General features: G+C 49.3%; 4 protein-coding genes, 1 long non-coding RNA gene and 1 other non-coding gene across 8 annotated transcripts; 3 read left to right on the forward strand and 3 right to left on the reverse strand.

Moving 5' to 3' along the window:
• The first annotated feature begins 1,191 nt into the window (after positions 1 to 1,191).
• On the forward strand, positions 1,192 to 31,512 carry APMAP (adipocyte plasma membrane associated protein). 2 transcript variants are annotated; one of them, XM_027559549.1, is made up of 9 exons: positions 1,193 to 1,338; positions 9,132 to 9,248; positions 13,768 to 13,883; positions 23,980 to 24,072; positions 25,739 to 25,855; positions 26,950 to 27,124; positions 27,629 to 27,763; positions 28,196 to 28,388; positions 29,553 to 31,512. In XM_027559549.1, exons 1-9 carry the CDS (start codon positions 1,247 to 1,249, stop codon positions 29,751 to 29,753), a joined length of 1,239 nt encoding a protein of 412 aa, XP_027415350.1. In that variant the 5' UTR covers positions 1,193 to 1,246; the 3' UTR covers positions 29,754 to 31,512. The 2 variants fall into 2 exon arrangements, with proteins under 2 accessions (XP_027415352.1, XP_027415350.1); XM_027559551.1 differs by lacking the exon at positions 23,980 to 24,072 and having other exon boundaries at positions 1,192 to 1,338.
• Positions 31,513 to 32,582: 1,070 nt separating this feature from the next.
• Positions 32,583 to 42,350, reverse strand: CST7 (cystatin F). Its single transcript, XM_027559552.1, has 4 exons — positions 42,254 to 42,350; positions 34,872 to 35,044; positions 33,973 to 34,089; positions 32,583 to 33,007 (listed from the first exon to the last, which is right to left on the reverse strand). Exons 1-4 carry the CDS (start codon positions 42,321 to 42,323, stop codon positions 32,930 to 32,932), a joined length of 438 nt encoding a protein of 145 aa, XP_027415353.1. The 5' UTR covers positions 42,324 to 42,350; the 3' UTR covers positions 32,583 to 32,929.
• On the forward strand, positions 34,150 to 37,643 carry LOC113903438. The gene is made up of 3 exons (XM_027559553.1): positions 34,150 to 34,474; positions 35,481 to 35,603; positions 37,100 to 37,643. The coding sequence occupies exons 1-3, from the start codon at positions 34,248 to 34,250 to the stop codon at positions 37,278 to 37,280; spliced, it is 531 nt and encodes a 176-aa protein (XP_027415354.1). The 5' UTR covers positions 34,150 to 34,247; the 3' UTR covers positions 37,281 to 37,643.
• Positions 42,351 to 89,319: 46,969 nt separating the features above from the next.
• LOC113903439 lies at positions 89,320 to 97,682 on the forward strand. Its single transcript, XR_003514111.1, has 4 exons — positions 89,320 to 91,395; positions 91,586 to 91,720; positions 92,208 to 92,296; positions 92,518 to 97,682. It is a non-coding gene; the product is annotated as an uncharacterized LOC113903439 (long non-coding RNA).
• A 1,355-nt stretch (positions 97,683 to 99,037) lies between these two features.
• SYNDIG1 (synapse differentiation inducing 1) lies at positions 99,038 to 201,967 on the reverse strand. Of its 2 annotated transcripts, none has more exons than XM_027559555.1 (4): positions 201,349 to 201,671; positions 152,038 to 152,595; positions 131,080 to 131,217; positions 99,038 to 100,195 (listed from the first exon to the last, which is right to left on the reverse strand). In XM_027559555.1, the coding sequence occupies exons 2-4, from the start codon at positions 152,515 to 152,517 to the stop codon at positions 100,037 to 100,039; spliced, it is 777 nt and encodes a 258-aa protein (XP_027415356.1). In that variant the 5' UTR covers positions 152,518 to 152,595; positions 201,349 to 201,671; the 3' UTR covers positions 99,038 to 100,036. The 2 variants fall into 2 exon arrangements, with proteins under 2 accessions (XP_027415356.1, XP_027415355.1); XM_027559554.1 differs by lacking the exon at positions 201,349 to 201,671 and adding an exon at positions 201,840 to 201,967 and having other exon boundaries at positions 99,043 to 100,195.
• TRNAG-CCC lies at positions 174,246 to 174,318 on the reverse strand. The gene has a single exon. It is a non-coding gene; the product is annotated as a tRNA-Gly (tRNA).
• Positions 201,968 to 286,380: the final 84,413 nt, after the last annotated feature.

Raw genomic sequence — 286,380 nt, forward strand, 5'->3', positions numbered from 1 at the left:
CAAAGGTGTCCTGCTTGTAAAATTAGGGGAAGGATTTTCAGCAAATGACATGGGCCATGAGACAAAAATGGTTTTGGCCAAGTGGAGGTGAAGGAAAGCGGTATCAGAGAGACAAAAAATACTAGGGACAAAGGAAGGGAGGCACAGAATTAGAGACAGCAAGCAATCCTGAGTGTGTGAAACACAGGATTCAGGCCGGGAAGGATGCTCCAGACAGGCAGGAAGGGGCTCATCCTGTAGCTGTTAAAACCCATCCCTGGGACAGTGGCCGTCCTGGTGCATCAGCAAAGGAAGATGTTGCCCAGGTGTTAATTATATAACCTGGAACCCTGCAGACCTCGATTCACCAAGAACGCTTCATCTCCTCACCCTGGGTCTTGCAGATTTTTCTCGGGGGCAGTCGAGGGGGGTGGGTGTCTAACGCCCGCCACCCCCCCACCCCGCCCCACAACTCCCCAGCACCCAGAAAGGCCCGGGGAGCGCACTGGCCTGGGGACTGCCTTGTGGAGCAGCAAGGAAAGCGATTCTCAGGGCTTCATTCTGAGCGGTCTTTTCTGGAGACGCTGCACAGTAAAAGGACCCGGTTTCCTCTGCCGGAAAAGCCCCGTCCCATTGTCTTTCCCATTCCGTCCATCTTTCGCTCCTTCATTTGCCAAACGCCCCCACGAGCCCGCTGGTTCCCTTCGGCGCAACTGCTCCTCAACACCTCCAAGTGTCTGACTACCGGCTAGAGGCGACTCCCGGGAGGACCTCGTGCAAGCCCGTGGGCGGGCGCGGGCCTCGGCCTGCCCACCGCGTCCGGTAACAGACCCGGCGACACGCTTATAAACTGCCCACCGTCGCTGTGGCCGTCACAAAGACGGACACGACCAGCCGCCCTTTTCCAGGGCGTCTTTCCCTCAACCCCGCCAGTTCGGAAACGGCCCCGGGATTCCGGTGGGGGGCCGCGTCCCGCCCGCCACCCGTGGGGCCCGCCTCACGGTCAGATCGCACGTGAGGGGCCGGGGCCGCCGGGGGCGAAGACGCGGCAGTCCGGACCCCGGAAGCCGCCACCGCCTCTGGGATGTCGCGGTGGTTAGGACTCGCGCGAAAGAACCTCGCAGCTACCACCTCCCGGGAGGCCGGAAGGGGCGGGTCCTACGTCAGTCCCGCGCGCGCCCGAGCGGGGAGGCGGAGCCTCGGTCGTCACTTCCGCGCGCCGGGCGGGAGGTGGTCAGAGCGGGGAGCTGACTGGCGCCTCAGAACCATGACCGAGGCTGACGGGCTGCGGCAGCGCCGGCCCCTGCGGCCGCAGGTGGTCACGGACGACAACCGGACACCGGAGGCCAAGGGCGGCAGGTAGGCCGGGCCTGGAGCGGGGCTGTGCACCCAAGGCGGCGACAGCAGCTGGCGCCTCATTTAGTCCTCGGCAGCCTTGCTTCGCGGGTGGAAGCGGGCTCTCGCCGCGCGGTGCACCTGAGGCCCTTCGGCCCCGCCGCTGCGTCATTGCCCGGCCCCAGAGCCCCCCGGCCTCGGCCCTGCGGCACTTTGCCGCAGGGGCGTCCGCGGAGCCGCTTCCGCACCTGCCCTTCTCGGAAAGAGCGGGAAGCAGAAGGGACGTCGTTGGGCAATTTCTGTGAGGGTCCAGCCTTGCACGTTTTCCCGGTAGGGACGGACATGCATAGGGCTCCGGCGATGCTGGTGCCTGATAAAGGGTATATCAGATCTTCTCCCAACTTCGCTTCTTCTAACCTTCCCGAGTGTAAATATACATTGCTTTGTTAGCTAGAAACGGAAGCATAAGCCTTTAAAGTTCTGAAAATTCTCCTCTAAACTTTGTGCCCCGAGGGGCATAACTTTAGGTTTTTAAGAACTAAGAGGCCCCACATAGACCCAGGTTCAAAGTTTGGAACTGATTGACTTATATGTTGATGGTAATATTGGGATATTTTTTGCCGTGCCATTGGGTGTGGTACATACTGAATGCAGCACAGTTTTTGCTGAGAGAGACTGAATTTATTCCCTGATGCTAATGAAAGGAAGGAGTGTTTGGTCTCTAAAAATCCACGATTTTCGGAGACTTTTTCACTAGCAAGAGTCCTGGGACCAGTGGAAAGATTGGGAATACACTCCTCTTTGTGGGGTGACCGGCCATTCTGCTTTGCTCTGGATTCTAGGGTGTAGGACTTTGAATGCTGACCGCAGGCAGACCACGACAAGTCGGTCACCCTTTTGACTCTGGATGTTGTGAGATCATCTGATGACTTAGGAGCCTTCAGAGCAGACAGGCTGGTACTAGCAGTGCTGTGCAACCGTGCCCACTCGTTGCCGCACACTTGTGCCCAGGAGACCGGTGGGCAGCCGGCCTGGGTCTGCTATGAGGCACAGGGCATTGAGCACCCAAGGGCAGTAGTTGGATGGGCCCAACTCTTAGCTGGGCCCTGTAGGCCCCAGGGCAGGGGGCAGAGTTAATTTAATTGTTTTTCAGTTTCTCTGGGATTTCCTCCTTAATGGCAGGGTTACTTTGTGTTCCAAAGTCCTCACCTGTTGCTAGTCTTCCCCTGGGTGCCTTTTGCTCTCTGTTGATTTAAGACATTTTCTTGGCTTTCCTGTGTTTCCCCTTCTCTACTTTGATCCTCTTCTGGGTCTTTGTAAGTCTGTTTCCTGTCACCCACCTTCCTTCCTATGTGTATATTGTAATTCTTTAGCTTTTTCTTAATTTTATCATTCAGTTTTCTAGTTTTCATTTCTTTTGTAGTGGTTTCTAGTAGTTCATCTGATTGTCATCTTGATTACCTTAAAATTTGAGGGTTCAATCTAAGAAAAAAAAGTATTATGTATAATGAGTGAAGGAAAGGAATCTGAAGGAAATAGAAATGTGATGGCTATATAGTAAACTTTAGATGTGCTGAACTTTAGAATAAAGAAAGGGCAATTTACAGAAGCAGGAAATTTGCTTCAGTTTACAGAAGTAGGACAATAGATTTTAGTGGATGGGACACTGAATGATACCTTGCCCAGTCTCCTGGCTTCTGGCATGAGTGGTGGCATTAGCTCTGTTTTACTGGTGAGGCCATTGAAGTCTTTGTGAGTGACGTGGTTTTTGTAAAGTTACAGAGGAATGGAGTCGCAAGAGACAGGAACACAAATGAAGGACAGAATTGGCTTCTGGACAGTGGGAAGTGTATTTTTAAAATCAGGTTTTGGAGATAATGTTCTATTTCAAAGTTGTTGAGTGTCTGCATCTAAACAGTAATCTTTTTTTGGCCGTGGCATGCAGGATCTTAGTTCCTTGTCCAGGGATTGAACCTGTGCCCCCTGCAGTGGAATTGCAGAGTGTTAACCACTGGACCACCAGGGAAGTCCCCAGTCCAGGTTTCTAATGATTGTCATTTGGCATCAGTTTCCCCACAGGTTTAAGAAGTTTATTGACAGAGTGATTGTAACCCAGAAAGGATTCCTTCCCTTTGGGAACATGGTTCTGTCTGAGAGGCGAGAACAACTGTTTAATGTCCATGTGTACTTGTTTAGGAGTGAAGAGTTGAAAAGTTACCAGCTTCTTTTTCAATAAGCTTCCAAAGGGTTTCAGACCAATTAAAAATCTCTCGTAGGTCCATTTTCCTTTTTAAGACTGAAGCATAAGGGAGGCAGTGGGGAGAGACAGCTGGGGCTGTCGTAATTCATGAGGTTGTGGGGAGCCAGGATTCCACAGTTTTCTCAGCCCTTCCCCTGGGTGTGTATTTTCAAATTGCTCTTTTACCATGTTTTCAATTTGGTGTCAGTGCTAAAACAATGCCTGCAGTCTCGGAGCCCTGGTTTAAAGGACTGGAAAGTGAACCAATGCAGGGCGTGGTCACTTGAAAGGACTGGGCCATTGTGCGTGAGTCTCAGGTTCCAGGGATCACCTCAGCACCCGGGGTTCCGGTCTCTCGTGGATTTGGGCTTGAAATCACAGGTCTGTGTTGATCTCATGGAGCGTGTGGGTGGGGACTTCAGTTTGTTCCTCGAGGCCTTGATGTCTTGTGTGCAGAAGCTATTAGAGGACACCCTTCGCCACATTTTGCCCCAGTAAATCCCATTTAACAGGATTTTGTAAGTTGTGACTGAGCCGTTGGTAGTTGTCAGATTCTGTGCATCCCAGGCATGGCTCTGAGGGTGCAGGTGTAGAGATAGCTTCCAGGTGTAGGGGTTGGGGCAAGCAAGCTGACCTCCCGGATGGCACCTGGGAGGGACGGGGCTGGCCTTCTGGGGTGTGTCAGCACAGACTGAAGAGAGTAGGATGGGCCTGTGCAGCACTTTGTTGGTGAAGATGGTTTGGATAAATGAAGGGTCCTTCAGATGAGTGGACGTAGTGCAGGTGTGCAGGGCTTCCCATGTGGCTCAAGTGGTGAAGGATAATCCACCAGCTAGTGTAGGAGACGCAGGCAGGAGACGCGGGCTCGAGCCTTGTGTTGGGAAGATTCCCTTGGAGGAGGAAATGGCAACCCACTCCAATATTCTTGCCTGGAGAATCCTGTGGATAGAGGGGCCTGGCGGGCTACAGTCCCTGAGGTTGCATAGAGTCAGACACGACTTCGAAATGGAGCACAGTGCAGTGTGTGGTCGGGCAGTTACAGAGCAGACGCAGAACTATAGTTGACTCTGAGTTCACAGGAGCCAGCAGTGAGATGGGCCGGCCAAAAAAGTTTATGAACCTTGGGCTACAATAATCGTGCTCCCAGAGCCTGGGTCAGGAGCTCTCTGACCTCACCTCCAGGACCTGTGCACCTGCCAGTTACAGACTCAGTGCCCAGGGTCGTGTGGCTCTCACCTGTGCCTGGAGCTCGTTGAGTCCTGTTTCCTCGGTTGCGTGGCTCTGCCCAGTTGCTTCTCCTGAAATCTCTGTGCAGAGTCCGTGGGCTTCAAACCCTCCCCACCCTCTGCCAGTCTGAGGCACTGCTCCTCTCTGTGCTGGTTGCTGCTTGTCTGGCCTTGCCCACCCCAGGCTGCATGGAGGGCAGGCACTTGACTGCTCTGCTCTCGGGGTGAGCTGCCTGCGGCACTTGCGCAGGTGGTCACGGAGTGCTTGTGGACTCCCAGGGGATACCGTCTGATGTGGCAGTCACTTGGCCGCATGTAACTAGTTAAATCTAAATTAATTAAAATGAACCAAAATTAAAAATTCACTTCCTTGTTTGTGTTATGTAGCGGGTTTGGGGATTGCTGAAGCTGATGAAGGAAACTGATATGGCTGTCAGGTGGCAGGAGCCACCTGAGCTTTGTGGGTGACACTGACAGGTTTGCGTGTGGGGGAGTCTCATAGGGGAGGGGACAAGAGGGGCTTCTGGGTCAAGGTGAGGGTCAGAGAGCTCCAAGGGCAGGAGTTGGGGTAGGAGTGGAGTTCAGTTCAGTTCAGTTCAGTCACTCAGTTATGTCTGACTTTTTGCGACCCCATGGACTGCAGCACGCCAGGCTTCCCTGTCCATCACTGACTCCCAGAGCTTGTTCAAACTCATGTCCATCGAGTTGATGATGCCATCCAACCATCTCATCCTCTGTCATCCCCTTCTCCTCCTGCCTTCAACCTTTCCCAAGGGTCTTTGAAGGAGTCAGTTCTTCCCATCAGGTGGCCAAAGTATTGGAGCTTCAGCTACAGCATCAGTCCTTCCAATGAATATTCAGTAGAAGTGGTGAGGCTCTGTTTTATTGAATGGTAGCCACTGTCTGGATGAAGCACAAACTGGAATCAAGATTCCCAGGAGAAATATCAATAACCTCAGATACGCAGATGATTTCACCCTTATGGCAGAAAGCGAAGAAGCACTAAAGAGCCTCTTGATGAAAGTGAAAGAGGAGAGTGAAGAAGTTGGCTTAAAACTCAACATTCAGAAAACTAAGATCATGGCATCTGGTCCCATCACTTCATGGCAAATAGATGGGGAAACAGTGGAAACAGTGACAGACTTTATTTTTGGGGGCTCCAAAATCACTGCAGATGGTGACTGCGGCCATGAAATTAAAAGACGCTTGCTCCTTGGAAGAAAAGTTATGACCAATCTAGATAGCATATTAAAAAGCAGACATTATTTTGTCAACAAAGGTCCGTCTAGTCAAAGCTATGGTTTTTCCAGTAGTCATGTATGGATGTGAGAGCTGGACTATAAAGAAAGCTGAGTGCCGAAGAATTGATGCTTTTGAATTGTGGTGTTGGAGAAGACTCTTGAGAGTCCCTTGGACTGCAAGGAGATCCAACCAGCCCATCCTAAAGGAGATCAATCCTGAATATTCATTGGGAGGACTGATGCTGAAGCTGAAACTGCACTACTTTGGCCACCTGATGTGAAGAATTGACTCATTTGAAAAGACCCTGATGCTGGGAAAGATTGAAGGCAGGAAGAGAAGGGGACGACACAGGATGAGATGGTTGGATGGCATCACCGACTCAATGGACATGAGTTTGAGTAAACCCCGGGAGTTGGTGATGAACAGGGAGGCCTGGCGTGCTGCAGTCCATGGGGTCACAAAGAGTCAGACATGACTGAGCGACTGAACTGAACTGAGCCACTGTCTGGGGAGGTTTCACCAAGCACATAAAGCAGGCAGGCTCCGAATGGCTAAAAACTTCCGTGTTTGGGCCATTTGTCAAGTTACTGGATATGTAAAGTTGGAGTTTGATGGCCCTGCAGAGCTAGAGTCTCAGCCTGCAGTGAGGAAGTAAACAGCGTGGGGCCAAGCTGCCGGTTCTAAAACCTGACCCTGTACGGAGCTTTCCAGTAGGAACTGGCTGGTGGTCAGCCAGGGTGCTCATGGACTTCTTTCCCTGGAGAGGGGTTGGATCAGGTCAGCAGTGTCCAGCCGCACATCAGGAACAACTGGGGCTTGAGTCTGCCCGGCAGGTTGGAGTGTGTGGACACGAGGCTTTGCTGGAGTTCCGGCCACCTTTCTAGCTGCAAGCAGTCACTTTCTATCCAGGCTGGACTTCTCATTTTCCCCGTCGTAGGAAGGGGCAAGCAGGTCTTCAAGCACGCTGCCACAAGCTCCGAATCACATTCCTAAATTCAGATTTTAAAATATACACTATCACATAGAAAAGGAGAGTTAGAACAGAGTCCAAGTTAGACAGGAAGGACCTGTTTTATGTGGAAATGTGTTTGGCAAGGAAAAGGGAAAGGGACACTTTGGCCAGTGTCACCACTTTTGTTGGTGAGTTTGCACAAGGCAGCTTCCCCCAGGGCCTGCAACTCTCTGCTGGGTGGGCGCGGGCTGATTGCATGAGCCCCCTTGGCAGGACGCCGTCCTTCCTCGTGGGCTCTAAGGGACAGTTTGTGCAGTGCCATGTGGCCCGCCCTTTGGGACTCTACTTTTGAAGGAACCACAGGACCACGTCATTCCTGCCCCAAGCCCTTGCAGACACCCTCTGCCCGTGTAGTCGCCGGCTGTGGTCGTCGCACTGACAGATCGGGCACCCAAGGAAGTCCTGAGTGGCGTGTGTCCCAGCCTCTGGACAGGCGGTCACTGACTTTTACTTTGTGGACATCTTTGTGGAGCTGTAATTCGCATATCAGTCACCAGTTTAGAATGTCCAATTCAGGGATTTTTAGCTTATTTAGAGAGATTTGCTAAAGGGACAAATCACCACAGTCTAAGTGAAGAACATTCTCATCACCGTTGACATCTTTTTGAGTTGGGGTACATAATGTAAAAGGAACCTCCTTAGAGTGCATACGGTTCAGCAATGTTTACTGTTGGGCAACCACCACTCTTGTCTAGTTTCAAAACTTGTCCTCGTCCCATGAAACTGCTTGTTGCCATTAAGTAACCCCTTCTCATCTCCCCTCCCAACAAGTGTCCCTTAGTAGGTGAGTGGAAAACTTCTGTGTTGTTGAGTGATGGAAGGCATGACAGGAAGTGCTGCCTTGGGCTTCTTCTGGGGTGAAGCGGGACACGTGGTGCTGAGCACAGGCTCACAGGGGCCACACTGGGTGTTTGTCTTCACCCCAGAATCCCCCAGGAGAGCAGACATGGTCAGCTTGTGCAGCGTGTTTGAAACCTGACTCTGGGCTCCGGGTCCAGGCATCTCCTCCTGTCCTCGGCAGGAGGTGTTAGTGGTGACCCTCCGTCCCGTCCTTCTGGCAGCGGACTGCCCACCCCCGGCCCACACATTTCTGCATTCTCAGTTGAAACTGTTGTCAAAAAGCAAATGAAACATTGCCCTTAGTTTGTCAGGTGTGAGTCCTAACTTTTTTCAAGTCAGCTTTTTTGGATAGAAAAAGATTTTCCACTTTAGGAGCTCAGGATTTTAATTTGCTCTAAGTTACTCTTCGGAGAAGGCAATGGCACCCCACTCCAGTACTCTTGCCTGGAGAATCCCAGGGACGGGGGAGCCTGGTGAGCTGCCGTCTATGGGGTCGCACAGAGTCGGACATGACAGAAGCGACTTAGCAGCAGCAGCAGCAGCAAGTTACTCTTGGTTTCAGGTGTTAGTGAATCTGAACATCCTGATGCAGGCAAATAGTGATCCCGGCAGTTTATTTCTGAGCCGGAGGCTTCACGTGCTGCCTGGCCCACGAGTGAGTGAGGTCGTTTGTGAGGGTTGTTGGGGGGTGTTTCAGCCCCGGTGGTCATTTGTCCACACACTCTGCTTGAGGTCCCAGGCCACTGCCAGGTCTCCCCATGGCTTTTGAAGGGGTGGTCTGGAGGTGTGGCTTTGCAGGTTCTCCAGTGTCTGGAAATGGTTGGGTTTGGACCTTCAGGATGTTCTGCCTCTGTTTCCTTTGTGGATGTGTCTCTGATCCTTGCTGCTCTGAGCCTCGGTGGTCAGAGGTGGAGACGAGGGCGGCTCCTTCCCACAGCTTCACTCACACCTCTGTCACTTTGTGCTCATTGGTTCTTTGAGTTTACTGGCTTTTAGCATCTGCTGGAGGATCCAGGATACCGCTCATCAGACTACCTGGGAGGTAACTGTTGAGTGTTCCATACCCCAGAAGATTAAAAAAAGAACAAGGGCATGATTGCCATCCTAGCAAACAGTGCTGACCTTTAGTCACCGCCACGGAGGTGGTGCCCTCGAAAGGGGCAGGCCGGGTGGGAGGGCTGCCCCTGCCCAGAGGGCTGAGGGTGCAGCCAGTCGGTCTGAGCCCCGCGGATGCCTTCATGTGCTTTGTGTCTGGCAGCTCCTTTAGCGGCAGAGTATTCCGAGCCACCTTCCTCATGCTGGCAGCCTTCCTCACCATCCCCCTGCTTGGCGCCCTGGTGCTGCTGGACTCGCCTATAGACCCGGAGCCTCTCAGGTGAGTAGCCGCGCAGCTCGGGCAGGGTGGGTGGCGCTGCTCGACAAAATTGGGCTGAGAGCTTCTTGGCTAATAAATCAACCTGCTCTGCAGGGTGGGTTATGCCGAGCAGGAGAGAGCGTGAGCTCGTTAGTGCCTGTGGTCCGTGTTGAATCAGGTGTTACACAACATGTGCCCAGTGTTATGCATGCTACTCTTTCAAAAACAGAACTGTGCAAACCAACATTAAAAACTAGAAAAATCCCAAACAAGAGAAGCTTAAGTGTTAGAAGTGATTAACCTGAATTCATTTGAAGTGTTGAGAGCACAGACACACAAACGAAGGTTAAGTTCAGGTTGCCATGTTTAAATTTTTTAAGTAGCTGCTTTTTAAAAATTATTGATAAGTGCTATTTGGCAGTCACAACTATGTTTCCTGAAGTAAGGATTTACTTACTTCAGTAGTAGTTGATTTTTAATAAACCTTGTATAATAATTACTGTTCTATTTTTCCTAAATTACCCTTCATCAGTGGGGATATGTAGGTAATGGAGTCCATCATAACTTGAAAAACTAGTGTGCACCTCAGGTCTCGTGAAGGTATTCACATTTGTAGTTACAGTCACGCAGAGCCAGGCTCCTCTTGATGTGATTGTTCATGACGTCAAGGGCTGTGCAGTCTGGTTTCCCCTCAGAGCTGCTCAGGGTGGTGAAGCTGCCTGAAGTTTGCTGTGAGTTCATGTAAAGTTGAAAAGTTCAGATAAGAACCCCGTCTCAGCATAGAGGGAAGCTAACAGGTGTAACTGAATGATGTGTTGTTTTCTGAGTGAGAGTGGAGGCTTCACAGTGGGCAGTGTGTTGGGCATCCTCTCTCTGAAGGTCTCCCTCCTGCCAGCCCCCGTCACTGTGTAGAAGGAGGTGGCTAAACTGGCCTCAAATGCAGACTGCCTGGGCCTTTCTGCTAATCCAGTGTGCCAGGTGGGAGTGAGATTTGTGTCCAAAGCTGGGGGTTGAAACCTGGGCTGGAGAGCTGGCCATGGAGAGTGAGGTGGTGGGGAGCAGGTGGACATACGGCTTCTAAGGGGACCCAAGACCTTTGATCTCAGTAGAGGTCGTTAATCGTGCCAAGAGTGGTGTAGAAATTCAGGGGAAAGGTAATGTGACGTCCCAGCAGCCCGGAGAGGAGCCATGTCAGGAAGGCTTTGAGGCTGTGCAGAACGAGCCTTGTCGGTGGAGTAGATGTGCCTGGTGAGGAGAAACCCATAGAAACCGGCGTGGCTGATGGGTCTCTCCTGGGCTCAGAGTTGGGGAATGACTGGCTCCCGCTTTGGGGGTGTGGGCCCCCGAAGCCAGAACGAAGGCAGAAGACGCAGACAGTGAGAATGGGAATGAACTGAGGTTTGGGGAATAGTACTGGTAACAACAGCAAAAAGGTCTTCTGTGAAACTCTGATCAGAGCAGAAAGAGCAAGGAAAGGGGCGGACACTGCCTGGGATGAGCGGTGCCGGCTCCATGCTGGCGGCTCAGCTCAGGGGGTGCCTGGGGGCTCTGCCTTCAGGAGACCCAGGAAATCAGCGGACAGACAGACCTGGAGGGCCCAGGACTGGGGGAGACCCTCCCAGGTGGCTGGTTATGCAGATGGTGGCAGCCTTTTAGCGAGCAGAGTCACCAGGGAGGCCGCCAGGCTTGGCCAGACCGTGCTGTGCACAGCAGCCTTCTTTTCCTCGTTAGGAAGAGCTGGGGCTGGTGGACATGACACCTGTGATGTCCTGATTCCTGGAGGGTGTTGCCCAGCGTCTGTTGGGACACATGGGTTCCCAGAGGTGGGATCACAGCAGTGTCATCAGGCGTGGATGACGTGGGCTCAGGAATATCCGCTTGGTGGATATTCCCTCCTTACCACAGGGGAGTGTCCACCTGTGGAGCCAGAGAGTTGGGATGGGGGCGGGGGGAGGGGCATTCTACAGGTTTCCTGAGCATCTGTGAGGAGCCCGGGCTGTCTCCCTGCCTGAGGGTCGGGGGCATGGGCCACCATCCTGCTCCCTCCCCCACAGGTCTCGTGGGCCTTGCCCAAGTTTTATTTCTGTGTGTTTCTGTTTGCCCCTCACATCCCTGACTACCCATAGCACTTTGTTGCTGCTTTTTATTTATTATCTTTGAGTTTTACAGTTTTACCCTGTTAATAAAATGCAAATTTTTGACAGTTAACGGTAATAGCTTTCAGTTGCTAGAAGAGTTACTGTCCCTGTTGGTTTTTAAAATCATAGGCACACAGGAAGCTTGGGGCTGGTGCACTGGAATGACCCAGAGGGATGGTATGGGGAGGGAGGAGAGAGGGGGGTTCAGGATTAGGAACATGTGTACACCCGTGGCGGATTCATGTTGATGTATGGCAAAACCAATACAATATTGTAAAGTAAAAAAAAATAAAAAAATAAAAACAAACAAAAAAAATAAAATCACAGGCACAAAATCTCTTCTCTACAACACTACTGTGTCTTTTATGTTAAATTTTACAGTAACTGAAATATGTTTTAAATATGACAGAAACGGTCCTGTCTTTTCATGAAAACTCATGTTTCTGTTCCTTTCTGGATGGAAACCCAGTCCTTCCCCAGAGCGGGCAGTGGAGGCCTCAGTGACCGCTGCTGAGTCGAGGCCACTGGCCATGTCCTGGCCCCATGCTTGTGAGACATACTCACAGCTGGTGGGGACATTTTTATCAGTTTGATTTCAGAAGAAAGATTAAAGAATGACCCTAATCAGATAGAAAGAACCATGGGGAGAAACAGGAGAAAACCGGGAACTGAGCATAGGTGGTGACTGAGTTTAGGAGAGTCAGCAGGAGTGAGCGCCTGTGCTGCCGTCCCTGGTGCCTTTCTTCCGGGCCGCTGCATTTTCTCCTGTGTTTTTCCGTCTCCCCTTGGGGGCAGGGACAGTGCAGCACCCTGACTAGTTTGATGCTGCAGCCTTTCGAGGCCTTCCTGAGTGCAGGGAATCTGGCAGCACCCACGGGGATGGCGGGGAGGCTGGGACTCGGGGAGCGCCCCCCCCCCCCCCCCCCCCCCCCCCCCCCCGCTCCGTGTGCTTGTCCATTGTCGTCTGCACACGTCCCTGCCCCTCCGAAGGTGTGACCTTCCTGCACAGAGCTTGAACCCAAGTGTGTTGCAGGTCCCAGTCCTACTTTCCCCCTCTGGAAATAAAGCTCTTTAGTGGAACCACAAGTGTGCTTTTGAAGAGCGGTTAGGAAGCTGTATTTGTGAGACAGGGCCAAGGGTGGAGGGGAAGGTTTAGTTCCAGGGGAGTTGTGCTGAGCCCTGAATAGGGGCGGCAGCAAGTAAAGAGCTTTGTTTGGAGGGGGTGGGGATGGAGAGCTCCCAGACTGCCAGGCCCACCCTCCCCTTGGTTCTCCTCCTGGGTGGGTGGGGTGGGTGTGGTGCGGGGGGAGGAGTGACACGTGGGAACTCCCCTCCCCTGCTCCCTCCCTCCCTGGGAGCCTCCTGGGGGCCGGCGTTCAGGATACAGTAGTGAGAACCCAGCAAATTGGGGGCACAGGCAGCTGACAGAGGAGTGAGGAGTTGACGATGCAAACACAGTGGTGTGGGATCTGGGCTTCTGGGGACAGTGCTGCGTGTTGCATTACGTGGTCAGAGCAGGCTTCACTGAGGAGGTGATGGGAGGAGGCAGCAGGTTTAAAATGGGAGATGCACAGGGCCCTTGGTGACCGGCTGGGAGAGCAGTGCGAGGGGAGGCTGTGGCTGGACTGTTGGGTGAGGAGTTCGTGGGAGACTTTGGCTCTGGGGAGAGGGCCCGTTTGCAGGTATTGAGGGGTGGACACCCTTGATCTGTGTCTCACAGAGTGCAGGTGGGCTGCTGGGTCACAAGCAGACTTGGGGGATGAGGGAGGAAGTGGGAAGGGAAGATGGTGGCGTGGCCCTGGGTTGCAACAGTTGCTGACGGTTTGGGAGAAGCAGCGTGTTTGCCTGTGGATGGAGGAGACGGGAGAGCTCCTGGGCACTTCTGCGTGAGCCTGGGGCGGGGGTGAGGGTCCAGGCCACAGCGGGGTTGCGCCTGTGTGGGCGCAGGGGGGTGGCCCCAGGCCCAGCTGTCTTCTGTCCTCTCCATGGAGCAGGAAGCAAGGCCGTCCCTGTGAAATGTCCTCTGCGCTCTCTGTCTCGGTTGGGCCTGGATGGCCGGGCAGCCAGTGGCAGAATAAATGCCAGGCTTTGTGAGCTGGAGGGTAAAGTTTGTTGGATGGGTTGGGGAGGCCCGGCACCCTGGGCCTCAGGTGACAGGAGAGTGTTTTTGCGTCAGCCACATTGACGCCTTCAGTTTTCTTCTGTGCTGTGACCTTTCCTGATATCCTGGGAGGTTTTTTCTTTTAACTAGTGCTTCTGGCAACTAAGGATATTATTGTAATGTGTGCCCTTTGTCAAAAAATGGGGAATTATGCATGTAGGTCCTTGCAGGTACCTGCTTCAGTAAATACTTTCTTCATATATTTTTATAGACAAATCCCTATAATTGCATTATTTTACAGCTTCAAAGAACCCCCTCTCTTCCTTGGTGTGCTGCAACCAAACACGAAGTTACAACAGGCGGAAAGGCTATTTGAAAATCAGCTTGTTGGGCCAGAGTCCATAGCAAATATTGGGGGTAAGTAGACCCCTGGGACTTGGCGCTGTCTGCTGCCTGAGCGGGGTTCTGTGGGGACAGTGCCAGGGGGAGTCCTGGGCAGCCTTCTTGGCTGCGATTGTGCCTGTTTGTCTAGCAGATGCCGAGGGAGCCTCTTGCCTCTCTGAGTTGCAGGCTGTTTTAGTGCTGGGTGGTTTTGAGTTCCTGTCTGACAAGCTGTGTTCTGCTCAGACTGTTGGACCCTTTAAAATGAAAGGAGAAAGGAAAAACGTGAACACTGGTGTTTTAGCTCATTTGTCACAATTGGGTAGGTCTTACTTGATGTAGCACAGGTTGTCTTTGTGTAGATTTCATTTTTGACAAGAATAGGAACTGTTCTCAGTATTTCCACTTTTTTTAATGGTCATCTTGGTGGGTACATTTAAGGGTAACCATCTGCTTTAGACTTGCCCGAACCTCCAGACTAGAACAGGGTCTGCTTCTAATTCTTGAGTCTGTAGAAACCTGGAACAAGCCTTTCCTGTCTGTTAGAATTTAGCTTAGGAGTCAAAAGTGAAGAGGTTGGCGAGGATTGAGACGTGAAGATTTCCTGCAACTTGTTACCTGAGCTTGCTGGCCATCACCCCAGAGCGTGGTGGAACGGCCATGGGTGACTGCCATGCTTCCGTTTCCTTCTGAAGGCCTGTCAGGCCCGCGCCCCCACCTCCGAAGCTATGAACCAGCCTGCCTTTCCCAGCCTTGCTCTTTGGCTGGCCTGAGGACTGGGTGTTTCTGTAGTTGGTTGTTGCTTTTGTCTGGCAGAGTCAGAATTGCTCAAGAGAGATGGGCATTTTGTGATTGAGCTTTGTGTTTCTCTTAAAAAGACATTGCTGTTTATTAATTTCAAAAATTTTGTGGTTTTGGTTAAGAAATCTAGTACTGACATTTAAAATTGGAATTTTGAGGAGTCCCAGTGATTCCCCCCCACCTCAGATCTCCCAGAGAATGCTTTTTTTTTTTGTCTTTTCCATTGGGCCTGATGCCTTATCTTGCTCTGTCATCACACCTCCTTTTCTCTCTTTTCTCTGCTTGTCCTTTGGTGACATTTCTGGTTATCCCCTGCAGGTGTGAACTGCATGAGGGCACCTGGACTCACTGCTACTGACAGTGGAGAGAGGCACTCACCTCGGGAGGTGCCAGGAGAGGAGTCACCAATGAACATCATTTAGACTTTACTTTTTAGAGCAATTTTGGAGTCACAGCAACATGGAGGGGAAGATACAGAGATTTACCATATATCCTCCATCCCCTACTTGCCGCATTATTAACATCTCCCCCGAGATGGTACATTTATTGAGAGTACAGTTGACAACTGCTCATTGTCACATCATCATTACCGGAGTCCATAGTTTGCGTCAGGGTTTACTCTTGGTGTGTATGTTCTACGGGTTTGGACAAAGGTTTAATGACATGTGTCTATCATCAGATTATCATACAGAGAATTTTTACTGGCCCTTAAAATCTGCTCTGTTCAGCCTCTTCGTCCCACTCTGCCCCCAAGCCTCTGGCAACCACTGATCTGTTTCTTGTTTCCATAGTTTTGCCTTTCCCAAATGTTTTAGAGTTAGAATCATACATCAGGTAGTCTTTTCAAATTGACTTCTTTAACTTACTGTTATGCATTTTACGCTTCTACCCACTCCAGTATTCTTGGGCTTCCTTGGTGGCTCAGATGGTAAAGAATCTGGTTGCAATGTGGGAGACCTGGGTTGGGAAGGTCCCTGGAGAAGGGAAGGCTACTACTCCAGTGTTCTTGCCTGGAGAATCTCCAAGGACAGAGGAGCCTGGTGGGCTACAGTCCATGGGGGTTGCAGAGTCAGACATGACTGAATGACTTTCACATTCACAAGTCTTTTATAGCTTTATAGCTCATTCCTTTTTATTAATGAATAATATTCCATTGCCTGGATGTATCATAGTTCATTTTTCCATTCACCTTGTTTAGTTTTATAAGTTGCCAAACTGTCTTCAGAAGTGGCACTCCCCCCAGTCATGAGTGGGATCTCTTGTAGCTCCATACCCCTGGTGTTGGGTACTGTCAGTGTTCTAGATTTTGGCCATTTTAATAGGTGTGAAGTGGTATCTCATGGCTATTTTAATTTGTAGTTCCTTGATGTATATGATGTGGAACATCATTTTGTGTGTTTGTTTTCCACCATAGTAGATCTTCTGTGGTGAGGTGTCTTAAGTCTTTGGGATATTTTTTAAATTGGATTGTTCATTTTCTTATTGTTGAGTTTAAAGAATTTTTTGTATATTTTGGATGCAAGTCCTTTATTAGATGCATTGTTTGCAGATATTTTGTTCCAGTCTGTGGCTTGTCTTCCCATTCTGTAGACAGTGTCTTTCTCAGAGCAGAAATTTTTAAGTTTTAATGAAGCCCAGCTTATCAGTTCTTTCTTTTATGGATCATATCTTTGGTGTTGTATTTAAAATGTCATCACCATACACAAAGTCAGCTAAGTTTTCTCCTTTTTTGTCTTCTAGGAGTTTTGTAGTTTTTTGTTTTATGTTTAGGTCTGAAGTCCATTTTGAGTTAATTTTTGTGAAGGGTGTAGGGTCTGTGTCTAGGTTCATCTTTTTGCACGTGGATGTCTAGTTGTTTCAGCAAGATTTGTTGAAGAGACCGTCTATACCTCATTGTGTTACCCTTGCTCTTCTGTTAGAGATGAGTTGTGGGTCTACTGCTGGGCTCTGTATTCTGTTCCATTGATCTGTTTTTCTGTTCTTTTGCTGTTACCACATTGGCTTTGTTATTGTAGCTTTATAGTAAGTTTTTTTTTTTAAGTCTTTATTGAATATTGCTTCTGTTTTTTGGTTTTTTTTTTTGGCCGAGAGGCATCCCTGAACAGGGACCAAACCTGTGCCCCCTGCATTGGAAGGTGAAGTCTTAACCACTGTACCGTCAGGGAAGTCCCTGTAGTAAGTCTTGAAGTCAAGTAGTGTCCGTCCTCCAAGTTTGTTCTTTTTCAGAATTGTGTTGGCTCTTCTATATGTTTGCTTCTTCATGTAAGCTTTAGGATTATTTTGTAGATTATCTACAAAATAGCTGCTGGGATTGCTCTGAATCTAGAGCTCAGGTTGAGAAGAACTGACCTTTTGACAATGTTGTATCTTTTAATCCATGAGCATGGGCTATCTCTCCCTTTATTAAGTTCTTTGATTTCTGTTATCTGAATTTCATGGTTTTTCTTATCTAGATCGTGTATATGTTTCATTATATTTAGACCTAAATATTTCATTCTTTTTGGAAGGTAGTGAAACACCTGATACTCTGATTTTAATTTCGGATTTCACTTGTTCATTGTTGGTGTATAGGAAGCTGATTGACTTTAGTATATTATCTTTGTATCCTGCAGCCTTCCTATAATTGCTTATTAGTTTGCAAGAATTAAGTGTTCTTGATTCTTTGGGATTTTCTACATAGACTGTCGTGTCATGTACAAATGAAGATAGTTTTATTTATACTTCTTATATCCTTTTCTGGTCTTACTGCATTAGCTAGAACTTTCAGCTAATTGTAAAGAAGTGATGAAAGGGGACATCCTTGCTTTGTTCCTGATTTTAGTGAGAAAGCTTCTAGTTTTCACCATTAAGTATGATGTTAACTGTAGGTTTTTTCGTAGATATTCTTTATCAAGTTGAGGAAGTTCCCCTCTGTTCTAATTTGCTAAAAGTTTTTATCATGAAATGGGTGTTGGATTTTTGTCAGTACTTTTTCTGCATCTGTTGATAAGTTCATGTAATTTTCCTTTAGTCTTTTAATATTATGGGTTACTTAACTGATTTTCAGATGCTACACGAGCCTTACATACTTGGGATAAATCCCATTTGGTTGGGGTGTATAATTCCTTTTATACATTTTGGATTTGATTTGCTAATATTCTATTGAGAATTTTCACATCTTTGTACTTGAGAGATATTGGTGTGTAGTTTTCTTGAAATGACTTTATCTGGTTTTGGTATTAAAGTGATGCTGGCTTCATGGAAAGAGTTAAGAAGTATTACTCTCCTTCTGTTTTCTGGAAGAGATTATAGAAAGTTGGTACCATTTCTTCCTTCCTAAATGTTTGGTAGAATTCATCAGTGAACCCATCTCAGCCTGGTGCTGTTTTGAAAGGTTATTAACTATTGATTCATTTCTTCAATAGATACAGATCAGATCAGTCAGATCAGTTGCTCAGTCGTGTCCCACTCTTTGCGACCCCATGAATTGCAGCACGCCAGGCCTCCCTGTCCATCACCAACTCTTGGAGTTCACTCAGACTCACATCCATCGAGTCAGTGATGCCATCCAGCCATCTCATCCTCTGTCGTCCCCTTCTCCTCCTGCCCCCAATCCCTCCCAGCATCAGAGTCTTTTTCCAATGAGTCAACTCTTCGCATGAGGTGGCCAAAGTACTAGAGTTTCAGCTTTAGCATCATTCCTTCCAAAGAAATCCCAGGGCTGATCTCCTTCAGAGTGGACTGGTTGGATCTCCTTGCAGTCCAAGGGACTCTCAAGAGTCTTCTCCGACACTACAGTTCAAAAGCATCAATTCTTCGGTGCTCAGCCTTCTTCACAGTCCAACTCGCACATCCATACATGACCACAGGAAAAACCATAGCCTTGACTAGACGAACCTTTGTTGGCAAAGTAATGTCTCTGCTTTTGAATATGCTATCTAGGTTGGTCATAACTTTCCTTCCAAGGAGTAAGCGTCTTTTAATTTCATGGCTGCAGTCACCATCTGCAGTGATTTTGGAGCCCAGAAAAATAAAGTCTGACACTTTCCACTGTTTCCCCATCTATTTCCCATGAAGTGGTGGGACCGGATGCCATGATCTTCGTTTTCTGAATGTTGAGCTTTAAGCCAACTTTTTCACTCTCCACTTTCACTTTCATCAAGAGGCTTTTTAGTTCCTCTTCACTTTCTGCCATAAGGGTGGTGTCATCTGCATATCTGAGGTTATTGATATTTCTCCCAGCAGTCTTGATTCTAGCTTGTGTTTCTTCCGGTCCAGCGTTTCTCATGATGTACTCTGCATATAAGTTAAATAAACAGGATGACAATATACAGCCTTGACGAACTCCTTTTCCTATTTGGAACCAGTCTGTTGTTCCATGTCCAGTTCTAACTGTTGCTTCCTGACCTGCATACAGTTTCTCAAGAGGCAGATCAGGTGGTCTGGTATTCCCATCTCTTTCAGAATTTTCCACAGTTTATTGTGATCGACACAAAGGCTTTGGCATAGTCAGTAAAGCAGAAATTGATGTTTTTCTGAAACTCTCTTGCTTTTTCCATGATCCAGCAGATGTTGGCAATTTGATCTCTGGTTCCTCTGCCTTTTCTAAAACCAGCTTGAACATCAGGAAGTTCACGGTTCACATATTGCTGAAGCCTGGCTTGGAGATTTTTGAGCATTACTTTACTAGCGTGTGAGATGAGTGCAATTGTGCAGTAGTTTGAGCATTCTTTGGCATTGCCTTTCTTTGGGATTGGAATGAAAACTGACCTTTTCCAGTCCTGTGGCCACTGCTGAGTGTTCCAAATTTGCTGGCATATTGAGTGCAGCACTTTCACAGCATCATCTTTCAGGATTTGGAATAGCTCAACTGGAATTCTATCACCTCCACTAGCTTTGTTTGTAGTGATGCTTTCCAAGGCCCACTTGGCCTCACATTCCAGGATGTCTGGCTCTAGATGAGTGGTCACACCATCGTGATTATCTGGGTCGTGAAGATCTTTTTTGTACAGTTCTTCTGTGTATTCTTGCCACCTCTTCTTAATATCTTCTGCTTCTGTTAGGTCCATACCATTTCTGTCCTTTATCGAGTTCATCTTTGCATGAAATGTTCCTTTGGTATCTCTGATTTTGTTGAAGAGACCCCTAGTCTTTCCCATTCTGTTGTTTTCCTCTATTTCTTTGCATTGATCGCTGAAGAAGGCTTTCTTATCTCTTCTTGCTATTCTTTGGAACTCTGCATTCAGATGTTTATATCTTTCCTATTCTCCTTTGCTTTTCTTTTTTCTTCTTTTCACAGCTATTTGTAAGGCCTCCCCAGACAGCCATTTTGCTTTTTTGCATTTGTTTTCCATGGGAGTGGTCTTGATCCCTGTCTCCTGTACAATGTCACGAACCTCATTCCATAGTTCATCAGGCACTCTATCTATCAGATCTAGGCCCTTAAATCTATTTCTCACTTCCACTGTATAATCATAAGGGATTTGATTTAGGTCATACCTGAATGGTCTAGTGGTTTTCCCTACTTTCTTCAATTTAAGTCTGAATTTGGCAATAAGGAGTTCATGGTCTGAGCCACAGTCAGCTCCTGGTCTTGTTTTTGCTGACTGTATAGAGCTTCTCCATCTTTGGCTGCGAAGAATATAATCAATCTGATTTCAGTGTTGACCATCTGGTGATGTCCATGTATAGAGTCTTCTCTTGTGTTGTTGGAAGAGGGTGTTTGTTATGACCAGTGCATTTTCTTGGCAAAACTCTATTAATCTTTGCCTTGCTTCATTCCGTATTCCAAGGCCAAATTTGCATGTTACTCCAGGTGTTTCTTGACTTCCTACTTTTGCATTCCAGTCCCCTATAATGAAAAGGACATCTTTTTTGGGTGTTAGTTCTAACAGGTCTTGTAGGTCTTCATAGAACCGTTCAACTTCAGCTTCTTCAGCATTACTGGTTGGGGCATAGACTTGGATTACTGTGATATTGAATGGTTTGCCTTGGAAATGAACAGAGACCATTCTGTCGTTTTTGAGATTGCATCCAAGTACTGCATTTCAGACTCTCTTGTTGACCATGATGGCTACTCCATTTCTTCTGAGGGATTCCTGCCCGCGGTAGTAGATATAATGGTCATACCCCTCGTCCAAGGTAAGGAGCAATGGCTGCGCTTTGCTGGAGCAGCCGTGAAGAGATACCCCACGCCCAAGGTAAGAGAAATCCAAGTAAGACAGTAGGTGTTGCAAGAGGGCATCAGAGGGCAAACACACTGAAACCATACTCACAGAAAACTAGTCAATCTAATCATACTAGGACCACAGCCTTGTCTAACTCAATGAAACTAAGCCATGCCCGTGGGGCAACCCAAGACGGGCGGGTCATGGTGGAAAGATCTGACAGAATGTGGTCCACTGGAGAAGGGAATGGCAAACCACTTCAGTATTCTTGCCTTGAGAACTCCATGAACAGTATGAAAAGGCAAAATGATAGGATACTGAAAGAGAAACTCCCCAGGTCAGTAGGTGCCCAATATGCTGCTAGAGATCAGTGGAGAAATAACTCCAGAAAGAATGAAGGGATGGAGCCAAAGCAAAAACAATACCCAGCTGTGGATGTGACTGGTGATAGAAGCAAGGTCCAATGCTGTAAAGAGCAATATTGCATAGGAACCTGGAATGTCAGGTCCATGAATCAAGGCAAATTGGAAGTGGTCAAACGAGATGACAAGAGTGAATGTTGACATTCTAGGAATCAGTGAACTGAAATGGACTGGAATGGGTGAATTTAACTCAGATGACCATTATATCAATAGATACAGACTGATTCAAATTGTCTCTTGTGTGAGTTTTGGCAGATTGTGTCTTGCAAGGAATCGGACTGTTCCATCTACATTATCAAATTTGTGGACTTAAGAGTTGTTCATAGTGTTTCTCTAGTATCCTCTTAATGCCCAGGGGGTCTTTCGTTTCTGATACTGGTAATTTCTATCTTTGTTAGCCAAGCTAAAGGATTATTTATTTGATTGATTTTTTTCAAAGAACCAACTTTTGATTTTGTTGATTTTTCTTCATTGATTTCCTGTTTCAATTTCGTTGATATCTGCTCTAATTTTTATTCTTTCCTTTGCTTACCTTGGGTTTCCTTTGTTCTTTTTCTAGTTTCCAAAGATGGAAGCTTAGATGACTGATTTTAGGTCTCTTTCTTTTCTAATATGTGTCTTTGATGCTGTAACTTTCTAAGCACTGTTTTCTCTGCCTCCAGGAAATTTTTGGTAAGTTGCATTTTCATTTTAACTTAGTTCAAAATGTTTTGTAATTCCTCTTGAGATTTCTTCTTTGACCTATGTATTAGTTAGAAGTGTATGCTGTTTAATCTCCAAGTAGTTTGGGATTTTCAGCTCTTTCTTTTAGTGATTTCCAGTTTAATTTCATGCTCGTGTGAGAGCAGACATTATATCATTTCTGTTCTTTTAAACTTATTAAGGCATATGTTATGGCCCAAAATGTGGTCTGTCTTAGTGAATGTTTAATGTGAACTCAAGAAAAATATATATTTTGCTGTTTGTTGGATGAGGTGTTGAAGGGTGTCAATTATATCTAGTTAATCAATGGTGCTGTTGAGTTCAACTGTGTCTTTATTGATTTTCTTATTTATTTATTGTTTTTGGCTGCACTGGGTATTCGTCTAGTTGTGGCGAGTGGGGTTACTTTTTTGTTGCAGTGCACGGGCTTCTCATTGTGGTGGCTTCTCTTGTGGAGCACTGGCTATACGCGAATGGGCTTCAGTTAGGGTTGATTTTTTGTTGGCAGGATCTGTCCATTTATTTATTTAGACATATAGTTGATTTACAGTGTTGTGTTAATTTCCACTATACATTAAAGTGACTCAGTTATACGTATATGTATATTCTTTTCCGTTTTATTTTTCATTATGGTTTACCCCAGGACGTTGCAGCCAGCTCCCTGTTTTCTGACTGTGCTGTGCAGTCGAATCTTGCTGCCCATCAGGGTCTTTCTGTTTCTGAGGGAGGGATGCTGGGGTCTTCTCCTCTGATCCTGGATTCCTGGGCTTCCTTGCAGTTGTATCAGTTTTGCCTCATGTATTTTGACAATTATTATCGGGCACATACATGTTAAGGACTGTTGTGTCTCCTCTACAGTTGACCTTTGTTGTTACCTGATGGTCTTCTTTATCCCTTATCATGTTCCTAGCCCTGCAGCTTTATTTTAATTAGTGGTAGTGTGGTGTATTTTTCTTTACCCCTTCATTTTTCATCTCTATGTGTCTGTATATTTAAAGAGAGCTTCTTACAGACTGCATTTCATTGTGTCTTGTTTTCTAATACACTCAATGACAATCTGTCTTTTAATTGAGGTTTTTATGCCATTAATATTTAAAATGATAATTGATATACAGTTGACCCTTTAACAACTCAGGTTCACTTAAACATGGATTTTTTTTCCATTGAACACATTCTGCAGCACTGCTGCATCCACAGTTACTTAAATCCATGGGTCTGGAATCTTGTGATGCAGAACCTCGCAGATTCAGGACCTTGAGGATGTGAGGGCTGACCATAAAGTTATCCACAGATGTTTGACTGTGCAGAGGGTTGACGCCCCCTAACCCCCAGTTGTTCAAGGGTCAGCTGTTGTTGGATTACTCTCTCGCATGTTTGTTACCGTTTTCTATTCATTGCTTATGTTATTTTCTTCCTTATTTTCTCATTCACTTTGGGAGTTCAGTAGTTCAGTTGAGCATCTTATATGATTCTCTTTTCTGTCCATTCTTTGCCTATCAGTTATACTTATTTTAAATACTTTTTTTAGTGGCTCCCCTAGAGTTTGCAATATTTACATTTAAAAATATGGAGCATTTCATGAATTTGCACATCATTGCAAGTTCTGCGTGGTTCTGATTCTAGTATATGTGCTGCTGAAGCGAGCACTTGATTTTACACCCAGGGTCCTTCCCAGCAGTTGTTTCCCTTTGGTTGGATAGTCACCTTCAGCAATTAGACACTGCCATGAGGCAGATGTGAACAGACCAAAGTGCTGAGCATCAGCCTGAGGGTTCCCACTTCTTTGCAGGTAGCAAATCCTGTTTTTATCTCTGACTGGTGTCTGCTGTGCCTTTGCTCCAGCCTCAGGGTCACTCCCATGCTGGTTCCAAGGCCCCTATGGCATTATCGCTGCACTTGTTAAGGCTTTTGGCCCCAGACACCACTTGCTTTCATTTTCAAAACTGCCGTTTCCTCTCTGGAAACAAAGCACAGACTGGCCACCTCTGTTGTAGGTGGTGGTGAGAGCATAGTTCTTAGGCTAACCTAGTAATACCCTTATTCCTTCCTGTCTTTGAACAGATGTGATGTTCACGGGTACAGCAGATGGCCGAGTTGTAAAACTTGAAAATGGTGAAGTAGAGACCATTGCTCGCTTTGGCTCAGGCCCGTGCAGTAAGTTTTGGTGACCACCTTTGTGTCTCTTCAGACACCCAAGGAAGGTGCTGAGAGGAGCTGTTTCCTGGAAGTCAGGTCTTTGGAAGAGGAGAGCCCCGCTGTCCAGCTGAGGCTCCCTGTGGTCATACTTTCCCTCCAGGCCCCTCACACCCCTCACCTCAGCACGCACCCCAGAGCTGCTGTGGGAGGTGCTAGGCTTTGTTCCTCAGGTGCCAAAGTGCATTCCCGCACTAGCCTACCGTGGACCTCAGCCCTTCATCCAGAGTGAATTACCCTTAAGTCCCTCAGGTTTTAGAAACTCACTATTTAAGCACTGGTAGGTGGGCTGCCATCTATGGGGTTGCACAGAGTTGGACACAACTGAAGCGACTTAGCAGCAGCATCAGCAGCACAGACTTACTTTCCCTTTTGTTAGGAGCTGGAATGTTTTTGTAAAAATGATGCATTTTTATAGTAAAATGGGAACAGCACAAAGAAGAAAGTAAAAATCACCTAGAGTCTTCTCAGGTGTAACTTGTTAACAATGTAACAAATAACTTTTCAGATCTCTTTCTGTTCATGGACTCACACCCACACATGGTTGTAAGTGATGGGATTATACTCTGCTTATGAGTATTCAACCTGCTTTCCCACTCCGTATTGTGGCCATACGTGCCTCTGCAGTAAGCATCCTATGATAAGCATCCTAATATAAGCACGCATGGTAAGTGCCTCTGCAGTGTGTCCTGCAATAAGCACTCTGGTAAGCACCCTGCAATAAGCACTGAGTAGTAAGCACCCAATAGTAAGCACCCTGCAATAAGCACTCATTAGTAAGTACCCTGCAGTAAGCATCCTGTGGGAAGTGCCCTGCAGTGAGTGCCCAGCACTAAATATGCTTTACCACAGGTTTAAAAAGAATATAGGTAGTAGAACAGGAGAATGGATCTAAGGAGTAAAATGGTAGCTTTTCCTTTATGATGGGTGGAGGGACCCTGCCATGTCCTTGGACGGGCACAGCATTCAGGTCCAGCTGTGGGGCTTCAACCCCACTCCTGGAGTGCTGGGGGATCCAGGGGTGGGGCCTGTGCCTGCTGGGAGGTCTGGGGGTGGGGCCTGTGTCTGCTAAGGGATCTGGGGATGGGGCCTGTGCCTGCTGGGGGATCTGGGGTTGGGGCCTGTGTCTGCTAAGGGATCTGGGGGTGGGGCCTGTGCCTGCTGGGGGATCTGGGGTTGGGGCCTGTGTCTGCTAAGGGATCTGGGGGTGGGGCCTGTGCCTGCTGGGGGATCCGGGGGTGGGGCCTGTGCCTGCTGGGAGGTCCAGGGGTGGGGCCTGTGCCTGCTGGGGGATCTAGGGGAGGGGCCTTTGTCTGCTAAGGAATCTGGGGGTGGAGCCTATGCCTGCGCTGACTGTTTGAGTCTCTAAACGCTGATGTGAGCGTGATCCTTGAGTGCCAGTTGCTGTGCGTGTGTCCACATCCTGACTCTCTGGTGGGCCCTCTGGACAGACTGGACAATCATCCTAAGCTCTCAGGGCCTGGGACACGGTAGGGGCTGATGCCATGGTCAGTTTTGTTCTCTGCAGCACGATGCAGGTTTAGGACGGGATAGATAAGGTAATTGGACACTGATGGGCTACAGGCAGAATCTGGGGCCAGCCACTGATTCCTGTCTGTTTCCCTAGAAACCCGAGATGACGAGCCTGCTTGTGGGAGACCCCTAGGCATCCGGGCCGGCCCCAACGGGACCCTTTTTGTGGTTGATGCGTACAAAGGACTGTTTGAAGTAAATCCCTGGAAACGTACGTGCCAGTAACTTGCTTCCTTCTGTGATGATTGTGGATCTTTTAAATAAGTGTGTATTTATTTATAAATGGGTTTAGTAGAACTTGTTCAGTACAGCCTACCGGAGACCTTGGTATTTTTCTTACGTACCGAATGGTACTGAAGGTCTTGCCTGCAGAGAGCACCAGAATTCACGTCATGTGGCTCCTCACTCGAGCCTGTCTCAGGTTCATACCTTCCTCTCCCCTGACCACCGGGTCCCAGAAGGTCTCATTCCGAGGGTGTGAGGCTCCTCTTCCTATCTTCACTTTTCTGTGTGTCCGTCTGGGCTCCCTATTTGTTTTCTGCTTCTCAGTCTTCTCTTTTTCCTTCCCCTTCATCTCTTGTCTTTTTACTTTTCCTTCCTCCAGCTGCTTCTGCTGTTTCCCTCCCCTGACTGGTCATGGTGTGCTGTGGACCAGTGCTGTGATATTGCTGTGTGTGCTTAATGGGGAGGGTCACGTGGAGGGAGGAGTTGTCATCGTGGGTGGTGCACAGGGCCCCTGGGTGGCCCCCACTCTGCCGGGTGCCGGCATGTGCCAGTTACTCAGCCTCTGAGTCCGCTTGCCTCACCACAGAGTAGCGCTGACGGGAGGGCCTGCCTTGGGGGATCGTTGTGGGGGTTTAAATGGGGTTGGACGTAAAGAGAACTGAGCACTCCATGAGTGTCTGTGCTACAGCCTGAAAAGACTTTATACTACTCCTGCTTTTCACATTTAAAAGCAGGTGAGGGGAGCATTATGTATTTCTCTCAAATAGAAAATTGCCTTATTATCCCCAGACTCTTCACAGATTTTTAAGTCAGTTGGTCTTGGGGAAAGGAGTTCCTCATCCATAGGGAGGATTCTGCCTTTAGTGGGCTTGTTCTAAAAAGTTCATCACTGAACAGAAAGGAGGGAAACACTGTGCGAAGTACTGCATCTTCTGACATAGGGAGTGGGGAAGCTCCCTTAGTTTTTCCTTTTAAATAAGTTAGGTTGATTAATAGTTTGAAACTATTGAGCCACATGTTCTTAGAATGAAAGCAAGTCTCCCCCCTTTCTTCTTTCTTTCTTCCTTCCCATCCCCTCAGGTGAAGTAAAACTGCTGCTGTCCTCTGAGACCCCCATTGAGGGGAGGAAAATGTCCTTCTTGAACGATCTTACAGTAACTCGGGACGGGAGGAAGATTTACTTTACGGATTCTAGCAGCAAATGGCAAAGACGAGATTATCTGCTCCTGTTGATGGAGGGGACGGATGATGGGCGGTGAGTGTCCTCCTAACTCTGCCCAGGGCGGCTGTAGATGGGCAGGATGACGTCGGAGAGTGTATCACGCCCAGGAGTTGGTGGGTGTTTCTGAGCATCTGCTCAGCTATTAAGGGGGGATCTTAATGTCTCTTGGAAATAGGTGGTAGACACAACAGGGCAGCGAGATGTTCTCACTTCTCTTTGGAGAAATGAAGCTAAGAACAGCCAGGCCATCTGAGGGTGTGGGGCGTGGTCTGGCACTTGGCAGGGAACCTCAACTCCTGTGAGGCTGGAGCCATGGTGACCCACCCTGGTGTGAGCTAGCGAGAGAACTGACCGTAGGCTTGTCTGGAGGGGGGTGCCTGGGGGGCTCTCCAGGGCCCGCCTGGAACTGGTCTGAGAGGAGGATGGGGGCCCTGCCGCTCCAGTGGAGGCCAAGTGCTCCTGCACAGGCCCTGGCCCAGGGCTCCAGCCCAGCATGGCTCCCAGATGCCCCGTGACCCTCTGCGTTGGCGCCTGCAGCCTGCTGGAGTACGACACTCAAACCAAGGAGGTGAAGGTTTTGCTGGACCATTTGCGGTTCCCCAACGGGGTGCAGCTGTCTCCTGCGGAGGACTTTGTCCTGGTGGTGGAGTTGGCCATGGTGAGGATCAGGAGGTGCGTGAGCTGGCTGGCGTGACGGGCGCCGGACCGGGCTGAGGGGTGGGGCGGGGCCTGGGGGCCTGGGTGAGAAGCGGGGCTGGGCTGGTGTGAGAGACCCGCTTTAGAGCCTGGGACGTGGCAGAGGTCGGTCCTTTGTCAGGGGAGAGTTGTCTTCTCTGTTTCCCTCAGCCTTCTTGAGTGTCGCGGGCTGGGAGAGTCTCGGAAGAACGCTGATTGTGGTCCTGGCCCGGCCCGGTTTCCGCCGTGGCCCAGTTCCCGCCGTGGCCCAGTTCCCGCCCCTGCTTCTTGCTGGACCCAGGATTCTGAGGCCCTTGCAGCGGGCCCTTGCATGATGTGCCCTCATTTGTGATGGATATATTGGTGTTTGGCTCCAATTTTTTGTTTTGGGGGGCTGCTGTTCATTGCCTGCTTGGTTGACTTTTTCAGGTTCTACGTGTCTGGCCTGATGAAGGGAGGGGCTGACGTGTTTGTGGAGAATTTGCCTGGCTTCCCGGACAACATCCGAGCCAGCAGCTCCGGGGGGTACTGGGTCAGCATGGCGGCCATCCGCGCCAATCCCGGCTTCTCCATGTTGGATTTCTTATCCGAGAGGCCTTTTCTTAAAAAAGTGATTTTTAAGGTAAACATGAAAACTATGATTTCAAGAAACAAAATGAAATTGCATCTCATTGTGGGTTTTTTTGACCCTTGTGAAAGCTCTAAAGATTCTAGTTCTGCTTATGGTATCTGATACTTTCAGTGACTTCTTTAAACTTATCCTTTGCCTTAAAATGTGAATTTACATCTTTGAGCCCTCTGACTCTTGCCCTCCTTGTTTCCTCATCTGGAATTGTCACCCTCACCATCATGACCTGTTGGGCCTCTGTCCTGCTTGTTCCTCTTGCTCTCCCCTGGACGCCCAGCCTTTGGCTCTTCCTCACGTGGTTTAGGTGCCCCTTCCTTCTGCCTCCCCGGAGCCTCGTCATGCCCTCCGTGGGATCCTGCCCATGGTACTGGTACTGAACTGTTTGTAATCTAAGGTCCTAGAAGGTGCCAGGCGGCGGTTCCTGAATGAGTCTGTGCACATGTGCTCATGGACAGACCTTTGTACCTACATTCATATATCTTTATCTGTTCCTTTAAACTGAAAACTCTAAGACTGATGTTTCTAGTCCAACACCACAGGATCTGTGCCTGTCTTCTTACCATCCATGTTGGTACTTCCTTTCTCTAAGGGTGAGAAACCTGGGTCCCGTGCTCCCTCATGCCTGTTTGATCGATTCCCCAGTGTCCACATTTGTAGCCTTTGTCCCCAGCATCACACGGCCCTGATTAGGGCTCTGGTACCCAGGCCAGCCCTTCTCCCTCCTCCCAGTTTCTCCCTCCTCCCAGCCACGTGTAGGGGCCTGCTGTCTCCTTGGGGGCCCACGGCCTGTGCCAGCCACTCCGCTGCAGGACACCATCTCCCCTGCTTGGAGCCATGGCCTCTCCTCCAGGGTGGAAGCTCCCTACTCAGACTGACTCCCTGGTTTGGGCGACCCCTGCACGCACCTAGCCTGCTTAGCCCCACAAGCCATTTTTTGACTAAATGTTTTGGGACCAATAATTTTAAAAGGCAGTAGCACTCTTGTGTGGAGGGGAGCAGGTGGGGAGGTGGTTCAGTGGGGGGCAGTGCAGGTGGGATGCACCCAGCAGGTGACAGGACTGGGTGCCTGGCTGCGGGTCTCCAGGTGGGCTTGTTGTCTGGGCTCCAGGGTCTGCACCTGCCCTGCCATACTCTCTCTGCTCTGTGCTTCCTTTGCAGCTATTCAGCCAAGAGACGGTGATGAAATTCGTGCCACGGTACAGCCTTGTCCTGGAGCTCAGTGATAGCGGGACCTTCCTGAGGAGTCTGCATGACCCCGAAGGGCAGGTGGTCACCTACGTGAGCGAGGCGCATGAACATAGTGGGCATCTTTACCTGGGCTCCTTCAGGGCCCCCTACCTGTGCAGACTCCGCCTGTAGTCTGCTTAGGCTTGCTGTCACCCTGTGCCCGTTGTCACCCAGAGCCCGCTGTTACCTGGAGCCCGTTGTCACCCCATGTGCCGCCCTTCCTCCATGCCTGCTGGTCCGGGAGGTGTGTGGCCCCAGGACACCTTCACCTGAGCTAGGCCTTGAATTTGCTGAGGGGAAGATGAGTCCTTGTAAAGCCATTTTCTCTTAAAAACCTCCCCAAGCGTGGTGATTGTCTCTGGGACCTGGGGACTTGGTGTACTTGGGTGGGGATGGATTTGTGGGTGGCAGCTGGGGTCTCGTCCCTGCTGCTGGCTGTGTCTCACCAGCCTTGGTATCTTTGCTGTTAAACAGGTGATACCTGCCTTTGGGGGAGGGACCCCAGGAGGGTGAGGAGAGCTCAGAACAAATGTGTGTGAGACCTCAAGATGGGCTGTGCGGGCAAAGACTTCCCCAGAGTCGTAAGGGACTGGGCCTCAGCCCTGGGCGTCCCTCCTGTGGCTCCCACCCTCTTCCCCAGCCCAGCCCCCTCCCTCCGTCCCTGGGCCCCCGCCAGTGTTCTGAAGGCAAGGACCTGGATGTGTGTGGAGGAAGAACATGTTGATTCTAGCTGCTCAGAGGACTAGCCGGCTTCTCTGTGTACAGCTTGCTGTGCAAATCACAGGATGGGGATGGAAGGTGGGCGCTGGGCACCAGGAGTCCTGTTCACAGCTGGTTCCTTGTCCCCAGACCCAAGTGTGAACAGTGCATGTGCTGGGGTCGCTTCTGTTCCGGTGTCACAAGCCTGACAGATGTGCCCACACGTGGTCCTGGTGGTGGGCGACCCTTGTGGATTGACCTGTGGGTGGTGTTGCCCGAGACTTTGTTCTCTGCTTTGATTTGCTCCAACAGCGAGTGAGGTCTGTTTTTCCGTGTGTCGTGAGGGCTGTTCTGCTGGGATCGTGCTTGCATTTGCTTGGTGTCTCCGCCATGGCCTCCCACACTGACTCAGTCCACATGACACCGCTGTTCTGTTTCCAGCCTGCCAGGTAGGGCTGATGTCTGCTCCTCCCTTTCCTGGCATTTGTGAGAACACATCAGGGATTGTGTGTTGGAGTTGTCTTTGTGAGTTGAAAAGATGGTATTTTGAATGGATGACAACAGTGAATGACGTCAAGGAGGGCCGACAGCAGCGGTGAAACCTGAACCGTTTGTGTCGTGTGCTGACTCAGGCTCCCCCCGCCCATTTTAGGGGAGAACAATCAGTCTGATGGGGGCCCGTCCTGGGTCGTCTTCTGCTCAGGGCCAGCTCCCCACACAGCTGTGCATGGCAGTCAGACTGGCTGCGTGGCAGTGACCCATGTCCTGTCGGGTGATGCAACCTCATGGGAAGTGGTGTTTAATAGGCAACAGTGCACCCGTGTATGACGTCTGCAGGAACAGTAGGGTAAAACCTGACCATTCTGCCATGAAAACGCAGCCCAGGCGCGCTGACCCTGAACGTTTCTTGGTTGGGAGCCGGGAGCCGAGGGCTGCACTGTCAGTGCAGAGGAGCTCGTAGCTTTTCAGTTTTCAGCAGAGGTGTCTTTTTTTTCCCCCCTGACTCAGGTGTTGCTTTTCTGTCTCAAAGTGTCATTTCCTGTGTTCTTTGTGGTTATTTGCCATGGTAAGGTGTAAAGTATAGTTTCATTAGTCTTAAATATACGATAGACTTTTGTTGTAACATAAAATGAATTTGTTCTAATGTGAATTGGTAACATGCTCTTAAAATTAAAGCAAGTGATTCATTCATTGTGTGCTGCTTTATCATCTGTTACGAAAACACCGTCAGTACTCCGTCACTGCCTTTTATAGGACCTAGGCTTCACGTTGAAGTTCTGTCGTCAGCGTTCGCTCTGCCGTGCTAAATGGTTTTTACATGTGCTGACCTCGTAATGATACAGGGAGACTGGCCAAGTCTCACTGGGAGCGGAGGCTGGGGAGGGAGCTTCCCAGAGGTGCAGGCAGCCGGGGCTAGGGGCAGGGTGACTGCCCAGCCCAGGGCTCAGACCTACGGGTACCTGGGTCCCTGGCACCGAGGCTGGGCAGCAGTGAGACTAAGCCTTGCGGGCAGTTAGTTCACCGGGCAACGGGTGTTCCTCAGAGCCTGGTCCATCTGCAGCCCGGGGCGGGGGCGGGGGGGGGTGCCTGGAGCTTGATCCCAGAGTCTCCACAGCTGATGGACGGGGCAGAGGGCCTGGCAGGGAGGCCGGGGAACACTCAGGGTGGGCTTGCTGGCTGGAGTTTGGTTTTGGTCAGTTTGAGACCTGAGTGTTCCTTCATGGTGGTAACTCTGTATGTCTTAGAATCCCGGGTCCTTAACTTGACATTTCTTCGGTGATGCTGAATGAGATGGAGGGCCAGCTTGCCGCTGTCAGAATCATTCACTCTGAGGGCAGAGCTGCTGTGTTTTAAAAAGCATGCAGACTGGGTGGCAGTGTGGGCCTTGAGGCCCCTGCTAGCTGACACCCTCCTCCTGCGGTACGTGACACTGTCATGGGCACAGGGGGCTCAGGGGTGGGGGGGCCTTGGGGCCACTCCCCCAACACCTCTCTGTTCTGATGTCCCGGGAGGCCTGTGGGGCAGCATTGGGTGGCCCCATGGTTGTCAGGAGAAACCTGGCCTTGTGCTTCAGTGCATGTTGGTGTGTGAAGACAGAGGGGAGTTCAGAGCCTGTGTGCTGCGTCAGGTGCGGTGGCCCCACGGGGGTGTCCCGAGGCACTGGGCCCGGGGTTCCTGCTGTGCCCCACCGTATGGTGGGCCCTCCTATCACTGAGCTGCCTTTCCAGTTCTCCCCTCAGTGGGTCAAGCACCAGGCAGAGCTTTGAGGGGGTCAGTTCTTTATTCAGGTTTATTCCTAAGTGTTCACCTTGGAGGTTGTTACTGAGCTGGTTGGGTCCCTGCCCAGTGCTGGGATGATTATTCAGCCTGAAGGACGGCCCTCTGGGCTTTCCTCGAGGGCCTGGGACCTCGGGGCAGTCGGGTGGGAGGGCCCTTGGGGTCCAGAGCCCGTGTAACTCGCACCAGAGGACTTGCCCCATCTGTGCAGACTGGCTTCCCATCCCCGCAACTACGTGGCTGTCCGTGGGCTCCTGGTGCCACCATTCTGTTCCTGGCAGATGCCGTTCCCGAGGGTGGGTGACAGCGGGGACGGAGCTGGGAGGTGGCAGTCAGTGACAGTGGAGGAGGGACACCTCGGTAGTCTGCAGCCAGGGGACGACCCAGACTTCAGAGTAGCAGCTGAGGGTCTGAAAGGAGGGGTGGCCTGAGGGTTCCCTTCCCGGAGGCTGCCCACCCCACCAGGGCACCCCCACCCGCTGCAGAAGTGGGTTCCCAGTGCCACTGCCTCGGGGGGGGGTTATGTACACACACGTGTGCTTATGTGCATGTATTCACATGTGTGCACGTCTGTGTGTGCACCCACAGATAGGCATGTATGTTTTCTTTACTGAAGAGTTCTCCTCCTGCCCTGACTGTATTTTGAAAAACTTCAAATCTACAGGAAAGTTGCAGGAGTAATTCAAGAATACACACTTGGGCTTCCCTGGCAGTCCAGCGGTTAAGAGTCCACTGCCAGCGTGAGGGCACGAGTTCGATCCCTCTTCCGTGAAGATCCCACTTGCTGTTGGGCAACCAAGCCCGTGAACCACAACTAGTGAGCTTGTGCTTCGCAACGAAAGAAGCCTCCTCAGCGAGAAGCCCCTGCACCGCGACTAGAAAGTAGCCCACTTCCAGCCACGAAGACCAAGCGCAGCCAAAAAGAGGAAATCAGCACGTCCTCCACACCTCTGTTTATAGATTACCAAGTTCTGCTGCTGGCAGCCCACTCTAGTACTCTTGCCTGGAGAATCCCATGGACAGAGGAGCCTGGCAGGCTTCAGTCCGTGGGGTCACAAAGAGTCGGACATGACTGAGCTACTAACCCTAAGTTCTGCCTCCTCTGCTCTCCCTGAGTGTGTATATATAACTTCTGAATTATGTCAAAGGTGTCTCTGCTCTCCCCGCACCTCCATGCCTGCAGTATGTGCTCCTGGACACGTGCTTCTGGGAGCAAGGAGGGCTTGGCGTTTGGGAAGTCCCAGGGGGCCGCCTCCCACCCTCTGGTGTCGGGGTGGGATCTGGAGCCTCACAGGGAGAGAAGCGCTGAGGGTGAGCTCGAGGCTGTGGAGGCGGTTGGGAGGGGCGAGGGGCGGGAGGCGAGACCCCCTCTTACCCACTGCAGGGTGCGGTTGGTCTGGAAGCTGCAGTCATCCAGGTTTGCGTGCCCGGTCTTTTTGCAGGTGGTTCTGCCGATGTCCATGTCCAGCATGAACTTCAGGCCTTTCACTATCTGAGGGGACAGAGGGTGGGCCTGGGACACTGGGTCCAGGACATGGTGAGAGGGAGTGAGCTGGGGGCCGCCTCCCTCCCTCCAGGCTTGGGCCCGGGTTCCTGCAGGCGGTGGGGAGGAAAGACCCCGATCCCCCGGTCTGGGCCCCTAGAGCCCTGATGCAGCTTTCACCCACACAGACTGCCCTCCACGATCCAGACAGCATCCTGCTCTCAGAGTTTGCAATCGCCAAAGAGAATAGAGATAACACAGTCACCTGCCAGTCCTGTGCCCAGAGGGTGACCGTGAGTGTGTGTCAGCATGCCGGGTGGTGTTGGGCAGCCTGCGTCCTTGGGCCAGTGGATGTGAAGCTTGTGACCAGCTGCCCTGGGCCCGCTTTTAGGGGGTGAGTGACCGGGTCCTGTACCCTCGACCTGTGTTCTCAGGAGCCAGGCCTGGCTGCCCCATGGGGTCCCTGTGTGGGGAGCATTAGGCCTCCCATACGGGGTCACTGAGAAGCATGGGGACCTCCCAGGATGTGACGTGTGTGGGGACGGGGCACGGTGGGGGCAGCGTGGCCAGAAGTGCTTTGGGGCTGTGGCGGAGCCACCCTCAGGCAGCCCTGAAGGTGGGCAGCAGTGCAGCTTGTGTCCCCACCCCAGGGGCTGCACTGTCCACCCTGGGGAAGCCTGGTCTGCTGAGAGATGGTGCGGGCCTTGGAGCCTGATGCTGGTGGCCCCAGGCTGGTTCTGGGAGGTCAGATCTGGTCAGACCTGGCTGCCCTGCGCGAGCCCAGACCTCACCTGGACAAGGGCTCTGCTAACACGGGACTCCCGGAACAAGAAGGCGTCATTGCTGCAGTTGTTGAAGCTCTCGGCGCTGTGTCGGGCTGCCCTGAGGACGTCTGGGTCGTTGGTCTTGATGGTCTTGGGAAATCCTGGTTTCGCATCTGACTTAAGGATCTGGGAGCAAAAGTCTGGACGAGAAACAGAACCAGACGAGAACTTTGCTGAGGGGTGGGGGCTTGGCCCAGGGATCACGCCTCCCACATCTGCTCCCAGTGTGGTCCCCACCCGTCCACCCCCTCATCCGCCCACCTGGCCTGTCCCCCCCGCCCCTGGTCGTGTACCCTCCCGGCCCGTCCACCCCGTGCCTCCTAGTGCATCTCCTGTGTGTCTCCGTGGCTGCCCTGTCCCCAGCCGAGGGCCAGTGTTGTGGGGGGCAGAGAGATGGGTAAGAAGAGGTCCCGTCCCTGCCCACTTGGCCCTCTTCAGAAGCCAGGTCATCTCTGACAGTCACAGGAACCTGGACAGCCCCCCAGAGCCTCTGTCAGAATGAGCCCTGGTGTGCAGAGAAGTTGCCCCTGGCCTCTGAGGCTGCCCTCTGGCTCTGACCCCTCCGCTTGTCTCCAGGAAGTGGCCAAGGGGGAGGTGCCTGGAGGCCGTCCATCACTCCCAGGACTCTGGACTGAAACCACCAGGCTGCCAGGTCCCCGGGCCACCCGTGTGCTGCTCCTCTGGAAGTTCAGGAAGCAGGTGGATGGCAGAAATTGTAGTTGGTGGTTCAGGGCTGACTTGATTTCAACCATTTCTCAGTTTTGCTGCAGTGGTCACAGACTACTTGTGCATTAAAATCAAAATTGTGGGGGAGGGAGAACGGGAGGAGGGTTTGGGTGGTAGATTACTTCTCTTTACTAGGAATTCCCCCGATTTTCCTGAAGTCATGTGTCCGAGGTGACCCAGAGCTGACCCATCCCCCAGTGACCGCTCAGCTGTGGTCTTCCTCTGAGTTGCGTGGAGTATGGGGTCCCCGTTTCATGCACAGCCCGAGTTAGGGCTCAGCTGCGTTCTGGCCAGTGTGGATGGTCTGTTGGCCTGTGCTGCCTGGAGGGTTACTCTGCCTCCCTTGGCCGTGACCTTGGGGAGCATCTTTTGGAGGATTCAGTGGGGCTGCGGTCAGCACAAGGTGGTCAGGCTGGAGCCACAGACTGTGGACGAGCTTCCAGGCGTAGAGTGTGGAGAGACGGGGTCAGTGCTGCCCGGGTCCCTCCTCACGGGAGACTGCAGACTTGGGGTGCTGGGTGTGGGCCCCACTATCAGAGGATACAGAGCTCCCTGGTTGTGAAGAAATCTTGACTCCTGGGAGGAAAACTGCTGTGAGGTCAGCAGCGCGTGGGGGCTTCATTCCTCAGGGGCCAGACTGGGGGACAGAGACCCCCCAGTCATGAGGCTGATGGGCCGAGAGGACCTTCAACTTGAGCTGGGGGTGGGTGGGGGTTAGGCCCAGTGGGCTGGTTGGGCTGGGGCCCAGGAACCTGGCAGGATGGCTTGTGTGGGTCTCTGTGCCCAGGAGCCCGGGCTGGGGTCAGTCAGAGATGCTGGAACCTTTCCTGGGGCTGCCTTGTCCGTGGGTCCTAGCAGAGGCTGGGACATGGCGGACGCCCAGCTCAGCTTGGCAGGGTGGTCTTGCTGGGGTGTCAGTGATCCCATAGCTTAGATTGAGGCTCCCAGAGGAGGCTGGTTCCACCGTCGTCTGAGGTCTTCACAAAGCCCTTAGAACTGGGCGTCTGATGTGGCAGCGGGTACAGGAGACCCCCACCAGGAGTGAGAACCAGGCTGGCTGGGCCGGCCACATCAGCCCAGCTGCAGGGTTTCCTTTCTGTGTGCGTGGAGCATGGAGGGGGCACTGGCCGTGGGCAGAGAAGGCGTGGGCCCCATCTGGGTCTGGGTAGGGTCTCCATAGGCCCCCTGACCCTATGTGTGACCCGCTGGTGCCTGTGACAGCCTCTTTGTCAGGGGGACTGGCACTGGCTGCCCGAGTGGGACCCCTCCTGGAAGGTGGGCCCAGCTGGGTCCCTGGTCCAGACGGAGCTCTGGATGGCTCTGCGAGGGCCGCTCAGCTAGGGGCCTGCTCCACTCTGGTGAGAACCTCCCAGCACCAAATGCTGTCACTGGTCCCCCACAAAGCTCTGTCCCCAGTGTCTCTGAGACTCTCCTTTGCGGTGACCCGGCCCTCATGTGATGTCCCACAGATGCCGGCCGTGGCTGAAGTCTCTGGACATGGCAGCTGTGTTGGTTGGCTGTCTGGGCCCTGAGCCCGTGGCTCTGACTCTGGTGCTGGAGAGCTCCTGGCCTGCTATTGACGCCGGGAAGTCCAGTGTGGTTTTCTTTTGGGAGAACAGCTTGATTCCTGCTCATCAGCATAGTCTATAAACAGCAGGAGCACCTGGTGGACAGCCCAGTCTCCTGTGTGTTTATCCATGGCTGTCGATTTTTCCTTTGTACAAATTACATATATTGCCTTTTCTGATTATAAGCTTACCTATCTGGTAGGAAACTTGAAAAATATAGAAAAGTATAACAAAAACGTTAGAGCTCACTCTCAGTGTTGCAAAGATAATCACTGTCGCCTGTTTTTTAAATAAAATGTATTAGATTTCATTTCACTTGAACTTAACATGATTGTTTTAATAACGAAGTGAAACTAGGCGAGGCCAGACCTCCTATGAACGTCCCTCCCAAACGTGTGACGTCAGTTCCTAAGTGATTTCGGTAAAATTACAGAGGTTATGAGAATCATTGAACTTGGTTTATTTTTAACTACATTTCCTAAAGTATAGGCTTCAGTTCACCAAGGCCTTGTCAGCAGAGCTATCAAAGCAAACGATAGAACCTCATTTTTAGTTTGAAAAAGTTGAAAAGTCAAACCTATTTTCAGAATGGTTCTTCAAGACATCAACAGGGAAAAGTTGTGGGCAGAATAAGCCCAAGGTTGGGGGGGCTCTTCTTTCAGAAGAGAGGCAGCTGGGTGGGGGCCAGGTCCCAGCCAGGTATCCCGGCCCCCCACCCCCGCCGAAAGGGTCCTGGGGGCTGTCTTCCTCGCACCTCTACCCCATCTACAGGGAGAAAAGAGGCCTCCAAGGAGGGCAGGGCAGGTTTAACTCCAGGTTCTGAAGCCGTGCTCTTTTTCTCTCAAGAGGTGTTTCTGGAGGGGTGCTGGGAGTGATGCTGGGGGCTGGGGGGGCACACAGTCCAGAAGGTGGGGGACAGTGATGGTGACAGTGACCTGGCAGAAGGGGCTTCAGGAGGGAGCCAGGTGGGGACCAGTTAGAGGGCTGGGAGGTGCGTGGGGCTGAGGGGTGGAGGGTGGGAAAGGAGAGCAGAGAGAGCCCTGAGCTAGAAGCTGGGTGTGGGGCCTAGAGCGGGACTGTGACTCACCCTGGTGGCAGGTGGTGGCCTGGTGACATGGGCTGAGAGGACCACCAGGAAGCGAGGTTGTGAGGAGGAACAAACGCTCTGCCTCCCACACCCAGGGGCGGTGTGGATGGAAGTGAGGTCTCCGGATGAGGTGGGGCAATGGGGGCTGCAGCCCTGAGGGGCACAGGGGAGACGGAGGTGGGCAGATTCCTGAGGGGGGTGGGCTGAGTCAGGAAGGAGAGAGGAAGCTCCCTCACGACTCTGGAAGAAATAGGCGGCAGGAGATTTGGCAAAGAAGACATGGCGGGGCCAGAGACTTGGGGAGGTTAGGGGGATGGCGGCAGGTGGCAGGCACCAAGTGGGGGGGGGGGTTCTGGCTGCCCCCAGGGACACAATTGTCATGACACCTGGATGAGCCCCTGGGCAGGAGCGCAAAGGCCTGGAGGGGAGGACGGCAGAGGCCCAGCCTTCCCGCGGCCAGAGCAGACGCCCCCGGTGGAGACGGGGTGTCGTCTCAGACCAGGGTAACAGAACTGGGCCCGGACAGGTCATGGGCAGGAACTTGTGCAGGGCCAGCTCTTGGCAGACCCTGCCCGCTCACCCTGACGTCACCAAGGCTGCTCCCACGGACCTCTGGGCGGCTCGGACCAGGCCGCCCCGGTGGACTCCCTGGCCACTCCCTTCTGTGAAGTCACCCCAGGCCCCTTCACCCCTGGATTCAAGGGAATCGAGGACTCTCTCCTCTCCTGGTGATCAGAGTGGGAAGCAAAGCATCAAGGAACCGTTCTGATGTTTCTGACTGAAAAGTTAACTTTCCATCAGAATCCTAAGTGAATCCTCCTCCAGCTCCTGTCCTCCCTGCCGGACAACCCCTTCTTCAGAACCAACGCCAGCCCCCTCCGTGCTGTTGGTTGCCAGGCCCTGTGCTTGCCCTCACGGGGTGGGGCACTCCACTCCCACCAGGAGTGTGTGGGCGCTTCACAGACGTCTAGGGGTCAGGGCAGGTCCACTGCTGACCAGGTGGACCTGAGCTCGGGATGCTGTCCGCAGCAACAGTTAACTGTTTCCATGCAGGTTACAGAGGACGGGGTCTGCCCTCGAATCACCACCAAACGTTCAGAAAGCGTCCCGGGAGAGGACAGCAACTTCCTGACAAGGACCGGCTGTAAAATGAATCAGTAGCAAATGTTTTGCGTAAACAAATGTCCCTTAACTTGCTTTCTTAAAAATGAAGACACGTGGGAGGCACTGAAGCCTGGGATGCTGGCCGTGGTCCACGCACTGAAGCTGGGGAGGGGGCCGGGCCCGGCCTTGCGGTCCCTCCCCGTGGGTGGATGAGCGTCCCTGCGGGGAGGGGAGTTTCCTGGTGTAGAAGGGCAAGGGGGCTCCTGGGCGGCCCGAGGCTCCCCACCCCTTCCTGTTTCAGGAATGTTCTAGGTGTGCCTGGGGAACCCGAGAAGAGAACCAGGGTGCCCATGAGTGGAACGCTCTGACGTCTCTGCTGAAGGCCCACCCCCCACCCCGTGTCCTTGGGGGTTTCCTCCCAGCGGTTGCTTCCCTGCCAGCTTCATGGGGCCCTTGTCGTGGGCAGGGCCTGGGGCTCACACGGGGGGTGTGGGGAGGGGTCGTGCCCAGGAACTGGGGTGCTGGTGTCCATGGTCTGCCTGGAGATTCACCCTGAGCCATGCCCCCTCACGTGATATCACATCTCAGTGAGCCGGTGGTTGCCCTTAATTCTGTGGGGCCACACCCACCGGCCGTGCTCTAGGGGCTCTGAAGGATGAGTCGCCCTTCGTTCAGGGGGCGTATGTGTCCCCCGGCACAGACAGGATGCTAATTAGTCCCAGCCTTAACCCATCGGGACCCGCCCAGAGTGAATCCCAGCTCTGTCTCTTAAAGGCTGTGTAGTCCTGGGGAAATTGCTTGACCTCTCTGAGCCTCTCTTGATGGCACCTACTCCTGAGGGTTGTGGTGAAAGTGCAGGAGACCGTCCCCGGGAAGGTCTTGTCGCTAACGGGCGTGTAATTGTGTCGCGACTGTCAGATATCAAATATGCAAAATGGCTGCAGTGGGGGTAAAGGGTGTCCCAGCTGGAAAACAGAGATCTCAGAATGCAGAGGGTGGGTCAGGGGCCCCCTTGCCGAGATGTGGCATTCCCCTGCCCCCCGGGATGCAGCCTAGCCTGGGCCTCCCTTGTGGAGGGTGGTCTCTGGGTGTGCCCAGGTCCTGTCACTGGTGGCCGATGGGCTGGACCCCAGGCCCTGCCCAGGTGGCCTGTGGTGGGAAGCTGGGCCCCTGGGAGCCTGACTAGGGGGGCTTCCCAGGAGAGATGAAAGTCAGCTTGAGAGAGAAGGGCTTTCCATTCTCAACCAAAGGTAGAACAGCTGAAGAAATCAGAGCAGTGGTTTCCTAGGTTCTAAAGGGCTCAGGTTAGCACAGTTCAGCACCAGGGGTGGGAAGAAGTCAGGTGCCCAGGGCGTGACACTGGGGGCCCCAGTCCCCCCGCTGTGAAAGGCTCTGGAATCTGTTCTTGGAGGAGGGCTGTGGTGAGAGCAGACTTGGGGCCGGGGCTGAACTGTCTCTGCTGGACCACCAGCCAGGGGCCTCCAAGCCCCTCACTGGGCCTGGCCTCTGTCACAGCAGAGAGAGTCTGTGTGGCATGGGGGTTGCGGCCAGCAGAGGTTCAGGACCTGGGGTTTGGGCGGGCGACTGCCCAGCGCCCCAGACCCAGGGGGACTGCCTTCCTTGGGCCACAGCAGCCAGGCTCCTCCTGGGCCTCAGGTGGTGAGGTGATTTGCCCATTTCGTGGATGGTGAGACTGAGGCTCAGAGAGGCTCAAGCTCCCAAGGCCTCTGCATGTGAGTTGGACCCTGGGCCCTCCTTCATCTTGGGCTGCAGGGTTGTGAGCCAAGCTGACAGGGGAGGGCCCGGCCAGCCAGAGGGGAGGAGGGGGGCGGCAGGGACAGGCCTCTCCTGCTGGGTTGGAGATGGCTGGGTCCAGGGCCAAACCCTGGCAGAGGACAGGCAGTCCCACCAAGGGAAGAGGCCCGTGCCCAGAGCCTCTGGGCCAGGATTCGCCTCGCCATCCCCTTGTTAGGGGAGGAAGGGAGGCAGCAGAAGAAGCTTAGGGCAGGGGAGGGCAGGAACGCCTATTCCAGTGCTGTGGAGACGTGGGCCCCTCACTCAGGCTTTCCCTTCGGACGGGCACTCGGGCATCCCAGGCAGACAGACGGCCCAGAAGAGGCCCCGTGGGGTTCACAGTGTGAGCTAAGACTGTGGCCCAGGGGAGGGGACCAAGGCAGGGTGTCTGGTCCCTGTTATCCCTGAGATGGGCCAGAGCCCCAGGCAGTGTCTCCCACTCCCTAGGCTATGACCCCTCCAGGGACTGAGAGGATCAGACTGTCTCCTTGTCACCTGCCCGGGCATCTCCACCTGGTCACCTGTGGCCATGCTTCAGCCCCCTTTGAAGACAGAGGAAGGCAGAGACCAGTTGCTGCCTGGGCACTGCCCCCACCCCTCACACTACCGCTGGTCCGGTTTCATTTCAGCTCCGGCCAACAGCTTCCTTGTGCACGTGGTGACAGGTGCTCAGGGGCTGTGTGACTGGGCAAGTCACCTACCCTCTCTGGGCCTCGTTTCCTGGCGGCTCCCCTCGCCTTCCCCTAGTGGTGGCCTGGCCGGAAGAATAAAGGTTCCCCCAGACAAGTCACAGGGGCGCAGTGGAGGCCGGAAGGATGTGCTCTCAGAAATGGCCTGACCCTGCGAGCTGTCCCCACGGAAGGGCCCTGGGGGGGGCCTCCTCTGGGCACACACAGACACCAGGAGTGGCGGGGAACAGAAGGCACTTCCCTGGCCCCCAGAACCCCCAGTATCCCCAAAGCCTGCTCCCCACAAAGGCAGCCACTGTGAGATCCCCTGGAACGTGCCTTGGTGACAACATGTGAGCAGCAAGTTCACAGCACCCAGGCAGTGAGGAGATCCCCTCTTACCTGGTGAAGACTTCCCCAAGACACCCAGGACCAGGCCACAGACGGCCAGCAGCGCCCCGGCAGGATGCATGGCTGTGTTCAGACTGTGCTGGGCAGGGGTGCCTCCCCGAGGTGGTGGGGGAGCCCCGCCCAGTGAACCGCCTGTCTGGGGTGGGCTGGTGGTTTCTTGCTCTTCACCTCCACATCTCTCAGCTACAAACTCAACCACTTCCTTTCTAAGAATTTCCAAACAACGATCATTTGCAGAGAGAGGAGGGAGAAGTAAGAGCGGCTAGCAAAACCTCTGTGATTTTCTGCCCTGGAAACATGTGGAAGAGATGTCCAGAGAAAAACGAGCAGGAATTTTCAGAACAGATGCTCGGGGTTTCTCCTCCAAAGGCCCAGATTCTGGGATCCGAGTGGCCCCCTGCAGGAGACCGTCCTCCTGGCATGAACAGGCCAGTCTCCCTGGGAAGTGGCCAGAAACCAGGGTGCAGATTGCAGTTCAGAGGAGCCAGGTGAGGAGCAGGTTTGCTGATGAGTGTCTGATCCTCCAACCTTTGGCTCAGAGCTGGCAAAGGAGAGGAAGGAACAGGGCCTGGCCCGGTGGTCCTGGTCCCCTGCCCGAGCGCCCTCTACAAGCCCAACCCCCGGTTAGGAGAGGGGGCTCTGGAACCATGTGGCCTGTGGCTTAGCCCCTGAACACCTGGGTGACCTGGGGCGAGGGTCTCCAAGCCTAAGTTCCTCAATTAGTTTGTGCTGAGGATTTGCAGACATTGTGAATGTAACAGCCCTTGCTACAGCCTGTTAGTTAGTTAGTGTGAGTCTCAGTCGCGTCTGACTCTGCGACCCCATGGACTGTCGCCCACCAGGCTCCTCTGTCCATGGGCTTCTCCAGGCAAGAATACGGGAGTGGATTACCTTCTCCAGGGGAATCTTCCCGAACCTGGATCTCCTGCATGGCAGGCAGATTCTTTACTGTCTGAGCCACCAACTACCTGCGGCTTCCACCAGGTGCGGCAGGGAGCTGGGCTGTCCTGTGCTCATGGCCTTGACCCTGCGGTAACTCAGGGGCCTGTGGTCACTGCTGCCGGTCCTCAGGACCAGGGGTCATTCCCACTTTCAGAAGCTCTGGGGTAGGGGGGCTCAGAGTGGTTATGGGACCTGCCTACGGCCCATCTCCGGCCTTGGCCCTGTCGTCTGTGAATGTGGGTGACGGTCCACCTCGCCGCCCAGGCCTGAGGGTTAGCAGAGGCCCGGAGATGAGGAAGGAGTGTGTTACGGGCCCTGGGGAAGTGTGTGTGTGTGTGTGTGTGTGTGTATGTGTGTGCACCCTGGGGAAGTGTGTGTGTGTACTGTGTTACATGTGTCCTGTGTATGCATGTACACCCCAGGGAAGTGTGTGTGTGTATACTATGTATGCGTGTGTACCCTGGGGAAGTGTGTGTGTGTACTGTGTTACATGTGTCTTCTGTATGCATGTACACCCCAGGGAAGTGTGTGTGTGTGTTACATGTATGCATGTACATCCCGGGGAAGTGTTTGTGTGGTGTGTGTGTACTGTGTTACATGTGTCCTGTGTATGCATGTGCACCCTGGGGAAGTGTGTGCGTGTGTACTGTTACATGTGTCCTGTGTTACATGTGTCCTGTGTATGCATGTACATCCTGGCGAAGTGTGTGTGTGTACTGTGTTACATGTGTCCTGTGTATGCATGTGCACCCCAGGGAAGTGTGTGTGTATTGTGTATGCATGTGCACCCTGGGGAAGTGTGTATGTGTGTACTATTACATGTGTCCTGTGTTACATGTGTCCTGTGTATGCATGTACATCCTGGGGAAGTGTGTGTGTGTGTCCTGTGTTACATGTGTCCTGTGTATGCATGTACATCCTGGGGAAGTGTGTGTGTGTGTCCTGTGTTACATGTGTCCTGTGTATGCATGTACACCCCAGGGAAGTGCATGTGTGTATACTATGTATGCGTGTGTACCCTGGGGAGGTGTGTGTGTATACTATGTTACATGTGTCCTCTGTATGCATGTACACCCCAGGGAAGTGTGTGTGTGTGTTACATGTATGCATGTACATCCCGGGGAAGTGTTTGTGTGGTGTGTGTGTACTGTGTTACATGTGTCCTGTGTATGCATGTGCACCCTGGGGAAGTGTGTGTGTGTGTCCTGTGTATGCATGTGCACTGCGGGGAAGTGTGTGTGTGTCCTGTGTATGCATGTGCACCCTGGGGAAGTGTGTGCATGTGTACGTTACATGTGTCCTGTGTTGCATGTGTCCTGTGTATGCATGTGCACCCCAGGGAAGTGTGTGTGTGTGTATACTGTGTATGCACGTTCAGCAGTCTTTGTTTCAGTCTTGACATGTGCCTGAACGTGAACATGTGTCTGAATGTGAACCCATGTGTAAGCATGTGTTTCTGAGTGTGAATGAAAGGTGTGTAGGTGCTTATGAGCAGATGTGTGTAAATTTGTGTGAGTGTTTTGTATGTATGTTGTGATGTTGGTTTTACGCGTCAACTTAACTGGGCCACTGAGGGCCCAGACACTTGGTCAAGCATGGTCCCCTGTGCGTTCATAAGCAATGTTTCTAGAAGGGATCGGCGTTGGAGCCAGTAAACTGACTAAGGCACCCAGCCCTCCTGTGCGGTGGGCCTTGTCCAATCAGTTGGAGGCCTGAATACAACAAAGGCTGAGGAATAGGAGTCCTCCCTGCCTGCCTGTCTTCTAGCTGGGTCATCTGTCTTCTCCAGCCTTCAGACTTGGACTGGGACTGTCCTGGGTCCAGACTTCTCAGCCTCTTTGATCCCACAAGCTAATTCCTTGTGCTAAATCTCTCTTCACTGCCTCTGTCTCTCTGGAGAACCTGACTGATACCCTTGGGCAGGGTGTGTGTATCTGTGTGAGAGTGTATTCAGCTTGAGAGTCTGCCTGTTCACGTGTGTGTGTCTATGTATGTGTGTGTACTGTGTGAGAGTGTATACAGCTTGCGAGTCTGCCTGTTCATGTGTGTGTGTGTGTCTGTGCATATGTGTGATTGTGTGTAGCTGTGTACATGCACTCTTTCTGCCCCACCCGTGGCCTGGCGGTCTCGGACTCTGCACTGAGCCCCACTCATTCATTCAAGGGTCCGTTCATCACTCACCTCCTGCCACTTCTTCCTGCATGAAGCATGGTGTGTGGTCCCCTGCCTGGTGTGGTCAGGACTCCCTGGGCCCTGGGTGTAAGTGCAGCTTCTCGGGCTCTACTCCTGATCGGGCTCTGTGAGGGGGACCCAGGAATGTTCTACAAACCCTCCACGAGAACTTTGGTCTCCAAGTCAAGCTTTCTGGCCTGGAGGGTCACTGGCATGCATGGTGTCCTTCTGACTTCCACACCGTGCTCGTTGCTGATTGGTTGGAGCCATCCAGTTCTCACACTGTCCTCCTGGGCAGCCCAGCCACATGGCCATGGAGTGAATGGGATACTGGAGCCGTCCTGCGGCTCTCGGGTCCTGAGCTTTCTGCCGGGTGCTGCCCATCTCGGCCACGGCTGGGCTCAGGGAGCCGGGGCTCTGCCTGCAGTGCTGCTGCATTAGTTCTGGTGACGGCGGTGGTGATGACTGGAGGGTGTGTTCCAGCACTGGCTCTGTGCCCAGCCATTTTCTAAGTTCCATTTTTCAAATCCCCACACTGTTTAACAGGGAAACTGAGATACAAGGGTTGAGGAGTTACAGGACATTCTGAAGAGCTGGGGCCCAGGCAAGCAGTGTGGTCCTAGCCGCTGTCCTGCACCCCCACACCCAACCTTGCCCAGGGGCCCTAGCCTGAAGTGCTGGCAAGCCTACAGACGTCAGCTTGGCCATGGGGGTCCCTGATGGTGGCCCGAGGGGGCTGACATCTGTCCAGCACGACTGTTAGCAAAAGCATTACGAGACCCTGCAGAACAGGGAGTGTGGGAGCCTTGGGAGTGGTGTGTGTGTGTGTGTGTGTGTGTATGTGACTTTTGTGCACCCAAACAATGTACAGAAGAAACACAAAAACATGTTGCCCCTGGAGAAGATTATCCAATGGGCTTCTGACCCCTTATGTCTGCCTGTACTTTATTTTCTAAAGTCCACAGTAGCTGTCTGAATGGAGAACCAGAAGGGTGCTTTTTGGTCCAAAAGGAGCTGCTGGTATGAGTGGGGGGCGAGCAGACTTTGTCCACATGGTGGTGCTGTGACCCAAGAAACAAGCAGGTCTAGCCTGGCATTTCCCAGGCTCGGGGCTGGGGGCTGGGGACTTCCTCTTCTGCTCTGGGATCCCCCTGCTCCTGTCCTCACATCTGCACTGTTTTGGTGATGGATTTCAGTAGACCTCGGCTCTCTCTGGGGAAACGCAGTTCTCAGCAGGGAGGACCCTGCAGGTCTTTGGCCTGGGGGCTCTTCACCCTCCCCAGGCCGGGCCTCATCCTGGGGGATTTTGGTGCTCTTGGGGGTGGGGTTCCCACACCCAGTGCCACCCACAACCCTCCATAAGGCCACGCTTCTGCACGTGCGGGCTGCATGGCTGGGCACAGCTGCTCCACTAGCTCTGGGATGTCCCTGGGGAGATCCTCAGTGGGTGTCTGGATTCACCTAAGATGCTGAAGCCCCGTCTGGACAGATCTCTGCAGGGCTGTTGGCTTTGTGGCTCCTGGAGCGGCAGGCAGAAACTTCATTGCCTTTTATGAACTAGCCTTTGAAGTCACACGGGGATACTTCTGTCACAACCACAGACCCGTGCTGTGCTTATCGCTTAGTTGTGTCTGACTGTTTGCCACCCCATGGACTATACAGTCCATGGGATTCTCCAGGCTGGAATACTGGAGTGGGTTGCCGTGTCCTCCTCCAGGGGATCTTCCCAACCCAGGGATCAAACCCAGGTCTCCCACATTGTAGGCAGATTCTTTACTGTCTGAGCCACCAGGGAAGCCCAAGAATCCTGGAGTGGGTGGCCTATCCCTTCTCCAGAGGATCTTCCCGACCCAGAAATTCAACTGGGATTTCCTGCCTTTCAGGCAGATTCTTTACCAGCTGAGCTACCAGGGAAGCAGACCGACTTAGACTCAAAGGACAGGAAGCAAAGCTGGCCCCATCTCTCAGGGACAGTGTCACCGTAAGAAGGGCATGGGGGAGGGGACATGTCTGCCTTGGGTGGATCCAGAGAGAATCAAAGGCTAAACCTCTTTGGAAGGGACCCTACCTCCCTGACTTTACCACCCACTGCAGGTAAGCCTGCAGGTGAACCTTTACCACACCTGTTGCTGTCTGCATGGTCAGGACAGGGCAGTGGGCCATCGGGCCCCACAGCCCAGGGGTTCTGTTTAGGAGGGGCTCACACCAGCTCTTGAAGTGGGCTCTGATCGGCCCGTGTCAGCTCAGTGGGTTAACAGGTGGACAAATGACCAAAGAACTTATGTCTGTGGTAGGGAGGAGGAAAATGTGTCTTGCTTCACGATCCTGTTCCCCCCTCTTTCTTCCTGTACATCAGTTAAGCAGCACATAGCCCCCCAGGGCTGCTGGTAGCCTACTTGGTATAGGAGGACAGCCTGGCTGAGGAGGAAGCTCTAAAGGGAGAATTTTAGAGACTCAGCCATAACAAACTCCTGGATCAAACCCACCCTGAAGCTCATATGCTGCCAGATTTTCCAGTTATGACCACAGGCACAGTGGGACTTGGCTCCTGGACACTGCACACAACTTGTCTTACTTGTGGCAGTGCTGTGGCTTCTGTCCAGAGGTCACCTAAAGGCCTGGCTTGGCTTCTGACACCCATTCCCTAAGGTTGCCAGTTAAAATACAGGGCACCCCATAAACTTGAATTTTAGAGAAACTAAAGTAATATTTTAGTATAAGTACAGTATAATATAACATAAGTAGGCTTCCCAGGGGGCTCAGTGGGTAAAGAACCTGCCTGCCAATGCAGGAGACACAGGAGACACAGGTTCAATCCCTGGGTCGGGAAGATCCCCTGGAGGAGGAAATGGCAACCCATTCCAGTATTCTTGCCTGGGAAATCCCATGGACAGAGGAGCCTAGCGGGATACAGTCCATGGGTTTGCAAGAATTGGACATGACTGAGCACACACACATATATTCTAAGTATTGCATGAGGTATAATTACACAATAAAATCATTCACTGTCTAAAAGTCAAATTCTGTGTATTTTTAGGTGCTAACCCTGGCAGCCCTTCATTCACTTGGCCTGGTCGCCTGGTGACCTGGGCAGAAGGACAGACTTGCCAGCTCTTTACACGCGATTCTTCTGGGTGGAATATGGGGCTCTCAACTCAGGGCCCTGGTGGGTTGTTGAGGTCCATTAATGGACCGGAACTTGGTTGTCCGGAGTCGACGATAAGAAAGTAAAGGAGAGAAAGAGGCTGATATTCCTTGGTTTACACAGAAAGCCAATAAAGCCCCTGCACGGGGCTTGCTTTGTTCATGGAGGCCTCAGGCACCCTCTCGATGGGGTGAAGGTGCAGAGCGCCTTCTCGAGAGGGTCTTAGAAGCCCAGGCAGGAAAGTGAACTCAGAGAGCCTCTGCGCTCCAGGGGATCAGCCTGAAAGAGAGAGAGAGAGAGAGAGAGAGAAAGAGAGAGAGAGAGAGAGAGAGAGAGAAAGACACGGGGACCAGAACTCTGATGGAGCAAAAGTGTTTTAATCAACATGGTGTGGGCATATATACTGTCTTACAAAGTACTTATTCTAAGCAAAGATAAAGATTAAAATTCCAGACTTACAAAACATAGGCAATCCATATTAAAGAGAGAGATTTGTAAACAATCACTCTTACCGTATGGTTCACAAGAAGGAAGAGGGTACTTATCACCATATAGAAACACTAATGAAGAAAATGGCTGGATTCCTCAGTCTCGGGAGAGGCTTGCCTCTCCTCTTAATTCCTGAATATTCAGGAATTAATAAGGAGCAGAGAATTCCTGACAGATCCAAAACAGCACACAGGAAGCCTCCTGTTAAATGCTTCCTGACAGTGGGTCAGCCTGGTCAGCCTACCACACCAGCCGCGCAGGGGCCTGGTTTGGAGCAGCACCTGCTATGACTGGACGGGATCCTGCTGTTGCTTTCGCCCTTACGCTTTGCGGGTCGAAAGCTGGAAGAAAGTGGAACGTGTCCCTAGCTGGGCCCCACTTCTGGTCGTCTGCCGCCAGCATCCCCCTGCCAACCTGAAACCTTCCATGTCCCCCACCCTGGCCTGCATGCCTGTCCCTACCACATGCGAGTGAGCGAGTTCCCTGGTTGTCACACACTCTGAATAAGGGAGGTGGTTTTGCTTGCTCTTGTCTGGGTGGTCCTTGTTTATTTTCTCACCAGGAGTTGTGGGTGGGGATTGGACTGGGGACATGGCCTGTGCAGACAAGTTAAAGCATAGGTTCTTGCTGGGCAGATGTACCAGACACTCCGCTCAGGCAGACACAACGCCCATCCCACCACTGGGTTTGCCTTCCTCCCTGTGTCCCTTCTCCTCATATTTCAGGATGATCACAGATTGGAATGGTTGAAGGTGGCCTCTCTGCCTCAGTGCCCCCACTTTGTGTCTGATGACCCATTTATTACCATTAATAATGGTAATATTAATGGGGCCTCCCCCATGGCTCAGTGGTAAAGAATCTGCCTGCAATGCAGAAGCTGCTGGAGACGTCAGTTCGATTCTTGGGTCAGGAAGATCCCCTGGAGGAGGGCATGGCAACCCACTCCAGGATTCTTGCCTGGAGTATCCCATGGACAGAGGAGACTTGTGGGCCACAGTCCATGGGTTTCTAAAGAGTCGGACATGACTGAAGTGATTAACACACACACACACGTGCAGGCACCAAGTATACCTTTACTTGTGCGTCTGTAACTCTCGGGCCTCATTTGCTTGACTCCACAGTGTTACGGATAACACACTTCACTGACTTTCCTTCTGCCGTTAGTTTCCACAGCCCTTGTGTAAAATTCCACATAGCAATTTCCTGACCCCAAGTTGTGTTGTGAGCTAGGGTTGGTTTCGCAACCTCCCTTAACTTTGTTGGACTGGCCCAGCCCAGGGCTGGCTGGATTTAACGTGTCATGTGGGTGGTGGGTGCAGCTGTCACAGAACCACAAATCCAGGGTCAAAGGGATGGTCATGAAACTCAGTTCTCACTTGATTTCTTCTGCACCATTTTAGTAGAAAAATGTTCAAGCTTTTTCAGAAAAACTGAATGAATTGTTCTGTGGATACTCACGTGCCATCCCCTAGATACCACAGTTAACTTCTTCTATACTGGCTTTGATAGAGAAAGAGAAAAGGCACAAACTGGATGATTAAATAGTTAATCCCACTAGGGAATTGTAAGTAGAAAGCCTATGGGAGACCCCTGTAAGTTAATGATTATTTAAGAAAGCAGGTTGCGTCTCAACAAAACCATACAACGGAAGCACAAGGCATGCCCCCAAACAATAAAACAATGGTGGCTTGCGTCCCACATCCTGCCCAGTGAGCTCGGTAAGTTAATGATCCCTAGGACATGCTCTCTGCTCGCATGAAAACAATAATTTGTGGACCTAGCTGGACCATGTAGGGACAAAAAATCTCCCCTGCCCAACCTGGAGGAGGAGCTGATGATGGAAGCATGAGGTCTACTCAAGAAAGACAAAGAAGGTCTTCTCCCCCTCCCTCCTTTTCCTTTGATTATAAAACTGTAGCCTGGTAAGCTCTTGGGGTGTGGTACCTCCTTGCCCATCTGCTTGCAAGGCTCACAAGTGTCCTATTTTAATAAATCACTTTGTCTCACTGAATTTTTCTCTGTGCTAAGACATAGAGGACTATGGTAATGGAGCTCTTTGGAGCCTCTGAAATGACACCTAACAGTTTCAGCTCCATTCATCCATCCATTCATTCATCTATCCATCCATCCATCCATCCATCCATCATCCGTCCATCTAGCCATCCATCCATTTATCCATCCATCATCCCTCAGTTCCTCTTGCTATTTTTGCACATTATTCACAAAGTAGCTGCACTTCAGTTGATGTTGAATTCTGGGGACCCCCATCCTGCCCCGTGACTTCAGTGCCTTGGTTTAAATTCTCCCAGAGTCAGTAAAGCCTCCCAAACCTGCTGCAGCCCAGTTCTACCACTCCAGCTGTCACCAGGCCCCTTTTCGCACCAGAGGCCCAGTGACATGCTCCTTTTCTCCCAGGGTGATCTTTAAAAGAAGGCACTGAAGGGAAGCAAGAGGCAGAACCTGTGGGGGAATTAGAGTCCGGAGCTGGGCCTGTCCTGTCCCTGAACCAGGGCTCTGGCAGGCCCAGAATATGCGGGTCTAACAAGCTGGCAGGTGAGGCTCCACTTTGAGAACATCTGGTTCAAGCTGGCATGGCTCCTTGGAAGTCCAGTGATCCCTAAAATAACTGCTTAGCCAGAGTCTGGGGTGTCCTTTTGGAATAGAGATGGAAACATGCTTCTGACCCAAGGGTGCTACAGTCTTTCCCCCAAGGGAGGCCAGGCCGGCCCCTCCCCGGCCCGAATGCCCCTGGATGCTGGCTCTGGGACAGCACCTTCAGTGCGGTGACTTGATCCTGTTCTGGGTGTGTTTCCTCTGCAGGCTGTGTGTCTCTACAGGTCTGCCTCGGGCCACACCTGCAGCCCCTCTGTGGCTCTCTTAGTGTCCATGGCTCCACTGACCCACAGGGGAGGGGGTCCAGCCATGTCCCAGAGACAGAGGTGTCATCTTTAGACCTGCATGCACCATGGCACTAATAACCTTTCTTTGCTTGATTTATTTCCTCATCACCCAAAGTAAAACTGTAAGAAAGCAAGTGTGTGTCTTTGAGAATGCCTTTGCCTCCTTCTGCAGACTGCACAATGCTGTCTTTCACACTCTGCTATTGCAAATTAAGTCATTAACAAAAGAGTAAACTCGTGTTAATTGTTGATGGCTTATTAGTACCTATGTGGATGGCCAGGCTGGGGACGTGTGTGAATTTCATTAATTTCTCCAGGCTTTTGGAGTTTGGCTTGAACTCAAAGGCCCTCCGTGAGTGAATTCTTGTAAAGCTTTAATTAACTCTTGCCAGTGTCAATATATTTTATTACCTTCCGCAGCCCACAGGCTCCCTCATGACTAATTTACTCGGGTGTTCCCAGCCGCTCTCATGAAGGCCGATGCTCCGGGCCGACGGGAGTGGATTGTGTTGCTTTATGGGTTACAGCTCAAGGGCAGTGCATGTCCATCAGAGATGATAACTGGGGTTGGATTGATATATACACACTATTATATAGACCACTTTATATAGGTCTATAAAATAGACCACTAATAAGGACCTGCTGTATAGCACAGGCAACTTGACTCAATACTCCGTAATGGCCTTTATGGGAAAAGAATCCAAAAGAGTGGATATATGTATATGTATAACTGATTCACCTTGCTGTACAACAGAAATTAATACAACATTGTAAATCAACTGTGGTCCAATAAAAAAATAAGGGAACCAAGGGACTGAGGTTGGAGATATGAGTTTGGCCATGACCTCGAAGGCCGGGTGGGGTCTGGGAAGGCCCCAAGTCTGGGTCCTGACCTTTGCTTGGAAGCTATGGAGTGGAGAGTCGGTCACCCCACCTCCCACTCCCTTTCCCTCCATTTGAAGGCCCAGGTGGGAACCTTGCCCCTAGAGGGTCAGGTGCAGGGGCATCTTCACAGACACAGGTATAGGTGGAAACGCTGACTTCCATTGGCTTGGTGGTCTGGGGTCTGGGGTCTGAGGCTGCTGCTGGCCTCTCGAGGTGGGAGCCAGGGGGACAGACATTGTCAGTGCATGGCCTCTGCAGCAGCTACCTGCCCATTCCACCTGCGCCCACGGCCCCTGCCTCTGCCCACAGGACCAGAAGGGCCGAAGGGCGACAAGCCGAATTGCATCATGACTCTTAGGGTGGAAGAGGGGGCGGTCTGCCCAAGGGGGGCACCCCAGGCTGTCAAGCCTACTTCCCCGGGCCGCTTCTTCCCCTTGACTCCAAGTCCAAATTTATCCAAATGTTGATCTTTGAGGCTTGCTACTTCTATCTGATTGAGGGCACATTTACGTGCAGTGGATGTAAGATCGTAAGTGGATGATTCCATGAGCTTCTGCAGATCCATGCACTCGGTACAGAGCCATGGGTTCCCACGAGTCCTGGCATCAGTCTGCTGGCTCCTGGGCCCTGTACTCTGATCCTGTCCCCAGAGACTGGCCTGGCCACCTACAGCTCTGCGCGGGGGACTTGCACAGCTGAACAGTCTTCCCAGCCCCCTTCTTTTGTGTCATGTGATGTCCCTGGGGTGATCCCTGTGGTTCCTGTGTCAATGTCCTTTCCTCTTACTAAGGAGTGGGGTTCTGTCCGTTTGTCCATTACTTGCTGATGTGTGTTACATTTTGTCCAGGTTTGGCCGTTATGAAAAATGCTGCTATAAATGTCCGTTTCTCCTGGGGGTGGGGGGATTGGTGAGTCGTTGGGTAGGTGTATTTTCAATTTCTCCAGAAACTGCCAGGCTGCTTTCTGGAGCAGCTCGAATGATCTTCACCCACAGCAGCAGTGCCGTCGGCACTTGGCACTGTCGCCCCTGTTGAAAAATATTTTTCACCAGTTGAGGCTGCCTCACTGCGGACAGGTCCACAGGCCTATTCCAGACGTGACCATTTTGTTATCTTTGTCGGAAGGATTTCCACCATTAGTGCTTTTCTTACTTTGCATTTCTTTTCTCCCAGGTGTGACTTCTGTGTAATTTTGTCACTCTGCTCTTCAGTTGACTTTTTCTCTCTCCAGCTAAATTTATTCTGCTCTTTAACCCATGGAGTTTTAAATTTCAATGATTATATTTTTCATTTTCAGAAATTCCATTTTGTACTTTACTAGAACTCTGTGGTCAATTTTGAGAGTCTCTCGTTCCTTTGGTTTTTATCCATTTCAGCGTGTTGAGCACCTTTATATTTTTGAATTTGATAATTCCCTTCTCTTTCGAGATCCTCTCTCCTCGCTTTTTGGTGTGGTCATTGATTCTAGATTGAAATGGTTGGTTTCCTCATTCATGATTACTCCCAAGTCTCTGTCGAGCATCAGGGATGCTCACCGTGCCCTGGGGTAGGCAGACCTCTGTCCTTGTCCTCTGGCGGGTTCTGTTTTGGACAGACCACCCCTCTGCCTGCCAGGTGCCTCTACCTCTGCAGACCTGGGGCCTCGTCCCCCTCATCCCCTCTGATAATACACAGGCTTGCATTCTGCCGTCCAAGCTCAATGACTCTATGACCTCGGTTAGCTTTAAAAAGCTTTTCTAAACCTCAGTTTCCTCATCTGTTATGTGGTCACAAGTCAGCACCTGGAGGACAGTTAAATTATTTCTTCCCTTTTCCTTTCTCTCTTCGTTTACATCCACTTTTTTCTCACTTAGAGTGACTATTAAGCCAAGACTATTAGAAACCCTGAACTGTGTATTAAATTAGGCTGAAGCACTACTTACAATATAATAATGATTCTTTGAAAATATTTCAACTTTTTCTTAAATATTTTTATTTTTTTATTTATTTGGTTGCACGGGGTCTTAGATGTGGTACGCAGGATCCTCATTGCAGCATGTGGAATCTTTTAATTGTGGCACGCAAACTCACGTGGGACTTAGTTCCCTGACCAGGAATTGAACCTGGGCCCCCTGCATTGGGAGCACACAGTCTTAGCCACAGGATCACCAGGGAAGTCCTAAAAATGTTTCACATTTTTATCTCTTCTGCTGTTGCCTTATTGACTCTCTGATTTGTCAAGAGGGCAGAACAACCAAACAAAAGGCTTCAATATAAAAAGTCTCTTGGTAGCTGGTGTAATAAATCTTCCACTGAAATTCAGGTAATTCTCGCCTTTGAGTCGTGATGGGGTGGGGGTGGTGTGTGGTGGGGCGGGGCAGAGGAACAGCCCCTAGGCTGCTGCCGTGGGAAAGTGTTCTCAGAGTTGGTGTTTAAGCTCTATTGGAGTGTCCTCTGAAGTTTCTCAAAAGATAAAATATGCTGACTGCTCATCTATCTCAAGTCCTGTGCATGAGATAAAAGCCTTTGCTTCCACTGCCAGATGCTCTGAAGGGGGATAAGATGTTAACTTGCCATCAGTGAAGTCCCCTCCCATTTTGGTTGTGATGGTTCTAGGATCTGGGATTCCCCTCCTTGCGTAGTCAGAGCTGCTTGGCAGTCACAGCTATGGATGTCCAGGAGGTTTGTTCGTCATTTTCTCTGGGTGGCAGGCCCCTCATTTTCTTCTCTGTCACGGCCTTGTTTTCCTACAAGAGATGACACACGACGACTCCTTTCTGGTCCTGGGCTCACTTACCCGTCTGGATAAGGCCCCTTTATCCTCCAGCAGCTGGGGCTTCTGCTTTAGAAGTGGCACCTTAGGAGGCAATGTTGCTGTGTCCGGAGGTGTCTCTGCTTCAAGAATCTTACTAGAAACACCCACCCGCCTCCAGACACGCTTGCACACAGGAGAGCCTTGGAAGGGGAGTCCTGCTGCTATAAATGGCACCCGAGAAGATGCCTGGGGGAGGTTTCACTGGTGTAGGCAGGAGGGAGCAATGCAATATGAAAAGGGATGGTGGTGGGACCCATCTGTCCATCTGTCCATCCACTCATGCACTAAGTGTGGCTTAATTAGATCCTTTTCTTCTCTTCAGCGGGCACGTGAAGGCTTGAAGCCTGGTGCTGGAGTTACAAACACAGGACACGTCTTGTCCTCACGTTGCTCAGTCTTGTGGGCCAGAGTGACCCATAAACAGATTCACTGCCCAGTGTGAATGTCACTGGGTAGGTGCATCAGGGTGGAGAGGAGGACAGAGCTTCTGGAGTGGGGCTGGGTGACCAGGGATGCGCCAGAGTTCACCTTCACGCCGGGTGTTGGACTAGGGGCTGGAGGGCCTGAGGTGCCATCCCCAGGACAGTCTGGCTCAGATGAAAGTGTGGCCTGCAGCCTGGATGAGATGGCAGGTGCCAATCACGAGGGCCCCAGGGGCCTGGCTAAAGGACTTGCACTTTATTCTACAGGAGCTGGGATCTTGTGAAGGGATGTGATAACAATCAGAACTGCATTTTGAAAAATCGTTCTGGATGATCTTTGGTGGAGGAGGCAAAGGAGCCAGTTGGGAAGCCACTGTCCAGGCAGGAGGTGCTGGTGCTGAGCCTGGGGTGGGGTGCGGTGGAGGTCAGCTGCCAGGGGCTCCCTGGGAAGAGGCTTTGGCAGGAGGTGAGGGAGAGACATGGACAGAGGTGAGATGAGGTTCAGGGACTGAAGCTGGGGTGCCTGGAGACCCAGGAAATGGGCTGCAGGCAGTATGGGTGTGGGTGTGCTGGGTGGGTAACGGGGGTCAGTGCACATAATTCAGGTTTGAGGGTCTGTGTGCATTGAGGTGAGGAGGCCTCACAGACAGTTGTGAACATATCTGAGCAGTGACAGACTCAGGGGTGATGGGCAGGACAGACATGGGAAGATGGGTGCTCCAGACACAGGGGTGATGGCCACAGAAATTCTTCAGATGCGAAGGGCTTAGCTTATTAATTAATATCTCTCTAGCACGTCACAGTGTTGGTTCCTATGAAGTTTGTGGTGAACTCAAAACCTAGGACTTTCCCATCGGAAGTGCCGACAGTTCAAGTCTCTGCCATCTCATTTCTGAGTGACTGATCTCTTGAGTTCAAATGCATGACCTTCCATCTGGTTATTTCTGGTCTGACACTGGCTTCTGGGGCCTGGCTGTCGTGCTGCTGGCCCCTGAGTCCTATGGCCCCTGCTGCCGTCGTGGTGGGTCTCTGCTACTGCCCACCAGGGGGCTGTTGACTGAGCAGGGCCCTGGGTGCTCTGTGCCTCCGAGTTCTGCATGTGGGGCACAAAGCGGCCCCTGCACGAGGGGCAGTGCTCACTGTCATGGCACCCCCACATGAGCGTGTCAGCAGAGGTCAGGTCAAGTGCCGTCAGTCATCCTGGAGCACCCGCCTGACCGTGGTTTCGGCCTTGCTTCCTGTCCCTGCAATTTTAAATTGGAAGGTGGCTTTGACGGCCCGCGGTGTTCAGGGGCAAACAGGAGATGGAAAACCATCCCCCTCCTTCGCTGCCAGGGGCTGCCTCAACCCAACTCACAAGACAATTTCTTTGTTATTTGTGGAAAGAGGGTGAAGAATTTAGAGGAATTGTATTAAGTGGTTTAAATCCTTTATTTCATCTTTCTTAAATAGCAGATTTTCAAAGACTGGCAGGCAAATGGAAGGGAAGTGCGTGCGTGTGGGTGGCGTGTGGGTGTCCAGTGTGAAGCTGTGAGGTCTGTTCCCAGGAGCACACACGTTCCAGGGTAAGACCCCCCCACCCCTAGTAAGACTTGCTGGGGTCCGGGGGTCTGTCCTCGTGAGTCCTGCCCTGGTTGTGGAGGGCAGGATGTGACTGGCTCAGACCTTCTGTGCGTTGGGCTGGAGCCTGCGACAAGGGGCTCCTACCGCCTCTTCACTCAATGCTAAATTGTTTTACATTAGTCAAGGGTGAGGAGAAGTGTTGTCGGCAAGGAAGATCTCCTATGGTTGGTTAGCAGGTTAGAAAGCTACGTGTCAGGAATAAACAATTTATTCTTCAGTCTGTGTGTCACGTGGACCATGAGACATGCCGACAAGGCCAAAATCGATGAGCTGTGAGGAGCAGCTGCCCCCGAGTGGGTCCTCAGCCCGCCCTTCCTGCACGTCCCCCGCCCTGTGTCTACCCCATCGCCTTTGTCCGGAGGCCACCCCCATCGTCTTGCTCCGTCCACTCGGACCCAGGCAGTGGTGCAGCGTCACCCTTGGTGTGGGGGCTATGCCCTTCCTCCTGCAGGTGAGGGTGGTTATCATGGCCGCTTCCCCAAAGCAGCCGTCGATGCTGCCCATGGAGCTGTGGTCCTGTCTGGCCCCCTCTCAGAGGGTTGCTCAGCCTCAGGCTATCTTCTTAAAGGGACCTGGGCCCCTGATGGACACTCTGGCCCCATGCAGGGAGGGTGGGGCTTCGGGAGGGCTCTGGAGAGAGGCGCTGCTGGGGAGCGGGGTAGGTGAGGAAGGTTCCAGGAGGTGCTTCTGTGGTCAGAGGGGAAGCATCCAGCATGGACCAATGGGCCAGGGTCTCCTCGGTCGTGGATGGCACTCCTGCCAGCCGGTCGGTTCTCTGTGGACCCCACTCCATCACTCTCGGCATGTCCTTCCTGAGAGGCGGGCTCAAAAGAGTAAGGGCTAAATCCACGTGCTCAGGGCATTTTCACCTTTCTCAGTCTCTGCAACATCTCAGGCTTTCCCTGAGACAGGAAGCTGTCTAGGTTTCGGTGCCAGAGGGGTGCTGGGCAAGGTTACATACCCATCCACACTGTCTTTACTTCTGTAGATATGCGGTCATGCTTATCTTTGAAATTGATTTTATTGTAAAGATGAAGGGCATTTAAAAACATGTTCAGCTCTGGAGACATTAAAGACACCATTGACAAGAAGAGATGAATAAGAGAGGCTTTTGAGGAGGAAATCTGTGCTCAACTTCTCCCTAGGGCTCCCTGAGCAAGAATCAGGTTTGCCCTGGCCTGGGGAGGAGGACTGTGGTCCCCACATGGCAGGAAGCTTGGCCAGGAGTAGAGTCTGCTGGAGCTGGGTGCCAGGGACAACCCTGGGGAGCTGGGGGTGCCAGTAGAGAGAGACCAGACTGGAGTTTCCACCAGGAGACACTCCATGTGACACTCCCACCATGAAATTAACGGATGGGCAGGGTCTCCATGAGCTGCTGGGCAGGGCTCGTCCCGCACCGGTCTGTGGAGTAGGCCCTCCCTGCTCTCAGACGTTAGTGGCCATCTTCAAGGCACTGACTTGAGACGAGGGACAGTACATCAGTAGCTCATTCTGTAACCGCCCCCCCACCCCGTAATAAGCTTGGGTGACAATGAGGACAAAGAGCCGTCTGGGTTGCAGGTCCACTAGGTTTGCATGACATCTCAGAGGAGGGCCATTTATTTCTCCTTAAGTGTTTTCGTTGACCCAGAGCATCCTATGCAGGGGGCTCAGTGTGGTCGGCGACAGCCCAGCTGCAAGCCCAGCTGGCTGGAGCCAGGCACCCATGTGGCGGCGGCTGTGGTTTCTGTCCCTGAGCTGACAGAGCGCCTTGTGAGCCCCAGTCTGCAGAACGGCAGGAACACTTGCAGTGAGAGGCAGATGGCTAGATGGCCGCAGCCCTGATCTGCTCCAGAGAGGCTGGTTCATGCCTGTGGTCCTGTGACATTATCCGTTGCCACCTTTGTACTTACCCAGTGCCCTCATCCGGATGATAAATCCCTCAGTTATCCTGCAATGGTTAATACGTGTCATATATGAAGAGTCTTTTGGTGTTAAATGGGTGAACACCCTGATGGAAATGTGGAGTAAAGCCATGAAAGGTACTGTGTATGCAAATTAAAACAGATGGTCAGTTCATGTTGGAAAACACTGTTAATAAAAAAGAAGGCAGCATGAGGAAGTGTTTTTGCCAACAAGGGGAAAGCTTTGCAAACAAGTGTAAACACAGTCGGGACTTCCCTGGTGGTCCAGTGGTTAAGACTCTGTGGTCGTAATGTAGGGGGCACGGGTTTGATCCCTGATGGGGGAACTAAGAGCCTGCATCCCACATGACATAGCTAAAAAACCCCGAAACAAACAAACCCCCCCCCCCCCCACAGCAGTGCACAGTCTTGCACGGGTATGGGGAACGGGTCCCGTCTCATCTTTTTGGTCACAGCAGAACTTAGAAGACTCCTTCTGGAAAGCAGCTTTGCAACTTGTGGGAGAGGGTTTCTACTTCCAGGAATGTGTCTTTAGGAAATATTTCAGAACAAGTAAAATCACGGGTGATCACTGTAGCCTTATTTATAGAAACTTGGAAAGACACGACGTGCCCAGCAGAGAGGAAAACAGTTAAACGTTACTGAGCAAGGCCCATAAGCACACAGCAGAAATGATCCACTTTGACCTCCACTGCCGCCCTTGTGAGGTAGGTACCCACATTGTCCCCACCTTACAGGTAAGGACACCGGGGCACGGAGCAGTGAAGGGACTTCAGCTGATTCTGGACGTGGGCAGCGTGGCCACTAGACCCAGACCCAGACCACCTCCCCCAACACAGGGTGTGGCCTGTCCAGTGGGATGGATGGTCCTGCCGTCAGACCTGGTGTCCAATACTTAATGACTTGGAAAGGTCAGGTTGAAATCGGTGGGAGCAGTGACAAGGCAGCATGGGGCTAAAGCCAGGGGATGTGGTGATCCTGGCTTCATTTGTTCACACAGTTACTGAAGCTGCTGCCCTGGGACCTGAGACAGGTGGGCAAACACCATGCAAACCTCCCTGCCTCATCAGCAGGACACAGTCCAGGGGCCTGCGTGTCTGTGCCTGGGTCGGTCAGGGGCTCACATTTATCATTTTTTAAAATTTAAACATAATTGACACAGAGTAAAATCCACAGATCCTGCAGTTTGATGGGCTTTGATAATTTCACATATCTGTGTGAGCATCACCCAGACAAGATAGAGGAGGTCTTCATCATCCCAGGAGTCTCCCTGTGATCCTTCCCACCCAGCCTGCTCCCCACCTGGGGATCCCTGGTCTGATCTTTCAGCCCAGACTGGTTTCCTGTTCCTGCTGTCACAGGCGGTGGTGTTTTTTTTTTTTTTCGTCAGGCTGCTGTTGTCTGAATAATGTTTTGCTGCCTTGTCCAGGCTGGGGCTGAGATCAGAACCCTCCTTCCAGTTACTGAGTCGCGCCCATGGCGATGCAGAGCCTGGGAACTTTTGTGTTTAGACACTGGTTTTCTCTTCTCTTGAATACGCACGCAGGTGTGGGCTGTTAGGTTACAATGACAACAGAGGTATGCTTTACAGGAAAGTGTCAGTTTCCAGGTGGTTCTGTTGTCACAAGTTCCAAAGTCACGCGCTCTCTCTGTTGGTACCTTGCCAGTGTTTGACAATGGCTGTTTTTCTGCACTGGGGATATAGTGGAATCTCGTCCTTGGCTTTATTTTTCAATCTTGTAAAGCAATAAAACATTCTTTAATTTAAAAAGAAAATAAAACTTCACAAATCCTAAGTTATATAACAGAATTTCATAGAGAAAGAAACACCGTCTTCAGTTGGAAACTAAGAATTTAATGCCCCAAGTCACCAAGCTCTTTATGTTCAGCTTAAATGTTTTTTTTTTTTAAATCCTTCCCACTCTCTATTTTCCTTTCTCCACTTGAAAACCTAAAATGTCAAAATTTATTGACCCTGCAACCCACACCTTGTATCCCAACGTGATATGTGCTCATCTTTCTTTGTCCAGTGGTTTATTCCTTTGAAAGGAAGCATCTATAGTAATCTGGAAACACGCAAGGAGAGGCATGAGATAAGGAATGAATGACACAGCACCTCAGTGTTCATACTGATAATGGGCTCGGTTAATTAATAAGTTTAACCCTATTTCTCAAATACTATTGGGGTATAACCTAGGATTTGCAAGCATGTGCTGATTTTTCAATATGTTACTGGTATGAAGACTAACTTTGCTTCCAAATTCTTTCTAGGTACTCCCAGGTGACGCAGTGGTGAAGAACCCGCTTGCCAGTGCAGGAGATGCAAGAGACATGGGTTCCATCCCTGGGTCGGGAAGATCCCCGGGAGGAGGAAATAGCAACCTACTCCAGTATTCTTGCCTGGAAAAATTCCATGGACAGAAGGAGCCTGGTGGGATGCAGTCCATGGGTTCACAAAATAGAAAGACACAAGTGAGCAGACATGCATAGCAAGTTATCTCTAATCTTAGAAAAGATTTGAAAGCTGAAGTGTGTTCTTTCCATGCAGTTTGCCGTGGCTTTAAGTTGTGCTTACTGGTCATGAGTTCGTCCAGATTCTCAGCTGTGCTTGTCATTTTTCGTATAACCTCCTGTTAACTATCTGCTCAAGTCTTTTGCTCTCTTTTTGTTAACATCCCCATTCAACTCAAGTGTCTGACTGCAATGCGGGAGACCTGGGTTTAGTCCCTGGGTTGGGAAGATCCCCTGGAGAAGGAAATGGCAACCCACTCCAGTATTCTTGCCTGGAGAATCCCTTGGATGGAGGAGCCTGGTGGGCTACAGTCCACGGGGTTGCAAAGAGTCGGACACGACTGAGCGACTTCGCTTTCACTTTCTTTCCATTCAACTCTTCGTCCTGCCCCTCAGTGGGGGAGGTAGGTGAATGCAGAAATCAGTTGTGAATTGGGATTGATATCAAGTAAAATTTGGAGAAATATGTTAACTCCAGAACTGGAGAAATTCTAGTCCAATGCTCTCTCTACCTTCTCTTTAGCTGTTTCTGGTTTTTCGAGGCTCTCTGAGTCTGGAGTTACTCTATCCCCTTTGACCTGTAGTGGCTCTTACTTACTTTTACAATATACCTGTGAGACCTCGTTGGTCCACCACATGTCTGCCCACTCAGAGGCCTGCTCCTGGAGAGGCAGTGCCTGGGCTTTCCCCACATCCCTCTAATCTCCAGATGGGACCCTCCTGGGCACCCATTCAGTCCTGGCCCCGTCCTGCTTCAGCCATGGCTGTTATGACCCGAGCCAGGCAGGCTGTGGCCTTGTGTGGTCCGACTGGGCCTGGGCTCTGTCCTCCCCTGATGCCTCAGTGCCGGACATCCTTGTCCCACATGGCCCTAGGCCTCCCACCTGGACCCACGCCTCCCACCTGGACCCCTGGGAAGGTCAGCCTTCCAGGGAGCCAAGGAGTAAATGAAGAGGGTTGTGAGGGTTCTTAGTCGTCATGTGCCCCCTGATTGAGAGTCTGTGGGCCTGAGCTGGGGAGGTGGATTTCCCTCTTGCCTCGCTCACCCCGTCCCACCCGCCCTGCTCCTGGGACCACAGCCCCACAAGTCTTTGACTCAGAGTCTGTTTTTGGAGGCTCCAGGCTGAGGGCATCCAGAAGGTGGTCCTTCATCCTGCCTCCATGTGGGAAACCCTGCAGTGGCTGACTGCCCTTAGGATAAGTTGCTGTGTCACAGTGGGGCTCCTCCAGGGCCAGGGCCTGCCTCCATCACTCCTGCTTCTCCCCCAGAACCCAAAAGTGAAAGTTGCTCAACCCACTCCAGTATTCCTGCCTGGAGAATCCCATGGACAGAGGAGCCTGGTGGGCTACAGTCCATGGGGTTTCAAAGAGTGGGACACAACTGAAGCAACTTGGCACACATGCATGCTGGCGGTTCTGGTGACCTAGAGGACCCTGGTGGGCAGGACAATGCAGCATCCTACCCTAAGGACCAGATAAGACTAGATGAGGCTCGCTTCCCCAGTAAAACGAGTGTTCCTACCCGGCACCCGCCCAGATCTCCACGCTTACTCTTGGGATGGCCGTTGACTAGCCACATCTCCCAGGCTGACCTGGAGACTCTGTTCCCCGCTCTGCCTCTGTCCCACGGGACCCTCGCTGGAGGGAAGGCACTGGAATTTCCCAGGACTGCTAAAGACGATAAGACAGCTCCTGCCGCTCTTTGGACAGAAAAGCTTGTCCCCACAGTCAGCAGGGCCAAACGTAGGGAGAGAGGATTTATGCCTATATCTGTCCAGGGGTGCAGCACCCTGAATGCAGATACAGTCTCTGAAAGTCTCCAGAAGCTTCGTCAGCCCAGGCTGACCCTGCATGGTTGAGGAGAGAGGAGGCCCTGGAAGCAGACCCTGTAGATGGTTCACGGGCAGATGGTTTCTAAGGAAGTGCTCCTAGGTGGGGCTTCAGGGAGTTAGGGAGGTGGGTGGGAGGGGAAAGGCTGCTGGTATGGGCTGACTCCAGGTGGAGCTCTGTCTGGCCTGGATCCCCCCTGTCTTTGGTCACAGGAGTACAGTAAGGAGGTCAACCTGGTCTTCTCTAGGGAAAAGCTGGTCATCTCTTATCTTGCCCACTGCCCTCACCTGCCATAGTGACAACGGCAAGTGGACAACTGTGAGGATGGCCCTAAGTTGACTGATGCTCATGCTTGATTCTTGGGGAAGATCAACCAAGAGCAGGCACAAAGACTTAGGTGGATGGCACCTTAGCGTTAGTCTCTCAGTTGTATCTGATTCTCTGTGACATCATGCATGATAGCATGCCAGGCTCCTCTGTCCATGGGATTCTCCAGGCAAGAATACTGGAGTGGGTAGCCATGCCCGCCTCCAGGGGATCTTCCTGGCCCAGGGATCAAACCTGGGTCTCCTTCATGGCCAGCAGATTCTTTCCTGTCTGCTGCTGCTAAGTTGCTTCAGTTGTGTCCAACTCTGTGAGACCCCATAGACGGCAGCCCCCCAGGCTCCTCTGTCCCTGGGATTCTCCAGGCAAGAACACTGGAGTGGGTTGCCATTTCTTTCTCCAATGCATGAAAGTGAAAAGTGAAAGTGAAGTCGCTCAGTCGTGTCCGAATCTTCGCGACCCCATGGACTGCAGCCTACCAGGCTCCTCCGTCCATGGGATTTTCCAGGCAAGAGTACTGGAGTGGGTTGCCATTACTTACTGTCTGAGCCACCTTAATAATAACATGAAAGAGCAGGGGTCCTTCATCTCCCTCTAAGGTGCCCCAAACTGACACACTCACCTGCTCTACAACCACTGGTGGACGTTTGTGCAGAAAGTGCAAGTCTCTCAGTTGTGTCTGACTCTTTGTGACCCCATGGACTATACAGTCATGGAGTTCTCCAGGACAGAATACTGGAGTGGGTAGCCTTTCCCTTCTCCAGGGGATCTTCCCAACAGGAGCAGGACTTTACCGCATGTTGGTCACGACCCAGAACACATGGTTCTGGAAGCCCCGCGGCCAGGTGGCATCAGCAGATGGTTGGAATGGTTTCTGAGCTGGGAGGTGGCTGGCTCTGGACTCCTGTGGCTGCACCAGGTGTGATTTCAAAAGGAAAATCCAACAAGCATCTCTGTGGTCGTGGGAGCTGGGGCTTGTGGCTGTTCAAGCAGTTTCTGGAGAGGGTTTTTTTTTTATGATCTTTTGATTTTGCACATACATTCAGGCCATCGCGTTCAAACAAGGGCAGTAAGACACATTTCCAAAGAAACAGAGGCCTGTGTCTGGTTGGGAGGACAGACTGGCAGATGGAAACCTGCTGGTTGGGGTCTTGTGTGCCCAGACTTTCTGCAGCGGGACAGCAGTGCCAGGGGTCATGTCGCTCGGGCGTTTCAGACGTGTTCAGGGTGACACCGAAGGGGACGGGCTGGGGCGTGTGGGGGAAGGCATTCACTGTAGCAGAGGCGTCCATTTACAACATTTACGTGGTGCCTGCCGTGGATAAGACACGTTGACTTCAGTGTGTGCAGGGCTCTGCTTGAAAACATAGTTCTGCAGCTGTAACAGTAGAAAAGCACTGAGGTCATGTCCTCCTCTCCCTTCATACCAAGGAACCAGAGGCAGAAGAGGCTCAGCTAAGCATATCACCGGCCGGCCCGAGAGACGGCGACAGACATCGGCCTCATCCATGCCAGTCTGGCTGTTACTCCGCCAATTGATTGTCTGATTAAAACTCGGCATGCTCACTTGAAATGGGACATTGACCCCCAAAAGACATACTGTTCAGAAGGGGTGTTAGGGTCAGGGCTGGCCTGGAGCCCCACCGTTTCTGACAACAGGGTCTGTTCTGTCCTCTGAACTTTCCATAAATAGAAATCTGTCCTTTTTGGACTTTAGCCTTTATTTGTTTGAAATGAACTGGAAACACCTGCTGTGTCTTTTCCATCATCATCACCAGCTCGTTTGCACAACACCTTAAGGTTTGGAATGGCTCTTGCAGGGATGACCCCTGCTGGGGTTAACAGCTCCACGATGCAGGTTGTTAGGGCCTCAACGGAAAGAGGTGGAATCCAAGGTGACTTGTCTAACTTTTCTCCACCTGTCAGTGGTGGGGGCTGCTGGGGTGGAGGGGGTGGCGTGTGCCCTAGATTTATCCCCTGCTCGATCCACGGCCAGCGGAAAGCTTGCTCCTATAGGGTTGGCTATTCCTGTTGGTTCTAAATTCATCAAGTTATCTCTGGTGTGTCTGTTCCATGTGGGCAATCTTCCAGACACCAGGGGGCAGCAGAGGACAGAGCCCCCGAGCCCAAGGGTCTGGATGCACCCAAGGGTCTGGATGCCGAAGTGAGGGGCGTGGTGGGGGCGTCTGATCATCAGAATACCTGGTTGCCTGTGTGGATACCCACCCACATTTAACCACCAAATTCGAGGCCCCAGGGTGCCCTGCCGTCTTTTCTATTCCACTTACCTTGCTATGGAAGGTCCCCAGGGGCAACTCGTCTCTCAGGATGGGTATCTATAGTTTCTTATGCTTTTGGCCTCACTGCCTGTCTGTTTTACTTGAATTTTAGAAATCAGAGAGGGTAAAACAGCTCTTGCTTTCTTCACCAGCTCCCCCTTTGCAGACTGTAGGTAACGCGGCAACACTGTTTCAGGGGGAAGCCAGTCTCATCTGTCTTTGAAAGACAGTCCCCCAGCTGGACGCCCGTCAGCAGCTGAGCGCTCGTCTGTGTGCCTGGGATGCCACGGGGGCTCCTTGCTGCTGCAGGATGTGAGGCTGGTGGCTCCCGGGTCAGGGGCTTCAGAGCTGATGACACCAGCAGGAGGGGATACATCTGGCCAGGCAGAGGAAGGGTGCTTGCTTCTCATGGAGGGTGAGGTGGCTAAGCAGGGATCTGGACAGAGGCTGGGGGACCCTGAGTAGCACAGCAGCTCAGCCTACAGTCTGATGGCGAGGCCCTTCTGGTGAAATGTGTGTGGCTGAAATCCAAGACGGTAAACCAAACAGGAATTTGGTTCACTTCACGAGTCCAGATAATTGTACTTTGAAAAATGTTTCCAACATAACGTTAATTTTGACCTATATGTGAAATGTGACATAAGTGTGTTTTTAAAATGGATATTCATGCATGACACATTTCCATTAGCACCTTATCAGATTTTCTGAGTTGCTGCTGCAATAGATAGGTTAGGTGTTTAAAATAAGCAATCCGTTACTTTTATGCTTCTGCAAGGACAGGTTATGGTGATTGAACGGAATTTGCTTTTTCTTTTTTCCCTTCATGGAGCCTCAAAACAAAGGCCAGGGGAGGGTGGTGGGTCCTGCCACCTGGACCACTCGAGGCAGGGTGGGGGATGGAAGGGTGGAAAGTGAGGGAGGGGCCTGCAGGTACTCACTCCTCATGTCTGATGGGACTGGCAGCTCTTTCCTATACCCTCTGACCTTGAGATCTCCCTGGGAAATACCTAAGACCCAGGCTAAGATTTATCTGTGGATTCCCATGGAAGTCACCGGCTTCCTGATTCAGAACATCTTCCCTTCTGCCAGCAGCATCCCGGCCGAGGGGCGGAGGGGCAGGGAAATCGGGCTATCTCCCCCATCCCCCGTTTCTTGTTGGCTAAGGTCTGCTTCTGGGAATCCACCCTCTGTCCCTTCCTGCTGGACCCCATGACAGGAAAGCCCCTAGGCAGAGTCTCTGGGCCACACAGGGGACTCTGTGGATATGCCAGGAGCCCTGAGAGCTGGGGTCTGTGGCCAGGGCGCCCAAGGTACCATGGTTTGCATTGGACAGTTTGGGAATATGGTAACCAGTGTAAAACTTTTTGGAATTAATAGAGAGGAGAATCTATTTAGGATGGGAAGAAGTATATTGCCTGTGCTTCTAGTTAACTGGGGGACTCAAGGACTAGAGGACTGGGATAAAGCTGTGTGATCTGGATTTCCATTTAACAGAACAAGCTTTCGTAGTGCATTATTCTAGCCACCACGTTCATTTTTCAGAATCACTTAGCAGCACTAATACCCTTAATTGCTAAATAAATATGGTTGCTGAAAATCGAAAATAATACATTATAAACTCTATTTAAAGTGGTAAAAGAATTCACACTATTAGGAGCTTGGAGGAAATCAGCTATCTTTAAATGCCTCGGTAAACAAAGACTGTGCAGCACTTTGTAGGCACAAAAATTGCAAGGAACTGCTTGTTTGTTTCAGAGGAGAGACACGCAGCACTGTTTGGTATTCAGGTGTTTGCCCACAAGTGTTTAGTTGCTTTGTGGGAGGGAGAACCTGAGATCTCTCCACTGAGAGGCAGTTCTGGGTCCGGCGCATGCCTGGAGGAAAAGAACAGAGCTGGAATCCAGTGAGAATTCTTTCCGTCTTACATCACTGTGTGCACTCGTGTCCCTCTTTCCGTCCTTTCTGCACCCTGGTTTCCTTTTCAGGAACTACATTTTCTCCAAAGGGCTGGTGTAGCAGACAGTTCAGGCCAAACCACCAGGTATTCCCACTATGGTGTTTGCATCTCGTGCCAACAGTGGCTTCTGGGAGAGACTGCCCACTGCAGTGAGTTTTCATTTCTCTCCTGGTCTCTGAGGGACATGTCCCCAGTCTTGCTCCTGGATCTATGGGCTTCCTATACGTTCTGGTGAATTCTCTGGGTTGGAGCAGTTCTTATGAGCACAGTATTCTAGCTGATATACTTCCCCTCCACCAGCTGCTCTTTAAGTCATGCCGTGAGTTAAAGGCCCTTCCCTCCTCCTCACATCTCGTCAACAAAGTATGCACCGTCTGTGACTTACTTTTGAGGACTCATGTTGTGCCAGAAGCTGTTGGGGGCCTGTCCTTACCCCTGCAGCTCATGCCAGCCAGACTCCATGGCTAGCATCTGCATCTCTCGGTCGCCCCGATCCCAGGCACCCCAGATGATGTAGGGCAGAGACAGCCAGCCCTGCGGCGCCCTTTCTGAAGTCCGGGTACTAAGGCACCACAGAGGCCATCCTGAAATTAATGGAGTGAAGCATGATGGAGTGGTGCTTCCCACCGTTAATTTCAGGCTGACTGCTGGGCTGCATTGGCTACTGGAACGAGGGCAGAGGGATGGGAGCTGGGAGCATGGAGGGCACCCTTGATTCACCCCAGGATGAACCAAGGCCAAGGGGACATGGGACGGAGTGGAAGCCCCAGGTGGGAAGTGGCCAGGCTAGACTGGGGCTCAGAAGCCACCCCAAGGCATCCACAGGAGTGAATGCAGTGCCAGCTCTCTGTGCATTTAGGCTGTTGAGAAAGACTCTTACGACCTAGGTTCTCATGAACAAGTGGGTTAATAATTGTCCCCAAGCCGCAGGGTTGCTATGGGGCTTCCACTGAGTGACAAGTCCTCCGGTGCACGGTGTGGGTGATGGATGTGGCCATCCTCACTGATGGTTCCCTTTCTGCTCCTTCAGTGATGATGGGGGTGTGATTTCCAGACACTCCCTGCAGAGGCAGTGCCATCGACCCTGGGACCCTGGAAGCAGTTTGGGAAAGAAGGCTCTGCCCAACTCCCTTGTAGATGAGGGTGGCAGCTCATCTACACAGAGCACAGAGGTGAGGGGCTGGCCCCAGCACAGGGCTGGGGACTGAGGTTTCAGGTGTTTCTGAACAAGGGCTTGTTCGTCCTGAACTGTGAGCCGAGAGATGCTCAGAGGCTGGGACATGACAAGCCCTCACTGGGTGGAAACTGGCGTGGACTCGCATCCTTAAAGTCTCCTCCTCTGGGCTGAAGGGTTGGCCTTTGATAATGTGCAAATTCAGCTATCTTCTTTTGTTGGTACCTAGTTTATCCATTCGTGCAAATATATATTGGGTAGTTCCTAGGGGCTAGGAAATTTTCTGGGTGCCTGGGGAGAAAGTGGTGAGATAAAGGGACAAAATTACCTTGTCCATTCAGAGTTTCATCCCAGTGAGAAAAGAGGAAGGCTGTGGACAAGACAGGCAAGAACATGGCACAGGTTGTTGAGAGCTGGTGAGTTTTAGGAAGGAGAATGAGGAAGGAGATGAGACCTGATGATGGGGGGAGGGCAGATGGGGGAGGGACAAGGGTGAAGGATGCAGTCCAGGCCATGCAGCAGGGATGCAGGTGCGCCCCGCCCCCATCCACTCCCCCAGCTCTGAACCGAAGTTTGGGAAACTTCTCCAGGGAACTCCAGGGAATGGACCACTTCCCCCTGTTCATGGGGTGGAGATGTCCTAGGAAGCTGAGGGATGGGTTTCAAGTCACCACTGGCATCCACCTCTCACCCAGCCAGGGTGGAGAGAAACTATAACAGCCAGGACAGAAGCTCAGCAAAAGCAACCAGAATTTTGATGTAAATGCCATTTTGGAGAACTGATTAATATGTCAAAATATTCAGCTCCCAAGGTATGTGATAAAAATAACCAATTTCATGATTTAACATTCAAATGAATGATTTAAATTCCATTTCATCAACTGCTTTTCAAACCTGTCCCCTCTTTCCAGGGGTTTTGGGGTGGCTTCTCTGCTGGACTCTGAATTGATATGGGCCGGAATTTCTGGGGAGGGGGAACCACAGGCTCTGGAGAACTGGGGTGGGGGGCTGTCTGTGGGTTATCCTGACGGGAGTGATTTTCCTTTGTACTGGCCTGGCCTTTGTGTCCAGCAGGGGGACACAGGAGGAAGCAGGGGATGGGGGGCGGGGGACAGTCAGCCCTGTTCCTGGCGGGAAGTGACTCCCAGTACGGAGTCACTTCTTGGTGGCGCCCATCCTGGCCTTGGCTCCCTAGAAAGCAGAGCCTGAGACACACAGAGCCTGTGTTCCCCTTTTACAGGGAGGGGATTAGGGAGGGGTGGAGTGGGAGGCTGGGGAGTGTGATCCTACAGGAGTGAGGCAGTCGGGGTGAGGAGGGAAGGTGGGGAGCAAGTAAATGGACCACTGGGTGGGTGGACACCTTCAGAGAGGCCTTAGAAACTGCGGGGAGGGGTGTGTACCCCATTTCCCACTGCCCATGGGTCCAGTTACCGTTCTGTGTCTTCAGGGAGCCTTGTGAGCCTGGGAATCAATACTCCTTACTCTAGCCACCCCGCATCTCCAACCCCGAGCCTCCTCGCCTGGCAGCTGGAGAGGGGGCGGGTGTGGGTGCCAGTGCTGCCCCAGAGCTCCGGCCAAGGAGGAACAGAGGTCCTGTGGCAGCCTAGGGGGCTGGTCCAGGTCCACCTGGCCGGAAGCACACAGTCCAGGGGCGTGAGGCTGCTGATACGCGACCTTAGAAGGACTCGTTAAGCAAAGGTCAACCCATTGTAAAGTAAAAAAAATAAAATAAGATAATAAAAAAATAAATAAAAAATGAAATGAACTTCAAAAAAAATAGAATAAAAACAGAGGTAATAAAAAAAAAAAAAGAAAAGGTCAACCCTCAGGATGGAAGGAACTCCTGTGAATCAGCACCTCCCGGCGTGGCCCACAGGTGGGGTTGACATGGATGCTGTGAGCCTGCACGTGGAGCCATGGGGCGGGGCCGGGGGTGGGCAAGGCCCTGTATTCCCTTCATCTCTGGGAAGCACGGCTGAGGCTGCGTCCCAGTCAGGGAGCATGCTCTGCACACAGGAGGCTCACTCCCATACCGGTGCTCATGGAAGGCTCGGGTCAGGGTCCTTATTTAATCAGCCAAGGCCACAACATTTTTCCAGGGACTTAGGGGCTGAGGGGAGAAAGGGTGGGGTGCTCTCTGTGGACCAGTCCCCTAACGAGGCTGCAGGAACCCCCGAGTGGTGGTCCTTAGAGGGTCCAGGTTTACTGCTGAACTGATTGCAGAGGCTGCCCTGGGAGAAGTCTGGGGCTGAGCAGGGCCTCCGATGCTAGACTAGAGCTAGGTGATGTCACCCTCTGGCCGCGGGCTGGCGGAGAGGGCCTCTCCCCCAACTTTGCCAGGCCCCAGCCCAGAGGCTGCTAATTTTTCACTCTATTTTCTTGCTGCCCAGGTGGCCTGGGGTCCTTTTGCAGCAGTGCTCCAGGTGGCTGGCATCTGTGTGGCTGTCAGGAGCCTGGGCTGCTGTCTCTTAGGGGAGCTCTTGTTGTCTCTTAGCCAAGGAAAAGCCAGAAAAAGCATCCATGAGTCAGAAATAGAAATTGAGGCCATTAAGCAAATGTCCAATTATCTTTCGAGACGGGGCCTAAGGACTGTCTGCCTGTGGCTCGGCAGGCTTTTGGAGCAGCCAGCTGCCGGCCCAGGCAGGGACTATCTGGGGAGGGCGGTCTAGACAGAGCCCTTCTCACTGTCCTGGCAGGTGTACATTTCAGGGCGCTAATGTGGACACAGGCGCTTGCTTCCACATGTAGCCAGACACGTTTTATCAGCATCTCTCTTCCTGCGACAGCAACATTCCGGTCTTTGTAGACCCCAGCCTGCACATTACGAGGTGATTACCTTGCAAAGCCAGGTGGAATCTGCAGGAAGGCCCATGACCCGCCCGTATCTGGCTCTGATGGTGCTTCTGTCCTTTAGATGTGGCCATTAGATGGCCATTTTGTGGCAAGCAAGCACTCTCCCAGGAAAACCAGCAGAGAAAATAGGCGGCATCACGCTCGCTCATCACTAGCGAGATGGGGAGGCACAGGGAGGCTGCTTCTGGGAGACAAGCACGGTTGCTGGAGCCTTCAAGTGGTGCCACCAAGGCTGACCTCACAGCATCAGGACGCGGGCTCAGCGTCCTTGCCTGCAGGGACCTCGGGCCAGGCTTCTTCCTCACCTGCTCAGAGAGGCTGCTGCCCTTGCCATGTGGCTTGTCCAGTACCTACTGTACAGCAGGCGGTCAGCTACGGTGGCAGTGGCCCCAAGGAATGTGACTCTTCTGTTGGGGTCCTGACCCCAGCCTGGAACACGTCTTATAAAGGAGTTTGTGTGGTTTCCCGAGTTCAAAGGTCTGTCCGAAGGATGCTGTTTGGACTTCAAAATATTGGTTAAAATTTCTGGGAAAATGGAAGATTTGACACGGGGCCTATTTTTAAAAGTCCGAGCTGACTGCTGCTATGTACACATGACCCCTGTCATCATTGCTACAAATAATTGGTAAAGCAAATAGCCAATGTTTGTTGAGTACACACAAGCCAGCCTGGGTCACAGGCCTGGCTGAAGTGGCCTCATCTGAATGAGGCGTTTACTGTGTAGGTGATGAAGCTGAGGCTTGGATGTGAAGTCATGGTTCAAGTTCAACCAGATGTGAGAGGAAGACCTGGAGTTTAACCCAAGTGTCTGGCTCTAAACCCAGATTTTATCATCCCATTATGTGACCCCTTTCCTTCCAAGAGTCGAAGATTAAAGGAATCGGTCCACGGAAACCCCCTGGGTGCTGCGTTTCACAGCACAGTGGAAAATAAGTGCCAGCTGTTTCCGTATCACTGTCACCATCGCTGTTTCTGGAGTAACTGAGGGGGCAGAGAGTTAAACCTGGGCATTTTGCCACAGGGGAGGAGAGCCTGGCTGAGAAAATGCCAACACAGATGGACACGGAATTCTCCAGGCAAGAATACTAGAGTGGGTTGCCATTCCCTTCTCCGGGGTATCTTCCTGACCTAGGGATTGAACACAGGTCTCCCACGTTGCAGGTAGATTCTTTACCGTCTGAGCCACGAGGGAAGCCTCCTCATAAGCCTCACCCATCCAAAAAATGAAAAGACAAAGGAGCTTCCTGAGTTCCTAGAGGCAGCCATGCCTGGGATATCCACTCCTGGAGTTTTCAGCGCTGTGGGCCACTGCATGTGTGCTAAGTCACTCAGTCATGTCTGACTCTTTGTGACCCCATGGACTGTAGCCCACCAGGCTCCTCTGTCCATGGAATTCTCCAGGCAAGAATCCTGGAGTGGGTTGCCATTCCCTTCTCCAGGGGATCTTCCCGACCCAGGGATGGAACCCTCACCTCTTTCATCTCCTGCTTTGGCAGGCAGGTTCTTTACCACTAGCCACACCCTGCAGCGCCCAGGTGATATAGCCAACTTGACTTGGGGTCCCTTCACTTACAACCAAGAGTTCTAACATGTTCAAGCAGGAACAACCTCATCTTCCCTACGATTCCCACAGCCTATGTCTGTCACATATCCCTTGAAAAGCTGGATTTTCTAAGTCTGAAATCATGATCGATGCTTTGACACAGAGTTTCTTTTCCTGACCTGAATGTTTCATTACAGGAAATTAGTGGTTTATTAAAAAGTCACCTTTCTGAAAGAACCACTGTTCCCTGAGTGCGCGCACTGCAAACCCAGAGCAGCTTAGCGCCCCTCGGCCACAGTCATCGGCTCTCTCTACATCCCCCTGAAGGGACCCGTGTGCCGGCTGATTTTACCTTCCTGGCTGCAGGCATTGCACTGGGGTCTGCGTCTGACTGATTTCTGTGTTCCCCATGGTTACATGTAGTCCCCTAAAAGGCAGGTTTTTGGTGAAAGTATTGATGTACAATGTTGGTGTGGTTTTCTGGGAACTTCTCTTAAAGCACGAAGTCCAAAGACATCAGTAGATTTTTTAAAATCGGCTTTTCTAGACCCTAGAAACACTGAAAAATTAATTAAAGGGGCACAGTTCGTGTTTCCCCAGCTGGCAGGAGCCTAATGCACAGCTTAAGCATCTGATTTGGAGCCAACACCATTAACCTCTAATTAACTTCTATCCTCCTGACACCCATAATGATGTGATGATGCTAATACGTGAGGTTATTAATTATACCTAATTATTCAATTAACGAATAGCAAATACCAGTGGAGATGAAAGTTTGTTAATGATTAACAAGATGATTCCAGTTTGACAGGCTATGAGCTGCTTAGCGGCAAGAGAGAGGATTTCTGGGGCTCTGAGTGGCCTTCAGGGGAGGGAAGGGTGCTCACCTGGCCTCCCTGGAGACGGAGATTTGAGGCCTGGAGACCCAGGCTGTTTGTGGGCTCAGAGCTTGCCCTGCCAGGCAGGGTGTGTCTCTCTCTCTCTCTTAGCTAGATCTGGGGTGCCCTGGTCCCAGGTCCAGATCTCCCTGGGGGTGGGCAGGGCTTTCTGGCCTCTTAGCAAGTGGGGCTTGTTTGTAATACTCAGTGACTCCGCACACAGTCCCTGGATGCTGGCTGGGCCTTGAATAAGATACTGAGAAAGTCATGGCCCAGAGGGCAATGCGGACTCAATGTTAATTTGGGGATAAGCAGCAGATGTGAATTCTCACCTGGGCACTTGCACCCTGGGGCACATAGACACAGAGGAGAGATTCCAAGATCCTTAGCCTCCACATGCTGGCCTCTTAAGTTGACTGGGGGGCACGCAGGGCCCCTGTCCCATCCCCCACTCATGGTGCCCACTGATACCTCATCTCTCCTGTTCTGGAAATCAGGGCTGCTGGAAGATGGCACGTGAGTGTGGGGACCCTTCCCGCATGAAACTTGCTCTGTCGGGAGAAGTGCTGGAAGGGTCTGCACCCAGAGATGCAGGCAGTGGAGCAGCGGGGCTCTGCACGTATAGCCAAAGTCAGCATTGCTTTCAGGGAACAGTCACGTGGGAGTGAGGCAGAGAGATTACAGGTAAGAAACACTGAAATCAACTTCTTTCATGAGTTTAAAAATATCAGCTTTCTCCCTGACTTTGTCAGTGCTTGTCATCTGGATATGTCATTTGGCTGAAAGACAAGTATCTTTGAGCAGTGGAGCAGGGATGCTTATAGCTTAATAAGATTATGGTTTTAAATGTATTTTGAGTTTAGGGAGCAATAACCATGGTTTTCAATATAAACACAGGCTGAAATTTGCTGATTAAAATTTTGTGTGCATTATTTTAAAGGAAGCTAAAATCCATTTTTTCAAATCATAGAATGAAATGTTTATTTGAATTATAGTCAATCCTCATCTTTATCAAAATAAATATTTACTAAATTTATAAATTCCTATTTTCATAAAAAAAAATAAAATTGTAAGCAACCAACAGACCCTTAGATTTTTATCATTTTCACCTTCTCTTTTTCTTAAATATAAAAAGAAACTTGGGTTACTATGTCACATAAGGTAGATAAGGCTATTTATGATTTTAATAGATTGTGCTAAATTATTCTCAAGGATTTTATAATATATTTTATTTCATAAATAGTAATTTTTCCTACATCTGACATTATGACATTGCATATGACAAATCCAGTTATGAGAAACAGCCTTTAGACTTATTTTCACAATCTATCATAATATGAATTAATTGTATTAGTTTTTGCATTGTTTTTAAATATACTTTCAAAATATTATACATTATACCTAAAACATGCATTATTTGTGTATCATGGTGAAACAAATGTAACATAAAGTTTGCCATCTTAACCCTTGTTCAGTGCGCAGCTCAGGGCACAGTGACACACGTTGTGCCACCATCACCAGCATCCATTTCCAGAATTTTTTCCATCTTGTAAACCGGAAACTTTGCACCCATTAAACTGTCTCCCCGGCCCCTGATCTCCAGGCCATGGCAACCACCATTTCACGCTCTAGAAATAGAAAGTGAAAGTGATTCCGGCTATGGGCACTTAGTGTAGTGACGTCACACTACCTGTCTTTTTGTGGCTGACTCATCTCACTTAGTGTAACGTCCTCAAGATTCACCCACATTAGAGCAAATGGCAGAATCTCCTTTTTTATAAGGCTGCATAAGTCACTGTATGTATGGACCGCATTTTGCTTCTCTATTTACCCATCGATGGACTCTTAGGTTGCTTCCATGGTTTTGCTCTTATGACTCATGCTGTTATGAACGTGGATATACTAATATCTCTAGAGGTTCTAAGAGATTTCAATTCTTTTGGGTATAGACCCAGAAGCAGAATTGCTAAATTGTATGATAGTGCTGTTTTTAATTTTTTGAGGAACCTCCATACTGTTTCCCACAACAATTGTATATTTCACAGTCCAATGTGCACACAGATTTCAGTTTCTTCACATCCCTGTCAATACTTGCTTTTTTCTGTTTCCACCCCTCCAATACTAGCCATCCTAATGGCAGTTTTGATTTGCATTTCCCTAATGATCAAAGACTACAGATCTCTTCAAGGAAATTAGAGATACCAAGGGAACATTACATGCAAAGATGGACTCGATAAAGGACAGAAATGGTATGGACATAACAGAAGCAGAAGATATTAAGAAGAGGTGGCAAGAATACACAGAAGAACTGTACAAAAAAGATCTTCTGGAGAAGGAAATGGCAACCCACTCCCGTATTCTTGCCTGGAGAATCCTATGGACAGAGGAGCCTGGCAGGCTACAGTCTGGGGTCGCAAGAGTCAGACACGACTTAGCGACTAAACCAACCAACCAACCAACCAAACTGAGATGAAAGATTTAAAACAGTCATTTCTATGTGGTAGCATTATAATAAAGTTATTTTTTCCACTTTCTGTTATTTTTTTTTAAAAAAAAGATCTTCATGACCCAGATAATCACGATGGTGTGATCACTGGCCTAGAGCCAGACATCCTGGAATGTGAAGTCAAGTGGGCCTTAGAAAGCATCACTACGAACAAAACTAGTGGAGGTGATGGAATTCCAGTTGAGCTATTCCAAATCCTGAAAGATGATGCTGTGAAAGTGCTGCACTCAATATGCCAGCAAATTTGGAACACTCAGCAGTGGCCACAGGACTGGAAAAGGTCAGTTTTCATTCCAATCCCAAAGAAAGGCAATGCCAAAGAATGCTCAAATTACCGCACAATTGCACTCATCTCACACGCTAGTAAAGTAATGTTCAAAATTCTCCAAGCCAGGCTTCAGCAATACGTGAACCATGAACTTCCTGATGTTCAAGCTGGTTTTAGAAAAGGCAGAGGAACCAGAGATCAAATTCCCAACATCCACTGAATCATGGGAAAAGCAAGAGAGTTCCAGGAAAACATCTATTTCTGCTTTATTGACTATGCCAAAGCCTTTGACTGTGTGGAGCACAATAAACTGTGGAAAATTCTGAAAGAGATAGGAATACCAGACCACCTGACCTGCCTCTTGAGAAATCTGTATGCAGGTCAGGAAGCAACAGTTAGAACTGGACATGGAACAACAGACTGGTTCCAAATAGGAAAAGGAGTACGTCAAGGCTGTATATTGTCACCCTGCTTATTTAACTTCTATGCAGAGTACATGATGAGAAACGCTGGACTGGAAGAAACACAAGCTGGAATCAAGATTGCCGGGAGAAATATCAATAACCTCAGATATGCAGATGACACCACCCTTATGGCAGAAAGTGAAGAGGAACTAAAAAGCCTCTTGATGAAAGTGAAAGTGGAGAGTGAAAAAGTTGGCTTAAAGCTCAACATTCAGAAAACGAAGATCATGGCATCCAGTCCCATCACTTCACGGGAAATAGATGGGGAAACAGTGGAAACAGTATCATACTTTATTTTTTGGGGCTCCAAAATCACTGCAGATGGTGACTGCAGCCCTGAAAGTAAAACACGCTTACTCCTTGGAAGGAAAGTTATGACCAACCTAGATACCATATTCAGAGACATTACTTTGCCAACAAAGGTCCGTCTAGTCAAGGCTATGGTTTTTCCAGTGGTCATGTATGGATGTGAGAGTTGGACTGTGAAGAAGGCTGAGCGCTGAAGAATTGATGCTTTTGAACTGTGGTGTTGGAGAAGACTCTTGAGAGTCCCTTGGACTGCAAGGAGATCCAACCAGTCCATTCTGAAGGAGATCAGCCCTGGGATTTCTTTGGAAGGAATGACACTAAAGCTGAAACTCCAGTACTTTGGCCACCTTATGTGAAGAGTTGACTCATTGGAAAAGACTCTGATGCTGGGAGGGGTTGGGGGCAGGAGGAGAAGGGGACGACAGAGGATGAGATGACTGGATGACATCGCCGACTCGATGGACGTGAGTCTGAGTGAACTCCAGGAGCTGGTGATGGACAGGGAGGCCTGGCATGCTGCGATTCATGGGGTCGCAAAGAGTCGGACACAACTGAGCGACTGAACTGAATGATCAGTGATGTTGAGCATTTTTTTACATGCTTATTGGACATTAATATGGCTTCTTTGGAGAAATGTCTATTCAAGTCCTTTGCCCATTTTCCCATTTTTGAATCAGGGTTTTTGTTGTTGTTGAGTTTTAGTTCTCTCTATATTTCAGATATTAATCCCTTATCAGATATTATCATTTTAATCTTGACGGTTGTTAGTAATCTTTTTTGTAAGATACATTTCACAATTTATTTCTCAATGATTTTCATACTGTTTCTTGAAACACACATTCACACGCTCGTTTGAGTTGAGAAATGTCTTACGCCATCACTGGGAGAAGTCCTGCTGGCAGTTCCTTGAGCTGTTTGAAGCCACAGCGGCTGGCTTTCTAAGCACCTGTGGGTGGCATACCCGTATTTGGGTTGGCTGAGAGATTTAAGCCTATGATAAAACAAAGTCTAACTCTTTCTCAGTGGCTTGGACCAAGCGGGCAGAACTGATGGCCCCCTGGGAGTCTTATAATGGGGCTTTGGGGCAGACTTTCCAGAGAAGGTGTAAGAATGATTTCACTGTCAGGCTAACAAATCCCTCTCTAAGGCAGGTGCTTTCTGATTCTTGGCTTCCAACAAAGTCAAAAGGAGATTTAACTGCTGTAACTCAGAAGGGGTTCCAAGCTGGGTGATGCTGGTGGGAGAAGGAGGTGTGAGTACAGTTCCTTGGTGCTTACAGGTGTAACATAAAACCCTGAAAACAAAAGGTGAGGATAAAGGGAATGCCAAGCCTGCCCTGCTGATTCCAGAATGAAGCAATATCCGCCTATAGTGAGGCCTCAGCTGGAAAGACGACGACAGGACCCCCAAGAAAGTGGATTTGCATTGACATGAGACACAGGAGAAGATGCTCGAGGGGCTTCTCCTGTGTCTCATGTGCCACTCCTGGCCTCATCACAGCGGGTACAGTGGGCACTGCCTCCGGAAACAGAGCAGCAACTACAGAACCACCATCTCATTTAGAGACGTTTTCCCAGCACAGCCTCACTTTCTCCATGTAATCACTTATCAAAATCTCTACTGTCTTGACTTGCTCAGTAATATCAATAATAATCATAATAAAACTCAAGGAAAACATTTAAAACACCTAGACCTTTTTGATCATAAGAAACCAGAATAATTTCCATTTATACATGTGTTTCTATTGCAGGATTTTATGAGAATGATAATAAAGCATGTTCAGGCATAAAATTCTATAATATTAGGATAAAATTCTGTGAGAGCAATGTAATGAAACTATATTTAAGGAGACAAGAGGAAGGGGTAAAAATTCTAACTCCTGGAGTAGAAATTGCCTGTGTAGTAGTATTTTTCTCATGAATGTTTTTTAATACTTAGTGTATTTATTCTTAAGTATAATCTTCTTTTTAAAAATTATTTAATTATTCTCACTGTTATTTTATTTACTTTTATATTTTGGCCATGTGGGATCTTAGTTTGCAGACCAGGGATTGAACTGGAGCCCCCTGCATCAACAGGGCAGAGTCGTAGCCACCAGACCACCTGGGAAATCCTGCTCATGTATGCTTTATCTTTTATTTTGTTTTATTTTTTTGGCATTACTGACTCTATAGACATGAGTTTGAGCAAGCTCTGGGAGTTGGTGATAGACAGGGAGGCCTGGGGTGCTGCAGTCCATGGGGTCAAAAAGAGTTGGACACGACTGAGTGCCTGAACTGAACTGATTTTTTGAGTCTTTGTTGCTGTGTGGGGGCTTTTTCTAGTTATGGCGAGTGGGGGCTACTCTTTTGTTGTGAAGCTTCTCATTGGAGTTGTTTCTCTTGTTGCAGAGCACAGGCTCCAGGCTCAAGGGCTTAGGAGTCGTGACTTGTGCGCTCTGGAGCACTGGCTTCAGTAGTTGTGGTGCATGGGCTTAGCTGCTCCTTGGCAGGCGGAATCCTCCCAGACCAGGGATCGAACCTGTGTCCCCCGCACCGCCAGGTGGATTCTTATCCAGAGAAGTCCTCATTTATGTTTTATCAATCGTGGTGGGTCTTACATTGATGTGAAACTTGTTTTCTATGATGTACATTCTAAAGAGATTTGAGAGTTTTACATGGAAATAATTTATAATATATTATAAATTTTTTATATTTAATATTTCTATAATATATTTGTATGTTTTATTTAAATATTTATAATTATAATATATTATATTTTATATTTACAAATATGAAATATAAATATACTTATACACTACGGTGAAAAGGCACATGTAATCTTAAATGTATATGAGGGGAGCATCACAGTTTTGTTAAGACAGTTGAGGAGCCAGTGCAGCGGCAGATGCACTACCATTGTGGAAGCTGCAGCATGGCCTGGGTGTAGACAGTGGGGTGTCCAGCTGAGGAGGGGAATGGGGAGCCCTGGGGGGAAGGGGGGAGTCTCTAAGTCCTCAGTGAGGAGCCGCGGGAGTGTCTGGGTGGCAGGCTAGCGATGGTGGAGGCCATGGCAGGCAGTGACCGACCGCGTGTGGGGAGGACGGCGGATCAGGCCCCAGGGGCTAAGGGAGGTGGGAGGACCCTGGCCGGGGCGGCAGCAGCAGGAGGGAGGTGGCAGCATGCGTGTTTGGCAGGCAGAACTGACAGGTGCTTGTGACTCACAAGGAAGAGGTGTGGGTGGGGCGGGTCCAGCCTCAGGCTCGTGACTCATCTCTGGGCACAAGTGGTGCGGGGATGGTAGCACAGCCGGAGTCCTCAGGTGACACCTCCAGCTCTCCTGGGCCTAAAGAAGGATGAGGTCTCATCACAGCCACCAGCATTTTGCTGAATGTATATGAATGTTCCTTTTGGTCTCTGAACTCTACTCTCAGTGATGGAAGTGGGAGGAGAGGGCTGGACAGGTCTCTGCCTGGGCAGGCATGCAGGTCTCATTTGCAGGTGGGCTTGTCAAAAGAATAGCAAACATCCATCCAACTTCTTATTTTACAAAGGAGGGAGCTGAGCCAGAGGGTAATGTGATGGGCAAGGTGACCAACTAGGTGGGTGGGAGTTTTCTTGAAGATGTCTTGGCAAAGGAGTAGAACAGGCAATCGTTTATGCTTCATGGGCAGAAGGTAAAGTAAGGCCCCTCTTCCCGTATCTCCAGTTGGAGACAGATTTGTAAATGGGCCAGACGTTCCAATTAAAAGGCTGAGATCGGAAGAACAGGACAAAAACCATGTTCCAGTGATATGATAACTAAGAAAAGACACACTGGAGATTTCAAGACACAAATCGATTGAATGGGAAAGGATGAGAAAAGAGATTCCCTGGAAACAGCCACCCAAAGAGAGCTGGAGTAACTGTACTAAGAGCAGACAAAAAAGAGTTTAAGGCAACAATTGTTGCTAGAGAAAATTAAGTAATTTTATAATGAAATAGAAAATCCATCAAAATGACACAGCGATGATAACAACAGAGTCCCAGATATATGAAGCCAAACAGGCAGATGTAAAGAAGAAATAGGCAATTCAAAATAATAGCTGGAGACGTCAATAGCTCATTATCAATAATGTATAGGATAGCTATACAGACATTAGCAAATAGACTTCCAACATCAGGAAACAATGACTCCTCACAATTGTCTGTACAACACCCCACCCAACAATCGTAGAAGACACATCCTTTCCAAGTACATTCCCCAGACAGACAATTTATCAGGCCACAGAACAAGTCTTTGTGTGTTTAAAAGGACTAAAGTCATACAAAGGATGTTCTCTGATCACAATAGAATGAAATTAGGAATTGATACGAGAAGGAAATTTGAGAATTTCACAAAAATGTGGAAAATAAACAGTATACTTCTAAATAATCAATAGCTCAAAAAGAACTACAAGGAACTGGCAAATATTTTAAGATGAATGAAAATGAAAACACAATATACCAGAATTTATGGGTACGCTGAAAGTAGTGTCAGAACAAAAATTATACCCGTAAATGCTTACTTTAAAAAAGAAATATCTGAAGTTAATAACCTCACCATTCATCTTAAGAAACTAGAATAAGCAGAGCTGCAGTAGGAAGTAAATAAAGCAGACGGAAACACAGGAAATAGAGGATGGGAAAACAATAGAGAAAATGACGCACAAACCCTCAAATCGGTTCTTTGTAAAGAAGAACGAAATTGACAAACCTGTGTAGCTGGACTGATCAAGGAAGGAAGAGAGATTCATATACTAGATCAGGGATGAAAAGGGACGTTGTTACGTGCCCCGGAGAGTAAAAAGGATTGTAAGGGGACACTGTGAATATCTGTGTGACAACACATTAGGTGATTTATAGGAAATGGACCCATTCCTAGAAAGACACAGACAGCCACAACTGACTCGAGGAGAGACAGAAAATCAGTCAATTTATAACTGGAGATTGAACTGGTAATAGAAAAGCTTCACACACACAAACCCCAGAACCAGATGGCTTTCCTGGTGAATTGTTGACAAGTCTGAAGAAAAATAAACAGAGTGAGCGTTCATTTTAGGCAAAGAGGGGGAAAAACACTGAGCAAGACAGGAAATTAAGAACAATAAAAGCAGGAACTGGTGAATCTGAAAATAGAAAATGAGAAGTGAAAAATAATCTTAAGTTGAAGATACACGTGTGTGGCACTCACAAACTCTGTGTCTGCCACGCACACATATGTACACGTACAGACGCTCGGTAAACTCAGCCTCAAAGGACAATTCAAGATGAGAAAGTGTAAGAAACCACAGATGCAGAAAAAACAATCAGATTCAAATGGAAAAGGATACTTTGCTTCACTCTGTGGATTAGATGACTGATGCCAAAAGACCCAGGAAACTAAAGGGTCAGTGGCCACGTCTGAAGCTGAGCGGTCCTTCAGATGACCTTCAAGAGAGGGGCTGTGAGAGGGGGGACCATGGCCAGGACACATCTCCAAGGTGCCCTGTGAGCTGCGGTAACATGGCACACTGGGGAACACCCACGTGTAGTGTGTGCGGCCACGCCTGTAACCTGAGTACACGGGCACGCTGGGCACCATTGTTTTCTGGGCACCCAGGGAGCAAGCCTGGTGTATTGAGCTGGGGCACTCACGTGTGCAGGTGGGAAGAAAGTGATTTCCACTGCACATCCTTTTGGTCCAGTTGGCTGATTTTTACCACTTCTTATCATTTACTAATGCAAAAAAAAAAAGGGGTGGGGGGAAGTTCCATGGAACAATGCCAAAGAGATCTCTCCATACCTTTTTCTGATAAACACCCTCAGATACAAGCCTCAGGGGAGCTTGGGACATCAGCTGAGGGTGCAGAGTGTCCTGACTGGAGTGTAGATGTTGGTCTCCTGTAATGACCGATGTGTCTCACTGGCCAAGTACTCTGTTGGCATTGGGAACACTCCGGGCTTGTGGCCAAGGTCTCTTGGCCAGTAGCAGTTCTAACCCATCCCTTCACGGTGAAATGATAAAATTGGGTTGGCAGAATGGTTTCTGAAATGAGAACGGTGATGAATGCCCACAGCTGTCAGTCTTTAGCAGAAATTTGTCATATTATATACAGAATAAAATCCATCCTCCATTAAAAGTATGACAAAAGAATTAATTCATTTTCAATGTAATGACTTAAGCAAGCAGATCTTGCATAACAATGAGGGTTTCTGAACTTCTAATGAACTGTTTAAAGTGTTCGAGCTGAATTTGGTTCTCTGATAATAATTTCTAAGATCCAAGACTCCCCAGTTGGATGGCATTGCTGATTCAATGGTCATGAACTTGGGCAAATTCCAGGAGATGGCGAGGGACAGGGAAGCTTATTGTGCTGCAGTCCATGGGGTTGCAATGAGTCGGACACGACTTGGCAACTGAACAATGAAAAACAACAAGACTCCCCTAAAGGAGCTGTTTGGTGAGACACTGTCCAAGGGAACTGGTCTGGAGACAATGAACACAAGTGAAAAACTCAGGGACTGTGGCAGGCTGCTTTATCTGTGGCCCCCATGGTGGCCTTACTCCCTGTTGATCTGGAGGCTGCCCATGTGGTTGTTCAGGGTGAGGTATTAACAACCGTGAGCTTGCTAAGTGCCATTGTGTTGGGGTCTGTGTTCCTGGGACACTGTTTTGTGGAAGTCACCTGCCATGTGCCAAGGCCAGTGGCCCGAGGCCACCTGCTGTCAGGAAGCCCAAGCTGCCCTGTGATAGGTCACACGGAAAGAGCTCTGTGCCATCAGCTCTCGGCTGGGTCAGCTGGTCTGGCCGAAGCCCCACAGCCCAAGTGTGTTAGTTGGAGGGAAGGACTGCCCAGCTGAGCCCAGGTTCAAATTTTTACTGTTGCTCAAGCTGCTAAGTTTTGAAGCATCTTGTGCAGCTTAGGCAAGGGCTGGGGGTCCGAGGTGAGAGGCACCTGGAGAAAAGGGAGCAGGTGCAGGAAATAAATGCACCAAGAGTGATCATCTGTTATCGTAAGGCGGTCAGAACTCTGACTGCTTCACAAGGACTCTCTGGGTGACAGCGTAGCCAAGATCCATGTGACTCAAGTGTGGTCCCCACACCGTAGCGCTGACGTGCTCTGGGAGCTTGTTCATTTCGTAGAAAACCCCAGACCTGGGGCCCTGCCCCAGAAACCTAGCTCTCCATGTAATGTCTAGGCACGCCACGAGGAGGTTCATGTCTCAGAGGCCTGGGTTCTGGGGTTGTGAGCCCCGGGGTTGCCACACTCTCGGCAGTGAGCAGGTCATGATCATCTGCATGCAGATGGATTTCAAGATGTCCATCTCCCTGGAGACCTTTGCGAAGGAGTGATTCATCCACTGAAGGTCTCACAACACCACCCCCCACACACCCCCCGAATAATCAGCCTTCACGTTCCCAACCAGAAGCACACATTTCTAGGTCATGTGGCCATCCTCAGAAAAGATCAGTAAGAGGGGGCTTTGTTCACTGCCAGTGCAGAGGCACTGTGTCGGCCGGGAAGGTGATGACCTGTGAGGGGCCTTGGGGAGGCGGGTAGATGGCGAGGGTTCCACGTCTCTGAGCCTCTGGTCACGCAATGGAAAGGCTGGCCCAGTGGCCCCTGGAAGTCTCATCGCTGGTCAGAACCCAGAGGCCAGGCCCTGCCCCTGCACCGGGGGCTGGGGTGGACCCGAGACTGGGCCTGCAATCTTGACAGGCAGTTCCGGGACCATCCTTCCTAATGTAACCTGAGCAGTAAGGAGTGTGCTGTGAACCGGCAAGGCGAGATGGAAACAACCCACAACCCCACTGCCGAGCAGTGTCCCCTGATGTCTGCCGTGTGGACACTCTGACCAGCACAGACTCCAAGCCGCCAACAGCTTAACCACCAGCTCCCTAAACCTAGCCTGGCAGAGCCTGGGAACCTCGGTTGGATGCTCACAGAGGGGTGGGGGTTGGTGGGGGTTGAGGGGTGTTGGGGGGCTGGCCCACCCCTTCCCCTCCTGACCACAGCTGCCGGGCAGATGGGATGAAGGCAACCGAGGCTAAACTCCCACCCAGGCCCGGGATGGGTGTCTGGGATGGAGCCCGGGGCCCCGGTGGCCCTGGCCTAGGGAAGATCCCCGGCACATCTTTTCCCAGAGCTCTAGCACCACCTGGTGGCGGGGTTCCCAAGTCTGGGTGCATCTGGGATCCAGATGGTACCAACTTGGGCATGTCCTGGGTGAGCTCGGATCAGCGGGAGAGGGTCCCAAATAAGTCCCAGGAGGCCTGTGCCCCCTGCCCAGCCTCAGGTCCCACTGCCTCACTGCTGTGTCCTACAGGCGCATTTCTGGGGAATGTATCAGAGTGAGGCTGTTGTCCCAGGCTCTGCTTTACAGGGACAGAAATTGAACCCAGTCTTGGTCCCCGCTTGTGCCCCTGTGCTGCCTCCCCTCTCCCCAGTGGTGATGTGGGGCGTAGGGTCCAGTGTCCTTGCCCTGGCCAGACATCCGGGCCTGAGCACCCCGTCCTGCAGCCTGACCCGCCTCAGGCAGGATGAACTCCAAGAGCCGGGCAGCAAGAGCCCTGATCATCCTGAGAGCCCAGGGTTAGAAAAGTGACCAAAACAGGAAAGTTTTGCTTTCTACAAACCTTTTAACATCTTCTCCAAATCCCAAATTCCCATATATATATTTATTATAATATTAACATGCAACATATTCATATATTATATAAGGTTTCCCAGTGGCTCAGTGGAAAAGAATCTGCCTGCGATGGAGGACACACGGGAGATGTGGGTTCAATCCCTGGGTCAGGAAGATCTCCTGGAGAAGGGAAATGGCACTCCACTGCAGTATTCCTGCCTGGGAAATTCCGTGGACAGAGGAGCCTGGCAGGCTGCAGTCCATAGCATTGCAAGGAGTACTCTGTACCCTGTTACCTGCCCTGAAAGGGGCGCTCTGCCTGCCTTTTGTTCCATTTGGCACGTTGGCTGTTTGGCTGTTGTCGGCCATCAGGGACTCTAAAGCCACCTGAGAAAAGCCCCTGTGATGTTTGGACCAAGAGATGTGACATAAGGGGGGCCAGCAGAGGCTGAAGGATGAGCTCCTGCCCCCGGCCTGTAATGCCTTCCTCACCCAGTGTGTCCCCACAGGCTTTGAGCTCAAGCAAAGTCATCCTTGGAGACACACCCGTTGTTTCAGTTGCTATGGCTTCACAACAAACCAGCCCAGGCCTCAGCAATTTTAAACAACAGTGTTTGTTGACCTTGAGCATGTGAGTCAGGAATGTGGACAAACACAGCGCTCTCCACGTGGTCTCCAGCTCCGAGGTGGAGGGGGCCGGCCCCCACGTGGAGGCCATGCCCCAGGAGAGAGAGGCGGCTTAGCCTCGGACGTCAGCATCATCTCCTGTGAGGGGCACTGAGGTCGGATGCATTTCACAGCTGCCTTTAGAAATTCATCATCCAGGCCTCCGTTTCACAGAGATGACCCCAGCAGCTGTGCAAACTGGACACTCAGGGACCATGTTGCTGGGCTGGGATGGAACAGGCTGGGGCCAGGGACTATGCAAAGGGAGGACCCAGGGTGTCTTGGAGAGGCCTCGGCCCACCCAGGCCCTGGCGATACCCCAGGTGCAGGGGGATGACTGGAGGCTCCAGGCAGGGGAGGAAGTGGATCTTGGTGATGAAGGGCCCCCTGTTGCTTGTGGATCATCAGTCAGCCAGTGGCAGAGGATGAAGAAAGGGAGTGGGTAGGGAGGGAACCACGCCACCAAGATTGCAGCCAAGCTCTGTAGCTGGACGCAGGCAAGAGGCAAAGTTTCCATCAACCCCGTCTCTTAGCCCAGGGAGTCTCCCCACACCAAGAGCCATTCAACAGTGAGCCTGAGGCCTTTCTGCTGGGAGGACAGACTGGGGCCTCTAGCAGCCCTGTTGGGTGGAGAAGGCTGAGGCTCTCCTACTTGTCTGGCGTCCAAGGAGATGGTCATCTCTCAGATGAAACTTGGGTGGAGGCAGGGTTCCTGAGACTACAATCTCCCCTGCTCAGATGTGGCTCCCAAAGCTAGGGTTCAGGGCTTTTTCCTGAGATGGGACAATAAACATCCCAGGATTTCCGCCCCCCACCCCCATTTTTCCCTTCCTTCAGGAAGCCCTCCATGACTTCCTGCAAACAGGGTTCCGGCCTCTGCCCTGAGCGCCCACTGTTTCAAGGTGAGCGTGTGGTCAGGTCCTCCAGGCACTAAGTGCTGTCTGGTCCACAGCGGAGCCCAGACCCCCGCGCAGGCCTTGCTGGGTGGAGAGTGCAAGACTGTGGTTACCATACCACAGTATGGGGTATGGTAACGGGTATGTTACCATACCACAGTATGGGGGCGGGGTGCTGGGCGTGAAGGGTGTTGTGTCCTGCACACCGGAAGGGAAGGGGTAACGGCACGTGTTGGGAGCCCGTCTGAGCCCTCGGCCCCTGGCTCTGATCCTGTGGGCAGGAACACGCTCATCCACGTCCACCCAGGGACAATGGGGCTGCGGGCTTGGTGGCTGTTACCCCAGCGCGTGGGAAGGAGGCTTACGTAACTTGTAACCTCAGCAGGGCAGACCCTGGTGGGGAGAAACTGTGGCCCGGGTTCGGAGGAATAGCTGGGCTGTTTCCTCCTGGGGGAGCCCCATTCCTGGGCCAGTTGCTGCTACTTACAAGGGTGCCAACCTGCCTGGCTCTTGCCCTCGCACCCACTGTCCCCACAAAGAGCTGCCCTGCTGGAGCCATGGGCATGGCTTCGGCTTCCCAGTTGGAGTCTGGGGTCCAGGTGACTCCCTGGAAGCCCCACCTGCATCCTCAGTGTCACCCTTTGATTCTGGTCTCCTCCTCCTGGGGTTCCACACGCCCAGGCTCACTGCCATCGTTTGAGGGGGTTTTCTGGGGCTTGGCTTCTCTTTCCACTTGTCATGCATCCTCAGGTGACTAAAAGGGACTCTGTCTTGGAGCGGGTTTTGTTCAAACAGAAGGTGACTCTTGTTCGTGATGGAGAGATGGGGGCACCAGCATGACCTTGAGGCGGCAGTTTGGAGGCTGAGGTAGGGGCAAGAATGCTGGTGGGAGGCGGGAGGAAGATGGGGGCATGTTAATACAAGAGGGCTTCTGAGTGCACCCCACGCCCCCAGTGCTCAGGAGGCTGGGAGCAGAGTCAGAACTCCACCCTCAGGGTGAGCCTCCACCTAGCACCCAAGCCCCGAGCTGAGCCCAGGAGGCTGGAAAGGAGCCTTTGTGAGCCACAGCCCTCTCTGGACACGGCTCGGGGATGTTTGGACTCTTAATTAGTGTGAATGTTCCTTAATCATCCTTGGATGGAGCTCCTGATGAGGGTTGCCATGGCCACAGGGCTCTGGTGAGTAAAGGGCCCTCCACACTTTCACATCAGTCACCTCACCCATGTGGAGCTCAGGCAACTCTGCTCCGAGCCTTGGGCGCCTCCAGGAGCTCCTGGGAGCTCCTCCTTCTGTGGCACCTGAGGTCCCTGGGTGCTCCTGGTAGGAACACATCACCACAGGCTACCACGTGGTGTGTCCTCTGGGCCCTCCCAGTAGTACCACCGGGGGCGGTGGAAGAGGAAGCAGGTTCACAGAGGACCAGTGACGTACCCAAGCCCAGTGATGACTGTCCACGCCCTGTGCCGGGTGAGGACGTGATGACAGTTCCATGGCATCAGGTGAGGGCTCGTGGCCTGAATACCAGCAGCCTGTGAAGTAAGTGCAGGTAGCCGTCCCTGCTTTGTAGGTGAGGTGAGCGGCTCGGAGAGGCTGAGTAACTTGCCCCAGGTCACGGAGCAAGTGAGAGGGCGAGGTGGGCTTCTGGCGCTGCCAGTGCCCGCTCTCGGTAGCAGAGGCAGAGCCCAGGGTTTGCTGTGGTTCCTGGGTCTTCCTGGAGCATGGAAGTTATCCCTTCTGCCCCCTCCACTGGCCCTGCGGTGGCCCCGAGGGCCATGGCACCATGGCATGAGGTGGGGAAAGTGGGGGTAATGGGGTGCTCCATGCGTGGGCACCTGCAACCCAGGGTGGGTTTTAGAGTTCAGTGTCCCATGGGGACTGTCCCCAGCCTCAGCCCAGCAGCTCCCACAGTCTCCTTCAAAGGGGGCTGATTCTTCCTGGCTCCTGCCAGCGCACACAATGGTCTGGGGGCCAGGCCAGATATGTGACGCATCCCATGCCAGCTGAGGACAAGCCAAGGGCACGTGGTGGGTGGGGCAGCGAGTGCCTGATGCCCTCCAGAGGGGTGCTGACAGCTGGGTCCCTGTCCTCGTCATGAATGTCCTGAATGCAGGCTGCCCTGCTGTTCCTGGTCTCCTAATTAGAGCGAGACGTGGTCATGTGCATCCCCTGCAGCTTTTCCGGATTGTTTTTCACCCAGCTGAGCAGAGGCAGGGCTGTTAGTCCTCGTCACGGTAGATGATCATGGGTCACGCGTGGTCAGATGTTTGTTCTGGGAAGTTGGGTCTTCAGAGTATGAGACTGTCACCTCTCCCCCTTTTCCATGTTCTGGAGGCTCCTAACCCGCAAGACTTAAGGAGGCTCCAGCGCCCTGGAGGGCTGCTTCTCCTACCCCAGGCGTGTGCCTTCCTGGACTCAACCTGGTCGTAGGTGTGCAGTCCTCTCTCCTCTTTTGAACGCCTGACTTTGCTCACACGGGGTGGGTCTCGCGACAACCTTCTCCATGAGACACTCTGCAGGTAACCCAGGTCTGTCTCCGTAGGGGGCTGTGGGCTGCTGCAGCAGAAAGACCAACGTCCAGACTCTTAAGCATGGACGTTGGTGCTCATTCACTGAGCAGGTTGGCAGGTGGCTGCCTCCATTGGGAGGCCCCTCCCGGGGGTGCGTTCTCTGTGTCCTTCGCCCCTTCTGTCCCTGGATCCAGTTGCAGGTGGTGAGGAGCGTGGGGAAGGTACAGCCACTTCCCAAATCCTGGACCAGGTGCTGGCCGGCCTTGCTGGCCCACGTCTCTGGGGTGAGGATGCAGCCGTCACTGCCACCTGCAGGGAGGTGGCAGGCGGTGCTCTGGGCGCCAGGAGGAAGAGGGGACGCAGCCTTGAGGGGCCTCGGGAGCAGGCGTGAGTGAAGAGGGGGACTCCCGGGGCCCGGGACAGGCCTGTCCTCAGCACCTTCCTTGCATGTTCTCCTTCTTTGTGACCCGCTAGGAGCTCGTCCCAGACTTGGCCATCTCCCCAGATGTCTGGCCATTTCCAAGCTGGTTGTGCGTCAGAATCACCACGGTTCTCTGGAGACACGGACGCCTGGCCCCAGGCCCCACAGTGCTGCTTCACAGGCCCAAGGTAGGACCTGGGCGCCTGCAGGTAAAAAGTCCCGCAGGTCCAGCGGCCCCAGCCCCTACACTTGGCCCCGGTTCTGCCCCAGGTCCAAGGAGAGGCATCCACGGCCCATGTGGAGGCAGCGCCGTGGGTTCACTCCCCGCCTGGCTCCCGCAGGATCTACGAGGGCCCCAGGGCAGAGTGGAGAGGACATGCCCGCCTTGGGAGACAGGAGCTGGGAGATGTGATGTCCCCGTTGGGAGGCACAAGCTGCTAATTGCTTTGTTTCGCGTTACCAACATCTGCGGGGAGAGAGCAGATGCCGCCACTTGCCCAGCCTGCTGTCCCCAGAGGTGACCACTCTGTGGCGTCCAGGGCTCTTGGCACAGAACCTGTCAGACCACAGCCAAGCACCCTGTCCGGCTGCCCCCATGTCCTTGCTGCTAAGACAGTCGCGTCCACACGCTGCCCTGAGAATGGGCACTGTGGTGACTGCCACTCCTTCCTGCAGCAGCACCAGGAGCATACTTCTCTCTCCTTCTCGAAGATTCCAGGCGGAACCTCTCAGCTCGGCGCCACAAACTGAACGGCTCCACCAAGGTTTCTCTCTCTAATTTTAAGGGCACCTTTCCCCCCAAGCTGCAGCTCTGGGCTCTCAGAGGATGCTGGAGGGCCAGAGCACGCAGGGGCGAGGGGTGGGGGAACGACTAGGGTCTCCCTTACAGAACACCTTGAATGTTTCTTTTTAAGTGGGTGGGTGGGTTCTCAGATGCAGAGAAAACCCACATCTTGGTTCAGTGGCCGTCCTGTGTCCCTTGTAGGAAGAGGAAGTGCCTTGTCTGCTGAGAGGAGCTCCATTCAGCCTCTGAGCCTCAGTTTCCCTGTTTGTGAAACCAAGAACTAACCCGCCTGCAACTGCATCATAGGGTTTTCTCAAGAGGATCAAATTTAATCAGGTTCAACAAGCTGTGTATTAATACAACATTTAAACTGCTTCCCAAATGACTGGTGCTGAGGGAATACACGCGTGCATAAAATGAGATGTCGTTCTCAGAAGAAATGGAAAATGCAGAGGAAGGCACACACACATCAGCAAGCAGGATGCAGGGCTGAATTAGTGATCATGGTTGTCCCCATGGCAACCACGGCCCCAGGACCCCTGTCTCCATAGCAGACTGTGCCTTGCTGGCCTGTGCCCACCCTGCCCCCAAATGATGAGGGTCCATCACATGCCCACAAAGGGGAGAACCCAGCCCGTCCTGTTGGGAGTGGAGACGGTGACCCCTGGGCACAGGGGCTATGTCTTTTGAACCTCCTGGTGCTTCAAGCCCAGCAGAGTACCTGGCACAAGCTCAACCTCTGAGCTTTTTTTAACCATGAAACAAACTAGATGCACAGTGACCAGTATAATAGTTTGAGAACAACAGCCCGCCCCCGCACCCCACTTGCTTCCCATCTTCTTCATCACCTAAGGAAGCGTCACTACTGTTTGGCTTTTCTTCCTTTGAACCAGGTCTAAATGGATGTCAACAGGCATCTTCTGGGACATGTGTTTCTGCTCTCCACCGTATTGAGACTCAGTTAGTTAATGTCCCCTCTGGGGTAGGACTGATGGTGGTGGGTGCAGTCAACGTTGCTGAATGCAGGCAGGGGCTGTGAAGGCAAATACCCCGTGTGCCTAGCCGAGGAGGAGAGAGTTGGGAGCCCTCAGGAGCCTGAAGGCCAGGCTTGGCAACAGCTGCACTGCCTGGACCCTGGAGGGTGTGCCTGTCTCAGCTGGGTGCCTGTGTGGGTGGAGCCGGGGGGGTGTGGAAGCCGGGGCCCTGCCCAGATCGGGTGCGGAATGCTGGGGTATCAGCAGGCAGGGGCAGGGATGGGCCTCCTGGGGCCGAGGCCGGAATCAGTCCCTGAGCACACGGCTGCCCCCACCTCTCATCCTCAGAGGAGGTCTCCACCCGGAGTAAGGGCTGAACTGCCCATGCCCACTCCCCTCAGTGAGCTCCGCATCGCTGGATCACAGCATTTCTAGGTGGGGCTCGTCTGGCTGTCTGCTTGGCCTGGGTCGTGTCCAGGTCCTCGGCCTTTTCCCATCTAAGACCTTTCTAGGATGCATGTCCACCAGATACAGATGGACAAAAACTGCAGTGGGCCTGGTCCAGCTAGACCAAGCATATCCCTAGATCTGACCTCCTTCTGCCTTGGTCCCCTGAGGGCCCCTCGCCGTCCTTGTATGTGGTAGGTGCTCAACAAACTCCTGTCTGGCAGCCCTGAGATGCTGCACCTCGGGTTCGGTGCTGAAGCGACGTGGAAGGACCCAGAATAGATACGTCCTGTGCTGACCTGCTGACCCGCGTCCAACCTGGTTTTCAAACCCCTCCCCACTCTTCCTGGAGTGGGGAAGGGATGGCACTCCATCAGGGCCAGCTCTGGTCATGGGATCTGACATCCCAGCTATGAGCTAGGGGTGGAGGCGTGTGGCCCCAGGCCACCTGCCTGAGCCTGAGGCCAGGTCTGTCCCCTCCCCACAGGTGACATTGAGGCCAACAGCTTCCGTGATCTCCATTTTCGTCTGAAACTGTGGATCTGACGGGCCTGGCACAGGACTGCTGTGGGTACAAAGTTGAGTCTACTTGCCACGCCCTCTTCAAATGTAAGGGTCGTGTGATTTTTAAAAGACCTGGGATCTGAGAGCCCCCAAAATGCCAGATGGAGGGCTGCTTTGGGAACGGGACCAGCTGGGCTTCTCTTTGGGCCTGGGGAGCTCCGCCGTGGGGTCCTAACATTTCTCCCGTATGGGCCAATGTGAGGGCTAGGGAGGCTGAAGTGGCCTGAATCTGTTTCTAAATCTGACACTGTTGTTGGACACTGATCATTTCCAGCTCCTCTTTCACAGGCCCCTATGAGTGAGAAAATGTGGCTGAGCTGGGAGGTTTTATAGCCTTCACTCACCTCATTCCTGGGGCAAGAGCTCCATCCACTAGGAAACTCTGGTCCCAAGGCCAGAAAACACACACCTTATAGAAAGTGCTGCGGCCACATCCAGGGAACAAAAACGTCACACTAGGTGACTGAGAAGGTGCTCAGTCTTCCCCAACTTGTCCCACCTGCGAGGAGCTGGAGCCCAAATATGGATTCTCTGGTGGCGGTAGACAGACAGCAGCCCGATCACTGTACGCTGTTCAGCTGAGTCATAAGCTGGACTTTGGTGACCTGAGGAGTCACAACCGAAGGCCTGAGGGAATGGAGACCCGCGTGTCATGCTAGGATTTTGTGGGACCCCCCCGCCCACCAAAGACTTGCAGGTATTTTATGTATCGTCTATCTACCTGTCGTTAAACTGGCCCCAGATGACCTGGCTCCAGTGGAAACTCAGGTCCCCTAGAGGCCATGGGGCAGTGAATACCCTCTCTGGCATTTCCATGGCCCCCATCGAGCACCTTGAATTCAATCAGTCTCTGCTGGTCAGTAGGGTGCCTGGCGGAGGCGGAATTCAGACACATGAACCTCTCTCTCTCTGGCAGGGACTCGCAGCCCCCCTCACTGACTGCTGGCAGGAAGTTCACCCCTGGGTGACGAGGATGCTGGTCTGTGCTCAGTTAAAGAGACAGTCATCATGGTGGCTGGGGACTGGTGCAGAGGCAAAGAGGAATCGCGGCCCAAGGCAGGAGCAATCTGGAGGCTGCTTGCTGCTGAATTGGGAGGGGGCGGGAAGCCAGAGCCATTTCAGATCAGTATACCTGCCCCCTGGAGAGCCCGGGCCACCCCCTACCCCCACCTCTGGGGGTGTCCACCTGGGGCTTCTCCTTGGAGGTCCCCACATTCCGCTCCTATCACCCCAACCACACTTCCTGATTCCCATGTTATCTTCTCCATCCAGCAGATTCGGTCAAATCTTTAGAGCCCGAGGGGCTTACCTGCCCTGTGACTCACTCAAGACACCTGCAGGGAGCCCCACTCCCAGGGGTCACCACATCCTGCTGTGCGGGGCATCTGCCCTTGTCATCCACCTTGGAGCCTGTGTTGAGCTGCGGCAGGCAGACCCCACCTGTCGTTCCTCAAATGCCCTGTGCATCCTCACCCATGTGGAACTCCGGCCCCTTCCCTTGGGTCAGTGAGATGACAAATTCTTTACTTGAGTTGCACCCGTGTCTAGTGGGGAGCCAGCTGTCTGCAGGCCCAGGTGTCTGTGGGTTTGGCATCTGCCTTTGCTTTGCTACCAGAAGCAGAATCTTCAGGGGGTGAGAATCCCAGGAGGTGAGACCCCTGACCCCTGGGGGGAAGCTCAGCTGATCCTGAAGACCAGGGAGGGGCTCTCAAGAGGTCAGGGGGAGTCATCACAGCCCAGGCCTCATGCCACTTCTGGCGCTAAGGTCATCGACAGCAGAGCACCGACGTGAGCGTGGTCTCTACTTGGTCAGAGATGGGACAGCTGCCTTTTGGAGAGGTCAGCCTTAGCTCAGGGTCTGAATCCACACTTAATTGTTTATTGACAAAGTGGGCCAACAGATGTCAATACCCATGGCGACAAAGGCAGGTGGACTTTGAGGGGATAAAATGAAACTGTCCTCAGGGCTGGTGCTAAAGCTAGTCTGCAGGGCCCCTGAAGGCTCCTACAAAGTCTCAGGGGCCCCGGAAAGGCAGCTTAATGCAGTGGCCACTGGGCATTCATGTCTGGAATGGACAGCATCTGTTGGTGATGATTTTAAACCCAGAGTCTGCCCCAAATGAGAGGTGGCCTCTGGCATCTGGAGAGGTGCAGGATGACTGGCAGGGCTGAGGGATGACCTGCCCAGCTCTTGGTGTCAGTGGGCCCTGTTCCCAGGCAGCTGTGTGGCCCCACTGTGGCGTCTCTGGCTAGTGCTAACGGCACAGTGACAGAGGGGCGTGGCTTCCCCCATAAGGCTCTCCTTGGGACCCAGGCTCGTTCCCTGGAGAGAGTTGGAATAACTGGGCAAGCGGGGAAGCCTGGTGAGGTGGGGGCACCTGGTGAGGTGGGGGCACCTGGTGAATCAGGATGACCAGGGAAACAAGGAAGAGAGGGGCCTGGGGCAGCAGGAGACCAACAGGCCACAGGCGTCTGCAAGGATGGGGGAGGGCCTCACTCATGCGAAGATGACATTTCCATGGAGGTCACCTAGGCTCCTGCCCGTCCTGCCCCACTCACCCCACCACCACTGCCAGAGACATGCTGAGAACATAAACCAAAGTCTTTTCGGATCCCTAAGAGTCCTGACCCACTAACATCTGGGCCCAGATGAGATTTCACTCTTTGAAAACCACAGCTGAGGCCACGTGCCATAAGAGGGGTGACCGATTAGGATCTGGCTGTTCGGGGGCAGCCTGACTTTGCTGTTTCCGGGGAGTGTGACTTTGGGGAGATTACAGGTGCTGGTCTCTGTTGCAGAAAGGGTTTTGACAAGAATGCATTGAACTGGCCAAGGGGAGGCTGTGCCCTCAGGGAGACCGAGGAGGTGGCTTCCACTGGGCACTTTGTGGACTGCAGGGGCCACTGGGGTGGGCCTGTCCCCGCTCTACAGCTGCCACGTAGGTGGTGTCGGGCGCATCACCTTCTCTGACCCTCAGCTCTGACTCCCATCCTCTGGCGCTCTCAGGACTCCATGGGGAAAGGGCCCAAGGGCTGGGGTGAGGCCTTCCTGGGCGGTGCCTATGGAGGCTGCCGTGATTGCAAGTCAGCTTGGGTCTAGGGAGGCATGGCGGCCTCATGCTTTTAGAAGATGGCGTGTGGGCAGCAGCGACTGACACAGTCCCCTCCCCAGCAAGGCTGAGAGGGCCACAGGGGCCACCCTTAAGTGAGCTTCAGGCCACACGCGGCCGGTCATCAGTTGTCCTCTGATGGTTTGGCCCTGACCCCCACACCCTCAAGGCTACAAGGCACCGTGTGTGGTCATGATGCTGGCCCTGGGAAGGCCTGGAGGAGCTGAGGGCATGGGGAGGGCTGAGCGTTTTAGACAGAGGGCTGAGGGGACAGAGGGTAGAGGTCTGAGGGGAATGGAGCCCCCAAATGGTGGCAGGGCAGGTGGGTGGGAGGGACATAAATCCAAAGATAGGCAACTTTGGGCACTGCTTGAGTGAAAAATGGCATTTTAAGACAAGTACAAAGAAGAACACTTCACACAATGCCTCACGGTGAATGAACTGGAGAGGCTAAGTAAAAAGGACGGGAGGGTGGCACCAAGCCTGGGGATGGGTCCTCGGGGCCTGTGACCACCCATCTCTGCACCCGGTGGCTGAACGTGGCCTCCAGCCTGTGTTCACCAGCATCCTCTCTCATCACCCTCACCGAGAGATGAGGACCAAGAAGTGTGCCCACCTGCCCAGGATCACAGCTGAAACCTGGGTTGGTTCGGTCCCAAATCCAGCCTCTCTCATCAGGCTACTCCGACTCTTCCAGAAATCTCTGGGCTTCTTGCATATATCCTGTTTTGAGTGTGGTTGGTTTGCTGTTGGTTTTTATTTATTTTGGCCATGCTGTGTGGCATATGGGATCTTAGTTCCTCGACCAGGGATTGAACTTGTGCCCCCTGCGTTTGGTCCACGCTGGTTGGTGGACCACCAGGGAAATCACTAGGGTGTGTGTCTGGAGCATCCATAGATTCAAATGCCTGATGGAGCTCAGTTTTGACCGAGAAAGGCAGTGCTAATAATTTTCAGAATGGGTGCATGCTAAGTCGCTTCAGTCATGTCCGACTCTGCGACGCTATGGACTGTAGCCTGCCTGGCTTTCTGTCCATGGGATTTCCCAGGCAAGAATAACTAGAGTGGGTTGCCATTTCCTTCTCCAGGGGATCTTCCTGACCCAGGGATCGAACCTGTGTCTCCTGCATTGCAGGCAGATCCTTTACCATTGAGCCACCAGGAAGTGTTTAAGGTTGACGAGAAGAGCAGCAGGTGAGGGGATCAAACCTGATCCCTTATCCCAGGACCGTGGTTCTTAATTTCCACTGCACCCTGAAATCACCAGGCTGCACCCCTGATCAATCACACAAAATTTCTGGGGCTGGGACCCAGGAAGCAGGGCCCTCCTAAGCGCCGTGGGTGGAACCACTGCCCTGGAGCAATGGCCTCCGCATGCGCTGAAGTCTCAGGATAAAAATATTTACGGACATGTTCACGTGGGAACCTCAGCGCCTCATGCTGTGACCCTCCTGGAACCCCCAGGACGCCCTGCTGCTGCTGCTGGTGGCTCTGCAGTCACTTTAACAACAAGGAAGCTTTGGTGAAATCCAAGGATTGGTATTAATCAGAAAGAAAAGGTCTAAGCAAAAAAAAAAAACCTAGAAGATAATTTTTGTTAAATAATGAACACTCGTGAAACAGCCATGAAATGGTATTAAAATGTCTGTGATTACTTATTTCTCAGCATTCATCTGATAACTGAAGCAGCAGGAAGCAATAGTTGCACTTAAAAAATGACAAGAAAATAGCTATTCATTTAGTCGTGTCCTCAGTAAGATCACTAGTGTCACCGTCGTCACCAAGGTGTCAGCAGGTGGGGAGAAGCGTACCCCGGGGTGTCCGCGGCTCCTGGGCCTAGAGTTCCTGGAGCAAACCTGCGTCCTCCAGGGAGAAGTCTGGGGAGGGGCCGGCCTGCCCCGGCCCCAGATCAACGAGGACCCCAGGACTGCATATTGCTGCATGGTGGCTGCGGAGGTGGGACGTGTTCCAGAGGAGGCCTGACATTCCTCGGCCGGGGACAGCGTGGAGGGAGCGACGTTCTGGGCCTGGGGGAGATTCTGGTTTTGCATTCTCAGGGCTGGACTCGTCTGAAGACCTGTGACAGCTGGGGGTCCTTCCAGCAGCTTCTCTGTCTCTCCCCCTACCTGGCCTATTTTCTTCCCGCAGGGAAGGTGCGTGGATGGAGGGGGCGGTGCTGCCAGTGGAGTCAGGCAGGGCCACCAGCAGAAGAGCATGTGTCCCCTGCCCTCTTCCTGTTGCACCATATTCCAAAATAAATAAATAAATAAATGAACACATGTTCCTGTTTGTCTGTTGCTAACGCTCTGGCATCCTGGGCACTGGCCATTGATCCACCAGGATCCATGCGGAGACAGCCTTGAGGGTCAGGATCTTCGGAGCATCCACTGGGAATGGGTCAGCGGTGCCCCATCTGTCCCAAGCTCTACACAGTGCTGTGAAAACGATATGAAAGGGTGAAAACAAAGGGAATCCATAAATCCCAGGGCTTCGTGGCGTCATTGGCGATGACTTACACTGTAACAGCCTCACACAGGTATATCCACCTGTGTGTCCACCCTGGCCAGCCCTGCTCCTCTGCACCCGCACACGACTGGCCCAGGCTCCTCGTGTGCCCGGGGAAGCTCATAGGTGGTTGCTCTTGGAGAGGTAGGCGATGAGGGCCACGGCCACGCCCACGTAGATGCCGGTCCCTATGGTGATGGAGAGCACGGCCAGGAAGAGGGCCCGCCGGGAGCTGGTGCTGGCCTGGTGGAAGTCCCCCTTGGCCACGGCTTTGTTCGTCTGCAGAGGGAGGAGGGAGAAGAGAAAGGGAGCCAAGATGAGCGAGGGGAACAGAGACCGGACTGGCCAATGGGAGGCCATGCGCGCTCCCAGCCTATGGGAGGGGAGGCAGAGGTGCTGTCACTCACCACTGTTCCACCCCCGCCCCCCCACACTCCGCCCCTGCCCTGCAAGGAGGCAAAGCTTAAAAGAAAGAAAGCGAAGCCCCAGGGATGCCCAGGCCGGCAGTGGTCAGCTGAGCACCAGCCACTGGAGTCCTGGATCTCGGGCACCAGGATGGAGGGTGGGGACGTTACAAGTTGGTGCCTCCTTCTGCCCTGTAGACACTCGAATGATAGTTCTACAGTGTGTTCACATTCACCTCCTCTGGTCCTTACAGCACAGGGGCCCACAGGGAAGAAAACTGTAGTTCTTATACCTGGAGGGGAATCTGCCATCTAAGATTGTCCAGTCCACTCCTCAGCCAGTGTCCGGGGATCTGTGTACCCCAAGCCCCCTTTCTGCCATGGAGGGGGTGGCACCCCTCCCACCAGAAAAATGACTCTGGGTGAGACCAACACCTCTATTTCTGGTCACCCAGTTGCACAACGACACGTTGGTTTCACTAGATCCACGTTCTGCGGGGCCATGAGTTGGAGGGGAGCATGGAGGCTTTGGGTGTTGTGTTGGATTTGGTGCTTTGTGGCGGTGCCCACCTCTCCACCGCCAGCCCCATCCTCCTTGTCCCCTTGACCAGGGAGGCACTGGGCTGTGGGGACTGTACATGATTCAACTGTGACATCATGGAGGGCCAGCCCCCTGAGTGATGGCAGGTGAGGGTGGAGGCCCCCCAGGGCAGGTGCCCCTGGAGCCCCAGGGGATGGCCAGGAGGGCTGACCCCAGGCAGGGGGCAGGGGTGTCCTCATCAAGGCAAAGGTGGAGCCTGCTCCTCAGGTGGGACATCTCGACTCCCTGAGGACCCATCTCCAGAGACCAGCCTCTCACCAGATCACACTTCCGTGTGTGTTGCGTGTACGTCTACGTCTACATTTTGTGGGCAGGATGGGAGGTGGCATACTGTTTACTCAAACAGTAAACTTGATGTGGTCAGAGGGCAGACTCAGAGGTCACTAGGAAATGGCTTTCTGTCCTCTGTGGTCCTCCCGCACCCATTCAATGAGATGTCGGCTGGAGAAAGGACTCCTTCCTTCTCTAACTTCTGGATCTTGAGATTTTATGTCTTCTTTCTCAATCTGGGGTCTTGGAAGTGAGCCTGAGGACTCCCTGTGGATGATCTTTGATGAAGTGGAGCGAAGGAAACGCGGAGGGAAGCTCCCAGGACAAGAGTGACCCTCTTGGGACTCTTGGTGGCGAGCCATCCCTGCTGGCATGCCTCACCCCAAAGGGGCAGACCCCACGGAGGCAGGCCGGGGGTGGGGACAGACCACTGTCCCAGGAATGGCTCAGGTTTGCCCCACAGAGTACATCATAAAAAAACAGAGCTACATGCCACCCCTAGAATGGCTGCAAGGGAAAGAGACACAGCGGAAACCCATACTCTCATTTGATCCCGTTGAAAGTGTGAATTCCTGTAGATGGAGAAGAAAACAAATGAGAAGTTGAGGCTATTGTCATTAAATTGATTAAGGAGGAGTAGGCTTGTGGGCTGATTAGACTACTTGGGAAACGGAGCACTTGTTATAGCTGGATGTATAGACACACACATGACACAAGCGTTACCCCTCCTCCGCCCTCCCCGGCAGGCGCGCAAGGGAAATGAGGCGTTTGTGTACCAAAGACACCTTCAAGAATGTCTGTAGCCATACTGACCATTATAGCCCTGACCTGGAAGTCATCCCAACATCCAACCACAGCAGAAGAATAGATAGCAATGATACCTGATGCAGGGGGCTTCCCAGGTGGCTCAGTGGTAAAAAATCTGCCCGCCAAGGCAGGGGAGCTCTGTTGTGATGGAGGCGCTTAAGTCTGTGCCACCCAGCCTGGTGGCCACAGTGATGGAGGTGGTTAAGTCTGTGCCGCCCAGCCTGGTGGCCACGAGCCACCTGCGGCTACAGAGCAGTGGGGTTGTGATGAGTGTGACTGTGAGTTTTTAATATCATCCGATTTAAATTAATTAAAATGTAAATAGCCAAACGTTAGAGGCCACCATGTTGGGTAGCAGACACCCAGAAGAAATGAGTGGAGGGTCCCACGGGGAGCAGGGAGGAGAGGAAGCCCAAAGGAAGGGGGCAGGATGAACCCAAAGGAGGTGGAAACCCGGGAGGGTTGGTTCAGGCATCAGTGCTGGGGAGCTGTGGGGGGTGGGGTGTCCCTGCAACCAGAAACTGTTCCACATACACATGTGCCTCTGCATTTACCTGTGTACTTGTTTTGGTGGCTCAGTGTCAGGTGGAGATAATGAAACAGAGGCAAGATAAAGGAGGCTGGGGTGACCCTGTGAGGTGGGAAAGCCCATGAAATCTCCAGATGATGGGGGCCTCAGGACCGGGGCGTGGAGTGAGCATGCTGGCCGGAGCCCACTGGCCTTGCTCCCAGATGGAATCTCTCAGGGGCTGATGCTGGTCTCCAGGTCTCAGTGACACATGGCAAAGCCCAGAGCTCCATCTCTGCTGGGGGATACCTCCCCTGAGCTCCCTACCCCCCGGGTGATGATGCTCCTAGGGTCTGGCACTGGATTGATTTTCCCATAAGCTTTTGCCAAAGTCCTCATTTTCTTTGGCTAAAAAAATACCTACTGTTGTTTGAGGTTCAGGAAAAACATGACTTTCTCTGCAATATATCCCTGCTTTGATTTTCTTGCTTTCTTTTTTTGATCACATGGGTTGGGGGATCTTAGCTCCCCGACCAGGGATCAAACCTGGGCCCTGGAAATGAAAGCATGGAGTCCTAAGCACTGGACCACAAAGACGTTCCCATTGTTTTGTTTTTCTTATGGTATTTTGTATTCTTACTGTTAATGTTATTTCTATGGTCTCTTATTTTAGGGGCAAGAACTGCTAAGGTTGGATGAGTCCACATCCACGTGGCTCTCTGCTCGGGTTGAGGGGCCGGGTCCAGGCACAGCTGGGACAGACTGGGCAGCACAAGGCTGGTGCCAGACTCCCACCTCCAAGGAGCGTGAGGGACGCACTCTCTGCCTCCCAACCATCTCTCTGGAAATTTAGAGCACGCTGGGCACTTTATGGCTCATTTTTCCTCTAGCACCAATATCTGTCTGGCTGGATTACATTTCTTTGCATTATCGCAAAGCTGATTTCCCTTATTTATTATTGTCTCCTGCTCGCTGTGCGCCAATGGGCACTTGGAGCTGCGTTGGGGGAGGAGGTGATTGTGTGGCGGTTTAACAGGCTCCTTTGGGGAGGGAGACCCTCTGCGGCCACGCCTCACTCAGCCCCACACACGCATTTCTTATGTGTGTTCAGTTCCACGTGCATTGCTATGACCCTTGTCTCCTGCTTTTATTTATTTTTAAAATTTTATTTATTTTAAATGAAAGGATAATTGCTTTCCAGTATTGTGTTGGTGTCTTCCATTCATCAACCTGAATCAGCCATAGGTAGACATATGTCCCCTCCCTCTTGAACCTCCCTCCCCATCCCACCCCTCTAGGTTGCCACAGAGCTCAGGTTTGAACTCCCTGAGTCATACAGCAGATTCCCATGGGCTATCTATTTTACCTAGGGTAATGTCTGTTTCCATGTTACTTTCTCCATATATCCATATAAAGCAACTTTTCTATTTTAACCCATTAAGAAAAATAAACCTTGTTAGTTAGGTCTGAATGGCAGATAGATCAGCTATGAAACAAATGTATCCGCCATGAGTGAATGAAACCTGATGGGAGCACAGCCCCCCTGCCCCCAACAAGGCCGCCCCCCAGTCTGGCCTTGGCTTGGGTCACAGATGGAACCCAGGTCTAGGACCAGGGCGTGGAGTGGGCATCCTGACCGGGGCCCACTGGCCTTGCTCACAGATGGGATCTCTCAGGGGCTGATGCTGGGCTCCACATCTCAGTGACACGTGGCAAAGCCCAGAGCTCCATTCCTGCTGGGGGATACCTCCCCCGACCCCCCTACCCCTGGGAGATGATGCTTCCAGGGTCTGGCACTGGACTGAATTTCCCACAAGCTTTTGCCAAAGGAGGGGCTTCTTATGGTGGCATCTGAGGGCCCCTGTCAGGAAGGTCGTTTTGTAGGGAAAACGACAAAAACATCAGCAGGAGCAATAGCCCCTGTGCCGTCTTATGTGGACGCCTGAGTGGCCTTGTCTCCATCCTCCATCCTTCAGCTGAGCTTGGAGGAGTCCCAGACCTCATGGCTCCTGAGAGGCACCCCCTCCCTGTGCTGCTCCTCCCTCCCTGCAGGCCTCTCCCCGTGCTGGTCACCGGGCCCTGCTGGACAGAAGCCCGCCTTGGTTTTCCCTGATGACGAATCATTATGAACTCGTGCTTAGCTTAATATAGGCACAGATGGATACATACAAAAATAATTTTACAAATAGACTATTTCTATATACAAAGATGTTGTCGCTGTTCACTCAGTAAGTTGTGTCCAACTCTTTTGTGACCCCATAGACTGCAGCCTGCCAGGCTCCTCTGTCCATGGGATTTCCCAGGCAAGAATAATGGAGTGGGTTGCCATTTCCTTCTCCAGGGGTAGACACATGTATTTCTACATATAGAACTAATAACATGTGAGTATACACAAGTGTATTTCCTATTTCCTAGCTCTGTTACCAAGAAAATCCAGAACCAATGACACGCCAGTAGCAATAAGCACACCCAGTGCCTAGATTGCGGTTTCTAAAACCATTTTTCCAAGAGAAGGGACTAGACCTCCATGGGGAAGTGGCTGATTTTACAACTTGGGCAGGAAATACATGAGATGAGCCTGGGGCGGCATTTTAGAGTACAGAAAAGGAGAAATACTCCAAGATCAAAAGGAGAGGGGCATGTCAGGGGGACATAGGAAATTCTCCTAATGGCCAAGGGACAAAACATTGGGTTGGCTGAAAAGTTCACTTGGGTTTTTCTGTAAAGTAGTATGGAAAACCCAAATGAACTTTTTGGCCAACCCAATAATGTAGTATTGGATTATAAGTCAAAGTGTAAAATAAACATCCATACTGATATTTGGTATGGATGGTTGATCCATACTGATAAATAAATGATCAGATGGATCAGTTCACTGGAGAGAAGAGACAAATCTTCCATACAGACAAATTCCAAATCATCTAGGTAGTTCCTCTACCTTCAGGGAAGTAAAGCACAAGCCCCACCCGTGGACAGAGGGTGGCACAGTGACTTCCTAGGGCTGAGGATGAAACAGAGAGGGGAGGAAGAGTGACCTCGAGGTGGAGAAACCCAACAATCACAACCCCGACCAGGTGACCAAGGTCAGCATCTTCAGTGACAGGTCATGTTGATGGGGTACAGCCCTGACCTTCACCTCTGTGCTTCTCTCCAAACCTGTAACCCCAGTCTAAGCAGGAGGAGCGCATCCAACAGCATCCCACGCTGTACCCAACCAGGGCTCCTCGCAGCTGTCAGTCATCAGAAACAAGGGACACCTAAGACATGGTCACAGCCCAGAGGAACCCAAGGAGGTCTGACCACCCAGTGCTGGGTGGATCCTGGATGGGACCTTGGGGCAGAAACAGGGCACCAGGCAGCTGCTAAGGCGATCTGGACAGGGCACTTAGAGTACGATGATGTGGTAACACCGGTCATCACCTGGGACAGACGAGCCCCACGTGAGATGCTGATGAGGAAGCCGTCAGTTCTGCACCACCTCCGTCCATTTCCTGCAGAGCTAAACTGGCCTAAGATAAGCCATTCATTTAAAAGGCAGGGTATGGATGGGGCAGGTGAGAGGCCTGACAGGTGCACGTTCCCCGGGCTCCATCCTTGAGAACCTGGGGGAGGCAGGGGGAGCTTGGGACAAACATACCTGCTCAAATCCAGCCCTGGTGGGATCTTGCTCAGCCCTTGAACTAGTTACCATTTCTCTGAGTGTCTGGTTCTACTTCTTCCCTAAAGCAGAGTTACAACACCTGTCTAGTTGGTATGTGATGATGTCAGCACAGGACAACCTGACTTACTGCTCTGCGGAAGAGCCACACAGACAATTTACTTGCCTGGTCTCACTTCCTCCTTCCTGACACCACAGAGAATGACTGTTGTTAATATTGGTTTCCATGAATATACCTTTAATACAACAATGAATTATGAAGATGTTCAAACACACAGAAAAGGGAAGAGCTCAGCTGAGGGATGGAGGATGGAGACAAGGCCACTCAGGTGTCCACACAAGACGGCACAGGGGCCGTTGCTCCTGCTGATGTTCTTGTTGTGTTCCCTACAAAATGACCTTGCTGACAGGGGCCCTCAGGGCCATAGAAAGCCCCTCCTTTGGCCAAAGCTTGTGGGAAGTTCAGTCCAGTGCCAGACCCTGGGAGCATGGTCTCCTGGGGGTAGGCAGGTGAGAGGAGATTAAAGATCTTTAAAACCCAAGAGGGGAAAATCAGGCCTTTCTCTTTAAATACCCCTTGGGGACAAGAACAATTCTTGAGAACAAAACCATCAGAGCCAGGAGTTCTGGATTCACACCTAAACCACCGTTTATCTTGACGCTGCCCTTGGCTCTCTAGCTCCCTTGGCTGGTCTGTCGGTTGGTTTGTTTTCAGCAGCCATCACTTTTGCAGATTTTCATCCAGCGGCGAATTAGAAAGACATACACTTCTGTTTTTACCTTCCACCATATTGCTGCTTTAAACATAGCTGCACGTTTATCAGTGATTGTGCTTCCTTTAAACAATCCACTTTTGCATCTGCAGCCAGAGGTGAGGGCTACCAGCCGGGTCCTGAGGCCCTGGGGGCAAAGTCCTCGGCCTTGGGCGGCAGGGCAGTTCTGCAGTCCCACTGGGATCGCTGTTCCCTTGTAGAGCCTGTGTTCCCAAGGCAGGTCAGGAGGGTCTGTTTCTCAGCCCTTTGATGAACGCTGGCAATGGCTTCCACCTCCTGGTCACGGGAGGGGAAGGGAGGGCAGGTTCTGTCTTTTCACTCAGGAAGCCAACTCCCCCGAAGTCCCCTCTTCCCGGTGAGTGGTCGCACTGGGAGTCTGGTTCCACGCCCAGCTCTTTGGCCGAGTCTTTTCATAGTGACTCGTGTCCACCTCTCTGCCCAGTCTGCAGCCTTCCCCATCTGCCTGTAGATGCAGGGCTTACATCCCCTTCCCCTCCTATGGGATGGCTGGCTTGTCCCACTGCATCCCAGCCTCTCTGTCACAACCTGTCCCTCTTGGCCTGTCCTAGAGGTGCTCAGCTGGTGAGCCCTGCCCTGCTGGTTGCTGGATCTCTGGACAGTGCCTGCCGGGGGGACATGTGCTCTGTTTTTTGCTGGTTTGTTTTGTTTCTGGAACACATGCTTCTCGTTCCCTTGATTTGAAACTTAGTGACTTGGTTGGCACCACATCTAGGAGGTAAGCATTGGAGAAGACTCACCCCATGGCCAGAGCCCACATCATGGTGGAGTTTTCTAGGTCAGTAAGAGGGTTCACGAAGAGGATCCAAGGGTCAGATGGGATCCCGAGGACAGACCTCTCTCAACTGGCAGGCTCACCTTACCCATCTCGCCAGCATTGTTGCTTGTCTCAGGGGAGAGATTGTTAGAGTGAAAGGAAGGGAGCGTGGGGGGACTCCAGGAAAACCCTGCTCTGGGCAGAAGGGGTTTTATGTTGCCTTATATTTAACTGGTATCTCGGGCTTCCCTGGTTTGTATGTAGGGCTGCAACATCTGTCCAGACTGAAGGAAAGGTGTGCTGGCTCTGTCTGGAGGTGAACTCACCAGACAGACCATTTCCAGGCCCGCCTCCTTGGTGAATATTTACAGTGGCAAGGAGCTTGCTGCAGGCCCCCGAGCATACCATGTTCACATTAACCTTGGCCCATCCCTCACTCCTGATTTCCTGGGGGACGAGGACCAGAGCAGAAATACGAAGAACCACCAGAAATGATGGGAAAGATTGTTCTGAGCTGTGGATGCCAATGGCAACTTTACTGACCAAGAAGAAAACAGGAAACTTCACAAGAGCCACGGTGTACACTCCAGGACCTTCTAACATACCATAGCTTCTCATGGATTCATTCCAGAAGCGGGGAGGTGGTCGTGAGCCCCTGTCTCTGGAAGCCGGCTCATCTCTCCCAGACCCTTATCCTCTCTCGGCTGCAGGAGACCTGCTTCCTCCCTGAGGCACTGCTGTTTGCTGTCTTCTTTCCCCCAAACACTCGTGAACTATCCAAAGGAAAGGGCAATGTCCCGCCGCTCTTCCCAGGTCATTCCAAATGTCAGTTTGAAGCTACCACACTACATCTCAAGGGCTTCCCAGGTGGCTTAGTGGTAAGGAATCCGCCTGCCAAAAAAGGAGACTCGAGTTCAATCCCTGGGTTGGGAAGATCCCCTGAAGGAGGAAATGGCAACCCACTCCAGTATTCTTGCCTGGAGAATCCACAGACAGAGGAGCTTGGAAGGCTACAGTCCAAGGGGTTGCAGAGTCGGACATGACAGAGAGGCTGAGTCCATTGCCCACTACATCTCTTCCTGGGTTTCCAGCCTTCCTTGACTTCACATACACAGGACCCCAGGCCAGCCTTTAATTCTCAGCCTCACCCCCGTGGATGACATGGGGGTGACTGTGACATTCCCCAGTAAACCTTCTCCCCACTCATCAGGAGCCTCAGTCATTACTCTTCCAGATCTCGCTCACTGCTCCATCTTGCTGTCCTCTATCTTTGTGGAGTCTTATTCTTTGTTGCTCTTTATGGCTTTTCACTTGAATTCAGTGTGTGTAGTAGTAAAATAACTGCAGCTGATTGTTTCGGAACCACCTACCTTCTGGTCAGGAGATTCCACAGCTTGGGGGTTCTAGAAACAAGGGGTGCTAGGAGTGGTTCTAGGAGTAGGTGGTGCTCAAAACTGGTCCCGAAGGCTCAGAACAAGGGGGATGATCCCCACTCATGGCCCTCATCAACACACAGGCCGGGGAGAAGGGCCACGTGGGGCTCCACAGGGAAGATGCTCCAACCCACCCAGACTCTAGGTTCACAGCTGATGTTTGCTTCAGAAGAGCCCTGGCCACCCCCAAAAGCTTCCCACAAGCCCTGGTGGCTGGGGCGAATTCCTCTCCTTTTTCCCCCACAAGGGATTTTTTCCATCGGAAGGGGGCTGAGCAGCTAAGGACGGCTCGGGAGCTGGAACAGGGAAGCTGTGTCCATGATTCGCCCACATCCACCGCCTTCACTCATTTCCCTGGTTCCCAGTGGGGACCTCTCCCCTCTCACCCGAGCGCGTTAAGTACAAATGATCGAAAATGGTTTAATATCCACATTGTACACCCAGGGCATGAATAAAAGATCTAAAGATACACCACAGCGGAGAGCGCTGTTCTTCCATTTTTTCCTCTCCACCTCTGCTCTGAGCCTGGAGGATCTCCATGCCCAGTGATGGGAGCACTTTATCCTCTGTGAGCATGTATACTGTCGACTGGGGTCCTGCTCCTGGGGAAGATCTGGAGTCCTGAGGGGCCCCCTCCTTACGATTCCTTCACCTGGACATCAAACACAAGCTCACAAAGGTCCCTTCTACTTTGGGAGCAAAGTATCTTGCTGTTGAGAATTGAAAGTTTTCCCATGTCTAAGGATGAAGGTGAAAACCAGTGTCAGCTCCAGGCACTGGGATGGGGGAGACGTCACACTTTTTAGCTGTTGGAAGACCGACCAAGAGAAAGACTTTCTAAGAGCAGGGAAACACCATCTTGCTCAAAAGACTTCAGGATATGGAGACGCCTGAGTGTCCTGGCCGCATGTAGACCCCATCCCAAATACATAAAAATGTCTAAGACGGGCCCAGACGCTGAGAGCTAGTCAAGGTTTCCAGGTGATTCCAATATACAGCCAAGGAGGGAACCATTGTTTGCACAGAGAGATGGCAATTCAAGGGGAGTCAAGTCTCCTTGCTTTCAAGGAATTGGTCATTTCATCTGGGTTACTGAATTTATGGGCACAGAACTCTTCAATCTGTTGAAATCTCTTATTCTTCTCTTAAAGTCCAGGGCATCAGTAGTGACAACCCTTTCTTTCCTGGTACAGGTAATTTCGTTCTTTCTCTATTGGTTAGCCTGGCTAGCAGTTTATGAAGAAGGCAATGGCACCCCACTCCAGTACTGTTGCCTAGAAAATCCCATGGATGGAGGAGCCTGGTAGGCTGCAGTCCATGGGGTGGCTAAGAGTCGGATACGACTGATCGACTTCACTTTCACTTTCCACTTTCATGCATTGGAGAAGGAAATGGCAACCCACTCCAGTGTTCTTGCCTGGAGAATCCCGTGGATGGAGAAGCCTGGTAGGCTGCAGTCCATGGGGTTGCACAGAGCCGGACATGACTGAAGCGACTTAGCAGCAGCAGCAGCAGCAGTTTATGAATTTTATTGACTTTTTCAAATTGCATTGATTTTTTTTTTCCTTTTTGATTTCTTTCAAAGAGCTGGGTTTGGATTTTGTTGATTTTCTCTGTTTTCCCATTTTCAGTGTTAATTGATTTCTCCTCTAATTGTAGCTATTTCCTTCATTCTGTTTGCTTTAATGTACTCTTGTTTCTGTAACTTCTTAAGGTGGCCCCTTAGGTTATAGATTTTAGATCTTTCTCTTTTTCTAATATATGTATTAAATGCTACAAATTTCTCTCTACATACTGTTTTAACTACATCCCACACATTTTAATGTTTTATTTTCATTTAGTTCAGAATATCTTTAAATTTCCCATGAGATATCTTTGACCCACGGGTTATTGAGAAGCATAGTTTTAAAGTGCCAAGTATTCAGGAAATCCCAGCTACCTTTCTGTTATTGACTTCTATTTTAATTCCTGTGTGTTCTAGAATGAACTTTATATTTTTTTCTTTAAAGTTTTTTAAAAATCAATTTTAATCAGAGAATAGTTGCTTTACAATTTTATGTTAGTTTCTACTGTACAGAAAAGTGAATCAGCTGTATGTATACATATAACCTCTCTTTTCTGGATTCCTTCCCATTTAGGTCATGACAGAGCAGAGTAGAGTTCCCTGTGCTCTAAAGGAGGTTCTCATTAGTTTTCTGTTTTATGCACAGTACTGTATATGTGTCAATTTCAATCTCCCAATTCCTCCCACTCCTCCCTTCCTTTCCCCCTTGGAATCCATACATTTGTTCTCTACATCTGTGTCTCTACTTCTGCTTTGCAAATAAGATCATCTATATTATTTTTCTAGACTCCATATGTATGTGTTAATATATATTTAACAATGTTTAAGGACTGTTTTTTGGTCCAGGGTACAGCTTATCCTGGTGAACGCCCCATATGCTCTTCAGAAGCATATGGGTTTGGCGGTGCTGGCTGACTGACAGAACTGTTCAAGTTGTCTATATCTTTACTGATTTTCTGTCTACTTGATCTATCAAGTACTGACAGAGGGGACTGAAGTCTCCAACTATAATTGTATCTATTTCTTCTCTCAGTTCTGTAGTTTTGCCTCATATCTCAACTCTGTGGTTAGTGCATTCACTTTAGTTTACAATTGTTATTTCTTCTTGGAGAATCAATCCCTGTATCATTATGCGACATAACCTGTTTATTCTCAATAATCTGCCTTGTTCTAAGGTCAACTTTGTATGACATTAACATAAGATACTCCAGATTTATCTTGATTTTTGTTAGCATAGTATATACCTTTTCCCATATCATTGCGTTTAGTATTTTCAATCTGTCTAGGCTTTATATAAAAGTTTCTTTAAATGTAGACTGCATATAGTTTACAAGTAGACAGCATATAGTTGGATCTCATTTTTTTAAAACCAATCTGATAATCTCTGTGTTTTAACTGGCGTGTTTAGACTAGACAAATCATTTAACATATACATGATTATTAATATAATTGAGGACTTCCTCAGTGGCTCAGCGGTAAAGAATCTGCCTCAATGTAAGAGCCACAGATGACATGGGTCGGTCCCTGGGTTGGGAAGATCCCCTGGAGGAGGGCATGGCCACCACTCCAGTATTCTTGCCTGGAGAATCCCGTGGACAGAAGAACCTGGTGGGCTACAGTCTATAGGGTTGCAAAGAGTTGGACATGACTGAAGTGACTTAGTGCATATGCACACACACACACACAATATAATTGAATTAATTTATCATCTTTGTATATTCTTGCTTTGCTTTATTTCTTTTTTCATTCTTTTCAGTCCTGTCTGGTTTTAACTGAGCATTTTGTGATTCCATTTTACCTCCTCTATTGCCTTATCATTTATACTTCCTTTTAAAATTCATATCTCAGCTGCTAAGCCTACTATTTGAAACACAGCACCATGTTGTTGCAAGTATAGTGCTGGTACCTTATGATGGAATATTCCCCAAATCACTCCTCTCACTCTCTCAAAACCATTGTCACTTTTTAACTTTTACATGTTCCCTAATTGCCAGAACATGGTTACTATTACTGCGTTTTTTCCTATTCTTGCTTTAAACAGGCAGCACTCTTTTAGATAAATTAAGAAAAATAAAAATAAAAATTATATCTCACTTTTATTTATTCACTTTCTGCTGTTCTTTTTTAAATCAATGTAGATCCGGTTTTCTGACCCATGTTGTTTTCCTGATGCCTGAAGACCTTGACTGTTTTTCTAGACCTCAGGTCTGCTAGCAGTGAATTCCCCCAGTTGTTTATATGAAATCATTTTTATTTATCCTTGACTTTTGAAGGATATTCTCCCTGGATATACACCCAGGTTGGCAGGTTTTTGTTTATTTGTTTTGTTCTCTCAACACTTTCAAGATTGAGTTCATATTCTTAGTTATGCGGATTTTGAAGAGAAGTCAGCCACAACTTTTTTTTTTCTAAAGGAGGGATTTTATTTTTTCAATTTTTACTTATTTATTTATATGGCTGTGCCAGGTCTTAGCTGTGGCAGGCAGGATCTTCAATTGTCATTGCAGCAAGCAGGATTTTCAGTTGCAGCAGGAGAACTCTTAGTTGAGGGCTATGAGATCTAGTTCCTTGAGCAAGGACTGAACGTGGGCCCCCTGCACTGAGACTTCAGAGTCTTAACCACTAGACCACTAGGGAAGTCCTTTGGCCACAATTTTTAATCCTTGTTTCTTGGTAGGTAAGGTGTTTTATTCTCCTTTTTGGGAATCTTCAAACATTTCCCTTTGTTTTCAATTTCTTACACTTTAAATATAATACATGTAGGTTTTGTTGTTGTTGGTTTTTGCTTGTTTGTTTAATTCTGCTTGATGCTCTCTCTCTGCCTCTTGGAACAGTGATTTGTCACTAACATTGGAAAACTCTTGGTATTATTTCTTCAAATACTTCTTCTTCTTTTGGTATTCCAATTACACGTGTTACACCATTTCCTGTGGTCTCACAGCCCACAGTTCTTGGATGTTCTTTTTTCACTGTATGTTTCAGTTTGGGTAATTTCTTTTGGCCCATCTTCAAATTCACTGATTCTTTTCTCAACTGCATCAAGTCTACCAACAAAACATTTTCATTTCTGTTACTGGTTTTCACTTCTAGCACTTCTTTTAGCTTTTATCTCTCTGCTGACATTACCCAGATATTCACGCGTCGTCTACCTTTTCTTTTAGACCCTTTAACATATTGGACACAGTTATTTCAAATCCTCTGTTTGATAATTTTAACATCTGAGCCATAATCAATTTGATTCTAATGATTGCTTTGTCTCTTCAGACTTTTCTGGACATCCAGTATGCCTTGTGATCTTCTGTTGATAGACATCTTTATAGGGAAGTAGATATTAAAGCAAACAGGCCTTTTGAGTGAGTGTTTATGTTAATCTGGCCAGACGTGGAGCGTGTTTGACGTTTGTCATAGCTCAGAATTTTGTTGTACCAAAAACTTCACAGTCTTCTAATGTCCTTATTAAAATTGTTTATTAATTTTTTGATTAACTTGTTTGACCGTATCAGGTCTTAGTTGTGGCATATGAGATCCAGTTCCCCAAACAGGGATGAAACGCGGGCCCCCCGCATTGGCAGCTGTGTCTTGGCTACTGGACAACCAGGGAAACCCTAATGTCCTTATTTTTGTCTTTCCTCTTGGCTTTGGGACTTCCCTGTGTCCTGCTCCTTAAACAGAGTATATGTCTCATGCCTCCCACTCACATCCATGGTTATCATGCTGGAAGCTTAAATCCACAAGATGGAAAGGTGTGGGGGAGGGAAAGCTCTCTGATCTACTAAGTCTTGTAATTGGAGCACACAGTTGGTCAGGGGTGTACTCCACAAAGAGGGATGAACTCGTCTTGTAACTAGAGCACACAGTTGGTCAGGGTGTATTCCACAAAAAGGAATGAATTCCATGATCTTTCTGTCCCTCCTCCAGAGTAAGATCGCTCCCCACATCAAAAGCCTGCCAGAGACCACCCAGCATCAGCTATGACTACATAGGAAGTAATGAGACCCCAGCAGACCCACCAACAAAGGGAAATGAAGCCAAATCACAAAAGAGTTATTTCAAAATATGAATAAGCAGGATGCCGACTTAGAAATGCAGTATTTGAGTAAATCTGAGAGGATACATCTTGTAAATGGCCACTTAACAGCACAAGGGAACCAAATCGGTTTTACTGGTGTGCTCAGCCAAGCTCAAACCTTTGAAGCACAAGGCACTTATGATGTAATAAATTCTTTACTTAAGTGAAAAAGTAAATATAACAAGCTTTCCTAGTACTCTGCTTTTAGAATCACAAATGAGATGCATGTTGAAGATAAATAAACGCTTTAACATGAGTGTCTTTTGTTGAGACAGTTTCTATTTCTTTCCCTACACACACATACTGGAAGGCTGTAGATATCTGAAGAAATATGTTAACTTATTTTAAAAATCATGTAGAGACTTCCCTGGTGGTCCAGTGGTTAAAAATCCACCTGGCAAAACAGGGGATGTGAGTTCAGCTCCTGGTCTGGGAAGATTTCACGTGCCACAGAGCAATTAAGCCCCTGTATCACAACTACTGAGCCTGCCTTCTAGAGCCTGTGCTTCACACAAGAGAAGCCACCACCCCGAGAAGCCCATGCCCACAACTCGAGAGTAGCCCCTGCTCGCTGCGAGCAGCGGTGAAGACCCAGCACAGCCAGAAGAAATCATTTAGCATATTTAATACTGTCATTTAGCCTTACCAGCATAGTGCTGTTTGCTAATTGAAAATTCACAAGATTCTCAGCCCTTCTGTCTTCACTAGGCAAAGTGTTTATCATCAGTGTCATGCGTGCCAACTTGCATTTGATAAGTATAATTGTGTTGGAGTAAAAATACCCTTTACTTTTTACTGTAATAATGCCATGACCTCATAAACTAGAAGGCATTTTAGGTTTCAGAGGGTTTGCTAATTTCATGTGTTCTTTCTGAATATAGTATTTAGGAAAGAAAGCTGTTCTATCCTTTTTCATTTCATTTCCTGTGAACCTAAGAGTATCACAGTGTTATGTATCTGATTTTCTTCCATCCCTGTCAGTGCAGCTATGACAGACTGTATTTTCCCCAGGGTGGTAGCTGCGATGTTTTCCATTCCTCACAATCTTCTAGAGTTGTGACTCTTATGTTCCCTCCCACCAGTCTGGGTGGACCATTACCAAGGCCTCGGCTGGCAGCGTCTGGTGGTGGTGATGCGGCATGGCTTCGGAGACTGGGTCTTACCAAGGTGTCGTGCTCTGTCCTGGTATTGTGGGACACTCACTTTGGGAGTCCAGCTGCCACGCCATGAGGAAGGTCAGATCAGCCAACATGGAGGGACACATGGAAAGGCTGTGTAGTGGGTGCTCCTGTGGACAGATGTGAAGTCCCAGCCAACAGCTAGCATCAGTGCCCAGACGTGGGTGTGACGAAGCCACAGATGTCCCGGCCTTGAGAGACCCCAGACACAATGAGCAGAGACAGGCCTTCCCATAGTGCATCCTGGATTCCAACCATGAGCATGGTGTTCAGTTCAGTTCCGTCACTCAGTCGTGCCCGATCCTTTGCGACCCCATGAATCGCAGCACGCCAGGCCTCCCTGTCCATCACCAACTCCTGGAGTTCACTCAAACTTATGTCCATCGAGTCAGTGATGCCATCCAGCATCTCATCCTCTGTCATCCCCTTCTCCTCCTGCCCCCAATCCCTCCCAGTATCAGAGTCTTTTCCAATGAGTCAACTCTTCGCATGAGGTGGCCAAAGTACTGGAGTTTCAGCTTTAGTGTCATTCCTTCTAAAGAAATCCCAGGGCTGATCTCCTTCAGAATGGACTGGTTGGATCTCCTTGCAGTCCAAGGGACTCTCAAGAGTCTTCTCCAACACCACAGTTCAAAAGCATCAATTCTTCGGCGCTCAGCCTTCTTCACAGTCCAACTCTCACATCCATACATGACCACAGGAAAAACCATAGCCTTGACTAGACGGACCTTTGTTGCCAAAGTAATGTCTCTGCTTGTGAATATGCTATCTAGGTTGGTCATAACTTTCCTTCCAAGGAGTAAGCGTCTTTTAATTTCATGGCTGCAATCACCATCTGCAGTGATTTTGGAGCCCCCCAAAATAAGGTCGTTTTATGCCTAGAGGTGCAGGGTGGTTGGCTTTGCAGAAATGACTGGATCGGCACCCAAAATAAAAGGCAGAGGCTTCTCAGAAAACCAGGGGCAGGTGTGGTGTGTCAAACACTTTCACTGCAGAACCAGGCAGGGGGCATGGAGACTGCGAGTGTTTGAGGAGACCACACCAGCCTCCCTGAGGCAGCAGGACTCACCCCTTCTGTAGAAGTCTTGGGGCATTTCTCTGGGGAGGCTGGGGTTTGTACCTCGTATTTCTTGGCGCACGTCTAATGAGTCCACTTAGACTTGGGGGCCTCAACTTGCCAGTATTCTGTGGTCCCTGCAGGGTCTGAAACCCTGCAGAAGGCTCAGGGTCATGTCTCCTCTGCCCTAGCACTGGAAACTCCACCCTCTGTGAGTTTAGACATGAAAGTGTGGCTGGGTCACACCGCAGGGATTCGGGGTCAGGCGTGTTCTGGTCACTGCCCGGGATATGGTCCTTTTATCTTTGGAGCTTTGTAGTCAGATAAGCTCATTAAATAAGAAAAGTTAGCCAGTAAGGGCTAGACTGGGGCTTCCATGGTGGGTCAGTGGTAAAGAATCCTCCTGCAATGCAGGAGACACGGGTTACAGTCCATAGTGTCGCACAAGAGTCGGACACGGCTAAATAACAACACAATGACAACAAAGGCTAGACTATTACACAGTGACAATATGATATCTCTCTGACTTTACAAACCTTGCAAGCACAGTATATGGGTAAGGTCCTTAAACTCACGTGTGTGTGTGCACATGTATGGCCCCATTTATGCCTCGTAAAGGCCAGTTCCTGTGAGACTGTCGGTGGACATGAGCACAGGAAGGGCAGATAGAGGAGAGAGGGGAGAGCTGTCTTGGGCCCACAGACTTTCTCTCTGTTCCTCCTTTTTTTAAAAAAAGTATTTTCACTTTATTTCTTTTTAAGTCTTTATTGAATTTGTTACATATTGCTTCTGCTTTTTGTTTTGGTTTTTTGGCCCCAAGGCATGTAGGATCTTAGCTCCCTGACCAGGGATCAGACCTGCATCCTCTTCATTGGAAGGCAGAGTCTTGACCACTGGACTGCCAGGGAAGTCCCTCTGCTTTTCCTTTCGTTGGTGTGTCTGCCCCTTTTGGAAGCAGTCTTTTTCAATAGTCTCGCCACCCTCTTCTCCACTCTCCATTGTAAGAAACAAGAAAAATCTTTTGGAGGAAAGTGCCTTTCTGGCGGAGGAATCAGAAACAACAGGCTAGTCTGAATGTCACTCTTCCCTGTTGCCCACCCCTTCCAGACAATTCCTTTTGCTGGGTCCCACCTTTGGGTCAGGTACAAACTGGCTGACCTCTGTCTTGCTTTTCTCATCACCTCCTAGAAGCCGAGGAGGAAAGGACACCGATGAATGGCGTGCATGCAGGGACCTGCCACCTTCCGTTCACTTAACGACAGCTGCACCGAGAGGATAGCCTGAACCCTGACAAGGGACCGTGGGCCCCGGGGGGCCCGGGGTGCCAGCTCAGAGAGGCCCGGCCAGTCCAGGTCCTTCCCAGCCACCAGGAATGGTCAAGTTCAGCTAAGGGTTCCAACAATTCAGATGCCTGCTCTAAACACACACTTTTCCACTTTTGCAGTGTAAGTGATATATTATACACCTTAAATTTTTGTCAGTTATACCTCAATAAAGCTGGAAAAAGTGATAAACCTAAGACCACAGCCTCCCTGTAGACCCTCTGGCAGTTCTAAGTTACAGGGGCTTCAAACAAGGGCCCCAGGGCTCAGGTGTGACCTGCACCTCCAGCTATGCCCCCAAGGTCTGCTCCTCCTCCTGGAAGAATCTGGGACTTTGCAGAGGCCGTAACTGGAGGAAAGGAGGGCTTCCTCCGTGTCATTGATGACTCTCTTTGCTGTTGTTTCTGGAAGATGCTCCTGAAAGCTGACACGCAAAAGCTGGGCGCCGGTGGGGGTACGGGGTGGAAGCAAAGGAAGAGGGGAAGGAGAGAGAGGGAAAGAAGTAAGAGCGTCTTCTACAAAGAAGAAAGGTCACTGCAGCTATTTCCAGCGTGTAACATATTCCATTAGCTTTATTATGTGGAAGACATTAGCATTACGCACGGCGGGAAGGGACATTTTCATACAGAGCATCTTTTGCCAGCTTCAAAGATGAGAGCGAAATATGAAGATAATGGGATGATGTCTTTCTCTCCTTGGGGCTTTTGGGCTGGCAGAACAACAGGCTGGAAGGAGCATACTATGTGGGCCAGAAGTGACCCTGGCAAGAAAAGGACATTTAGGCTCAGCCCTCGGTTCTGTCGTCCCGGTTCTGACCCGCAGCCATGCTGCAGGACCACCTTTCTGGCCCCTTTGGGAGCCCCTTCAGGGCTCCACCAGGACCATCTGGGGCTAGGGGCCATATTCACAATGGGGAGAAATGCTAACTTTCAGTTGGAAGTTGGTGAACATCACTATGAACTCATTTCCCACAAGCCCATGGTTGACCCTGCTGGCCTGTCTGCCTGCCCTGGTGGAATCTAGGACCTGCCAGCCCCCAACCCCTGCCCCCGCCAGGTGACACTACTGGTAAAGAACTCGCCATTCAATGCAGGAGATGACAGGGACATGGGTTCTATTCCTGGGTCAGGAAGATCCCCTGGAGGAGGGCATGGCAACCCACTCGAGTATTCCTACTTGAAAAATCCCATGGACAGAGGAGTCTGGAGGGCTACAGTCCATGAGGTCACAAAGAGTCAGACACAACTGAAGTGACATAGCGTGTACGTATACATGCGCATGCTTCCACTAGGGGAAGAGGGTGGGGAGGGGAAGACCACCCAGCTGTCCATACTTCCTGAGCTGAAAGAGGATGTCCAGGACTCTGGGGAGAGGAGGTGGTGGGGACAAAAGTGGGTGCTACCTCAGGGATGGTATGTGGGGATGACAGCGTCCTGTGTCCCCAGCAAAGCCACCTATAAGGGGAGGCCCTGGAGCGGAGGACCTCTATCTGTGGGTCCGTGAACAGGACAAGCGGGCTCAGGGGGTTCCCGGTGCTCGGCCTCCATGGGAGTGTCCCCCCCTGGCTACATCCCCTGGTGTTAGGGTGTCCATGTTTAAAGGAGCGTCACATGACTGTGGGGAAGCATGATGGACAGAGCCAGGGGGGCTGACTAAATGGATGTTAAAATATCACAAGGACGCTGCTCACCTACTTAAGGTACTAATGTCATTAAGACTTCGATAAAGAGGCCACTGAAAGAACTTCTTCAAAAAATAAGCCACTGACTTCTATGGGACAGAAGAAGTCGTTGGGGGCAGTACTGCTGCAGTGGAAATGTCTGAGCATCCATGCTTTCTAGGACTTTTCTCCTAAGGTATTGTTACCTTCTGTTCATTTCTTTCCCTGACACGCCTGTTGGGCTATACTCATCTGCCTGTAATAAATAACTCTATTGCGAGCATTTAAATGGGTGAGCAGGACTCCTCCTTGACAGCTTGTCAGCGAGGACTTTAACCATGTGTCTGTCTTATCTGTTCATGGACTGCCTCCAAGAAGGACTGAGGAAGCCTGACTGTCTCCTGAAGGCCAGTGGCCCCTTCTCATCCCATTTCCCAGCTGTTTCCCAAGGTCTCAATGAATTCACTGTCCCCATCAGGGCATCGCCTCAGCTCAGGAACTCATTTCAGTTAAGGAGAGCGGGCGACTTGGGGAAGAGCTCTCTCATTCAGGCCCCTTGTTCCTGGACCTGCTCCCCTGTTTCTGTCTTCACACCAACCAGGCAGACAACTGGAGTGTGTTTACTAGACTCCTATTTAGGCCACAGACCACAAATAGCACACCCTGGAGATGCAGCTGACTGGACAGCGAGGCAGCCCCCCATCCGTCCACAGCCCATCGTGAGCTGAAACCCTTCTGCCACGATTTCTGACGACAGACTATCATTATAATTCTATCCTGGGAGCTAAGGGGAAGAGCTCTGAGTTTAGATAAATTTAGAAATATAGCTAAGCCCGATTCTGCTTGAAGCCTTCCCCTGGATTTTGAATTCTGTTAAGTTCCTGGGAAATAAAGTTAATCATCTTGCAGGTTCATAAAGGTTGTGCCAAGAGCACTTTTATGTCCTGCCGCCCGGGCCATTCTTCAGTTTTATGGCTTGTGGGGCACCCGCGTTGTGCCTGGGATGTCCCATTTCTCTGCTGGGAGACAAGTGCAGCAGATGGGCTCTGGTGGGGGTCGAAGTCTTCCCGATTAGATGGCTGGGGCGTTTAGGGCACACCCGATCCTGTCCTGGCACCAAAGGGCTAAAGTCTTCCCGATTAGATGGCTGGGGTGTTTAGGGCACACCTGATCCTGTCCTGGCACCAAAGGGCTAAGTCCTCTGTCCTGAGTAAAGGCAGCCCTCCCTAGTCTCTTGGCTGGAGCCAGACAGCTCCTGTCTGCTGGGGAAGCGTTGCTATCTAGGGAAATGAACCCAGTCACTCTGGGTCTCCCTGGTCTCAGGGTGATGATATAACAGGGAAATTTCAGAAAGAACTGGCCTTTCTCATGAAAGGCTCTTATGCCAAGAATGGAGGCAAGTGGAACTTGTCTGCATTTAAACAATCAGGTGCTTATCAGCTTGATGATAAACAGATGTAATATCCACGGGGCAGTATTTCCTTGTTACTGATATCAAGCGGCCTTGCAGCTGTCAGCACAGATGTGACAGACTCGGACAAAGCAGGGGGACCCACAGGTACATCTGGTTACAGCTCAGAACTCCCGAGTTACAGTCCTCTCTTCCTGGACTGTATTTCTTCAGATGCTGGTGAAGTGTGGGTCTGGCCTGATTCTCTGTGAATCCTGCATTCAGAGCCGGTCCCCACACCAATGAGGTGGGAGCCATGGAACAAAACAGCCAGAAATGCCCGGCACGTTTCCCTGATGGTCCCCCTTGCATATCAGGGTCACAGTGTGCCCGCACAGAGCTGTGAACACTGAGAGGTCCTCTGGGCCAAGAGAGGCCTCCTGGGAGGTGCTGGGGCCTGGTGATGCTGTAGGGGTGAGTTGTGGGGTCCTGGGGGTCAGACGCCTAAGTCCGGGCCCAAGGGGCTCTGGGCTCCAGGTGGGGGGCACTTGCTATTCTGTGGGCTGCGGAGTCACTGAGGCCTGTGAGCTGGGGACCAGCCTGGGCCCATCCGCACATGGGGCCCCGAGAGGAGAGGCGCTGGAAACAGGGTCCTGAGCTGGGACAGCGAAGGCCTCAGAAAAGGGGCCATGAGATCAGGAATCGGGTGAAGGGGCTGACGGGGGAGTGGTGAGGACGAGGCTGGTACCCGGAGGGTGCGAGGAGTCAGAGCCCAGTGAATGCAGTGGACAGGAGGCAGACAGGGAGGCCTGGGCATCTGTGTGCTGTTTGCAACCTTGAACGTGGGCCAGTGCTGCATCTATCCACAGAGGAAAGAAAACGCTCTCCGCTGGCATCCAGAGCACCCTGAGCACCTCCAGGTCTGGGCCTGGGAGCGGATTCCAAACTCTCCTCCTGGACTGGTGACGGGAGCCGACCTGGGGCAGAGACAGCCCTCGGACCATGGAACCAAGCCACCTGCTCCTGCACCTGCCGCCGCAGATGAACACACGTGCCTCCAGAAGGCCAGGCTGCGGACGGCGCTTCCCTGCACCCGGGGCACCCGCCTCCCCGGGTAAGCCCCAGGACAGCTTTGGGAAGAGAGGCCACGCACCCTGAGGGTACCTGTCGCCCCGGGGGCTCCAGCCTCCTTCAGACTCCAGCGGGTCAGCCGAATTCTGGCCCCCCATGTCCTGATCTGAAATTCATGCATAATAAACTGACTTTCACAGTGAGCGGTCCTTGTGAGACACCTGCCAGTTATCTGAAAACCAGCTTAAGGGTCAGAGCAATCAGGTGTATTCTCTGAGTTGGATCAGCACGCATTCCCTGTGCGACGTGACGGGCACAGATGCACTCCCAGTGCCCCCGACGGGCGAGGCCCAGGACGTCTTACATGGACACGGAGGGCGCTGGACAAACATTCGTTGCTTATAAGCTCCACTGTGGTTCTGAAAGGCTGCCTGTCATTTCCAGAGGAATGCAAGGCACTTCATACACCTCTAAGGACCGGGCAAGATGATGCAGTCATCTCAGGAAGGCAGAGACTGATTTTAGAACTGAGTTCCAGGGGGAGGGTCTCAAGATGGACTTAACATGACTTCACTGTGCTTAGATTCCTGGGATTACCACAAAGTACTGCCAGTCTGTTCTCAGTACTTTCTCCCCTTTTAAAATATTTATCTATTTATTTTTATTTGTTTCACTGCACTGGGTCTTAGCTGTGTCATGTGGGATCAAACCAGGGATGGAACCCGGGTTCCCTGCATTGGGAGCGCAGAGTCTTAGCCACTGGACCATCAAGGAAGTCCCTGTTCCCAGAATTGTGTGCCCGTAAACCTAGCCTGGAAGCTTCTGACGCTCTTAGTGACCAAAAGGGGACCACCAGAGACCCGGTCTGGTGGTGGGCAGTGCAGGCCTGGGATGGGGCAGAGGTCGTGGCAGGAGGGGGTGGGGTGAGGGCAGAATGTGGGTAGTGGGGAAGCTTTGGGGTTCAGGCTGGCTTTCAACACCTCACTCAGTTTGGATGGAAAGGGCAATTGCTGGGGCTTTGATACTATCCACCTGGGACTGAGATGAGCCAAAGTGGCCCCAGACCGTGGAGCTGCCTGAAGAACCCCAGCTGTGCCAGAGAGGGGATGGGAGGGGCCCAGGGCCACATTCATCACCTGCATGTCTCTGCCCCCAGTGCAGGGCCAGTTCTAAAGGACACTCTCCACCTGCACGTCTTGCTGCGTCTTGCACCCCCTAAGCCATCTGCATCACATCACCTAAGAACTCCCTGCTTCTTTATCTTTCCTTTACTTTTAAAGCAGCTGGCCCCACGGCTCTCCCCGACCAGCTTGGGCTGGGCACACAGGGCTCCTTCGATCCCGCCCTTGTATGTGCATGGACATGACTGTGAGGCAAAAAGCTTAGACCCATGTAAACACAGGCTGCAGTTTTGTTTCAAGGACTCCTTCCTATTTATTTGTAATTTAAATAAAATTAAAGGTTAAGGATGAAGAATCCCCCATCTAAAAGGAGAGAAGGAAAAATAAGAACGAGGAGCGCTCCACACACGCTCTGCAGGTCACAGTACGTGCTGTGCTCAAGGTAATTTTCCAGCTCTAAATTCAGCATCCTCTAAAGCTCTGTGTCTGGGATTCATGCAACTCTCAAGCACCAGAAAATGCCAAAGCTCATCAAGGAAGCAAGAAAAGAGGAGCCCTGCTGAGAGCAGCAGCCCCAGCCCAACCCTGAGTCAGGGGCCGAGGTCCCGTCCTCTCGCTGCACCAATTCCTACGCCCGAGGTACCCGTGTAACGTCATCAGGACCTTTAACATCCACGTACAGCCGGCCTCCTGGGTGACGCAGCCCAGTGACGGGTCTTTCAGTGCAAAAGGCTAAATTCCACTAATGGCAACATCACAGCGTCAGAGATGTACCAACAATGGCCCTGATTGCCACTAGAGTCCACTCGGCGGACTTCACCGAGCAGTGAGTCATCACAATGGCCCCCAGATTTCTATGTCCTGCTGACGTCACTGTATCGTGAGTCCAGACACAGGAGGTACTGTCCAGTCCGTTCGTGCTACGGACTGTGAGATGGCTCAGTGGCCTAGCCACCCCTGTGGCTGGGCCTGGAGATGCCTGTGCTGAGACTGGCATCTGTCACAGACCAGGGCCCTCTTGGCTGAATGTGGCTGGACTGGACTCAGCCTTCACAAGCTGGGCCATGGAGGTCACGGGCCACTGCACGGAGGCGAGACCTCCTGAGACCACAGCTGTTTGGTTTGTTTATTTCTCAAGTTGTCACAGGACACATGCAGAGCCTCAATCTCAGAAGAGGTGAAAGAAAAGACCAGCCTTTTTAGAGGCTATGTCCTCAGAGCTTTCGACACACCATCCCAGAGTCCCAAAGCAAAAAGATCACGCATTCGGCAATGTAATCGGAGGTGAGCATGAGGCCAGAGGGAAGAATGTAACACCCGCTGTGCGCTTCACTCCAGGTTGCCGTGCACTGCAGGCGCTCTGCCCTTGGACAATCAACACACGGGGTTCTCTGCTCCGAACAAATAAGCACAAAATCAGGACACTAATTACTGAGACAGTACATATCCTATAACTGAAAAAAAAAAAAATTCAGCTAACCCACTCCAGGGAACGGAACAGACAAGAGCGTTTGTTCATTTATCCACCAAAACAAGCTGAGATCAGTGACTCAACTCCAGCATGCATCCCAGAGGAAGAAAAATAGATCAGAAATCTGGTTTGTCTTGGCTGCACCGGATCATTAATATTTATAAAGAATTGTTTAGATCCAGAAGTTGCAAAACAGCTCTCGGAAGCTACAATCAGCATATTAAATATACATACAGAGATGGAGATAGCGACAGAGGAGGAGAGCTCGGGAAGGAGGGAGGAAGAGAGGGAGGGAGAGAGGAAGAGAGAGAAAGGGGTGGACGGGGAGAGGTGGAGGGGTGGATGGGGGGAGGGGTGGAGGGGGAGATACAGGTTAAAATATATCCGTCTGATATATTAGGCTATCTTTCTAGCCATGTTTTCACTCCACTTCTGCAAAGTCAACACCAATCCCGGGCCTGGTGGGACTCCTGCAGCCCCAGTAGTTCCTTTACCATAACCTTGGTGGTTGAGGGGAAGAGGTTGGTCTGTCCAAATCCTTCCCACCCCTTCTGCCTTCCTTCCCAAGTGGTCTGGTCACTCCTGCTTCTCCACACCTGTTGAGACTGGAAGGGGGTCTTGCCAGGTCCTTCCCTGTGACTCTAGAGGGTTCATGGCTTTAGTATTTAGTTACCAGTGCTTTGTTGCCTTGCTGAACCAGATGGTAGCTCTGTTAGAGGACCTGGGACTCTCATATATGAAACCGGGTCTTGTGCTAATTCCGAGTCTGCTAGAACTTACCAATGCAGTCACCGGCGGTACTCTACTTCCTATAAATCAGAAGGCATTTGGGAATAACGAACTTGAGGACAAAAAAAGGGACATGGTGACATACATAAAGCATTAACTCCAGACCTGTGGATGATAATAAACCACAGCACTCAGTGCAGGGAGGACATAAGGGTCCAGTTTTACGTGATGCACCTGTTCCAAGCACACAGCTTTGAACAAACAAGAGCATTTCAAAAACCTGTCCTTGTTTGTGACAGGGTTTAGCTGGGAGAGCGTGGAAATGCCGGTCCCTCTGGTGAGATGAATGGCTAGAGATGGACAGGTGACAGCTCCTCAAAACACCTGCGGCATCTGCCAGTCAAGACTCTGCTGGAACCAAGCTCCTGGCTGACGTGGGGGGGTGGAGGGAGGTGAAAGGCCCCGTCTCCCTCCATCTGTCTCCAGCGACCCCCAGGGTGCAAAGCAGAAACCCACAGAGGCCCACAGTGCCTGACACATCTGCTCGCTTTCTTGTGGAAGGATTTTCTGCTCTGAGTTGACTATTCCAGAGCATTTTGCTTCTGGGTGGTGCCCTCTGACACCTGTTTTATTTCCCATCTTTATCCTTTGGTTTAAAACCCTCAGTTAACAGACCGACTGCAGCGTGTGTTCAAAAACCCTCAGTTAACAGACCGACTGCAGTATGTGTTCAGGGCTCTTGGGCCCTGCCCTGCCCTCCCGGGTCCCTCAAATCACCTCTGTCTTTGTGGCTTCCTCCAGTGGGGCGCCCTCAGTCTATGACTGATGGAAGCCTCTCCTTGCGGGTAGCTCAGAGGATGGCACTGCCTCCAGGGGGCCCGAGGTGGGGGGTTTGTGTTGGCTCCCACAGACCTGAGTAGGGCGTGTGCCCAGAGTATTTGGTGGCTTGACTTGATCTTTGTCGTGGCATACTCCTCCTGGTTGTGTCTGGACACCCTCAGGAGACACCACATTTGTAAGCCACGAGGTTCATCTTTAGGAAACGACCAAACAGAAAAATGGGTGTGCATGTGTTTGTATCAGACACACATGCGAGCCCCTCGAAGGGCCGGGCCTGGGGCTTTCCACCCGTTATTCACATGGCGGTGCCACTTCTCTGAGTCTGAATGAGGCTCTGATGGGCTTTGTTCTGTATGTCCCAGTGCACTTGACCACTCGCCCGAAGAGCCAGGACGAGTTCCAATTGGTGCCGGAAGGAATGGGAACTCAGATGACAGATAATCTAAGTTCCTCAATCAAGCCTTCAGTTTGCTAATTAAAAATATTCCTGTTGTAAGAGGAACACATTCTCTGCATAAGTAATTAAGGGAAGAGAGAAATACAGATTTCTGCTTCTGCTGATGCAACAAGTCTTCTGCGGAAGACAGCTACAGATTCTTTATGAAATATTAAATAATACTTTTAAGCACTGGTGCTATTCACAAAATTCATAATCTGGCTCTTAATTCCCTTTTCTCATTTAATTATTGTTATAATAGTGCAGATAATAAAGGAAAGAAACATTTTGTGAAATGAAATGAAATCAGGACATGATAGATGCTCAGTGTAGACAATGCCTGAGGCAGACACAGCGCACGGAGCCCTCAGGCTTCCCTTGGCTCCAGACTCAGGGCCTCTGGGTGGTGGGGGGACGGAAGGGTCTTCCAGCTCCAGTCTCAAGCTCGAACCTGCCACACAGGTGAAGGCACCTAGGTAAACGCCCAGTCCCTTCTAGAAGGGTTCTTTTCCTCACTGTAACACACTCTAAGCAAGTGGGGACAATGGATTTAGACATGAGAACTGTGCTTTTATTTTTTGTTTGCAGATAAAAGTCAAAGTTATACTGCGGTAGGGGAAGGAGGGGACTTCCCTGGTGGTCCAGTGGTTAAGACTCTGCGCTTCTACTTCAGGGGTGTGGGTTTCATCCCTGGCTGGGTAACCCGCATGTCTCATGGCCAAAAAATAAAATAAAAAAGTCTTAAAAAGTTATATTGCAGGAAATTTGATTTTGAGGGTTAGAAACATTGATATATGCATCATGTACCATACTTGCTACATCTCTGATTTCAGGAAATTATTTAATCCCTTGAAACTTCAGCTTTTTCACCTATAAAATGGGGATAATAAATTCCCAGCTTTCAGACTCATTGCAAAGATTAAATAAGACAAAGTGAGCACATCAACTAGGTCCTAGCATCGCTCAGCAAATTTAGGTTCCTCTCCACCCTCAACATCACTCAGAGCATCGGTTCCTTGGTGAACCCACCAAAACTACACATAACATTCTCCTCTCTCCTTGGTGCCTACGCTGGGGGCTGGATCAAATGATTAGCACTGGAGCAAATGAAGTTGTGGACAGATACTACACTTGGGCCTCCACGCCGAGTCCTCCACACTGTCAGTTCCAATTCGCTGCCTCCTCCGGGCGTGGCTCTGGGCCAGGCCCACTGCCAGCCAGGTCTTGCCTTGGGATGCCATCACCCTCCCTGATCCCATAGCCACCAAGCGATGTGAGGGCAGTGCCCTGTCACGGACTTCCCGAGAGAACATGCGTGTGCAACAGCTCAGACTATAGCAGCCTCAGGAGCGAGGGAGGCTTGTTCAAATGCAGGGTCCACACCCCACCCTGGTGGCTCTGATGGAGCAGGTCGGTGGAGCCAGACAACACGACTTTCTAACCCCGCTGAGGCTGTCGACACTGTTGGCCAGGACTGCCTGAGAAGGCAGGTGTAGGGTGTTTAACCCGGACCGGGACCTGGCAGGTGCAGACGCTGCCCACCTCACTGATACTTTCTTACGGCCTTTTTCAAATCATAAAATCTGTTGGAGAAAAGACCCCACATCTCCGTCCAGCTGCCCCTTCATCCGGGGACTCAGGTGTGTGCTGACAATTCCCATTTCCAGTGTCTGCAGTCGGGCTTTAGAGTTAGGGGCAGAAGGCCTGGGGCCTCAGGGCTGGGCTGGAGCGCTGGGTGCCTGGGGCTGCCTGCCTCCCGGGCCCGCAGTGCCCGGGTCTCAGCCACAAGCTCCCATGGAACCATGTTCCTTGAGGGGCAATCCACGCTCACAGCACAAAGAGAAGAGGGGCTGAGAGCGGGGGACCTCGGAGCCCCTCCTCTTATTCCAAGAGTGAAGACAATCCCTCAGGCCTCCAAACACTTGCTCTTCACTCCAAGAATGTGGGCAGCACATTTGCTGTTAATAAATGATCAGAATCCTTTCCACTGAAGGTATTAAACATCCTGACTGGTCAGGCCCGGGTCTAGGAGGTTCTTAAGGTGTGAAGGATAACATTACTCTCTGAGAAAGTGAAAGTGAAGTCGCTCAGTCGTGTCTGACTCTTTGCAACCCCATGGACTGTAGCCTACTAGGCTCCTCTGCCCATGTGATTCTCCAGGCAAGAGTACTGGAGTGGGGTGCCATTTCCTTCTCCAGGAGATCTTCCCAACCTGAGAAGAAGGATCTAATGCCAGTCTCCACAATTGTGGCTGGATTTTTGTTGTATTTACCATCTTTCAGACAAAGATGCTATGCCTGCCTTGCCCTGCTCCAGAGACAGGCCTCCCCCAGGGTCCGAGAGAAGCCGAGATCAGGAACGACCTGGTCTGTAGGCGATCTGTCCTGGACCCTACCTCTGCTTACCCAGGGCTCACCCAGCCCCTGCTAGCAGGTGACACCAATGTTCACTTGCAGAGTAAAAATATTGGTCCCATTCTACAATTTGACAATTAAAACACAGCTCTAGTGTGGAGGGCACCCTCTGCAGGGGATAGGGTGAGTCAGCAGGCCAGGACAGGAGGCTGGCCTGGACGTGTCAGGACTGGATGCAGAGGGCGCTGACGTCACACCTGGCTTCCCTTGGCTCCACTCTCCTGGACCTTCCTTCACCTGGTGGAACCCTCTTGCCTGTTTGTAATGCAGGAACACAGGATCAGGGTGCTACTGACACGGAGTGGTGGGCTCTGAGCCTGAGGTCTTCTGGAGGCCCCATCTGCCCACGTGCCTTTGTCCAGGTCCCACTGTGTGTCCCAATCCTGGGTGCACGCAGCACCCATGGCCACTGCTTGGGCCCAGGAGCTGCCAGACTCACTCCACTCACCACCCCCAGGCCCCTGATGGCCGGGAGTCTAGTTCTACAGCCTGGGTTTGTGTACCCCAGAGTAGGGGCCTCTGGCGTGTGTAGAACCAACTCACCAAAGAGATGCTCAGACAGACCCTCCAGGCCAAAGCTGGATGTGGAACAACCACTGGGCACAACTCTGGCCAAGTAGGACGGCTCCATCACCCTTCCCAACATCCGTCCATCCTCTGCGACCAAGATCTCAGAGCAGCGGCCGCACCACGCTCCCCTGGAAGGGCCTCTGGGGCCTCTTGGTTTCCTTGCAAAGAGGGGCTGCCCTTGGGGGCCACTAGTGGATTCTCCTCTCCCTCCTCACTCCTTGTAGGATCAGGGAAGCGGGGTAGGGGACACAGGAGCACACAAAGGCACTCTCACCCAACACACTGAATTGGGACAGACAACAGCAAGAAGCAGTGAGAGGCCAGGGTCCTTCTCAAAGCAAGAGGAATGAACGTTTCCAGCATAAGGCCTGGGTGGACGGCCTCAGAGCCACGGACACTGGAGAGGGAGCCCCAGGTGCCCTGAGGACGCTGTGGGCTCTGGAGCAACAGAAGGGGCTGCCTTTCTCCCCATCTGGTGGGGATAACGCGTGAGGCTGAAACTCCCTCTTTAATTGACAAGTACATGTCTTCCTTTGATTAATAAGAATGGGAATATAGATAGTTTCTGAGTGACAGGAACACAGAGGAAGTATTTAAAACCTGGGCTCCATGAAGGCACAAGGAGAAGGTTGGCCATGAAAAAGGGCCAGGAACTGACTCTCTTAGAGCCTTGCCACTGGACAGAGGGCCCAGTTACTGGCCGAGACAGGCTGTTTGGGATGCGTGCACAGGCACCATGCCACGGGACTCTATTTTATGTGTGAGCCTTTCACAGAGAAAACAGAACCCACTTTGCCTCTGTTCCAGTGCTCCAACGGACTCTCCCAACATAGGGTCGGTCCTGCTGGCACCCCATGAGTGTCTGCTCGGAGGCCCGGATCCCAACCTGCCGCGTCCCCCCCGGCCGCCCTCTGAGGATGCGCCCGGGTCTGCTGGGGTGAGGCTGGGCCCCTGAGACCAGGTTTCCCCCGCAGCAACCCCACCCCGTCCTCGCCAGCCTGGGCGCACTGGCTGCATACGTGTGGCCGACGGGAGGCCTTACCTCGTGGGACAGGTAGAAGGCGGCGATGCCCAGCGGCCAGAAGCAGCAGAGCATGGAGAAGACGCTGAGGCCCAGGTGGTCCCGCGGGGGCATCACGAGGAAGTTGTCCTCGCTCTCCGTGTCGCTGGAGTAGTCACTCTGCCGGGAGAGACGGACGGGAGGACGAGGGTCAGCATGGGTCTCCCACCATCACTGACGTGGGGGTCAGGCCCAGCAAGCCTGCCCGGCAAGTGCCATCCCCCATAGGAAGAGAAAGACCCAAGGATGGGCTCTGGGCTGTTCCAGGGAGATTAAACCCACAGCCCAGTGGACCTCTGGGATGGGGTGTGGACAGCGGGGTGTCCACTGGAGACTGGGGCTGGGGGGAGCACACAGGCGGGGTGTGGAGTCCACTCCTTGTTCTAGGACATCAACCTGGTTTCAGGACGAGGCAGGACTGGTGTTGGGGCCAGGACACTGCCTTGAATGCCTTCTTTCCTTAGACTGTGACCTAAATAAGGATGTCGTGGGCCTGGTCTTGAGCCCCGGTGTCCCTCCTGTTTTGGTTAATCAAACGCACATAAAACTGCAAATCGGAGCCTCCACTGTGCCTGTGTAGGAAGCTTCCTGCTGCACTGTTTGTGTCTTGTCTGGGGGGGAAACAGGCACACGGGGAGGGGCTCACCCCAATGGCAAGGACTGACCTTCTCCCGGGCCCCCGGGGTGGGAGCGGGTGACACATTGTCCACCCAGCACCCAGCTGCCCTCCACGCATACAGACACATGTGCACACACAGACACACAAACACACACATAGACACAAACACACACAGAGATATACACAGACACAAGCACACACACAAACACACATCCAAACACACACAAACACATGCACACAGTTACACACACAGACACACAAACATACACACAGACACATGCACACACACATCTGAACACACAGAGACACACACAGACACATACAGACACAGACACACACAGACACACACACAGACACACATACAGACACATATAGATATACAAAGACACATGCACACACACACATCTAAACACACAGAGACACACAGAGACACACAGTTACCCACATACATGTAGACAAAGACACAGATACACACAGACACACAGTTACCCACATACATGTAGACAAAGACACAGATACACACAGACACACAGTTACCCACATACATGTAGACAAAGACACAGATACACACAGACACATGCACACACACACACAGTTACACATGCAAACACACAGACACATACAGACACACACAGACACATGCACACACACAAACACACATCTGAACACACAGAGACACACACAGTTACACACACACACGTAGACAGACATACACACAGACACATACAGACACAGACACATGCACATGCACACACACACACAGATACATGCACACACACACGAATACATACGCACGGTTACAGACACACAAACACACGCAGACACATACAGATACACACAGACGCATGCATACATACACAAACACACCCAGACACACATCCAGATGCTCACACACACACACCTCGGATCCCCAGTACCCCTCCCTTTCCCCTCCGCTGGGCCAGGTTTGCAGAGCTCCTGCCTTTCCTCTGTAGCATCGCCTCCCAAAGAATAAAGGGAAGGGGGGACACCCATCCTCACTCCTGCAGAGGTGGAACCAGCAGCCCCACGGAGGCGTCACATGTGGCGGGGTCTGGGACTGAGGGCTGTGGGCAGACGCACATGTGCCCCACTGCAGGGAGGCCAGAACCCTCCATCCGGGATGGGGAGGCCAGGTGGGGTCTCCAGGAACCTCAGCACTGGGCTGGAACTGCCATGCTGCCCTTGATGGGCCTCTGCATGGGGTCTGGGGAAGGGACCCCACAGTCGGCAGGACCTGAGGGCCAAGGAGAGACACAGAGGATGGGGCCGAAGGACAGATCCAGAGAGGATGCGCGTCACGTGACAGGTCAGTCTATGCAGGTGGGAATCCTGGTGCCTGCCTGACATCTCTGATTGTGGGTACTTGTTCAGGCTTTGGGCTTCCCTGGAGGTTTTAGGTTTTGTTTTAGTTTACTATGAGTTTAAATATGTGGGCTGGCTGGATTCTCACAGCAGCTCTGGAAATAGCAGCTGTGGCTATTTTTCTGGTTATTTCTATTTGGCAAAAGACACCCTGGCCTCTGGGAGGTTACAATGTCCCTAAACAACAGAACTGGCCAGCTGGCCAGGTCACCCTGGACCTCTGTGCTCTCCACTGTCTGAACAGCAGTGTCTGGTCATCTGCCAACCCTACTGGCCTCAGTGGCTTCTTGTCTGAAGCTGGGGTGTCTTCTCCACACCCTTCCGCCCTGGGATTCTGATGACCACTTCTTGACTGCTCAGTTTCACGGTGGCGACGGGGAGGCCGGCGGCCAGAGGGGTCAGTGGGAAGTCCTCCAATCAAAGAGTAGTGCAATGCAAGCTGTGACCACAGACCCCACAGAGATGCCCGGGCCTCAACTCCCCTCTCTGGAAACAGCTTCTGATGACAAGACCATGTAAAGGGTCACCCCTCAAAATCTTCCCAGAGTTTTATTTAGAGTATAAGGGAGCCACTTCTGTAAACTACAAAGTTGTGGCTACATGGCATCAAAACAACTAGTCAATTTTGATTAAAATTGGTTTTTAAAAACTCAGATAAATTACAGGGCAGACAAAAACAGCCCAGCTCTCTGTACATTCTCCCTCCCATCAGCAGCACTGCTGTAGATACAATTGGTCCTGGGCATTGTGCCATCAGACGGGGGTGGGGGTCTGGGGCGGTGACAGGGACACCCACAAACCAAGAAGAGAAAACACACAACTGCCACCACCAAGACACGAGCCACACACAGCAACTGTTTCTGAAAATCCTCTTCACTGGTCATTAGATTAGAGTATGTGCAAGGCAGGATGCAAGCATCCAAAGGCGTTCACCATCCACATGGCTGGAGGAACAGATGTTTCAAGTGGGCAGAGCGGGTCTGGACCCCCTCCCCGTGGCCAGGCAGTCTGCCTTCAGCCGTGACCTCCATGCAGAGAGCTGGTTCTCTGCCCCTGAGGTTTCTTCCTTGGGAAGATTTCATAGGATAATCACAGAGCCCGGCTGGACACGTATCAGCCCTGTGAGCATGGACACGAGGGTGCAAGGGTGCAGGGGGCTGCACCCCTTGTCACTCATCTCTCTCAAGGCCTCACCCCCACAGTAGCTCCCTGGGCCCCCACTGCCCCCTCATCCCCTGGCCTTCTCTGCTGGGGAGAAGCATCTCTGCTGGGGGGAGCATCTCTGCTCGGGGGAGCATCTCTGCATGGCCTGGGTTGGGAGGCAGAGGCCAGGAGACACTGGGAATCGGGAATTCCTGTGAAGTCTGCATGGTGCTCCCGACAGCACTGCTTCAAAACAGCAAAATCAGAGGACTCCATGTGGACTTTTCTACGCAGTCATGGAAAATGGTGATGTAGGTACTTATTCACTGCCCTGGAAAGACGCTTGTAATAACCGAGGGAAAGAAAGAGGTAGAACGTGGAACAAGTCATATTTCCTCCAAAATGTCAGAAATTAAGCTGCTTCCAGACGAGGGGGCACATCAGTGGTTTTTTTTCTTTCTTTTTGCATTTCTAGTTTTTCCTACAAGAAGCGAGGTTATTGGTGATGAAACTTACAAAGGAGACGACGTGCTGACAGGTGGGGCTCCCCCGTCCTTCATCCTCACATGGAGCACGTGGGATATGGCCCACCTGGAGACACTGCATCGGGGGCCCAAGGAGCAGCCAGTGGAGCAGATCAGAACTCAGCACAGCACTGGAACTCCTTGAGACGCAGGTCAGACCCACCAGGCCACGGAGGGTTAAGACCACCGAGGTGCCCAGGTCTACACTGACCAGCATGGCACCACTGCCCCACGAGTCTACTATTGCTGTTATTCAGTCACTCAGTCGTGTCTGACTCTTTGCAACCCCATGGACTGCAGCATGCTAGATTTCTCTGTCCTTCACCATCTCCCGGAGCTTGTTCAAACTCATGTCCATCGAGTCGGTGATGCCATCCAACCATCTCATCCTCTGTTGTCCCCTTTTTCCTTCCTTCGATCTTTCCCAGCATCAGGGTCTCTTCCAGTGAGTCAGATCAGGTGGCCAAAGTATTGGAGTTTCAGCTTCAGCATCAGTCCTTCCAATGAATATTCAGGACTAATTTCCTTTAGGATTGGCCAGTTTGATCTCCTTGCAGTCCAAGGGACTCTCAAAAGAGTTCTCCAGCCCACAGTTCAAAAGCATCAGTTCTTCAATGCTCAGCCTTCTTTATGATCCAACTCTCACATCCATACATGACTACTGGAAAAACCATAGCTTTGACTAGATGGACCTTTGTTGGCAAAGTGATATCTCTTTGGAGGACATTCTGTGTGCCATCTGCTATGGGCCATTTTCTTTGCCTAGTGACTAGTGAACTGCATTCTTTGTCTAAATACTGAGTTTTAGCCCTTTGGTTTTGTTTAAATACTGTGTCAAGTGCAAACTTAAATTCTCCCCATTTAGCTTTGTTTGTTAAACTGAAGTTCTCTTAAAAACTTCTTGCCTTTTGAAAGGTACTCAGATGTGTGTTTAAATATGTATTTTGAAATGGGTGTAATTTGCTTTACCTACTAGATGTATAAATATAACTTTTGTAAGTAAAAAACAATATGCTCTCTAGGTTTGTCATAGCTTCCTGCCCAGTGTGATTTTCTGCGTGTGTGACTTTCTGCACGTAAGAGCTTCATGTAATTGCATAAAGCAATGCTCATCCCTTTTAGATCTTATTCTTCCCCTTTATGTTACACCTGTCAGAGAGATATAACACGTTACCCACTGGGTTCCCTACTCTTTGCAGGTGGAAAGTCCAAGGTAGCTTTGGCACCATGGGTTGGGATTGGTTTGAACTAGGACTTGACTCTCAGAGTCACATGAGTGCAGGGTCAGCATCTGAAATTCCTGGCCTGGGTGCTCTGATGGTTTCGTCTCATCCAAGTGGAATGATGTCCATCCTCGCTTGAAGAAAGGAGAAGCCAAACCTCATGAAGGTACCGTGTTCTACCTAAATCAGCCAACCTGTCTGTTAGGCTGTGGGGACACAGGCTGGCTGAATGCAAATTGGTGCCACCTTAGGAAGCAGATCTGTTAATGTGCAGCACAATTAAATACGTGCTGAATTTTGGCCCAATAATCTCACTTCTAGGTTATTTATCCTGAAGATTCACCTCCGATAATAGAAAAATACACATGCTCAAGGTTATTCATTGCAGCCTTGTATGTAATTGCAAAATATTGGGAATGACCTAAACGCTCATTCAAAGGACAGTGGTTACATAAACGGTGAGGCGTCCAGCCCATGGGATAAAGAGCAGCTGAAAAAAGAGTGTGTGATACTGATGTGAGCAGACTGGATTAGACTGAGGATGTTAGTTTCCATCTATCTATAAATAGATTAAAAAAATAAGTATGTCCGTGTACACAGGGACTGTGTACACATACGGTTACACAGATGTGCTTGTGTATGTATGTGCTACATGTTTCTTCCAGCTCAGTCTGTGGAAAGGGCCTGGGACAACACACCCACTCCCAGGTGATGAGCAGACCCAGTACCTAGACATCGGTTTCTAAACACGGTTCTCCAATATGTGGAACCAGGGCACTTTGAAGAAATGACCGATTTCAGGGTCAGGGCTGCCAAATCCAAAACAGAGCTGGGACAGCTCGCTGCACAGGAAATGATGATAAAATGGGTAAGAGATGATGAATTGTGTCAAAAGGACACAGAGCCAACCAGAAGGGGCACCTGCTGTTTAACCTGTAACAAAGAGAATAAACACACCATGAACACTGTAAGGATGGACAGGAACCTATAAACTAACAATCAATGGTCCAGTCTGTATGAAGCAATGAATGTGTAAATAAATAAATATGGGGGAAGGGAAAACTCTACCCCATGGATGAATGCCCAGCTAATGAATACGAAAGGAGCCATGAGGTTAGGAGCTTGTAAAGAATGTTAAAACCAGTAAGTGAACAGCTAGCACTAAGTGGGGTGCTCCATCCTCGCATAGCACCTCCTCACAAGATGTTTATTAATTCCAGAGAAATGCTGTTTGGCTGGGAGACACCTGGCAGATGCCACTTGCAAAAGGGGATGGGATCACCGCTTGTCAGGTGTCCCACGGAAATGCCAAGCTGGTAACAGGACATGTGGAGGCAGATGTCTCCTCGTGGGGGCCCTGCCCACAGCATCATCACCTGAATCCAACCAGCAGGAATCACCAGATGACCCAGAAGGAGGGCTCCCCTGAGAAACAACTGATCTGGACTCTCGAAACATGTCAAGAACATGAAGCTGATGGCAGAAGAAAGGTTCCAGATTATAGAGGGCTGTGATCAGAGAACAGCCTCAGGGCTCCCTGGTGGCTCAGTGGTGAAGAACCCGCCTGCCAAGGAGGAGATGTGGCTTGGATCCCTGGGTTGGGAAGATGCCCTGGAGAAGGGAATGGCAACACACTCAGTATTCTTGCCTGGAGAATCCCATGGAGAGGGGAGCCAGTCCATGGCATTGCAGAGTCAGACACGACTTAGCAACTAAACAACAACAACAAAAAGAGAAGAGCAAGAAAATGCAAGATTGGGTCCTGACCTGGGTCTGATTGTTTTCCCCTTTTGCTATAAGAACAGTATTGAAAGAACTGGAAAAATGTACATAAGGTCTATAGATGAGATGACAGTACTGGAATGACTTTAATTTCCTGACTTTTACAATTGCACTTGTTTTTAGAAAACATACCTCGCCCATTTAGGGGTAAAAGGCCATCTTGTCTGATACTTTCTTGCAAAGAACTCAGGAAAACATATGCACATTGAGAGAACGGTAACGTACCCAACGGTAAACGGTTAAGACCAAAGGAAACCGGGTGACAAGCATATAGGGATTCTTCATACCATTTTTGCAATTCTTCTGTCTGAAATTATTTCGGAAATAAAAAGTCAAAAAATCCCTCACACGTGCCATTTTAGGAGGAAAAAAAATTATACTTTAAATTGAATTCTTTCTTTTGGGGATTAGGCATTGCATTCACTTTTCCCTCTTTTTTCATTACACTTTAATGGAAACACTGTGAGAGTTATGGGGGGGAAATGAAAAAAATATTGAATTCACTCTTTTTATGACACATGAATAATTCATTTTACACTGTGATTTGGCGTTTCATCAAGTTTGTCCTTTTCGTGTTTCTGCAGAGAAGCCACTTAGTGTCAGTGTCACACACTTGCTCTCTCAGGAGCTCGGAGACGCGTGGAGCCCAAGGCGGCTCTTGGAACAAAGCCCGGCCACCGAGCCGACGGGTGGCTGCACGTCCACCCCCGGGGCCAGTGACAAAGGGCTCCCAGGTGAACCTGGGGGCGGACAGCTCACCTGGGCCTGTGAGGATGACACTACCCTCAACCAAGAGGCGAGGAGGGCAGGCAGGGAGCGGGGGCCCTGGTGGAGCGTTTACCTCCTGGGAACAAGCTGTGGGGACACGCATCCATCCAGCCATCCTCACCTGTCTGTCTGCCCAGAGAGGTGGGGTGCACATCTCCTGGGAACGAGCTATGGGGACATGCATCCATCCAGCTTTCCTTACCCGTCTGTCTGCCAGAGAGGTGGGGCGCACACCTCCTGGGAATGAGCATTGGGGACACAGCACCCTTTCAATTGTCCTCACCCGTCTGCCCACCCACCACAGAGGATCTGCACCCTGAGGAAGTGCAGGAGCTACTTGTGCCTCAGGAGGGGCCAATGAGAACCACAGGGCCTTCCTCTGAGAGCCCAGCCGCCCCTTCCCTCCTGGATCCCCCACCTGGCCAGGCTCCAGAAGCCTCTCTGGCTGGAGTGGGGGCCACAGCTGTCATGCTCTGGAGCAGGCTGACTGTGGACCTCTTGCCTGTTCAATGCCTTCTTCATCCTCTCGTAGCATTAGGGACTGGCCAAGGTTGCCAGCCCCTGTGCAGGGTGAGGTCCTCAGAGCCCATGCCCCACCTCTGCAGCAATGAGAAAGCTGTCTGTCTAGGAGCAGGGACCCCAGGGCCTGCCTACCTGGTGTACCTCAACCCCTTGCCACTGAGCATGGCCACCGCCCCGCATGTCTGTGTGCACCTGTGGCAGAGGTGGGCTCCCTAGTTTGTAAAATGAGAGCATTTTCTAAACCAAGGGATGCCTCTGTGCAAGATCCCATCACAGTAAACCTATGGCCATTTATCAAGTCACTGGCTGGGCTGTTCAAAGTCATCAGTTACCAGAGGGAGGTTCAAGAGGGAGGGGACATATGTATACTTCCCCAGACCCTGATGCTGGGAAAGACTGAAGGCAGGAGGAGAAGGGGACGACAGGACGAGATGGCTGGATGGCATCACTGACTCAATGGACATGAGTTAGAGTAAGCTCTGGGAAATGGTGAAGGACAGGGAAGCCTGGTGTGCTGCAGTCCACAGGGTCGCAAAGAGTCGGACATGACTGAGTGACTGAACAACAACAATGGCTGACTCATGTTGATGTTTTGCAGAAACCAACAAAATTCTGTAAAGCTATTATCCTTCAATTAAAAAATAAAAAAAAAAATCACTCATTTCCCAAGTTTCTTTACTGTTCTGAAATACTTCATTTTATTGAAAGGAATGCATGTATTTAAATTGTATTTTAGTTAGTTTGAAGGTTATAGAGTATTAAAATTCATCACAGATGGCCTTGTACAGTATGTGTATGTATGTATATGAATAAATTATTTCATTTGCTGTGTCTGTGTGTGAGGTCACATCTAAAAACTCTTCAACTAAGTCTAGTCACAGAGATGTATATGTGTATACACACACAAACAGACATACACACACACCCTTTGAAACAATTTTAGACTCACATAAAAGTGTCGAAACTAGAACAGAGTTCCTGTAGGGACTGCAAAGATAGAACGCATCCCCACATCCATGACCGCACCTCTTACATAAGCGTGGCCCAGAGCCTAAACTAGGATACAGCTCTGCCCAGGGCAAGACCCCTGACCAGCCCCCTCAGCACCAGGCCCCAAAGGTCACCCAGGCTGCCGGGGGTGTCAGCAGTTCACTCCATTTTATTCCTGAGTGATTTTCCACGATAAGGAAGTGCCGCTATGTGTCCATCCGTTCGTCCACCGAAGGCTTTTTATTTTCAGTTTTTCATTCTTACTAATAAAGGCTGTGAGGCACTCATGCAAGTTTCTGCTTGAACATAGAATTCGTGTCTTTAAATACCAGGAATGGGGTTGCTGGGTCACACGGTGTTTAACTTTACAGGAAAACGATCAGCTGTCTTCCGGGGAAGCCGGCTGGCTTCTGCATCCTCGCGGCGCTCGGTGGTCGTCGGTTCCCGGCGGCTGCCCTGCGACGCTCTGTGCGGGGCTCACTTGTGTTGGCTTCAGTTCGCGCTTCTCCGGAGGTGGTGATGTGGACATCTCTGCGTGCTTACTTGCCATTTGTATCTCTTATTTGGGGAGGCATCTGTTCTCTCTTTGATGTGGCAGCTGGCTCCTTCCACACTCTCCTCCAAGTCCCTGGCATCCTTCCCTTAGCTTTTGCCTCCCAAATGCAGACGTCCTGCCTGCCAGGTGGACCCGGGTGCTGTGAGAAGGCACTCAGAGCTGGTGGATTAGAGGTCAGCCTCCTGTCTGACATTCTCCTGTCTGCCAGGAGTCTGACATTCTCACACCTGACCCCCAGCCCATGCTAAGGACAGCAGACAGGACGTGGGCGGTTACGTGGAGGGCGGTGGGCAGTTCCAGCTGGAACAGAGGGCAGAGCTGCGAGCCCCTTAGGAACACACTGACCTCCAGTGGACACTGCCTGATGCCAGGACCCTGCCCGAGCCACCGGCATCCACCCAGCAAGGAGCTCACCTGCTTCCTCCGTGAGGCTGCACCAGTTCGTTGCTACATTTCTAGAAGACATATGGACAGGATTCTTAGCCATCCTCACTGCCCCCTGAGGCTAAGTGTGGGCAGCGAGGACTCGTGGAAAGAGCCTGGGGAGGAAGTTCCTGGGCAGAGGCAGCGAGTGAGGCCAGTGCCACCTGGAGGTTCTAGAAGGAGGGGCAGGAGCTCCAGTCTGCCCCACACTGCACAGATCCCTCTGGGTGATCTACTTCTCACCTCACGTCAAGAAGGATCCAGAGCAACCAGGATGATGAGGAGGGTCAAGTGATGCCTTACTGGGAACAGGGTCCTGGGGCAGGGAGCTCAAGGGGTGAGCCTTGTAGATGGGTTAAGGGCCCTCCTTAGAAGAAGGAGAGAGGGGCCCTCAGGCATCCCAAGGAGGCACTGGGGGCAGCCCCTCTTTAGCAAGAGAAACCTTCTTGTATCTTCTCCATGAAGTGGCTTAGAAGCTGCCTGGACCACTGACCAGTGATGCTCTCTGCCCTCACTGCTCACAGTGCAGTCCAGGGGCAGCAGCATCGGCCTTGCTGGAAGTTGTCAGAGATGTAGATGCCCAGGCCCCACCCTAGACAGCTGGGACCTACCTACATAGAGGCTGCTGGGCTCAAGAGAGGTGTTTGGATGGGGAGTCATGGGGATTCTGTCTTGGGGGCGTCTCTTCACCGTCACATGTCAGGACTGTCCCAAGTTGTCTGCCCGATACCTACCTCCGGACCAACGTCTGCTTCAGCAAATAGGCAGCAACGACAACAATGACAGGCCCACAGTCACTCATTCTGTTCTCTGTCCTCAGTTCTCCTGGGTTCTTCAGCTTCCACGAGGCTCTTCATCTTGTTCCAAGATGGACAAACTTCTGCAGGGGACAGCGGCCCGGTGGCCATGCCGAGCTTGTCCACATGCACCTCTGACTCCGTCCTCTCCAGAGGGACCACAAGGCTGTCCCTGGGAGCTTCGATCTTGCTCAATCCCATGGACACTCTAAGGATGGGCAGGGGGCTGAGTGGAGTTGGTGGGGCCCCCCTACTCTCTCCTCTTTTCTCTGCAGTCACGGGGAAGGTCTATTAGCTAGAATGACCTTGGGATTTCTCTCTTCTCTAATGAAATGCCAATAACAGTCTTCATGTTCTGCTTTCTCCTTATTCCTTGTTTGGAGCCTGTCTCTGTTTTTGTGGTTTGCGGTAAACAGTCTGCTATTGTGTCTCAGCACCAAGCCAATCACTGCCTGGAGGCCCTGGGGCCACCACAGGCCCTGTGGAGCGCTGTTCCCACATCTGCCCTGTGGACTTGACTTTGGAGACTTTTTAAAGCATCCCCTTAAACAAAGTCCAGGTCACATAAATGCTCACCAGGAGCATAAATGCTCAAGGAGCTTGGGTGCTCACACAGGGAGAGTCTGGCTGCATTTTGATTATAAAAAAGGATGACATTGACCTGGAGGCCCTTGGACAGAGTCGTTTATTCACTGATAGACCCATCACCGCAATGGGTCATCAGGCGCCTACTCAGTGCTGAGTTGGGGATGTATCCAGGAACTTTGCCTCCGGTCCTCACCTTGGAGGCTAAACTCGACTCACCCATGGCCTGCTCCGTCCATGGTGTCCATGGGGACACCACCCCCATCCCCGGTCCTGCAGCCAGGCCGGGCGCCTCTGTGCTTTGAAGCACATCCCTCCTGGATGCCTCCCATCTTACTCCCCCTGCTGACCGGCTGGTCTTCAGGGGGCATTTCCCAGTAAATCAGGTGCTCATCAGTCCTCACATCACTGATCGCTTCTGGGAAACTCAACTTAAGTTGGCTTGGCGGTGTCCAGTGTGACAGAAAATAAACAAGCCAAAACATAGACTTTGTCAGCAGGGGCACGAACACTGTGACCTGGATGCTGACGAGAAACTAGCTCAGTGAAGGGGAGGAGAGAATATTCTGGGTGCAGGAGGGGCTGCAAAGCCAGGTGGGGGGCTGGGAAGTTGAGGGGATCAGGAGTCGGGGGTTGGGGGAATGAATGAGAGGTGAGGTGATGGGGGAGGGGACTGCTCACAGGACCCTCAAGTGTCTGCACTTTATTTAACTCGGTTTGGGTGATCTGCTGCTTACTGACATTTCAAAAGGGATAAAAACAAAAGGACTAGAAGAGGAGACTCAGGAATTGGCTACCCTATTGAAACCTAGATCTTCCTCCTATTTCCTAGAAGAAACACAAGAGGAAAATCCACCCAATGCCATGCTGAAACATATGCAGACTTCACCCAGCCTGGGCCAGCAGAGCACTGGATGGTGTGCTGGAAAGACCACTGTCCTCTGGGATCTGACCTCAAGCTACAGCTGCTCCCCCTTTACAAACTGACCCTCCTCCACCAAGCCTCCCCCAAACACCACTGCTTTCTCTGCTAAATCCTTTTTGAATCTGTATTTCACGGTGTAGACCTCCATGAGCAGTATCTTATGTAAGGTTACTGTTCCAAGCAACATGTTCTGTTTCTAAATATACTTCTCTCCACTCTGAGGAGTGTCCTCCAACTTCTCAGGTTCTACCTGTTTGAGGAGGACACTGGCCATCCCCCAGACCCCCTGGTGGCTTTCACTTTTCCAGGCTTGAGGTTTCTGATGACTCATCTGCTCAGCACCACTGCAGGCTGGCAGATGTTTTGCTGACAGATATCAGGTGGATATTTATGGGCACCTTGGGTGAACCATGCAAAGGGGACATTTTCCTATGTTTTCCTACCTACATGCCATCAGCAGCATGCACCTGTTGCTGTGTGGATTTGTTTTTTAACTGAACAGAGGCTGTTTTCCTAACTCAGTTTCGCATTTCTCTAGTGACAGGGGCATGATATGTGGTGTGGTTTTCATTATCAAGGAGAAAAGATCCTTCCTTCTGGGACCCTCAGCTGACATCCAGGACAGCCACGGTGGGACCATCCCAATTCCGAATGGGGACAGCACCCTCCCTGGAGACCAGCCAGACAGGAACCCTCAGCACTTTGCACAGTGAGGCTTCTCTCTTGCCTTCTCTATGTCTGTTTCCTCCTGGTGAGTATGAGCACCACGGACCCAATGCCTGGGACCACAAGGACAACATGCAGGCTCTTTGTCCATAAGGATGGAGTCTCTCACACCTGCTAATAGTCTGAATGATCTGATGATCCTTGCACTGGCCAAATGCCTCTTCTTATAGAAATCTAGCATAACTCCAGCACATGAGGGCCAGCCACCTGCACTATTTCCCCTGTGTCGGTTTCTTTTTGCGTCTCAGAATTCATAGTATGTCTGTGAACAACCATCTGCATGTTAGCCCTGTGAGCTTTTCCTTATCTTTTTAGGAAATGCTGTGAAATGGCTTGCCAAGGGAAAAAAAAAATATTGGCAATTGTGAAGCTGGGCTCATGCTTGATTTCTCTGGTTATTCTCCCATTGTTCCGCAGAAGCATGATGGACAAACAGCTGAACAGACCATGATATAGGGGTGATGCTTCACATCATTCCCTTAAGGGCATTGTCAGACTTCCCTAGTGGTCCGGGTTTAAGACTCTGAGCTTCCACTGCAGGAGGCATGGGTTTGATCTCTCGTCTGGGAAGTTCTGCATGCCTCACAATCCAGCCAAAAAAGGGCGGGGCATGCTGTCATCACCAAAACTTTAAATTCAAAGGATGCGCTTCTTCTAACACAATTGAATGTTTATGATCACTTTCCTCTTCTGAAAACATTATACTGTAGTAAGTGGAAGATGAGGTTTTTATCAACATGGGCCAAGGTTAAATGGCCTCCCCAGGGCTCCAGGCTATGACGAGTGTTTTCTGCATGCATGGTGGTCACTGAACATGGGTGTTAGGGGCACGCATTGAGGAGAGACGTTTAATGAAGCATTGAGCAAATCTGTCTCTCAGGGACCCCAAAGGATGCTCTTGGTACTGGGTTTTGTTACATGAATATTGCTTAAAATAGGTGGACCTTTGGTTAAGCTTGGAGAAATTTTATTAAACTCCAATGTGGTTTAGAATCAAATTTTACTGGTGTTTGTTCAAACTGAGTATGAAAGAGATTCACCAAAGTCATGGACTCTCCTTTCATTGTCATTCAAATCACATTTATTGTGTTAGTGTTTGACTCACAGCTATCTGTAATCTTATGAAAGCTGATTTCATTAGAATTGTTGTTTAGTCGCTAAGTCGTGTCTGATTCTTTGCGACCCCATGGACTGCAGCACACCAGGTTTCCCTGTCTTCACCATATCCCGGGACTTGCTCAAATGCATGTCCATTGAATTGGTGATGCCATCTAACCATCTCATCCTCTGTCACCTTCTTCTCCACCTGCCTTCAATTTTTCCTAGCATCAGGGTCTTTTCCAATAGGCTGGCTCTTCGCATCAGGTAGCCAAAGTTCTGGGGTTTCACCTTCAGCATCAGTCCTTCCAATGAATATTCAGGGTTGATTTCCTTTAGGATTGACTGGTTTGATCTTGCTGTCCAAGGGATCCTCAGGAGTCTTCTTGAACACCACAATTAGAAAGCATCACTTTTTTGGTGCTTAGCTGTCTTTGTCATCCAACTCTCATATTCATAAGTGACTACTGGAAAAATTGTAGCTTTGACTATATGGACCTTTGTCAGCAAAGTGATGTCTTTGCTTTTTAACATGCTAAGTTTGTCATAGCTTTCCTTCCAATGAGCTAGTGTCTTTTAATTTCATGGCTGCAGTCACCATCCACAGTGATTTTGGAGCCCAAGAAAATAAAATTTGTCTCTGCTTCTACTTTTTCCCCTTCTATTTGCCAGGAAGTGATGGGACTGGATGCCATTATCTTAGTTTTTTGAATATTGAGTTTTAAGCCAGTTTTTCACTCCCTTGTCTCACCTTCATCAAGAAGTTCTTTAGTTCTTCTTCACTTTCTGCCATTAGAGTGGTATCATCTGCATATCTGAAGTTGCTGATATTACTCCTGGCAATCTTAGAATAGCTGTAGTCTTTTTAAAAAATTTTTATTTGGCTGATCTAGGTCTTAATTGCAGCATGTGGGATCTTTGAACTCCGACGCGGCATGCGGGATCTAATTCCCTGACCAGGGATGAAACCCGGGCCCTCTGCGTTGCGAGTGTGAAGCCTCAGTCACTGGACCACCAGGGAAGTCCCAGAATAACTGTAGTCTTACAATGATGAAACATTCTCCTTTGTCAAAACAGATAAACAGTTTTCTCCCAACTGTGATTCTGAGCAGGGGCTCAGAAGCCATGGATGAGAGATCTGATCAGTGTGGGCTTGAAAAAGTAAAAAGGTTTTATTTCCTTGGCATACAAATTCAATCTGATGCCCCAATCCTTCTGCTTATCGTAAAGTATTTCAGAGGAACATGATGAACGATCTCCTTGTGTTCTTATGACAGATGGATTTATTATCTCAGAGATTCTCCCCTCATCAAACGGCTATAATTACACACTCCAGTGCCTTTTACTGGCAAATGTAAGATGAGAATATAAAGATATTGATTTTTACTTTTTAAGAAACATGCTGAGAGTACCACATTTAAATGAGAGTTTCCCTTGACACAGAAAATGAAAACAGTAAATGGCACACTACTATTCCGATCATGCTTACATTGCACATGATATTTTTGAATTCGTCTTTGGAAATTGTCAGTATGTAGGATGCCCTCAAAATATTTATTCCATAAAGGTAAATTTAATTTCCAGATAGGAAGTTATTCACATAGGCCTGTTTACAGAAAGAGGAGTTTGCTGCAGGTTGGATAGCACTAGATCAGATGTGACTATAAGGAAAGTTAAGACAGATCTCCTGATCATTTTGAATGATTTTCAGATCATTCATCTAAGGGTGAATGATCTGCACTTAGAGCCATATGAAACTGGAATGTCCAAATATATTTTTTTTATTTACGGAAAGATTGAAGGCAGATGGAGAAGGGGACGACAGAGGATGAGATGGCTGGATGGCATCACTGACTCAATTGGCATGAGTTTGGGTGAACTCTAGGAGTTGGTGATGGACAGGGAGGCCTGGCGTGCTGCAGTCGCAAAGAGTCGGACACAACTGAGTGACTGAACTGAACCAAACATACTGTCTCAAGGGAGGAAAATGAGTAATTAAATTTCCTAATGTTTTAAGTGGATACATGTCAGATTATTTAAAGATAATTAACTTGATTAATATTCTTAACCTAAGCACAAGCCATCTGTGGACATATTCTTTGCCCACATCTAGTGCCTGCTGGAAAATGCATGTAGCACTTCAGATAATATCCTGTAAGACTTCTGGTATGACAGAGCCAGGAGGCAGGCAAATCCTGTCCCTGAAAATGACTGAAGAGAATTTTCAAAACAGCCTCCTTGGAGGGCTCAGCAATGACCCTGGGTCAGTGATAAATAGAGGGGTGTTTGCTTACAACCACTACTGAATCCTGAGTCAGAGTAGTGTGAGTCTGTAAATGTATGCAAGACAGGAAAGGAGACACAGATATAAAGAACATGGACTCTGGGAGAAGGCGAGGGTGGGATGATTTGAGAGAATAGCATTGAAACATGTATATTACCATATATGAAATAGATGACTAGTCCAAGTTCGATACACAAAACAGGGCACTCAAAGCTGGTGCACTGGGACATCCCTGAGGGATGGGATGGGGAGGCGGGTTGGAGGAGGGTTCGGGATGGGGGACACATGTACTCCCATGGCTGATTCATGTCAATGTATGGCTAAAACCACTACAATATTGTAAAGTAATTAGCCTCCAATTAAAATAAATAAATTAATTTAAAAAAGGAATATTATACACAAAATCATGGAGTACAAAAAAAAAAAAAAGAATAGTGTGAGTCTGGTTGATCTTGCCCTGAGCTCATCCAGACCCATCATCCGCTTGGCCATGAAGTATTTCTGCTAGGGAGGGGCTCCTCTTGGAGACCAGATTCTCTGCTGCTAGATGGAGCTGAGTTGACTGGGGAGCACAGGGTGGAAGCTCCATTCCCAGCCACAAATGGGAAACCTTGCAGTTCTCCCAACTTATGGCTCTAATCTGTTTGGGCCAAGTGGCAGAAAGCTGGATGACCCAGGAATTTAACCAGGAGCTCCTGGAAGGGAGAGGACCACAGCGCCTGGGAAGCTCTCCTCACATCCTAGTTTGAACTAAACAGGAAATGAAAACACAACATATCACAGTTTATAGGAGGCAGTTGAAATAGTGTTTGAAAGTTATAGCTTTAAATACATATATTATACAGGAAGAAAAATCTCAGAGCGATAACTAAGCTCCAGCCTAAAGAAATTAAATAAAGAAGAGCAAATTTAGACTATAGAAAACAGAGAGGAAAATATCATAAATATCTGAGTGAAAATCACTGAAATGTAAAACTGAAATGAAGGACCAATCAGTGGAACCAGATAACAGATATTTGAAAAGATCATCAGAATTTATAAACCTTTGGCTAGGCTGAGCAAGGAAAAAATGGAAAAATCACAAAATTAGGCAGGAAAAAGAGGAAACATCACCAACTGTGCAGAAAGCAAGAAGATTTAAGTGTACTATTACGGACAACCTTATGCTGACAAGTTAGGTAACTAAGATAAAAGGGGAAAATCCCTAGAGTGGCACAAATTACTAAAGCTGAGTCAAGATGAAAGGAAAACCTAAAGATTTTCTTTCAAATCATAAGGAAATCAGGTCTGATCAGTAGTAAAAAAAAAAAATATCTTCCCACAAAGAAGATGGTGGCTTCACTGTGAATGACTATCTGAGAAGAAAAAGTCCCAGCACAGGGCAGCATCTTTCAGACAGAAGAAGAAGGAACACTTCCCAATTCATCCTTTGTGGCCAGTGTCACCCTGAGACCAAAACCAGAAGACACAAGAAAAGAAAACTGCAGTTGTCAAGGACCAAGGGTCCTCATGGACACAGAAATAAAAATCTTACCAAATTGTTAGCATGTCGAATCCAGCAATATTTAAAGAGGCGCAAACACCATGGCCAATTTATCCCCAAACATACAGGACTGCTTAGTATATGAAAGGATAGTTCAACATGTGAAAATCAATTAATGTAATAGGTCATATCAATAGGATAAAGACGACCCCCACAACACACATGATGATCTGAATGGACATTTGGCAAAGTTAAACACCTGTTTTTTATATTAAAAAACTCTGTTCAACCACATCTTGACAAAGACCACTTTCTACATCTGATAAAGAGCCTGAAGAGCTTGGTCATTCATTTGAGAGTCTGAGCACTGCCCCTGAACCAGTAGTGAAGGGAGGACCCCCATTTACCACCCCTGTCATCACTGCGTGTGAGGGTCCAGCCCGGGGCAGCCAGGCAAACCAACCAAACTGCATCCTGCTTCCTCGCCCCACCCCAGATCAGCCTCTCCCAGCCTCAAGGGACATCAGATTGTGTTTAAAACACTGCCTGCTTTTTTTCTGAGTGATTTCTGTTTCCTCTGGGTCCCCTCTTCTATTTTTGTTGTTCTTTCTCATTCTCGCTTTGGGGTTCTCGTCCAGTGTTTGCGCGTCCTCCTAGCTGTTCTCCTGTGTGTGAAGAAGCCTCTGCAGGTGCTACCTGTCGTGTGAAATCCTCTCTCTCCCGACAGGTTTCCGGGACTTGTGGTTTTTCATGGGAGAGAGGTCCAGCTGAGGGCTCAGACGTAAGGAGGTGGCTGTATCCAAAACAGCCGTTTGGGGACCACACAGCATCGCCGTCAGGACATAGGCGTATGGAGCCAGCAGAGGCACCTGGGAGCCCTCCAAGCTTCCGCCTCCCACATGCAGTGGCAGGGACAGAGCCTGCCACCTTCAGGCTCTGGGGTCAGACGCGCTGGTGAGAGGAGGGAGGAGGGAAGATGCTCCAAAAATGTGCATCTCCTTCTCCTTTGCTCTTGCGTCACTGGTTCCCAGTGATGACATTCCACGGGCTCTCTGATGGATGCACAGACTTGGCTTTGTCACAAAGGGGCGGCAATCAGCCTTTCAACACGTGGCGAGGCCCTCCAGTCCTGACCTGCAGCCACTTCTTTTCACAGCTTTAAACCCGAATTTGACATTTTGCAGAACTGCTTTATTAGGTGTGCCTGAGTCTCTCAGTTTAAATTTGTCTGTGTGACAAGGAAATGTGATTTCCAGCAGTTGGGGTCCTGGAGATGAGGTTTAGCTGTTGTGTCCGGGAACCAGGAGGAGGTCCCAGGGCTGCAGGGCCCCAGCCTGGTGATCATGCACCTGGAGAATCCCCAGGGCCCCCGCGGTGGCCTGCTTAGCCACCCTCCATCCTTGTGTGCCTCCAGAACCCCCAGGACGACTCTCTGCTGTGAAACAGTGCAGGGCAGATGCTATGGCTGAGGCCCCTCTGCGAGATGCTTATAATCAGCTACAGATCTGCTTGCTAACACCGCCAACCCCAGACCCCAGAGGACGCAGCCACACGAGCTTCAGCAGACGCGTGCCTGGCAAGCAGACCTATCTGCACTAGGACCGCTCTGCTGCAAGTGCAGGACGAGCCCAATCAGGCAGGAAATGAGAGCAGAGTGGAAGATCCTGTGACAGACCCTGCTCCTACCTGGGCAAAGCTCTCTGCAAACTGCGATTTCCTGTTTGAAATCGCTCTGCTGTAGACTGAGTGATGCTATGGCATTGCCCAAGGATGCAAAACCACGTTTTCTCTCTTGTCTGAAGTATAGCTGCTTCCTGGGAAGAGCCTCAGGTCAGTGTGGACTGAGTTTTTTGTTTCATTCACAATAGGAGCACGACTGTTCTCATTCCATTCAGTTTGACGATTAAAGAGTGATGGTGAGCGGTCTGCACCCTTGCTCATTGGGGGCTGCTGCCGTCCTGGCCCCCAGTTGAGATGTTCCTGTCCCGTCACCCTGAGCAGCCCCTTGCACACCAACTTTGGTCTTGGCCACATGACTTGCTTGGGATGGTCAGATGTAACGTATGCTCCACACACAGGCTTGCAGAGCTCTGGCTTGCTGGACTCATGTGGCCGCCACATGATGACAGGTGTGTGGTCCTGTCTCCGGGGCCAGTGGCCAGCCGGCATTCTCAGGCTCAGGCCAGTAGGGGAACCTGGCAAGCCCAGTGGGGCAGCCTTCTTCCAGCCATCCCCACAGCCATGAAACGACTGCCCCCCAGCCTCGGTGCTGGTCTCCTGGGCTCAGACCCCTATGGCGTTGCCCTTACCCCGCCATGGGGGCAACAGTGTGGCACACCATGGCCAACATGCATGTTTCTAAGACTGGGATCTGATGCCCGTGCCCGCCCTACGGGAGATGGGACTCCACAGTAATTCAGCTTGACTGCCCCTTATGCTATCAATTTCAACTATTTCTTCCAGCTGGTTTTAGGTTTCAGCTGTTCCAACAATCCTTAGTAAACACTCCAGAATGTCAAATTAAGGAAACCACATGTGGCAGCCAAAACATCCCCAACTGTCCCCAAGTGTACACTTCCAGGCTCTTGAGGAACCTTCTTCCCCTGGGGGCTCTGGCCAGTGGCCACTGTTCCCTGGGTCAGGAAGAGTCCCTGGATGAGGGCATGGCAACCCACTCCAGTATTCTTTCCCGGAGAATCCCTTGGACAGAGGAGCCTGGTGGGCTACCATAATCCATAGAATTGTACACAACTAAGCCACTTAGCACAGCACAGCACTCTCCCCTGTGGCCAGGCAGTCAGCAGAAACCCCCAGCCCCCTGAGCTGCCAGCACGGTCAACCCTTAAATGCATCTTAGTCCCATCCTGATGGCTTCGACCTGTGTCCCCTAAGCAGAATCCCCGCTGAAGCCCTAGGTCCCAGACCTCACCTCCTTCTCCATCCCTGTATCTCTTACACAGATTCTGAGTGAAGGGCACCCAGGAGGCTGTGTGGTTTCCTTGCACTTTTGCTCACTGGCTTCATGTCCTGACTTGCACCTGCCTGGCTCTCGTCCCCCCAGAGCCCCACATCCCACTCCCGATGGCCTGTGACAAACATATGCTCTGACCTCCAGCTCCTGGAACTCCTCCTCCTCCTCCACGTCGTAGGATAGCGTGTGGATCTTGATGTCTTCGGGCGAGAGGTCAATGAACTTGCCGTCGGGGTACTCCAGGCTCTCCTTGGTGGGTGAGCGGTCCTCGATGAAGGTGGTCTCACAGCAATCAGCTGCCACGCCGTCCCCCCAGGGGCGCAGCACACTCTCCGAGTATAGGATGAGGTTGGGTCGGTAGCGGGACTCCACTGACTGCTGGAGCGTGCTGGGGTCCAACAGCTGTTGGAGTGGTTCATTCCTGGCGCCGTCTGGGCCGGCCGATGCCACGCTGCCCACCACTCGGCAGCTCTGGTACTGGGGAGCGGGGTACACGGACACCAGACCATCCCGGCTCTCGGCCACCAGGCTCCTCGTGTTGATGAGGCCGTTCCTCTTGCTGGCCTCGCCGAGCTTGTCGCGCACCAGCCCGCTCTTCTGCTCCACGACTCCAGCCATGGTGCTGTCCTCCCGGCTGGTCGTCGGGCTGGCGGGCTGGACTCGAGGGTCACACTTGCCTCACAGGGCCCATTTCTCCTGGAGGAGGAAGAAACAGAGATGAGACAAGGAAATCACACCTGAAAAGCTCATCAGTCAGACCCTGGTTGTCCCAGTGTGTCCTGGTCACTGGGGTGAACAGTCACTGGTCTGAGCCCACTTACCCTGATGGTTTAGATAGGCTCGGTGGGGGCAGTGGCCAGAGGGAGGCAGAGATAGACCCTGAACATCTTTGGACAGACTCTGCTTCCCAATGAAGGAGGCTGTGCAGGAGTTAGGACCACTGTCGCCCCAGAGAACACCAGGATTTCAGCTGACTTCTGAAATCCACAGGCAAGCCCACTCACACCAGCCTCGACCACGGGGCAAGTGGGGCCATTCATTCAACTCTCCTAGGCTCCTCATCCCAGCAGAAAAACTCGCACCAAGGAAGCAAGGGCTGACTTACAAAGATCTTGTGACTTAGTATTGATGGAACAAAGGAATAAAGAATTATTTTAGCTTTTGATCTTTTCAAATAGATTTTCAACAAGCAACCAACCTACAACCTCTTGTGAATGAAATTTTAACTAGAGGGGTTTAAAAGCTTTATATACTAATAAATTCAAAATTTTTGAGTAATGTATTTTTATCTTTATATTTTCAGATGTTTTGTCTAGTATATCTTAAATATTGATCTATTTTATCTTTTCTTTTTTCTGAAGAACTAAGTTGCTTTTGCTTATAACTTATCATAACATGCCTTTGTATGATAAAAACAAAAAATAAAAATGCCCCACACAGATTTAGAAGGTAAGTGATAAGAAGACCTACATGTTAGTGCTGTACATGGACTAAGCTCCCCAGCTGAGAAAATCTTACATGCACATTTTAGTATGTTCTACACACATGTTAGAATTAGTCTGACATTCACACTAGCCTTCAGCAGGGTCCCAGGAAGTGGACTGAAAATTTTCCTGCCTCAAGGGTGCTTGGCTTAGAGAAACACCTGTGTATCTGGGATACAATTAAGAATTCTTCTAAACTATTTCCCCCTAGTTCCTTTCTAGAGTTTCAAATGTTAAGAAGAAGACACCAGAGTTTACGATTTTGGGGAGACAGCTTTTCCTCTTTGCAAGTTAATAACTATTATGTAGCAACATTCCATCTTGAGGCTTTTGCTGTTCTGGCTTTCTAGGAGATTTAAGAATTGTCTTACATTATAACTGCTTTGTTTGGAGGTAGCTACAGGAATCTAAGGTGGCCTGCCAATGCAGGAAACATAAGAGACTCGGGTTCAATCCCTGGGTCGGGAAGATCCCCTGGAGAAGGGAATGGCAACCCGCTCCAGTATTCTTGCCTGGAGAATCCCAGGGACAGAGGAGCCTGAGGGGCTACAGTCCATAGGGTCACAAGGAGTCGGATACAAGTGAAGCGACTGAGCATGCACACACACAGGAATCTAAAATTTCACACCGAGCAGAGGAGAGAAAGAAGACACCCTTGCGATTAGTGGGAAAATAGCAGTTTAATCACGTTGACAGAGACTGGTTGAGGGCAGGGTATGCACTGAGAGGTGTGGGTGTCACCAGCTTGACACCGTGACACATGTGAGAGAGGTCAGAACACAGTGCCAGCTCTTGCTCCTGGGCCTCTAAGCCCTCAGCCCTGGGGCCCGGGAACAACCAAAAGCTAAAACCAGGAATTCCGAGTGCCTGTGAAGCACATCATGCATGTGAGCGTCACCTCCACACCTGGTCACCTTCCCAGCTCCTCCAGGTGTTTCTGGTCCAAACATCCAGCCTTTCTGATCTTCATCCTTCCACAGAGAAGCTGATGGGCCCCTTGTGTAGGGCTGGATGTACCACCAAGCCCAGAAAAACCTTCCTGAAGCTCAGATCTGCTTCTCAGACTCAGCTCCTTCTGCCAGGATCTGCAGTGAGTATCTTACAAATAACATGTAGTTGCATTTGTTTAAATTCCTCTTCTTGGATGGAGTCCCTTGTTCCAGCGCAGCCAGTGTGACCCTCCCTTTTCTGCTGCGTTCCTGGCCGCTGGGCTCCGGTTTCTCCTACAGCTCCTGGTTTATCCTTCTCTGCCAATGTGACAGCTACTCAGCATCACCGCCTCCTCAGCCCTGCCCTGCCCAGAGTCTGAAACAAAAGGACCACAGTTTCCTCCCTGTTCTCACCCTGGTATACAGCTGGTGTTCAGTGAATGTCTGTCAAAAGTAACAGTCTGAAGTGTTACAGGATTGGACTAACGCTACTTAGGGATCTCCTTGCCTTGCACCAATCCTGAAGTCGGTTGAAATTGTGGCATTTGGAGGCAGGCACAGCTTACATCTCTACCACCCAGAGTTGACTGAGAACCTGCAGCATTAGCACCTCCTGGGATTCAGTCAGGAAGGTGGAGTCTTGACCACCTGGAGCTACTGATTTAGATCCAAACAAACACCACCACAAGGGCTATTTTGAACTTTTTAGGGAATGCTCTCTAGTGAATTGCTGGGAGGAATATCAACAACCTCAGATATGCGGATAATACCACTCTAATGGCAGAAAGCAAAGAGAACTAAAGAACCTCTTGATGAGGGTAAAGGAAGAGACTGACCTAAAATTAAATATTAAAAAAACCTAAGATCATGGCAAATGGAGGGGGCGTGGGGAAAGGTGGAAGCAGTGACAGATTTCCTCGTCTTGGGCTCTAAAATCACTGTGGATGGTGACTGCAGCCATGAAATCAGGAGATGATTGCTTCCTGGCAGGAAAGTGATGACAAACCTAGACAGTGTGTTAAAAAGCAAAGAAAAAAAGAAAAGATGCTCCAGCCAGGAAGAGAAACAGGTGGGATTTGAACCAGGTACGTCTGACTCCAAGGTGTACCATCTCCTCTCTCAGCTGGAGTGACACCCACGTGGGGAAAGCTGGGGAAGCTTGTCGGACTGCGGACCTCACCGTCAGCCCTCACAGCTGAGGGGTGCGTGCTGTTTCAGGAAGATCCCAGTTCTGTTGTTCTCTCGTTTTAGTTAGTAATTTCATTCATTAAAAAATAACAACATTATTCGGATATAATCTAGAGACACAGGTTTGATCCCTGGGTCTGGAAGATCCCTGGGTTAGGAAGACCCCCTGGAGAAGGAAATGGCAACCTGCCCCAGTATTCTTGGTGGGAAAATCCCATGGACAGAGGAGCCCATGGGGTTGCAGAGAGTTGGACACGACCCAGCGCACATGCACCAACATCATAATGTTCACCTGACTTTTACTTTTTTATTTTTAAAATGAATTTTAAGATATTAATTTATTTATTCGGCTGCACGAGGTCTTAGTTGCAGCCCGAGGGATCTTGGCTGTGTCTTGCGGGCTCTTCCGTTGCAGTGCACGGGCTCTCCAGTTGTGGTGCACAGGCTCCGGGGTGTGGGCTCAGTAGTTGCGGCACATGGGCATAGTTGCTCCGCAGCTTGTAGAATCTCAGTTCCCCGACCAGCGATCGAAGCCACACCCCCTGCATTGCAAGGTGGATTTCTAACCACCATGGAAGGCCCCGCCTGACTTTTAAAGTGTACAATTCCCAGGGCTGTAGCATACTCACAGCAGTGTGCAGTCTTCCTCCCATCCAATTCCAGAATATTCCCATCACTTGTTGCACAGCAAGCACTGCCCTCTCACCCGGCCCCTGGCAGCTGACAGTATGCCTGCTGTGTGTATGGGTTTGATTACTCTGGATGTTCCACATGAAAAGAATCATGCGTGTGGTCTCTGCGCAGGGCTTCTCTCACTGAGTGTCGTGTGTTCAGGGTGCCTGGTGCGTCCGTGTCAGCGCTTTGTTCCTCCTGGCCGAGGGGTCATCCTCTGTGTGGCTGCATGGCATTTTGTTGGAGGGAGCGGTTTTCTCCTTGAGATCCTATATAATACTGGATTAATTACGACTGCACCTCTCCTCTTGAGTTGTTAATACAATAGAGCTTTCTTTTTCTGGCAAATGCGCAGTCAGAATGGAGTTGACTGCGTTAGTTGCTTAGTCGTGTCCGACTCTTTGTGACCCCATGGACTGTAGCCCGCCAGGTTCCTCTGTCCATGGGGTTTTCCAGGCAGGAATACTGGAGTGGTTTGCCATTTCCTCCTCCAGCAGATCTTCCCGACCCAGGGATCGAACCTGGGTTATATGCGCTGCAGGCAGATTCTTGACCATTTGAACCACAGGGGAAACCAAGTCAGAACGGAAATGTCTTCAAAACAGAACAAAGCAAAATGAACTCTCAGTCTGTGCCTCTGGAGTGCAGGAAAGGCATTTCATGTACGGCCCCGGAACATGGAGTGACAGATGCCCTAGGAGTGTGGAAAGCAGAGGCAGAGTCTCCCCCATCTCAGCTGGACCAAAGAAAGCCCGTGGACAGACAGGCCATGTGACCTGCTGACGGAGGGCACACCGCGGGCTGAGCCTGCCTCCTCATTGGACAGAAAGCTCCAGCCCCAGCGCAGCAGGGGTTTCAGAACAAGGCGGCCGGGACTGCGAGCCCAGCCTCCATCTCCCTCACCAGAAACAGGGTCTGAGCGATGCTGAGCTCTGTCTGCATCTGGCCCCACCACACACGTGCACCACCAGGACCCTTTATTATGAATATGGCAGAATCATACATGGACCTCTCTGTGGAGAAACTGGGATTACGTATTCCAGGTTGTGTTTCTCTCAACCTTGTTTCCAATATTTCATAAATGTTTTGCTCTGAGGAAGTAACTCAGAAAAAAAAAATCTAAAGAAAGTTTTGGGAGCCAGAGTTGTAAGTGTAATAGTTTCCAGAGGTATGAGCAATGAAGTAAACGCAAGTGAAGAACTAAACCGTCTTCCTATGAGTTGTTCTTTTCTCTGAGCCTGTACACAATTCTAGATTTTGAAAAAAAATCTATCTCCCCACCTCCTCTCACTCACTCCCCCATCCCCTGGAAGACAGAAGCATCTGCACTGTTAATGTGTGTCTACTGGGGGAGGAAGGAATTTTGTAGAGTAGTACTTGATATCTGTGCCTCTGTGGCTGATTAAGACCCTTATCTGTGCCAGATTTTGTGCAGCAAGAGTCACATTTAACACGTAAAACTACCTTTAGAGCAGCATCTTTGAATCAAAGGAGAACAGAGCAAACTAACTAGGCAGTCGATGGGGAAAACAAAACTAATTAGCAGATTCGTTTAGCATGACGCTTGGGCCCTGTGACAGGCCTGGACTGCTCCTCACACAATCTGCCCTCACACGGCTCAATCAGCAAAGTGTTAGGAGGGCACCAGGTGCGGGGTCTTCCCTAAACCCCAACTCTGTCAGACGCCTCTTGTATCAACAGTAATACTTCCCTCCTGCTAAGTAAATAATAGATGCATTCTCACCAATATGCCCAAGTGTCAAGAGAAGAGATCTGCTTGCAAATCCTCATTAAAACAATTAAAATCTGCCTTTAGCATAAACATACAGAAAAGCCTGTGATTTGGCAGTGGAGAAAGTTAATGAAGCATTAGAACCAGATCGGTTATTGTTATTTAACGTTTAAATGGCACATTACAATTGCAAAATGCTGCATCACCCAACTCATCACTTCGGGTGGCTGGGGACTTTCTGCTCACACAGCTGATTCAGACTCCTGTGGGGAGCCAGGCTCTGTCACAGCACCTCTGGGAAGAGCACAGGAATCTGAGCCTGATTCAAGACTGTGGAGAAGAAATGCTGTGATATTGGAAGTGTGTAAACCTGTGTGTCAAGGACTCTGCTGTCTGTGAAAGTTGTGCTAACTTCCTTTAGCTCTGTGGGTCTCTATCTCAGTCTTAAGGAAGATGTTGTGGGAAGAGTCTTCCTTTCCAATAGTACCATCATGTCTACCTTTACCACCTCTAGCTTTTAATCACCACCATCTCCACCATCACCATTACTACCATCATTAACATCACCCTTACCACTATCATCACCAGCTCCACCGTCACCACAATCACCACCACCACCATCTCCACCATCATCACCATCATCACCACCACCACCATCTCCACCATCATCACCATCACCACCATCTCCACCATCATTACCATCATCACCATCACCACCACCATCTCCACCATCATCACCATCACCACCATCTCCACCATCATCACCATCACCACCATCTCCACCATCTCCACCATCATCACCATCACCACAATCACCATCTCCACCATCATTACCATCATCACCACCACCATCTCCACCACCATCATCACTATCATCACCATCACCACCATCTCCACCATCATCACCATCACCACCATCTCCACCATCATCACCATCACCACAATCACCATCTCCACCATCATTACCATCATCACCACCACCATCTCCACCACCATCATCACTATCATCACCATCACCACCATCTCCACCATCATCACCATCATCACCATCACCACAATCACCATCTCCACCATCATTACCATCATCACCACCACCATCTCCACCATCTCCACCATCATCACCATCATCACCACCACCATCTCCACCATCTCCACCATCATCACCATCACCACAATCACCATCTCCACCATCATCACCATCATCACCACCACCATCTCCACCATCTCCACCATCATCACCATCACCACAATCACCATCTCCACCATCATCACCATCATCACCACAATCACCATCTCCACCATCATTACCATCATCACCATCACCACCACCACCACCATCACATCATCACCATTTTCACCATCATCATCACACCACCACCACTATCATCACCAGGAATTGGCAAACTATACCCCATCAGACAAATTCAACCCACAAGCAAGAAAGATTTTATACATCTTTAAATGACTGAAGATAAGAAGTATATTCCATGATGCATGAAAACTGAGAAATTAAAAACTCCTCTGTCCATGAGATTCTCCAGGCAAGTATTCTAGAGTGGGTAGCCATTTCCTTCTCCAGGGGATCTTCCCAACCCAGGGATTGAACCCAGATATCCTGCACTGCAGGCAGATTCTTTACCACCTGAGTCATCAGGGAAGCCTGTCAGCATCCATAAATACAGTTTTATTGGACCCCATCCACATCCATTCATTCACATATGCCTCTAACTGTTCTGCACTAAAAGAGCAGTTAAACACCTGTAATAAGAGGCCATATGATCTGCAAAGCCTAAAATAGCTTTTATCTGCTCTTCACAGGAAAAGCTGACTGATTCCTGACCATAATCCCTCCCATACCACCACCACCACTACCACTAACATCACCACCACCAACAGCACAAGCCATGTGGACACTACCGCCACCATCGATAGCAATGACACCTCACCCCACACCACTCTGTGGTTCAGAGGTATGGAGGCCGCCTGTGCGGTCAAAGGGTTCCTCGAGAGGGCTGTGAGTGAGGACACAGACTCAAGCTCCTCCTCACCAGTGAGTGACAGAGACAGCAGTCTTGCAAGTAAATATTCTTGTCCCTTAGATCTTGCAAGTGACCTGTAGCTTGGGGTGACTTCAACTCAGAGAACCTGCAGCCACAAGCCTGAACTTGGACCCCAAGCCCTCACCCTTCGTGTGCCTGGATCACTCAGTTTGGAGTGTCCAGGGCTGGGAAATCCCACTCACCTCTGCTCTGATTCTTGGCAGGAGTAAAAGAAAATCCCCTCTGGAAGAATGTGCTAAAAAAGACAGATCTCAGAAAATGTCCACAGATCATGCTGTGGACCTCGAGTCTGGGATTAAGCACTTGAGGAAACAAGCCCTAGTCATCAGGGGTGGGTGGCTCAGTTGGTAAAGAATCAGCCTGCAATGAAGGAGACCTGGGTTTGATCCCTGAGTTGGGAAGATCCCCTGGAGAAGGGAATGGCTACCCACTCCAGTATTCTTGCCTGAAGAATTCCATGGACTGTATAGTCCATGGTGTTGCAGAGTCAGACATGACCGAGTAACTTTCACTTTCACTTTCAGCAGAGGTGAGCGAACACTGCAGAACTGCGGCCACACATGTCAGACACAGGGACAGGACAAACATGCTTACTGTATTTAAAAATGAAGGACTTAGAACCTTAAAAGTAAAAAACTAATTTGTGAAATTAAAATCTCAACAGATAGACCATCCCTTCTGACTTTAAAGTTGACGACATGCTCCAATGGTTTCTCTTACTGCAAAATAAGACCCAGGATTAGGACACACCTGGAGACATGCTGGTTGTGGAGGAAAATCACCAAAGACCACTGCCTTTCCATGAAGAACTACTGGGAGGGGCCAAGTTGCATTGATGTAGGATGCCAACCATAATAGTGATGGTGAGTTACACAGCTTTGGTAGAGACATAAGATGGTGAAGTTGATCCCTGACCCCTAATTCTCAGCTGAGAATCGATGGAAGTGGCCTCAGTGTAAGGACTAGCATCGCCAAGCACAGATTCCCAGGCCCCCAGCAGTTTCTTATCCAGTGGGATATGGATATGCAGATCTATGGACCACACTTTGAGACTCACTGTTCTATAGATTCTGACATAGTGTCAAGTAAGTGATGACCCCTGGCTCCAGGCAGAACTAGAATCAAAGCTCTGGGATGGAAAGCTCTCCTAATTTAAGCATATAAGAGAGTTGGACCATAAAGAAGTTTGAGCATTGAAGAATTAATGCTTTTGAACTGTGGTGCTGGAGAAGACTCTTGAGAGTCTCTTGGACAGCAAGGCGATTAAACTGGGCAATTCTCAAGGAAATCAACCCAGAATATTCATTGGAAGGACTGATGCTGAAGCTCGAATACTTTGACCACCTGATGTGAAAAGCCAACGGATTGGAAAAGGCCTGATGCTGGGAAAGACTGAGGGCAAGAGGATAAGGGGGCAACAGAGGATGAGATGGTCGGATGGCATCACTGACTCAATGGACATGAGTTTGAGCAAACTCAGGGAGATGGTGAAGGACAGGGAAGCCTGGTGTGCTGCAGGCCATGGGGTTGCAAAGAGTCAGACACGGCTTAGTGACTAAACAACAACAACAAAGTATCAAACAGGGACTTCTCTGGTGGTCCAGTGGTGAAGAAACTGCCCCGCAGTGCAGGGGACACAGGTTTGATTCCTGGTCAGGGAACCAAGATTCCACTTTTCCTGGGGCAACTAAGTCGTCACCTGGCAACAGAAGAGCCTGCATGATGCAAAAAGATCCTGTGTGCCACAACTAAGGCCTGACACAGCCAGAAAATACAAATATTAAAAAAAATAAGATCAAGCAATAAGTTGACAGTTAAGGTTCCTCCCACACAAAGACTTCATGTCCCTGTGAGTGAGAACCAATAGAAAAAAATAGCTTTGGACAATCAAGGATTTCAGATATTAGATAGTAGGAATATAGAACAATTGTTTATAAAATATTTATGGAAATATTTATAGAAATAATTTGTGAAATATTTACAAAAGAAATAGAAATATTTAAAGATGAGCAAGTAATAAGAGACTATCAGAAATAAACAGAAAAAAATAAAAAGTTTGAGTTTTAAAAAGTGAAAACATTTCAGTTGTTAGAAAAACTCAACAGAATTAAAAATAGCAAGATAGACACAGCTGAAGAAAAAAAATTAACTAGAAGGTACTTTTGAGGAAAATATCCAGACTGCACTATTAAAAGAAAAAGAGACAGAAAATATTAAAGGTTGGTTAAGAGTGTGGAGTACAGAATAAGAAGGTTCAACCCATTTCTAGTAAGAGTTCCAGAAAGAATGGAGAGATAAACACAGGAATGCCTCACGGACATGCTGTAGTCAAGCTGATGAACTAAACTTCATGGAGACCTTATAAGTAGTCAGAGGAAAAAAGCAGATAATTTACTCAGCAACAAACATCAGAATGACAATGTGTCGAGAGAAAGTAGCTGCCGACTTAATTTTTCTGTGTGTCTTTAAAAAAATTTTATTGGAGTACGGTCGCTTTACAGTGTTGCCTTCATTTCTACTGCATGGCAAAGTGAATTGTTTATATGTGTGCACATATTCCCCCTTTTTTTGGATTTTCTTCCTATTTAGATCACCACAGAGCACTGAGTAGAGTTCCCCGAGCTGTACAGTGGGTTATGTTACGTTACGTTAAACATTAGTTACGTTAAACACAGTATCAATCAATAGTGTGTACATGTCGATCCCGGTCCCCCGATCCACCCCACCTCTCTCTCCCCCTTGGTGTCCATACATTTGTTCTCTACACCTGTGTCTCTGCTTTGTAAATAAGATTGTCTACACCAGTTTTTTATTTTCATATTCCACATATATGCATCAATGTACAGCATTTGCTTTTCTTTCTGACTTACTCCACTCTGTATGACGGTCTCTAGGTCCATCCATATCTCTAGTTGCCAACTCTGAATGCAAGCAAATTGTCTTTCAAGAACAAAGTGAAATAAGATAGATTAAGAAATGAAGAGACTTGAGCCAAACACAATTCTAAAGGAGGAAGAGAAACGATGCTGGTGGGCAGCTTAGGGAGCAAGAACTGGTGAACAGAGAAACCAACACCTTGTTCATGAATCCAAACAAATAACAAGGCTATATGACCCCTGCCCCTCAACTGTGAGGTTCATTTAAAAAAATTAAGCACTGGAAAACAATAGTATGTAAATCAGGAGGTGGGTGATACTAGCATCTTTTCAGTGTTCTAGAAATGTGTTCAATTATTCAGTTTTAGGCTTAGGTTAAATACGCCTGGGTAAATTTCAAGGATAACTACCAAATGAATAAAAATACTATACACATTTCAAATTAGGAGAGAGAAAAAGGGAGTAAGGCTGAAAAAAAAATAGAGCAGGACAAAAATAAAAATAAAAATTGAGGTAACAAGTGAAAATAGATCGGCACTCACAATCGCCATTAATTAGTTGAAATTGCTAGTTAAAATTAATTTTCACTCTGGGTTTAAAACAGTATCCTGACATATGTTATTTATAAGAGACATACCTAAAGCATAAGGAAGTGGAAGCTCTGAAAACAGAAGAATGGAAAACATGTATACAAGAAAAATCCTAGGCAGAAAATGAAGCTGGCACAGCTTAATGAATCTAAAACAAAGTAGAAGGGGCTTCCCTGGTGGTTCAGTGGCTAAGATTTCACCTTTCAATGCAGAGGATACAGGTTTATCCCTAGTCAGGGAGCCAAGATCTCACATGCCTCAAGGCCAAAAAACCAAAATGTAAAACAGAAGCAATATTGTAGCAAATTCAATAAAGACTTTAAAAATGGTCCACTGTCCAAAAAAATCTTTAAAGAGATAAATAAAACAAAGTAGACATCAAGGAGTAAAAAAGCTACCACTTAGTAACACAGATGCTACATAGTAGGGGGTTCAATCCACCCAGCTCATTGCTCGACTTCCCGGCACACAATCAATTCATATCACAGTCTCAAAGCAAAACTGGTAGAATTACAGGAATAATGGAATATCTTCACCAGCAGAACAAGAAACTTGAAAACACTCTCTAAACCATGTTAAAAAATAAATAGACCAAGAATAAGAAAGATGTGGAATATTCAAAAAGCAAGAGTAGCAATTTTAAGCAACCAGCACATAGAAAATTCTGCATCCAGCAATTATAGAATAGATTCTTCCAGGCACTTGTATGCTGTCTTTTTCTCTGTTTCTCCTAATCTTTCCTTCTTTCTCTCTCTCCGTTCCCTTCCTCTCTCCCTTCCAAAAGTGGATCAAGTACTAAGCCATGAAGCAACAACACATCTCATATCATTTTGTATCTTACAGATTGTGTTTTGGAACCACAGTACAGTTGATATAGAAGTCAGTACACTTAGGAAACTTTCCAAGTGGCTTGGTGGCAAAGAATCCACCTGCCAATGTGGGAGACACAGGAGATGCGGGTTTGATCTCTGGGTCGGGAAAATTCCCCTGGAGGAGGAAATGGCAACCCACTCCAGTATTCTTGCCTGGAAAATTCCATTGACAGAGGAGCCTGGTGGGCTACAGTCCATGGGGGTTGCAAAGAGCTGGACAAGCACGCATGGTGGTCCAGTGGTTAGGACTCTGTGTTTGTACTGCTCAGGGCCCGGGTCAGGTAACTAAGTGCAGCAAAAAAAAAAAAAAAAAAAAAAAATCAATACATTTAGCAAAAGCCACTCTCAGTTAGAAGTGAAGAAAAAAACAAACACTTTCTTAATAATCATTGGACCAAAGAATAAAATTATTTAGAACTGAATCCTGTTGAAAAAACTACGTATTAAAGCAAACTACATACCAAAACCTAGGCGTGCAGGTGAAGAGGTACTTAGACAAAACAGCTTTACATGCACATATTAGGACAATAAAGGTTAGAACATAAATGAATCAACATCCAAATTGATAAATTAGCCAAAATAATAATAATGAAGGGAAAAGATACATGTGACAGGTAGAAACAAAGATAAGAGCAAAAATAGTGAAACAGAAAGCAGAGACTTGACACTGGGAACCAGCAAAGCCAGTCTGTTCTTTGGAAAACAAGCCTCTGGTGGCCCGGATGAGAGGCTATGATGGAGCCGGGCTTCTGACTCCGGGAGGAGGATTTGGCACATTGATTGTCTTCTGTGTCTTGAAAACCTCATTAAAATACTACTGAAAGAATGAGAAAGATCTTCTAGGCAGGGATAAACTGGGAAATTGACATATGCACACACATATACAGAACAGATAACTGATATGGACCTGCTGTTACAGCACAAGGAACTCTAGTCCATACTCTGTAATGACCTACATGGGAACAGAATCTAAAAAAGGATACACGTGTATGTACAACTGACTAATTTTGCCATGCAGCAGAAACTAACGCAACATTGTAAACTAACTACACTCCAATAAAAATTTAATTAAAAAAAAGAAAGGCCTTAGTAAGGCCTGGAAGTACCATACAAGTGCCTGGAAGAATCTATCCTAGTAGGAGGATAGTAGTAGGAGAGAAAATAGTAGCAAATACTGAAAGGATGAAAAGCCACAGCAAAATTTCCTCTTCTTTCCTAAAGAAGGAAAGTACTGGAAGGGACGAGATGGCCCCAGCTTGGAATCTGAGAGGAGGTGAGTGGCGGCCGGGGAGACAGGCACACAAGCTGACATCTGACTTTCCATTAATACAGCACACACTGAACAGTGGGGTCGTGCCTTCAAAGCTGGGAGACAAACTTTGAGTTATGCACCTCACAAGCGATCACTCAGTGAGCAAAAATAAAAAGGAAGCCAAACAACAACAGTAAATATTTTCAGCACTCAGAAAATTTATCTCACTCACACCTGCTCTAAATAAGTAGCTCACAAATTTACTCCAGAAAAAAAAAAAAAAAAACAGACAGTGGAAAACCAAAGAAGCGGGTAATCAGAGATAAAAGAAACAGTGACTATCCAGAAATGAGAAAAAGAAATCCCTGTCTAGCAGCTGGCCTGCAGCAATCTGTCCAATTTATAACAAACATCTGTGGGCTTCACAAAGGCAAGTTGTGTTCGTTGTATTGTTTCCGTCAACAACAGGAAAGAGAACAGAGCACTGGAAGGTGTCAGTGATGCTGGAAGAAGGCACAGGTTTCTTCCCTCAATGTTAAAAGAAGGTCATTCAGAAACTCCAGGAGAAACGCACAGCCAGAAAGACTGCCGGAGTTCCGTGAGTCTAAATACAAAAATCCACTCCCCCTCAACTTCCCATTATTTTAAGCAGCTATGGAATATAAAAAGGCAGATCCTGTTTGACCTGGACACTAAGAATATTTCTTCTCTCAGTACATGGGGTCTGATACTGGCAACTAGTGTAAAGGAAACAGTATTTTATCACTACACCTTGGGTTTACAGTCAACGATGTTTAAAGAATTATGATGATAGCTTTTATAATTCCACATTTGGAATCTACATAATTAAAAAACAGATTTTAAAGGTTACCAGTCCTGACAAAGTTGTCATCAGCAGTATCACCATCATCATTTTGGCCAAGAAGTGCTGGGCATTTCCTAAACACCAGGCATTGTGCTAAGGTATTTATAAGGATCAGTCAGTCAGTCAGCTCAGTCACTCAGTCGTGTCCAACTCTTTGCGACAGCATGAACTGCAGCACGCCAGGCCTCCCTGTCCATCACCAACTCCCAGAGTTCACCCAAACCCATGTCCATTGAGTCAGTGATGCCATCCAGCCATCTCATCCTCTGTCGTCCTCTGGATTATCCTGTTTAATTTTCAAAATAACCCTTTTGAGGTAGGTATTACCATTATCTTCGTTCCACTGACAAGGACCAAGAGGATGAGTACCTTGCTTCCTGCCATCACCTAGGAGCAGAGCCAGAATCACATCCAGGAAGCCTGATTTCAGGGTCTGACTCACAGCCATTAAGTGAGACTCATTCATTCTGGTGTAAAGTCAGGACACAGCTGAGCTCATGGGAAGGCACATGGTATGAGGGAGGAGGAGTGGGCAAGCGCATTGCCCACAGCCTTCTCTTGCCTGGTAGGAAGATGGGAGATGGGGGTTTAATCAAGTCCTTTTACAGATACAATAGTGATGGATGGAAGGACTCAAAATTATACACCAGAAAGCTTGGGGGAAGGAGATGGGCAGTAATTCTAGTGATCTACATTCTAGCCATAAGTAAGTGAAACTCTCCCCTTTCAAAACAAGGGGTTTACTGGACAGAATATAAAGCCAATGGAATAAGAAAAAACTAGATGCACCCAGCAGTCCAGGCGTGGTGCTGGCTGTCGAGAGGAACAGGTGGCCTCTGGAGAGCAGGTTGGGGATATGGCTGATACATTAGGACTCAAGGTGAGAGGTCTGAATTTTTCACCGCTATCTTTGTCTACTACTTAATATCTTGCTGTATCTTTGTTATCCAAGTCAAAACAACCACAAAAATAATTTTCAAGTCACTTATTGTGGAGGAATTGGAACCCTTGTACGTGAGTACTGGCAGTGTACAATTGTGTAGCCACTGTGGAAAACAGTTTGGTGGTTCCTCAGAAATTAAACCTAGAACTAGCAGATGATCCAGCAGTTCCACTTGTGGGATTTACCCAGAAGAACTGAGAGCAGGGTCTCTAGGAGGTATCTGTACACTGTGTTCATAAGAGCATTATTCACAACAGGCACGAAGGGGAAGCAACCCACGCGCCCATCAATAGATGAAGGATCAGCAAAATGTTTTACATTCATTCAGTGGAATATTATTCAGCTTTCAAAAGGAAGGAAATTCTAATAACACAGAGGAGACCTCAGAATATCATGCCCAGTGAAATAAGCCAGACACCAAAGGACAAATACCATATGATTCCACTTTTATTAGATACCTTTTGGTCAAACTCGTTGAGACAGAAAGTAGGGTGGTGGTTACCAAGGGCTAGGGGAGAAGGATGAGGAATGATTATTTAATAAATATAAGTTCAATTTGGGATGATGAGAAAGTTCTGCAGATGGATGAGGTGATGATTATGCAACAGTGTGAAAATACTTAACATTACGAAGCTGCATATCTAAAAATGGTCAAAATGGTAAATCTTAAGTAATGTGCATTTTACCATATTAAAAAAAATGACTTTGGGGACTTCCCTCGTCATCCAGTGGTTAGGTCATCCAATGCCCCTTGCAGCAAGGGGCACATGGGTTCAATCTCTGGTCGGGGAACGAAGATCCCACAAGCTGTGGAGCAGCTAAGCCTGTGCACCACAACTAGAGAGGCCCCGTCCTGCAGCTACTGAGTCTGGGCACCGCAGAGTCCACGAGTCCACTGACATCCGTGGTCTCGCGCGCCTCCCACTGCTGAGCCTGCAGGCCATAACTAGAGAGTCCGTGTGCTACAACGAAGATCTGGTGCACCCAAATAAATAAATGAAGATTAAAAAAAACTTTAAAAAATTGCTTTCTTCAAAACAAGAAGCAGTGACTTTGGTGTCCTAACCAATAAGATATGGTATATTTAAAGTTATTTGAGTTTAAAATAAATTATTTCTTTTATCATTTTCTGGAAAGTACAAGAATTCTAGAACATGTTAATTCTGATTATGACCTCCCAATTTAGTATTATGATTGCATTATTTTAAAGTGTATATATAATATATACAAAATATTATTTTAAAAACATATAGTTATATGAAGTACATATATTTTAAACCCTAAATTATTTTATTATTATTTAATGAGGTCAATATTCACTTAAATTTGCCCACATACATAAAGATATGCTCAGGGAAGATCCTTGTCATAACTCAGCAAATCTCAGTAGCCATGGATTGTAAAACACATCCCTATTTCAGAATTTCAGAAAAACATTGAAGTGTGAAGACTGTGCATGCTAGAACTGAAGAAATAAAATATTAAACAGAACCTCAAACTGCAACATCTTCCCAGAAAATCCTTCCACCTTGGCCAGTTAATAAATGGGCGTCACCTGCAGGAGTTACACCTTGTGCTTTGAGGGGTGGCAGGGGTGTGTAAGAGCGTGTACACAGGGGAGACAGACAGAGGGAGAGAGAACTCGACCATGCACCCAGCAGACCAGAGTTTGACGAGGAATAAAATTACCAAAGGATCAAAGCAGCAGCACAGCAGCCCATCCATATCCACAGAAAAGACGCACTGAAGTGGGCTGTGGATTGGCTGTTGCTAGGATCCATTTCACGGAAAAGGGTAAAAAGAAGGCTGCAACGATGACATGCTTCTTACCTTCCCAAGTTCGCAGAAATAAATCCAGAAGGAGAACACGGCCAGCTCCTCCTTCACACCATAAACTGGCTACTAAAAGACACCTATAGGACAGCATACGATCTTAGGGACCCACGAAAACAGATGGGGTTTGCTTTTTCCCGTACAACGAGGTTTTCCTAAACCTCAGATTTGCTAAAGTACACTAAGAGCCTAAAAACTAAAAGTGATATTCCCTCACATTTTCCTCATAAGGAAGGGCTTCTTCAACCCAGAAACACACTTTATTACAAAGATTCAGAAACGGAAGCACCATCTCATGCTGCGTCTCTGGCCCACCTTCTAATTAATGGACACAGTAAACATTCAGGTACCTTAGACCTTCATGGGGGAAGCACTGACCAGCTCATCTGTAGCTGACGTGCACCTGCCAGAGTATGCCTTAGAGATAGAGAGCCATCTTTCAGCCCAGCCTTCCCAGGCGACGTCTCAGGTTTTTCCCTGCCGTATATTTTCAGCCTCTCTGCCAGTCTGGCGTCTTCACAGACCTGGCAAACACAACTGGAGTAACGGACCGGTCTGGACCAATGGCAGAAGGTGAAGACCTTAGGAGGCTGGCGGCGGGGGGGACATCCTCATCGCAGGTCACCTGCTGCTTCGTCAATCTCATTAGCTTTCAGCAGAGCAGAACCAGCTATTTCCCAGGGGAATTCTTCAAAGTTCGATGGCTGAGACTTTACGGAGTGAAGATGCAGAGCTCCCAGTGGGTCACACACAGAACGTAGCAAGAACGAGAGGCAGGGACACAGTCAGGGCCAGGAATTCAGAAGAGCCGGGCTTTCCTTCAGAACAAGGAGTTTCTCTTTGTTGAAAACATTTCCCTGAAAGGCTAGCTAAGTCCCAGGAAGGGAGAAAAGGAAAAACCAGCCCTGCTGGTGGTAACAATGTTTCTACCAGGACAGGGAGAAATCCTGCAAAAATTCTTGTTTCTGCATGAGAAATCCACTGCAGACACAACATTGAACAATATACATTATCATATGTAAAACACAGCCGTGGGAGTTTGATGTATGATGCAGGGAACCTGAGCTCTTCTGACAACCTGGAGGGATGGGGTGAGGAGGGAGGTGTGGTGGGTAGTTCAGAGAGAGGGGACACAGGTGTGCCTATGGCTGACTCACGTTGATGTATGGCAAAAACCATCACAATATTGTATATCCTCCAGTTAAATAAATTTTAAAAAGATCGACGTATATACACTGCCATGTGTAAGATGTATAGCTCATGGGAAGCTGCTATATAGCACAGGGAGCTCAGCTCAGTGCTCTGTGACCTAGAGGGGTGGGATAGGGTGGCGTTGGGGGGAGGTCCAAGAGGGAGGTGATGTATATATACACACAGCTGATTCACTTCATTGTACAGCTGAAACTAACAAAACATTGCAAAGCAATTATACTTCAATAAAAATATAATAATGTAATCTAAAAAAAACCAAAAACCTGCCTCAAGCTTTGCTTCTGAGTGACGCCCTCTCCCACCACCCAACCTGGCTGCCTGGACACAGATTACAGTCCGAGCTTCTCTGCAAAGTCACACCCATTGCTGCCCCCTCCCCAATTGCTCCTGAGAATCACTGAGCACCGACCCCAGTTCTCAGGACCCTCCTCCTCTGAGGGTGCCGCCACCAGTCTATGCAGCCCCCTTGACTTGCGGCAGTGGCTGAATATGGCCAATTTAATTTGATCCCAGGCTGTGCTCCTTCTGGCCTTAGCTAGTGGGCCTGGACATAGTAAGCCTCAAAGTTAGAAAAACAGGTACCACAAGAGGCTGGATCACAGACGCCAGCACGGAGACCAGGATGTATTCCGAGTGATAAACCAGAGGCTGAACCCAGGGCACTTGCCCCACCCTGTTTCTGCCTATTTCAGTCCTGGTGTCACCAGATCACTGTTTTTCTTGGGAGAAATCTGCTTTGAGACAGACCATGCATGCGACGTGTAACCTCCTGTGATAGAGCCTCTGACCAGGTTGCGTAGCAGCAGATGCTGCCAAAGGCAGAGCTGAGCGCACGAGAGAGCAAGGGGAACATTCCGGGGCAGAGATGTTAAAGACAGACACGAAATATAGAGCCTGACACCCGAGCTGAGGCTACTGCCTCCCTGTGGAGAGGTCAGTCTCAGTAAACGAGGCTTGGGTTGTAGTGGTCCCTCCAGGAGGAGTAGGAACGGATGCCCCTCATTAAGATGGGACTCTCAAAGGATGACTTGTCCGGTGAAAGTGTTGCCTAAAATCACTGTTCATTGGCACAGGGAAGGGGACAATGGGGGTGACCCTCTGGGCCTGAGACTGGGGCATGTTTTCTGCCGGAAATTTCATGTCATGTGGAACTGAGGTCTGAGATGTTAATATGCATGTGGTCAGGAAATCTCTCAAGTTGAGAGATTCACATTAAAAAAACAACATGGTCTCAAGTCAGGGATCCCTGGGGCACCCACCAGACACACCTTCCCATCAGGAAATTCTCAGCTAGAATTTTCAGAGTTCCACAGAGAAGGATCACAGTATAAACATTTACAATTTACCAAGAAACCACCCACCATGTGTCTATGTCAGTGGACAGAGCTGCCTCCCAAGAACTTAGGAACAGTAAGAAGTGATTTGGTAAGTCTCTTTCAAGATGTTCAAGGCATGCAAGGAGGAAGCATTAATAAATCATGAAGGGGGAAGCACACTTTCAAAAGAGATGAGGCAAATTGGAATTTCCTAAAGTAAAAATATGCACTGAGTTTAAAATAAGACAGATGAGTTAATGAGCAAATTGAATGTATCTGATGAGAGAATTAAAGCACAGGAGCATGGCGGTGCTGACACTGCCTGCAGTCAGCATACAGTGGGAAACGGGAGGCACAAGGAGAAGGCAGGAAGATAAAATGAGAATGTCCTTTAATCAACTGATAGAAACGCTGCAGGGAGAGGGTGGGGTTCCAGCATGAGGGAACACTGAGAAAGGAAGAGGCAACGTCTAAGGAGATTTGAGATTTTCTCAAAACTAGTGGTGGAGAAGGAAATGGCAACCCACTCCAGTGTTCTTGCCTGGAGAATCCCATGGACAAGAGGAGCCTGGAGGGGTACAGTCCATGGGGTCACAAGGGTCGGACATGACTGAGTGACTTTCACTTTCACAGAACTAGTGAAAGAAGCATATAATACAGGTGATTCCACACCTATACATCTTAGAGAAAAACTACACAGAAAGATGATCCTAACCAGAGGAAAATGTATAGACTGTCTCCAAGAAAAAGGCAAACCAAGAGGAGATGTCTCACCAACAGTCATAGAAATCATAAAAAAAAAAAAAAAAAAAAAAAATCAACAAGATGTCAGAGAAAGTGAGAAAACACACTGGACCTAGAACTCAATACCTAAACTATTCTTCACAAATGAGAACATACTCCATTTGGCCAAACACTGAGAACCACCAACAGACCCTCACTGAAAGGGCTACTGCAGCATGTCCTCCAGCCAAAGAAAACTGATCACAGAATGAAGAAATGAAATGAAGGTGTAAGGAAGGGAGAAATGTGGTCAATCGTTAATAAGCATTGACTACAGAAGATGACCGCAACCATGCGGCAGTAATGACGAATTCTGAGAGGAGTGAGAGGGAACAGAAATTCTGAACAATCACACAAGATGGGAGGAGAATTCTACGATCCTTACATCATTAAGGACTTCCCTGGTGGCTCAGACGGTAAGAGCATCTGCCTACAATGCGGGAGACCCGGGTTCGATCCCTGGGTTGGGAAGATCCCCTGGAGAAGGAAATGGCAACCCACTCCAGTACTCTTGTCTTGAAAATCCCATGGACAGAGAAGCCATGGACGGATGCTACAGTCCATGGGGTCGAAAAGAGTCAGACACAACTGAGCCACTTCACTTTCACTTACATCATTAAGGAGCAGGATGATGGCAGCACTAATTAAGGAGTACACATAACATTTTAAGAATCACATCTAGCAATGTGAATAAAAAGTATACCTTCTAAATAAGTTGAGGGCAGAAAAAAAAGAATAAACAGTTCACAAGAATCCAGAGACCCAGATTTACTTTAAAATGACAACGAGCTGAAGTTGCGTGTGTCTGTGTGTGTGCACCCACGTGCACTCGCTGAATCCCTGAGTCCCTCTGGGACTGAGTACAACCTGCCTGCAGCCCAGTGGGTCATAAATTCTGAGTGACTGCTGTCTGTGCCAGGGGTTTCTGCAAAAATTACAGGGACCCAGTGACATCTTACAGTAAACTGATATTCACTCCAGAGAGAGATTTACTCCTCAAGGCTGTGCTGTCCTTCATATATTTTATTTATGGTCTTTTTATGCTGTGTTACTTTCTTAAATCACAATGAATGCATTCTGTTGTAGGCCCCGGTGTCCTGGCAATTGTGTTTTTATTTCTTATTGGCCTGGTAGCAGTACTCTTTAGTTAATCTGTAGGTTCCTTATTTCTACCTCTATTTTCTTTTCCCTTCAATTCTCACAATCATTCCAGAGTGCGGGGAGGAGGGGTTGGGAGCTGGAAAAATCATGTCCTTTTAAAAAATTTTTTATTGTTTTGAAGAACTGTATCTATTTAGCTTTCAATTTCTATTCTTGCTTTAGCATATGTTTGCTCATTTGTTTTTATTTAAAATTTTAATCTTTAACTTTTGGCTTTCCTCTTAGTTTTGTGCCTGTATTTTTTTTTATTTGCTTGTTTTCACATCTATTTTCAATTTTTTTTAAACTCATTGCCTTTTTTTTCCTTCTTGGAGCTTTAAGTTATCTGATAGTTAAATATCACCCCTGGTTCTAACTTTCCATTTCCCCACTGTTAATATTGAGTCAACCCTTAACCTCCTTCCCATTTCCTTAGTCTGTTGTTGTTGTTTTTTAATTTCCCCAAAAGGTAGATTTATTTATTTTAAAAATATTTATCGATTTGGCTCTGCCGAGTCTTAGCTGCAATATGTGGGATCTGGGATCTTTGATGTTCATTGAGGCACTTGAGTTCTTTAGTTGTGGCATGTGGGATCTGGTTTCCTGACCAGGGATTGAACCCAGGCCCCCTGCATTGGGAGTGCAGAGTCTTAGCCACTGGACCATCAGGGAAGTCCGGTAGTCTGTTTTATCCCTTTCTCTTCTTAGGGGGTTTTCTTTCCTTCATTTCTGGCCTTTGTTTTTAAGCCCATATGTGCCTTCAAGAGACCCAGACTCTTCTCTCTAGTTATGCCTAAATGGCCCCTTCAGGCCAGGGCTCTTATGAGGGACCATGGTCAGTTGACCGTCCTGCTTGGGGCTTCCTGGGTTTGTGGGAACAGTGCTCCAGATAGACCCTGGGATCTTCTTTGCAAGGTCATACCTGATGGAAGGGGAGTTCTTCAATCCAGTCAGTCAGTAACAGCGGCAGACGCTGTCCTTGGTGCTGAAGGCCACATGGGGGGCCGAGTGAGGAAGCCCCATTCTTGTGAAACCCACGCTCTACCTGAGGGTGGGAGGCAGACTTGAGTGATGAGGCTGTGAGCTGTGGGCAGGGTGGAGTAGGGCAGGGGGCCTGGGAGAGGGGTGGGGAGGCACCCGGGGTGTTCGGGAGATGCTGTGCATCGCACTGTGATGTTGCTTCCAGGACAACTTTGCATCTCAACTCAGGAGCAGAAATAGATGATTCTCGCATGAGTCCAGGCTATTTTTACCACTTGGACACTGTGAGTCATGCTGCTCACAGTGTCTCCCTCCTTTGCACTGTGGCTGTGAGCTCTCGGTCACTTTGGATACCATGATAGGATGTGGGGCGTTGACCTCTCTCCAGGTTCTGTCTCATTTTTTCTCCTAATCTTTTCTCTTTACCCATTAGTATCACCTATGGATTAGCTGGATGGTTGGTTAACCAGTCTTGTTAACTGCCAAGCATCCTTGTCATGCCCAGGTGATTGATAACATGCATGACCCATCTGGTAGATTCCTGGCCATCAGCAGCAGGAAAGCCAGCCCCACTCCATGGCCCACAGGGAGGAGCAACTCAGAGGAGGGATGAGGGTGTTTCACGGACCAGCTTTGCTTCAAGGCCACAGAGCTTCTGGGACCCCGGCTATGAATCTGGGGCAAAGGATGGATCCTGGACGAGACTTCAAGTGGTAGTCTTCTTTACCTCCATGGGTAACTTGGAGCACAGGGTGTCATGCTCAATGTCATGACTTCTGAATCAGTGCAGAGTGGATCTGTCAGAGTTAATATCCAGAGATGACCTTAACTAGTCAGAATTGAAAGCGGAATAAACACAGATACAGATAAAACTCTCCGAGGTGCTTTCCAGACATGTTGGAAGCTGATGCTTTGCAACACGGTTGCTGGCATTCTCTTCTTTCTTCTATGACCTTTGGTTTTTGTCACCTTGGATGGTTGAGGACAGCCTGGCAGGCCTTCATGCTTTCCTAACCTGAGGACAAATGGTCCTGCACGTAGGGATGTGGTTTTGATCCGGAAATGCAAGTTACATGTTCTTAAGGGATTCTGGCTGGGCCATCCATGGATTGATGCTTTCCCTTAAAAGTCACTGAAATGCCTGCAGAGGACAGGGAATAGTTGTTTCACAGTCATGTTGGCTCTGCAGGAGAAGGCTCCTTTGTGGGGATTTGGAGAGGTTCTGTCTCCTCCAGATCCACTCCCGTCTGTGCCCGGGAGATGATTCATCCTGAGAGGCTGTGATGCTCTGTGAATCAGAGCAACAACACCGTGCACAAGCAAGGCTGCTTCCCAAGGCTCACTGCCTTCCAGTGACACACCAGCCCTGCCCTCACTGGCCCGGGACAGAGCTTACCTCCTGAGCAGCAGAGAAGCACAATCTTGGCAGGACCACCATCTTAGTAGGGCTATAACTCCACATCCACAGTGATGCCCAAGTCTGCTGGGCAGGCTGGAAACAAGGACTGGCGTGTAAAGGGTTTATCAGGGAGGAGGTTCCAGAAATGTGGAGCAGGTAGAGGGGAGCAAGGCTGAGGGCAAGAAGGTGTGCATTGTTAAACTGTTCCTGCCGCTGATAGCTGGACCCCATCTCACCAGGGAGTCCAGGGATTGTACAAAACCTGCAGGTGGAGTTATCCCACCTAAGGGGCCTCTGCACACTGACCCTGGTCCACCACTGGTCAAGGGTCACTTCCAGCCCTTGCTCCCTGGCCCTGTGAGCCTGCAGGCTGAGGGCTTCTATTGCTGGACAGTTAGGAAGTGGCAGGTGTTTGCTCTAAGGAGCCTGGACTCCCAGAGTTGAAGGTTCAAAGGCACCTGCACACGAGACTCCTGGATGAGACTTCGAGTGGTCGTCTTCTTTACCTCTATGGGTACAGCCGAAGTGTGGTGGGTGGTAACAGGGGGATGAAGTGGGCAAGCTCCTTACAGCCTATCTGTCCTGGACATCCTGTAAATGGCCTATGTGGCCTCAGAGCCTGTCTTCATCCTCTTCTCCATGCAGATACCATGTCAGGAAGGCAGCTGGACACAGACATGGACCCGGCTGGGCTGTGCACAGACTTGTTTGGGGCCTGGAACAAATACGAAGGCTGGATGATATCTTAGCTGTCACCCAGGGCTGGTGTCAAGGGCGGTACAAAGTCAGCTGAACTGCCATTAAAGCACCAGAGACGGGCGGCCTACATGACTGACATGCATCCTCTCACAGTTCTGGAGGCTGGAATCTGAGATCAAGGGGCCAGTGTGGTGGGTTTCCAGCGAGGGTCTCTTCCTTGTCTGCCATGGCTTCTTCCTCCCCGTGTCTTTTCCTGGGTGCCTGTACTACAGAGGGTGAGACCTGCTTCCTCCTCTTCTTTTAAGGCCTCTAATCCCATCATGAGGGCCTCCCAGGTGGCATTACTGGTAAAGAACCTGCCTGCCAATGCAGGAGACATAAGAGACCTGGGTTTGATCCCTGGGTCTGGAAGATTTCCCTGGAGGAGGGTAATGGTAACCCACCCCAGTATTCTTCCCTGGAGAATCCCATGGACAGAGGAGCCTGGCAGGCTATAGTCCATGGGATTGCAGAGTTGGACACGACTGAAGCAACTTGGCAATCCTGCATTGCAGGTGGATTCTTTACCCACTGACCCAACTGGGGAAGACCTCATCCCTCCCTGATTACCTCCCCAAGGCCCCACCCACCAATATTATCACATCTGAAGTAGAGGCTTCGAACATGAATTTTGGGAGGGATACAAACACTCAGCCTGTACCACCATTAAGTAGGAATGTTCAAGAGTTTTAGTATATTATCTATAAAACTATATCCAAAGCAAAGCATAGATATGACTATTTAAAGTATAAAATAAATAACATACTTAAATATATGAAATATGCAAATACCCTCAGTACCTAGATCAGGAGACCTAGATATATTTCTTTTCTTAAAAGCTGTGCCAGATTATTCCAGATGCTTGCTAGCTTGAGGAAATCTCATTTTTTCCCCGTGTTTTTAGTGTTTGTATGGTAGAGTTGGTAAGCCATCTGCTTCTGCTTTCAATTTTCTCCACTAATTAAAAAACGTTCCCGTGGGCCTCCCTGGGGTCCTGAACACAGGTCCCCACTGTGCGTGGCTTATTCTGCTTTGTGGGAAATGGATCTCCCCCAGCAGTGGCTTCCAAGCCGCTGTCCTGCACTCCTCCCCGGGCAGCGCTGATGTTAGATAGACACGCTGATCTGTGTCAGCATCTTTAAGGCCGTGCTTAACCAAGCGCCTCACAGAGTCAGACGGTGAAGCCATGTGGGAAACACAGTGCCCTGCGGGGCCTGGATGTGAGTGTTGCCCTGGATTTTACGTCCTGTAAAAATTCCACGCTTCTGAGAACACGTGAGCCAGCACTGAGGTAGTAAACAGAGGAAGTTGTATTCGTGCTACTTGGAAGAGAGAAAATTCTTTAATCAGCCCATAAAAGCTGGATCAAGGGCAAAAATAAAATTAAAAAAAAAACTCAAAGGGATTTTTCAGGAGTGGGAGATAAAGAGAAACCAAATCTTAGAAATAGATAAAAACTTTATCACTCAAAAGAAAAAATGAAAGAATGTTTTAAAATATCTAAAGTACAAGTAGATGTTTTTTTTCTTTGACTCTGTTGGGGCTTTTAATTTAGCGTATGGGGGCAAGATGTCATACGTAGGAAAAAAATCATAATTTTTACTGCACACTCAGTAAAGGAAGGATACAGCTAGAATTTACTTGTTCGGTGCTGAGCACTCTCGCGTTCATTACTCTGGGTCATCACCTTGCTGACCCCACTACTAATGGACCTGACTCTCACTTTATGGAGGAGGAAGAAGATGTGAGAGAAGCTGTCTCAAGCTGCTGGTCAGGAACAGGGGCAGAGCTTACACCCAGGTCTGTTGGAAGCCTACCCTCATACCATCACACACAACACCATGCTTTGAGAATCAAGGATAAAATACATTTAACAAAAGAAGCTGAAATGTGTTCACCCAAAACTCTCGAGACACCATTAAAGCAATTACAGAACTAAGTAAAGACAGAGACACTCTGTGTTCACGGACTGCAAACTGCATGGTCGGAAGGGCCCGCAGGTCAGCCAGCAGATTCTGGGCAACCCTGTCAGCATGAAGCAGGGTTTTGGGCGGAAAGTGACAAACTTACCCGAAAATGCACACAGAAATGCAAGACATAGGGTTCCTCTCCTGCTGCTCCTGCAATGTAGGGCAGCCTGATGGCTACCGGACACAAAACAGTAACAATCCCACCTACCGGAGAGTCACTGTTAGGCTAGGGGTTCATATACTTCCCCCAGGTGATCTTGTTCAATGCCCTCAAAAGTTTGGGATTACTCAGAATCGCTCCCATTTTAAGTCTGAAGAAAGTGAAGGCCAAGTTTTAGGATTTGACCTTAGGTCTGAGTAAAACCCCACTGGTTTGTTATAAAGGAAAGTTCTTCACCGTGTTTGTTCCAACCTAACCAACACTGTCGGAGGCTAGGATTGTCAGTGAGGTGAGTCTCACACAAGCTGCCTCCCGTCCCAACCCAGGTGACACCCCAGCCTCCTTGCCATCACCCCTCATAAACCAGGTAACCAGGGGAATGGAATGACATGGGTTCAGATTATACACTGGATTAAGCTCAAGACATAAGTGGGGTGAGGGCAACAAAGGATGAATGTTTGTATCTCCCCAAAAGGCAGCAATGTAGAGGGTACCCCCAAAGGGTGGTCATGTACCTGACCTCCAGTAAGGTGGGGCAGCAGGCAGGTGGGTGTGAAAGATGCTTCCTGCCCATGGAGGGCAGGCCTGTCACCTGAAGTAGCTTAGAGAGACCTGCTCTCCCTGGCCTCAGGTCATAGAGTTGAGCTGGCACATCCCGTCTTAGTGGAACTCGGATACATGTGTTCTTTGCCAGGCCAGATCCTTGCCTTACCTTATTCAGGGTAAGTGTAATAAGTACAGTGTCAATGACCACAATCATAGTAGGTACAAGAGTGACTGTCCCGATAAATAGAAATTCTTTCTAACTGACCGATGCTATGTAACAAATGAGAACTGGCATTTCTGGGACCTTGAATTGAGCAGTATAAATCATTCCTAGCAGGGGCACCTACAGAGACACTCTGAGTGCTGGGAGGGACCTCACACCCACCTGTGCGATAGAGGGCATCTGGGGGTCCACCTTGGAGGAGGAGGAGGGCTGCCAAGTGCCTCCCACCCTAGGGGTTCCTGAGAGCCAGAACCATGTGGTGCCCTCTCAGGGTCCCTTCCCCAGCATGCAGGGGCTCCGCTGGGCAATCACTCTGGGCTTCTGCACAGCAGAGGGAACAGTGACCACACTGGAGCCCCGGGTCCTCCCTGTGGCCGGTCCTGGCAGCCCCTTCCCTGCCCGCTCCCTCATCCCACCTGCAGGAACACTCACAAGTGGGCGATGTCACACCTGCCACCAATTACCCCTTATGTCACTGTTCTGTGGTTTCAGGGTTCACCCAGCTTCCTGGCTTCTCAAGGGGTTCCCTCCCCTCTCTGAATTCTCCCTCCAGAGCATCAGGCCTCCATCACCGCCCCCAGCGCTGAACTCCAACCCAGGGACCGGACATCTCTTACTGTCTGATCACCTCACACCCCAACCCCACAGTGTGATCTCTGATGCACCATCACAAACCACACTCACACGCACAATTCCCTCACCTTCTTGGAGAAGCCTCTGTTCCTCTCCAGCCTCCCTGACCCCAATACTCAGTAAATGAAGGGGGTGATTGAGCCCCCAGCCTGGGCCCCTGTGGCCTGAGATCTCGAAGGGCGGAGCCTGAGGACTCTGTGGCTCCTGATTTCTGTTTCCTGGGCTGATCCTGGGTCTCCAGGATTCAGACTCTACAAGCCAGGAGAACTCTAGCTCCTTCCTTCATCTTTCCTTTCTTCCCTCTCCTCCGGGGGAAGGCTCAGCCAGTCCTTGGGCTCAGTACCCTCCTCTGAGCCTGGTGGTGCTGGTGGTGTCCACACTGGCAGGCAACATGTCCCTTCTGAGCTGGCAGCCAGCTGGGTACCCCCTGGTAATTCAGGGGATCAGCCCGCCTTCCCTGTATTCCTCCCCCACCTCCGCACAGCACAGAACACCCTCTGAATTTCGGGCCCTGGACATGGGGCAGTGAGCAAACAGGACAGGAGCCCAGCCTCGAGGGCATCCAAGTCTCATAGACATCCAAGTCTCGTGGTCCCAGACCTGAGCCATCCTTCACTTGCCTCTTCCTGTGTGACACCGGCAGCCCAATCCCAACCAGGCATCCTTGGCCCTGCCCCACCCACCTGCTTCCCCTTCATGGTCAGAGTTGGACCACTCAGGAACCAGAGCCTCTTTCTCCTGCTCCAACCGCCCATGAGGGTCTTGATGGACTCAGAACACAACCTGGGTCTGGCCCCTCCGCCTGGAGATGCCATGTGATCCCACCTCTTCATCAGTGAGGCTAGCTCTGTGAGGTCTGCTCGGTCTCATCTGCTGTGCCAACACCCTCGACACATGTCTGGTTTTGGCCAGATCCTTCTTGTCCTTAGGCTCTCAGCTCCAAAGTCATTTTCTTACAGATACCATCCATGGCCACTATATAGATACCATTCCAATGGCCTGTCTGTGGTGCTGGAGAAGACTCTTTCAAGTCCCTTGGACTGCAAGGAGATCAAACTAGTCTATCCTAAGGGCAATCAACCTTGAATACTAATTGGAAGGACTGATCCTGAAGCTGAAGCTCCAATACTTTGGCCACATGATGTGAAGAGCTGACTCACTGGAAAAGACCCTGATGTTGGCAAAGATTGAGGACAGGAGGAGAAGGGGGCAACAGAGGACGAGACGGTTGGATGGCATCACTGACGTGAGACTGAGCAAACTCTGGTTGATAGTGAAGGACAGGGAAGCCTGGCGTGCTGCAGTCCATGGGGTCACAAAGGGTCAGACGCAACTTTGCAACTGAACAACAGTGGCCTGTCTACCTGTCATGTGAACCTGCAGACTTCTTCCACAGTCTACACTGCTTATCCAGCCCCACGCCGCCTAGTGGCTGACGCCAGCCTCACTCTCTGGTCGCTCACATCATAGCCTGGCCCATAAAAACGCTCAGTGGTCCACAGGATAGAGAAGTGGTCTTTCTGGAAGCTTCCAGCCCACACTGTCCCACGTGCCTGCTTCATGTCCATGATCATTCACACCTGAGAATTTGCTTGAATCTGCTTGTTCATGATTCACCACCAGACCAGCCACTGCTGGGCCTGAAAGAGGGCACTGGTCACACTCAGCCTGCTCTGACCTGGTCTGGTTGTGAGTGGGCAACGTGCCTCTGCTGCCAGGCTCTGGCTTCACCCTGTCCATGATATCAGACTCAGCAGTGACTAGGAAATAGTGCCAGCTCTGGGTCCCTGGTCAGCAGAGCGGCCTGAGGAAATCAGACCAACCACAGCTCCACATGGAGACTCTAGGGAAAGGCCAGCTGAACACCTCCAGAACTTATATTAATACAGGAGATGTGGCTCAGCTGGTAAAGAATCAGCCTGCCATGTGGGAGACCTGGGTTTGATCTCTGCATGGGAAGATCCCCTGGAGAAAGATCCCCTGGTGAAGGGACAGCTACCCACTCCAGAATTCTGGCCTGGAGAATTCCATGGACTTTACAGTCCATGGCATTGCAAAGCGTCAGACACAACTGAGCGACTTTCATTTCACTTCAAGGATAGTTTGGATTTGGAGGAAAATATAGCAAAAATAAATACACTAAAATTAGGAACCAAACTTCAAGAAGTGTGTACACATGTGGGCTTCCTGCCCCAAGGGGAACTCGACCTAGGAAGTGAGTTCATTTAACCTTTAACAAGGTTTACAGATAATTATGAATGTACAGACTTTCTGAGCAAGGAAGACTGTGTGGTCAGGTTTGCTGGTGTAATTAATTCTTCCAACAAAACTGATTTCACAGCAACTGGAAAGGGAACGATATTTACAAAATAGTCAGGGTTTCCCTAACTTTCCTGAGGACTATGCTCCCATAGCCTCATGTTACACAGGACTCCACCTGCCCTCTCCTGGCGTGTGTGCGTGCTAAGTTGCTTCAGTCCTGTCTGGCTTTTTTGTGACCCTATGGATTGTAGCCTACCAGACTCCTCTGCCCATGGGATTTTCCAGGCAAGAATGCTGGAGTGGGTTGCCGTGCACTTCTCCAGGGGATCTTCCTGACCCAGGGATCGAACCCAGGTCTGTCTCCTGTATTGACAGGTGGATTCTTTACCACGAGTGCCACCTGAGAAGCCCTCTCCTGGCACTTGCTCTCAACAGCCACCCTCACCTGCATGGCAGTCAGGCTCTGAGGGAGTCCAGGGCCATCTGTACTGGGCACCCCCTACCAGGCCTGGGAGGTGGTCAGGATCCCCTGGGATTCGCCTTTTCCCTGGCTCAGTCCCACACAGATGGTTCAAGTTTACAGAGCATCTGGAGTGGCTGCTGATTGGGCATCTGTCCTGCCTTCCTCTGTGCCCACCTGGGCCCTGGCTGTCCAGGTTTCCAGAATGGCCTGGCCCCCTGTGCAAAGCCCAGCCTTGGTCAAGGCCCCATATGAGGCAGTGCACGCCCCCTTGAGCTGGCCCTGACGTCAGCTGACATCACTGAGTGCTGCCTCATCTCAGCTCACGTAACAACCCCAGGCAGGACAACTGGGGCCTCCTCTTCATTCATAGGAAGACCGAGGTACAGAGAAGTTGAATACCTTTGCAAAGGGCACGGGATAAGCCAGGGCTTTGCCCCGGGCAAGTGGACCGCAGAGCCCCCAGCACAGTCTCTGTGCACCCCCGCCTCCCCACCACCGCCCCTCCAGCCCAGCCTCTCTCCAGTTTCCAAACACCCCAAGCAAGCCCCATCCCAAGAGCTCACAGGCAAAGCATGACTGCTATTTTGGGTGCAATAACTCTCTCTATAAAAATCAAGAAGCTGCAAAGACAAGCCTTACATAAACTCCTCTGGGAACTGTACTCTTCCCCCAACCCCAACCTCAATCCCATGTGGACACAGACCAGCCACAAGGAGGTCCAAGCACAACAGAAGAGACCCCCTTGCAGACTCTGCCTGCAGCTGCTCATCATGAGGGGAGAACGGAGAGAATCCGTTTACCTAAAAACCTGGGCCCCAGATCCACCCACATCCTTGCCTGACATGTGCGCTCAGGCTCCCACTGCCCCCTCCCTCCTACCATCCCTCTGCTGTTGTTTGCAGGCACTCACCCCTGGGGGCCACGTTCAGATCTGCCAGCCGGACGAGCCAGGAGCTCTGGTGCCCTGGAGAGAGGGCTGCCTGATGAGGAATCGAGTAGCCCCGTGAGGCGTCTCTGTGTCCCCCAGGACTGTCCTCTGGCTCGCCCCCTCAAAACAGCTCTGTCCAGCAGTGATGTTCACATGGTGGAGTTTACTGCTCAGGGTGTAAGTGTGTGTTTCTGTGAGTGAATGTACCCAGGTTTATGTTGGTATGTTATGTGTGTGTCTACACGTGTGTGAATATGTCAGTGTGTGCATATGCAAGTGTGTGTGTGTGTGTGTAAAGGAACAGGGAAGGAACGTGACCTTTGTCTGCCAAACATATTGTCTTCTATGAGGAGCTGGTCGTCCAGTTCTAGGTAGGGCGCCGGCAGGAATCTCAGCCTCCACAGGCAGCTCAGACTTGCCAAGACCATGGACAGGGCTGAGTCACCACCAGAGAAATGATGACAACCCAGGAGGCTTTTTACATGTCACCCCCTTTTGTCCCAGAGCCAGCAGAGCCCGGGCTCAGTCCTGGCTGACCCAGACCCATGCTTCTAGCTGAGGATCCTGGCAGAGAGAGTGTCTCCGTATTCAACTCTTGTTCTGCAGACACTCACACCTAGTCCCACTCAGCTTGTCGGTAAGGCATGTGGGCCCAGGAGGCAGAGTCCTCAGCGAAGGCCGACACAGGGGGATGCCACTCTCTAGGCAGAGCCAGTGTGCCCACGGGGTGGGCTCCCTGCACCCACATCCTTGGGTCACGCCACAGAAGACACTGGTCCCCCCTTAGCTGGTCCTGGAGCCCAGGGGACAGTCTGGAACCTAGATGATTATCACCACCTCGCTCCAGTACTCATCCATCTGGTCTACCTGTTCTCAAGCCACCCCGGGGCAGTGAAGCCACAATTAGGTCACTGACAGGGAGGTCAGTCCACACGGCACTGTTTTGAACACTTTGTGGGGGTGAAGAAGGAGTGATGTCTGCCTGGGATGCTAGGTCCAGTTCCCCGAGGAGGCAGCAGCTCACGTGGGGCAGGTCCTCTGCAGGGGCTCAGGGGTGCCGGCCGTGTCACTTCCCACCTTTCCTCTCTGCAGGGTAGCGAGTGGCATGCTGAACTCCCATCTGATGTTCGCTCAAGGGCTGCAGTATTGGGAGCTTCCTGGCAGTCCAGTGTTAGGACTCAGCCTTTTCACTGCCATGGCCTGGGTTCAATCCCAGGATCCTGCAAATTGTGCAACATGGCCAAAATTTAAAAAACAAAGAACAGGGCTGCAGTATTGAATGCAGTTCAAACACATATTTTTATGCAGATATATTTCCAGCCCAGGTTTTTCTAGCCACGGGCATCAGTCATTATTCACTGTGTAACAAACACCCCAAAAGTTAGCAGGTTAAAATGGCAGCTGTTTTATTTGCCTCTGGGTCCTCTGGGTGACCAGGTGGGCTGAGCCAGGCTCCTTGGTTCTTGGCTGGTCTCTCCTGGGATCACTCAGGAGGCTGTGATCGCTGGGGCTCCACTGGGACCGGGAAGCTGTAACCCATGTCTGCAAACAAACTACTGTACCTCCCACGGGTTAAGATATTATGGAAGGAAGGAGACATGCATGATTCACACATGTGCACATATGCACACGTGAACACATACCCACTGTGGGTGTCTACACACTTGCATTACTGTGTTTATTTAGCCCCCCTGCGGCCAAGGAGTGCCCTGGAGCCTTTGTGAGATAGTCTATCACGTTCTTAGCACCAACAGCACTGGTCTCTGGTTTGGAAGTGGAGAGAGCAGAGCACAGATGTTAGAGACTGTAGGATGGGGGGACAGCCCCCCTGGGCTTGGGCCATAGCCATGCGACCTGCAACACTCACCCCAGTCAACCCAGAGGCACAACAATTGCCAACTCTAGCATTTGTTTTTAAAAAAATATTACACAAGATACATTTTAAATATATATTACTTCTTGACCCTAAATCCAGGCTCTGCAAGTTTGTTGTTGTTGTTTAGTTGTTCAGTTTTGTCTGACTCTTTTGTGACCCCAGGGACTGCAGCCCACCAGGCTCCTCTGTCCATGGGGTTTTCCAGGCAAGAATCCTGGAGTGGGTTGTCATTTCCTTTTCCGACCCAAGGATCAAACCCATTTCTCCTACCTTGGCAGGTGGATTCTTTACCATGGAGCCACCAGGAAAGCCCCATGTAAGTTTACATACAGTGAATAAGCCCACACATAAGGGTCAGCAGCATGCTGGCCTCACCCACTACGCAGCTGGGACCCTTCCTCAGCTCACACCAGGCACAAGGGATACGGTCCGCCTCTTCTATGCCCCCACCCTCTCCCACCCTCTCAGCCCTTCATCACCTGCTTGCAAAGGGGGACCTGGGACCAGCAGCAGCAGCATCAGAGGGCACTTGTTAGAAACACAGATTTCAGGCTCTGACCCAGACTTGCTGAGCCCCGCTCGGCCCGTCTGCAAATCCCTGAGGGTTTCGTGTGCGTTAGAGTTTGGCGAGTGTCGCTTTAACAGGTGTTTCGGTAAGAAAAGCCGACTCAGCTGCTCCTTTAAACATTATTGAACTCAATTTGTATTCTGTACATTATTTGTGTATAAACCAGTTTTCAGCATCCCCTGGTGAATCCACTGTGCCACCAACTCTGAGAACCACTTGGACCTGGGCCACTCAGAGGGAGGCAACAGCATCAGCTCGGTGCCTGGGGGGGACACAGGGTCCCCTGCTCCGATCTGCTGCCCCAGACCCTGTGTTTACCAGCCCCCAGGAGATGCATGTGGTCACTTGGGCTGAGCCAGCTCTGCTCAGCCCTGGTCCTGTCTGCTGGGCTCAAGCCCAAGGTTTGTCACCTCCCTTGTCTCCACCTGCCTGCCATCACTCCCTTGCACACTACACGCGAGTTGTCACCAGCAAACCACCGTGGTCCCTTGTGTTTACACGTACAGTAAGTCTCCTACACATGAACCTTCAAAACGCTCCCTTTCAAAGAAGCAAGTGTGCATTCGCATGTCCAGTCACAGAAGTTACTTCATGCTGTCTGGTGTACATTGTGGCGTGCATGCATCCCCTACATGTGGTCGGGCTTGTGTGCGCTTTACTGTATGTTACAGAGTACAGTAATATGATATCGTTATTTCAAGTCCAGGACGTCTGAAAGCAAGCAAGAAAGCATGATGTAGCTGGTACTGCTGTACTTTTCAAGGTACCGTATTGTAAGATTTAACATGATTTAATGTCTTTTTTATGCATTATTTGTGTGAAAAGCACCATAAACTATTACAGTACAGGACTGTGCAGCTGATTATGTCAGTTGGGTACCTAAGCTATGTTTGTTGAACTTATGAAGAAATTGGACTTACAACCGCACTCTTGGAATGGAGCTTGTTCATGTGTACACGCGGTGTGGTCTTCCCGTCCCACTGCATCCCAGAATACCCCTTGGCACTCCTCTTGTTGACATGGGGATGACAGTCACTGGCTGAATGGAGAACCCACCACAGGACATCACCTTCGCCCACCTTCACCTGGAGGCTGGAAAAGTTAAATCCTCCTCCTTACCCCAGGCTTTCTTATAACCGAGAGTGGTCACACACACAGCTTCAGGCCCAAGACAGCTGTGGGCAAATGTCTTCTGGAGGGGCTGTGTCCACCTTTCCCACCTCTTGCCCTGATCTCAGATGTGATGTCTGGAGCTGAAGCAGCCACCTGGGAACCAAGAAGTGGGAAAGACATAGCCCTGACTCCACTGAGTTACCAAGTCACAACCTCCCACTTGGCTTATATCACATCAGAAAAATAACCCCTATAGTTCAGCTCCCATGACCCTGGTTCTCTGTTATTGTTGCTGCTTCATTTCTAACCTATGGACTCACACAATTCTTCAAACAGGTCTTTTTATTTTGCACACAAATAAGGAAAAGGAGAAAACAAGACATGTAAAGGCAAAAGGTTGGATCCAAATCAGCGTTGCCACTGATTTCTGCGTAAATTTGGAGAAGTTGTTAGACCTGTGAGGACATGAAACTTCTGTTTTTCTCACCTGTCCCTTTTATCTCTGGAGAACGATGGAATTGAACAAAATCCCCAAGACCAAGAATTCAATCACATAATAACGAATGCACCCACATAATGTGCAAAATCGCTGCTATTAATCTTTGCCCCAGTTTCTGACTATGGGCCTAAGATAGCATCACATTCTAGAAGATACTTTTGAGAAACAATGTGACTTGTGACTCACACATAATTGATGAGATGTGGCAGGAGTTACTCCTGAGGCTATATCAGAAGAGTCCACATCAATTAGTTGCTAGTAATTAGAACCTTAGAGCTCCAATTAATATGAGTCTTTTTTAATTGTGGTAAAAATACACAACATAAAATTTACCATCTGGACTATTTTCAAGTGTACAGTTCAGTAGTGCTAAGGGTATTCTCACTGTTGTCAAACAGATCTCTAGAACTACTTAAATTTTTTTTTTTTTTTTTTAGGATCGAACGTCCTCAGTTCCAAACCTCCCCAGTTGCCTACCTAAGTTCTCTCTCCACTTCATCCTTTATTTGCATTTTCACAGTAATTCCAAGAAGGCAGTGGGGAAGCATCTTCATTTTACAGCTGTGAAAGCAGGGGTAGAGTCAGGTGGCCTCACCCGCACCCCCTGGGCTTCCGGGCCATCTGGTACCCACCTCCACTCGTGCCCAGAGACGGGTTCTCCTGAGTACAAGAAGCAGCCAAGCAACCCTTGCCACGGTTGTGCCTTTGTTTTACTGAAGCATAATTGACATATAACATTATGTCACTTTCAGGTGAGTGGCAAATGATCATTTGTATGTATTGTGAAATGATCGCAATAGGTCTAACTGACATACGTCACAGGCATAATTACAATGTTTTTCTTGTGATGAAAACTTTTAAGATCTACCCTCTGAGCAAGTTTCAAATATGCAATGCAGTAGTGTTAACCACGGTCACCATGCTGCACAGCACATCCCATGACATTCATCTTATAACTGGAATTTGTAACTTTTGACCCTCTTCACCCATTTTCTCCACTCCTCCACCACTGCCTGCCTATGAGTTTGGAGTTTGTTCATTTTGGTTTTTCTTTTTTTTTCAGATTCCACATACAAGTGAGATCCTATGGTATTTATCTTTCTCTGTCTTATTTCACTTAGCACAGTGCCCTCAAGTTCCACCCAAGTTGCTGCAAGGGGCAGGATTTCCTTCTTTTTATAGCTAAATAATATTTCATTGTATATATGTGTGCACATATTTATAGCTATATATGTGTCTATAGCTACGTCTATATCACATCTTCTTTATCCGTCTATCAATTGCTTCCATATCTTGGCTATGGTAGATAATGCTGTAGTGAATACAAGGTGCATATATCTTTTTGAGCCACTGTGTTCATTTTCTTTGGATAAACCCAGAAGTGAAATTGCTGGATTGTATGGTAGTTCTATTTTTATGTTTTTAGGAATCTCCATTCTGTTTTCCATAGCAACTGTACCAATTTACATTTCCACCATCAGTGCACCAGTTCCCTTTTCTTCAACAACTGATTTGTTGTCCTTTTGATAAAAGCCTTTCTGATAGGTGTGAGGTGATGCCTCATCAGTCAGTCAGTTCAGTCCTCAGTCACGTCCAACTCTTTGCGACCCCATGGACTGCAGCACGCCAGGCCTCTCTGTCTATCACCAACTCCCGGAGCTTACTCAAACTCATGTCCATTGAGTCGGTGATGCCATCCAACCATCTCATCCTCTGTTGTCCCCTTCTTCTCCCACCTTCAAACTTTCCCAGCATCAGGGTCTTCTCAAATGAGTCAGTTCTTCCCATCAGGTGGCCAAAGTATCGGAGTTTCAGCTTCAGCATCAGTTCCTCCAATGAATATTCAGGACTGATTTCCTTTAGGATGGACTGGTTGGATTGCCTCACAGTCCAAGGGACTCTCAAGAGTCTCCTCCAACACCACCGTTCAAAAGCATGAATTCTTCGGCACTCAGCTTTCTTTATACTCCAACTCTCACATCCATACATGACTACTAGAAAAACCATAGCTTTGACTATATGGACCTTTGTTGGCAAAGTAATGTCTCTTCTTTTTAATATGGTGTCTAGGTTGGTCATAGCTTTTCTTCCAAGGAGCAAGCGTCTTTTAATTTCATGGCTGCAGTCACCACCTGCTGTGATTTTGGAGCCCCTAAAAATGAACTCTGCCACTGTTTCCGCTGTTTCCCCATCTATTTGCCGTGAAGCAAGGGGACCGGATGACATGATCTTAGTTTTCTGAATGTTGAGCTTTAAGCCAACTTTGTCACTCTCCTTTTTCACTTTCATCAAGAGGCTTTTTAGTTCCTTTTCACTTTCTGCCATAAGATTGATGTCATCTGCATATCCGAGGTTATTGATATTTCTTCTGGAAATCTTGGTTCCAGCTTGTGCTTCATCCAGCCCAGCATTTCTCATGATGTACTCTGCATATAAGTTAAATAAGCAGGGTGGCAATATACAGCCTTGACATACTCCTTTTCCTATTTGGAACCAGTCTGTTGTTCCATGTCTGGTTCTAACTGTTGCTTCCTGACCTGCATACAGATTTCTTAAGAGCCAGGTCAGGTAGTCTGGTATTCCCATCTCTTTTAGAATTTTCCACAGTTTGTTGTATTCCACACAAAGGCTTTTGCATAGTCAATGAAGCAAAGAAGTTTTTCTGGAACTCTCTTGCTTTTTCGATGATCCAGCAGATGTTGGCAATTTGATCTCTGGTTCCTCTGCCTTTTCTAAATCCAGCTTGAACATCTGGAAGGTAATGGTTCACATACTCTTGAAGCCTGGCTTGGAGAATTTTGAGCATTACTTTATTAGCATGTGAGATGAGTACAGTTGTGCGGTAGTTTGAGCCTTCTTTCGGATTGGAATGAAAACTGACCTTTTCCAGTCCTATGACCACTGTTGAGTTTTCCAAATTCACTGGCATATTGAGTGCAGCACTTTCACAGCATCATCTTTTAGGATTTGATATAGCTCAACTGGAATTCCACCACCTCCACTAGCTTTGTTCATAGTAATGCTTCTTGAGGCCCACTTGACTTTGCATTCCAGGATGTCTGGCTCTAGGTGAGTGATCACACCATTGTGATGATCTGGATCTTGAAGATCTTCTTTGTATAGTTCTTCTGTGTATTCTTGCCACCTCTTCTTAATATCTTCCGCTTCTCTAAGGTCCATACCATTTCTGTCCTTTATTTAGCCCATCTTTGCATGACATGTTCCCTTGGTATCTCTAATTTTCTTGAAGAGATGTCTAGTCTTTCCCATTCTATTGTTTTCCTCTATTTCTTTGCACTGAGCACTAAGGAAGGCTTTCTTATCTCTCCTTGCTGTTCTCTGGAACTCTACATTCAAATGGGTATATCCTCCCTTTTTTCCTTTGCTTTTCACTTCTCTTCTTTTCACAGCTATTTGTAAGCCCTCCTCAGACAGACGTATTGATTTTTCGCATTTCTGTTTCTTGGTGATGGTCTTGATCACCGCCTCCTGTACAATGTCATGAACCTCCATCTATAGTTCTTCAGGCACTCTGTCTGTCAGATCTAATCCCTTGAATCTATTTGTCACTTCCACTGTATAATCATAAGGGATTTGATTTAGGTCATAACTGAATCGTCTAGTGGTTTCCCCAACTTTCATCAATTTAAGTCTGAATTTGGCAATAAGGAATTCATGATTTGAGCCACAGTCAGCTCCCAGTCTTGTTTTTGCTGACTGTATAGAGCTTCTCCATCTTTGGCTGCAAAGAATATAATCAATCTGACTTCAGTATTGACCATCTGGTGATGTTCATGTGTAGAGTCTTCTCTTGTGTTGTTGGAAGAGGGTGTTTCCCATGACCAGTGCATTCTCTTGGTAAAACTCTATTAGCTTTTGCATTTCTCTGATGACTGGTGAGTAGAGCACCTTTTCAGGTACTTGCTGGCCATTTGCAGGTCTTCTCTGGAAAAATCTTTACTCAGATGCTCTGCCCATTTTTAATAAGGTCATTAGTATTATTATTTGCTATTGAATTGTAGAGTATTTATCCATTTTGGATATGGACCAATTATCGATATATAATTTGCAAATATTTTTCCCAATCAGTAGGTCAGTTGTCAATGAATGGTCTGCCTTGCTGTGCGGAGGTTTTTAACTTTGGTGGAGTTCTACTTGCTTATTTTTGCTTTTGTTGCCTTTGCTCTTGGTGTCAAATCCAAAAAACCATCACTAAGAGTGATGTCATGGAGCTTAGCACCTACATTTTCTTCTAGGAGTTTTATGGTTTCAGGTCTTACATTCAAATCTTCAACCCATACTGAGTTACTTTTTGTGTGTGGTGTAAAATAGTGGTCCAGTTTCATTTTTTGCATGTGACTATTTAGTTTTCCCAACACCATTCATTGAAAAGACTGTCTTTTCCCCATTGCATTTTCTTGTCTCCTCTGTCATACACTGATTAACCATATACACATGTATTTATTTCTGGGCTCTCTCTTCTGTCCCATCAATCTATATGTCTGTTTTTATGTCAATAAATACTGTTTTGATTACTATAGCTTTGTAGTATAGTTTGAAATTAAGATGTGTGATGTTTCCAGGACAGTTCTGCTGCTCAAAGTATGAGGAGGGTACAAACAGTGGGCTCCTGCCAGTCTCACCTGTCCTGGCCCAGAGGACCTGGTCAGGGAATCTAAGGAGGTCAAGGTGGGGAAGGAGGATTCAGAGGAAAGAGAGGTGTAGATCAGGACTGTGCTCCCAAGATGTCCTCTAAGGCTGAGCTGAACTCCAGCAGAGTCGATGGCCCTCTGATCTGTGCCCCTGAGAAACAACTAAGCTCAGCTTGGTTTTATTCTCCAAGAAAAGGACAATTGGTCTTAAGGCGAAAGGGAAGCAACAAGCAGAGTCCCATCTCACTGAAATGCATTGTTTAAACATCTGAAGCTCTGAATACAAATTCTAGGAAGACCAGCCTTTTTGGGCAGCATCTAAGGACATTTCTAACTTCTGGGAAAAGCCTTGTGCCAGAGCAGAAAGCAGGTCTTGCCGGGTCACCTCCCACACTGTTTTATGTCTCCAGACATTCTCTGTGTCATCTGGAGCCTGCAGCAATAGAGGAAGCAGCTTCCCCTCTGACTGTCGTGTGTTGTACAGGACACACCTGTTCTCCGGGACGTCTGTGGGCACGCACCCCTTGGATGGTCCACAGCTGGCCTTCCCCTCACCCCTGGTCACTATCTGCTCACCTGCATGGACACTCTTCTCCCAGGAAACCACCACCCAGCACAGAGGGACAGACGACCCAGTGATGTTTGCCCCACTTGGCTTTTATCACAAAATGGAATTGTCTGTGTCTGTCAGTCCAAGATGACACAGGACAGGCAACTGTCCTGAGCTTTACACTAAGCGCAGCACCAAGAAACCTGAGTGTGGGGGTGGGCAAACGTGACCTTGAGACAAACAGCAAAGGAACAGATCCCTGAAGGGTCCACGCACTGGGCCCATCCTCTGGCAACTGGAGGGCCAGAGAGCCAGCGGGGAACCCCCTGGGGTTCACCCCACCAAGTGTGAGAATGGGGATCTGTATAAATCCGTGTGATACACACACTTTCCATGGTCACCCTCTCTTCCTGGCCTGGGAGGGAGATGCAACACGGGGCAAACAGGAGAAGCTTCTGTGGGTTTCCCTGAAGAAGCTCCGAAGAAGCTGCTGTGCTGTGAAAGCTTCCGTCTGACCCTTCAGATGTGTGCTGATGCTTCTTCTCCAAGTGCGTGAACTCAATTTACTTCCCTAGGAAACTGGGCCATGGGGCCCCCTTAGTGCAACCAGTCCACCATAGCTCAGGTGGGCACAGCAGCTCCACCAGAGAAAAGACAGAGAGAAGGGCTGCCAACTGGGGAGCGGAAGCCAAGGGCTGAGTTCCTGCGGTGGTTCCAGACCCCGCCCCCAGGGAGCCTCTGTCAGGGGAAGTGGAGGAGGGGCCCTTCCAGGGGCTCTTGGCCTCCTTGGGCCCCGCCTCCCTCCTCTCTCCACCCCCACCCCCAGCCCTCATTTCCACTGAAGGGCTGCCAGTTCCCCTGCGTCTTGAATCCACTGCAGCCAGGAGGGCAGGGCTGTGGGACTCACTGTCCTGGCCTGTGGGTGGATCAGGGTTCACAGTCCAGAAGGCCCCGGGCACCTTGATCACTGCTCTCCTCTCAAGCTCAGCCCCACCTGGAGTAGCCTTATGTCAGGCCCACACTGCCCTCAGCCCCCACACGTGTCCACAGGCTCCCGGGCCCTCAGCCTGAAGATGGAGAGACATCCACAGGTCTGGCTGGGTTCATGTTCCCTAGAGGTCACACACTTTCTCCCAGGGACCAGCTGGACAAGCCAGGAGCATGGATTCTGAGGCGGGGTGGCTGTAAGAGCGGAGACCATTCTACAGCTGGTGCTCCCATTCTACAGATGGAGCAGGGACCCTTGATCCTGGGGGAGGGAGATGTGTCCTGGGAAGGTCCTGGGGACAGATCAGTGGTGCCTCCCCAACAGCAGAGAGGGGATGACCACAGCTCCAGTGAAGGGACAGCTGTTTGCCCCCTTCCCTTCCTCCCCCAGCCACCGCCTGCCAACGGTGTTCCAATGCCCGAGTAGAACAGAAGAGCTGACAGCAGAAGGAACAGGTGCACTCCCAGTGGGCAACATTCTCCAGTCCACAGTGTGATGGGGCTGCACCTCTAGAGTGGACTAGGTGATGACTATCTGAAAGTGACTGGACATCCGGGCAGGACCCCAGGAACCTGGGGCAGCTGCAGCGTTGTGTGGGCAGGTCTAGACGGGCCATAGCTCCGGAGCCCACCCTCACCAAGGTCACTGGGAAGCCCTTTGCTCACACATCTGGGAGGTTGGCTGCCACTGTCTTGCTGTCTGTCCACAGAGCAGCTGGTGGAGGCACAGCAGCTCCAGGCGGGATGAGTTCAGAGCCCCCCGAGCTGCACCCACCAAGGAGCTTCTAAGTCAAGGGCAAAAGAAGGGAATAGGAAGAGGGGACAGTGGTGTGTCCAAAGCGTCCACTCTCCTGGTGGATGGAGCGTGGGGGCTGGGGACTTGAACATATGAAAACCTCTCTACTTTGGACCAGGATCAAGTACCTGTGGGCAGTGGGCACAGCCAAGTGGTCACAGCTGCACTGGAGCCACTCACCTTGGTGGGGGGGGGTTGTCCTACACACAAGCAAAGACAATAAGAATCTGGGCAGGAACTCATGTCTACCACCCAAGAACCTGAAGTACATGTTCTTCCCAGAAAGGGACTTGGAAAGTCACTGCTGGAGTCCAGCAATGGAGAAGGAAAGTGCATTATTCGGCCACAGCCCATTTTCATTCGTGGCTTCAGAACAGACTGTGATGGCCAAATAAACTCAGTGGTCCTGTTCACAGCTAAGGACCCTGCAACCCAAACACTCAGATCAACAATCCTGCCAAGAACACTGTGGTTAAAGGGGGATGACAGGGTCTGGGACATGGTCACATTGGTGGTCCTTGTGTTCTGAGCCGCTGGGCAGGTGTGTTGTGCTGAGTGCAGGGGATGTTAGGGCTGATGCCAGCAAGAGCCCTGAGATCTCATTCTGGGCAAAGGGGGCAAGGAAGAGGGTCCCCACATGTCAGGTGGGACCTTCTATTCACAGCCAACAGAATATCAAGGATGAAAGGCAGAGAATGGACTTAGAACAAAAGAGATGACTTTCCTTTAGTTAAATGTTTAACAGGAATCCCTCTTAGTGATGGCATTGGGGGTATGGCCCTGCACTGAGACCTGAGCTGGGCATGCTATGTCTCTGGGTTCAGTGTAGAAAAGAAAAGCTGTGGGCAGTGAGCATGCTAATTCATCCGCTTGGAGCCTGCGTTTTGCAGCTGCTTGCAGGGAGGACATGAGTGGAGAGGAAGAGAGTGGGAGAGAGAAGACAGGACGGGATCGTTTGCAGGCCAGGGGTCTTGGAAGGCCTTTCCAGGCTGGGCTAGGAAGGGTGGGCTTGCCCAGTGCGGGGTCCTCTCCACTCTCTGTGCGCACACTGGGCACAGTCTGGAGCAGACGCCTGAGCCGTGGGCATGGGCCAGCCCCTGTGCTCAGATGGTGTCTCAGACCCAAAGCACACTGTTGACCCACCTCAGCTCACCTTTGCTGCTGACCTGCAGGACACAGCAGCCTTACCCGAACTGACACGGAAATGTTCCCTCTAAAGGAAACCCGAGGGAAAGAGCCAGGGCTGAAATTTCAGATACTAAAACTGGCTACAGAAATGCAAAGACTTTACCTTTACCATTACATCTTTAAAAAATTTCTGCCCCACTCTTTTTGGGGAACATTTATTTTGGCCACATCACTTGCCATGTGGGATGTTAGTTTCCTAACGAGGGATTGAACCCGTGCCCCTGGCACTGGGAGCACAGAATCTTAACTGCTGGAGCACTAGGCAAATCCCTGTGAATATTTTATTTAAAGGTAACCTGAGACATTGCCAACAAGAGAAGAACAGGTAGCAATCTTTGGTGGCATGACTTGGACATCTGTGGGGCCCTTCTGATGCTAAAGGGAGCTTAAGCCCAGCCCTTAGTGCTGGGTTTCCCAGCCCTGCATGTGTGTATGCTGTCACTTCAGTCATGTCTGACTCTGAGACCCTGGACTGTAGCCCTCCAGGTTCCTCTGTCCAAGGGATTCTCCAGGCAAGAACGCTGGAGTGGGTTGCCATGCCTCTTCCAGGGGATCTTCCCAACCCAGGGATCAAACCCGTATCTCTTACATCTTTTGCTTTAGCAGGTGGGGTCTTTAACACTAGCATCACCTGGGAAGCCCTTCCCAGGCCCGACCTAGGACTTAATCACACTGGAATCCTCAAAAGCAAACCCTTTTATTTCAAACACTACAGAGTTGAGAGCCCATGACACCAAGGTGAGAAGGCCAGAATCATGAGGGTCACATAAAAACCGCATGTTGTACCAGGGCAGAAAGGTTAAGTTTATGTCATATGTTTGTTTCTCTGCTTTCCTGAGCAGGGCTAAAGCCTCAACGTATTTGAGGTAAGGTATTTTTCTTTCAGGAGTATCTTTGATTTAAAACTGAGGCAATGGAATAAAACCTTTGTGGCTCTAATTGTCTGAAACGTTTGTTTGCTTTTTGCTTTTGTTTTGGGCACTGATGTCTCCCAACAAAAAAAATCAAGGAAGGAATGGAAGGCAGGTTTGAAAAGTGATTACTCAATCAGGTCAAACGTTTGAGAAGTAATATGTTTTAAAAATGTGACTTGAAGCTAAGCAGGCCCTTGATGAAAGACTCCAATTGCAATCAGTTAACACCCACGTTCTCTCCCTCAGAGTCTCGGCCCCAGAATGTCACTGTAGCATTGTTAGGACCAATGTTTAAAAATGACTGTGATGAACACAAGATACGGCTGGGAGCTAAAAACTCAAAATGTTTTACATTGAACGCTGACTTGACCCCCAAGAGCAAAACTCCCACCTCTCTGGGATAATGTAAATTGAACTCGGTGGTATGTTCTTTTTAAGCAAGCCAAAGTGCAGAGTTGTCCCCTGGGCTGGTCTCTCAGAAGCACCTTTTTGTTTATTATTTTCTGTGCACACATATTGTTTCCTGGTTTTAGTTCTAATGGTTTTCTTGGGTCCCAAGGCTTATTTGTTTTTCTTTTCCTTTAGTATTTGATTTTATTCATTTCATGCAATTTAACAGGTTATCTGTCATACCACGGTTGAAGATGACTTGGACTTTTGATCGAAACATTTGTAATTAAATCATGGAGTATGATAAGCAATGTTTGTGGTTGGTTGATGATCTGCTTTAAAATGTTTCATCCTAGAGAACAAACTTCACTTTTCTAAGGTAACTTTTCTAAGTTGATGTGAGTCTAAACACAGTTGTGTTAGAGGCATCTTTCATGAGCCTTTCCCACGTGCGTCCTCTGAACCCACACAGCAGCAATGTTGACAGTGCTCAGGAGGTTCCTACTTGAGGACATGTCCCTGTGGATCGGTGGCCCCCTCCCAAACCTTATCCTGACTCCTGCCAACAAGAATTTGGAGGGCGCGGGAGCATGGACAGGCTGGGGCTCACACTATGTCCTGAGAACCACAGGGATGAGAACTTCACCCAGAGAGACACCCTAACACTCTAAGTGAAGTGCTCCTAAACCAGAGTCGTTCCCATTTAAAAAATGGTAGCAGCCTTTAAAATTTTGTTCTCAAAACCCTGGGAAGAACACGGAGGGAGAGAAACAGAATCTCAGGAAAGTTAAGTGAGCTCAGCTTAGTCAACGGGCAAACAGCAGAGGCTGTCTGGGCACAGAAATTCCAGAAGGTGTCCTGGGGCAGACCAAGCTTTCTCCCCCTCCTCCTTCTCCTTCCTCCTCCTCCCTCCTTCCCCTTTCTCCTCCTCCCTCCTTTCTCCTCCCTCCCAGACCAAGTCCTCAGGCTGTCTGACCTGAACTAAGCCAGGCTGAGGGCACTGAACTACAGTCCAGCCTGAAAGAGTTACAGCTGTTCCTGTTTAAAACATAAGCTCTCTGAAAAAAATGTGAAATGTCCTAATATCTTGCACAGAGAATGTAGAAAAATCACATTTGTTTAAACCACTGGGAACTACCTGTGTTATTCCAGTTCTGGTGACATGAGCAGGAACTGGGTCAATGTTTGGAATATTTAATATTTGAATACCTTTCATGTTTTATTTTTATTTTTGACGTGTTGGCACGAGGCCTCCAGCTCTGCGATGCTGGGTCAAAGCTGTGGCCCCAATGTCACCCCTGATCAGCCTTTTCCCTCCAAACAGCCTCATGTGACTTCCCACCGAAAGACCAGGCATTTCTGCTTCTCATTAGCCCGAGACTGTGTTGATGTTGACAAACCAACACACCATCCTTCAATCTTCTCACCTTTGCCTGCCCAGTCCGAGGATGTTGCTGTGACTACAGGTCACAGCGTTTCAACCAGCCCCTTTGGCTGTGAGGATCCCCATTGTGCGTGGGTCCCGAAAAGGCCAATGCAAGGCGCTGGGGGCAGAGGTTTTGTCTGCTGGGGGCAGAGGAATAAAGGGCTGGCCTAGGCTGTATTCACATCAGAGCAGGTTGGCTGAGGATCTGGTTCAAGAGCGCACCTTATCAAGGTGTTGGAAAGCCCGCCCAGTCCTCCAAGCGCATTATTGGCAATTTTTAGGGGCAGCTTTTCTATAAAGCCAGGTGCAGAGGCATGGGGAGTGGGAAGGGTGTGCAGGTGTGGGGGCTCTCTCCCACGGTCTCTGGAGGCTGGCCCCAGGAGACCCTCTCCAGCCCACAGACCCCACACTCGGAACCCATCAGAGCAAGTAGTTTCCAGATGTGGCCAGGTGACAAGCACATGCTTTCTAATTGAGAGATGAAATGTCAGCACTCTCACGAATCTCAGAATAGCACCGACTAGTGTCTCTCATAGAAAACTTACATAAGAAAATAGCTTTTTATTCTATTACAATGGTAATCACTCCTGAGAAAATATGCATTAGAGCTAATGAGGAGCTGAGGCCAAGTCAGTGCAGCACTTTTAATGTGGGAGAAATTGCTTAATGATTCAAGTTTTTTTTTTTTTTAACCAAAACGTATTCTTTTGCTTATCCTGGTTTAACTGGGATCTGTTTACCCCTTGCATGGCCACTGGCACGAGCCAAATGCAATTGTTCCACATATCTCTTTTTTCGGCCTCTGAATTTTTCTCTCTCCTCCTTCAATTCCCCTCTTTGGGCCTCCAGGAGGTTAGCAGGTTTCTTTTCTACCCCAAAATGGACATGGGGGCATCTTTGTTTCTATTTTAACATCACCTATTTCTCATAGAATCATTCGAAGAAGTTGTTTCTGCCCCAGTTAAGTGAAAATGAAATGAAACGTCATCGGCTGGAGATTCATGGGGCCGTGTTTTGCGGTGAAGGGAGCTGCGAATGGATTTCCAAACCCTTCCTCAGACATGGCCTCCAACTCGCAGGAGAGTGGTAAACAGGAGGGAAGGCAACAGGGTTGGAGGAGGGGCACTGACATTCTCCATCATAAGAAACTTCAGACAGAGATTTCCCCAGTTTTTTCTGTATTTGATAAGGCCTTCTTGATGACCGGGATTCCACTTCCATGCAGTAGGTGGGGGCAGGGTGGGAGAGGGCAGCAGATGAGTGATAAACTAACCTCTGCTGGGAGCAGAGGGACCCCGGGGTGTTGCAGAAAGAGAGGGAGGGAGAGAGGTGAGGACTCGTCCTCAAACGGCTCACAGGCCAGCACCTGTGGTCTGATCTCCAGAAAGACATTCCACACCACCACCAGGCACAGAGCATGCAATAATTCATCCCAAACCTGCTCCAGCCACTTCCTGTCCTAGCCAGAATGGACATCAGACCACCGCCCGGCTGGCTTTGCAGTCTGGTTGCCCGGAGCATTTAGCGAGTCAAAGCCCCTCAAAAGACCACATCCCAGCACCAAGTCTGACTGCCCGGCGATCTCTCCTCAGCAAGGAAAAGTTGGCCGGCTCCCGGTTTTGTTACCGGAGGCTCACCCCACGGGCTGCAGGTCTTTGCAGCGCAGCAGCCGCTCCCTTTGGGCTCTGACCAAACACACTGGCCAGCAGGAGAGGGGTCAACAAGATCCACAGACCCGGGGGCTCACCCCACTGCCTGAGCCTGATTCTAACTAAAGCACGGAGCCACCTACTCCCGGCCCCTAAATCGGCCAAACCCTCGGCCAGTGTCTGCCGCACCGAACCTGAACCCAGGACGCGGCCGAGAAGGCGCAGACAGGAGTCCGGCCAGGAGCCTGGCGGGCGCCAGAGCATCTGACGCCGCAGAAGGGTTGTGCGCACCTGGAGTCTGGGTGACAGGCGCCTAAGGCTCTGCGTGCACGGGGACCACCCCAGGAAAGGAAGGCAACCAGAGGACCCCTTCCTCTAGTCCTTCAGAAAAGCCGAGCGACCCCACTGGCAGCCTTCCCAAAGCAGGACTCGAAGCGCCCACTCCACTGGAACCGCCGCAAACGCATTGCCATCAAAGCCCCTTCCCTAGGAAAAGTGCCCAGTTTTCCCTGTAACCCAAATCCCTCGCTCCTCACCTCCGAGAGCGCGCACGAAGAGACAGAAATCGCACCAAGGAAAATTGTGACCACAACTTGAACCCCCAAACGCATCCACTCTCTGCCCTCTCTGCGCGGTTGCTGGCAGCTCCCGGGGCTGCGGGCGGTAGCGGCCGCGAGGGGCTCCCGGGTCCCGGGCCCCAGGGCGCTCTCACCCTTGCCTTCCCTTTTCCCTCCGCTTGGTGAAGCGAAGCCCGCTTCCCTTCCCGGTCCCATATGAACCTCGGTCCGCACCTCCGCCGCGGCCCCGCTCACCAGCCCCCGACTGTCTCCTGTGAGTCACTGGAAGGGGTCTCCGGACCCGCAGAACCAATGCCTGCCGCGCGCCTCCACCGCCCGGGCAGCCCTGCTCCACCGCGCTCCCGGGTCTCGATCTCAGCAGCTCCCTCCGACTTCTCACAGCGGCCCCTCGGCGCCGCCCGGGTGCCTAGGGTGGCGAGGCGCCAGGCTGCAGCCCGGGCTGCCGGCGCCCAGCCCCTTCTTTCTCATCTTCTTCGCTTGCTCCGATTCTCCCAGGCGCCTGGCGACCCCGCGCCTCCCCGGTCCCGCCGCCCGGACTGCCCGGACTCACCCCCGGCGCCACGCCGCCGCCGGTCTGCGCTCTCCGAGGCGGAGCCAGGACTCCCTCCCGCGCGGGGGCCGCCTCCCCGCCTCCCGCCCGCGGCCCCTGCCCCACTGCCGCGGACCCCTCCTCTGCCCGCGCGGCCGGGGCGGTCGGGACTTACCTCCTGGACAAGGTGACCCGCTAGTGCGCTCGGCGGCGGCCCGCGCGTCTCCGGAGACAGCGAGCGAGCGCGCGGGGCGCCGGGGATCCTGCGCCCGCCTCTGCTTCCCGCTCCCTCCCCCGCCGCCCGGCCCTTCCCTCCGTCCCCTCCGTGCAGCTCGGCTCTGCGCTCGCCGCCCGCGCCCCCGGCTGCCCCGCGCGTCCTGGAGCGCCGGGACGCGGGGCAGCGGCGGCGGCCCGGGCGGCTTGAGCTAGCGAGCGGCGGCGGCGGGGCGGAGCCCGGCCCTCAGTCCCCGGGAGAAGAGGGTGCGGGGAGACTCCCGCGGCGCGCGCCCGGCGGGCGGGTGGGCGAGGGGCACCCGGGGCGCGCCGCTTGGTTCGGCTGCAGAGCCTAGAGACACGCGTGCCTGAGGCGGCGGCCACGGGCGCGGGGGGCGGCAGGGAGGAGGAGGAGCAAGGAGGGAACGGCTCCGCGTGAAGGCTCCGCCAACTTTGCCCCGGGCGGCCGGGCCCCGCGGGGGATCGCGTCTGGCAGGTGGCCCGGGCCGGTGTCTGGGAATGTGGGTGACGGAGGCTGGGGGGGAAGGGGGAGGCCCCTGGAAACTAGTGGGGCGGATTTGCCTCCTGGCTGGGAGGAGAGATGGCTCCCCTCGGTCCTAAAGGCCTCCCCAGGCTCTGGTTCGTTCTTTTTGAGGTCTCTAAGGACCCCCTTTACAGGCCTGATCTGCCCGAGTCTTGACCAGCCAGCCATCCTCGCGAAACCCGGCATGGGGCTCAGACTCGGGTCCCGGGCACAGCGTCTGCCTGGGCCTTGGGGATTGAGAGGAAACTAGGGCGGGTGAAGAAGGAGATGGGGGTGGGTGGGCATAATCCTGATGAAGAGAGTGGGTAGTGGGGAGGGAGGGAGGGAGGGAGGGCACCTCCCAAGATAGTCTGCATTTCCAAGGTTGAAGAAGGCGGGGGAAGTGGTGTTTTCAGCTGGGATTTCACAGAGAAAGAAGACGAAAGAAATAACCAGAAAGAGTGATTTAGGGAAAGAATCTGTGAGCCCACTTCTGTCCCAGGCACAGAGGTGCCAGGCGGGCAGGCACTGGCCACGCGCTGGCGGTCATGGTCTGTTTCGTCCAGGAGACCTGCCACGGTGCACTGTCTGTTCCTGCCTGGTCACCCCAACCCTTTGCCCCCAAGAAGGCATCTCTTCCTCTGCCTGGAGCCTAGGGTGGAGTTTCTGGATGGCTGGGATGGGAGGTGGGGCCAGAACATAGGTCTCTCCCCGAGTTCCCTTTGAGGGACTGGCTCCTGTTGGGTGCCTGGCAGCCCAGAGAGAAGGCTCAAAGTGGGCACGGGGGTGGGGGCATGGGTCAGCAGACCCGGCTCCATTTGTGCTCTGTGTTAATCCACCCGAAAGCCACCCCTCTCTATCTTTGCAAGGTGGCAAAGTGCAGCCAGGTTTCTTCCTCCAGGTCCCTGAAAGGGGTGTGGTCTGGAACTTTCTGGAAAGGGCACTAGAGGAACTGCTCGGATGGGAGGAAGATGCCATCTTACCCTAGTGAACTTGCCACTGACCCTGGATCCTTTCCTGACTAGAACGTTCTGTCATCTGAACCACTGGGCTGAGCAGATACTGTTAGACTCATTGGAGGTGGACAGGCATGACTCCTGTTTATCACCTGGGGGTTTTGCAGCCACCAAAATACAGCTGACCTGGGTTCTCACCTCTCATTGCACTTGTACTTGTCCAGGCTTTGCCTTGGCTTCGGGGGCCTGTTTTGTTTTCTGCTCCAGAGAACACCAGCATGGGGGCGCAGCTGCACCTGCCCGTGTCTCCAGAGCACGACATACCTTTTCCACTGGACTTTTCTGGATAGAGCAGGCAGGTACCTCGTGAGTGTGGTGTAACATGTGACCCCGGGCTGTGCTGACTGCCTGCGTGGTGCTCTCTCCAGAAGTGAGGGGTGCAGAGAGCAAGGAAGGGAGCCTCTTCTCAGTGGCCTTCTGTGTGGAGTTCTGTGGTTCGCCTCTGTGTCGTGTCCTTGGTACTTTGGAACATTCCATGCCGGTGCTTTGGAACTCAGTCCCCAAGCTCTTCCAGGTAACGTGTGGAGAGTGGGTATGTGGGGTCAGTGTGGTGCATTTCCGAACGTTTTCTAAGGCTTCGTTTTCATAACACACTTCACCCAGTTTAGCATTTAAACAGTCTGATGGTCTTCTATTGTGGAATGAATATGGTGGGCCCCTTAGGTCACTATGTTTTATTCTCATACGGCTCTTGGTCCCAGAGCATCCCAGATCCTGAACAAATAGTGATTGACTGCACTAGATGGGGGTGGCATAAGTAAAATTAGATGTCTCTGAGGAAAGACGGTAATTTGAAGGAAAAGGGGAAAGTTCACGATGTGGTGAGTTATTATTATTGTTCATTTCTCCCAGGCCACTCACATAGCTTCAAGGATTCTAGAAGTATATTCTTTTCTAGATCCCACCCCTACACGTGCACAGACATCTTTTACTGTCTGCATTTCCATTGGGTGTCAGCATTCACTGCATGAACAACCTGCCAGGGCCAGGAATCTCAGATGACCAGAGGGGTGTCTCCTGCTCCGGGCAGATGTGGCCACTCGGGGAAGGCACCAAGGGCCAGGTGGGCACCTGGCTGGTCTGGAATGGTAGGCAGCCACACCTACAGGGTAGTTTCTCTTGAGCCTGGATCCCGAGGTGTTGCTCAGAATGTCGTCATCTCTGTTAACGCTGTGATGAGTGTTGAGATAGGAAGACACAAGAGGGACTGTCATATACCAAGCAGCGGGACACAGCAGAAGTCACCGGATCTCCTGGGTGTCAAGTAACCTTCTTGACAAGGCTTATCTCTTAGGAGCGATTACAGAACTTTCGGAGCTAAGAGAGGTCGGGGGCCAGTTCCTGTGCTGTGAACTGTTGCTCAGGCGCCAGCCACTGTCAGGCTCTGCATGACTTTCAGGAGAAGCTGTTAGTGCCCAGAGGCAGGCGGGAGGATGAAAGGACGCACGGACTGGAGATCTTCGGTAGGAGATATTCCTCAGCACATCTTGAGCTGAAAGCATCCAGACCCCAGGCAGAGCTTCCAAAGTGCCCTGCATGGTGCCTGCAGCTCAGCAGGCCCCTTTTAAACCACCTTTAGATCAAACGTGTGAAGCGCTCAGCCTTGTTATGTGCTGATTGTAATACTAAGGATAGAGCAATAGAGCAGGTGTATCCAATTTTAAGGCAGTGTCATTCATCTTGTTCCAGCCCTCCAATCTGTTATTACATAAATTGTCTTGATAGATGACATCCAGGAATTGAAAATGTCTTGTCCCAGGAGAATCTTGTGGACTCAGAAGGACAGAAAGATGACCAGTCAGGTGTTCAGCTGCTAAGTCATGTCTGATTCTTTGCGACTCCCTGGATTGCAGCACACTAGGCTCCCCTGTTCTCCACTATCTCCCAGAGTTTGCTCAAATTCATGTCCATTGAGTCAGTGCTGCTATCTAACCATCTCATCCTCTACTGCCCTCTTCTCCTTTTGCCTTCAATCTTTTCCTAGTATCAGCGTGTTTTCCAATGGGTTGGCTTTTCACATCAGGTGGCCAAAGTATTGTAGGATTGATGGGCAAGGCTCTAAGAAAAAATGATTTTGGTATCAGAAATAAAGGGAGAGAGATTCTGAACCTAGAAAAAATTATGAGGCAACGTCGAAGTGGGCATTTAAAACGGGAAGAGATGCACCAGAACTCCAGAACATGGAAGTCAGTGGAGTTCCTGGCACTCACCTGGTATGGCCCTCTGGTCCTCAGGCGGCCTGAGTGGGGTGTGAAACCCAGGTCCAACTTTCAGATCTGTGGTCTGGCCTCTGGATCCCTCACATCACTTTTAAAAATTGGGCTTAGCTTTATTGTGCTTCACAGATTTTTTTTATTATTACAAACTGCAGCTTCGAGGAAGCTCTGCATTGAGCAAGTCTATCTGTGCCATTTCCTTGCATCACTTGGAAATGAATCAAGGAGGGCAGGAAGCTAACACATTGTGAGCCACCTCTGTGATCCAGTGGATCAGTTACCCACTGCTGCAAACAAACCAGCCCAAACATTGTGGTTGAAAATGGCAACCCTTCGTTTGCTCACATCTCTGAGGGTGGTGGTTCTGGTTGAACTGCTGGGCACCTCTGACTCCCATGGTGTCACCTGGGCTCCCGCGGACATCCGTGGTCTGCTGCCCGCCAGGCTTTCCTAACCTGTCTGGGGGTGGTGACTGCAGACTGGGGTGATAGGCCCAGGCTGGTGGCGCCCAGCACCTCGGGCCCAGTGCACACGGCCTTCCAAGCTCACGTTGTATATAGTGAGGTCTCCCTGACCAAAGTCATCACATGGCCCAAGGTCGAGAGGTGGGAGATAGCCTCAAGCCTTTGATGGTGGGGCCTTGAGCTCCCAATGGAGATCGGATGCATGAGAATGGGAGGCATCTGGGCTATTTTTGCAATCAGCTGCTGTTGTATCCTGATCAGAGCATGGTGGGATGGCAGGACTGACCCCAGGAGAGGAAGAGGCTGAGTGCTGGGCACGGTGGTCTCACGGCTAGGGAGTGAAGAGGGAGCTCAGGTCAGGTCTGTTTCTGGCTCTGTGAACAGCCAACCTTCACATAGGGTGTGCCTCAGAGTGGGCTGATGGCGTACCACGGTGAGGGGCTCAGCGAGCCTGGGAGTAAGTGTCTGCCACTGCTGTTGCCTGTCCTCAGGCAGGGAGCCTGAGGTTTCCTCTCATTTAATGATTGTGGTTGTTGTATCTGCTGCCCGGCCATGTACAGATGGGCGTGTGCTCTGTGCACCGGCTGTTCCCTGGGCAGGGATGGTGGGTTATTGTTCGCAAAGGCAGTTGGCAAGACTGCCAGGGCTGCTGGGGACTTTTCTCAAGGAAATCGAGGGGAATGGCAAAATCTAGATTCTCGGCACAAAGCGTGCTGCTGCTAGAAGGCCTTCAGATGCCACACGAAAGGGCGATTGATGTTTTCTTTCATCCAAGTGCCTCTTTGTTTCAAGGGACAGAGGCTGAGCGAAGCCGACACCTATCAGATCCCCCGGGTCCCTCTGCCAGCCCGCAGCTCTGTGGGCCTTGCTGCTCAGGACTCACACCAGCATATGTCTCAGTCTCTTTTCCTGGGACAGCCTTCATTTCTCCTATCAGAATGTGAGCCTGTGGGCTTCTGCTCCACTCAGCTCCAGACTTTAAAGCCAGAGCCTGGAGAGATGACCCAGTGGGTCTAGGACCACCGGACACACACGGCACTCATGGGAGGACATGAAGAGGCAGGCCTGGTGACACTGTCCATCAGGGGTCGATTCTACACCTTTCCCAGAAAACAGCCCATATGCACCCGGCAGCCAGAGACCGTCTGGGAAAGGTCAAGTTCAAGGGCCTGCCTCTTCTCTAGGCAGATATCGTGGGCCCTTTCCACTAAGAGTCTCCCACCCTCCCCCGTTCTGTCTCCTGATTTTGACACTTTAGTTCTTCTTCCTGGACTGTCACTTGACTTGAGCACAGATCTGGCCTCGCATTCTCCTGGATACGTGGTGTCAGATGATGACCCAGCCTGTCACACCTTTGTGGCCAGCAGCACTGGTCCTCTGTGCTCCCCCTGACCTGCCTTAGCAGGTGACTTCTTCATCTAGGGACTCATTTCCATGACCCAGTTAATGATCCATAACCCATATCTATTATCATGACAGAGGATAGGATCAGCATAATCGGTATCTTTCATAAAATGTATTTTAGCTGAAAGTTGGAAATAGGATTGGTTCCAGGATGGTTGGACAGAAAAATAATTAGGAAAAACTGATCTTTACAAAACCTTACTATTGGGGTGGACTGGGAAGCCAGAATTTACATCAATGTGTTCAGAAACACTAGCCTCAAAATGGGGCTTCGTAAATCCACTTCGAACCATGCACCAAAGTGGACACTGCACCTCCTTCACTCAGATGAAAGAAGACTGTGTTTTTCTTGCCAAATGAAAGAACTGTGTATACCGATCTAAACTAACGAGAAGCTGAGAGGTTGGGGTCCTTGAAAACATTGCTGGTGCAGAACTAAGCACTTGAACACATTGTTAATTATTAGCATGATTTCTGGTATTTTCTAAAAGGCCTACAAACTCGTTTTTGGCTCAAGAATATATATTTATATTATTTGCTGTCTGTGCTTTTTTTTTTCTGCAAAAAAAAAAAAAAAAAAAAGCGAATTCTGTGGCAAAAATAACCACTTCTGTAATTTTGCAGGATGTGGAACTGGAGGGGAAAACCCACAAAGGTAAGCAATTTTGTCTTTGTGATTCCCAGTTTATCACTCATTTTTCAAGAAAATAATGTTCCTTTCTGGAACAAAGGAACTCATTCGGACAAATGCTGGAACCTGCCCTCTGTGCCCGGCTCTGCTCCCCTGGGTGACTGTCATACACATCAGCAGCTGATCATTCCTGGGGTGCTTTGGACGTGCTTTGCTGGATATCAGGGCATGCAGGGAGAAGAGGGTCTCCTCCCACAGCGGGGGCTGAGTGTGGCCACAACAATAACCCATTTCGGGGCTGACAGCACAAGGAAAGAGTGTTCTCTGGACCAGGTGCCATGAAGCGAGCCCCTAGTTCAGGACAGATCTCAAGTTCCTTGGCTGCTTCTGTGCTCTGGGTCGGGCGTGCGTCTCCACCCGCCCCTGGCCTACACTGCGTCCACCCATAAGCAGGCCCACTGCCGACATCCCCAGTTCCTGGACACAACCTTGGGGCCTCGGCCTCCCTTCAGGAAGGGAGTCCCTCTCCTCTGTGTCTGTTTCCCAGACTGCCTCCTGCCTGGAGCACTATTCCGTTCTTCATCCATCTCACTTGCTCTGCTTGCAAGCCTGGAAGGCCTCTATGGGGAGGGGAGGATTGTGTGCACAGGGTTATTCGGCCTGTGTTTGTCCCCAGGGTCCCCGCTGCGGCTGCCCAGGCGCTGTCCATGGTAGCAGCAGAGAAGCAGAAGTGAGCAGGGTGCACACAATTTAAATACTATGGGGCGTTCTTGCTGCAAAATTACGCATGTCCTAGAATTTATGTGTATTATAGGGCTTTTTCCCTCCCACGCAAATGCATTTGATAATTAAAAACTTAAATTAGCCATAACAATAATTTTGAAACATTCTGTGGAGGTTTTTAATTGCTGTGGGCTTTTGGCAGCAGCTCCTGGGTCACGTGGCTTCCACTGACTGGACACCACAATCTCACGGACAGATGTCGCAGCACAGCCAGGGTGGCCAGAGGTGGGGGTGGCACCTGGCAGAGGAGGGCGGCCCCGTCTCCATGGGACAGGCTGGGCTGTCCTTCCTGAACAAGCAGTGGCTTGTGCTGAGACAGTCTGTTCTAGTCCGTCTCCCTCCGGAGTCTCCTCTCTGGTTATTTCTGCTCTGGTGCCTCTGGCTCTGGCTGCCCCAGGTCACCTCAGCTCAGCCAGCTTCCCTTCCAAGGGGCTCAAGTGGGGAGGAGAGGGAGGAGCCCAGGTGTGTCCAGTGCCTCCGGTGTCCACGGTGATGGGGGCCGGCCCTCCCCTCCATGCTGAACGCCCGGGGAGTTTAGGTGCCAGGCCAGCAGTGCGTCCCTGCCTTTCCTCAGTTCTTGCCCAGCCCCAGGCTTCAGACTCATGAGCCCTCATCTTCCTATAAATAGCCTGCTCACCAAACCGAGATGGTGACCTGAGAATTACCCGGTGTCTTCCCACCGTCATTTGGAGGAGGCCGAGATAACATCCCCGTCCCAGGGGCAGATGGACCCTGGCCAAGGCAGCGGTCCAGCGGCCGTGGGAGCAGTATCAGCTGGGTTGTGTCTCCTCCCCTCCCCTCCCCGGGCTCTGCATTGCTGTGGGGTGTGGATGAACTCTGGGCACATGGACGAGCACATCTGCTGACCACTTTGGGAGAAGGCGCTGGGCTGCCCTGGGCACTGGGCTGGTCTCTGGGCTCCAGGGCTACACACTCAGGCCGTCTCCTCTGCAGGCATCATGACCTGTGTGCAGAGGCGCGGCTCCTGGGTTGTTGTGTGGAGCAAAGAGGAGGAACCTGGCTTTGAATCACAACCCTAGGCCCGGTTTGGCCCCTGATTCCTTTGGCTGCTCTCTTTCCTGGCGACTCACCCATCTACTTATCTCCCCCTTTCCTTGGTCTTTGGCCTCGAGCCACATTCTGGCTTTAGACCTCAGCTTCTCCCACCGCAGGTCTGGGGCCAGACCTCAACCATCCTGCCTGCAACCTGGGGGCTCAGCGCTCTTCCTGGGAGTGGGATGGGCCACCCTTGGAGCTTCCTGTGGCCTTTAATATCCCAGCCGGGCCCCTGGGTCACATTTACCAAGTGGTAGGATTGATGCTTGCATCTGGACCTCCTGACTCTGGGTTTTCTCCAGACCATGGTCTGCACCTTGACTCACTGACCTTGGAGGACTGGGTCTGAGGGGAAAAGAGTCAGAGCAGGGAGAGGAGGGAAGCGCCCTGGAGACTTGGCTCATGGAGCAGAAGCGTGAGACTGGAGGCGAGGAGCAGGCGCAAAACCTGCTCGTGCTCTGGATTCAAGAAACGGGAATCCCATCCTTTCTCGGGTTCTGTATAAAGTGGAGGTGCTAGTCTCCAGGTTGTGCCTTACGACCCCCCCCACCCCCACCGTCCCCACAGGACAATGGAGGAATGATGGACCTGGGACCCACATGGCCCTGAAGTGGTCAAGGTGCCTCTTCAATGGCTGGAAGAAACAAGCAGTAGAGTCCATCCTCAGGGTGCCTCGGGGGGACCCTTCACGCCACTGCGTTGACTTGACGTGACTTCCGCTCGAGCAGACGAGTGTTTTAATCCCTCTGAGCAGCATTGAGTGCTGCCCTCCACTGGGCCTAGGCCTGCACTTCTCCTTTCGAGTCGTCCTGGTAGATCCTCCATTGTTTGCTCTGGGCTCTGATGGCATCTGTGTTCCTGCCACACACGGCAAGGCTTCTCATGACTGCCACTGTTCCCAGTGGGAGGGGTCTAAGACAGGCACTGAAGACCCTCCAAAGGTTGAAAGCAGGAGGAGAAGGGAATGACAGAGGTTGGAGATGGTTGGATGGCATCACCGACTCCATGGACATGAGGTCGAGCAAGCTCTGGGAGTTGGTGATGGACAGGGAAGCCTGGCAAGCTGCAGTCCATGGGGTCGCAAAGAGTTGGACACAACTGAGTGACTGAACTGAACTGAAGATCCTCTGCTGAGATGGCTGTAAAAAGAGCCCCCTACACCACGTTCCTAAAGCCAGAGTGGGTACTGTCTTCAGAAGACTCAGGTCACAGGGACTTCTTGCCTTGCGAACTCAGAGAGCCGGACGTGCCTGAGGGCGACGTCCTCCCTGGAGGCTGGTGAGGATGGACGAGGCACAGTCTGGCTCCCCTACTTCCACACGGGGTGAAGCCCGAGGTGCTGCCCACCCTCCAGAGCCTTGGGGGTCCCGATGAGGCTCCCTGCTGCAGGATGCCCTCCCCGTCCCTGAGACGGGCTTGCCTCCCTTCCTGTCCCTTCTTCTGCTTCCTTCCTGACCCCCAACGGGGCCTTGTGCTATAATCAGTCACTTGCCCATGGGGCCTCATCTCAAGGCTGATTCAGTGAGACCCACCTGAGATGCTGTGTTTCAGGACTTGCTCACCTTTCCAACTGTCTCTCTGGCAAACCTTCTCCAAGTGACCTCTGGTGTGCTGTCCACCCGCTCCCAGGCTTGGATTTCTCACTTGAACTAGAGTTTCCATCAGTTCTAACTTCCTGAGGCTCTGTGGCCAAGATCACAAAAGGAGGCTGCTATGAGGGGTAAGACATTGCGTACAGGAGGAAGGTACCCAGTCAGAAGGTGGTGCTGGCACTTAGCAACTGTATATATGTGTGTGCATGTGTGTGTGTGTATGCATGTGTTTGTGTGTGCACAGATATGTGTCTGTGAAAGAGAGAAAGACAAATCCTGGGCGAACACTTAATCTCTCCAAGCCTTGGCTCTCATCTGTAAAATGGGGGCAGTAACAGTGTCTCTTCATCATTTAATCCTCTCTGTTGGGAGGATTAAATGCCTCCTTGTGAAACATGCTTGGAGCGCCCTGCCCCGCCCCCCCACCATCCCCCTCTGGCATTCAACTCACTTTAACCCTCTGTCCTTCATACCTGTCCTGCTGAGGTCATGACCCTGAGGGTACCTGTGTCAGGGAGGACCCCTCTCCTGCTGCCCAGGGCTGGGAGAAGGTGGTGAGACCCACCCTTGGGGGGACCCTGTCTGATGTTCTGCAGAGGGTCACCGGGAGTGGGATACGCCGGACAGTTTCCAGGCCTCCCATCACCGGGGCTGTGGGCTGAGTGCAGGTGTCCAGCACCGGCTACAAAGGGAAGGAGGAGGATGGCCTCGCTCTGCGGGGATGAGAAGACAGTCATCTCTGGAGTCGATGGTAAAAACAAAAGTGAAGTCATTTACTCTTCCCTCAGGCTCTCGGTGGCGAGCGGTGTTTTATAATTAGCGGATTTTGCCAGGGAGGGAATGTCAGAAATTTATGGCACTAAGGCCTGCTCATTGGATGCCCGAATATAAGACAGAAAAGGACAAAACACTTAGGGAAATTAGAAGCCATTTAGAAAATGAATCCCCAGGGGATCTGTTGAATTTCAATTGGCTGGGACAACGGCTCTTTTCTACTATATTTTCCTGTCTCCTTTCCTAGCCCCTAGTCAGGCCATCCTCCTGAAGGGCTGGCTGAGTTCTCATCGTCTTGAGCGACCTCCGGGCTGTGACTGGAGGTGGGTCTGAATCCACCGAACCCTCCCTCCTCTAGGCCAGCGGGCAGTGGGAGACATGGTTCCCTCTCCATTTGTCTCCTTAGGTGCTGCAGAGGATACAGACATGGTTCCAACTCAGCCTCTGCCTGGTGAGGGCTCCTAATCTAGGAGGCTGAGACTGGGGAGACAGGGCCAAGAATGTGCAAAGCTAAGAGAGGTGCGCTCTGCAGAACAGATGAGCTCTGGTGTGGTGGGCCCTGCCCACCAGTGGGGTGGCCTCGAGGCCCAGCCAGCTGTTCCAGGCCCATGCAGTGAGGCCGATGGTCTCCTCACAAGAACATTAAACATTTGATCTAAAACACTTGAAAACTAGGTGTACTTACAGACATAGCCTTTTATTTTATTTCCATATAACTTTGTGATCAGTGTAAATATTTTCATGATACAAAAGTGTTTTTTTCCCCCAGAAAGAAGATTCTATTTTATGACCTTATGAATCTGCAGAGGAAGGGATGGAAATTAAGACGCTTGATTTGGTGCTCAGACTCAGTGAGGTGTTAGTTAGCTGTGGTGGCTAGACTGGGAGAAAGCATTTATCAACATCTTCCTGGTCAACCTTGGGGCTGTGACATCACAGCTGAGCCTTCTGGTTGAGGCCCAGGTGAGGCCCACAGGTGAAGCTCTCAGCCTCAGGTTCGCCTCTGCTTCTGCTCACCTTTGGCGAAGCACTGTCCTGAACGGCTTGTGTGTCTTCTCCTAGCCTACCACCTTCTACTTGTTTAACAAAATCTACATACTTTTACAATTGCCTCTAATCAGTTTCCTGATTTTAATTTCTAATTAGATGCACCATCGACATGTCGCATTATTTTGAACAAATCATTTGATTCACTAATACATTCATATTCTTAATATGTCTCACTTGTTGTAAAAATATTGGATTGATTCATTAAACTGTGCTTAACAGGTGGAGTTCGATGGTAAATAATGCCATGGTTTAACATTAAAATAAAAATTAGTAGCTAATTTGGAGGGGCAGGATGCTTTCTGGTCTGCTTCCCTTGTGACCGTGGAGGCCACTGTTTCTCTCGTCTGACCCTCTTGCTTCTTTGGCTGAGACCTGAGTTCCCTGGCCAGGGACTGAACCTGTGCCCCCAGCATTAGAAGCTCAGACAGAGTCTTAACCACTGGATCCTTGATCCCTTCTTTCCTTGTGGACGTATGGACTGTCATCTACCTCTTCCCAAATGGACTTCCTTTTGCATGGATTCAAGCTTGCCTTCTTTCTGATTAATACCGAGCACTGAAACCAATTGGGTTTCCTGACCCTGTGTTACACCAGGCTGGAATCAAGCACAGAAACTCCCAGACAAAACAACAGCCAGGGCGCCTGCTCCCAGGGTGTGGGGGGACCCTGGTCCTAGGAGGTGAGTCCCAACAGAGACTCTGCTCTCAGGACTCCTTTGAGACCTTCCCTGTGCTGTGCCCACCAAAGCCAAGGCTGATTCATCAACTGTGCTGCCCAGTTCCAACACTTCCTCACTTTTCAACACTTGCCAAGAATCCCTGCGCTTGGGCCCCATAGCCAATGAGCAGCGTCTGCAGACTTTGCCCTCTGAACATTGATGCTGGCCAGGAGGGTCCCCTTTCCTGCTGGGAGGACTCTATCTTTGTTCTCAACAGTGGGTTCTGGGTGGGGGTGGGGCTGGAGCACCCATGCAGGGGGTGAGCGGAGCACCAGCGCTATGGAAACCAGGGCATCTCCCGAGAGCCGCCGGGGCTCGCCCTATATAACAGCAATTATTCCCTCCTAGACCTGCCCTTGGAAAGTGGGTTAGGTGTTGGACTTCTTTCAGGATAAATCTGAGTGAGGCTGGCAGAGGACCTGGAACAGCAGACAGAGCAGAGGTGGCCGAGAGGATGGAGGAATGGGTGTGTCCAGGAGGGGCAGTGGGGGGTGGGGGGACAGTGCTGGGAGTGGCGTGAGTGTGTGAGTGTGAAAGTGTGAGTGTGTAAATGTGAGTGTGAGTGTGCAGGTGGTGGGGGGCGGGGATCAGCTGGGGAAGGGGGAGGATCTTTGTCCTTGTGCTGCCGGCTTGGCTCTTGCTGTTACATTCAGACCCAAACACACATTCTGGGCGTGCAAGGACAGACAGACATTGCTGATTCTCTGAACAAACTTGCAGGATTCCAAATGGCCTGGGAAAGCCAGGAGCTGGCCCCAAACTGAGAAGAATAAATTTAGCAGGATGGCCCTGTCTGCTGCAGTTTGAAAGGGACCCTGAGAAGTGAGGCTGGGCAGGGGAGGGTTGTCCAGATGGATAGGTTGCACCTATGGATAGGTGGGCTCTGGGGAAGGGGCATGACTCGGGGTGTTCAGCCCGAGGGGGAGACGACAGACGGCAGGACAGCAGGTCCTCATGACCCGTCTCTGTGTCTCCAGTAGGGTCAGAAGTGCCTGACATGAGGGGAGAACAGCTCCTGAGGGAGGGGCTGCCTCAGCCCCTATGGTCTAGAATCCGCCCCCACTCCACACATACACACACACACTCCGGGGCAAGACAGAGGGCCAAGTGTGCTGCTTCCCTTCCATGCAGAGTCTTTACTGTCACCTGAACACAGCAAGAAAGCCAGAATTCTGGAAAGAGAACCTGTAAAAGCACCCTCAGCAGGATGCAGTAAGAGACTTGGGTTCACATCCAAGCTCTGTGACTCTGGACAAGTCGCTTAACCTCTCTGTGCCTCCATTTCCTCTTCCTAGGACGTGGCTGTGATTTCCAGCACTTTTTCAGGGGAAGGTCGCCAGAGAGAAGGAAAAGCTTGGTTACAGTGAGGCCATGAAAATTCCAGACAGGGTCTTCGCTCCCCACCAGGCACAATAGCAGACAAGAGAAAGGGGGTGGCTGGACTTTCCTTACCTTACCTCTTTGCAGGTAAGGCTTCTTTGTTGGCCTTGCAAGCTGTCTGATGACCCTGGTTCACATGGCTGGTTGGAAGACCCAGTCTTCTGGTTTCTGGACCATTTTGACTAATACCCCGGTTGAACTGTTGGATAGCATCTCAGCGTTTTATGGGTAAACGAAACCCAGAGAAGATAGCTGAGTTGAGGCCTCATACTTCTTACCCAGGGAAGGGAGCTGATTCAGACAGTCAGAGAGATTCAGTAACAGCACTGGTCCTCAACTCACTTTTAGGAAAAATAACTAACATCCACTCTAACCTTGTAAAATGAAGCTTCTAGATGATTCAACTCATATGCATGCATCATTTCAAAGAATTCAAATTTCAAATCGATTTAATACCCTAATCATCATATGAGGGAGAGGTACCAGGTGGGAAGCTCTGATAATCATACACACATTTCAGTACATAAATTCCAGGGCATGAAAACACGGCAGGGAAATGAAGACCCGTGGTGGGTTCTGGAGCAAAAACCAGTCTCTGGGAAAGTAATGAGACCAGAATTGTTTGTATTAACTGGGAGGATGAGGGGCCCACCCTCCCTGAGGCAGGGACCACAGGCTGGAGGGCACAGGTGTCCTGCGTGGAGGAAATGAGGCCATGTGGCCCTGTGGGTGTGCTGGCCTGTGCACACCGCAGGGTCAGTGGGTCACGTCACAGGAGGTGTGAACTGGGGTGGGCAGGAGAGTGGCTTGGGGCCAAGGACACAGATTTCTTGTCTGAAAACCGCACGTGTCTGGGCATTTATTCAGCCTCCAGTAGTTAAAAGGGAACTTGGAGGTCAGGGTTGGGAACAAAAGAAAATGTAGGTAAGCTTTCTGGTAGACTCTGGAGGAAATAAGTGGCCCCCAAAGAAAGAAATACCTTTTGTACGTTATTCTTACAACCTGTATCTTTTTTTTTTTTTTTTGCTGCGGTTGAGTGCACCTGCACATACATTATGGCAATTAAATAATTTTTTTTTCTGCACCTCATGGCATGTGCAATCTTGGTTCCTTGGCCAGGGATTGAACCTACCTCCTCCACATTGGAAACATGGAGTTTTAATGACTGTACTGCCAGGGAAGTCCCCCTAAAATATCTTTTACAATTACTCCTTGGTGAAATTGGGTGAGATCCCTGCATTTCCCGTGTCTCAGCCAATGTGACAGCACCTGCTTCTAGGGCTGCACAAAGGGTCCTCTGTCTCTTTCTTATGGGTTGGGGGGCTGCGGAGGCCAGGAGGGCCCTTGCGGAGCTCCAACACTCAAGGGAGGGAATGGTGAAGGAGGAAGGGGAGGAGCAGGGTGCATTCTTATAACAAACATTTTCTGTTTCTAATGTGAAAATCAGTGCATAGCCATATATATTTTCTATAGAAACGTGAAAAATTATAAGAAAGTAAAATTCAGGTAGAGTCACACTTAGCACCTTTACAATTTTTGCCTTTATATTTTTAAGTTAAATTAGACTCATACTTGTAATTTTGTTTTTCCCAGAACATCACATTATCACACCCTGAGAAATGAGGCCAGGCAGGGGAGGGCTGTCCAGATGGAGGGTGCACCGTGTGGGAAGGGGCATGACTTGGGCTGTTCAGCCCGAGGGGGAGATGACAGAGGGCAGGACAGCAGGTCCACGAGACCCGTCTCTGTGTCTCAGGGTCCCTTCCAAACTGCAGGCCTTTCAAACTGGCCTGGTTCTTGTTCCCCGTGTGCTTTACTCTCAGGTTACATTGTGTTGTCTGATCGTAACTCTATTTCATCCATTGTGGCCCCACTTACCGGACAGTAATGTCACTTTTGGTGCTTGATGCCTGTAAAACACCCTCTACAGGGACCTTCAGGCATGTCCCACGAGGAATCTCGTGAATGTTTGGCCACTCCTGGAGCTCAGGGCTGACAGTGGCTGGACAGCCCCACTTACTGGAAGGAATCCACGCCTTGTAACACTCCACTATTATTTTGCCTATTTAATTAGCATGGAAAAGCATCACAAACCACAATGAAAATAAATAAATGTTTCAGTTTATCCAATTAATTTTAAAACATACTGAGATCTGGGATATCTCCCCAGGAAATGTCATAGAGAAATTTGAAAAGTTGCTACTTTTCATCAGAGGCACCCTTTTGTTGGGAGACAAATAAGAAGAAAGATGATAAGAAGAAAGATAACTCAGAAATGCTAAAAATCACAACCGACTTGATAATCAAGAAATTCCAAAGACCTGGGACTTCCCTGGTGGTTCACTGGAAGAATCCCCCTTCCAGTGTAGGGAATGCAGATTCAATCCCTGGTTGAGAAACTAAAATCCAACATTCCCGGGGCAACTAAGCCCATGAGCCGCAACTACTGAGCTCACATACTGCAACTAAGACCTCACACATCTAAATAAATAATAAACAAATATTAAAAAGAAAGGAGATTCCCAAGGCTTAACTGTGGGTGCTACAGAAACAGAGAATGGGGCAAAGCTTGCCAACATTTTTACTGCAGATGGAAACGCACTTCATTCCAGATACCTAAAATGTACAGTGGATATGGCACTAAAAACACAGGTAACAACAGCCACAAAGATTAAATCCACTGGGCTTTACCAAAATTAAACACTTCCATGCATCAAAAGACACGATCAACAAAGTGAAAAAGCAGCTACCCCACAGAGAGAGAATATTTGAAAATCATATATTTGGTAAGAGGTTAGCATGCAGAATACCTAAAGAGCCCCTAGAATTCATTGAGAAGACAAATAACCCAGTAAAAATGGGCAAAGAAAGACATTTCTCCAAAGATAAATAAATGGCCAATAAGCACACATGCTCAACATCACTAGTAGTTAAGGAAATGTAAATGAAAACCACGGTGAGATATTCTAAACTCATGAAGATGGGTATTACCCAAAACACACAAACAAGCAAATATAAATACCACAACATCAGAAAATGATGGAAACACAAGTTCATGTGTTCAGGCTAAACAAACCGAAACTTCGGAGTTTGGAACAGAGAAAGGTTTACTGCAGGGCCAGCAAGTAGATGGGATGTCTTATGCCCTAAAAAGCCTCAAGTTCTCAGAAGGGTTTTGGCAAAGCATTTTTAAAAGCCAGGTGTGTGTTTTGTTGTGTGTGTGTGGGAGGGTTGCAGGGTCTCTGATCAGCTTGTGTACAGTTCTGATTCGCTGATGGTGAGGCAGCCAGTAGGTGTTACAGGGGTGAACATTGTCAGTTCTTAGGCTTCAGGATGGAGGAGGACCTGGCAACCCACTCCAGTATTCTTGCCTGGAGAATCCCCATGGACAGAGGACCCTGGCAGGCTATAGTCCATGGAGTTACAAAGAGTCCGATAGGACTGAGGACTGAGTGACTTTCACATTTCACTAGGTTCCAGGAGGCCTGGGGCTGTGTGTTCCTGGTCATCAAGTAGTTAACATCTTTCATTGGGTGAGGGGTTTTCACATCTGCAAAACAACTTAGAAAATTTGCATCCAATACTGTATGCAGGTCAGGAAGCAACAGTTAGAACTGGACAATGAACAACAGACTGGTTCCAAATAGGAAAAGGAGTACATCAAGGCTGTATATTGCTACTCTGCTTATTTAACTTATATGCAGAGTATATCATGAGAAATGCTGGGCTGGAGGAAGCACAAGCTGAAATCAAGATTGCCAGGAGAAATATCAATGACCTCAGATTTGCAGATGACACTACCCTTATGGCAGAAAGTGAGAAGAACTAAAGAGCCTCTTGAGGAAAGTGAAAGAGGAGAGTGAAAAAGTTGGCTTAAAGCTCAACATTCAGAAAACTAAGATCATGGCATCTGGTCTCCTGACTTCATAGGAAATAGATGGGGAAACAGTGGAAACAGTGGCTGACTTTATTTTGGGGGGCTCCAAAATCACTGCTGGAGAAGGCAATGGCAACCCGCTCCAGTACTCTTGCCTGGAAAATCCCATGGACGGAGGAGCCTGGTAGGCTGCAGTCCATGGGGTGGCTAAGAGTTGGACACGACTGAGCGACTTCACTTTCATGTTTCACTTTCATGCATTGGAGAAGGAAATGGCAACCCACTCCAGTGTTCTTGACTGGAGAATCCCAGGGACGGGGGCGCCTGGTGGGCTGCTGTCTCTGTGATCGCACAGAGTTGGACACGACTGAAGCGACTTAGCAGCAGCAGCGGCAGCAAAATCACTGCAGATGGTGACTGCAGCCATGAAAGTAACAGAAGCTTACTCCTTGGAAGGAAAGCTGTCATCAACATAGACAGCATATTAAAAAGAAGAGACATTACTTTGCCAACAAAGGTCTGTCTAGTCAAGGCTATGGTTTTTCCAGTGGTCATGTATGGATGTGAGAGTTGGACTATACAGAAAGCTGAGTGCCGAAGAATTGATGCTTTTGAACTGTGTGTTGGAGAAGACTCTTGAGAGTCCCTTGGACTGCAAGGAGATCCAACCAGCCCATCCTAAAGGAAATCAGTCCTGAATATTCATTGGAAGGACTGATGCTGAAGCTGAAACTCCAATACTTTGGCCACCTGATGCGAAGAGCTGACTCATTTGAAAAGACCCTGATGCTGGGACAGGTTGAAGGCGGGAGGAGAAGGGGATGACAGAGGATGAGATGGTTGGATGGCACCACCGACTCAATGGACATGAGTTTGAGTAAACCCCTGGAGTTGGTGATGGACAGGGAGGCCTGGCTTGCTGCAGTCCATGGTGTCACAGAGTCGGACATGACTGAGCGACTGAACTGAACATATGTATATATACCAGACATACATATACGATGTTCTTAAGAAACACACAGCAAGGATCAACATCTAATAACAGTGGTTTGGGAGTCTGGAGGCTCTGTGACTCTTTTTTGGAAGAAAACGTTTTCTGAACTTGTGTGTTTCCTTGACCTGGGTAGAGGTCAGGTTACTGTGACATCACATCAGGTTCCTCCTTGTGGACATACGTGGGGGCACAGCTGTCATCCTCGTCTGTATGTCCACCTGGTCAGAAGGGAACTTGTGTGTGTATGTGCGTGCTCAGTCACGTCCAACTCTTTGTGACCCCATGGACTGCAGCCTGCCAGGCTCCTCTGTCCATGGGAATCTCCAGGCAAGAATACTGGAGTGGGTAGCCATTGCTTCCTCCAGGGGATCTTCCTGACCCAGAGATCGAACCCGTGTCTCTTGTGTCTCCTGCACTGCTGCTGCTGCGTCTCTTTAGTTGTGTCCGACTCTGTGCAACCCCATAGATGGCAGCCCATCAGGCTCCCCCGTCCCTGGGATTCTCCAGTCAAGAACACTGGAGTGGGCTGCCATTTCCTTCTCCAATGCATGAAAGTGAAAAGTGAAAAGTGAAAGTGAAGTTGCTCAGTTGTGTCCGACTCTTAGTCGTGTCCCACGAGGCTCCTCCGTCCATGGGATTTTCCAGGCAAGATTACTGGAGTGGGGTGCCATTGCCTTCTCCCTCCTGCACTGCAGGTGGATTCTTTACCACTGAGCCACTGGGGAACTCCAAAGGGAACTTGACATTCAGTATAATGAGGACTCTTCACACAGCAGGACTGCAAGCTTGACACGATGCACCAGCTGCCTCGGGGAAGTCGGGCCCCAGACCTCAGAGTTTCCTTGTATGAGTCAACACCACTTCTGCAATACAGCTAATTCCCAGCTCTGAAATTTCCTCCAGCTCTGAAGACTGCACAAGCCTATGGCTCCTAATAAATCTTGCAGCAGGCCTTTGGCCAAAAGCAATAAAAATCTCACTTATGGACGAGACCGATGCTCAGCGGGAAGGGGAAACACTTGTCCACCTCTACCTGGAGGAGAAGCTGGGCTCAATGAGGAGGGGACAGAGCATGGTGGCTTCTGGTTGGGGCCCTGTCACTGGGTGAGGAGTCCCGTCATTCCAGGGGACCAGGGGAAAAGCAGGGGGAGGGACATGGAGCACACCCACGAGCTCCCGTTTTCTGAGCACAGGATGGACCATCACAGTTGGTTCCATTTCTGAAAAACCACCTTCGAAAATACCCAACGACTGCATGTGGACAGCATGGGGGAGTGGAGGCTAGGACCCACCAAGAGGAGGGTTAGCAGCCTGATAACCCAGGATGTGAGTCCACCTGTGTAGTGTTGCCCAACCTCTGACTCTTCTCATTTGCTCACAGGGGTATCTGTACCTCCCTCAACCCAGATGGGCATCAAACTCAAAAACCTTCCTGAATAGGCAAATACCTGTCTAAATAGGTAAATCCTCGTCTAAATAGGCAAGTCCGTGTCTCAACCCAGACACCCATTTCCAGCACCCTTTGCAGCCAGCGGAGATCAGGTGGCTCGGTTCCGACCAACGAGAGGTGAGGTGAAGGGCTGCTACAGGATTTCTGGGGGGAAATTTCTCTCTAATAACGGGAGAGGGGCAAAAGGGGAAGACTTTTCTTGCTCCTGCTTACCCATCCCTCCCCAATTCTGCTTCTTGTTTTTGTTCGTGAGTGTCTAGAGCTGACCATGAAGCACAGAGGTATTTGGATGATAATCCAAAGCCCCAAGGGCTTCCCCCGTGGCTCAGATGGTAAAGAGTCTGCCTGTAATGCAGGAGACCCTGGTTTGATTGCTGGGTTGGGAAGATACCCCTGGAGGAAGAAATGGTAACTGACTCCAGTATTCTTGCCTGGAGAATCCCATGGACAGAGGAGCCTGGTGAGCTACAGTCCATGGGGTTACAAAGAGTCAGACATGACTGAGTGACTAGCCTTTCTTTCCAAAGTGCCAAGGATGGCAGAGCAGCAGGATAAAAAGAACTGAGATCACTGATAAAGAAACTAAGCAGGGCTCTGGCCCCCCATACTGGGCACAAAAGCCCCTCCAGGTCCCTTGTTTCTTGTAAGAAGGAAGAAGGTTTCAGCCTGCCAGACCCTCCCTGAGTTCCAAACGGCAGATTCAAGCAGTGACTAGCTAGGAGAGTTGAGGAAAACAGAGAGAAATAGCAGTGTAGGATGGAGCCTGGTGCTGGCTCCTCCTCCAGGTATGTATAAAACAATTTGATGTTTCTCTCTGAGTTCTTCTAGGAGAATAGTCACACACCATGCAGCCCTCCCCCCAAACTGTGGTTATAACAATTCTTGCCCCCAAACCACTTTTAGAACTTGAGCTGTCCATTCTCCCTTCTTTGCTCTGCTCCAGACTCCCATGTTTAAGTTTGTTTTACCTCACTGTGAGTTGGGTGCATGAACTTGGATTTAACAACAACGAGACCACGGGACCCCTGGACATGTAGACAGCCCTGACCCCTGGGCATCCCAGGTTTTGAAGTCAATCAGCACTGTATTCGTAAAGCACTCTGGATTGTGTGCTCTGTTCCTCGCAGCCGAGCATATCCTACTTGACAAGATGTGCCTTGACTAAAACTGTCTTTTTGAGAATATATTGAAAGAGTTTAGAGCCTTCTTTCAATAAAGGATGCACGAAATCTAAAACATAAGGAAATTCAATTATCATATTCCGACAAGCTCCAGTAGAAAATGACTTAGATGAAGTTGAAAGTGCCATTACCAGTAAAAGTATGAAGAAGGCCCATATCATAAACGGACAGTCCATATTTTCATACTTATGCAGTCATTTTGTGACACTAACTTGAGGAAAGGCAGGGAGATGGCAAAAACATCTGATGGTCCAGGGACTTTCTTTCAGTTAGAGCAAGAAGTGCATATCTTTGGCTTGGGGGCCAGATATTTTTTTAATCTTTAATTTAAACTTTATCTGGCTTTATGAATAGGTAAATCATAAAACAATAAAAAATGCAAAGGGACAGTCACCTAAAAATCTCTCTCTGTGGCCCCCAACCAGCCAATTCTCTTTCCTGGAAGCAAATGATGTCACTAATTTATCTTAGATCTTTCCAGAAATATGGGTGGATTTTAAGACGTGGTGGGCCAGTCCATTGGTGAAGGAATGGATCTTTATCCATGTGGAAATACATAAATGGAATACTGTTCAGCCATAAAAAATGAAATAGGGCTTTTTGCAGCAACATGGATGGACCTAGATAGTCATGTTGAGTGAAGTAAGACAGACAAAGAAAAATATCATGTGATATCGCATATATGTGGAATCTAAATGCATAGTACAAATGAAAATATTTACCAAACAGAGTTATAATGTAGAAAACAAACTATGGTTATCAAAGGGTAAGGGTGGGGGCAGGATCAACTGGGAGATTAGGGCTGACACATACATCCTACTATATAAAAAATAGATTACTAATAAAGACCTACTGTATAGCACAGGGAACTCTACTCCATAGTCCTATATGTGAATAGAATCTAAAAAAGAGTGTATATACATCTATCTATTTACCTATATATATAAAATGGATGCACTTTGCTGTACAATAGAAACCAATACAACATTGTAAATCAACTATACACCAATAAAAATTAATTAAAAAAAAGAAATGGTGGGCCGGATGTTCTCTGATGTGAACTCTCAGCTCTACCCTCATAGCTCAAAACAGCCATGGACAATGCATAACAAGGGAGTTGGCTGCGTTCCAATAAAATATTTACAGAAACAGGTGGTAGGTGGATTTGGCCCATGGCTGACTGCAGAGATGGACTCCGGGGGAGAAGAGGCAGCAGGCTTTTGTCGCATGTTCTGCACCATCAGGTATTTCACATGTATTTACCCACTTTGATCACTTACACATTTCTGTAAAATGGACAGCCAGTTCAGAGACTCACATACAGCATCCAGTGCCGCGAGCTTAGCAAACAGTGCAAAGCCAAAGCTCGAAGCTTCATTGCGTCTTCTGCTCATTTGGGGAAATTCCTGTTTCCCATCCTTGGAAGTGACGAATGCAGCAGCTCCCTTCATGATTTCTTGTAAGAGGGACTTTGCTGTCTGTTCCTCCCACACACCTGCTGATGCATGGCTTTGCTTGAGGAGGAAGGACTACCTGCAGGCAGGTGAGGGTGCCCCGGGCCAGCACCTGCTGAAGCCCCTGCCATCTGCACTGGATATGTTTAATGGCTGCAGTGGAGGCCCCCTGCCTCTGTCCTTGCACGGCGGGTGGGCAGCCTGTGGAAGGAGGCCCGCGGTGCATGCACACCAAGTAGGACCTACTGCTGAAGCATCATGTATTCAGCCTTCGCTGCCGCCGTGAACATTTGGCTTATTTCCAGTTTCCTCCTTCTTGGGATAAACCAAGCTGCAGTGACATCTCTCTTCTCCTGCAGGAACAGCCGAGACGCCGTCACTCTGCCAAATGCCGTGCGGACTCACACTGCCCAAAGGAGTTGACTTCTCCCTCTTTTCGGTGTGGAGAGGCTGGAGCCTGGGTTCTCAAGTTTTACTTTGAGTCCTTTTTATTTTTATTATTTTCTTTCTTTAATTGGAGTATGATTTCTTTACAGTATTGTGTTTGTTTCTGTTGTACAGCAACATGAATAAGCTGTGAAGTTTACATATATCCCCTCCCTCCACCTACCCCATCCCATCCTTCTAGGCTGTCACGGCAGCTTCCCATAAGCTAGCTATTTCACACACAGCAGTGTGTACATGTCAATGCTACCCTCTCAATTTGTCCAGCCCTCTCCTTACCCTACTGTGTCCACAAGTCCATTCTCTACATCTATGCCTCTATTCCTGCCTTATAAACAGGTTCATCAGCATCATTTTTCTAGATTACATAGTATGCATTAATATGCTATATTTGTTTTTCTTCTTCCGACTCACTTCACTCTGTATGACAGACTCTAGGTCCATCCATCACCACAAATGACTCAATGTTGTCCCTTTTTACGGCTGAGTAATATTCCACTTTATATATGTTCCACAAGGTCTTTATCCATTCATCTGTTGATGGACATCTAGGTTGCTACCACATACTGGCTATTGTGAATAGTGCTGTAGTGAACATTGGGATGCATGTGTCTTTTTGAATTATGGTTTTCTTACTTTGAGTCCTTTAATTAGACTTAGGTGCTGTGTCCCAGGCAGAGAATCTCACAAGAAATGTTTCAATTGAATAAACTTCAAGTTTTATTTTATCCCACCCACAAAGTCCCTTCGAAGTTCCCTTTTCCACAAGGGAAAAGGACGAAAGCAAAGTGTTACCACTGGTGGCTGGAAGAACCCACCAGCCACAGGGCAAGGACAGGTGGGCAGCAAGAATCAAAGCAGGTCTCCCCTGGATGTGCTCTGAGGTCTCTCCAGGTAGGTGGCTTACACACTTTGCAAACATGGCAGAATTAAGCCTTGGGCATCTGACTTCTCACCTCCGGAATTTTAGATCCTGCAGACTCAGCTCAGCAGCTCTGACCTTTGCGTGCACGTCTGTACATGCATGTACTGTTTGTCAGTGCACGCATGTGTGTGCACGGACATGTATGTGCGTGTGCACGTGTGTTTGTCTGGTATAATAGAAGGAAAAGAATTAGGGTTGACTCAACCATAGCATAAGCTAGATAAAAAAATGTTTTACTGTATTTCATTTTCATATCTTTTCATATATTTACACACCATGAAAAAAAGAAAAATCTTTAATGTTCAATCAGTAACAGTTACCAATATTTGAAAGTTTTGCCATTTGATGGCACTTTTGATTTTCTTTGTCAATTTCATTACTATTTCCTGGATTCCATTCTTTTCTATATATTTCCTAGCTATGTAAATTGCTTATTTTGGGAATTACCTACTCTCATACTCTATAATTTTTTCCATCCAGTTACTGTTATTTTTCTTTAATATTGTAGTACAATATTTTTGTACTATAAAGAAAATAAAGATTATACAATTTTTGTGTGTGCAATAAAGATACTATTCCTATGCCGATTACATATGCTAGAAATCATTTTGTCAAGTATATATTCCAGGCTGCTCTTGTTCACTTTGTTTTCTCCCTGAGAACATTTAAAAATTTTTTCAAAGTCAAATTTATCCATCTTTTTGTTATCTTGCTTCCTGTGTGGCTGAGAGGGCTTTCTCTTCCCTCAAGGGTGTACACACATTCTCTTCCTGCCTCACTGTGCACATCTCACTGACATGTGTGTCTGTAACTCTCAAACCAGATGTTTTGTTATGAAAAGGGAAAGTGTTAGTCGCTCAGCTGTGTCTGACTCTTTGTGACCCTGTGGACTCTAGTCCACCAGGCTCCTCTGTCTGTGGGATTCTCCAGGCAAGAATACTGAAGTGGGTTGCCATTCCCTTCTCCAGGAGATCTTCCCAACCCAGGGATTGAACCTGGGTCTCCTGCATTGCAGGCAGATTCTCTACCATCTGGGCTAACCAAGGAAGCCTTATGTTTGACTCAATAATGAATCTAGAATTTATCTTTATATGTAGAACGATAGAAACCGTACTTTTTCAAAGTTGTATTAGTTTACTGTTGCTGCTGTAACAAGTCACCAAAGATTTTGTGGCTTACATCACTGGAATTACTGTGTCACAGTGCTGTAGACCAGGAGTTCCACAGGGCTCAATGGACCAAGATGAGGTCGTGGGGGGAACCCTTTCCTTTCTGGGGCCTCGGGGAGGACAGGCTGTTGCCTTTTTAGCCCCTGGAGGGACCACTGCTCCTCTATCTCAGGGCCCTTCCTCCTTCAGTGTCTCTGTGGCTGACATCAGCCAGGACAGTTTTGCTTTCAAAGGCTCTCGGGTTTGGTTTGAGCCCCAGGGGTCTGGGGTCAGCTCTCCATTTCAAGGTCCATGATCTTAATAGAATCGTTGAAGTTCCCTCTGCCATGAAAGGTCATAAAGTATAGGGAGTAGCATGGGGGCTATTATTCTGCTTACCACAAAACAGAATGGATTTGCCAAAATACAGTGTACTGAAGGATCCATCTTTTCCCCATTTTTGTGCATCCTATTTATATCACATAGGGATCTCTTCCTGGAATATCTGTCTTCTCTGGCTCATCCGTTTGTCTAGACCTGTGTCAGCACCACCCAGATGTCACTACTCGGACTGCTGAAGCTGCTTTCACATCTGGTATGGCAGGTACCTCATTAATATTGATGTTTTAAAAATTCTTACTCTTCTTTTATACTCTCTTTTCCATATGAACTTTATAGACACCTTGCCAAGGTTCATTAAAAATCACCATAGGATTTTGATAGCAATTTGTAAGTTTACTGATGGGTTTAAAAGTATTTCCACTTTTATAGCACTGGGCATATCAGCGTGTTTCTTGTTCTCACGTCCTTGTCCTTCTGTAAAGGGAGACCAAATCATGCATGTATGGGTTTTTTTAACCTGCTGTCTATGCATTTCTTAATTGGTTTATTCCTGGGTATTTTATTATGTTTGCACTCCTGAATGCCATCTCCTTTTCTCCTGATCGTTGCCAGTGGCAGCTTGGCTGGGTTTTGTGTGGAGTTGTTACCAAGCCGCCTTTGGTGCCCTCATTAGTCCCCCAACTCGGTCTGTTGATTCTGGCGGAGTTCTTAAGTGGACAAATATTTGGAGTTAGAATTCAGAAGCACAAATTATGGTTGTTAATCATTTCCTTTTCATCGTACAGTTTTGCCCTAAGGCTTTTTCGCAGTCAAGAAAAAAGGCAGAGTTAAATAATTTCTTTCAAAGAAGGTTCATTCACCCCACTCCCAATTTATCCAGGAGAAAACAGAATGAAGGTGGGGAAGGGGAGGGGGGCTGCTGGGGCCTCCCCACAGGGAGGGGAATCTGGTGAGTGAGGGAGGGGACAGAGGGGATGCTCTTCTGTCTGCTCAGGGATCCCAATGCCCCCGCCTCTGCCTCTCCAGCCTCCTAGGACAGTTGCTCAGGGCTGTCTCTCCGTGGGTTCACAGGAGCTCAGGGCTCTTGAGGAGGGGTCCTGACCTTCCTTGGGTCTGGGCTGTCTCTACCTGTCTCGGAAGTGATTAGAAAAAGCATGAAGTGCATTGTTTTGCTGTAGATCTGAATAGAATATCAAGAACTCCCCTGTCAGGAGTTCCTTGGTGTTTTTACCCTGGTATCCTCCTATCTACACGCCCTCCACCCCCTGCATCTCAGTAGGATGTAAACTGCACTTCTATTCAGAAATCAGTGGGCAGAGCTGTCACCTTGCTTATGAGAAATCTGCATGGAGGGAAAGCCAGTGGAAGGGTCCTGGGGGGAAAGAAGAAGACAGTTTCCTAGGTGGTGGCAGGATGCAGGCTGGGGTGGAGTCTGTGATCTCAGTTAAACTGAGCTCTGTCTCTAGGGCCTTGGAAAATGGACAGTTTCACCTTTATATTCTTCTTTCTAGAAGAATACTTCCTGGTTGTGTTTGTGTGACTCTGTTTACTACTGTCCGTTCTGCTTTTCATACACACACACGCATCTGTACATGCATATAAACTATTAGCAATAGAGGTTTAACTTTTCCTGCCCGCTATCTATTCTCTGAATGCATCTTATTTATAGCAGCCTGTTCTTGTTTTATGGATGCAATGCTTTTATTAGTCTCACCACTGGTCACCAGTGAGAAGTTTTTTTAGGCTGCATTTCCCCTACATTTAACATAGTTTCAGTGGGTTGATTGGATGAAACTTGATTCCTGTCTTTGTTTTTTTTTTTTTAATTTTATTTTATTTAACTTTACAATATTGTATTGGTTTTGCCATATATTGAAATGAATCTGCCACAGGTATACATGTGTTCCCCATCCTGAACCCTCCTCCCTCCTCCCTCCCCATACCATCCCTCTGGGTCGTCCCAGTGTCTTTGAGTGACAGAGTCTTATATTTCATAAATTCTCTTATGTATAATACACATTATGTTTATATATAAGTATATATAACTATATGATGTAAGCTATCATATTCATATACATATTTATAACTATAAATATATATTATACTTATCCACCTTAACCACTTTTACTAATTGAGTTTTTACTATTGGGTCCTCATTTTTTACTTCTTATTTCTTTCCTAGGCAGTTTCCTTTGAGCTAATCACATTATGAGTATCTTATTTTTTTTGTCTACTATAATTTTATTTTTTAATGTTTTTTCTAGAAATTTCACTATACATTTTCATTTGCCACAGTCTACATATAATTAACCTTGCATCATTTTATAGAAAATGTTCAAATATTACAGCAGAATAATTCCAGTTACACCATATAATTCATATTTTTATTACATTTTTCTGTTTAAATATGTTATAGCCCCTAGATCATGTTATTCTATTTTCCTTAAACATTCAAGTATCTTTTGTTAGTTGTACAGTTGACGTGCAATATTATGTTAGTCTCCAGGGCGCTACAGTGATGTGACATTTGCATACCTAATGAAATGATCACCACAATAATTTTAGTAACCATCTGTCCCTTACAAAGTTATTATAATTTTCTTCACCGTATTCCTTAGGCAGTATATTACATTCCCACAACTTGATTTATTTTAAATTGGAAGTTTGCATCTCTTCCTCACTTATTCTGCACCTTCCCCACATTCAAGTATCTTTTAAGAAAGTTATAAGAAGAAAACGGAGAAGGCAATGGCACCCCATTCCAGTACTCTTGCCTGGAAAATCCCATGGATGGAGGAGCCTGGTAGGCTGCAGTCCATCGGGTCGCTAAGAGTCGGACACGACTGAGTGACTTCACTTTCACTTTTCACTTTCATGCATTGGAGAAGGAAATGGCAACCCACTCCAGTGTTCTTGACTGGAGAATCCCAGGGACAGGGGAGCCTGGTGGGCTGCCGTCTATGGGGTCATGCAGAGTTGGACACGACTGAAGTGACTTAGCAGCAAGAAGAAAAAGTATATAATCTTCAAATTGCTGCTGCTGCTGCTAAGTCGCTTCAGTCGTGTCCGACTCTGTGCGACCCCGTAGATGGCAGCCCACCAGGCTCCCCTGTCCCTGGGATTCTCCAGGCAAGAACACTGGAGTGGGTAGCCATTTCCTTCTCCAATGCATGAAAGTGAAAAGTGAAAGTGAAGCTGGTCAGTTGTGTCTGACTCCCAGCGACCCCATGGACTGCAGCCTTCCAGGCTCCTCCATCCATGGGACTTTCCAGGCAATTAATCCTTTAATATTTCAAATGCTTTCTTTCCTTCCTTTGGAGTCATTTATTCACTAGGTATTATTTCCCTTCAGCCTGAAGAATTCCTTCGTGCTTAGTCACTCAGTCATGTCTGATTCTTTGTGACCCTATGGATTGCAGCCCCACCAGGCTCCTCTGTCCATGAGGATTCTCCAGGCAAGAATACTTGAGTGGGTTGCCATGCCCTCCTTCAGGGGATCTTCCCAACCCAGGGATCGAATCCAGGTCTCCTGCATTGCAGGTGGATTCTTTATCATCTGAGCCACCAGGGAAGTGATGAATTCCTTTACTATTTATTATTGTGAAAGTCTGTTGGTTAACAACTTTTTTCAGATTTTTAATTACATGCATATGTTTTTATTTCACTGTCATATTTAAGAATATTTTTTGCTATCTATCTATCTATACTATGAAAGTGAAAGTTCTCAGTTGTATCTGACTCTTTACGACTCCATGAACTATACAGTCCATGGAATTCTCTAGACCAGAATACTGGAGTAGGTAGTCTCTCACATTGCAAGTGGATTCTTTACCAGTTGAGCTACCAGGGAAGCCCAAGAATACTGGAGTAGGTAGCCTATCCTTTCTTCAGGGGATTTTCCTGACCCGGGAATCGAAATAGGGTCTCCTGCATTGCAGATGGATTCTTTACCAACTGAGCTACCAGGGTATAGATTGATGCAGTTTTTTCAGCACCTTAAAGCTGTCATTGCATTGCCTTTTGATCTATGACTATGATAAAAAGTCATCATTATTTGCATCACTAGGGTCATAAATAATGCATCTTTTTCCTCTGGATGCTTTTAAGGTGTACCTAAGGTCTGATGGTTTTCCTTGCTTTGGTTCTGATTGGGATTTGCTGAGATTCATTCATCTGTAAATTGGGGTTTTTTTTCCATATTTAAGGAACTTTTTGGTCCTTATGGTTTCAAATATTTTTCTACCTCATTCTCACTATTCTCCTTCTGAAATTCCAATCACCCAAATGATATTATGCCACAGGTCATTTGTGTTCTGTTTATATTTTTTCAAAGATTTTTCTCCTCTGTTCTTCAGATTACAAAATTTCTGCTGATCCTTGGTTGAAGTCAATGACCTTTATCTTTTGCAATCTATAACCTGCTTCCATAACCCAAGGGAATTTATAATTTATATATTGTAATGATCAGTTTTAGAATTTCCATTTGGTTCTCTTTTACATTTCCATTTCTACTGAGATCCTCTGTTCCACCATTACAATTCAACTTTTCCTTTAAATGTTTCAGTGCTTTTATAAGCATTACTTAAATGCTTTTATTGCTAATTTTTACATCTGTGTTAGCTTTCAGGGTGTTTTATATTGACTGCTTTCCCCCTTAGATTATAGTCATGATTTCCTGCTTTTTTGCATATCTAATAATTTTCTACTGTACGCTAGGCCATTGTTTTCAGGTTTCTCAGCTCCTAGAGGGGAAGCCAAGCCTCCCTTGGCGGGTAAGCACCAGCCACTACCTTCTGCAATGTCCCCACTGCTCGTGGGCAGGTGCTGTTTGCTGTCTACAAGGAGCCTTTCCAAGGAAGAAGAATCAGAGTGAGATGTCAGGGTCAGAAAGGGCCCAGGTCTGCCTGCGACTCCCCACTTTGCCAAATTCCGTCCTCACCCTCCATTTGGCATGAAGCTCCTGAAAGGGCCTTCCTCTGGCTGCCCCTGGGGAGTGGTCCTGTTTCTCCTTCGAGGGGTCGGCTTTACTGGGTTAGTGAAATGTGCTCTGCCACTGCCATCCTGGAAACCCAGGATGCTGGTCCGGTTGCTGGAAGCATTATCCAGTGGTGCCTTAAACTCCCAAAAGGGTCATCAAGACTGAAGACTGGGCATTCTCACAAGCCTCCCTTGAATGGGAGGAGGCGGCAAAGTTTTTCCCAAGGGCACTGGGGCTGCAGCCTGGGGTTACTCAGACAGTCACTGTCCCTGTGATCACTCTGACCAGGCGTGGACTCCCCATCCAACTTCTGGAGTCACATTTGGAAGATTTGAGGACAATCTGTCATGTGTGAAGTCAGGAGAATTGGGGCAAAGTTTGCAGATGTGGCCTGGGAATTGAGGAGAAAGGGAAGAGACCCCTTTTCTGAGTCCTTGAACGAGTGCACTGCGAAGGAGCCCAAGGAAAAGCAAGCAGTGATTCTGTTACCGTTCACTTAAATGGAGAGCTTGGAATTCCATTGCTGTCGCTTGCAAGGCCTAAAGCACAGGCTTCAGAGATTTGAGAGGAGCTCTTCTGTCGGGTCTGATCCCCCTGGCGGCGGGGGAGGGGAGCACTGTGAGTGGTGGGCTGTGGGTGGGAGGCATCGCATCGTGGTACCAACAGCTGGGCGAACACTGAGAAGGTTCACAAGTTCCCACAATAGCAGAGTCAGCAAAGGGGCTTGTAGGAGTCCAGGGCCCGTTTACCTCACGCTCTCTGATTCTGTGGGACCATTTCCAGCCAATCCCCATGCTGCACACTGTATGGAGGAGGCAGGATATCTTTTTCAACCTAAAATTCAAGATTCCATTTAAAATATTTATATATATGAAATGGGGCTTCCCTGGTCTCTCAGCTGGTAAAGAATCTGCCTGCAGTGCAGGAGACCTGCCTGCAGTGGGTTCGACTCCTGGGTTGGGAAGATCCCTTGGAGAAGGGAATGGCAACCCACTCCAGTATTCTTGCCTGGAGAATCCCATGGACAGAGGAGCCTGGAAGGCTACAGTTCATGGCGTTACAAAGAGTTGGACATGACTGAGCGATTGAGCATAGCACAGCACAGCACGCATATGTGTGTGTATACCTTATGTATATGTACCCACTTCACAATGAAAGGAGATCTTTCAGTAAAGTGTTTTAGAATTGTCTGAGGTCGTTCCCTCGGAGAAGGCAATGGCATCCCACTCCAGTACTCTTGCCTGGAAACTCCATGGACGGAGGAGTCTGGTAGGCTACAGTCCATGGGGTCACGAAGAGTCGGACATGACTGGCGACTTCACTTTCAGTTTTCACTTTTCACTTTCCTGCATTAGAGAAGGAAATGGTAGCCCACTCCAGTGTTCTTGCCTGGAGAATCCCAGGGACGGGGAGCCTGGTGGGCTGCCATCTATGAGGTCACACAGAATCGGACACGACTGAAGCGACTTAGCAGCAAAGGGAACCCTCCTGCACTGTGGATGGGAATGTAAATTGGTACAGCCACTATGGAGAACAGTATGCAGGTTCCTTAAAAATCTAGGAATAAAACTACCATATGATCCAGCAATCCCACTACTGGACATGTATCCAGAGAAAACCATAATTCAAAAAGAAGCATACCCCCTGGGTTCACTGCAGCATTATTTACAATGGCCAGGACATGGAAGCCACCTAAATGTTCATCAACAAGAATGTATAAAGAAGATGTGAAACACAATGGAATATTACTCAGCAATTAAAAAATCTAAATAATGCCATTTTCAGCAACATGGATGGACCTAGAGATTGTCATACTGAGTGAAGTTAAGTCAGACAGAGAAAGACAAGTATCACATGATATTGCTTATATGTGGAATATTTTTTAAAACAGCACAAATGAGCTTATTCACAAAACAGAAGTAGAGGCACAAATGTAAAAAATAATCTTATGGTTATCAGGTGATAGGGAAATTGGGACTGACATATATACACTGCTTCTGCTGCTGCTAAGTCACTTCAGTCATGTCCGACTCTGTGCGACTCCATAGACAGCAGCCCACCAGGCTCCCCTGTCCCTGGGATTCTCCAGGCAAGAACGCTGGATTGGGTTGCCATTTCCTTCTCCAGTGCATACACTACTATGTATAAAATAGATAATTAACAAGGATCTACTTACTGTATAACATGGGGAACTCCATTCAATAGTCTGTAATGGCCTATATGGGAAAAGAATCTTAAAAAGATGGATATGTGTGTCAGTATAACTGACTCACTTCACTGTACACCTGAAACTATTACGACATTGTAAATCAACTATACTCCCGTAAAAATTTAAAAAAAAAGAGAGAGAGAGAAGTGTGACCTCAGCCTGGTCCTGCCGAGTTCTGGGCTGTGAGTGGTTCCGAGGCAGCTTCATCCACCCGGAGAAAGGGACTGGACTGCTAACCCCAGATCACCAGTCGGGGGCTGGGGGCCCTTCTGGTGGGGGCTGGGGCAGCCTCCCAGGGCCCCTCCAGGTTTGCCTGAGCCCAGAGCCGCCCCACAGAGAGGCTTACGCAACTAGGACCTGGCTGCCCAAACCCAGTTAAAGGTCACCAGCAGCAACTGCTGCAGGCATTTAGTGACTGTTGGCTTGAGAATGAAAACAACAGCAATGAAAGATTTATTCACCCTCAGGTGCTGAGATAAACCCAGGTCCTCAATTGACTGTATTAGCAAGAACAAGTGCAAATTCTTCTGAATACGTTTTAATCTGTCTTACCTGCTGAACACAAACAATCTGTGAGTTCCATGCAGGCAAATAAAAATAGCTCCACTTGGCATTTGCATCATATTTTAAAGTTATTGAAGTACTTTCATACCTCATTTATTATAAAAGCAATGCACAGCGAGTCATCTTTTTTTTTCCTGAGAAATATGAACCCTGGAAGGCTGGGGGACAGAACTCAGACCTGAAAGACAGATGTGGAGTAATGCGCTGCTTCGTCCTCTCTGGAAGATTCCCCCATCATTCTCCCCTCACTTTTAAAGTCCTCCCCATTTCCTGGTCCTGGCAGGTTTAGTCATCTCTTGTCTGAGCCTCTGTAGAGACTCATTCTGAACTTCACTTGACCTCTGACCCCTGACCCTGTCCTGCCAAGGCACATGTTGATGCCTTTTCCTAGGTCAGAGGCCTTTCCTGGCCCTGCTTCCAGGACTGAACAGACGAGCACCCACCAGAGACACAGTGGAGAAATCCAAGACTCCCTCTGGACAGAAGCTCCCCTCCCAGGCCAAACTGGAGTCTTTGCTAAGAGACTCCCAGACTCCTGTGCCCGGGGCTGCCAGGGTCTACAGTAAGTCCTCAGGGTTTGGTTCTCTCTGAAGGCTGGATGCTGCTTCGACTGGTCTCTCTTTCTGAACTCATCTCCAAATTCAGCTTGTGTGCTGTGCTTAGTCTCTCAGTCATGTCCAACTTTTGCCACCCCATGGACTGTAGCACACCAGGCTCCTCTGTCCATGGGATTCTCCAGGCAGGAATACTGCAGTGGACTGCCGTGCCCTTCTCCAGGGGATCTTCCAAACCCAGGGATCAAGCCCAGGTCTCCCAAACTGCAGGCAGATTCTTTACCATCTGAGAAGCCAGGGAAGCCCATGGAGTGGGTAGCCTATCCTTTCTCCAGGGCATCTTTCTGACCCAGGAATTGAACCAGGGTCTCCTGCATTGCAGGCGGATTCTTTACCAGCTGAACTACCAGGGAAGCCCAAATCCAGCTTAGGTTTTAAAAATCTTGGGTTGTGTGCTGTGCTTAGTCTCTCAGTCATGTCCAACTTTGCGACCCCATGGACTGTAGCACACCACGCTCCTCTGTCCATGGGATTCTCCAGGCAAGAGTACTGGAGTGGGTTGCCATGTCCTTCTCTGGTTTTTGACTGGAAAAACCCTAGCAAACGTTTTGGTTAACCTAGACTGGGGTTTGATCCCTGGGTCGGGAAGATCCGCTGGAGAAGGGCATGGCAACCCACTCCAGTGTTCTTGCCTGGAAAATCCCATGGACAGAGGAGCCTGGTGGGCTACTGTCCATGGGGTCACAAAGAGTCGAATATGACTTAGTGACTAAACCACCACCACCATACTCAGCTTTGTCAATCTTTCTGGAATCTTGCTTCCAGAGAGTTCCCAGTTAAGTCCTCACCCATAGCAGTATCTCGCCTGTGTTAGATTCTGAGGTCTTGGAATTCCGATAGTCATAGTGCAGTTCCCAGACCTGCCTCGATGCAGTGACTGGGGGGTTGTTGGACGAGCAGCCCCTCAGCTCCACCCTCATCTGCATCTGAACCGGAACCTGCACTTTAACAGGAGCCCCTCCCCCATGAGTCATGTGCTCACGGTCTAAAAGCACTGCCCTGTGTCAGAGCTCTTCCGTTCTATTAATGAACACGTTTGGGTGAGAACCACTTTCTTCCAGTGGCGTCTGTGTGGAAGGAGAACTCACAGAGCAGGTGGCCCCTGAGCCCTCCTGCTTCCCGCAAGGCCCAGTGGATGCTCAGAGGGAGGCTTTTGGTTCCAGGAGGAAGTGGTTTTCTTCTCCTGCAATCCCCGAAGCACCTGCCCCATCCAGGCCTCAGCCCAGCAGGTGGGACCCAGGATTGAGGGGCTGGCATCCTCTTCTCTGGAGCTGGTCATCAGCCTGACAGCGAGCAGGAGTGGACTTGACTCATTCTCCTGAGGCCAGCCAGCCTCTGGCCTGAGTGGCTGGACGGCAGCTGAACAACAGGATCAGGCCATCCGGCCCTCCTCTTGATGCCCATGTGCAGGAGCCTCGTGGGCATCCTGGTGCTGCGTAAGGCGAGAGTGGATGCCCAGGCTGGAGGCTGCTCCGGGCCTCATGTGATTCCTCAGCAGACGTGCCTTCCAGGCTGCTTTCCATTGAATCCTCACAACCGCTCGGTGAGGTAAACCCTATCATCCTCTGTGCCCTCCATCTGCCAGTGAGGACCCTGCAGCTTGGAGAGGACAGGTTGTCTGCCCAGGGTAGTGCTGCTGGCTGGGGCTGGGCGAGCCTTTGCACTTAGGGCCGACCCGAGAGCTATCTTTCACGTGAGCTGTTTTAGAAGTAGATACAGCCAAAGACCTGTCTGCTTAAACAGGCAGTTCAGGGCTGGTAGACCCTCCATTCTTTGCCGTGTTGACACAGAGCTGGAGAAGTTCTGGACCTGCACAGGCTGGAAACCGACAACGAAGGAGCCTCAGAACGCAGCCCCTGGAATGATGCCTGGGAATCAGTGGGGGCTGGAGGGGCGTCCTCTGGGCTGGGAGTGGGTCGGCCTTGGAGACAAGGACCTGAGCTCCACAGGTGTCCTGGCAGCTGGGCAGGAACTTGGCCAGGGCCTGAGGGTCTACAGCGGCTCTTCTCCGTGGTCACTGCACACATGTTTCTTTTCTTACATCACTTCCGACTTCAGGGTCCCTGTTGGCCAATCGAGAAGACATAGAGTCAGTGCAAAGGGCCCGAGCTCCTCACGCACACTTTTATCCCCCAAAATAGACAGCCAACTTCTGGGTTTTAAAAATTAGAAAAGCAGCCAGGGAGAGCAGCCAAAAATCATGAATAACCTGGTTGTGAGACCAGTGGGAAAATCCCAATCTGCACAGGCAGGGACTCGGATCGATTATTTTGGCATAAATATCACTTTTCAGTTCTGGAGAGCATGGCTCAGGGCAGAATTCTTCCTGTCCCTTGTCACCTGTAAACCCAGGAAGGGGCTGGCTTCCTGGCTCAGAAATGAAGGCTCACGTTCTCCTGGGTGTGATGTTTCACGCTGGTAACTGAGTGGACTTGGTGACTCAGGGGGTCCAGATGTCTTCTGAGTAAATACACACATGTTGTGTAAAGCTTGGGAATCGGTCCACCAGCTTGCAGTACCGGTTCCCACATAATCGGCTCATTCAGTGGGATGTGAGGCGGCTGCCAGGTGGTTTCTGCAGCCCCAGTGGCACTTTCTATGCCAGGCTGGGCACCTGAGCAGATGTGGGTATTCGGGCGGGTGTCATCCAGGCTGCGCTCAGCTCAGGAGCTGGAGCCGAACTGTCCTGGGCCCACCTGTACCCCAAGTTCACCTGCCGCTGCTGCGGTTGCTTCCATGTGTCCTGAGCACCTCCCCTCACACCAGCGAGGGTCTGCCCTGGGGCTTCCTGCCACTTTAGGGGAGCTGGACAAGCACGACAGGGCATCCGGGAAAGACCAAGAAGTTAATGCCCCTAGGGACAACCCGCAGCCCATGAGGGCCAGGAGTCATTGGATGGATACCTGGCTCCCCTGTCCCCTAGAAAGGAAACCCCCAGGGTTTCACAGCAGATGCCCTGGAGGATGCAGACTGAAGGCAGAGAGATCGCACGATGTTGAAGAACACGCTTCTTCCACCGTGTTCAGTTGCTCACGTGAGGTGATGGAAAGAGTTGGAGGAGGAGCACTCTTGCTGAAAGTGGGGCTTGTAGATTAGCACAATGATTTATCCCCAAACCCGCTGTGTGTCCCAGGTTGCTGACCTGAGGTGTTGGCCTGCTTGTGCCACTTTTCCCTCAAGAACCTCCCACCAGGAGCTGGCCTGATTGTCTCCATCGGTCTTTGGTGCTACATACCAGACACTGTTGGGGGCGGGGCTCAGAAATCCACCAGAAGATGGCCTTTTGGGTGACTTCCCACATCATAAAGGGGACTGAGGAAAGAAAGGGTTATGCTAATAAGGCCAAACAAAACAACAGAATCGATCAAATTCAGGCAAAGAAGAACACAGGATAAAAAATCAAGGAATAAAACTGAAAGTAGAAGCTGGGATTTGGGAGAAACTGTGCTTTTTAAAATCACCATACTTTGAGAATTCTCTGGTGGTCCAGTTGTTAGGACTTGGTGCTTTGATTACTGGGACCTGGGTTCAATCCCTGGTCTGGGAACTAAGATCTTGCAAGTGGCTCAGCGTGGCCAAAAGTAAATAAATAAAATCACCATAATTTATAAAGTTCCGAATAATTGTCTGTCATGCCTGACTTTGCCTGTGTACAGGTGAAGACAAGGATGGAAAAGGGCGGCAGGGAGCTGCCTGCTTTGTGAACTGCAACAAACCCTTTGGGTTTTCTAGGACAGTTAGTCTATCTTTAAAAAATGATGATTAAATTCAAGATTAAATATGATTTAATTAATATAATTTCATAAGTATTTTATTAAGGCACATATTTAGTATATTGCTGTTTAGTTGCTCAGTTGTGTCCAACTCTTTGTGACCCCATGGGCTATAGCCCACCAGGCTCTTCTGTCCATGGGATTTCCAAACAAGAATACTGGAGTGGGTTGACATTTCCTTCTCCAGGGGATCTTTAGGACCCAGGGATCAAACCTGTCTCCTGCATTGGCAGACAGAGTCTTTACCACTGCGCCCCCTGGGAAGTTCTATTTAATGTATTATTAATATTAATATACAAATAACCCTACGAGTTACAAATGATCAAAGCATACATTCGTTTTCAACATTTGACTGATACATATTATATATACAGCAAGTGCCCAGATCGTAAATGAAAAGCTTGGTGAGTTTTCACAAGCAGGACACAGCTGTGTGACTAGCACCCGAATCAAGAGTCAGAATATCAGTAGCACCCAGGAGGCTTCGTGCCTTCTCCTCACCAACTCCCTGCTTCCTGGGAAGGCACCACAGCCTGGACTGCACAGCACAGATTAGCTTTTATATAAAAGGACGCATGCATTTAGCCCGTCCCCTGGAGTCTTACCCTGTGTGTGTGGTCTTCCTGTGGCTCAGACAATAAAGCGTCTGCTTACAATGCGGGATACCTGAGTTTGATCCCTGGGTTGGGAAGATCCCCAGGAGAAGGAAATGGCAACCCACTCCAGTACTCTTGCCTGGAAAATCCCATGGATGGAGGAGCCTGGTAGGCTACAGTCCTTGGGGTCGCAAAGAGTCGGACATGACTTAGCGACTTCACTTTCACTTTGGAGTCTTACCCTGTGTATGCATGCTTGTTTAACTTTTGCTCAACATTAATTATTTTTTGGTTTAGAAATTATGTTACTGCCCCAACATCTTGCTGATTCTCGCCAAGAGTGGTCTGAGTTCTCCTCTCTGTAACCTGCTGCTGAAGTCTTCTCTGGGTCAGCAGCAAAGTCGAGGGAGAGTCTTGGGCTTGCAGTGAGAGAAGGACAAAGCCCCCACAGCTTTGGAAAAAGGTCGCTGTGCAGATGCCCTCTGGGCCTTCAGTAGCAGAGACAGAGCTGGCTCAGGAGCATTTATCAAGCACCTCACGTAAACTCTGCTGGGTGTGGGGCCCCAGAACCACATGACTATCAAGACACATAATTAGGGCTCTGTTAGGGGCCAGTTTGTCATAAGTTGCCAATAACAATGCTAATAATATAAAGAGAAAAAATAAAATAAATGATCAAATAGTCACCATGTCCTGCGCATAGGCAGGACACTGTTCTAAGAGCTTGCCAGAGCTTGCCCTATTCAGTCTGATAAAAGCTCTGTGAGCTGAGTTCTCCTTCACACTGCAGGAATCAGGAGACCTAGGATGCTCTGACAAATAACCCCACCCTCCGGGTACACAATACTCAAATGCATCAGCAGGGAGGCTTGTGGCACCACCCTCTTCAATGCATGGTCCCCAAAGCTGTGGTCAATTGCAAAAATGGTCGTGATTCTTCCCCACTTGCCCATCAGCAGCAGGACACTACTTCCCCAGGCTTGAATCCAGGCTGGCCTCAGGACCTACTTTGGCCCCTGAATTTGGGGTGATTTGTTACACAGTGAAAGCTGACTGATGCAGTTGTTGTGGGGGAGAAAGAGGAAGTGTTGAGATCTTGGAGGAAAATATATGGCCAGAGAGCAGCATGCACTGCTTCCCAGGAGCCAGTCCCCGCATCACAGCAAGGGGGCTGGGAGGGCAGCTTTATCCTCAGTCTAGGTTTGTCCAACTTAGCCTTGCTGCTGTCACATCCATTTTATAGATGAATCAATTGAAGTGAGTCAAGCAACTTTGCAGGATCACACAGAGAAGCGGCAGATTTAAGATTTGAACCATCTGACGACCCTGGGTCCTGAGCCTTTGTCGTGGTGCCTGTGCTCATTGCTGTGTAGACAGAGACATTGCCTTGCAGTACTAACTTCTACAGATGTGATGAGGAGACATGATACAGACGTGTGGTGAGGCATAGGACTCCCAGTGCCCTTTCTCTACAGTGTAAGAGGAGACCTAAATATGTCCCACGTGTGTTACCCATTGTAGCTCATACAGATCCTTCACATGCATCCTTTTCTCTGAGTTTTAACAATAACCCTATGATATTTTTCTTGTTTTCTCATCAAGTTATGAGAAAACTGAGGCCCAGATAACCTGCCACCTAGTAAGGGTGGAGGTAGGCTTGAGACATAGGTCTTTCAAATAAAAGTTGAGCTTTCTTCCCTGTAAAAGTAAATAGTTAAGGAAAGAAGAACTTTGAGAGGAAACAGGAAACTGTTCAAAATGTTTTATATAGAAAACACAGTGGATGATAGACCCTTGCGAGGATCTCTGGGTCCACTGTCTGTGGACAGGGAGAGGATAATGTGAATCAGGTTTTTGTTTTGCTTTTTAGACTGCAAATGTTATGCAAGTTCAGATAAGAGAAATTTCAGAGAAACAAGCTCAGAGAAGACTTTCTGGGCAAGAGGGCTTTGAAGTGTGCCTTATAGGGGGCGTTGGCTCAGAAGGTATGGGATCAAGCCGGAATTATAGGCAAAGGTTGCAGGAGGAGCATGAGGGGCAGGCGTGGGGGCTGCTGGCCAAGTGCTGGGGCGGGGATGGAGGGGGCTGTCGAGAGGCCAGGAAGACTGGGTTGCCTTTCCAACCCACCATGGACCCTGGCTCATCCATGAGTGTTGGAGGCCTCACCACTGTCGCTGCCATTCATTATCTCTGTGAGAATGGATGCAGTAAAAAGCAACGCAGTTCAACCCCCAGAGAGAGGCAATATTGAAAATTAGCAGGGAATTCCCTGGTGGTCCAGTGGTTAGGGCTTTCAGTGCAGAGGGTTCAATCCCTGGTCAGGGAACTAAGACCCTGCAAGCCACAATGGGGCCAAAAAAAAATAGAAAAAGGAAAGAAACTAACCAAATCGGACGTGTACGTGTGATAAATGAACAATCGATGTACTTAATAAATCTCCAGATGCCTCTTGTTGAAACCTCAAACATGTCATAGAATGAATAAACGGTTTTTCACCACCAAAGCTTGGTTATAGAATTATGCTGGTGATGTATCCATGTGTCAACGGATGTATCTCACAAAGGAAAAGAAAGCAAACCCATCACAAACAGAAAGAGGCACCAATACTAAGAAAGAGGCAGTAATCAAGAAATTTTGCAATAATCTGGAGAATTCTTACACACCCTGTGGCAAACTCATCTATTGGAGCAAGAGCCCCAGGAAGCAGTGGGTGGTTTATAAATGATGGAAAGAAAAAAAATGATCATGCTTCCCATGAACCATAACATCAATCTCAAGCTGTCCCTGAAAGTTTAATCTTCCACAAGTCAGTTTATGATTGGGAATTTAATTACTTCTTGACACCCTTCCCCGGACATTTGGTTGAGGCTTATTGCCTTGAATTGATAGAGATTCCAAGCATATTGGCCTGTTCTTTCTCATGCCACAGAGTTTTGAAATGTTTTGCTACTCTGTCACGGTTCAGTTAATTAAGGTTAAGTGATCTCCTAGGAGATTCACAGGAAGAGGACAGAAAAAAGTGGAGGGGAATGTTCGAAATTAAACATTTGCAGAGCTGGACAAGGTAGGACTTAGACCAAAATGGCCCACTGAGTGCTGTGTGTGGGACACAAAATAAGATACAGTGGACAGGATTTTAGAAAACTAGGAATAGAGAGATATCCTAAGTGCTCTGTGTGGTGGTGGTGGTAAGAGATGAGTGAGGATTTGATTACCATCAGAGTCCCTCTCACCAACAAGAAAACAACAGAGAAATACACCCAAACAAGGTGGGGAAGAAAACAAGACCATGAACTTGAAATTCTGTAGCTCAGTGTGGTCTTACTCCAATCGATGTGTTCATAAAATTTGCTTAAAGTAAAAAAAATTCAGGAAATTTACCACCACTTTAAAAGATCTGTCTTAAAAAAAAAAAAAGTCATTCTTTACAATGATTATAGGCTATACTCCAGAAAGAGTAAAATTAGACTCAACACTTTTTAAAGGGATGTAAGAAGTAAATAAGAAACAGAAACCTCATCTTTTTTTGGTACAATTGAAGTTAATTTTTTTAATAAAAAATTAAGGAAAGCAAATAATAAATCTTTGATTAAAATCAACAAGTAAAACATAGAAGGAATTTTCTCCATTTGATAGAGGAAACCTATGAAAAACTTACAATTGGCATGGTGTTTAAAGATGAGAGACAGTAAGTTTTCTTCTCTGAGCTATTGCTACTCCTTATACTTAGGACACCAAACGGGTGAGGTTTCCCCACACAGACCAACCTCTAACTCTCTGGACATCAGTTAGGTATCGTACCATCCCATTCAATTCTGACAGCAGCTACCCAGGATCTGTGCAGACCCCAAAGGGCCAGGGCTCACTTTCTGTTACGAGACGGCAGAGCCACTTTGGAAAACAGTCTGGCAGCTTCTTAAGTCACATACTGATTTTACACATGACTCAGCCATTCTATAACTAGGCGTCAATTCAGAAGAAATGAAAAGATACGTCCACACAAAGACACGTTTGCAAATTTCTATAGCACCATTGCTCGTAACAAACAATACAGAGATGGTCCAAATGCTCAGTAATGGTGACTAGATAAAAATGTTGGCTATCCAACAGTGGAATATTATGTGACTATAAAAAGGGATGAAATACTGACACACATTCTGACACAGATAAACCTGGACACGGAAGGAATCAGACTTCAAAGACGGCGTGTTGAATGACTCTACCACGTGAAATGTCCGGAAGAGGCAGTGGTTGTCTGGTGCAGGGACCAGAGGGGAACGGATGGAAAACAGCCATGGGGGCTGTTCTCATGAAGATGGACATGTTCTAAGACTGGATTGTGGTGAGGGTTGTAGAGCTTCGTAAACTTATTAAAAATCATTGACTTTCATGAAGGGTAAATTTTGTGGTATTTACGTTATGCTTTCATAAATCTGTTAAAATAGAGACAAAATGCCATGTGAGAGAAGTATTAAAGCAGCACTTACAGTAGACAATAATATTCGTAAAATATAAATATCTAAAAGGGGTAAGAGAGAAAGAATCAAGACAATGGAACCTATGTAGACTGTCAAGAGGGGAAACAGAGAAGAGTAAACACCAAGAGTCTGAGAAACGGGTGGAAACAGCCTCAGGGTCACAGTCAGCAGAAAATGGCAGTAGCCCGGAAGCGCCATGAGATGGGTGAGAGTGACAGATTAATAAGGAGATCAGATGAGTCAAGCCTAAAGGAAATCAACCCTGGATTTTCACTGGAAGGACTGATGCTAAAGCTGAAGCGCCAATACTCTGGCCACCTGTTGCGTAGAACTGACTCATTGGAGAAGACTCTGATGCTGGGAGCGGTTGAAGGCAGGAGGAGAAGGGGACAACAGAGGATGAGATGGTTGGATCTCATCCTCAATGGACATGAAGTTGAGCAAACTCTGGGAGATAATGAAGGACAGGGAAGCCTGGACAGCTGCAGTCCTTGGGGTCACAAGGAGTCAGATATGGCTGAGCAACCGAACAACAACAAGAACAAATGAGAGTTTATGTTGACAATTGGTTTTGAGAATTAAATGCCTTTACCCACTGCCAGCAGGACTGAGCTTATGTTACACACACACACACACACACACACACACACACACACCCAAACGATTTAAGGGGGAACATTTCAGAGGGAAACAGGCACTGGAAGTCAGATGGGAGGAAAATATCCTGCAGGTGGGTGTCCCATCCTTTCCCCGTTGCTGTAGCCCCACAGAGTGTGAACCCCAAGGATCTGGGGCCCAACCCACACACTCAGCTCTGGGCTGAAAACAACCCTGCTGGGATTGTGTGGAGTCCAAGTATGCAGGCTGTCAGCACAATCGTGTTTATACTTTTGTAACAGATGTTAAACCAGGGCTCTTCCTGCACCAGAGCTGACTGAGGGGCCAAGTCGATAGACAGGAATAGAAAATTGCTGGTTAGCTGGCTCACTGAATTCTGATATTAGAGTATCTGACATACAAGGAAAGCTACTCATGCAGAGAGTAAACCTCCCACCTTGCTCCCTGGGAAGGGAGTTTGTCTAACTGCTCCAGGGCAGATGAGTCTGCTGTGCTTGTATTGTTCCACTTGTTACAGGAACTGTACATTTCCCCCCGTTCACCAATGTGAGGTACTTTATTGTTAAAAACAGTCTAGTAGAAAAAATTAAAAAATGATATAATAAAAAAATTACATCATAAGAGTAGCAAAATTATAAAATGGTAATCCTAAAGCTAGAAACCATGTGCAATTATCACACCTCTGGAGCTACTAAGTTTTTGGAGAATCTCCAAGAAGGCCTGAAAAAAAATAAGTGATTTATCATGGACTTGAATAGAAAGATTCAATATTTTCACAAGGTCATTTCTCCAAAGATTAGTTTATAGATTCACTGCCATCCTAATTAAAACCACAACAGTAATTATCATGACCTGGACAAGCTAATTCTAGAGTTCATATGGAAAAGATAATGCACACGAATAGTCAGAATAGATTTCAAGTCATATATAATGAATGTGGACTTGACCTACTAAACTATATAATGATTGTGGACTTGACCTAACAAATTATATGATTGTGGGTTTGACCTAATAACCATCATGAAAACCATATTGGACTATTTGGCTTCTATTTTGTTAGACTCTTTGTAACACCACTTATAAAAACAAATTAAAGGTATATTAAACAATTAAATCATGCAAAGAGTTGACTCATTGGAAAAGACTCTGATGCTGGGAGAGATTGCGGGCAGGAGGAAAAGGGGACGACAGAGGATGAGATGGCTGGATGGCATCACCGACTCGATGGACTTGAGTTTGAGTGAACTCCGGGAGTTGGTGATGGACAGGGAGGCCTGGCGTGCTGCAATTCACAGGGTCACAAAGAGTGGGACATGACTGAGCAACTGAACTGAACTGAACTGAAACAATTAAATGTGAAAACGAATTAGACAAGTCTAACCCTATCTTCAAACCAAAAGTTAAGTAAATACAAAATAAGAGAACATGTATATCATTGGGGGGGGGGTTAGGTAAATAAATCTTTCTTTAAAAGTGCACTTAACATAATTGTTATAAAAGAAAATAAATTTGGCAACATCAAAATTAATATTTTTTCCATACCTAAAATCAACATAAAATACCCCAAAAGATGAGAGACTGGGAAAAAGGTCTTGTGGCATATATAACAAAGTGTTCGTGTCCAGAATGTAGAGTAAAATTCTAATTAGATTCACATAAAAGTAAACAATTCAATAGAGAAAGATACTAACAGTTCAGGGTAAAGAAAATGGGAAACATGACTCTATTAAATGTCTCTGAAGATTGGTGTATGGGAAGAAAAGGCAATGCTTTAAAAGAATGTGGTCGATCTTTGTATAAAAATGTGGACACAAGTCCAAGATAAATATTTAATGAAAAAGACACAGTAAATGGAAAATAGTAAGTTGGTTATGATACCAATTACCAACTCCCAGAACTCCCCAAATGAACAACCCCCTCCAATCTGCCAAGAGTCTGTGTAAATGCGTAAAAAATCTAGAAGAACTTTCAACAAACTGACTATGATAACGGATTCCTAGTGCTTCCTTCTGTAATTTTCCAAACTTGAAAACACTGCTGTTTTGAGCTCCTGAGTGTGACCAGGAATTGCCAGCGGTCAGGCACCTGCCCGTTTTTGCACCTGTTCCAGGCAGGCCCACACTCGGTCCTCATCAGGAAAGGGATGGGAGAGGTTCTTGGGAAGAAACGCTTCTGGGGAGGCAGTTCCCGAGATGATTAGAGCAGCCAGGGCAGAACCCGTGAGTGCTTCCTTCTCTTGTTAGGAGTGAGAAACCAAAGTGCTCTTCGTTCCTGTTTCCAGCCCACCTCAGCTGTTAAAAATACAAGGAGGGTCATAGGATGTTCACCTCACAGGCAACCAGGTGTGTTCCCAGCAGGATCTGGCTTGACGTGCAGGGAACAGCTTCCCTGAACAGAGTTGTTCTTTCCACTATTCCTGGACCCACGTGAACAACACGATTTAACCCCCTGCCCTGACTCACAGCAAATAAAACACGTCCTCAAATATCAGTGATAAACCTATCACCAGGCTCTGGACCACACACATAAGCAAAAGATAATCATGCACTTTGGCCCAAATTGAATGAAGATATTCTTCCAGATTTCCCTGAGGCATTTACTTTATGAAGATGGAAAACTTGCATTTTTATTTTTATCTTCCATCAACTAAAACAAAGTAGTGGAAATAGCCCTGGGCTCAGGACACTGACTCACCTCCCTTTGTAAAGCCCTGCAGAATTGACCTGGCATGTCTACGGACCTCATCTTTGGTCCTGAACACATTCCCGAGAGGAGGAAAGCTTTAGAAGCAGAAGCTACAACTGACAAACCTGGGGAGATTTGCCCAGAGCCACAAGCCTTGGAAGCACCAGTTTAGGAATGTGAGCACTGGTCTGAGGGGTCATTCCCTTCCAGAGCCCTCCTGTTGGACCTGAACCCCATCATTTACTTATTTCTCTTGGGGGATGGACAGGAAGCGGAGGAGACATCAGCCCGGGCACACCCACCCTGAGCCTCCCCAGGTGACATGCACAAGGGGCTCCCAGATGGCATGCAGTTGAGGGGCTGAGACCTGGAAGGGCAGGGGCTGCCATGCCTTGTCCACCTCCCCTCAGCCACTACTCCGAGCCCCTGAAATGATATGGGCATCTCTGGCACCCAATCCATTCATTCAGGCACCAGGCTCTTGGCTTTCTCAGGCACCAAAGAAGTCTGTGCAGCATCCTGCAAGGATCAGCACCCCAGGGAGCCTCCAACTAATGAGGGCTCAGGGTCAACAAAGAAAGGCCTCCCCGGCTCCCTGCTCCTTTTGCACAGGCCTGCAGTGGGGAGCTCTGCATGCTTCTCAAAGGGTCCCAGGGGAGGCGAGCCCCACGGCCCATCACAGCGACTGCCCTTTGAAGCATCCTTAGTTTTGGCTTTTATCCTTTCTCTGTCTCACTCCTGCTGCCTGTGATCAGCTTCCAAATAAAGTATGTGCCTCCAAATCTGTCTCCAGCTCTGCTTTGGAAGAACTAAAATAATATGACGCATATGCTTTTTATCTTTTTCGTGTTTTGTCCTCCAAAGGCCCAGAGCAGAGTGGGTATTTGTTGAATGACTTAATTACAACAATTCCCTTTTAATCGTGTAATTCTAGGCAGTGGGTGAAGTAAAACGACTGCAACAATAAAGCACATTAATGATAACGTCACCCATTTCCCCCTCTTGTGGGCTGGCTGCACAAAAGTAGGGGAGAGAGTCAAATCTTGACATTTGTGCTTTAATTTCTGTGGTTATGTATTTAAGTCACATCCGTACCTGTGCCCAGATGCTGTTTGTGAAAATTCGGTGCTCACATTGTTGCATTTTCTTTTTCACAGTTGGGGAGGGGTGGGGATTGACCTCCTGAGTCATCATCATAAAGCCCATTGTCCTCCCAAGGTTAGGTCCCCTGAACTTCTTTCCCATCCCCAGGAGAGAGCCCAGGTGCCCTGACTGTGGGGTCCTGTCCAGGGTGCAGGGAAGCGAGTGGCCGAGGCCAGTTGTGACTCAGCTCCCTCCTTCCTCCCCTCCCCCTCTAGTGGTCCCTCCTCCTCTCCCTTGTCTTCTCCTTCTCCCCTTCCCCTAGCTTTCCCCTCACATCTAGGGGCTCTGGTTTTCAGCCTTGAGATGCTAGCTAGACAAAAAAAAAAAAAAAAAGATCTTGAGTGACGGGGGCTTGGCCTTGGGGAAGAGTTCCCCCTGCACAGACTCCACCCACCCACCTCTGTGCCTGAGACCAGGATTGAGGTCTGGGGCACGTGCTTGGCCAGATGAGAGAGGGACACTGTCTCCAAATGCCGTTAGCCCTGCACATCTGTCTCCCTACACCTCACGACAGGTGTGACCTGGGGCTGCACTCAGGACTGAATGGGACCTCAGCAATGACTCTGCTTCCGGCCTCTCTTCCATCAGAGCTGGATGGTTTCCCACATGGGGGAGACAAATGGGAAGAGAGCTGGAAACCTCCTGATTTCCCCCAGAGCCCCAGTGGGGACAGGCCTCTAATGAGGTGGGGTCCGGGCAACCACAAGGAGTCCTGTGCTCACCAGGACTCTTTGGGCACTGGTGGAAGGGGAGGGTTCCTGGGATCTGGGAATGACCACCTCTGAGTTCACTACATGTGGTGGAGGGTTTGATGCTTCCAGCTCTTTGTCCCTGGGCCAGGATACCAGGCACACTTGGGTCCCCATCACATTCACCAGGCTGGCGTCCAGCCTGTGACTTTCCAGGAAAGAAAGCTGGCTATGGGCCGCCACTAACAGCCCCTTGAGGGCCAAGTCCAATTGAGAGATGACATTGATGAGAAAAGAGCATTAAAACCAGCCACCCGATTGATGACTAATGAGAAAGCAGGTGAGGGCAAAATTCCATCAGTGACAGCCCTGTTGTACATCCCTCAGGCCCCCCGGTCCCATGGTCCCTGTGGAGGAGGAGGAGGAAGCAATGGTTCTCACCCATCCTGGCAGATGCCCTGTGCTGCTGGGAAAAGCCAGGGTACCCTTCTGCTGAGGGGTGCTGAGCTGCATAGAAATGCTCATTCTTTTCCTCAAAACACACACCACAGTAGAAGGTAGAGGCAAGTTATCTGAGTGCCAATGTCCGCTGGAAGCTCAGATCAGCTGCTTCAGCAAAGGCCGGAGGGCAAAGGAGGGTCCTTGTTCTATCCCCCATAAGCTGCCCTGTTCTGAGAATGTTGGTCGTCCAGGGTGAGAATCAGTCCTGATTTTGGCTTAAAGGGACAGTGAAATCCTTGTCATCCTTCAGCCAGGAGAAACACCTGTGAAGAGATGGGCAGTCTGCCAGCCCCCACTTGCCCAGGCCCACCCTGGCTCTCCCTCACTCCCTGGGTCCTTCGGGACTGCACTTTGCACAACACTTTGCCGGCTGGTCTGGGCAGTGAAGGTTCTGATGGGAGAGGGGCGGGCAGGAGGGAGGGAGGAGCTGGGGTTTCTCATCTCTCTCTGCTTTCTGTGGGACCCCCAAGGACTTCTCAATCCCTCTGGATGCCCCCTCCAGCAGGTGGCAGCCACTGTGGTTCTGGTTTTGACTGGGGACCCTCAGCTGCATCCAGGAAGCATCACCACTGCTATGGCTCTCTGGGTCCCATGGCTCCTTAGGGGTCCTCATGTGGTCAGTCTCTGGGGCTCCACTTGGCTTCACAGCTCAACCACATTCCTGCAAACACACCCCACCATGTAGTACCCATGGAGTCCTCTTTCTATGACTACCGACCACCCTGCCCCAACAGGCAGTGGGGACACGCTTCTGCTTTCCACTATGGAGCTGCTGGTCTCTCAAGAGTAAGGTACTCACCTGGGGTTTTGAGATGAAAGCAAAATCCATTTCTTCCCAGCATGCAATGCATGAAAGTGATCTTACAATTTCAAGTGCCTTGCTTGAGTGGTGTCACTCTGGCTCTATTTCATCGGTATCTGGAAGCCAATGCGTTAAGGCTGGATGATGCAGAATTTTTGTATTAAGGACAAGGATTTCTTAAGAAGAGTGCATGACTTAATCACCAAGAATTTTTTAACTCTTTCCCAACATCAAAAAAAATTTTTTTTAGCGAAGAAATCAACTGACGTATAAAAACATTGAAAGAGAAGATAAAGAGATGGTACCCCACACTGAACACGATGAAAGAGTAGGTTAGAATCATCTGCTGCTCTTCCAAAGTGAAACGCTCCTGTGTCCAGCTTTAAAGGGGAAATGTTTTTTATCTTCTAGTCTAGTAGAGTCAAAGGAGACAGTATAGAATCTTCCCAAGTTTCTGGTCCATAGTTTTACTGAAAGATCTAGAAATAACTTCTAATTTAATTAAAGTAAGGAATAACAATTTGATGTGGACTTGACCTTTTACAATATTTCTGTAAAGAGGAATATTGCATAGGAACCTGGAATGTCAGGTCCATGAATCAAGGCAAATTGGAAGTGGTCAAACAAGAGATGGCAAGAGTGAATGTCGACATTCTAGGAATCAGCAAACTGAAATGGACTGGAATGGGTGAATTTAACTCAGATGACCATTATATCTACTACTGTGGGCAGGAATCCCTCAGAAGAAATGGAGTACTTGGATGCAATCTCAAAAACGACAGAATGATCTCTGTTCATTTCCAAGGCAAACCATTCAATATCACAGTAATCCAAGTCTATGCCCCAACCAGTAACGCTGAAGAAGCTGAAGTTGAACGGTTCTATGAAGACCTACAAGACCTTTTAGAACTAACACCCAAAAAAGATGTCCTTTTCATTATAGGGGACTGGAATGCAAAAGTAGGAAGTCAAGAAACATCTGAAGTAACAGGCAAATTTGGCCTTGGAATACAGAATGAAGCAGGGCAAAGACTAATAGAGTTTTGCCAAGAAAATGCACTGGTCATAACAAACACCCTCTTCCAACAACACAAGAGAAGACTCTATACATGGACATCACCAGATGGTCAACACTGAAATCAGACTGATTATATTCTTTGCAGCCAAAGATGGAGAAGCTCTATACAGTCAGCAAAAACAAGACCAGGAGCTGACTGTGGCTCAGATCATGAACTCCTTATTGCCAAATTCAGACTTAAATTGAAGAAAGTAGGGAAAACCACTAGACCATTCAGGTATGACCTAAATCAAATCCCTTACAATTATACAGTGGAAGTGAGAAATAGATTTAAGGGCCTAGATCTGATAGATAGAGTGCCTGATGAGCTATGGAATGAGGTTCGTGACATTGTACAGGAGACAGGGATCAACACCATCCCCATGGAAAAGAAATGCAAAAAAGCAAAATGGCTGTCTGGGGAGGCCTTACAAATAGCTGTGAAAAGAAGAGAAGTGAAAAGCAAAGGAGAAAAGGAAAGATATAAACATCTGAATGCAGAGTTCCAAAGAATAGCAAGAAGAGATAAGAAAGCCTTCTTCAGCAATCAATGCAAAGAAATAGAGGAAAACAACAGAATGGGAAAGACTAGGGATCTCTCTAAGAAAATCAGAGATACCAAAGGAACATTTCATGCAAAGATGGGCTCGATAAAGGACAGAAATGGTATGGACCTAACAGAAGCAGAAGATATTAAGAAGAGATGGCAAGAATACACAGAAGAACTGTACAAAAAAGACCTTCACGACCCAGATAATCACGATGGTGTGATCACTGACCTAGAGCCAGACATCCTGGAATGTGAAGTCAAGTGGGCCTTAGAAAGCATCACAACGAACAAAGCTAGTGGAGGTGATGGAATTCCAGTTGAGCTATTCCAAATCCTGAAAGATGATGCTGTGAAAGTGCTGCACTCAATATGCCAGCAAATTTGGAAAACTCAGCAGTGGCCACAGGCCTGGAAAAGGTCAGTTTTCATTCCAATCCCAAAGAAAGGTAATGCCAAAGAATGCTCAAACTACCGCACAATTGCACTCATCTCACACGCTAGTAAAGTAATGCTCGAAATTCTCCAAGCTAGGCTTCAGCAATATGTGAACCGTGAACTTCCTGATGTTCAAGCTGGTTTTAGAAAAGGCAGAGGAACCAGAGATCAAATTCCCAACTGGATTCCGCTGGATCATGGAAAAAGCAAGAGAGTTCCAGAAAAACATCTATTTCTGCTTTATTGACTATGCCAAAGCCTTTGACTGTGTGGATCACAATAAACTGTGGAAAATTCTGAAAGAGATGGGAATACCAGACCACCTGATCTGCCTCTTGAGAAATTTGTATGCAGGTCAGGAAGCAACAGTTAGAACTGGACATGGAACAACAGACTGGTTCCAAATAGGAAAAGGAGTATGTCAAGGCTGTATACTGTCACCCTGCTTATTTAACTTCTATGCAGAGTACATCATGAGAAACGCTGGACTGGAAGAAACACAAGCTGGAATCAAGATTGCCAGGAGAAATATCAATAACCTCAGATATGCAGATGACACCACTTTTATGGCAGAAAGTGAAGTGGAACTAAAAAGCCTCTTGATGAAGTGAAAGTGGAGAGTGAAAAAGTTGGCTATAAGTCAACGTTCAGAAAACGAAGATCATGGCATCCGGTCCCATCACTTCATGGGAAATAGATGGGGAGACAGTGGAAATAGTGTCAGAGTTTATTTTTCTGGGCTCCAAAATCACTGCAGATGGTGACTGCAGCCATGAAATTAAAAGATGCTTACTCCTTGGAAGGAAAGTTATGACCAACCTAGATAGCATATTCAAAAGCAGAGACATTACTTTGCCAACAAAGGTCTGTCTAGTCAAGGCTATGGTTTTTCCTGTGGTCATGTATGGATGTGAGAGTTGGACTGTGAAGAAGGCTGAGCACCAAAGAATTGATGTTTTTGAACTGTGGTGTTGGAGAAGACTCTTGAGAGTCCCTTGGACTGCAAGGAGATCCAACCAGCCCATTCTAAAGGAGATCAGCCCTGGTGTTCTTTGGAAGGAATGATGCTAAAGCTGAAACTCCAGTCCTTTGGCCACCTCATGAGAAGAGTTGACTCATTGGAAAAGACTCTGAACCTGGGAGGGATTGGGGGCAGGAGGAGAAGGGGACAACAGAGAATGAGATGGTTGGATGGCATCACTGACTCGATGGACATGAGTCTGAGTGAACTCCGGGAGTCGGTGATGGACAGGGAGGCCTGGCGTGCTGCGATTCATGGGGTCGCAAAGAGTCGGACACGACTGAGCCACTGATCTGATCTGATCTGACCTTTGACTCAAATGATCCACCATTAAACTGGATTTTTATGCCTTGGTTCAATAATGCAAGAAGTATAATCTTGATTGTGCTATTTTGATTTTCTTCATTATAAGCTAATATCTTGTAGTTTATTTTTAATTCATATTATATCTTTAAGCCTTATTTATTTATATCCCTGCGGAGGTGCCTAGGGAGGTGGAATACCTGGGAAGGGCTGGGACAGAGCAGAGAGAAATGCCAACCTTGGACAATGCTGTGGGCACGAGTGTCTCTTGGGGGAACAGTGAAGAGACTTTCTACACATTTCCTCTGTAAGAGAAGCAAGATTCCCCTCTGAGAGTCAGTGTGTAAAACCAGCACAATATGAATAACGTTGGAAAGAGTTAATTAACATCTCTAGAGAGATAGTGAGACAGATTGGCCACATGTCAGTGCAAAATTTGACCTAAGATATTAACACAGATTTTTAAAAACATGTTAGTTGGTTAAGAAAGGGAAGGGCAGTCATCAGAAAATATATGAACATTGAATCAAGAGTCACAGAAGTGAACATTGAAAGTATTTGTTTATGAATTGCCTGAGGCCTGGACATGGTCTCTGCCTAATGACTCAGCTTAAATGATCCAAATAACCCTTTCTTCTAATGTCATAGCCTCTGCCTAGACATCATATGGAGATTCTGACTTCTTTTGTCTGTAGAAAGGGAATATACCAAGGATGTCAACAGGAGCCATCTGGTCAACCTGAGGAGTACGTTTTCCGTTAGTTTCCTCAATAGTATCCTTGTTTATACATTTGTATCTTGTGAGCCATGCCAGTGTGGGTCTATCCTGATGGGCAGGTTTACATTTCAAGAGCTGATAGATCAGGTTTCAGAGCCTGAAAAACCATTGAAAGCCAGGCACAGTGAAATGCCATTTTGGGCTGGGGAAGGCTAATTGGCCCCAAATTCATTCAAATTGCAGGTCAAGATAGAGGCTCCTCACAGATACTCAAACCATGCCCTGGGACCATTATCCATATTTACCAATATATGATTCTCCCTGCTTCATCCCACAGGGAACATTCTCCATTCAGCATATGAACTGGACTATCACACACATTCTGTCTTGCCCCAGCTGCACCTGAGGACCACAACATCTACAAGAAAATAGCAAAGTAATCTTTCTTAAGAAGAATAAGCAAAAAGCTCTCAATCTATAAATCACTTGGAAACCTGGCAGGGCTGTGCACACCCCGACCAGAAACCAGAACACAAATCACTTTCTTGGAGGTGGCCTGTTTCTATTACAGTTCACCAGTGTCCTGTGCTGTCAGATAGAAATTTCTCTCCTGTCCTTGCAGTAGTACAGTCATTTCAGAGCCCAAGCCAGCACCCTGGTCAGAGCCAAGCTCTTCAATGTGGGGGGCACTCTTCCCAGCCCAGGTTGCCAGGCTGCAGGAACTTGGGTCTTGTGCCTCCATCAGGAGGGAGTCTGTGGGCCCTGCCCACGGTGATGGTGGAGGAGGCAGTTAGTGTGGGGAATGGTGAGGTCCACAGTGAAGAGGGGCCCCTTACTTTTAAGGAAAAGATACTTCTGTAGGTGTCTGCAAATGTTTTCCAAAGAAGGTACCTGAGACTACTGTGTGAGTCTTTCTTTGCTCGAATGCTTTCTTGGCAAGATGTCCACTTAGGAGATTCAGATTGAGGGAAAGCAAGCAAAAGGCCCAGTGAAGGCTGATGCTGGGGCGGCTGAAGTCAGTCTCCACACCTGAGTGGGGCCTCTGTTCCTTTTTTCCAAGAACAGGGACTGCCTGGCAGTTGCAGTTTCTGTTCTGGAGGGCTCAGGGGTCTCCTGAGGTGATTGCTCCTATGATCGTCTCCTCTCAAAGGCTCTCTTTTCCCTGCCGTCCCCTCTAGCACCCTTGGGCTCTGGTTCTGTGCCTGGTGTGGTGGTGTATTGTGGTGAGCCTGAGAGATTTCCTGGCTTTTGTGTCCACAGCCCTGAGATTGGCAGGGATTTCTCAGGGCTGGTGAAGAGCACAGTGGGAAGTGTGATGCTGGAAGGAACTGGTATGAGGGAGGTTCTTCTGGACTGATGGGCAGGAGAGGGCCTGAGAGGAGGCAGTCAAGCAAGGCAGGAGTCCGCTCACCTCAAGAAGGTGAGTCCGTGGGGGTGGAAGGCTCCTCCCCTCACTGTTGCAGTGGTGCTGGGACCGGAAGTACTAAGCAGATAGGTAATTGCTGCCCAAGAACCTCTCCCCACTTGGATCCTTTGAGGCAGGTACAACTCCAGACCCTTAGAAACACAGTGTGTTCCTGTGGGAGGCACCCTGAGATGAAATGAGGCGTGTTTCCTGCCAAACCTGTGGGATGGGATCCACTGTCCAGTTAACTGAAGGTTGCAGATAGATAGCCTCCTTACCTAAAGCTTCCAAGAGTTTGCATTTTTTAGGCCAAGAAATGCAACAACTCTTTCTGGCTCTTTTCTCTGATGGAGGTGTGGGAGGGATTGGGCCAAATGCAAAGGGAGCCTGGCTGGAGGGGATCCCAGGGCCCACAGCCAGACTGTGTCTGAGAGGGGGTCCACCAGTAGAGCCAGGTGTAACCAGGGCCCAAGAGATGATGTCATATTAGAGTTTGCCCTGGAAGATTCAAATGAAGAGGCTCCAATGGAAGGACCAGAAGTGGTGGGGAGAGGCTGCGGGTCAGACCAGGGGAGGCGAAGGCCTTGGAGGTCACAGCAGGGGCGCTGTGATCCCAAAGACCATGTGGACAGCAGGGTGAGGACTTCAGGTGTCGGTGTGGAGACAGGTCATCTGGTGATACCATCATTGCAGGTGGCACAGTTGCGGCCAGAACAAGGTGCTGGAATTGGGGGTGTCAGAGAAGAAGCACCCCGTTTCTCTCCACTTCTAACCTCCCATCCCCGCTGTTCACTCTCGGCCAGAAAGGCAGCTGCCTAGTGACAGTTGCCTGGTCCCCAGGGATCAGCCTCTTTGGACAGAGAGCAGGTAGAAACCCTGGGAGGTGTCTGGGGAGGACAAAGAATGAGGGCAGATGCTGAGGAAGGCAGGTTTGTGTCCCGAGAGTCAGGAGGGAGTCCACTGGGGGAATCCAGCACTGCTTCTTAGAGCTGGAGAGCCTACAGCAAGGATGGGGCCATGGTCCTGGACAGTCCCCACCCGCACCTCCCCAGCATTTCCAGGGAAGCACACGGCTCCCCTACCAGCCGCATCTGCGGCAGCTGCATTTAAATCTGCCAAATGAGCCACACACATGACCCAGAGCCAAAGACTTGTCCTCAGCTGATGGCTGAGCTGGGGCTTGCTTCTCGCACCCCATAGCTCAGCTTCCATTAAAAAAAATAGTTTCCAAATTATTTTTTAATTGAGGTACATTTGACATATGAGTATATTAGTTTAAGGTGTTCAGCATCAGTGACTTGACATGTGTGTACATCCTGAAATGACCACCCTGAGAAGTCTAGTTAGCATCACCGCAGTTACAATTTTTTTGCTTGGGTTGAAGACTTCTGAGATCTACTCTCTCAGTCCTGAGCCTTCACTTTCGTTAAGTGGGAAAGATGAGCTCAGGCTCCAGAAAGTCTTTCTAAAGCCATTCATGTCTCGACCCAAAGCTGCTGCAGCCAAATGAATTAGTGACCTCAAAGCAATTCAGTCAAAAGCAAAAAACGTCAACTCTGACCTTTGCTACTCACAAACATCAAACTTTATTGAAAGAATAAACAGAATGAGAGGATTTGCACAAGAGGGAAGAGCAGAATGAAGGGCAGTAAAGGCCTAAAACACGGGCATCCTGCCTCAAACAGGGTCCCTTCTGGGTGGCCAAGAAGGTGTGGCCACCAGCAGTCCCCCTCCCACCTCGAAACCCATGCCTGCTCCCTGGGACAGGGCTGCCCGCCTGGTGGCCTGGAGCTTCTCTGGCCGTGTGGGCATCTAAGGACGACAGAGGGTCAATATGAGCTGTGGGTCTGCAAAGGAGATGAACGAGGGGTCCCCTCTCCCACCACTGTTCCTCCATCACATCACTCACCTGGAGAAGGGGTCTGCGGGCATCTTGGTAAAGAGTGGGTTCAGGGACAGCCTCCCCCCAGGAACCCAAGGAACTGGTTTAGGAGAGAAAGTGGGGACTTCCCTGAGGTGGGGGGGTCCAGTGGCTGAGATTTCATGATCCCAATGCAGGGGCCCTGGGTTCCACCCCTGGTCAGGGAACTAGGTCTCATATGCCACAATAAAGACCTGACGCTGTCAAAATAAATTTTAAAAAAGGAGGGAGAAAAAGAAAGCAGGTATAGGAACTGCAGCTGGGAAGATGTGTGTGTGAGTGTGTGTGCGTGTGTGTGTGTGTCTTTCAGGAGAGGTGAAATTTGAAGGGAACCAGCAGGAAAGCTGTGCTGGGTCGGATGAAGACAAGTGTTCCCATTAGGATGCCGGGAGCTGGTTGGCAGCAAGCCCATTGTCTGCTGGAGGGAGATTTGAACAGGGTGTGTGCGGGCTCGTCTTCCCAGGGAGCACAGGGCCTGTCCGTTCCCCTGGCAGCAGCTCCCCTCAGGCCTGCTCTCACCCATTGGCTCCCTTCTTGCCCCAGCAGGAACAAGAAGGCTCTGCCCTGAACTTGGGTGGAGAGAGCGCTAGAAGATGGGTAGAAATGGTTAAAGTCAAAAGGATTCATTAGTCGGTGTTTTCATAGAAAAGATACTGAGCATCGGCTCCCCAGGGAAGCTCGTCCAGCTGTAACTCACATGTGCTGGGCTGTGCTTAGTTGCTCATTTGTGTCTGACTCTTTGTGACCCCGTGGACTGTAGCCCGCCAGGCTCCTCTGTCCATGGGATTCTTCAGGCGAGAATACTGGAATGGGTTGCCATGCCCTCCTCCAGGGGATTTTGCTAACACAGGGATCTAACTGCAGGCAGATTCTTTACCATCAAAGCCACCAGGGAAGCCTAAAGTGAAAGTAAAAGTCACTCAGTCGTGTCTGACTCTTTGCAATCCCATGAACTATACAGTCCATGGAATTCTCCAGGCCAGAATACTGGAGTTGGTTGCTGTTCCATTCTCCAGGGGAATCTTCTAAACCCAGGGATCAAACCCACGTCTCCCGCATTACAAGTGAATTCTTTATCAGCTGAGCCACCAGAGAAGCCTGTGACTCACATAGGTTAAGTTTAAATTCATTTCTGAATGTTACAGTTTGCAGATGGATATAATTTCTTTATGGGACTCAAGCACTAGAGAGACTCTCCAGGAAATAATTAAGACAAGTGAACATTTTTGAAAGGTCATGCTTTAAAATGGACTCAGAATTAGAATCATGACACGGCATCAAACAATGCCACATTTGGGATGTGACTTCTGTCTCATCTGTCCATCTGTCAGCCTGAAGCAGCTGGTGGCACCCCGCTCGGAGCTTAGAGTGCTCATCTGAGTAGGAGCCCAGCTAAGGGGAAAGTGGTCCACACAGGACTGAGGGTGGGTGACAGCAGGTCTTCAGCTGCCCAGAAAGATAGATAAGATAGGTTGCCTTGCTACTGGGCCAGAGAGTTGCCAGCTCAAACACACATGCACCACACACACACATTTGATACGTACCTTTGTCCAAATAAAAGACTAAAAATTATTAAGATAAAGACACGTTTCACTAAAATTAAAACATTTTGCTCTACAAAATCAATTGCTAAAAGAATTAATAGACAAGCTAAAGACTGGGAGAAAATATTTGAAGACCACGGCAAATGTCTCATATCAAGAATATACGATGCTCTTTCAAAACTCAACATTAATTTCTTTGGAAAACAGGTAAAAGATGCAAAGAGACATTTCACTGAAGATGTGAAGTAAGCATATAAAAAAATGTTCAGCACCACTAGCTTTTAGAGAGACAAATTAGGACCACAGTGAGCAATCACTACACACCCATCAGAACAACTAAAATATATAAAAAAAGAAAAGCTGACAATACTAAATGCTGCTGCAGATGCAGAGAAACTGGGTCATTCATACATTGTTGATAGAAATGTAAAATGGTGCAGACACTCTGGGAAATATCAATAGTTTGGAAGTTTCTTAAAAAAAAAAAAAAAAAAACCCAGGCAAACTAAATATACACTTACCATGTAACCCATTAATGGCATTCCTGGGCATTTATTCTAGAGACATGAAAAGTAGGTTAGCATAAAAACCTGTATACAATTGTTCATGGCAGTTTTGTTTGTAGCAGCTAAAAACTGAAAATACCAAAAATATCCCTAATTCAGTTCAGTTCAGTCACTCAGTTGTGTCTGACTCTTTGCGACCCCATGAACTGCAGCACGCCAGGCCTCCCTGTCCATCAACAACTCCCAGAGTCCACCCAAACCCATGTCCATTGAGTTGGTGATGCCATCCAACCATCTCATCCTCTGTCGTCCCCTTCTCCTCCTGCCCTCAATCTTTCCCAGCACCAGGGTCTTTTCAAATGAATCAGCTCTTCGCATCAGGTGGCCAAAGTAGTAGAGAGTTTCAGCTTCAACATCAGTCCTTCCAAAGAACACCCAGGACTGATTTGCTCCAGGATGGACTGGTTGGATCTCCTTACAGTCCAAGGGACTCTCAAGAGTCTTCTCTAACACCACAGTTCAAAAGCATGAATTCTTCAGGGCTCAGCTTTCTTTATAGTCCAACTCACATCCATACATGACCACTGGAAAAACCATAGCCTTGACTAGATGGGCCTTTGTTGACAAAGTAATATGGCTCTGCTTTTTAATATGCTGTCTAGGTTGGTCATAACTTTCCTTCTAAGGAGTAAGCGTCTTTTAATTTCATGGCTGCAATCACCATCTGCAGTGACTTTGGAGCCCAGAAAAATAAAGTCAGCCACTGTTTCCAGTTTCCCCATCTATTTGCCATGAAGTGATGGGACCAGATGTCATGATTTTAATTTTTTGAATGTTGAACTTTAAGCCAACTTTTTCACTCTCCACTTTCACTTTCATCAAGAGGCTTTTGAGTTCCTCTTCACTTTCTGTCATAAGGGTGGTGTCATCTGCATATCTGAGGTTATTGATATTTCTCCCAGCAATCTTGATTCCAGCTTGTGCTTCTTCCAGCCCAGCGTTTCTCATGATGTACTCTGCATAGAAGTTAAACAAGCAGGGTGACAATACACAGCCCTGACGCACTCCCTTTCCTATCTGGAACCAGTCTGTTGCTCCATGTCCAGTTCTAACTGTTGCTTCCTGACCTGCATACAGGTTTCTCAAGAGGCAGGTCAGGTGGTCTGGTATTCCCATCTCTTTCAGAATTTTCCACAGTTTATTGTGATCCACACAGTCAAAGGCTTTGGCATAGTCAATAAAGCAGAAATAGATGTTTTTCTGGAACTCTCTTGCTTTTTTGATGATCCAGCGGATGTTGGCAATTTGGTCTCTGGTTCCTCTGCCTTTTCTAATAGATGGTAGTTAAATAAATGATGGTACAGCCATACTGTGGACTTCAATTCAACAATAAAATAGAATGAATGTGATACAGGAGCATCCTGAATCAATCTGCAGAGAGTTGTGCTGAATAATAAGAGCCAGTCTTCCTCTTCTGATTTTGATTTTGCATTATAATTGTATCTGATGTAACCCTTGGGGATAGCTGGGTAAAGGGCACATGGGACCTCTTTGTACTAGCTTTGCAGTTTCCCACAAATCTATAATTCTTTCAAATAAAAGTGCTTTTTATAAAAGATAAAGACAGACAACTGAATAAAAAGCATAGAAGCCTGGAAAAAGAACCTCTTTAAGGAGAATATTTTAGTGACCGATAAACATATGAAAAGATAAAAAGGAAATACATATATATTAAGCATTTCTGTATATATACTACATTTCTGTACCTATATGTTATATTTCTCTCTATATTACATTCCATATATATTTGCATTTCCTTAATGACTAATATGGTGGTATTTCAGCCAGTTGTTGAAAAACATGTGAAGCAAATCGAATTCTGACACATTTTTAATGGGAATTTTAATCTGTGAAATTACTTGGAAACGTGCTTAGGAGTGTCTACCAAGATAGAACATACCCACAATTTACGACACAGAAATCCATTCCAGAGTCATACCATATGTACACCGAAGATATATACGAGAATGTTTGTAGATGCATTTTGTGAGAAGAAGGTCGGTAGTAGAATGGGTCAGCACACTGATACCTCCCAGGGTGTCTGCTCTGCTGGAATCAGTCTGGGACCCAGGCTACACTGCTTGGTGACACAGAGCCAGATGCCTTTTGGGCGGTTCTTATTCAACACTCTCATCCCTGCAGCCAGGAGCAGCTGCTACCTCGCGTTTGTCTCTTCGGATTACTGTCTGTGCCTTCCCTCCAAGTCAAACGTTTTATTGGTTCACTAATCCTCTGGATGAGAATGGACAAGGAAACCACTCCCCAGTCACCCTCTTCCTCCCCAGAGGCAAGCAGTTTTCCCATTTCCTTCACTGTAAACCAGTGTTTGTAAACTTCCTGTAAATGGAGTCAATTTGAAATGTGTTCTTTTGAATCCGGCTTCCCTGTGTCTGTGAAGCTGATCTCGTTGTCATGAAGAGCAGTGGTGTATCCTTTTATGTGCTGGGCCAGCTTCCCACTGTGTGAGTAATACCCATTCTAGTGTCGATGAGGTGTGTGTGTGGATTTTCTTATTTTCTTGCTGTTATTAACAGGGCTTCTGTGAACATTCTTCTGCATGTCTTAAATGCCTGGAAAAAAAGCTGCTGTATCATGAGAGGCACACATGGTCAGATTAATCAATGCTGTCCGACAGTTTTCCAAAACACTCACCAGCGCACACACACGGCAATGTATTTTTGAGGTGCTGCCTTCTTGCAAACACTAGTCTTACAGGACTCATTCTGCTCTGTTTCAGCCACTCTGTTGTGTGTCTAATGGCCCTCTCCTCGATGTTCGTCTGCACCTCCTCGAGGACTAAGCCATCCAGCCCCCTTTCGTGAGCCCCTGGCTCATCCCTCTTGCCCAGTGCCTTCCACCCACTTTCCTTTGGGTTGCCTCTCTTTTATAGATTTGTAGGTGTTAGTGGTCCACTCCTCTGTCCTTAGCCTTTCACTTATTCAGTGGTGTTTTTTTGATGAACAAACTGCTAAAGGAACAGTCTGATGTGGCAGTCCTTTTCTTTATTGCTGGATGTGTTTTGTTCATGTTCAAGAAATCCTTAAAATACTCTCCTACCTTATCTTCTGAGAGCTTTCTTTCAAGGTTATTTTTTAAGGAGAGGGAATTTATTTTTCTCTCTCCCCCCCCCCCCCCCCGCTTCCTATAGATGCATACACATATCTTGAAACACAGAAGACAGAAGAACGGAAAGAAATATCTGCTCTACATGCCCTGGACACCAGTGGTGAAGATCAGAGGCCATCACAGCTACTGCATAAGCTTTGATTCAGGCACATTTGAAAAGCAAAGTGGAAATTTGTGAAGAAGTAGAGAGCTCTCAGTATTTTACAAAAAGAGCAGTGGAATAAGTTCCTTTAGAAATAGAAAAACCAGTCAGCATATCACCAAGATAATCTCCAGGCAACCAAAACCGTGTCAACGTAAAGCTTGCCTGACTTTAGAAATGCTGAAGGCTTTGCTTATCTAAATTGAACAGAATCCTGACAAGTGTGCCTGTACTTGTGGGAAAAACTGCTTTTCAAAACATACGTGCGCGTGCACACACACACACACACACATACATACATTCACACATCACATACATACACATACACTTACATATGCATATACGCATATATGCACATACATATACACACACACACGCGCGCGCTTGGGTCTATTATCAAAGTTTCTACTAAGATTTTTCATCCTTGTTGTCCTCTTGCTTTGACTAACAGAGTCTCTGGGCATCAGCTTTGGGCCTGGCAGCAACCGCACCCACGCTCTGTGGGGAGCCCAACCGCCATGCCATCAGGACCTCTTGACTGGACCACTGAATGAGAGGATCTTTGGGGAAAGGACAGGGGAGGGGACAGGCAGGCATGGGGGTCTTCTCAGGCCTTCAGCCAACTGAGTGCAGCCAAGTAAGTGGTCCCAGCTTGAGCCACAAGGAGAGGGTACTGCCTATTCCAGTCCTGCCCAAAGTTGTGACCCACAGATTTGGGGGGAATACCAACTGGTGCCATGTGGAGCCACTGAGTTCTGTAGGGGACGGTGGCACAACCCCAATGCCAAGTCTAAGGGCAGAGCTGATGCCCCCTCCTGCCCCTCCTGCCAAAGAACCCCCACCCCCACCAGCAGCAGGCTTGTCCTTTATCCTCGGCGTCCCTCGGGCTCTTAGCTGACTCGGCTCCCGTCCTGTCTCAGCTCTGACGGGGACGGTCTGTGCCCTACGGGTCGTCGACCACTGTTTGCAGATTTTCTCTGCTAAGTGGGTCTGGCCCCTCACCAGAGTGCCCCCGACCCTGAAAGGAGGGCCCCAGGAGGGCATAATAGAGCCTTGTCTCTTTATGGTACCCCCTCAACAAGACCACACTTACTGGCCCCGTCCAGGCCAGTACAGGCTCATCGAGGGGACAGACTAGACATCTGTCCAGCTAAAACCTAAATGCTGCTTCAGTGGAGGCACACAGGAGAGTGCCTTGCATATAGCTGTTGGTACATAAACATGGAAAACATTAGAATTAAGCTTTTCCCTCAACTACACCAAATAATCCCTCCTAACCTCTGTGAAGCTATGTTTATGCTTCTAGAATTTGCCTCCTCCTAATGGAGCAGTCCTGTGACTCGAGCGGACACTGTGCTCGCGGGGGCAAGGGGCTTTGGGGCGGCTGGCAGCTGGAGGACCATGGCCACGACCTTTGCTCTCGGTGGGGATGGAGGTTTCTGACAGTCACTGGCCTTGGTTTTTGTTGACATATTGACTTTCATCTTTTCTTCTTGCTACCTTCAATTCCGCTCTCTTGAGACTAAATCTGGTTGGTTGTTTGTGGGATGCCGTGGGAGGAGATGGGAGAAGCGACTGGCCTCCTCAGTGTCTCTTTTGTTGTCAGTAAGATGCAGGACATGACAGCAGCTGTGTTTTCAGGGTTAAATGAGCCAATGGGACGGGGTGCCCAGCACAGAATGGGATCCAACAATTATTTTGCATCATGACCAATAGCACTAATAGACCAATAGTAGGTTCCATATCTGTCTACATATTACATCTTAGCTTGTGGTTGGTGAGGGTCCACCCATTGAGTTTTTATAACGGGGACAGAGGGGACCATACATATTGGACATGTCAGCTCATTTTTTTCAGGAAGAGAGAAAGACATTGTTCAAGAGGATTTAATCAAAAGCAGGACCATTCAGAGCTCCCAACTCCCCCATCCCTAGGACTAAGTGATGTTCAGAGCTGCTGTTCTATGGTAGGGGCTGCTGGCCCTTGGAGATGCTATGATTGGTACCCACAGAGGCTGCAGGAATGGTGGTTTTTAATGTGGAAAAGGCAGTGATGTTCTGAGGACAATGTAGGTTCCTGTCCACCTTGGAATTAAGACTGAAGCCCCAGACATGAGTTCCCACACCTGCCCCATGAGGTCGTGTGGTTGGAGGGCAGGTCCCAGGTCTTGAGTCACAAGAAAATGTCCTGTTCTATTGAAGCCTCCCTGTTTTATCTCAAGCACTTTAGCTGGAAATATGCCAACAGACACTGCAGGCTGAACTTGACCCATATTTGAGCTGTGTGACCTAAGCCATGACCACTTTGCACAAGTCATAGCTACCAGGAAAATCAGGCTGTTGGACCAGATTATGTTCAATCTTTTCCAAACAGCTATTTAATTATTAGAATCAAATGTTTGCAAGTTGATAGCAAAGATTTGGAAACAGGGAACTGTAACTTCATCTCTTCTCCAAGAATAATTCATGAGGATGTTTTATAATAAGATATCCTCTTTCATTCCTGCAAAACAAATCATGAGACAGATGCCCCATTGACCTCATCATACTTGATCTAAACTCTGCTGCTTCTCTGAGGAGACTTTTGCAGATTCATGAGGTGATGTTCTTTAAAGAACACAAAGTCCCCTGCATTAAAATGGGACCAAAATATAGATTTTTTCAAATCAATCTTGGAGGATACACTGTAAGGCCAGCAGTGCCATCCAACACTGGACATCTAACACAAGCAGCATATGTAACTTGAAATTTTCTAGCAGCTACATTAAAAAAAAGAGAAATTAATTCTAGTAATATTAACACAGAAAGGGGGCTTTCCTGGCGGCTCAAATGGTAAAGAATCTGCCTGCAATGCAGTATACCCAGATTTGCTCTCTGGGTTTGGAAGTTCCCCTGGAGAAGGGAATGGCTACCCACTCCAGTATACTTGCCTAGAGAATTCCCTGGACAGAGGAGTCTGGCAAGTTTCGGTCCATGGGGGCGCAAAGTGTCAGACATGACTGAGCAACTAACACTTTACTTCACGAATAAAAAATATCCCAAACCTTGTTATTTTAGTCTGTAACAGATATTAAGGAACTATTTCATATTAAGTATTCAAGTCCAGTGTGCATCTATATAGCAGTCCCTCTAATTGTGAAACTTTGCAAATTTTGGGATCTCAATAATCACAGGAGAAAAGTGAGGTGGGTCTTGGGTTCACCTGTAGGTTCTTGGGATGCTGTGCCCTCAGCTCCTTCAGGTCCTGCATCTCTGCTGCCCCTTCCAGAGCATTCTGCCTCCCCCTTCCCCCCACCTCCCAGTCCCCACACAAGCTCTTGTTCTTCCCCCAAGTTCTAATCAAGTGTTAGCAGCCCTGGGAAGAGCTTCACACTCCGGCCTCCTCCGGACACAGGCAATTCCACATTCTGTTCTGTTTGTGTGCTCGGCACACCTGTTATTTATATTGATTTGTCTTCAGGGTTTTCTCCCCTCAGTGCATATCCTGAAGGCTGGACTGTGTATTCTGTGAGTAGCAACACTGACTAAGTGTTGCTTAGCCCCGGTGCTAAGTCGGTGGCTGCAGACTCGATTTTAAACTCAGGCCTCGGGAAGTTCCCGGGGCCACCCTCTGCCCTCCTGCTCTCTGTCTGCAAGTGTGCAGCCCAAGTCCTCCAATGAGACAGAACTGTGCCAATAAATGCTACTGATTAGTGATAAAATATGAACACACGTCTGCTTTCTTATCTATTATCTTTTCTCGCCTTAGGTACAATCTGCTAATTGGAGTCCAATGCCCAATTAAGTAGGAAGCAACCTGAATTTGTCTGAAACCAAACGAAGCTTGCAGAAAGTATGAGCAGATTCTGCCCCAAAGAAGAAAAGACAAGCAGGATGAAAAGAAGGGATGAGTGGCCAGTTACTGCTGTGGGTGACAAGCACTGTGGCGGTTGTGGAGGCGAAGGGCAGAGCAACCAGAGAATGTGGCTGGTCCAGATTGTGTGACTGTGGACCGCAGCATGCCTGGCTTCCCTGTCCTTCACCATCTCTGAGATTGCTCAAATTCATGTCCATCGAGTTGGTGATGCCATCTAACCATCTCATTCTCTGTTGCCCCCTTCTCCTCCTGCCTTCAATCTTTCCGAGCATCAGAGTCTTTTCCATCCAATGAGTCAGCTCTCCGCATCAGGTGGCCAAAGTATTGGAGCTTCAGCTTCAGCATCAGTCCTGCCAATGAATATTCAGGGTTGATTTCCTATGGGAGACCCCCACAGATGGTAGGAAAAGACAGTGCAGTGAGGTGAATATTTTTGCTGTCTTTGCAAGGCCCCTATAACTGAGTCCACAGTCCAAGTGGCATGTTTCAGGGATGTTATTAAAGTAGACACACGTTAGGATCCGTAGCTACACCCATAAGACAGCAGCGAAGACTTTTTTACACTCACTCGCATCCTCCATCCCCCTAGATGTACGCATCAATACATGGCTGTCTTGCAAAGACAGCATTCACTGTGGACACTGGAGGAGGGGACAGCTCGGACCATCCTCCCCTGATCGGAGCTCTCACTCTCCATTCTTGCAGCTTCAGCCCAGGTTGGCTTTGACTGCAGGGAAACATGGTTAAGTCTGCTCAGTCAGAGTTGCCTCATGGGAGATTCTCCATGGCTGTTCCTCTATTTGTGTCGTTCGTTTGCTAAGTCGTATCTGACTCTTTGCAACCCCATGAATGGCAGTACGCCAGGCTTCCCTGCCCTTCAACTATCTCCCAGAGTTTGCTCAAACTCATGTCCACCAGCACTGGTGAAAGGTGGTGTGTTAGCAAGTAAAGATGTAAAGAACTTGAACTTCCAGAGGACAGCGGGGCTCTGACATGGGACAAAAGAAAGCAGCTGTGTCCATGACTTTCCCCAAATGGGAGATACTTCTGCCTCGTGGGCAGAAGTGATGCCCGAGACTTTTGGACCAAAACGTTCAGGGGCTGCTGGGCAGCCTTCTGCTCTCCTCTGTCCAGTGACCTGGATGCCACCCATCTCCATGGAGGGAGCTTGGATCCTTGAGGCATAGGATGGAGGACAGTCTTACCTGCCTGCCTCAGATTTTGAGTGAAGGAGAAAAAAACTGTGGCCTTGCTAAGGCTCTGCGGGCAGTGCAAGCCTTGCTGCCTCCTGTGGTGTGAGTTAGGGCACCCTAGCTGAGGAAACGGCACTCTCCTAAGAAACATGCAGTAATTAAAGGCATAAGAGACATCGTCCTTGCCGCCAGGAAATTCACTGCATCACCTACAGCACTGGTCTCCATCTCCGGTTCCTGGATCAGCAGTATCAACATCACCTAGAAAGCAATAACATAGATTCATACCCTGGGGGTGGGAGGTGGGGGTCATCACGGGTGCTTCCACCAACCTTCCAGGAGACCCCAACTCCGGCCAGTTTGGGAACCATTCATCTAAAAGATGCTGTAGGTAAGCACAGCAGAGGGTTTTCCAGGATCTGTATCTGTAATACACACCTCAGGACACAGAGGACGTTCTGACTGAGTTCTCTGGCCCTTTGGAGGATGCATTTGTCTCTATCTTTTAACACCCTCGAATGAAGAACACCAACCATTGTCTCCTGTCTTTCTAAAGGACCTCTTCAGCTGATCCTGGGGCAAACTCTAGACCAAAGGGAACAAGCCAAGTCCCCTTTCCCTAGGGCACATACAGAAGATATTCACCAACTTGAGGGCGTTCCTGGTTTCTCACTGCTGGGTTCCCATGACACCCTCTTTGGTTTCGATTAATTTGCTAGAGCTGCTCGCAGGGCTCAGGAAGCTGGTTTATTCCCTAGGTCTACCAGCTTATTACAAAGATTTTAAAGGGTACAAAGTAATAGTCAGATGAAGAAATACATAGGGTGAGGTCCCTTCTCTGTCCATTGGATTTGGAGCCCAGCATGGTGGTATGTGGAAGCATTCTTGTTCCCCAACCTGGAACCTCCCCAAACCCCATCATTTTGGGTTGTTATAGAGGCTTCTTTACAGATGCATGATGGATGAAAACATTGGCCATTGGTGATTGGATTCAACCTCTGGCTCCTCTCCCTTCCCTGGAAATAAGGGGGCCTAACATTGGAAAAGACCCTGATGCTGGGAGGGATTGGGGGTAGGAGGAGAAGGGGATGACAGAGGATGAGATGGCTGGATGGCATCACCGACTCGATAGACATGAGTTTGAATGAACTCCAGGAGTTGATGACAGACAGGGAGGCCTGGCATGCTATGATTCATGGGGTCGCAAAGAGTCGGACATGACTGAGTGACTGAACTGAACTGAACTGAACTGAACCCTCTGTTATTCAGTATTGGTTCTCATGACAGCTAGCTCCTACCCTTAAGTGGGATTCAGAAGTCACCTTGTTGACATAACAAAAGATACCTTTTCAAGGCTCTCAACACTTAGGAAATTCCAAGGGTTTGTAGAACTAGAAATGAGGATGAAGACCAAATATATATCTTATTACAAATAAAAGTATCACAGTCATATTTTAGAAGGTGGTATATTCACTTCTGGGGCTTCCCCAGTGGCTCAGTGGTAAAGAAGCCGCCTGCAATGCAGGAGTCGCAGGAGATACAGGTTCGATTCCTGGGTTGGGAAGATCCCCTGGAGAAGGGCATGGCAATCCACTCCAGTATTCTTTTCTGGAGAATCCCATGGACAGAGGAGCCTGGTGGGCTACGGTTCGTAGGGTCACAAAGAGTCAGACACGACTGAAGCAACTTAATATGCATGCACATGTATTCATTCTTGGGGTGCTTATGACTTGTTCCCATATGTTGAGTGTTTGGAGTCAAAGTTTAGAAATGACACAAAAGAGCACATGGGAAGATGCAAATGCTGTATCTGTATCCAGCAGACCTCTAACCTCCTGGATACAGTTATGAGGGGAGGGTCACTAGGCAAGTGAAGCCCCTCCAAACACAAAGGGTCCGTGGAGCCCAGTGTATCTTCTTAAAACCTTATTTATTGATTGATTGTTGGCTGCACTGGGTCTTTGCTGCTATGTGAGGGCTTTCTCTAGTTTTAGTAAATGGGGGTCACTTTAGTTGTAGCGAGCCCGGGCTTCTCATTGCTGTGGCTTCCTTTACTGCAGAGCTCTGGGTTCACGGGCTCTAGGTTCCTGGGTCTCAGTAGTTGTGGCTCACAGGCTCAGTTGCCCCACGGCATTTGGAATCTTCCCGGACCAGGGATTGAACCTGTGTCTCCACCACTGGCAGGTGGATTTCTAACCATTGGATCACTGGGGAAGTCCCTAATATATCTTTTGCGCTTTGAATTTTTTCCCCCCTTGAGATGTTTGTTTCTTATAAAGCACAATAGTACTAATGACTTGTATGTTAAAGACATAACTGTATCTTCAAAAATCAAAGCAAACCTGCCAATGTCCAACATCTTGTTTGGAGAAAGGGACGCTAGGCCAGGATGAACAGACTTGTTCCAACTGACTGTCACTGACTAAACAATTATGAGAGGCTCAGTGTCTAGCTTGGGTCTTTGCCTTTAAGAAAGAACCTGGTGTGCGGAAGAAGTGGGCAGCGGAGAGAGGATTAAGAGAGGAACTGACCAAGTGATTAAAGGGAGAGTCTGGCAATTACAGGGAGAGGTTAATGGAGCTGAGGCCACTTCTCCAGCAGAACGTGTCCGGGAGGTGGATTAGTGAAGGTCATTGAGTGTCTGAGAGGTTGTGGTAAGGACACTTCACAGCCATTTGCTTTCTCCCCAGAGGTACAAACAGTGAGAGATGCACCGGCATTGTAACAGCAGCAACAGAAACGTTCCATTAGAAAGGTAAGAAAGAACTTCTAGGTGGTGAAAGAGGTAGAATCGTTCTACAGGCTCCAAAGAGCAGACTCGAGACCCCGGAGGGAGAATGACCTGTTCTGGACCCTGGGGCTGACGGTGTCCTGCTCCCGACAGGTCCCCAAAGCCACCTGGTGCACAGCAGACCCTGGTGCGGGTCACTCCCAACCGGCTGGCCTCTTGACTGGAGGGCTGCATGCTCCTGAGTTTTCATCAATGATCGCCGGGTGCAGAGACATCACCCTGACTGATACACTCAGAGGAGGGACCAATTCTCTGAAGAGGTTTCCTCTCTACGGGCTCTGCTGGTTACCTAGCCTGTGATGGACCGCTGTCCCTTCCTGGTCCCCATTGCCCACCCTCCACTTGCCTTGCTGGCCATACTTCCTAACCAATCACATCCACGTGAACCCTCATCTCAGCATCTGCCTTAGGGAAATCTGACTTAAGACCAAGTATGGGTTAATTTTGGCTGCGAAACAAATAACCTTACTCTTAGTGGCTCAGAACAGCTGCAGTTTATTGAACTTAACAATTCTGCAGCTTGGTGATTTGTGCTGGGCTCAGCTGGAAGGTTTTTCCCGGTCTGAGAGACTGTAAAATGGGCCAAGATATTTTGTATCTCTTCCCGTTAATGGGTGGAATCTATTTTCCTACCCTTTGAGTCTGGGTTCCTCTTGTACTTTGGACAACAGGATGAGACAGTTTTAAGCCCAGGTTTAAGCATCTTTGCAGCTCCTACTCTTTGCCCTTAGGCTGTTCCTACCCTGAGAATGTGCTGAGCCAGCCTACCGGAGGATGAGAGACCCCAGGGAGAAAGGCCAGGGTCATCCCTGCCATCCCCACCAGTTCATCCTGTGTTATGAGCCCCTGCCACCCAACCCAAAAACCACAGATGCATACACTGGCCTCACTGAGGACCACTGAACCCAGAACCCCTCAGCAGCCCACATTGCCAACCTATAGAATAGCCGATTAAATAGATGGACATTGAGCCACAAAATCTGGGGTGGTTTCTTATGCAGCGAATCTGACCAATACAGATGGACACTTAACTCTTAACTCTCTGGAGGCTGGAGCCTAGGTTATTGAATCTCCTGCAGTGCTCTCCAACTTTTCCAACCCACAATAGATTACTTGCTTCTCCCTTTCTGACACTGGAAATCTGCAGGTGCTGGAGAAGATGAAAGTCATCTTGAGAAAAAAAGCAGCTCAGACCAAGGGGTTAGGGAGCCCACTGGGTACCAAATACTGCTCCCTTGTTGGGTCACAGAACTACCCTCTGTCCATGTGAGTTTGTATGCTTTCACAAGTTCCTTCAACATGCAGTTAGAGAGCCTGCATGTGGGCTCCAAGGACAGCTTTAGTCTAAAACAGTGTGTCTGACATTTTTCTTAATTTTTTTCCCCGACTCAGGCTTTCCTTTCAGTATTTTGGAAACATTCTCCCCAGAAAACTTCACAGACTTTAAATTATTTGCAGAGATTGTAATTTAAAAATTTCTGAACCTCCTTGAAGTCTGTCCATGAACTCTGTAAATCCTTGGGTTAATAACATACACCCAGGAAGATCTGATGTAGTTAAACAAGAGAAAGCCTGGACCTTAGAATGGTTTTCCACAAGTGTAACATTTTTACCAGTCTTCCAAAGGCCTCAATTCTGAGTTGAGTGGATTTCCCAGCCTGTCAGGGGAACACGGGGAAGGAGGGATGGAGCTGACAGGAGGGCAGGTCCTTACTCAGGGGTTAGAATGAGGCAGGAGGAGAAGGGCCAGCCTAACTAAGCGGGAATTACCCAGGATGACCCAGCCCTGGCCATCCCAGGACTTGCCTTGAGGATATTGGCGGTGGAAATGTGTTAAGGTTTGAGCCAATAAATCAGGAGAAAGGGATGCAAGGAAAGGTGTTGTGCTTGGGGAGGACTTGATGAGGAGGAGAAGGCTTGAGTGAGACCTTGTAATTTTCCACTCGTCAATTCAACTTATGAGTCTCAGTGGAAGCCGAACGGAGCCTCCTGCCAGATGCTCCGGAAACCTCTCCTGGTCCTGAAGCCCACGGCGCCTCTTGATGTCTTTGCTTAGAGCTCATGTTCCTGGCTTTTGATGGCTTTAGATCCCGCTTAGGAGGAAAAAACCTACCTGAGACGAGAAAAGGCTTACAGAGCCATCTCACAGGGAATCTCTCAGACCTGGGAGTAGGAGGTCTATCCTAGTGGTTCTTGGGGCTCAGGAGGCTCTTCTCCACATCTGAAAATGGAGATGTCGTCTTTGCTCTTCCTCAGCCTGGTTGCCCAAGCATCTCTGTCTGTGATCCCCCTGAGGACCCTCTGGGGAGAGGAACTCCATACCTCCCTAGAACCATCCAGAGACATCAATTAGCTGTCAAGGCGAGTCATTAAAATGCACTATGACGACTCTTGGGCTTGATAATCATAGTAATTAAGTGCACACACTGTGTCGGGTACTAATTAAGTGACTTCAATTTTATGGGTTTGACTCCTAATGATCCGTCCTTTTACTGACCAAGATGTGTTAAGCTCAGAAGGAAATGGGGATTCCTACATTCTTGGCAGGAAGCATGTGAGGCCACACAGCGTTGGGAGGAAACCTCTTCCATTTAGTGGAAGAGCAAAGGCAAATTTTCTTGAATTTATTCCTAGATGACACCATGCTGGGCAAGAGGTGACTGCACCAAGGCCAGACCAATTTCTGGAATCTGATGGTTGGAGGAGGTATTGGAATTTGTGCTTTTGTTTTTCTGAAAGTTTATCGAAGAGAGGTTTCACATTTTTCTGCCTTTTCAAACACCAATAATTCCAGAGGACCCCAGAGATGCCTGGTTGGCAGGGGGAAGTGGGACTAGAAACAGATGTCCGAGAAGCTAAAATCAGAACATGCTCCCTTGGGCCCTGGTCCCAACCTATCACCACACTATGTTGGCTCCAGATGACCAAGGGTTTCATGTTCACCCACAGCCTTCACCCGAGGCGTCCTGCTGAAGGCATGCAAGGGAATGACTTCATGTCTAACATGAAGTCAACTATGATTGACTATATCCTGAAGGAAAAAGAGAAACATGTATTCTTTTGTGCTCTTCACATTTTAAATACTCCTGGATTCTATTACAGGATCCAGAAAAAGGGGCTCACAGATAAAATACAGAGAGTTGCAGACATTTACGTTGTCTTTTCAGTTTTCTGGTGAATTAAGAGTTTTATGGGGGATTCCTTGGTAGTTCAGTGGTTCAGATTCAACATTTCCAATGCAAGGGACGTGGATTTGACTCCTGGTTTGGGAATTGGATTCTACATGCTGTGTGGTATAGCCAAAAAAATTAAATTGTAATTTGTTGTTATGATTGATACCATTTTTTAAAAATTTAAAAAGAAGAGTTTTATGGGATTTGGGGTTAATTTTGCTTATATGTAAGTTTTGTTTTATATACATAGACCTGAGAACTTCGCCCTACGAATCCATGAATCCTGGCTTCCTTCTCTGTCTCTCTCATTGTCTCTGTCTCCAGAATTTCATAACTGAACGCATTGTAACCCTTCTTGTAAAAGAGAGGACCACCATCCTGTGAGACACCCATGAAGAAGCAGAAGTCATTACCCCTCCGTGTTTCTCACGGCCCCACTTCCTTCTGGGGGTTGCGTCCCCTCCCTACCATCCTCACTCATGGCTTGAGCAGGATGCTTGTCTTCCACCTTGATCATTGCATTTTCTCCTAACTGAGCTCCCTGCTTCTTTAGTGCATACATTGGAACACTTACACACTGCTGGCGGAAACGTAAAATGGTGTAGCTTTTTGGGGAAACAGTCTGACCAGTCTTCAAAAGGTTAAACAGAATTACCATATAACTCATCAGTTCCACTTTCAGGTATACACCCAAGAGAAATGAAAATGTGTATCTACACAAAATCTTGTAATAGGAATGTTCAGAGCAACACTCTTCATAACCAAAAAGTGAAAAGCCTCCAATATTCATCAACAGATGAATGGATATATTCAGTGTGGTACATCCATCCAAAGGAATATTATTCAGCAAGAAAAAGAAGTACTGATACACGAACTTTAAAAGCATTATGCTAAATGAAATAAGCCAATCAGAAAAGACAACATATCACATGATTCCATGTATGAAATGTGCAAAATAAGCTAATCTATAGATATAGGAAGAAGAGCAGTGTTACCAAGGGCTTCGGGAGTGACGCTTGCAGGTATGGGCTTTCTTGCTGGGGTGATGAAAATGCTCAAAACTTAATTCAGGTGGTGGCTGCACAACCCGGTGAATATAACTTAAAAAATATTGAATCATATACTTTAATTGGGTGAAATGTATGGGATGTAGATTATATTTCAATAAAGCCATTGAGAAAAGAGATGGGATTGTAACATGAAAACCATATCTTTATTGTTTTAGATTTAATATACAGTTGCTGTCTTAAGAAACCCAACTATAACAGCTTTTCATGGCTATAGAGAGTGTCGGTCATCATCAAAGCAACTTATCATACACAGAGGGGTCCTAGAATAAGCTTCTGAGCCATCCTGGGGCATCTACTTTCATTTCTCAGTGAGAGCATCTGAATCTGAAAGAAAGAAAAAAATGTGGTCACTTCCATTTGTCATGATAATTTATCCCATCTGACCGCGGCCACCGTATTTGCAGTCAGCACCATGGAGTCTAGCAATTATGTATCGCTCGGTTGTTGCAGGCACTGCCATTTATTCCCCCAAACGAGGCTGATTGATGGATGCTGGGAGACAGAGCAGCACTCGGCAGGTTAGTGAACTCAATTAGAATCCCCAGACATCCTATCCTCCCTGTCAACCACCATCAGCCCTGGTGAGATTAGCTCACCCACAGAACATGATTTTAACCAACCTGCCCAATTAAGAGTCTCCATGCAGGGCCCAAATTGGCATTTCAGGTCTGAAAATGGGCTTGGCACTCATTTCATACAAATCTCTCATTTTGTGGGTACAGAACTGAATCTGATGGACATGTGGAGACTTCATCACTGATGCTAGAAAGCCGGCCAGCACCAGAGCTCACCCAGAACGCCCATCTTGGCCTTCGAATACCCATCCCAACCTCATAACGCTGCTGGGACCTTGGATGACCTTGGGCCTCAGGAAGCCTCTGGTTCAGCCCTTTCAGGGCTGACCCAGGTCTCTGACTTTACCCAGGGTGCTGGGAGCTAAGTAAATCCCACCCCAGCAAAATCTCTTTGCATACCCTTGAAATACAACATTGTCTCACTACAGACTCATTTTGAGACCTAAACTCATCTGAGGTTCTCGGAAAAAAAATTAAACTGTTTTAGTTTAAAATGATATGCTGCTGCTAAGTCACTTCAGTTGTGTCCGACTCTGTGCAATCCCATAGATGGCAGTCCACCAGGCTCCCCCGTCCCTGGGATTCTCTGGGCAAGAACACTGGTTATTAGCATTTCTGTGTATATGAAAGAATTATTTTATCAAATATACATAAGCACATTTCCAAAGAGACAAGAATTTCCCCCATTGCTCATGGACCGATAACTTTCATAAGGTAAGGAGGAGTCACTTTTGCTGGGGTAGATAGGGGTCCAGGCTTCTCTCTTGACTCTCACCCCAGCTGTCTTGGGTTGGGCTGCACTGTGCTAAGTTTGGGTGGGAAGTCATCATAAATCAGCTGCATTTTGCCCCGTGGAAACCCCTCCGCTCGAATGCAATAGTCCCCTGAGTTCGCGGGTCTCCTGAGTCACAAAAAGCTCTGGACACACTCTGCCTAGGCTGCCTTCCCACAGTGGAGGGCAGCAGCAGAGGAGTCCATCTGAGAGCCGAGGGACCCCTTGTGTTTATGCCATGTCAGCCCAGAGGCTCTTAGGCTACTTGTCAGCTCAGTCACTCAGGGACGGATGTGTGTCAGCTGCTGCCCAAGCCAAGAGAAAGCTCGATTCCGTTTTGTACAGAGCATCCGTGAGTCTTGTCCAAAGTGGCGCCATCCATGTTTCCATGGCAACCAGCATCTGCTGGAAAGGAGCCAAAAGCCCGGATTATCGTGTCATGGACCAAGTCGTCTAGACACACTGGGCAAAAGGAGGCAGCGTGGAGGAAATCTGATGCCAAGTTTATGTGACCAACTCAACCTAGGGTGTGTTTCAGGAAAAGGAACTCTGTGGCTGGAAGAGAGGTTTGTTTCCTCGGATTTCAGGGCCTGGCTGCCTTTTGGAGCTGTCGCTGCCTTGTCTACAGTAGCAGAAGACACAGCAGCCTCTCTTGCCGTTCTGGGACAAATATCTGCCAGCCATGAGACTGGCATTCCATTGAAGTATATGGAAAGGGCCTCTCTGAAGACCTTTCACACCAGCCCTCTGGCCGCCCAGCAGGCAGGAGGTGGGGCGGTGTGGATAGTCAGCAAATGAGCATCCCCCAGAGCTGGAGGGGGCAAGGGGCACCTTCCTATCATGATGGTTCTCCATGTGCCCACGTGCTGTCCTCTGTGAGACCCCGTGGTGTGCCTAGCAGCTTGTATCAAGGGGCCTTCAGACCTGGCCCGGGGTAGTAATGAGGGGTCTGAGGTTAGGATGAGCCTGTGAGAGTGAATGCTTTCTGCTAGTGGCTCTCATGGGGAACTCCAAATCTTGGTGACCATGCTGCTGTTAACTAGTCTGTGAGATGGCAGCTTGGCCTGGCCTGTGCTGGCATTTCAGGCACTGAACTGACCCTTTCAGTGGTAATGGCTCGGTTTCAGAGTCAGGAGCTGAACCCCCTTGTGACTGCCATGCAGACACTGACCCTACAGCAGGGTAGTCTTCATACCTCGTCTTCCTGGGAGTTCTTTTTCTTATGTTTGTTTTATTTATTCACTTGGCTGGGCTGGGTCTTAGTTGTGGTACTGGGGTTTTCTGACCTTCATGAAAGCCCTCGGGACTTTTAGTTACAGCATTTGGATTCTTAGTTGCTGCATGTGGGATCTAGTTCCCTGACCAGGGATCGAACCTGGGCCCCCTGTGCAGGCAGCTTGGGGTCTTAGCCAATGGGACCACCAGGGAAGTTCCTTCTTGGGAACTCTTGAAGCTGCCTTCAGGAATCAGTCAAGGAGAAGAGCCCATTGGCAGGACAACAAGATCTTACTGGGATCTAGAGCCATCACACCCCCTCCCTTCCCCCGCCTTGTTTCTGCGGGGAGGGATGCATGCATTTCTCTCTCTGTGTTGCATTTTTCCTTGGCCGGTATTATTGCTGGTCCCCAGGGGTGATTTACTGAGGATGCTGACCTCCCAAGAACTCCGTGGTGGCTGTTACCCAGTGACACAAGAGCAAGAAGGTCCAGCCGCTCCCACGCCATAGCCGCGTTGACCCTTCCATTCCCAGCAACCCGGTACTGTGCCCACGTAAACAGCATCGTGCTGGAGACCAAGGAGGGCATTTCAGCCTGGACATAATGGGTTTGGACCTTTATGGAACAATGAGGCAATTGCCATTTCAGGAAAGTATCCCCATGGAGATGTCGGGGAGAAGGAAACTTTCTTGGCCTTTCTAGGTTCTTCTAGATGGTCTAATAATTAGAGGCATGAGATAGACTAGCAGGAGAAAATCAGACTGAAGTTTAATAATGTGCATATGTTGGAGAGACTCAGGGAAACTGAGCCATTGGATAGCCTATCCTTTCTACAGGGGATCTTTCTGACCCAGGAATCGAACAAGGAGGTCTCCGGCACTGCAGGTGAATTCTTTACCAGCTGAGCTACCAGGCAAGCAAACGACTGAAGTCCTCCTTTAAATGTCATCTTTAGCCAAAGAGAAAGGAAGATGTTGAGGATAGAGGTTTGGGACTGTTTGGTAAACAAGTGTTTGCTGGGCCAGCAGAGACAATGGGGGCACAGAGAGGACTTTTAACAGACTGGCCATGCTGGGTTACTCCCTGTCTGCACCACTGCTTCGTACTGTAGTGGTCCATGGTGATGCTTCTTTCTTGGAACCAGTCCTCCATCCACGTTCTTTAGGCAGTTGGGGAAGGTCAAATGTTCTTCCTGCATTTTCTGGGCCTTGATAGTTTTCAAGTTTTCAAATACCCCACATGCTGAAGAGACATTTTTGGGTGGCAAATTTTGCTTCCCTATAGAGATTATTGACGAGTACACAGGCATGGCAACCCTTGGCTACAAACTTCTTGGCTGTTGATCTTTTATAAAGTACTGCATAGTGTCACACTCACTGCATTTGGGAAATGTAGGCTTAGAAATGTTTAGATAAATATTTCTAGGATGAGATGGGATGGATTCATATCAAAGTCTTGGTGTGTTTATGGGCTTTCTTTCTGCATATTTAACATGAAAGGGGATCTGGTGAGGCTGCTCTTGGCTCTAAAAGCACACTTGCTGGTTGGTGGTGAAGAGGGTTGTGGTTTGTGCCTCCTGCACCTACAGAAGCTGCATCTCTGTCACCAGGGGAGGGGCCTGCCTGATGCCTGGCCCTGTCACCCTGCCTGCCCTCCTGAAGGCAGGAATGTTTCAGTTTGGGGCACAGAATCAGGACCTTGTCTTGCTGATGCTGATAGATTTTGTAATCTATTTTTTAAAAACTCAATACAATGAGCTTAAAAGAAGTCCAAGGAACTGCATAATTACCATTTTCTATTCACTGCTCAGCCTCCTGACTTTTTCTCCTGAGGTTGAATTAGAATTTTGTCAGTTTTCGGTGATAAACGTTGTTGGTGATTGCCAAGATGAGTAGTAGTTTACGTGAGTGCAGCCGATTCAGTCAAAAAGGCGATTTTCAAGATGACAATATGGAGAAGGCAAGGGGAAGCGTTCATCCTCACAAAGACCAAGAGAAGAATGTGTATTGAAGGCGCCGCACCATCGCAGACTGTCAGATGCATTCTTCTTTAACCATGTGCAACCCTAGTCATAGAGATTACTCCAAAGAGAAGTTAGGCGAATGTATGGAATCAAGAAAAGCACTGACAGTCTTGCAGGCCTGGTCGGTATGAGAATGAGGGCTGCCAAAGAAGATGGTGAGAAACAAATCAAGGAAGAGATGGGCACCAGGTCTGGGAATCTGCTGGAGGGAGTCAACAGGTCCACGGTGTCGATCAGGAGGCTCTCGGTGCTCTGGTGATACCTGAGACCACTCTGACTCTGACCCCTCATGACTGCTCCAGCGCAGGCACGGATGATGCTTGGTGCTTGGGCCTGGTTGTGGTCCCATTGATTCCAAATCCTCTTCCAAAAAACCACCAATCCAGATGAAGATATGACCTGCCTACTCAAACGTGATCCCTAGTTACTTTCTCAGTTACACCAGCCTTTTCTGGATTTGTAAACATGGTAAATGTTTATTCAATAAATCCCTGTAGTCACATACACAGTCAAGTCATGCTGTGATTGTCCATAGTTACAGGCGGGGCCAGGAAAGCAAATAACCCAACGTGTACTCAGAACCTGCATTTCAGCTCCTGGGATGTGGGCTCCCATCTCAGGTCCATATTCTAAGTTCCCAGTCAGATGCTGATGGTTTTGAGCTTACATTTCTTGTACTTGGTGCTGTGTACCCCCTGATGAAGGTATACAATGGCACCCCACTCCAGTAGTCTTCCTGGAAAATCCCATGGATGGAGGAGCCTGGTGGGCTGCAGTCCATGGGGTCGCTAAGAGTCGGACACGACTGAGCAACTTCACTTTCACTTTTCACTTTCATGCATTGGAGAAGGAAATGGCAACCCACTCCAGTGTTCTTGCCTGGAAAATCTCAGGGACGGGGGAGCCTGGTGGGCTGCCGTCTATGGGGTCGCACAGAGTCAGACATGACTGAAGCAACTTAGCAGCAGCAGAACCAAGAAGCCACAGCAGGGTGGAGAAAGTAGGAAGAATGTATTATTTCTGGAAACCCCTATTTGTAATACAATTTTCTTTACCTGTAAACAACATTCATTGGGAAGTTGACAAGTATGGATACATGTTGTGGGTCTGTCTATGAACACAGATGTATGTCTGACTTGAAACAGACAATGAAGTTGATCATTGACTCGTCAGTACAGTTTGTATTTGTATTTTCATTGCCCTGAAGAAAAAGAACAGCTATTTCCCACCTCAAAAAACAAAAACAAACAAACAAAAAACAGTCATGGGGACTATTTTCAAGATTTACAGTGAAGCATCATGCCTCAAGTGAGATTCCAGCAAAGCATCAGTCCCTGTTTTACGGCCGAAGCTCAGCTTTATATTTGTTTTGTCTTTCATGTGATTACACCAAAAACATGCACTGGTCAAGTACATCTCCTCCAACTCTTTCAGAAAAGAATAAACTGTTAATTGATGTTTTTATACTGTAATGCCTTTTACTAGTAAACCCTCTATTGCCAAAGTTACAAATCCCATTTTCTAAGGTAACTATGGTACTGGTTTTAGAATTAAAATATTTTCCAAGATTCTGATTTTTCATCTTAAATCAGAGGTCCTTCAAGTCCCCATTCTCTCTTTTTTTCCTAGCATTAGCCATTTGGCAGATGACTTTGGCTATTTAGAAAAAACATATACTATGTCTTCAGTATAATATATCTATAGAATATAAAATATTGATACATGAATATAGTAATTCTATTACATTACTTTGGGATGAGATCATTGAATAGACTTAATATCTTGCAAAGACTACAAACACTGGGCTACTAAATTTGAGTCCCCCAATGTAGTGAAGATTAGATAAAATACTGTATATAAGAGCATGTGATAGTTGCTCCACCGATGTCCACTCCGTTAATGAATTCATATCAACAAAGATGTAAAGTTAGTGGACTTCCCTGATGGTGCAGTGGATGGGAGTCTGCCTGCCAATGCAGAGGACATGGGTTTGAGCTCTGGTCCAGGAGGATTCCACATGTGGAGCAACGAAGCCCATGCACCACAACTACTGAGCCCACGACTAGAGTCTGTGCTTCGAAATAAGAGAAGCCCCCACAAGGAGAAGCCTGTGCCCTGCAACAGAGAGTAGCCCCAGGTCACCGCAACTACAGAAAGCCCGTGCAAAGCAACTACGACCCAGCACAACAGAAATTAAATAAATAAAGTTTTTTAAAGATATAAATTTATCAATTCTATAGCAAATGTCTTGGCCACCCTAGATTGTTACATGACTCCCCAGAGCCCCTCTACTCATAGCCAGCAGATATGAAGCCAGACTTTCTCCCTTCCCATTAGGGCTCATCCTTTCACGCCTCTCCCAATCCATCCTTCTATGCACGGTGACCCCTCCCCTCCAGTAAATAGCCGTGGTTTTCCTCTGGGGACCAAGGAAGTTCAGCCAGAGGATCCTGTGCTTTCACATGCGAGCTTGGACTCCTGTTAAATTTCTTGGTTTGTATTAGCTTTTGTGTCCTATTACTCTGTTGACACACAGATGATCTAGAAGCATGCTGGCTGGATGCAGTGAACTCACTCAGGACCCGCGGTTCTCTGAAGAGGGCACTTCTCCACCAGGTGGTCACATTGCCGCGAGTCGTTGAGCTCTTCTTGGGCAAGTGGAAGTGGGCGCCCGCAAATCTACTCACTACTTGTCCCCAAAAGCCACCCTGGAACAGTTTTCTCCTGCGTTAATGTCAACGTCTTGTTCTGGTCACTTAGAAGGTGATGTGTCCCAGGAACTCAGAGTTCAGGGTCTGAGAATCACTCTTTCATGCCTGCTCCCTGTGGACACTTGAAGGCAGTTATTTTTTAGAAAGGGGAGCCCCAAACTGGGCCTGATTTCCAGGGGCAGGGGGGAAAAATGGGTGCACTGCTGATTATGAGCACTACTGTTTACAAAGCCCCTGGGAACGTTGACTTCATTGATGATTCTCCAACCAGAGACACTTCAACTTCAGGAGCAGGACAATGGGATGGACAGTGGTCATGGACAGGACTATCGTCAGACAATGGACTGTGAATCCCACACTTTGTAAACCCAAGTGGTAAGCATCTCCTATTGGAGTGACCCCCTCCTGGGCATTTTCTCTAAGAACACAAAGCCAATAGGATGCCTGACTTCTTTCTTCTTCTTTCCTGGGCTGCACAGCATGTGGGATCTTAGTTCCCTGACCAGGGATTGAACCCATACCCACTGCCTTGGAAGCATGGAGTCTTAACCAGTGAACCACCAGGGAAGCCCCCAGGATACCTAACTTCTTGGTGGAAGGTGGATGGGAAACACTTGACCTGACAATGTCTTTATGAAGTGGCATGGGCATGGAATCTCCAGGATCGTCTCGGAAATCTTTGAATTTAAATGATGTCATTTACTTTTTTCAAATGAATCAATGAAATTAACATACCTTTAAGTGCTGGTCAAAACAAGCCCCACATGATAACTATGGAGAAGAGAAGAAAGACAAGCACAGCCATGTGGGGACAGCCTTTGCTGATGAGGCAGGTGATGAGCCCATTCTCTGTACACGATGGTCTCAAAAAGAGGTCCGGCCATTCCTCTGCCCCCTGACATTGTTCTGTCTGTGGTCTGAGAACAGCGTGGTCATCCCCATGCACGTCCCTCCCTAACATGTGACAGAGGCATTGCCTGTGGATGGTATCTACGGCCATATACCCTGGTACTTCTTGGTGGGTTAACTGTCGTTTCTGATGCCTAATAGGCTAGCACCACCTCAAAGTGCAGCAAGCACATCACCCACTGTGGCTGACACAGTGGGGGATAGACTGCTTCTGTATTTTGAGTGAAACAGACCTGTCTCCTTGTAATCAGATGGGAATATGACTTTTTCGTGGATTCACACAGTTACAGAAATACAGCTTGCTTGTGTGTTGTTATTCATTTTCATATCTCCTCCTCTAACCCAAATCCATCAAGACATGCTTTCCCCTGCTGGCTGACTGCTCTTTCCTGAGGGCCTGCATCTTCTGGGATGGTCATGGTGTTGGAATGCCCTGCCCCACAGGCTCCTTCCCACATGCTGAGTGTATTTCCAGATGTGTTGGGGCCTCTCTTAGATGGAATCGGAAGACGTAGCCTGGGCATGCGGTTAGGTGATCCATCAGCTCTATAGACCGAGCCTCACAGGGCTTGCCCGTCTCTGTGTCAGCCTAGAATAGACGGTGCTCTGCTTAGCATCTATCAAACCCAGAGTGGCTTCCAGCACAGAGAGGCACCAAGCCCCACTCATTCAGTCCTTCAAAGGACACGCGTGTGTGCACTGCATGTGCTGGCTTAGTCCACCTGTACATTCTTTGATCCTGGTCTCTACATTTAGAAAAGAGGTGGCATTGAGAGTCCAAGTTGGACCCCAGGGGCACTTGGACTTGTTATCTTGCTCCTTTCTTCCAGGAAGAAATAGACCTCCTGAGGTTCGCCAGCAGTGAAGGTCATGCAAGTGGAGACAAGAGCACAGGCAGAGGGTGTGAGGGAGGTTTGCAAAGAGAAATGCCTGATCCTGGGAAATAAAGAAAGGCTGCCAGTGAGACCTGCCAGTTTTAGTTCTGAGAGTGATGAGCACCTCGCTGTGTTGAGAGTGTAGTCTTCACTAAGCAGCATCCCATAACATCCTAAACCTTAAACACACAAGCCTGGATATTGTCACTTCCTTTTCAAATTTCAAAGAAATGAGGAAGCAGAAGTTCAGGGCCAGCTCCTGCCTGTCTGACAAGAGCTGCACTGCAGATGCAGAGATCTCCTGCTTTCGAAGCTCTGCCACCACATTCTCTCTTCTGGACATATTTAACTTTGTAATTATATCTCTTCATGACACTAATTGTTTGTGTTGTATTTTCCCCACAGAGTTATAAGATCCCTGAGTTTAAGACAACTCTGATTGATGAGCTTTGGTCCACACAACACATGGTATACTGAGTTTTATATTGTTGTTTTTTGTTGAGTGACTGGATGGGTAAATGGCTAGAACCGATGGATGGGTGGATGGATGGATGGATGGATGGATGGGTGAATGGATGAATGGATGGATGGGTGCATGGGTAGATGATAGATGGATGGATGAATATATGGCTGGGTGATTGGTGAACCAGTTCTGATCAGTGCCACATGGGCAAGTCAACAGATGAGGTCTCAGCCTTTAGTAACCTCTTAACATCTGTTAGAGGGACACTGAAATCCCTTGGAATCTTGTGGACTGAGGGAGGAAGGAAATGACCAATATCTCCTAAAATCTTTCTAGATCCAATATTTTTTCTTTAGGGTAAAGGCTGCTTGTTCTCTAGTTATTCTGTAAACTGTATGCCACACTTAAAAGACAACTACTGGTCATCATGACAGTAAAACCCCAAAGCTAACAAGATGACTGACTTTACACACTGAGTGTATCAAATTGTCCCTATGAGGTAAATTTAAAAAGCAAATACTGCAAGCAATATGGAAAGTACTCCAAAAAAACGTGTGCTATGTTTCTTCTCAGATATTTTGGAAAAGGAGCAAGACATGACTATGGAACAATAGAATAAGACTTCATCTTCTCTCACTGATCCAAAAAGGATTCAGTTCCAGTCCAAACTGGCGTCAACTCTCCCTGGTTCTGTGAAACAGTCATGCCAGGCAGTGAACTTGCAGCCTTTCTTTTGTGGTCACGTGGAGAATGTCCTCGGAGAAGGCAATGGCAACCCACTCCAGTACTCTTGCCTGGAGAATCCCAGGGATGGGGGAGCCTGGTGGGCTGCCATCTATGGGGTTGCACAGAGTTGGAGATGACTAAAGTGACTTAGCAGCAGCAGCAGACAATATCCCACGTGTCAGCATCACTGGGGAACCTGTTAGGAATGAAGAAATTCAGGCTTCCCGGCAGACCTGCAGAGTCAGAGGTTTGGGTGGGGGTGGGGCCCTGACACCTGTGTGTCCCCGCGT

Source organism: Bos indicus x Bos taurus, chromosome 13 (genome assembly GCF_003369695.1).
Source record: "Bos indicus x Bos taurus breed Angus x Brahman F1 hybrid chromosome 13, Bos_hybrid_MaternalHap_v2.0, whole genome shotgun sequence".
NCBI classification, from domain to species: domain Eukaryota; kingdom Metazoa; phylum Chordata; class Mammalia; order Artiodactyla; family Bovidae; genus Bos; species Bos indicus x Bos taurus.

Bases quoted from the DNA above. Each gene is read 5' to 3' on its own strand.
- APMAP (XM_027559549.1), top strand. From the start codon at position 1,247: ATGACCGAGGCTGACGGGCTGCGGCAGCGCCGGCCCCTGCGGCCGCAG. The intron at 1,339-9,131 runs GTAGGCCGGGCC...TGTGTCTGGCAG, and splicing joins CCGGAGGCCAAGGGCGGCAG to CTCCTTTAGCGGCAGAGTAT. The intron at 27,125-27,628 runs GTGAGTGTCCTC...TGGCGCCTGCAG, and splicing joins GAGGGGACGGATGATGGGCG to CCTGCTGGAGTACGACACTC.
- LOC113903438 (XM_027559553.1), top strand. From the start codon at position 34,248: ATGCAGCTTTCACCCACACAGACTGCCCTCCACGATCCAGACAGCATC. The intron at 34,475-35,480 runs GTGAGTGACCGG...GCTTGTCTCCAG, and splicing joins CCTGGGCCCGCTTTTAGGGG to GAAGTGGCCAAGGGGGAGGT. The intron at 35,604-37,099 runs GTGGATGGCAGA...GATGTCCCACAG, and splicing joins TCTGGAAGTTCAGGAAGCAG to ATGCCGGCCGTGGCTGAAGT.
- CST7 (XM_027559552.1), bottom strand. From the start codon at position 42,323: ATGCATCCTGCCGGGGCGCTGCTGGCCGTCTGTGGCCTGGTCCTGGGT. The intron at 34,090-34,871 runs GTGAGGTCTGGG...CTGTCCCCTCAG, and splicing joins TTAGCAGAGCCCTTGTCCAG to ATAGTGAAAGGCCTGAAGTT. The intron at 33,008-33,972 runs GTAAGAGGGGGT...CCCTCCTTTCAG, and splicing joins CCAACCGCACCCTGCAGTGG to ACCCTCAGCTGCTACTCTGA.
- SYNDIG1 (XM_027559555.1), bottom strand. From the start codon at position 152,517: ATGGCTGGAGTCGTGGAGCAGAAGAGCGGGCTGGTGCGCGACAAGCTC. The intron at 131,218-152,037 runs GTCAGAGCATAT...CTCTCCCGGCAG, and splicing joins AGGAGTTCCAGGAGCTGGAG to AGTGACTACTCCAGCGACAC. The intron at 100,196-131,079 runs GTAAGGCCTCCC...CTCCCTCTGCAG, and splicing joins CCTTCTACCTGTCCCACGAG to ACGAACAAAGCCGTGGCCAA.